This window comes from Manis javanica, chromosome 6 (genome assembly GCF_040802235.1).
Source record: "Manis javanica isolate MJ-LG chromosome 6, MJ_LKY, whole genome shotgun sequence".
Taxonomy (NCBI): domain Eukaryota; kingdom Metazoa; phylum Chordata; class Mammalia; order Pholidota; family Manidae; genus Manis; species Manis javanica.
The window spans coordinates 114524294-114776672 of NC_133161.1; the positions used below are offsets into that span (position 1 = coordinate 114524294).

At 39.3% G+C, this 252379-nt stretch overlaps 3 protein-coding genes, 2 long non-coding RNA genes and 1 pseudogene across 14 annotated transcripts; 3 read left to right on the plus strand and 3 right to left on the minus strand.

The window, feature by feature from the left end:
- The first annotated feature begins 16974 nt into the window (after window positions 1-16974).
- Window positions 16975-66164, plus strand: LOC118972745 (uncharacterized). 2 transcript variants are annotated; one of them, XR_005061826.2, is made up of 4 exons: window positions 16975-17130; window positions 27861-27988; window positions 28417-28515; window positions 34850-34941. It is a non-coding gene; the product is annotated as an uncharacterized lncRNA (long non-coding RNA). The 2 variants fall into 2 exon arrangements; XR_005061825.2 differs by lacking the exons at window positions 27861-27988; window positions 28417-28515; window positions 34850-34941 and adding exons at window positions 64991-65101; window positions 65187-66164.
- ELMOD1 (ELMO domain containing 1) lies at window positions 30424-115215 on the minus strand. Of its 6 annotated transcripts, none has more exons than XM_017641932.3 (12): window positions 115117-115215; window positions 84141-84240; window positions 67245-67438; window positions 67083-67111; window positions 66171-66268; window positions 62959-63088; window positions 57506-57639; window positions 54657-54725; window positions 54160-54183; window positions 51173-51223; window positions 41946-42079; window positions 30424-33534 (listed from the first exon to the last, which is right to left on the minus strand). In XM_017641932.3, the coding sequence occupies exons 3-12, from the start codon at window positions 67387-67389 to the stop codon at window positions 33362-33364; spliced, it is 987 nt and encodes a 328-aa protein (XP_017497421.2). In that variant the 5' UTR covers window positions 67390-67438; window positions 84141-84240; window positions 115117-115215; the 3' UTR covers window positions 30424-33361. The 6 variants fall into 6 exon arrangements, with proteins under 6 accessions (XP_017497421.2, XP_073095418.1, XP_073095417.1 ...); XM_073239317.1 differs by lacking the exon at window positions 115117-115215 and adding an exon at window positions 70267-70376 and having other exon boundaries at window positions 67245-67390; window positions 84141-84167; XM_073239316.1 differs by lacking the exon at window positions 115117-115215 and having other exon boundaries at window positions 67245-67390; window positions 84141-84241.
- On the minus strand, window positions 85090-105841 carry LOC108384747 (potassium channel subfamily U member 1). The gene is given in 3 exon segments (XM_073239315.1): window positions 85090-85795; window positions 85797-87109; window positions 87112-105841. Coding segments are annotated over 3 exon segments (2580 nt in total). The 5' UTR covers window positions 88085-105841; the 3' UTR covers window positions 85090-85501.
- A 5233-nt stretch (window positions 115216-120448) lies between the features above and the next one.
- Window positions 120449-123912, plus strand: LOC140850049 (succinate--CoA ligase [GDP-forming] subunit beta, mitochondrial pseudogene; annotated as a pseudogene).
- A 6835-nt stretch (window positions 123913-130747) lies between these two features.
- Window positions 130748-162179, minus strand: LOC140849977 (uncharacterized). The gene is made up of 4 exons (XR_012132509.1): window positions 161870-162179; window positions 159840-159920; window positions 150405-150527; window positions 130748-131092 (listed from the first exon to the last, which is right to left on the minus strand). It is a non-coding gene; the product is annotated as an uncharacterized lncRNA (long non-coding RNA).
- Window positions 162180-162207: 28 nt separating this feature from the next.
- ALKBH8 (alkB homolog 8, tRNA methyltransferase) lies at window positions 162208-216580 on the plus strand. Of its 4 annotated transcripts, none has more exons than XM_073239321.1 (12): window positions 162209-162280; window positions 168224-168359; window positions 171752-171989; window positions 174355-174486; window positions 175137-175232; window positions 176582-176686; window positions 177799-177869; window positions 186542-186648; window positions 203805-203956; window positions 212687-212943; window positions 214560-214709; window positions 215636-216580. In XM_073239321.1, the coding sequence occupies exons 1-12, from the start codon at window positions 162267-162269 to the stop codon at window positions 216191-216193; spliced, it is 2016 nt and encodes a 671-aa protein (XP_073095422.1). In that variant the 5' UTR covers window positions 162209-162266; the 3' UTR covers window positions 216194-216580. The 4 variants fall into 4 exon arrangements, with proteins under 4 accessions (XP_073095425.1, XP_073095422.1, XP_073095424.1 ...); XM_073239323.1 differs by lacking the exon at window positions 162209-162280 and adding an exon at window positions 162298-162318; XM_073239322.1 differs by lacking the exon at window positions 162209-162280 and adding an exon at window positions 162410-162534.
- The last annotated feature ends 35799 nt before the right edge of the window (window positions 216581-252379 follow it).

Consider the following 252379-nt stretch of genomic DNA (forward strand, 5'->3'; position numbering starts at 1 on the left):
CCTTGAACCAAGGATACTGTATACAGCACGGTTATCATTTAAATATGAAGGAGGGATTAAACAATTCCCAGACAAGCAAAAGTTGAGGGAATTGGCCTCCCAAAAACCACCCCTACAGGGTATTTTAGAGGGACTGTTCTAGACGGGAGCACTCCTAAGACTAAACAGATGTCACCAGAGAAAATAAAATCACAGCAAACAAAGCAGACCAACCAAATTCTAATAAAGGCAAAAAATAAAATCAACTACCCAGTAAAGGCAGTTAAAGAAAACATGAAAGAGCACAGAATAAAACAACCAATATATAAAGAATGGAGGAGGAGGAATAAGAAGGGAGAGAAGAAAAGAATCTCCAGACAGTGTACATAACAGCTCAATAAGTGAGCTAAGTTAGGCAGTAAGGTACTAAAGAAGCTAACCTTGAACCTTTGGTAACCACAAATCTAAAGCCTGCAATGGCAATAAGTACATATCTCTCAATAATCACCCTAAATGTAAATGGACTGAATGCACCAATCAAAAGACACAGAGTAATAGAATGGATAAAAAAGCAAGACCCATCTATATGCTGCTTACAAGAAACTCACCTCAAACCCAAAGACATGCACAGATTAAAGGTCAAGGCATGGTAAAACATATTTCATGCAAACAACAGGGAGAAGAAAGTAGGGGCTGCAGTACTAGTATCAGACAAAATAGACTTCAAAACAAAGAAAGTAACAAGAGATAAAGAAGGACATTACATAATGATAAAGGGCTCAGTCCAACAAGAGGATATAACCATTCTAAATATATATGCACCAAACACAGGAGCACCAGCATATGTGAAACAAATACTAACAGAACTAAAGGGGGAAATAGAATGCAATGCATTCATTTTAGAAGACTTCAACATGCCACTCACCCCAAAGGATAGATCCACTGGGCAGAAAATAAGTAAGGACATGGAGGCACTGAATACCACCCTAGAACAGATGGACCTAATAGGCATGTATAGAACTCTAGATCCAAAAGCAACAGGCTATACATTCTTCTCAAGTGCACATGGAACATTCTCCAGAATAGACCACATACTAGCTCACAAAAAGAGCCTTAGTAAATTCAAAAAGATTGAAATCCTACCAACCAACTTTTCAGACCACAAAGGTTTAAAACTAGAAATAAATTCTACAAAGAAAAGAAAAAGGCTCACAAACACATGGAGGCTTAACAACATGCTCCTAAATAATCAATGGATCAATGAACAAATCAAAATAGAGATCAAGGAATAAATGGAAACAAATGACAACAACAATACAAAGCCCCACCTTCTGTGGGACGCAGTGAAAGCAATCTTAAGAGGAAAGTATATAGTGATCCAGGCACACTTAAAGAAGGAAGAAAAATCCCAAATGAATGGTCTAACATCATAATTATCGAAACTGGAAAAAGAAGAACAAATGAGGCCTAAAGTCAGCAGCAGGAGGGACATAATAAAGATCAGAGAAGAAATAAACATAATTGAAAAGAATAAAACAAAAGAAAAAAATCAATGAAACGAAGAGCTGGTTCTTTGAGAAAATAAACAAAATAGATAAGCCTCTAGACAAACTTATTAAGAGAAAAAGAGAATCAACACACATCAACAGAATCAGAAATGAGAATGGAAAAATCACGACAGACTCCACAGAAATACAAAGAATTATTAAAGACTACTATGAAAACCTATATGCTACCAAGCTGGAAAACCTAGAAGAAATGGACAACTTCCTAGAAAAATACAACCTTCCACGACTGACCAGGGAAGAAACACAAAAGTTAAACAAACCAATTACAAGCAAAGAAATTGAAACCGTAATAAAAAAACTACCCAAGAACAAAACCCCGGGGCCGGACGGATTCACCTCAGAATTTTATCAGATATACGAGAAGACAGCATACCTATTCTCCTTAAAGTTTTCCAAAAAACAGAAGAGGAGGGAATACTCCCAAACTCATTCTATGAAGCCAACATCACCCTAATACCAAAACCAGGCAAAGACCCCACCAAAAAAGAAAATTACAGACCAATATCCCTGATGAATGTAGATGCAAAAATACTCAATAAAATATTAGCAAACAGAATTCAACAGTATATCAAAAGGATCATACACCATGACCAAGTGGGATTCATCCCAGGGATGCAAGGATGGTACAACATTCGAAAATCCATCAACATCATCCACCACATCAACAAAAAGAAGGACAAAAACCACATGATCATCTCCATAGATGCTGAAAAAGAATTTGATAAAACTCAACATCCATTCATGATAAAAACTCTCAGCAAAATGGGTATAAAGGGCAAGTACCTCAACATAATAAAGGCCATATATGATAAACCCACAGCCAACATCATACTGAACAGCAAAAAGCTGAAAACTTTTCCTCTGAGATCGGGAACAAGACAGGGATGCCCACTATTCCCACTGTTATTCAACATAGTACTGGAGGTCCTAGCCACGGCAATTAGACCAAACAAAGAAATACAAGAAATCCAGACTGGTAAAGAAAAAGTTAAACTGTCACTATTTGCAAATGACATGATATTGTACATAAAAAACCCTAAAGACTCCACTCCAATGTCATTAGAACTGATATCGGAATACAGCAAAGTTGCAGGATACAAAATTAACACACAGAAGTCTGTGGCTTTCCTATACACTAACAATGAACCAATAGAAAGGGAAATCAGGAAAACAACTCCATCCACAATTGCATCAAAAAGAATAAAATACCTAGGAATAAACCTAACCAAAGAAGTGAAAGACCTATACCCTGAAAACTACAAGACGCTCTTAAGAGAAATTAAAGGGGATACTAACAAATGAAAACTCATCCCATGCTCCTGGCTAGGAAGAATTAGTATCATCAAAATGGCCATCCTGCCCAAAGTAATATACAGATTTGATGCAATCCCTATCAAATTATCAGCAACATTCTTCAATGAACTGGAACAAATAGTTCAAAAATTCATATGGAAACACCAAAGACCTCAAATAGCCAAAGCAATCCTGAGAAAGAAGAATAAAGTGGGGAGGTATCTCACTCCCCAACTTCAAGCTCTACTACAAAGCCATAGTAATCAAGACAATTTGGTACTGGCACAAGAACAGAGACACAGACCAGTGGAACAGATTAGAGACTCCAGACATTAACCCAAACATATATGGTCAATTAATATTTGATAAAGAGCCATGGACATGCAATGGGGAAATGACAGTCTCTTCAACAGATGGTGCTGGCAAAACTGAACAGCTACATGTAAGAGAATAAAACTGGAGCATTGTCTAACCCCATATACAAAAGTAAATTCAAAATGGATCAAAGACTTGAATGTAAGTCATGAAACCATAAAACTCTTAGAAAAAAACATAGGCAAAAATCTCTTAGACATAAACATGAGTGACCTCTTCTGAACATATCTCCCTGGGCAAGGAAACAAAAGCAAAAATGAACATGTGGGACAATATTAAGCTGCAAAGCTTCTGTACAGCAAAAGACACCATCAATAGAACAAAAAGGTACCCTACAGTATGGGAGAATATATTTGTAAATGACAGATCTGATAAAGGCTTGACATCCAAAATATATAAAGAGCTCACCCACCTCAACAAACAAAAAACAAATAATCCAATTAAAAAATAGGCGGAGGACCTGAACAGACAGTTCTCCAAAAAAGAAATTCAGATGGCCAACAGACACATGAAAAGATGCTCCACATCACTAGTTATCAGAGGAATGCAAATTAAAACCACAATGAGATATTACCTCACACCAGTAAGGATGGCTACCATCCAAAAGACAAACAAAACAAATGTTGGTGAGGTTGTGGAGAAAGGGGAACCTTCCTACACTGCTGGTGGGAATGTAAATTAGTTCAACCATTGTGGAAAGCAGTATGGAGGTTCCTCAAAATGCTCAAAATAGACTAACCATTTGACCTAGGAATTCCACTCCTAGGAATTTACCCCAAGAATGCAGCACTCCAGTTTGAAAAAGACAGATGCACCCCTGTGTTTATCGCAGCACTATGTACAATAGCCAAGAATTGGAAGCAACCTAAGTGTCCATCAGTAGATGAATAGATAAAGAAGATGTGGCACATATACACAATGGAATATTATTCAGCCATAAGAACAAAACAAATCCTACCATTTGCAACAACATGGATGGAGCTAGAGGGTATTATGCTCAGTGAAATAAGCCAAGCAGAGAAAGAGAAATACCAAGTGATTTCACTCATCTGTGGAGTATAAAAACAAAGGAAAAACTGAAGTAACAAAACAGCAGCAGAATCACAGAACCCAAGAATGGACTAACAGGTACCAAAGAGAAAGGGACTGGGGAGGATGGGTGGGTAGGGAGGGATAAAAGTGGGGAAGAAGAAAGGGGGTATTATGATTAGCATGCATAATGTGGGGGGTGGGAGAAAGGGGAGGGCTGTGCAACACAGAGAAGACAAGTAGTGATTCTACAACATTTTGTATGCTGATGGACAGTGACTGTAATGGGGTTTGTGGTGGGGGGTACTTGGTATACGGGAGAGCCTAGTAAACATAATATTCTTCATGTAATTGTAGATTAATGATAAAAAAAAAAAAGAGAAAGAAAAGGGGGATTACTCCCTGATAGGATAAAACTAACTGCAAATCAATGATTAATGCATGCTTTACATATCCTTAATTTTGGTCTTTTAAAGGGTGTCAGATGATCAGCTATGGAAGTACATTTTTCTGATAATACTCCTTTCTCTTAAAAAAAAAGCAGTTCCTGTGTGGTGATCTCCAATAGGTTCTTCACAATGGTATAAAGGTCATATCAAAGAGTGGTCAAAGGGTTTGTTTGTGTTTATACGGAGGATCAAAGCCTAATTTGCCTACCCAGAAAACAAATTAAGATACAATATGAAGAAAAACTTCAACATCAACATCCTCTGGAAGAGTCATTCCTGAAGGTGATCATCAAAAAACTTCAACAAAGATCCTGGTGCTGCTGCAGTTGTAGCTGCATTCATCCCACCGGTTCCTGGACTTGCCATTGGAATGAAGAAGGAGATATCTAAGCTGGCCTGTGCATACAGTAAAACAACAAGTTTCACTGGATCTATACTGTCAGAACTCAACCAAGAATTAGGAGAAGTGCAAGTTGCAGTGCTCTAAAATCGTGCGACTATACACTATCTCTGTTAAAAGAACATATGGGATGTTAACAGTTCCCTGGAATGTGCTGTTTTAATTTGTCTCATTTTTCTCAAACTATTCAAATTCAGTTAGACAATATCCATCATATCATTGATAAGTTTTCACAAATGCCTAGGGTACCTAACTGGTTTTCTTGGTTTCACTGGATATGGCTGGTAATTGTAGGTCTGCTTTTGTTATGTAGCTGTATTCATTCCTATTATGTTAATGTGTGTGCACAATTTAATTAGTAGTTTAAAACCTATGTGTGCTTATGTTACTCTATAAGAAGATATGTCAAAGAAATAATCAATCTTCCTATGTTTTCTTCCATCTGCTACTTCTACAGCTTTTCTTCTTCCTTCCTAATTACAACCCTTTAGTAGAATTCATGCCTCATATTGAAAATTACCGAGTGTCATAATTCTTCCAAGTGGTAAAGATACCTCAAGACAAATGCTGGGCATAGAAGCCACAGGGCATAAATCTGCAAAGAAGTAAAAAGCTAACCTTTTCAAACAATATTGCTTCTCTCTCACTTACCAACTTTACATTTCCCTGTATGGCCCCAGAAGATGACTGGTTAGCCAGAGACGGGTAAGATTCCTCAAGGGAGGAACAACCTAAGACAGGCACAGTCACAGGGGGGCCATCAGGTGAGAAATTGGGGATCAACAGAGGTGAGGGTCAGAACCTCACCCCCCCTGTTTTGAGAGAAATCTTCTGCATCCGTGGATGTTTTGTTGCCCTTGTCTAGCTTGGATTAATACTTAGTCTATAGGCACAGACCTGATCATCTACATTTGCCCTCTTACAGCACTAAATTATGCTTTCTACCTTTATCTTGCATCTACCTACCACTTCAGCACTTTATTAAAAATAATAATAATAATAATAATAATAATAAGGGAGAAATGTGGGATGCACATATAAATCAAGTATAAAAATCAAACGAATAATCATATCTAACTTGATTGTTTATAGTTCATGATGCATGATCCAAACTGAAAGTTTCTGTGATATGACTGCCCTTGCACTGTTTACCATGTAAGAACTTATTCACTATGTAAGAACTTGTTCACCATGTAAGAACTTGTTTGTTATGCTTCAGAAGATTGGAGCCTGTTGAGAATTAGGCTTGGGGTTGATTAATGATTGTGCATTGAGTACCCTATACAGAATTTTATTTTTGTTAACAACCATTTGATCAATAAATATGAGAGATGCCCTCTGAAAAAAAAAATGCAGCTGCAGAAGTATTGGTATGAGATAAAGCTGAATATTATGACAATCTTGGATGAGGGAAGAACTTCCCAAGTATGACACCAGATCCAGAATTCACAAAGAAAGGAACTGATTCTTTTTTCAATGCATCCTAATTGAAAACTCCTACATGGACAAATGCCAGAAATACTAATAACAAAATACATTCACAGCAGATAACACATAAAATAAGCTAATATCCATCCTTCAGAAAGAGCTGCTCTTACACATCAGTATGGTATAAAAGAAGAAGACATTTGTGAAATGGCAAAGGTTATGCACAGTCAACTTGCAAAATAGGAAATACAAATACCCAACATCAAAGGAAATGTGTTCAATTTCACCAAACAAATAAAAATGAAATCAACCAAGAGATGTACATTTTACCTATCTGATTTTGCAAAAAACAAATGACAGGTACTATTCAGTGAAGGAATTGGGCACTCTTCCATAGTACTGCTTGGATTGTAAATGAACTCAGCACAAACATTTTGGGAGCGATTTGTCAACATTTGTCAATATTTTAATTGCTAATATGCTTTTAACTATAAATTCCAATTTTTAAGGATGAGTTCTATAAGAGAAAACAGTATGAAATATAGAGTTAGAAAAACCTAAATTTTTATCTTTAGGGATTGGTTAAGTAAGTTTTGCTACAGTGTGTATACTAGAACATTATGCAGTGGTTAAAAATAATGAAGTAGATCTTCATATTCTCTTTTGTAAAAGGTCCATGGTGAATTGCTAAGTGACAAAGTAATATGATGTTCTCTATTGTGTAACCTAACTACAGGGATTCAGTTGGATACAGGATGTATATCTGTGAATTCAGAGACATTTACATAATGCTGTATTTCAGATTATTAACACTTTTTATCTCTAGAGAATTAGATTGGGAGGAAAAGAGCAGAGAGGAGAGTATCATATGTTCTACTTTAAATCTTTCTGTATCATTTCAATTTTTTTTTGTAGGGAGCACGCATTACTTTTATAATAAAAAAAAACCTACAAAGATTTACAAGTTCTTTGCTGAAAATAAATATGAAAATAGAAAAAAAATGTAATCATAGATACTATTGGGAGGGTAAATTTTGCAAAAAAGGGTAGGGTAGATTGATAGGGGAAGGTTGTAGTGGTGGAATTATTTGGACCTTACAGAGATAGTTCATTTATGAATTCATAAGGCCTGCCTCAATTTAGTATTTTAGAACATCTCTTCTCTCTCTTTGTGTCTGTCTCAATCTCTCCTCTCTCTTCCTGTGTGTCTGTGTGTTTGTGTATGTGTTGTTTACCAGCATTTTGATCACTAAATAGACATACTGCTTTTCTCACTTCAATTATAGTATGGGGATTTTACCTATTTTTCTGTTGTCTCTTACTAACTGTGTGAACCTAGGAAACCTCTGTGTCTCAGTTTCCTCATCTGTAAAAATAAGATAATAGTAGCACTTCCCTCACAGTGCTGTTGTAAGCACTGAGTTAATACATTTAAAGTGCCTGGATACAGTATAAGCACTCAAGAGATTTAGTTATGAGTATTATTATTATTTTTTAACTGAAGTATCATTGATATACAATCTTACATTGGTTTCAAGTATAGAACACAGTGGTTCAACAATTACCTATATTATTAAATCCTCATCCCCTACTAGTCCAGTTACTATCTGTCAACATAGGAAGATATGTGTGGATAAAATGAGAGTCCCTGTGGCCAGGATTCTCACCGGGCCCTGGTTGACTAGCTCACTGCACACCTGTGGGCAATACATTGCTGCTGTCTCTATATAAAGAGTTCCACCCAGGGCTCTGGGTGTGACATGGTGGCACGCGGCTGCAGGGCTGCAAGAGAGCAGAGGCTGGAGTGGTGGCAGTGCTGAGGACAGAGGCCCAGAGGATGGCTGTGTGGACAGAGGGGCCCAGAGGCAGAGACTAGCTTGCTGCATACAGACTCGCTCTGAGTGAATGGGATTTTAATGATGGACCTGCCACCTGGGAATAAATTTGGGTATAACCCTTTCATCCCAAGAACATTTTGCTGTCAATTTTTTTGGTCACATTGAATCCATAACGAACTTGCCCGGGGGTGAAACCCATTGGAAAGACAATTGGTGAAAGTCTGCAGGGTTCATTGTTGACCAAGGAAAAAGACAGGCTGCCCTTATGGGAGGGGTGCTTCAGCAGGCCACCCCTGTGAATGGGGAGACATTGGATTGTCCCCCAGTGGCTATGTGGTTTGAGGTGGCTTCCCTCCTAGAGGACTGGGCCCCTCTCCAAGACCGGAGGCAAGTGGAAGTGACACCTGAGGCTGTAGAGGTGGCCCTTGGTATAGTAAGAAGGTCTTTTGAGAAGCAGAATGCCTGGGAGGCAGTGGGGACTGTGGGTTGACTGCTTCTCACACCATTAAAAAGGTCTACAGAAGAGACCCAAGACATGGTGGCATGAGAACGCGAGCTGCAAACTGATGTGGATGCCCTGAAGAAGGAAATGGCTTTGATGTGAGAGGAGGTGCCATTGGGGAGGTAAACAGTTCTTTACAGAATGAGACAGCAGTGCTGCCAGGTGTTCTGAAGGAGGAAGAGGCCATCAAGGAAAAAGACAAACTCCTGAGGGAAGCACAGGCAGAGGTGGTGTGAGAATGTCAGCTGCGAAGCATTGAGGTGAAGGTAAGAGAGCTGCTGAAGACAGAGGTAGCATTGCTGTGAGGCACAGTAGAGTAAGAGGCACTTGCGGAGTGGAGAGAAAGGTGCCATCAGCCCCAGAAATGGAGGAACTGGGAAAAGATGGGGAAAGATGATGGGGTGGAGCTGGAGGCACTGACTCCTCCTGTGTTGAAAGCATGCTCAGTGGTTGTAAAGAAAATAAAGACCCAGCAGTTGAAAGTTCCCCAAGGAGAGGAGCAGCCCCCTCCCCAGGTCGTGGAGCACTCTATGGTCAGCATCTATACTCAGGCTGAGCTGGTGGATTTGGTGCTCCTGTTTAGGCAGGAGCCCTCAGAGTCAATATCAGCTTGGCTCCTGCATCTGTGGGACTTAGGAGTGGATGGAATTGTTCTGTTGGGATCAGAGACTGGAAAGCTGTCTTCCCTGACAGTGCAGCCTGCCTTAAGGCAACAATTACAAAATGCACATCAGACCCCAGGGAGTCACTCCCTCCTCAATTGGCTTATGGCTGGACTTCGTGCTGTGTGGTCCAATCCAGGTGATCTACCATCCTCTCCTGTTAGATGGCAGATGTATGCTGAGCTCCAACAGGTGCTACAAGAGCTACGCATAAGAAATGCCATCTATAGTCCAGAGAATTATAACCCATATGAAGAGATTTTCACTACTGGGATGAGAAATATTGTATTTCAGATGGCCCTCACATCCCTCTTTGGGTCTCTAGTGGCCATTGTTTCCCCTCACTTAGGGCAACCCATAAGCAAGGTGACATTTACAGTAGCAGACTTAGGAGAGGCAGAAGCAATGAGAATCCAGAAAGAAATAAGACCTGTTACTCACAAGAAGAATTTACAGGGTCCTATGAAGGTTACGAGGACCCAGATGTGGGTTGATTTGATACGGGCAGGAGCAGACAGAAGGAAATTAGACAGGAAGCCAAATAGGATCTTACTGGAGCTATGGCAACAGCTGAAACCAGAGCAGCAGTTCCAGCCATTAAGACCAAAGAGGCAGAGGTCAGAGACAGAGCCATTAGTCCAGCCTGTGTGTTTGCAAGACTTTTTGCTGGAGAGGCTGGAGAACAATGTTCGAGCTTCCTTGCACAGGGAGCATTGCAGAGGACTAAGGGCACATAGATCGAGAGGAGAGAATCCTGAAGGACAAAATGAGAGTTCCTGTGGCCCGGATTCTCACCTGCCCCTGGTTAGCTAGCTCACCACACATGTGTGGGCAACAAGACAATGTTACAGAATCATTGGCTTTATCATTAATATTTTAAACATCATTATTTACCACTACAGAACTATTTTAAGTTATTTAGATTGCTTTCATTTTAAAGTAACATTAAATGAGCATCTTTTTATAAGAATCGTGTTTTTCTCTATTTCAGATCAAATCCTAGGGACTGATTTGTGGAAGGTGATTTGCATGTTAAAATTTACAAACATTCATTTGGGCTCAGTGGCCTTGTGCCTTGACTTTTCCGGGTTTGCTGCCCATGTAGAGTAGACCTACTAACCACAAATGTCCACACTGAGCTGCATGATTGGAATCACAGAGGTTCGGGCCTGGCGTGAGGCAAAAGCTGAGGGGAAGGTGAAAGTGATTTGGTTCCTCCATCTTCTCCTTTCTATGCTTTTTTTCATGCTCTCTTTTCTATGCTCTTCAGTTATCCGTCAACTGTTCTGCACGGTCCTTTCTGAGCAGCAGACACTGTGTGGGAACTGCAGAGAAAGCCCAGGGCCTGCCCTGGAGGACCTTGAAGTCTGGAGGCATGGCTACAATTCCATGAAACTTTGATGGCCGGACAGGACACGAACTGAACGGTGGGGGCATCAGCGAGCAACCCCAACTCAGACATGCTGTTTCAGGGCCTTCTGAAGTTCTCGAGGAGAGGAAACTTCAGTTGAGGCAGGAGTAGAAGTTCCATACAGACATTATCTCTAATTGTATGAGCAACACCTGGAAATTACATGCAGTTTAATACGAACCAACTGGGCCATTGTTACTTACTAGATGTGGGACCCAAGGCAAGTTCTTAACCTCTTTGAGCCTCAGCTTCCTTATATGTAAAATGGAGAGGGTGGTGCCTACTTGATAAATTGTGAAAGGCATAGAGAATTGTTTGTGAAGTACGTGGTACATAATGACAAGAGCAAACAGCTGTGCACTACTTTGCAGGTGCCAGGCATTAGTCCCAGTTCCTGTATTATCAGATGTCTCAGACAGTCATTCCCTGGCAATGCACCTTGCTGAATCCTCATAAGAAGCCTATGATGTGGATACTTTCATTATTCTCATTTTACAAATGAAGAAACTGAAGCCAAAGGTGTTAAGCAACTAGCTTGTTACATAGTTTGTAAGTGAATAAACTGGAATTTTAACCTCTGCTTTTAACTGCAATCTTATCAAGAGAGCCTCCACAAAAAGTGCAAAAAATAGTAAATTATTTTTAAAGAGGGAAGAGCACATAATGCACAGGAAAAGGTGCATAAACAGTGTGTAAGAGATGGCATAACACTGATTTATGCATAAGATTGGTTCTGGTGGAATATTATATCAGAATTCTCAGTCACCTACACTAGAAACTGACTCAAAATAGCTAAAACTAAAGGGCATTGGTTGGTAGGATGTCAGTGGACTCCCACAATAGATGGGAGGCTGAAGGACCAGGCTCAGAAACTGTGGAATCCCTGAAAACCCAGGGAACCTCACTAGGCATTGTGGGAAGGAACAGTTGGTAAGCAACACCTGGGAAGAGTAATACCCAACCCTAACCCAGCTGGCTCAAGTTCAAAGCCCTCAGAAAGTGTCTTATTGGCCAATGCATCACCCCTGTCCCCACCACCAGGGCCAGGGAAGGAAGACTGAGCACCTTATCTTCTGTTCCAGGAAATAGTTTCTGAGGGTTTTCCTTTCTCCAAGATTTCACAGTGGAGGAGAATTATTTCCCCATGAGAAAACTGGGGTGCTCTTAGGATGGGGTGGATTTTGGAAGCTAAATAACAGCCTAGTCCACTCCATGTTATTAATAGCAACAATAGTTGATATTGAGGTACCATTCCAGACATCATCAAATGGGAATTCATTGGAACACAGAGGCTTCACGTTCCAAGGAAAGACACTGATCATTTCACACTGTCAAAAAAGTAGACAGTCCTCATTAGCACTCAGAAATTTGAAGTATTTCTGGAAAATGATAACAGCCAAAACATTATTCTTTTTCATCATATGTTTGAAGGCTTGTGCATATATTTCCCCCACCAAAGCTTTGAAATGATAATTTGTTGGTTTTTTCTCCTATTCCAGCTTCCTGGTGAAGAGTTGATTCTTGTATGGTAGGTGAAATATTCCAGCAATTATATTTTCTGTTTTATACTTGGGTACTTCTTTCATACAGAGTGTTGGGGAATTTTAGAAGTGGGGGAAATGTTAGAGATTACCTAATTTCTTCATATAGATAAGGACATTGAGATCTGGGGCATTCTGCGATCTGTCCAATGTCAAGCAGAAACAAAATTCATGTCTCCTGATCTGACTCTCTGCTTTCTCCACTCTAGCACATAGACAATGAAATAGTACTTTCCAGATTTTTTTAATGGTTTGCAACATAACTCAGATCTTTCAGTAAATTGCATGAACTTCCAAATTTCCAGGGATTATATTCTTCCTATTTCATGGGAAAGCCTGGTTCAGTTTCTCTCCAATTTTCCCACAGTCCAGCACTGGCTCCTTTCTCCAGTTTCTACCTCACTCAGCTCCTGCACCTCGCCAGTGTACACTTCATCCTATCATGGGGGTCCTTATGCCCTACTCAGTCAATGAGTGTATTTCCTCTGCTCATCTCCTTTATCTTTGCTTCAAGACCTAGACTATTGTAACCACATAACAGTATTTTAATAAGTGCATGAATGGAAACTTGTAGGTACATTGATTTGACTTGCCAACCACCTTTTTTTGCAACTTACTTCTGCCTTGTACCACTTCCTGGCCCTGCTCTCCAAGACCTCAGGCTGCCAGTGTGCCCACCGTTGCAGCCTGCTCAGGCTGCAGTCACTTGTCCATCACTTTCTCACTGTCTTCCCAACTACCAATAGCAGCCCGCCAGTGAGTATCTTGGGCTTTGTTTACTTTGGTGTCATATTTTGAGGCACAAATGGAGAATGTCTATTTCAGATATTGCTTCACATAAAACACTACACAGCCACTAAGCTTAAAATAACAATGATTGTTTATTTCTTTTGAGTTCATGGCTGGATGGTTTTGCTGATCCAGGCTGCGTTTGCTCATGCGTCTGCTGTCAGCTGCCTGGTCGGCTGGGGCTGGTTGGGTCTAGGATGGTGTTAGCTAGGATGTCTTAACTTTCCTCCACATGGGTTTTGGTCCTTCAGCAGGCTAGCCCAAGCTTGTTCTTCTGCAGTAGCCAAGTTCAAAGAGAGGAGGAGGAAACTCCAAGTTTGTCAAGCCTCTGCTTGTGTCAAGTTTGACATTGTCCCATTGACAAAAACAGGTCACAAGTCTGAGTCCAAAGTCAATGGGGAGTGTGGAGAGATCAGATTCAGGGAAGTGTAAAAACTGGGGCTACTGGTACAATCAATCTACTACAACATTCAATTAAAGGAACGTTTGAAACTATACAAGCTGATTGGTTGTTGCACATATATGTGTATACAAAATAGGTGTGTGTGTGTGTGTGTAGTTTTAACCCAAAGGAATAACAGTAATCAAATGAGTGGTAACTAACAGAGTGGACACTGGTTGTTTCTTTGCCACCCTCCCCTCATGTCCATTTCCTCTAGTTCTTGCAAAGATCCCTGATTCTTTAGGGGTAAATGATTCCTCTCCTCCTATATATGCAGTTTTGAAAGAAGGGCACATGCCCACATTTTGTCAACCAAAGAGCCACTTCCCTCCAGCAACTGTAATGGGCACCTACAGGCTGGGGTAATAACAGACTTGACTGTCAGGTGTTAATGTGAAGCAGGCTCCCCCACCCACTCCTTGCCGGCGAGGGAGCTGCCTCAGTCACTGACACTGTGGACCAAGAGATGGAGACGAACTCACTCCCAGTGGTATTTATTGAGTTGCTGGATCCATCTGTATCTGAAGACAGCAGATGACTAATTTTTTTCTTTGTTTCTGTGAGCCAATAAATCTTCTCTTTTTATTTAAATGAGTTAAAAGATTAATACATACAAAGTGCTTAGATCAATATCTAGCAATAGTAAGCATTCAATATATGCTACTGTTAATTTGTTTATACCAGCTTGGGTTGGATTCTTCTGTCATTTGCAACCAAATGAATCTTAACTAATGCAACAAATGAGAAAATATGATGTTAAAAAGAGTCCATTTATGACAGCAGCACGTTAAATAAAAAACAAAAAATAACCTAGAAAGAAATAGCTCCTTATGAAGAAAATGACAAAACATTATTGAGGGATGAGAAGAAGACTTGAGTATTTGAAAAGAGACAGTAGGAACCTGGACTGGAAGATTCCAAATTTTAAAGAGATGAAATGTCAGTAAAATAACCTACAAATCTTTCTGTTCCTTCTTCCCCCTCTCCACACCCTGTTACTCCTATCCCAATCTCCAAATGCAAACTGTCTTCCTGTAATCAGATAATAAATCCTTCTGATTTAATCCTTCAAATAGTATCTGAATCTATTTCCTCGTCTACATACCCACCCCTGCGATTCCCCTTCGGGCCCCTGTGATTTGTTTCATGGGGTGCACTACCAGTCTTACAATAATCTTCCTCATTTCTGACCCCTCAGGCTCACCCTCAAGTGCAGCTCTTCAGTGACAACTTCAAGGCTTTTCTTGTCCCGCGTTCCCCGCCCTCTGCCAACACTGAATTGCTCATCATGCTCTGCTCAGACTGCCGCGTCTTTCACTGGGGTGCCTTCGCTCATGTTGTCCCTGCGAATGGCGTCTCCCACGGTGCCTAAGACTTAACGCCAGCTACCGCACCCACCTCACTGTAGTGTAACGGACTGTTTATGGTCTACCTTCCGCCTAGACTTGCAGGCAAGCAGCATGTCTTATTCATCTCCGTACCCTGGTGCCTAGCACAATGCCTGGTGTACAGCAGGCCCTTAATGAATATCTGCTGATGGACGAATGAATGGATGCACAGTTCCCTCGTCCTCTGGTCGTATAGGAAAGGAAAACTGAAAGTTTCTTTGAGGCGCATTCCACCTATGCAACAGGACCATAAGAAAGTCTGTGGCAGGGTATGTGGAGCTGCTGAGTGGGAGGAAACAAAGACAAAATAATCAGGATTGAGTGGTGGAAACGAATACCCGTCACTTGTGCTGAAACTGTCATTCCTTGCAGCAGCGAAGATAACAAGACATAAATATTCATAGTGCTGTTTATTCAGACTGTTATGAAGTATTGGCTGAAGATGAGCATTCTGGGATTTTTGCTTCAGTGCCTGAAATTATTACTGATAAAATTTTTTAAAAAAGGAAGAAAACTAGTGAACTAGTGGTCTCAGAACCAGCGAGAGGATGAGAAACTCTCAAGGTAAATGGCTGGGTGAAAGGAGGGTCTGGCCCACCCCAGTCCCAGGGCATGCTATCTGACAAGCCTTCTGGCAATATTGTGAGGGCTACTCTCACTTTAGTGGCAATTGGGCCTGATTACTGAAGACGGTCTCCTCTTTCCTGACAAAGAATATGCATACATTTACATTCCCCAGGCTATTCTTTCTTTCTCATAGAGTATTATTTTATTACTCAAATAGAAATATTTATTACTTTCTTCAGGTTATAAATATACACACTCAAGGGAGAAAATCTAGAAAAACATAGATGTGTATAAAGCATCCTTCTGCCACTCAAAAGTAACCATTTTGGTATATTTTCTTTCAGTCCCTTTTCCGAAAAATATAGAGTTTGAGTGCTGAACTGATGGGATGGAGCCTGGGGCTGTTCATCAGAGATCTGGACTGAGTCAGAAACGCAGCTTGCGGCATACTCTTGCCAGTTTCTAGGTGGGAAGCTCTGAGCAAAGCACTCAGCTTTTCTTGGCCTCAGTTTCCTCCTTTGGAAAGTGTGGATTAAAACAATGCCCCGCTCTGTGTAGTCTGAGGATTAGAAGAAACAAGGATGTAAAGCCCTTGATTTAGGAGTAGCATGGAGTAGGTGGTCAGTACCTGGAGGCTCTTTCTAGTAGCATTTTTATTAATAACTTAAGTCATCTCATCCCAGTGGTCATCCTATACTCTTCCTGTACTTCATCTCTTCAGCCAACGAGTCACCAAATACTGTTGATTTTACTTTTTTGTGTTATGCAATGTATCCCTTTCTCTTTGGGGGAGGAGATATTCAAATCCATCCCCTCAGTCTCTGCTTGGGTTCAGGCCCTCAGAATTTCTTGCTTCCATGTCACAATTTTATTTGCTTCCTTTCCTGCTGCCTTCCAACGCATTTCCTCGGCAGCAAGCAGAAAGAATTTCTTCAGTGTGAATCTGACCGTATCCCACCCCCTGCAGCTGTCACAGGGCCACCAAGTGTACTGTGTGCAGGTGTGTGGTTCATGCAGGGGCGTGTGGGGAGGGTGGTGTGTGTGTGTGTGTGTGTGTGTGTGTGTGTGTGTTTTGGGGATTCTCAGGGTGAGGGAAAGAGCTTTGTGGAAATTTGGAGAGGGAGGAATGGTGTCTGAAATCCCGTTTGGTCTTGAGATCTCCCTGATGCAGGAGGGGAGTTTGGTCCAGAGTCTGAAGACACCAAGTTCTCCAACCCCTGTGATGAGACTGTGGCTGCAAGCAGGGCTGTGGGAGGGACCTGGTAAGGCGGCAGGGCGGGCGGCTCTGAACTATCCGTCATAACGTCCTCGAGACCCAGAGCCGCAGCGTCAGCAGCCCCAGCAGCAGTGAGGCCAGGAGGGCTGACCGCGCAGCGGGGCGCGGGAGGCAGCAGCGCCGGGAGGGGCTCCAGCACCGCGCCAACAGCGAGGCCGCCTCCCGGTGGTTAGGGGCAGCCACACCTGGACGTGTGAGTATCTCCGGGCTGGCTGGGGCCCCTGTGTTCCTATCTCCGAGCAGTCCTAGTCCACCACACTCTTCGCGACTGGGCCCTGCCTCTGTCTTTGGTTCCTGCCTCTCTTCTAGTTCCGTGCCAATGAGCACTGTGCGCTCGAGCTATTCTGAGGTAATGGTGCGCCCTGCGTGGGTGACTATCTGCATGTTTGGGCACCTGGTATATTAGGATTCACTCCAGCTGTCAGTAACAGAGACTATATAATGAACAACTTAAACCAGACAGTTTATTTTACTTTCACATAAAAGTCTGAAAAAGACAGCGTAGGGCTGGTAGATTTGAGGAGGTCCTCAAGGAATTAGGTGCTTCTAGCTCACCACTATGACATCCCTACGATGCAGCTCTTGTATTTATGGTCCAAGATGGCAAATATCACATCTGGTTTATAGTAGCAGGAGGAACTGAGAAACAAGTAAAAGAGGGTACGTTCTGTGTTTCTTCAATGTAACATTCTTAGAACCTTCCCATAACTCCCCACTTACATGCTAGTAGCCAGAATTAGTCAAATGATCATACCTAGCTGCAAAGGAAGACAGAAAAATGTGTCTTTACTCTGGGTAGCCACATGCTCCAGCCCAAAATTAGGAATTTCAGTTACCATAGCAATGGGTTGGTCAGATATTGGCAGATGCTAGGAGAATTTCTATACCTACAAATTCCCACTTATCTTGTATGTAAAATGGTACAGCCCCTCTGGGAAACAATTTGGCTGTTTCTTATAAAACTAAATATATATTACCATATGACTTAACGATTGTAGGCATTTATTCCAGAGATATGAAAAGTTAGTTTCACATGAAAGATGTATACTAACATTCTTAGCCAAAAACTAGAAATCCTTCAACAGATGAATGGTTAAACAAACTGTGATATATTTATTCTATGGAACATTACTTGGCAAAAAAAGGAGGGTGCTATTGATACATGGAAAAATGTGGATAGATAGCTTGGGAATTATGTTGAGTGAAAAAGCTAATCTAAAAAGGTGTATACTGTATGATTGCACTTATAAAACATTCTTGAAATGACTAGATGATAGAGATAGAGAACACATTAGGGGTTGCCAGGGCTTAGGGACAGGGTTGGGCGTGGGGGAAGGAAGGTGGGTATGCTTATAAAAGCGCTGCACAAGTTATCCTTATGGTGCTTGAAATGTTCTAAACATTGGTGTGGTAGTGATTACACAAGTGTACACAAAGGATAAAACTGCAAAGAACTGAAGGCGCACACTCACATGCATACAATTGGTATATGTAACACTGGGTGAAATTTGAGTAAGATAGGTGGGTTGTATCAATGTCAATTTCCTGGTTGTTATATTGTACTATAGTTACACAAGATGTTACCATTGGGGAAATAGAGGAAGAGTATATGGGCTCTCTCCATATCATTCCTTACAGCTGCATGTGGTGAGAAATACAATTGTCTTAGGAAGTTTAATAAAAAATGCTTTCAGAAGCTGGGAAAAAACTTAGGTGGTTAAAACATATTAATCCATTAAAAAAAAACCCACAGCAAGTTATGGCATTTTGGATGGATCCTGTATAGATCCATGCATCTACCTGTAAATAGTAATAATTAAAAAAACAAGAGAAACCCTCACATTGGTGTAGCACATTTGCACGTTAATTCATTTCATATTTAAATAAGAATCAGGAATGAAAGGAAAGGAGCGACACATAGCAGCAATTCACCGGAGAGTTCCGCTTTATTAGGGAAAGGTGCTGGGTTATATAGGAGGGGGCATGAATTGATTGAGGTGTCACTTCTACGGGGCTGGTGGCTGTTGGCTAGGTGCTGGGATTGGGAGGGGGGCGAGAGGTGATTGGGCTTCAGGTGGCGCCGGCGGGAACTGAGGACCCCGAAGAGAAGCCGGAAGTTTGCCATCTTACTGGTGGGGACCCTTCATTCCCCTCTTTCTCCTCTATGGGTTTGTGGACGTTGCTTTCTCTCTGGCTGCTTCCTGCTGAACAGGGGCAGAGAAGGGAGTGAGGGCTTGAGGATTGGGAGGAAAGGGTTGATAGGACTCCACGCAGTAAGGACGAGTAGATGTGGACTTCTTCAGGTTTGGAAATCAATGAAGGTTCCCTGTAACCCATAGGTTGGCTAAGAGGATATGGGTGTCAGGAGCCAGGCGTCTGCGGCTATTGTTTCCAGGAACAGTTTCCAGTGGAGAGAGGGGTCAATCTCAGCGTGTGGTGAGGAGGTCACGTGAGGGTGAGGGATCTTCTGTGGCCAGAAGCTGGTAGTTCCTGAGTAAAAGCTGGTTGAAAGCTAGATTAGAGATTTTTCCGATTTGGGATTTGATGAACTTTATTATACAGGGTAAGAAGAGACAGGCGAGAAGAATGATTATTATGGGACCTGCAATGGGCCAGAGCCAGGTGAGGAGGGGGTTTGTTAGTATTGACGAGAATGGGTTGGAATTGGAAGCAGAGTGGAGACTGGAGGCAAGGTCGGTGAGTTTGGTAATGTCAGTTTCTACAATGCCAGATTCGTTGATGTAATAGCAGCACTCTTCCCAGAGGAAGACGCAGGTGCCGCCCTTCTCGGCTGTAAGCAGATCTAGGGCCTGCTGGTTTTGAAGGGTGACTTTAGCTAGCGAAGTGACCTGTCTTTGGAGAGAGGCTAGAGAATCGGCAGTGGATGTCAGGGCTCCCTCAAGTTTGGCGTTGAGATCTCTAACTGCCTATAGAGAGTGACCCAAGGCTTCTCTCGAAAACCCTGCCCCAATGGCTGAGGTGATCAAAGAGCTACTGACCATGATGGGAAGAAAAGCAGCTCTTTTTGTGCGCGAGGGCAAGGGAGGTTGGAGCTCAAGAAATTCTGCCATGCTGTAAAGTGTTAACTGTGGGATTAGGGTGACGAGAATGCAGGGTGTATCGGAGTTGAGAGGCAGTGAGTTGAAAAGACTTCCATTACACTAAAAGAAGTGTCCCGGTTGCGTAAAAGTCTTAGAGCTGGAGGTAGGGGTGTAGATAGAGAGGCAGTGAAGTGCGCTGGAGGGGGGTGGAGTTGGGCTTACACAGTGGTGGATGGTGAGATTATCTGCGTATTCTGGTTCCCATAGGGGTATGTCTGCCAGGGGGCAGAGGGGTTGTCCTTCTGCATGGAAGGAGTAGTTGGAAATATTAAGGGGCACGGCGGCCAGCAGTGGGCGCTGTAGTGATGCGCACAAGAAACAATTGGCTGTGTTAAGGGTGTGGTTGAGAAAGATGGTGGTGTCCTGAATGAGCTGTAATGAAGAGTAGGAGAAATGGGAAGAGGGGTGGGGATAAGAAGATGAAGAGGCACTATCAAGAATTTGGATAATGACTTTTTCGGAATGTCTGCTATCTGATGCAACTTGAGAGATCTGGGAATGAGAGGGAACATACTTTCGAGAGATATGAAGGGTACTGTGGAGGGTCGAGGACCCCCCGTAGTAAACTGAGGCTGTGACTCTGGCAGCCCATCGAGAGTCCCAGGGATCTGGGATTGATAAGAAGAATGAGCCGTTGGGATATTTCATGAAATGGTTGGAGGAGTAATACTGTGGGTACTGGAAGTTACCTATGTAGTGAATTGTGCAAGACTAGTAGGGACATTTCCTGTAGGTATCTGGCCATCGCCTGCAATAGGCTTGTTTTTGGTCATAGAGGAAGCAGAGGTAGGGAGAATAAGGGTAGCTGCTAGTGAACACTTCAGTGGAGGGAGGAAAGTGGAGGTATAAAGGCTCAGAGCAGCTTTTCAGAGGGCAGTCTGGTGTGGCAATGAGGGCAGTAACTTTTGTTTGATGCTGTGTGTAAGTCTGTCTGACTTTGAATCGCCATACAAAGGAGGCTGGGGTGGTGGGGAAGACAATAGGAATGAGGAAAAAAAGCGAGAGAGCAGTAAAGGAGGAAAAAGTCATGATTCGGGTATGGATGGCAAAGGGGGTGAACGGGATTTTGGAGGAAAGAGGACAGTAAGGTCAGGAGTCTGGAGGGAGGGAGAGTCTGTAAACTTTTGTAGGTTAAGAGATCTTTTAGGTGATGTGGGGACAGAATGGTAAGGGGCGCCCTGAATGTCAGTTTATGAGCTTCTTTCTGCAAGAGCTGTCTAGTGGCTAATGCTCGTAGGCAGGGGGCCCATCTCCTAACTGTGGGGTCTAATTGCTTAGAGAGATAAGCTACTGGGGCAAAGGATGGGCCATAATATTGGCTTAGGACTCCTAGAGCTTGACTGGACCTCTCATGAATGTATAATGAGAAGGGCTTCGACAAATCAGGAAGATGGAGAGCTGGGGCTTCCACAAGGGCTTGACGGAGCTTAATGTAGGAGTGTCGGGGTGAGGAGGATAATGGTTTTTTAGGGGGGCTCTTGCTGAGGTTGTATAGGGGTCTTGCCAACAGGGTGCAGGGAGAAGTTAGGGATCTACGTTCTAAAATATCTAGCTAGGCTTAGAAAGGGCCTAGAAAGGAAAGGATTTTTTTCTTGGTTTTGGGAATGGGCAGGTCAGAGAGGAGCCATTTTCTGTCTAAGGTAATGGACTTTCTTTGTTGAGATAGAAGGAATCTGAGGTAAGTGATAGGAGGGGAAGAGATTTGAGCTTTGACGGGGGATACTCGGTAACTTCTGGAAGCTAGAAGGTTAAGTAGGGAGGCAGTGTCAAGTTGAGACTGTTCCCACGAGAGACTGCAGAGTAGAAGATTGTCTATGTATTATAAGGTGGACTTGGAGTGATCATGATGAAACTGTTTGAGGTCCTGAGCTAGGACCTGTCTAAAAATATGGGGACTATCTCGGAAGCTTTGTGGCAAAACTGACCAAGTGAGTTGTTTAGAATGTCTTGTGTATGGGTCCATCCAGGTGAAGATGAAAAAATCTTGGGAGCAGGGGTCTAGAGGGATAGAAAAATGGGTCTTTGAGATCTAGGACTGAGAAGTGGGATGCTGAGGCTGTATGGATTTGGAACTAAGGGATGGATAGGGACAATGGCTATGTTGATGAGGCGAAGGTCTTGGACAAGGTGGAAAGATCCGTTGGTTTTTTTTAACAGCTAATATGGGGGTATTAAATGGGGAGTGAGTGGGTCTGCTTGAATGATGGGTTGGAGGCCTATGAGGGCTGAAGTGGTTAGGGGGTATTGGGCCTGACAGATATACTGAGAGGGGTCACATAATTTGATAGAGGCAGGGGGACATAGGGCCACGGAGGGGCTTGTAATGTCCCAAACTTTGGGATTTACAGGGTGTATGAGGGCAGAACCGGAGCTTTCATTGGGTAGAGGGGGGTCGTCGGCTATGAGGGCCATCAGAAAGGGAGTACTGGGGGCTGTGGGAGTGGATATAGTTATGGAAACGTGGAGGAGGGAAAGGATGTCTCATCCTAGTAAAGGGATGGGACACTGGGGCATAACCAGGAAGGAGTGGGAGAAAGGTATGGGATTGTCTTGGATTGTGCATAAAAGGGTGGGTGGGGGGTTTAATGGGAAAATCTGTTTACCTCCTACTCTGACTATAGGAGTAATGGCTGGCGTGGTAGGGCCCCGGTATTCTCACAAGACTGAGAAGGTGGCTCCTGTGTCTAGGAGGAAGGAGATGGGGTGACTGTCTACTGTTAGAGTAACCCTGGGCTCCTGTTTGGTGATGGAAATGGTCGGGTGAGAAGCCACTGGGCCCCATCAATCTTCTTCTGCCAGCCCCACTACAGCGGGCTTAGGATGGGGGTTGTTCGTCCAGCCTCCCCTTTGGGTGGTTGGGCAATCAGACCCCCAGTGGCCCTTTTTGTGGCATCTGGGGCATGGGGTGGTAGGAGATCTGGGGGAGGGGCACGCCCTTGACCAATGTCCCTCTTTTCTGCACTTGAAACAAGCTCTTGGGGTGGCTTGTTTGTAGAGGGGCGCCCAGGTTGTGGTTTTATCAGCTGGGCCAACATCTGGAAATTGGCCTGATCAGCCTTTTGTTTACGGCATTCTTTCTCCTCCTCCCGCTTATGGAAGACTTTAAAGGCCACTGTTAGGATCTCAGTCTGTGGGGTAGCAGGGCCCTGTTCTAACTTTTTGAGTTTAGCTTTAATGTCGGGTTTGCATTGAGCTAGGAAGTATGTCATAAGGACATGTCTTCCTTCAGGTGTTTCTGGGTCCAGGCTGGTATACTGTAATAGGGCTTGAGTGAGTCTGTCTAAGAACTCGGAGGGGATTTCATCTCTCTTTTGAATTATGTCTTGGAGCTTTTGAAAATTGACTACTTTACAAGCTGCCCTTTTTCAGACCTGCTATTAAGCAGGAGGCAAAAATATCTCGAGAGCGGAGACTCATGGCGGTGTTATAATTTCAGTGTGGGTCTTGTTCGGGGACAGCAGTGGGGCCAGGGGGATAGGTGGGGTCAGTCCTGTGGGTTTCAGTAGCCTGCATTTGGGCGAAGTCCTAAACTCGTCTACGCTCTTCAGGGAGGAGAGTATTGGCCAGGAGCATGAAAATGTCATGATGTGTGAGGCTGTAAGACTGGAGGGTCTATTGAAACTCCCTGATGTATGTCATGGGATCAGTGGAAAAGGAACTTAGGCGTTTCTCTAGTTAGGCTAAATCTCTTAAGGAGAAAGGGACATGAACGCGCACGATGCCTTTGGATCCTGCTACCTCCCGGAGGGGGGCGATAATTTTGGGAGGCTCTCGGGACTGAGTCTGAGGGGGACTGAAGGGTTCTGGCTCAGTCTGTGGGGGAGTGACGCGGTCTAGCCGTGCCTAGTCGAGCAGGTCCTGAAGTGCAGAAGGGGGGCAAAGAAAATAAAGAAAGATAGAATCGGACCCACATGTCGCCAGCTAGCAGCCCAGCTGCTTGCCTCTGCTGCTTTAGTTGGGCTTGAACTCATGACTCTGAGGTTAAGAGTCCCATGCTCTACTGAGCTACAGCAGGGCTCCAGTTAATTGCTTATGGAGTGCGTTGTTTTCTATTCCTGCCACATCGGCAAGTGGGGGAAGGGCATAGCTAGAAGCAGGGGCGGTGTTTCTACACATCTTCAAGGTCTCCCTATTTTCAGAGTGAGGAGTCTTGGCAAGATATGTTTTTGTGGACAGATAACTTCTAAGGACTGCACCAGTTGTTCTCTAGCTTGTGCTTTCCCATGCTGCGTTCAGACATGGGGGGAGGTGCTTTCCCATTCTCTCTACAAACATGTGAGAAGACAAAGGCGGTCCCTAACAGGGGAGAAACAGGTGATGAGGGCAAAGATGGAGGAGGCTCTTGGGACCTAGTTAAAGGGGGGTTGAAAGGCTCAGGCTTTATCTGCAGGGAGTGAAGGTGGAGGAGGTGAGATGGGGGGAGGAGATGGTTGGGGAGGAAGGGAGAAGGGCTGTTGTAGGAGAAGAAGGGGAAGGGAGTGAACGGGAGGCTTCTTCGGGGGCGGCGGCTTGCAGGCTAGGAAAACTTGGGAGGGGGCGGGGAGAGGAGGAGGCGGAAAGCTTCGATATAGGGAATCTCCTTCCATTTTTTCAGGCGCTGGCAGTAGTTAAAAAGATCGCGAGTGATGTTAGGATCAAGAGTTCCCCCTGCAGGCCATTGGTTTTTATTGTCTAGGGGGTCTGTCGGCCAATCTTGGGAGCAATATTTACGGAGAAGTTTTGGTTTTATATCAGGCATCAGGGAGAGGGTAGCCAGATGCTTAAGCAGGCATTCAAGAGGTGAACTTTCAGGGAGGGATGAGGAGGCTCCCATGGTAAAGGACAGAGAAGGAGACAAACAGGGGAAGACGAATGGAGATCCTCGGACTGGAAGCAGACCACAAGGAGACAAAGGGCGTCCCCGATGATCCTTGGTGGTCTGCGGAAACTCGTATACGAGTCGGAATTTCTTGGGAAGTGTGGGTCGTCACCCAGACTTCCCTAAGAAGGCAGAGTGCCGGAGTCACGAGGTACCTAGTGCTAGGCGTTTTCGGCGGACGGAGCAGAAGGAGGAGGGGGGGAAAGGGGAGCATTCTCATCCACAAAGGAGTCACCTCATTTATGGCTGTTGGAGGGGGGTGCCTGAGAGTTGGCCGCAGCCGTGAAGGCCTGAGTCGGGGATTTATGTCTGTTTGGGGAGGGGCCTGAGGGGTTCCCTCCTCATCCCCAAGCGTCAGGGCCTTGCCGGATAATCACGGTCAATGGCACTGCGATAGCTTGGGGAAGAGTGGCCCACTCCGGGGGGGAAACTTACCTAAAGGCCAGAGAGGAGTGGTGAGTGTGATGAGCCAGCGCCGGAAAAAGAGGACGAGGGCAAGCTGCTGCTGGTGTCGGGGGAAGACGGGGCCCAGTTGGGGTGTCCCGTCTCCCGGGTTTCGGCACCAATGAAAGGAAAGGAGCGACACATAGCAGCAATTCACCGGAGAGTTCCGCTTTATTAGGGAAAGGTGCTGGGTTATATAGGAGGGGGCATGAATTGATTGAGGTGTCACTTCTACGGGGCTGGTGGCTGTTGGCTAGGTGCTGGGATTGGGAGGGGGGCGAGAGGTGATTGGGCTTCAGGTGGCGCCGGCGGGAACTGAGGACCCCGAAGAGAAGCCGGAAGTTTGCCATCTTACTGGTGGGGACCCTTCAAGGAACACGAGTGTAGGCAAGGAAAAGACCTAAAGCTGGGAGATTAACTATGTGGCTCTGGTAAGGATAAATGTAACCTCAAGCCCAGCAGTTTCATAATGACATTTTAGTAGCTTTCTTATAATTGGCTAGCATTTTAAGTTGATTTAAATTTTCTATCTTATTCTAGATTATGAAAAATGGTTCTGATTGTTGTTAGTCTTTGAGATTTTGCCCTACCTTGTTCTGAAAATATTTTGGTGCTCTCTTAAAATAGGGCCAGAACCCTTAGGCGGCCGAGTCCTGTCACTGTGATCTCCACTTTAAGGCTCCTGAGCTCGCTCTAAGAAGCACAAGGTTCACACTTCAAATACCTTCTTTGAATAGTTGCCAAGTTGCACCCAGTAGTTTCTGTTCAGTGAGGGAAAAAGTTCAGCTAATATGAGAAGACTCTACTTGCTTTCTCCAGCATGTAGGCAGCTGGCCACCCTGCACACGTCTTGAGAGAACTGGAAACTCTTTGAAAATGGCCATCCGTGGGAATGTGCATCTGGGGCAGCATCAGCTTTGGCTATTGTAGGAAGCTTCTCAAGAAGCACTTGGGGTAGGAGGGCAGGCCATCCTCAAGAACCATTGGCAGAATGTCTTAAACAATAAACATTTGTCTCTTGCTGTTCTGGAGGCTGCGAAGTCCCAGATCAAGGTCCCAGCAGCTCCACCGTCTGGTGAGGGCACCCATCTATAGGCTTGGAGACTGGCCCTCTTCTCACGGTGTCCTCACAGGTAGAGAAAGAGAGAGAACGCTCTCTTGTGTGTCTTAGCATAGTACAATCCCGTTCATGAGGGCTCCGCCCTCAGGACCTCATCACCTCCCAAAGGCCCCACCCTCAATATCATCACTTTTGGGGGTTAGGATTTCAACAGCTGACTTTTGCAGGGAACATAAACACTGAGTTCATAGCAGCCCTCCTCCTTCTCCACGCTGTTGTTGACACCTCTGGGCAATGACAAAACAGAACATGCAGCAGCCCCTTGTTAGAGTTAGGCATGGGCGAAATTATACGGACAGAATAAGCTGAGGGAAAACAAAGGGAATGTTTGATTTACTTCTAAGCCATTAACAGCTGACACTAAATCTTGTCAGGTTTCAGACCAGTGTTTTCTAGAGCAGCACTTCTCAAACTTTAAAGTGCACAATGCATCACCTGGGGACAGTGCTATGATGAAGATTCTTGGTTGGTAGGTCTGGAGAGGAGGCTGCAATGATTCATTTTTTAATTTTTTAATTTTGATATTAATGTATGATTACTTGAACAACATTATGGTTACTAGACTCCCCCTATTATCAAGCCCCCCACATACCCCATTACAGTCACTGTCCATCAGTGTAGTAAGATGCTATAAATGCAATGATTCATTTTTAACAATGCCCATGTCAGTGGTCCAAAGACCAGATTTTGAGAAGCAAAGCACTAGTTCTGGAGTATGAGGTCCATGAGATGCAGGACACTGTCTTGTTTCTCATTTTATCACCAGATTTGGCATGGTGCCTGGCACAAAAAAAAGTTCTCAATAAATATTTGCTGAATTGAATTAACAGGGGTCACTGGCTACAAGAACAAATTTTATAGCTTATATCCTGTTAGAATAAGTTCATAACCAAAAACTAAATGGATAAAAATGAACTATAACTAAACATGTGTTTAACTAGTACTTTGGAGTTTCCCAAGCACTTTAACTAATGATAGCTTATCTGATTTCAACCCTTACAATAATCCTTTGAAGCAGAGCTGTCATTATTATTTTCCTGTTATAGATGGTAACACCAAAGTCACAGAGGGTAATTCATTGGTTTATGTAAATTTAGCAGCATGCACACTACAACATAGATTTTCTGACTGCTAGTATCTTCCTTCTGTTCTCTGCAGAAATCCTAAAAACTTAACCAAAAGTGGATTTATGTAACTCTTAATATAATACAGCTGGAGGCTTTTGATGTCCCTATTCCTTGGTAATTGCTATACACTTGGCACAAAAGAGCTAATATATCTAAAATGTCAGTGTATGGGAGTGATATGAGGAGATTTGTCCCAAAATAACTCATGAGCTCTCTCAGGGGGGCCGCTTGGACAAACCAGCTGCGCCTGAAGGCTCTTTTCTCTCCCCTCAGAAGCCAAGCTCAGCTTCCCTGAAGACCAAAGGTTTCCTCCCCAAGGGCGACATCTCAGAGACCCTACAGTCTGCAGGGACTGCGCAGCTGGCAGCCAGATTCAGACTGCCTAGCTACAAAGTGATCAGGTCAGATCTCCTCTGCCAAGGCTGCCTTCGGGGAGGACAACAGCAGGCTGGCGGCCATCCACCTGAACTCAGGCCTACGGCATTCACACCTTCTTTTATCTTGCTGATGATTCCCTTAGGAATTTCCCTGCTAAAGTATATTCCCAAAGCCATGCCTTGAGTTGCTGTGGAATTCATCTGACCCCCTGTGTGGTGGGTGGCAGTCATGAAGGAGCCCGTCTGTATTCACCCTGGGTTTAACTGTTGTCTTACAAATTTCATTCAGCTTTTTCTTCTCTGTGCCTCACTTTCCTAGTTGCCATAAACTTTTTTCTATGATCTCTTTTGAACAGCAGACCATAGTGCTAGGTATGTAATAGAAAAAATAATGGAAAGGTATCACAGAAAACGTTTCATTGTTTATAACCCTTCCCTGGCCCCTCTCCTAGCCATCTATGTGAAGTTTCTGGGAAGAACCAAGGATGTTAGCAGATGACACACACCTGCTAGTGTGCCTGTGAGCGATAGCATTCTGGAAGCTGAATCAGGTAAATGGGGCACAAGAATTTCAGCAGTGAAAGAAATGTTTTATTTACAAGGAGTCTGTATGTCTGAGGTTTTATATGTTTCTCTTTCCATAGAAATGCCCTTTAGGATAAAGAGGCATAAAATCATAATATAAATTAGTCATGGGGATGAAAGTATAGCACAGAGAATATAGTCAATAGCTCTGTAACGTCTTTCCATCTTTCTGGTTGACAGATAGTAACTACAGTAGTCGGTGAGCATGTAATAATGTAGGTAATGTTGAAGCACTATGTTGTATACTTGAAACCAATATAATATTGTGTATCAACTATACTTCAACAAAAAAAAGAAGAAAAAGAAAAGAAGTGCTCTACAGCTCCCAGTCTGAGCACATCACACCCACAGCCTCCAGGCCCATCTCGCTGAGGTTTCCCACAGAGGAGCCAGAGGGAGGATTCTGGGGCTCTTGAGAGAGAAAGGGGTCAGGAGACAGAGGTCTCAATCATGTCAGAATTCTTCATGTATCAAGGAAGAAATTCTGACCCAAAATGTGGGGAGTCCTGAGAGACAGTATGGCAGCATTTGTGATCTGCAGGCAGGAATGCATCCTGAGGATATCTGAGCAAGAAACATCATTTACACAGACGGTATCGCTTGGGGAGTGGGTATGTGCATGTATCTATAATCCCCCAGACAGTGAGGAGCAATTCCAGTCAGGTAGACAGCATGATGATCAAAAGTCAGGGCTTAAGACCCTGGGCTCACCATCTTGCTGTGCCATTCACTTGTCTTGGGTTATTTTTTGGTATCTTTTGATCACTTTCATCCCCCTCTCCCACTCCTCTGCTTCTAGCAACTACCAGTCTGTCCTCTGTATCAATGAGTTCATTTTTTTGAAAAGATCCCACATGTGAGATTGTATACTTATTTTTCTCTGACTTATTTCACTTAGCATAGTGTCTTCAATGTCCACCCATGTTGTCACAAATTGCATAATTTCCTTTTTTATGGCTTTTTTATTTCCTTTTATAAATATAAATACACACACATATATACACACACACACATGCAAAAACATATGCATGTATCTTTATCCACTTATCTATTGATAGACACTTAGGTTGCTTTCCACATCTCGGCTATTGTATGAGTAATGCTGCAGTGAACATGGGGATGCATTTATCTTTTTTGGTTAGTGCTTTCATCTCCTTTGGATAAATATGCAGAAGTGGAACTGCTGGATCCTATGGTAGTTTTATTTTAAAATTTTTGTGGAAACTCCATATGGCTTTCCACAGTGGCTGCACCAATTGACACTCCCACCAACAGTGTAGGAGGGCTCCCTTTTCCCTACATTCTAACACTTGTTATTTCTTATCTTTTTGATAATAACCATTCTAACAGGTGTGAGGTGATATCTCATTGTGGTTTTCTTTTTCTTGTGAATTTTGGCAATGTATTTCAATTTTCTAAGCCTGTTTGTCTAGAAAAACAAGCAAGCACACAACTTAACTTTGGATGTCGTTGAGGAGATGAAGTAATGCAAGCAAAAGGCCACTGCGTCCTGGCCCACGGCCCCAGAACTCTTTATGTCAGTTCTTGTGAAGGAACCCATACCAGGGTCTCCTTCAGATCTGAGTGCCTGATGTGACACCCAGCTCTCCTTTTCTCCCATTTTGTTTCTAAGTTAGGGCAGTTACTTCTGTCAAGCTCCATGGTGTGTTAGGCTATCAGTTTGGTTTGATAGCACGTGTCACCACGGCTCAAAGTTTCCTAGATCTGATCATGGGCCTAGGCCCTTTCCTTTTTTTCTGTCCCTTTTTTATCCTCTCCATTTCCCCACACTCCCCACAAACTGGTCACCTCCTCATTCCCATTCAGTTTGGATCCTACCCCATACCTTTATGGATCAAGAAAATCAGCAGCCATGGAGTTTGATCGCCAGGTTTTATTTCCCAGTGCCAGTTTCCTGTAAACTCAGCCTGCTCAGCTGCCCTTGCGCTCAGCCCGTGCCCAGACATCTGATGGCCTGCCAGTGTTTTGGGCAGTACCGTGGATATCAGGACGCCTATGTCCTTGTGGTGTGCCTCTCCTGCTGGATGTTAGAAAGTGAAGAAATTGGTTGTAATTTGCCTAATTGAGCTGTGAGCAGACAATCTGTTCTTACGGCTATTTGGTCTCCCTTGGTCTCCAACATTTCAGTTTCATTAGACTGTCCCAGTTTACTCTACTGTCCTTAAGGAATTATTACATCCTCTGTATCTCTCAAAAGTGTTCTGGTTTGGAAGACATACTGTAAGGTCATCCTATTTTTTGGTATTGGTATGTACCTAAGCTTCTTTTCAAATAGAAAAGATGGTGGATTACCAAGCAAAAATATATATATATTTTTCGATACAATAAACAGGAATTGTAAGAAGGAAAGTCAGACTGAAGTCATAATTTTCAGAAATGGTGCCTCAAAGAATTTTCTTTCTATAGTGTGAACTGGAAAGCGTTTTTATCAGAGCAAATAGTGTTTTGGAAAACTTGGAAGAGGTTTGCTACATAATTTACATTTTAAGTGGTCAACCCTCTTTCAGCGGAATAAGTCAAAGTAAGCTAAGAATGCTCAAGGGAAACACACACACACACACATCACACATTTTTTTATGCTTCTTAAACCTTCTCCTCTTTTTTTTTCTCACCTCACTTCATGTTACTGGGTAGAATGCATCTTCCATAAAGAGGTGTGAAGGAAAAATCTAATAATACTCAGAATTCTAAGTTGCTGGCAGAGTTTGTTCATCCTAAAATTGTGCAGCCATGTTAAGATATAACAGAGAAATCATTCAAGGAGCAGGGAGGGAAAACTCCCAGCTCTGTTACCATCAACTACCTCTACCTCAATGGAAGAGGCATGAGCTGGTGTCAGTGTCACATACTATCAAGCCAGGTCGGTAACAGAGGACCACAATGCACAGAAAGAGACAATGCACACATGTGGCTGACGAAGTTTGTACTGGGCATGGATTGATGCCTTCACGTATGGCAGCTCCAGCTGCAGTGAGAAGTCAGAGCCCCCAAGACCGGCTACTGACCAGATGCACAAATTCTCCCTTCCTCTGGAGAGGAATGTGGGTTCTTCTCGTTACTCAGGGTACACACCATGTGTTCAGCAGCCCCTTCCTGCCCCCTTTCTAGGAAAGGGAACAGATGCAATGCACAGTAAGGTCACCTGGCACACAGCCGAAAGGGGCAGGATGGCAACATCCCAGAGGGGCCTGCAAGGCCAAGAAACAGGCAGCTTCATGATGCTTGGAGCCTCAGAAAAGAAGTATGCATACTTCAAAAGCTGCAAAAGTTTTTTCACTGCCTGCCTCTTGCTGAACTCAAGAGTTTCCTTTGTCAGCCATCTAACAGTAGACAAACAGGCTGTGTGGGAAATGACAAAGAAAAAGCTGGATTTTACTCTTTCATGAGAACACTATTAGGCGTCGAGTCATTAAAGTCTCTCAGACATGACACATTCTAATTTACACCTGGTTACCCTCGGTGAGGACATGATTTATATTCAGCTCTAGGCTGTCTGTCTTCAACATTGTACCCACTCACATATTTGCATATTCAGAAGCTGTATTAAAAGACATCCACTGTATGTTACAGTAGAATGACATGTAGTTTATTCGTATAACTGACAGGCAGTACTCAAAATTCATTTAAAAAAGCAAGTGATTACACAAACGTCTAATAATACTAAAATTGATAGAAGGTATAAAATACCATGGGTATGAAATGCCATGGTAAATACTATTCAACAGACTACAATCATAGTTCCAAACTAAGTCATGGTTTCTAAAATGATTTTTAGCAGTTTTTGGAATGATTTGATGTTTCTCTCCCTCCAAGCAATTTTCTTCTTCCATTGATACAAGACAAGGTCGTTATTTTCAAGAAGTGTTACAGAATAGCATAGCCTAGGTTCCTCTCTTGCAACACATTTTCTTGAAAATTGTAGTTTGACATATAAAATGAACCCGTCAGTACTCAGTTCCCCAAGCACAGATGCTTGGATCAGAATAGTGCCAGGGTGTAGCTCTTGAGTTTGGCAAGAGGCAGGCAGTGAAAAACATTTTGCAGCTTTTGAAGTATGCATACTTCCTTTCTGAGGCTCCAAGCATCATACACATATTTAGGCATCCAAGGTAGTAAAATTATAGGAATAAAATAATTTTATATCCAGGTGAGTGGCTATAAAACAGTTGTACTGGGGTAAGCTGCAGTATTATCCTGCTGTCCTCCCAACAAAACAGCACCTACCTAAATTTGCTTCTTGTAAGCCTTATTACATGTTACATTTCATGAAGCCAGCTGTGTTTACAGGAATGGTTTGGCTTATCATGTGTCTGTCTGTTTGTATTATTTTAAAGTCTTATACTTTATTGGAATTAGGTCCAAGCATGAACCTGGCTTGAAGAGATAGCGGCAGTAGTCATGAAATAGCAATAAATTAAAAGGCTTTCACAGGACAAGATTCAGCTAATTCTCTTACATACAAAATACAGCTAGAGAAATACAATTCTTCGATGTTGAATTATGAGGGGGAGGAAAACAACCTAAAAAAATAGAAAACTCTCTCCATCCCTGGGTGTCAAGGCAAGATGTAACACTGCATAATTCCATGATATAAACAGTCACTGGACGACAGATACTCCAGAAATAGGAGTATCTGGGGTTCTGGTAATTATGACCAAGAGATGAAAATACTGTACCAAAAGGCATGCATACAATCACTGTGTGCATTCAGTGCATGAGCTGAGGCTTAAGCAGAGATCTACTATGACAATGAGGCAGTGTCCGGGATACCCATGTAAACCACGTGGGTGACTACATGTTGATGAGCCCTTCTGAGGCAGCAAAGTGCGGGCACAAGGCCATGTCTGGGTTCTGAAGCTGTTTTATGATCCTCTTGCGGAATTTCTCACGCACACGATTAAATTCCATTATGTCCATGGGGTCCTCTTCAATCCAAAACTTATGAAACTCATGCATCAAATAGCCTGTTAGAGATAAGACAGTGATAAAAATGCAGGAGAAAAAAGTCCTTAATCACACTCAGAATCACCCTGAATGCTGAAAGAGAATGTCAGGCCAAATAATAACAACCTGGGAGCTCAAAGAAGAGATCAAAATACTACTGTTAAAAATTATTCTTTAAAAGCAGTGCAGTGGAAGCAAGATTTTTGCAATTGGTCCTGGAATTATTCTAACCTTTCTTAAACAGGAAGACAAATCAATCTGCCATCTCTTGAACATGAATCATAACTGGAACATATTCTGAAAGGCCACTAGTGAGTATTTCTTCCCTCCCCTCTTGATTAAATTAACATAATGGCCTGATTTCTCAAAATATATTCACTCAGCCATTTTTCTTCTGACATTTGATTTGAGTAAAGTTTTAAATTATCCTAAATCAAACAAATGTATTCTGACAATTAGATGAGGCAATAAAAATTGTAAATCAACTCTGAACAACACAAGACTGGTCCTTAAAGTACATGTAATTTTGTTAATAAGACTTCCCTGCTCTCAAGCATAATTTCATATTCAAATACTTTAGTGTCTCAAAGACGTTAGCTATGAATGATCTGGATTTGGAAAAATGTTGGGGTGCTTGTTAAGTACCTGACAGGAGAATCCATCCCTGCCCCCTCCCCACTGTGCCCCTTCTTTCCACCACGTTTATGACTGAACTACAAATTGCTTTTTAAAAAGACACCAATAGATTTTTATGTAGTCAACCTATTGCAAGGTCATGCACTTCTATTCGTAGTGGAAAAAATAGTTAAGGAAATAAAACCTAGTTGAAAAAAAAAAAAAGAAAGCCAAACATTCTACAAGTTTTTCTTTGTTTTGATGTTAGAAGGTAGTAGAAAATAGGAGCAAGCATTCCGGAGCCAGAAACCGGGTTCTTTTACTAGCTCTTCACATCCGCGGGAGAGGAGCGAGCACCAAGGGGAAGAGAGTTTTGGAACAAACATACTCAATTCTAATAGTAAAAAAAATCAGTGGTTTTTGTTTTTCTGGTAACTAGCTACTCATGGGAAAACCTTTAATACAGTTCCATAAGCAGATTTTTAAAAGTATTTATTCATATCTTACTGTAATACAAAATTAGAAGCGACCTTCCCTCCCCCTTCCCAGCACACACTGCCAGATGTTGGTCCACTTCCACACTCACCCGACTTCTCATTACCTTGTTAAACATGCTTGTACCTCTTTAAGGATGTGGTCTCCCTACAACTACAGGAGGAAGGGTAGTAGAGAGAATTTATTTTACCTTTTTTGGGGGGTTAACTGTGCCATTTCTTTTAGGATTGTACTGTCTTTGAGCCCTCCACACATATCAACTGATATGACGGCTTTAACATCGCTAGATGGAGACAGACAGATGCCAATCTTCTCCCAAATGCCTCTGGGCTATGGAAGCCAGGGTCCACTGCCACTGTGAGAGGAGCCTGCTCACATGGTAGAAGTCCCAGAGGTACCAGCGATCCCAGGAGCCATCCTTTCTGTCTCTGCTCCATCCAGTGCTTGGATTCCCCAAGGTGGCATCCAGCCTTAAAGTTTTCTGGTAACAGCATTGATTGACGTCAGCTTGTTCCAGGGATGAAGAACTTGATTCTCAAAAGGCCCTTTCTTACACTGGGCCAAAATCTGTTGCCCTGTATTTCTTGGAATAAATTCAATCCTTCTCCAACTCAAGTATTTGAAATGCCTTTTAACATCCTGAGCTTCTCTATTTTCCAGGTTAGGCACCCCTACTTCTCCTTAGCATTTCTCACATGCCATGACGGGGAGTCTGTTTATCATCCTGGTTGCTGTAGTGCCACCAAGAGGCCCTTGTTTCCCCAATCTCAGTATCTTAACCAACCAACAGAATTCAATTGCCTGTCCATCTCAGTGACTGGACAAAATGCTCAACGATCCCAAGAATGGTATAGGTATTTGTTAAAAATGAAGACCAGACATCACTGCTCAGTAAGATTAATCTCCTGTCATTAAAGTTTGAGATCCACCAATCAAGAAGATACTCTCTTTTTAAGTTCCCTTGGCTTCTTTCAAAATATTATATAATTTTTGTGGTTCTAAATAAAATCTGTGATCATTTATAATTTCTTCTTTGCTGTATAAAATATACATATAATTTTGCTGACTTGGCCTCTGCGCTAAAATAAACACACCTGAGCTATTTTGTATACAGTTTCCAATACTGTGAATTAAAATCATTCATGATGAATTAAAGGCATCTCATTAGTATCATATGAGTGATAAGGTCTTTACTCATACTGACAGTAATGAAGAGGCACTGTGAACAGTCATCTTTTAATGAAGAGTTCATTTTTCCACAAGGTACATAAAAATATTCACTCCGGTCCAGTGTGCAGGCACACCGGCAGCTCACTCCGAAAGGGGATCTGGTACGCTACGGGGTTTTAGAAGAATGCAGATCCATTTGGGTTTCCCGGTTTTCCTCCTTACGTGCAATTACAGAAAATCATTTTGAAAGGTTTAAGAGACATGCTAGAATTAAGAGTAGAGGTGGGAGTGGCTAATAATCTGACACCATTCTCAGGATTCTTCCTCTTAAGTTTGCAGAAGTCAAGCTATAAAGCTTGCAGACTGATTCCCTGAAACTTTCTCTATCCCATCAGGAAGATAATTAGACACTGTCTAACAAGATTTTAATTGTAGTGCAGAAATGGTGGCTTGGCTTCCAGGGTACATATTATAATAATAAAACTCTACTCATTTAAATGACCCTAAAGAGTGTTCATAAATCCGTTTGGTCATCAGTTAGGTGGCCCATGTGCCAACTAACATATATGTAACAGCTGCAAGAACAATGCAGAGTTCCTGTGCAGCCAGCCCAATACTCCGCCTCTTGGAGAGAGAGACCCAGGTAGAGAGTTTCAGCTGATAAGCTAAGGAAGCTAACAAAGTGGTGTAGAAGGTCGAGGGAGGAAACAAGAGGCCAGGCCCTCTTATTTCTTATAATAGCTTTGTGGAGTAGGTAATGCTGATAAATCTTCATTTTACAGATGAGACAGAGGCCTTAGAGTAGATGCTTGGGGTATAAGAACGGTGTACAACTACATGATCACAGCTGGAGGCTGGAAGCCAGGACCTGACATAGCCACCCTTCTACCCTGTACCAGCGGCCACTTCCAGCCTCTTCTTTTGGTTTGTATTCCTACTGAATAATTCCTTCTTTTGATGATCAAAGAAAACGCTTTTTCCTCTTCTGGACATCGTGCTTTCCTTGCGCCCACTGCACCTTACCTTACGTCACTGGGCGGGGCTGTATGTCCAGCGGGCCTTTAGGCTGGATGCAGCGCGGAGCTCACTGACTCCCACAGCTACGTCCGAATGACAGAGCTATGGTGTGCCCACCTAGACGAATACCTGCTTCAAACAATACTTTGCTTTTCCAGCCCAAGTCTGCAGCCTATTTGTTGTTGCTCAAGTGCATTTTGGTCTCGCTTTGCTGCCCACACGTAGCGGACAGCAGGCACACCGGAAAGGTGCAGGCAAGGGCAAGAACATCACAGAAGAGATGCGCAGGGCGGATCGTGTCCGATGCAGGAACAATGCGCTCAGGGCGCAGTCTGCTTCTCCCAGGAAGGCCTGAGTCCCTCTACCTCTTCCTCAACCCATAGGGGGACTGCTACTGTTTCTAACCCCGGGAAGGCCTCGGGAAATGAATAAGCCTATTGCATGCTTACTCACCCGGGGGAGTTCTCTTGGAAGCACATCAGTTCAGGCCAAGACTACAGTTTTACAGGGATCCTAGACTTCCTTCTCCTGCAAAGGTCATTATCCAATATTTTAGCTTCCTATCTGTCCACCCATCCATCCATTCAACAAATATTCACTGAGCACCCACTCTGTGTCAGGCTCTGGCTGAGGATACAGCAGCGAACAACCACGTATTCCCGTCTTTAATCGTCAATCCCTGTGATTCTGATTCCTTCCCACAGGCGCTCCCTCACTGTGTGGCTCTGGTTTTCTCCTCATGGCTGATAAATTCCTAATCTGTCCTCGAAATTCCTCAGAGTCCCAGAGCCTGACATCAGAATGCCCGCTGTGCGGCTCCAGGGGTATTTCCCAAAGGGAACATACCCCTGGTATGCCTAGAACTAACCTCATTCTATTTTCCCTCAAACTGCTTCCCCGGCTCCCTAAAGAACGTGGTAGATACAGCACAGAGTGTGTACAAGGGGAGAGGAGACAAGCGAGGAGCCTTGCTCACCTACATGTTCATGCTCTTTCAAACGGCTTTCAAAGCTCTTCAAAAACGGCCTCCCCTTCCCTGCTCTTACCACTGTCGCCTCCAGTCCCCTCTGCCCTCCCCGACACCCTGTGCTCCATCCTTGAATCCCCCACATTCTTTGTCTTGTGGCCTTTGCCGGTGCCACTCCCCTGGCTGGACCGCTTGGCCACCACTCATTTATTTACTGTCACTCATCCTTCAGGTCCCATGGAGAGTGGCATCTGCTCTGGGAAAGGTTCCCTGACTCCCAGAGTGAGTGAGCTATGCCAGCCATAGGTCTTTTCAAATTTGAAAAACAATATCTTACTTCCTTAATCACAAAATTCTTCCCACTATGGTTTAATTGTTTGTTTAGATACCTGTCTTCCTCAGCACAGAACTTGAGCTGTATTAAAACTTGAGTAATATTTGTTGGAAGTGGTCAGACTTGTTGCAGCAGTGAATATAATCAATCATCCAGTTGTCATAGTAGGACAACTATGTAGGAAAGTCACATATGTATGGGGTTTCCATTTCCCATTAACAAGTCACAAAGCATATATATTTTCAAATTTGCTTTTTGTCTAAGTTATACATGCACATGGTTTAGAGCCAGATCGTTTGTCTTGTTACACAAAACAACAAACCAGCAGCTACCCCTGCCCCGACCACTCTTCCTTAAAGCAGCATTTCAATGCTCGCTGATTTTTCTGATTATTGACCTCCATAGCTCTAAATCACATGATTTCCACTGTTTGGTTTTTTAAATTTCCCTTTATAGAAGATGACTTAGCTCCCTTGAACCTATTTCAACTGCATTATCACATACTTTCTAACAGTTTTCTCTACCTAGTGTTGCTAACTGCCCTGTTTATTTGCTTAGTTTGCTTACTTAGTTTAACCCTAAACTCCTCCCCAAGTACCCAGGGCTCTCTCAGTGTGTTCAAACACGGTAGATAGTCCATCAACTTCATATTCTTTTAAGAGTGTCTCCCAGAGCCTTCTGACCTGCTAAAATGTGGATTTATTATTCTCAGCCTATTGCACAGATACATGTCATCCTGGGCTTTCCCTTCACATTCATCCTTAAGATTCTCTTCACTTCTGTCCTGTGATAGATTTCCTGCTTTCTGGACCTCTTTTGGTCCTTTTAGGATTTTCCTCTTATTTTGTGGAAATATGTCCTTCAGAAGCTTCCTGATAAAGATATAAGGAAGTAAAATGTTTAAGACCTTGTATTTAAAAAATGTCTTTATTCTACTCCCACACTTAATTGGTAAGTTAGAGTAGGCATAGAATTCTGTATTTGGAATCATATTCCCTTAGAGTAAAAAAATTCTCTTAAATTTTTGAAGACATTATTCCACTGTCTCCTAGAATACAATGTTGCTGTTGAGAAATCCAATGTCATCTTGATTCCCAGTTCTTTGTGGAACACCTTTCATAATTTTTAGAATCATCTCTTGCTGGTATCACAAAATTTCACAGTGGTGTGGACCATGGTTATGCTGGTGCTTATAGTTTAATATGAAACCTCATCCTTTACTCTGAAAAATTTATTTCTTTGATTCCCTCCTCTTAGATTCACTGTTGTTTTTCTGGTACTATTATTCAGATATAAGGCTTCCTAGAAATTAAACTTCCTTTAATTTCTTAACCTTTGTTTTCCATTTTTCATCTATACTTTCTGGGAGAGTTTTCAGCTTTATTTTCTAATCATTTTTGGAGATTTCATTTCTGCTATTTGATTCTTAATTTCTAAGAGCACTCTTCTGTTCTTTGAAGGCTCTTTCTACAGCACCTTGTTCTTGTTTCATAGTTGCAATTTCTTCTCTTTCTTTTTGGGGATATTAGCGATATATATTTTTGAAGCTTTTCCCTGCATAGTTTCTATTTCCTTTTAGGGGCCTCATTTCTGCTTGTTTTAGGTTCTTGCTCATGCTTGAGGCTTACCTTATTCTTCTTGTTGTCTATTTCTGCTTAGGAAATCATTCCAAAATCCAGTGGATAAAAAATAACCATTTTAATTTACTCTGAATTCAGCAGGCTAGGAATTCAGAAAGGGCACAGGAGGAACAAACCCACAATGTTTGGGGTCCTAACTGGGGAGATTTGAAGGTTGGGGGTGACCTGAGAGCTGGGGGGCAGGAATCATCTGGCAGCATCTCCACGTTTCATGGGGATCCTGGCTATTAGTTAGGACCTAATCTGAAGCTGCCCGTCAGGTCACCCACATATGACCACTCCGTATGTCCCATACTTCCAAGCAACTGGACTAAAAGCTGACTAGAATCTCTGAGCATGCAAGTAGGGCTGTAGGCTGTGAGCGTAGCTGTGGAGGCATGATGTGGCTGGGCTGTTTCATTGAGGGTCAGCATCACCACCTGTTCTCTCTTGGGCTGCTCAGATTCCCAAGAGAAGGTCCTGGTGGGCTGCCAAAGTCACAGGGACTTGGTAGGAGAAGGAGCCTGGGCATCTTGGTCTTACTCACCATTTTCAATAGAGATATTTTATTTTTCCTTCTCTGGAGAATGATCTACACAGCCTCCGCTGGGGAGAGGGAAGGACAGAAGCTGTGTCCTGGGGAAGGGGATCTGGGCCTCTAAGAACTTCTTAACATGCTTGTAAGAAATCTTGCTGTTTCTGGTCCTGCCTTCACCCTATGTCAGAGACAACTAGTGCTGTCAATTCCTGAACCTTCTGGGGGCCCTATGGACTGTCAGGTTGTTTCTTACCTTTCCATACTGCCTGTTTGGGATTTGCTTTCTCAGGACTACTAGATCAGTTATCACTTAATCTATTTTTCAGCTTCCAAAGTAAGTTTCTCTTGCCTCATTTCTGATTTTTCCTGTCCTTGTGGGTTTATGCTTTCTGAGAAAAAGCCTTTTACATGGGCTTTAGTGAAGTTCCAGAAAAGAGCAGATGCATGCATTAATTATGTCATCTTTAACCAGAAGTCTTGAAAGAACAGATATAAAAGAAGATAAAAATCCCAGGTAAAAGAATCATTATTATTTTAGGAGTTTAGATGAAATAAACTGCAGTTAACTTGTGACTTTATCACATTCCAAAAATGACCTAGGGACCAATACTCCCTTGTAGTGGGTTTGGGGTGGAACAACTGTGTCTTAACCACATTTAGAAAGAGTAGCAGACCTGTTTAGCAACTTAACACAAGGAAAAAGCTGTAAGGAACATGAAGGAGAGAAGCTTTTTTAATTTTCTTGCTAAGAAAGCCTAGGTACAAGGCCCTCAGCAAGCATGGTTTAACTGACATTTCTCCTTTAAATGACTTAGGCTACTTGATGATTTTGTAGCCATGCTCCTCCAAACTGGTTTGTGTCTGGCCCACAAGGATCATGACATGCAGCTAGATTTAGAATTCTGCCTCTAGGAATGGAGAAGAGCATCCCAGGGGCTCTGCTACACAGCCTTGGTCTTTCTCTTCTGAAACAACACAGCTGCAACACCAAAGGAAACCCCTCAGGCAAAGAAAATATAAGGTTGTGGCTCAGGGTCACCAATACTTCTGTCTACTAGCATCTACTCTTAGGGGACTGCAAATGCTACCCTCTGTAACAGTACTAGTGATAACAGCAGAGGTAATATCGGCAACAGCTCTCCCACTGTCGGTATTACTAAACCACACCTCCTCTTTCTGATGTCCACTGAGCACAAACTATGTGGCTAGCTAACACAGCTTTTTATCCGCTATCTCATTTCATCTTTGTAGCAACTCTATGAGGAGATGACTCTTATTTTACTGATGACATAACTGAGGCTTAGAGAAGTTAGTGAACATGCATCAGGGAGTCAGTTCAGGCTATCTGCAGAGCCTGCACTCTGTCAGTGCTATGCCACGTCGGATCAGAGGGAGGGAGACACGCAGGACATCTTTAAGGCAGACCAGAATTTGATACTTTGGATATTATGTAAGTGCTGGCAAAGAAGAAAATCCATGATGTCTAATTTGATGTCTAAAATTATTAGTGTAGGTTTTTGAATGAGAAAACAACAATAACAAAAAATCAAATGAAAGGAGGCTGTTCAAAGGCCCCAAAGCAGCTACATTGCAAAGATTTCTCAGCTTTGACACTGTCTGGAGCCCTCCAGGTTCTATAGAAACCTATGTTGAGAATTAAGCAACAGGATACTTACAGAATGTCTGTTGGAAGTGAGACAGTGTTGGAGCTTCTGGGGCAATGTTGTAGAAATGAGTTTTTAAAGCTCCGCTCACAAGCAGATTGTATGCCAGATCAGTTATATTGATGCCCACAATTGCAAATGAGTACCTGTAAAGTGCAAAGCATAAAAACAACTGTGTGTCCCATATGGGAAACAAGCATTATAAAATATGATAATCTGATTTTTAAATTACTGTTGAATTATCAGAGTGGCAGGTTGTCCTTCCCTCTCTACCTGAATTTTATAATTTACTGGAAAATTTCAGTAATGTAATTACTGAATTAAGAATTCAAATATTTTGATTAAGTAATTCAATTTCCAAATATACAGGAGAAAAAAACAGAAATTGAACAAAGTTTTATATTCAAGGATATTCATTATAGCATTATTTATAATGGAAAAGATGTAGAAACTATTTAAATATTCTAAGAAAGATGACTGGAGAAACAAATTATGATAATCTTATATATTATAGCCAATAAAAACTACATTCCTAAAGACTAAGCAGGATATAAAAGATTATGTATAGAACAAGACAAATTTTTGTATACCCACATTTTGTGTTTGTGTGCACAGAAAACAGGATAGAATGAAATGAAACAAAATATTAATATGGGAATGTTGGAGTGATAAGATTGGGGTGATTGTTTTACTCTCCTATATTTGCTAAATTTTCTATAATAAATCATATGTTACTTTGAATATGAGGAAAACTATAAATTTCTACATGTTCATCAAAAACTAGTTCAAACTGAGTTCTTAAGTTCTCTCTGGTAATATAAATCCAGCACATTAAAAGAAAAAAAGGATGTCTCTGTTCAAACATGAGGTATTATAAAAAAAATGAGGTATTATAAAAAAAATGAGGTATTATGGATGCAATGAGGTATTATAAAAAAAAACTTTTATATTTTTAATCTAATAGCCTGATTGTTGATTGATCTTTAAAACTACCAAATACAATTCTAAATGATGACTTCTGAAAATCATTTCCATTTAGTTAAACTCTCTAAACGTTGTCAGTTGGTCGAAGGCAAAATAGTATCTTATCGTCATACAAATAAATCTGCAAACATATAAAAAATTCCTTAAAAAATTCAACTGCAGAGGCGGAGCCAAGATGGCGGTGTGAGTAGAGCAGCAGAAATCTCCTCCCAAAACCACATATATCTATGAAAATATAACAAAGACAACTCTTCCTAAAATAGAGACCAGAGGACACAGGACATCCAGACCACATCCACACCTGTGAGAACCCAGCGCCTTGCAAAGGGGGTAAGATAAAAGCCCCGGCACAGCAGGTCCCAAGTGCCCCTCCCGCCAGCTCCCGGGGGGAGGAGAGGGGTCAGCAGGGAGGGAGAGGGAGCCCAGGACTGCTGAACACCCAGCCCCAGCCATCCGGACCAGAGTGCAGACACAGTGCATGCGTGGGGTCCTGGATACTAGGGAAACAGCACTGGCGAGCAGGTGCCTGAGGCTGATGCCGGAGAACAAAGAAACGGGAGTGGCCATTTCTTTTTTTTTTTTTTTTTGGTGAGTGCTTGTTGGAAGTCTTAAAGGGACAAGGACCCCAATACTAGGGAAACAGGGAAGCAAGATTTTTTTGTTGTTGTTGTTGTTGCTGTTGTTGTTTTGGTTTGGAGAGTACTTTTTGGAAGTCTTAAAGGGGCAGGGCAGGACACTTAGTCCAGAGGCAGGGAATCTGGGGATCTCTGGGCACTCTAACGCCCTGGGCAGCAGGGAGCACTGAGGCCCCTTATGGAGATAAATAGTGTCCCGGTCGCTCCCCCACCAATGGAGCTCCACCATTTTGGAGCAGCAGCCGGAGCCAGGCCACGCCCACAGCAACAGCAGAGATAAACTCCATAGCAGCCAGGCAAGAAGAAGAAGCCCTGTCTGCACACAGCTGCCCAGCACAAGCCACTAGAGGTCGCTATTCTCCCAGGAGAGGAAGGCCACAAACCAACAAGAAGGAAAGCTCTTCCAGCCGCCACTCGTACCAGCTCTGCAAACTATCTCTATCACCATGAAAAGGAAACTACAGGCAGACAAACATCACAGAGTCAACACCTGAGAAGGAGACAGACCTAACCAGTCTTCCTGAAAAAGAATTCAAAATAAAAATCATGAACATGCTGATGGAGATGCAGAGAAAAATGCAAGAGCAATGGGATGAAGTCCGGAGGGAGATAACAGATGTCAGGAAGGAGATCACAGAAGTGAAACAAACCCTGGAAGGATTTATAAGCAGAATAGATAAGATGCAAGAGGCCATTGAAGGAATAGAAACCAGAGAACAGGAATGTATAGAAGCTGACATAGAGAGAGATAAAAGGATCTCCAGGAATGAAACAACACTAAGAGAACTGTGTGACCAATCCAAACGGAACAATATCCGTATTATAGGGGTACCAGAAGAAGAAGAGAGAGGAAAAGGGATAGAAAGTGTCTTTGCATAAATAATTGCTGAAAACTTCCCCAAACTGGGGGAGGAAATAATCGAACAGACCATGGAAATACACAGAACCCCCAACAGAAAGGATCAAAGGAGGAAAACACCAAGACACATAATAATTAAAATGGCAAGGATCAAGGACAAGGAAAGAGTTTTAAAGGCAGCTAGTGAGAAAAAGGTCACTTATAAAGGAAAAACCATCAGGCTAACATCAGACTTCTTGACAGAAACCCTACAGGCCAGAAGAGAATGGCATGATATACTTAATGCAATGAAACAGAAGGGCCTTGAACCAAGGATACTGTATCCAGCATGACTATCATTTAAATATGATGGCAGGATTAAACAATTCCCAGACAAGAAAAAGCTGAGGGAATTTGCTTCCCACAAACTACCTCTACAGGGCATCCTACAGGGACTGCTTTAGATGGGAGCACTCCTAAAAAGAGCACAGAAAAAAACTCACAACATATGAAGAATGGAGGAAGAGGAATAAGAAGGGAGAGAAGAAAAGAATCTCCAGACAGTGTATGTAACAGCTCAATAAGCGAGATAAGTTAGGCAGTAAGATACTAAAGAGGCCAACCTTGAACCTTTGGTAACCATGAATATAAAGCCTGCAATGGCAATAAGTACATATCTCTCAATAGTCACCCTAAATGTAAATGGACTTAATGCACCAATCAAAAGACACAGAGTAAAAGAAGGATAAAAAAGCAAGACCCTTCTATATGCTGCTTACAAGAAACTCACCTCAAACCCAAAGACATGCACAGACTAAAAGTCAAGGGAGGAAAAACATATTTCAGGCAAACAACAGCGAGAAGAAAGCAGGGGTTGCAGTATTAATATCAGACAAAATAGATTTCAAAACAAAGAAAGCAACAAGAGATAAAGAAGGGCACTACATAATGATAAACGGCTCAGTCCAACAAGAGGATATAACCATTCTAAATATATATGTACCCAACACAGGGGCACCAGCATATGTGAAACAAATACTAACAGAACTAAAGAGGGAAATAGAGTGCAATGCATTCATTTTAGGAGACTTCAACACACCACTCACCCCAAAGGATAGATCCACCAGGCAGAAGATAAGTAAGGACATGGAGGCACTGAACAACACAGTAAAACACATGGACCTAATAGACATCTATAGAACTCTACATCCAAAAGCAACAGGATATACATTCTTCTCAAGTGCACATGGAACATTCTCCAGAATAGACCACATACTAGCCCACAAAAAGAGCCTCAGTAAATTCCAAAATACTGAAATTCTACCAACCAATTTTTCAGACCACAAAGATATAAAACTAGAAATAAATTCTACAAAGAAAACAAAAAGGCTCACAAACACATGGAGGCTTAACAACATGCTACTAAATAATCAATGGATCAATGAACAAATCAAAATAGAGATCAAGGAATATACAGAAACAAATGACAACAACAACACAAAGCCCCAACTTCTGTGGGATGCAGTGAAAGCAGTCTTAAGAGGAAAGTATATAGCAATCCAGGCACACTTGAAGAAGGAAAAACAATCCCAAAAGAATAGTCTAACATCACAATTATTGAAACTGGAAAAAGAAGAACAAATGAGGCCTAAAGTCAGCAGAAGGAGGGACATAATAAAGATCAGAGAAGAAATAAACAAAATTGAGAAGAATAAAACAATAGCAAAAATCAACGAAACCAAGAGCTGGTTCTTTGAGAAAATAAACAAAATAGATAAGCCTCTAGCCAAACTTATTAAAAGAAAAAGAGAACACAAATCAACAGAATCAGAAATGAGAATGGAAAAATCACGACAGACTCCACAGAAATACAAAGAATTATTAAAAACTACTATGAACACCTATATGCCAACAAGCTGGAAAACCTAGAAGAAATGGACAACCTCCTAGAAAAATACAACCTTCCATGACTGACCAAGGAAGAAACACAAAAGTTAAACAAACTAATTACGAGCAAAGAAATTGAAACCGTAATCAAAAAACTACCCAAGAACAAAACCCCGGGGCCGGACGGATTCACCTTGGAATTTTATCAGACACACAGAGAAGACATAATACCTATTCTCCTTAAAGTTTTCCAAAATACAGAAGAGGAGGGAATACTCCCAAAATCATTCTATGAAGCCAATATCACCCTAATACCAAAACCAGGCAAAGACCCCACCAAAAAAGAAAATTACAGACCAATATCCCTGATGAATGTAGATGCAAAAATACTCAATAAAATATTAGCAAACAGAATTCAACAGCATATCAAAAGGATCATACACCATGACCAAGTGGGATTCATCCCAGGGATGCAAGGATGGTACAACATTTGAAAATCCATCAACATCATCCACCACATCAACAAAAAGAAGGACAAAAACCACATGATCATCTCCATAGATGCTGAAAAAGCATTTGATAAAAATCAACATCCATTCATGATAAAAACTCTCAGCAAAATGGGAATAGAGGGCAAGTACCTCAACATAATAAAGGCCATATATGATAAACCCACAGGCAATATTATACTGAACAGCAAGAAGCTGAAAGCTTTTCCTCTGAGATCAGGAACTAGGCAGGGATGCCCACTCTCCGCACTGTTATTTAACATAGTACTAGAGGTCCTAGCCACGGCAATCAGACAAAACAAAGAAATACAAGGAATCCAGATTGGTAAAGAAGAAGTTAAACTGTCACTATTTGCAGATGACATGATATTGTACATAAAAAACCCTAAAGACTCCACTCCAAAACTACTAGAACTGATATCGGAATACAGCAAAGTTGCAGGATAAAAATTAACACACAGAAATCTGTAGCTTTCCTATACACTAACAATGAACCAATAGAAAGAGAAATCAGGAAAACAATTCCATTCACAATTGCATCAAAAAGAATAAAATACCTAGGAATAACCCTAACCAAAGAAGTGAAAGACCTATACCCTGAAAACTACAAGACGCTTTTAAGAGAAATTAAAGGGGACACTAATAAATGGAAACTCATCCCATGCTCATGGCTAGGAAGAATTAATATCATCAAAATGGCCATCCTGCCCAAAGCAATATACAGATTTGATGCAATCCCTCTCAAATTACCAGCAACATTCTTCAATGAATTGGAACAAATAATTCAAAAATTCATATGGAAACAACAAAGACCCCAGGTAGCCAAAGCAATCCTGAAAAAGAAGAATAAAGTAGGGGGGATCTCACTCCCCAATTTCAAGCTCTACTACAAAGCCATAGTAATCAAGACAATTTGGTACTGGCACAAGAACAGAGCTACAGATCAGTGGAACAGATTAGAGACTCCAGAAATTAACCCAAACATATATGGTCAATTAATATTTGATAAAGGAGCCATGGACATACAATGGCAAAATGACAGTCTCTTCAACAGACAGTGCTGGCAAAACTGGACAGCTACATGTAGGAGAATGAAACTGGACCATTGTCTAACCCCATATACAAAGGTAAACTCAAAATGGATCAAAGACCTGAATGTAAGTCATGAAACCATTAAACTCTTGGAAAAAAACATAGGCAAAAACCTCTTAGACATAAACATGAGTGACCTCTTCTTGAACATATCTCCCCGGGCAAGGAAAACAACAGCAAAAATGAGCATGTGGGACTACATTAAGCTGAAAAGCTCTGTACAGCGAAAGATACCATCAATAGAACAAAAAGGAACCCTACAGTATGGGAGAATATATTTGAAAATGACAGATCCGATAAAGGATTGACGTCCAGAATATATAAAGAGCTCACATGCCTCAACAAACAAAAAACAAATAACCCAATTAAAAAATGGGCAGAGGAACTGAACAGACAATTCTCTAAAAAAGAAATACCGATGGACAACAGACACATGAAAAGATGCTCCACATCGCTAATTATCAGAGAAATGCAAATTAAAACTACAATGAGGTATCACTTCACACCAGTAAGGATAGCTGCCATCCAAAAGACAAACAACAACAAATGTTGGCGAGGCTGTGGAGAAAGGGGAACCCTGCTACACTGCTGGTGGGAATGTAAATTAGTTCAACCATTGTGGAAAGCAGTATGGAGGTTCCTCAAAATGCTCAAAGTAGACTCACCATTTGACCCAGGAATGCCACTCCTAGGAATTTACCCTAAGAATGCAGCAATCAAGTTTGAGAAAGACAGATGCACCCCTATGTTTATCGCAGCACTATTTACAATAGCCAAGAATTGGAAGCAACCTAAATGTCCATCAGTAGATGAATGGATAAAGAAGATATGGTACATATACACAATGGAATACTACTCAGCCATAAGAAGTGGAAAAATCCAACCATTTGCAGCAACATGGATGGAGCTGGAGTATATTATGCTCAGTGAAATAAGCCAAGTGGAGAAAGAGAAATACCAAATGGTTTCACTCATCTAAGGAGTATAAGAACAAAGGAAAAACTGAAGGAACAAAACAGCAGCAGAATCACAGAACCCAAAAATGGACTAACAGGTACCAAAGGGAAAGGAACTGGGGAGGATGGGTGGGCAGGGAGGGATAAGTGGGGGGAAGAAGAAGGGGGGTATTAAGATTAGCATGCATGGGAGGGGTGGGAGAAAGGGGAGGGCTGTACAACACAGAGAAGATAAGTAGTAATTCTACAACATTTTGCTATGCTGATGGACAGTGACTGTAAAGTGGTTTATAGGGGGGACCTGGTATAGGGGAGAGCCTAGTAAACATAATATTCTTCATGTAAGTGTAGATTAAAGATAAGAAAAAGAAAAAAGAAAAAAGGGGGATTACTCCTTGATAGGATAAAACTAACTGTAAATCAGTGATTAATGCATGCTTTAAATATCCTTAATTTTGATTACTTAAAGGGTGTCAGATGATCAGCTATGGAGGTACACTCTTCTGATAATATTCCTTTCTCTGAAAAAAAAAAAAAGCAGTTCCTGTGTGGTGACCTCCAATGAGTTCTACACAATGGTATAAAGGGAATATCAAAGTGTGTGCAAAGGGTCTGTTTGTGTTTATACAGAGGATCAAAGCCTAATTTGGCTACCCAGAAAATGAACTAAGATACGATATGAAGAAGAACTTTCAACATCAGCACTCTCTGTAAGAGTCATACCAGAAGATGATCATCAAAAAACCTCAACAAAGATCCAGGCGATGCTGCAGTTGTAGTTGCATCCATCCCACTGGTTCCTGGACTTGCCATTGGAATGAAGAAGGAGATATCTAAGCTGGCCTGTGCTTTCAGTAAAACAACAAATTTGACTGGATCTATACTGTTGGAACTCAACCAAGAATTAGGAGAAGTGCAAGTTGTAGCGCTCCAAAATCTTACAACTACAGACTATCTACTGTTAAAAGAACATATGGGATGTGAACAGTTCCCAGGAACGGGTTGTTTTAATTTGTCTGATTTCTCTCAGACTGTTCAAGTACAGTTGGACAATATCCATCATATCATAGACTAATTTTCACAAATGCCTAGGGTGCCTAACTGGTTTTCTTGGCTTCACTGGAGATGGCTGGTAATTATAGATCTGCTTTGGTTATGTAACTGTATTCCTATTATGTTAATGTGTGTGCATAACTTAATTAGTAGTTTAAAACCTATACATGCTTAAGGTACTCTACAAGAAGATATGTCAAAGAAATAATCAATCCTCCCATGTTTTCTTCCATCTGCTACCTCTATAGCTTTTCTTCTTCCTTCCTAATTACAACCCTTAAATAGAATTCGTGCCTCATATTGAATTCACTGAGTATCATAATTCCTCCAAGTGGTAAAGATACCTCAAGACAAATGCTGGGCATAGAAGCCACAGGGCATAAATCTGCAAAGAAGTAAAAAGCTAACCTTTTCAAACAATATGGCTTCTCTCTCACTTACCAACTTCACATTTCCCTGTATGGCCCCGGAAGATGACTGGTTAGCCAGAGACGGGTAAGATTCCTCAAGGGAGGAACAACCTAAGACAGGCACAGTCGCAGGGGGGCCATCAGGTGAGAAATTGGGGATCAACAGTGGTGAGACTTAGAACCTCACCCCCCCTGTTTTGAGAGAAATCTTCTGCATCCATGGAGGTTTTAATGCCCTTGTCTAGCTTGGATTAACACATAGTCTACAGGCACACACCTGATAATCTACATTTGCTCTCTTATAACACTAAACTATGTTTTCTACCTTTATCTTGCATCTACCTACCACTTCAGCATTTTATTAAAAATAATAATAATAATAATATTAAGGGAGAAATGTGGGATCCACATATAAATCAAGTATAAAAATCAAATGAATATTCATATTTGACCTGATTGTTTATAGTTCATAATGCGTGATCAAAACTGAAAGATTCTGTGATGAATGCCCTTGTACTGTTCACCATGTAAGAACTTATTCACTGTGTAAAAATTTGTTCACCATGTAAGAACTTGTTCGTTATGCTTCATAAGATTGGAGACTGATGAGAATTAGGCTTGGGGTGGATTAATGATTGTGCATTGACTCCCCTATACAGACTTTTATTGTTGTTAACAACCATTTGATCAATAAATATGAGAGATGCCCTCTCAAAAAAAAAAAGTCTGCTAAAAAAAAAAAATTCAACTGCATTATATATTTCCACCAGCTCAAGTGGATTTCCAGCCTCGTCATCTTTTACAGTGCACTTTTGGCATTTTGCTCTGGTTCTAGTTTAGACTGACAACAGTTATATGTGAAATCCCACACTCACCCAATTGCTTTATCCATCCTTCTCTTCTCCCATTCTGCTTTGCTGAAATTGCTGAACAAAGGAATAAATAAATAAGATTTAATTTCTAATTGGTACTTGTCTCTTTTAATGATAATGTTAAAAACTGTTGACTAGATGCAGAGACGTCTGTAACTCAAACACTAGCCAATTTAAGTGTTATTAACTAAAAAGCCACAGCACAATTTATATGGAGCTCAGAAATGGAATTATTTAAAGCCATGCTACTTATCCCCTATTTTTTTTTAGTACAGCAGTGAGAGACATCCTTGAAAGCCAAACATTAAGATACTCCTTGAATATAGTCAGTGATTCTGTAATACCTTTCTACGTTGACAGACAGCAACCACACTAGAGGGGGTGAGGATTTAAAACTGTTGAACCACTGTGTTGTACATTTGAAACCAACATAAGATGGTTTTATCAATGATGCTTCAATAAAAAAGACAAAAAACCTCCATTATTCACAAATCAAAAAAAAGATACTCCTTTACACTGTCACTATCATTAGACAGCACTTCGTTCATGACACCTTGCCTGGGATCCCTCTCCTCTAACCAGATGCCCCCTCACTCTCTCACGAGTCTCCACCACATTTCGTTTGGTTTTATCTCATGGGATTTATCCTATTCAGCTTTATTTGTGGTGTCTGGCACACAGTAGATGCCAAATAGACATTTACTGATTGATAACTGATTGAGCTAGTGAAAGAAAGAAGAAAGGAAGGAAGGCAGAGAGAGACAGAGGGAGGGAGGATGGTGCATAGGTTTTAAAAATTCTGTTCCGACAAGTGCTGTGGCTGAGCTAAGACACGTCCTCTGGCTAAGCTGAGACAGCTAAACCACAGCAGTTCCACTTCAGTCCATTTCATAATTTGAACTTCTGAATGAGAATGTTTGAAGAAAGGGTCCTATCACAGTAGCATTATGAAAATATTGCCTTGCATTCTATTACCTTGTGTGCCCCATCTCACCCCATTCATACTCCAGTGTCTTGTAGGCAGGAGTCATGTGCCATTCTTTGTGGCTAATGTAACTTTCATTCAGTGTTTTACACTGAAAAATATGGGTATCTTTTGAGCTAAATAAACATTTAAAACTTGAGTTATTATGAACATTTAGTTTCCATCTAAGTAGGAGAAAGGAGAGTTCGTTATAATACACTATAGACACTACAGTAAAAGACACACATGTAATACACAGCACAAGACCACAAACACATGATGCAAAACTGATATTTAATGATATGTTCTATCAATGATTGGTTATAATTTAAATAACTGCACTTAATTAAAATATGTCACCTCTTTTTAAAGTGTAGCTGCTACTAACAAACCAACCAGCCAGCAAGAGGCATCAGGAGATTTTTACCTTAAAAGACTCATATCCTAAAATGAGTTAAGGATGGAATTTAAGAAGCTTTATATAAATGAATCTAGAAACACCTATTCTCTCTTCAACAAAGCTTTGTAAATACATAGCATCCCTTTTTGTTAAATTAAATCTCTATTGCATTGGAAATATGATAAAAGGCCAAATGATGGCCACTCATTTGATTACTTAAAGGATCTCCTGGCCCAAACAGAAGGAATCCCTTGCTCTAAGAAGCACACATAGACGCACAAACACACAGGCACACAAAATTCTTCTCTTAAACTTGACTCTACTTATATCCCTTAAGCTACTTCAGGACTCAATAGGAGGGTATGCACAAGAGCAATAATGTGTAATGCTTGCTGAGAGACAGGCAGGAAAGAGCTTGCCTCAGTATATATTGGCTTTTCCCTGTGAACCCCTGAGGTATTCAGGGCCTGAAAACCTATGCTGGTACCACAACTGGTCAATATATACTTCTTCCAGACATTGGTGAAGAACAGTAGCATTTTCAAAACATTCTAATTTACCATTAATTTGAAGTGATTAATACTTGAACTTCACCTTGTCAATTTTATGGTAGCTTGAGGGACAAAGCACAGTAGTTTTATACACATGCCCTGCACACACACAAATGCTGGTCTCTTCTTAAGCAAGAGATCACACAAACCCTCAAATACCTCCTCTCTGATGGCTGACACAGGAGATAAAACTATAAAGCCTTTCTTTGAGAATGACTCATAGACAAAATTAATCTGCCTCCAATGGTTAATCGAAAAATATTTAAGCTATTGTCACATCCCAGGAACCAAGGAGGCTCCATGTCTTCTTGCTGATGCCCTCCCGGGAAATGCTGCCTGGCAGCGCACACAGACTCCCCGCCCAATTTTAACTAGAAGGAGTTCAGAGTCTCTACACTACAGAAATATGCAATTGAGAAAATGCAGTTAAAAAATTAAAAGTCTGGTTTGAACCAGGTAATATACCAAGAGTGATTTTAGTGTTTTTCTCAAAGTAAGAAAAAGATAAAGAAAATGCAAATTTAATCTTATAAAAGATTATTAATATGTTTGGGAAGTACAGTGTAATTTAATGAACCTTAGCCAAATGCAGCTAGAATAAATATAATAGTAAGGTGGGAGGAGGGTCCCAAAGTCGACCTGTTTCTGAATTTTGAGAATGGTTAAAACTCCTTATAATAAGAGAGTGTAAAGTATATATATATAATAACTACTATTTATAATAATGAAATTAGAAATCTTTTAATAGAAGAGCAAATTTGCTCTGTGTGAGGAAATTTACAAATATAATGTCTCTCAAATGTCCCTCTCTGGGGAGAAGATGGGTCCCAGCACGTGTGGTGGCATGGTCAGCCTTTAGGTGAAGAGTTTAAAATGCTTCCCCAACCAGGTAGAGCCATGGAAGTAGAACTTTACTAAAACACAGTCCAAATATAATGCACTATATTAGATAAAAAGTTGGGAAATGTTTGCTTTTGAAAGTTTTTTATGAACTTGTATTTTGCTGAAAATTCTTACCCATACTTATTCTAAAATAAAATAAAGGCAACAAAACACAAAAGCAAAGAAAAAATACCTTATTTCTTCCTTAGTGATATCTCTTCATGTAATCAGTTCAAGAAAAAAAAAAAAAGAAAGGTAAATGAAAGTACAAAATATTTAGAATGTACATCTTTACAAAAAAAAAAAAAAAAAAAAAAAGCCTCAGTAAGTCCAGAGTTTCAAAGTTGGTTCCTCAAGTTGTGACTTCCATTCCCTCTCTGCTCCCCCTTCATGCTCCCTGGTCTTTAAACTCTTTCTTCCAGACTCTGCTTTCTCCTTCGGGGTCCATCTACTCAATCTTGCTGGACACTAGTGATGTTATCAGTCTCTTCAAATACTCATCTCTTGAATGGTGCCCTTTAACAACTTAAATCCCATTATAAGCACCTGAACTTTGGACCTTCCTATTCAGCCTTGGTCCAGTCTTGTCTCAAGGAATTCTAAACCTCACGTTGGTCATCAGCATACTCACTTAGGAGATGCTGTTAGCCTAACCCATAAAGTAATGCATCTTTTATCTTCAACAATTACCTGCATTTTGGATGAAGAGAATCCGAGAGGACCTGCTGAGCTGCTGCAGCATCCCTTTCTGCAAAATACCTGCCGTTGGAGGGAAAGAAAACCATAACTGCAGACCTGTGGGATACATTCATTTTAATCCAACATGAGGCCATTTTGCCTCCAGAGATGGACACCAGCATAAGATTATCACTTGTTTTAGCTCCTCCAGAGAAAGAACAGCTTTTCATGACAGAATTTTCCAAATATAATGACAGAGTAGTCGTAAAACCCACAGAGATTTAGGAATGTATCCAGCGGGAGTGGAATTTTAATTATGACCTTTGCCATTCCCCAGAGAGCTAAGGATACTTTTGTTAAGGAGAGTTATAGGTGAAAGGGCAGGATGGAGCCCCTCAGAAGGCAGAAGCAGCCTGGATGAAGGCACATGGTGAGGAACTGTGACAGCTCAAGGGCAGAGAGGAAGAGATGAGAGGAGGTGAGAGGGTGCATTATAAATGCATTTTTCTTGGAGAATATTCATGGGGTATTTGAACTCTGGATGAATGGAAAATATCTTATGAAGCTTAGAAACACTAGAAAAAGTAAAATTCTCTCTAGGGGGAAAGGGGCAATGATGTTTCTTAAAAGTACAAAAAGCTTACATACCCTCAAAAAAACATCATAAAAAGCACTTCATAAAGATAATTACAAAATTAAACTATAGCATATATTATTTAGCTTGATGTGTACATATTTCCTGCATAAATCTAAAGCATGAAGTTTCTTGTAGTCTCTCAGAAAACTTCTAAGTTTCAAACCAAACCAAAATTTCAAACAGCAATTTTAATACACACATGTATGATTTTTAATGAAATTGAACCTCTTTCCATACTTTCTTGTTGTCTAGATATCCTCCCTTATGTCTTGTCTTTTCTTAATTTTGGTCCAGTATATCTAAAAATATCCTCAAATACATAAGACAAATAACCCTACAGAGAGTAATATACTCGATATGCATCCTTTACCATTTATATAAGAGTCAGTCTTGATCTGTCTTTTCACTTGTTTATGGAGGCTTATCCTACGAAAGTCTTCAATTTTAATGTGTGAAACTTACTGATTTTTCTTTTACAGTTTATGCTTTTTTGTTTGTGTCTTTAAGAGAGCCTTCTTTATTCACATATCTGAAAGGGTTCCTCCAGAAAGATGTAAAGGCTTGTTCTGACCATCAATTTGTTATTGAAGTGAGGTAGAGATTTAATTTCATTTTTTTTCTAAATAGAAGGTCAGTTGTCCCAGCTCTACTTATTCAAAAGCTCACCCTTTACCCACTTATTTGTCACACCAGCTTTATCAAAATTTACTTTGTATTCATTCACATTATGTAATAATGCAGCATTTAAAACATTTCATAAAGAATGGGTGATTATTAAACTTCCTGAATTTAAAATAAAGGCAAAGTTCTAGGGGGAATTGGGGTGCCATCAGAAATGACTGAGTAAGGCTTAATTTCTTTAAAAAAATACACCACTATCCTCACTAACAGGATGGTGTCGGAGGACATAAGAACCAACTTAAAAGGACTCCCTCCCTCTGCCTTGAAAAATGACTACATATGGCTCTATTTAAGCATGAAGAAAATAATGAGCACAATTAGTTGAATCACAGTAAATATACAAAACTCAGGAGTTCAAATGGCATTTAAAAATTTGAGAGACAAAGCCCCAAAAAAGGTTTTTGATCGTTAACAAGAGAACTCCCCACTCTGAAAAGAGGCAACTAAATAGAAAAGTTGAGCATCTGTCCTACCTATGTTTTAGAGAATTTAAATAACCATAGTTGATGAATGAAAATGAATCCTTACAAAATTCCAGCCAACAACTGTGGGAAGAATAACAGAAGCAGAAAAGCACTTTTTGCCCACTAATTAATTGGTTCAGTGAAGATCATTAAAGGATGAAATGATCAGGTGAAGGGCTGATGGGGACTTCACAATGTTGCCACCAGACTGTGACTCCTCTGATCCAATGCAGCATAGGACCGAGACTGGGGATATCAAAGGCCTCCCACTGTGATGTCAACCTGAATCTATTAAAACCTTTCCCAATACCTCCAATTTTCAGGATATATGGTGGATGGGTAAAAACGCAAACAGAAGATCCAGATCATGGGACATTTTAGAGGACAGCTGGCCTGGAATGTTGCACAAGTTGATGACATTGGTTGGGGGAAAGGAGAGGCTGGAGGGTAGAGTCAGCATAACTAAGCACAACGTGTAGGTCTTGTACGGAGCTGGATTACAACAAACCAGCTATAAAAAGACATTTTTGAGAGAACTGGGAAATTTTAATACAGACTGGAGATCAGTGACACCAAGGAATCATTGTTAATTTTGTTAGGTGTGATAATGGCATTGTGGTTTATGTAATGTAATATTGATTTATTTTTAGAGCTATTTGTTGAAATATGAAAGTGAAATGACAAACAGCATAGGATTTTCATTAACACATTTCTGCCAAAAAGTAAGTGTTGCAGATATTTCAAAACCCCAATAATTCCTGCATCTGGGTGATCAGTATGAGAGGTTCTTTCAATCTTCCCTCTGCTTTTGTACATAGTTAAAATTTTTCATAATACAAAATTAAAAATAAAAACACTTGAGATTTACTTTTAAAAAAACTCCCTGAGGTTAGCCAAAGAAAAGGAAGATGGTAGTAGCTTTTTAATTTTATGAACCTGAGTTGTCTCTCAAAGGATTTGAAGGTTTCCTTGGAGTCTTCTGGGAAGTGGCTTTTGTAATTAATAACTCAACTGTGCCATTTCCATATGAGGAGACCAGGACATCACCTTAATACTCAACCATTTTTCATTTTACTTACTGCAAATTGTACAGTCCCAGAAGTCCCATTCCTCGAAAATCTGTTTTAGGATCATCACCTTGGAAACCAATTTCACACCATTGCTTAGAAATCCGAGATTCTAAAGGAGTATTGGGCTTCAATAATTTCCATAACTGGAGACAAGAAAGAAAATTAGCCTATTGATATAAACACACAACTACTCTTCCTATTGGCTCAGATTCTGTAAACTACATTATTAGGAGAAGCTTTGCAAAGATGAATACAGGCAAATACACTACAATTAAAAATTTGATCATCTTTCAATGATCTATGACAGCAGTTTTCCAAGTAGGGTCTGAACACTCTTTGGAGGGACCTCCAGACCTTTTCAGAGGATCTGGGAAGTAAAACTATTTTATAATAAAACTAAGAGGTTCTTTGTCTTTTTATTTTTATTTTCTCATGAGAATATGGTGGGATTTTCCAGAGGCTCCATGATATGTGATGATGTCATCACTCTGAAGGCAATGGAATGTGAACTTGTATATTTTAGTGTTTTGTATCTTTGTTTTTATTTCTAATCAGAAATATATATAATCTTCCACAAAAGCTCTAAAAATGTTTAAGAGAATAAAGGGAAAGGGAGAACAGGGAACATTTTGAGGTCATGTATTATTCAAATTCTCAGAAAATGCTTATCTAACTTTATAGAAAAACTTTTAACAACATTGTTAACAAAAAGAAAAATGGACTGACAAGTTTCATTTCTCATCTACAATAGAGATGAAAGTAAAGAGATATCATATAGCTGGATAAAGATTAGTAATATTCAAGAATAAACCTTAAAATATATTATCATCTTTACGAGTTACCAAAAACAATTTCAATTACAGTCAATTATGTATTAATTGATAAATATAAATTCTAAACACTATGCTCTTCACTGCTTGAGAAACTGGTTCTATTTTTCTAAGTTCTCTGTAGAAAGATAGATTCAGTGTACATTACACTTACAGGAGATTGAGAGCCACAGTTGTATAAATACATAATGCTTGAATTATTGGTTCTAATAAATAGAGATGGGCATATAAGCAAATTATTTTTTAGACTTCCAACAATATTTTATATCTTCATTATAGATAGGGACAAATACAAATGTGAAATTTCCTCATTACTGTTTACTTATTACTTTTTTATTATTACTATTATTACTTATTTCAAGCATAATTCAACTTCTAAATTGCTTATTCTATGTTATATGGATTTTAAAGCTTGATCAGAATAGTAATACACAAACACCTTGTTTTACAGTGAATTGTCACATAACTGACATAAAACGTATGACATAAAACATAATATTCAATGACAGAAAATACTAACAAAAAATAAGCTGTAATTCATCACAGTTAATTCAGGCACTTAATACAAAATTATTAAAATAATACAATATTGTATTTTAGTGGCACAACAGGTAAATTTAATCTAAAGGGTGAGAGAAAACTTTCAGAGGGAAGAAAGTAAATTTATCATGTTTGTAAGTAAAATATCAAACATGTATAAGAAATCTCTTATACTCTGCATTCATCAAGACACAAGAGTTCAACAGAAGACTACTAAAAAAGGAAGACAAAAGGGCTCTTTAGGAACTGGTTTGGTTACTGCCACAATGAAAAATAAATAAAAACAAAGGAAACAGATTATAAAGCTCATCAGATTAATTTGAATAATAATTTGAAGTAATCTCAGGGCTCTACACAGTTAAAAAATATCTGGTTTCCTCAAGTGAGTGGAGTAAAATGGAAAAGGCAAGCATTTAATTTCTACTAGTAGATTATAAACCTCATTCATTAAGGGATACTCAGTTTGGGGGAGTAAAAAATATGAAAAATAAAATGCTTTAAGAAGTTCCATTTGGACAATCTCATGTATCATGACAAACTAGACTGATGGCTAAAGGTGTTCTTAATTAAGTTCTTAATCCTATCTGCTTTAATAAAGGTTACTTTCTTGGAAAATGGAAGTCAATTATGCTAAAATACTTATATGAAGTGCTACAGTGTGAATATTTCCTGTAAGAATGCTTGAGTTACAGGATTCTCTTCTGATAGGCTCTTCCCTGAAAAAGCAAGGGTAGGTGGCAGGGTGCCCCTGAAGGATGAGGTCATTTCTGGTAAGTAGGAAGCTGCCTGGAAATCTGAACTAAGGTGGTGGGCCTGATCAGGAGCTCCGAGGGGTTCAGCCACCTAAGACTGGGCTACTGGGAGTAGAACTATTACAAAGCTACCTGCCAGGTGCAGGAGAACAGAGCTGGAAAGAGTGATTCCCATGGCAGATGACAAGCTACAGATGGGGAAGGGGCACTCTGAGTCAGACCGTCATCCATCACGGCCCATGCACTGAGCCTTTAGAGAAGGCTTCTTCGGATACTTCCACTTGCCTCAGGTCTGTGGCAGAACAGAAAGGGCAAGGCCATTCATCCCATCCATTCATTCATGGAGAAGCAGCTTCTCACCAAGGCCACCATGGGGCTGTCTCTTTCTATGAGGAAAGGATTTTTAAATTCTGGGTCCTATTTTTTTCTATTAAGTACATTAATCCCCATAAAATTTTGCCTTTACTATTAATTAAGTTAGCAAAAGTTTAATAGAAATGTTAATTTCAAATAGTAACTCATATGGACAGTGCTACATGCTAAAGAGTGATGTTACTCAGTTTCATCCCAGCTTATGTTTAAATGATCATAAAATGCAGATTTTTTTGTTATACTTTAAGACTCTAAGTAGAAACACTGGTAGTGGTATCCTATGTTTATAAACCAACTTTGCAAAACTTGTTTGTAAAGGTCCCAAAAGTAGAAATTTTAGGCTTTGGAGCCATACAGTCACTGCTACAACCTTTTAATTTTGCCATTGTAGTAAAAGAGCAGCCACAGACAATACACAAATGAGTGAATGAGTGTGTTCCAACACAACTTCACTTACCAAAATGGGCAGACCAGATTTGACTCACAGGCTTCAGTTTGCTGACCCTTGCTCTATACAATTTTGTAAAGTAGTTAACAAGGATATTATTACCCATTTTAAGGGTAAAGATACCTAATCTCAGGTAGTTAAAGCAAACCTGTAGATACACATGTGAACAAGACATTGTTTGTCCCTTGAATGGTGGTGCAGAGCCCTTTCTAACTGTGTGAGCTTGGCAGTCATTTAAGTGGCCTGCCTCACAATCCTCATGTGAAAACAGGATAATCCCAGTATCTCACCACAAGGTTATATGGATGATTAAATGAACATAACGCTATAAAACACTTACTGTAGTGATTGGCATATATTAAACACTTAATGTATGTTTCACTATTACTGATTTATTATTAAGATAATTGGAACTATAAATAAAATAAAGAAGAGAATAAAGATTCCCCTCCTGAGTTCTTAGGAAGGCAAGACAAGATTTCAAAATTCAATGAATAAGGATTTTAAAATGTGAGAGTTTCTGCTGTGAGAATAATGGGTAATAGGGTGAATAGCATGAGCAAATACTTAGGCATACAGGATGGCAGGGACTGTTCTGGGTCAGGGTGAGTGACAGAGCATGGCAGAGACATGCTGTACATAATGGGGGTACAGGAAATAGAGCTTGAAGAAATAAAATGGAAAGCATCCAAAATGCCATTCTAAGAGGCATGGGCTTTCTACTGTTAGTCATAAAGAACTCGAAGTTTTAACCTACAGGACAACATGACTAAATAATACCTCCAGTAGAATTTTAAAAGATGGAAGGGAAAAGCTAATGGTTAGTGGCAGAATTTAAGACTATTGTTAACAGCCTGAGTTGGAGATGATGGCTAGAGTAAGGCAGTGGGCATGAATTTGTGGGAGCTCTACAGACTAGATTTAGTGATTTCTGTAGAAGCAAGCTGTCTCCCTGTTTAGACTGCAAACCACTGCAATTTACTAGCTGTATGAATCAGAGTCTGGACTAAAATATTTGTAGTTTGCTCATCTCTAGAGTAAAGATAATGCCCATCACCTTGCCATCCTCATATAGCTGTGACAATAAAAAATGATAACATACATACTCAAATCATGACCACATAAATGTTTTATCATAAAATTTCTTGGCTTTTAGTCTAGTGAACCACAATTTTTCATGCATTCACCCATATTTGTTGAAACCCTACTATGTGCCAGTATACATACAAAAGATCAGCTAAGATATGGTGGCACCCAAACGTCACTGATTCTGAAGGCATCTCAGTCATTCTAATGAATTGTTCAGCTGCTGGTGGCCGGTGTTATTTATACCACCTCTTTTCTCTTTCATTCATGTCTTAGTTCCCACCTTGACATCATTTTATTGAACTTGACTACCTCCATCAGAAAATAGGGGGGGGAAAGGCAATAAAAGGAGATGAAACTCAGCCTGTAGGCTAACTAAAATTAAGCATAGGAGAAAGAGAAGAAGAAAACTTATTGCTAAGAATGAGGCTTCTTTAAGTTTTAATGATCTGCAACAGATACAGCACAAATTAGTAGAGACAGATGAGTCATTTGTGTAAGTACTTACATACACAAAAACCTACACTCCTTCACACAAAATCATAACAGACACATTTAAAAAATTATAGCTCCTATTGACATTTTTCAATATAAGATTAAGATAAGGCAGCTAAGCGATTTGTTTTCTTCCAATTTTGTTGCTGCCTTTTTGAATTCTAGGAAAGGAAAAGGAAGCACTCCAACATCAAAAAGCATCCAGTTTTAGAAATGAATGTAGAAAACCCTTCAAATGAATAGCTGTAAAGATTGTTCTTAATTTTTAATTCAAAATTTAGTGTTTTGAGCTTAAGTCTTATTGATGTTTTCTAATATACCATCATATCGTATTAAATTTTTAAGGTTTTGCTATGACACCCAGAAGTATTTATAACTGCATATTATTCTTCTAACAGTTTTGATACACCAGATATAAACCTTTACCTCCTCTTCTAATACTCTCCAAGTTACATGAATAAATAATAAGCATTAAAATCTTGGGTGATTTCCCAAGAGGGCTATTGCTGAAACAGAGACCAACTTCATCTTCTTTCATGTCTATTAAAAGTCACAAATGAAAATCCCAGGTCGCTCTTTGACAAATGCTATTTCTCCTATTGGCTTCCAACACAGTTAAACAATCTAACCTTGAGCCAAATGAGACAGCCCAGAAATCTCTTCTGCTGCTTTCTCTGGTCACAACAGAAAACTGGCTTTACATTTAACTTCTTGCATGAATTTTCTAATGAAAAACTTACCTCTGATGTTTGAACCAGCAAGAAAAGTCAGCTCTAGCAACCAGTTGCAGTGCTCATATGTCATTCATCTTTGTACCTGCACATATCCCCCCACCCCCCTACCCCCACCCCTGCTTTCCCAGCAGTGTCAGCTTCTACTGAGTGTCTGACAAACATCAGCTGACCTAAGTGAAGGACTGAAATGGGTTCAAGGACAGACCTGCAAAAGCATTTCTTCATGTTGGGGATTATCAGAATCATAGGGCTCCCTGCGCAGTTTTTCCACATCTGCAATCAGGTTTCTGTACCCAACAATTTGCAGAAGGCACGCCTGAAGAGAGATTCCCAACCTAAAATATTTAAAAATAGAAGAAACACACATGAGGAAAAATGAGACAAACTTTGGCATTCGTTCACTTGATGTATGCACAGCAGAAATTTTCATATTATACAATATTTAGGAAATAGAATGTATTTAATAGAAGCTCAATTTCTTACTGACGCTCCACATGGACAGTTGTGGAACTTGGCTACAATTTACCTTCATTCTGGCCTTTTCTTAAACCAAGCTGCAACAATGTGGCTTCCAAAACAAAGGAGTTCTTTACGCAGGTGACTTGAAGGTAAGATGTAGAAAATATAGGTGATAATGGGTTCTTAGGGATCATTTAGCCCCCCTAAGTGGGTATGTCAGAAACACTTTAGTAGGGGTGTATGTGTGTGTGTGTGTGTGTGTGTGTGTGTGTGTGTGTGTGTGTGTGGTGGAGAGAGTGAGAGGAATAGAGTGAGAGTGTATGTGTGCATGTGTGTCTGTGAGACATAGAGAGAGGAATAGTTCTCGGGGGCTTAATTGCTTGAGCACATCCCTGATATATGAGGCAATGCCAAGAGACAGAACTCACTATTTTATAAAATTTCCTATTCCATTCCAACACTCTAGTTGTCTGGACGCTTTTTTTATGCTGTTTCAATATCTGCTTTCCTTTTTACCAAGTGGTTCAAATTCTGCTCTCTGCACAAGTTTCCATCTTTCCCCTGCCATGCTGACTTATTTTAAGATAGTGATTTTTGTACCTTCCAGTCTGATCTCCCAGGTTAAAAAAAAAACCCAAACCCTATTCCTTCAGTTCTCTTCAATGGAACAAGATTTCAAATGTTTTACCATCTTGCTCAGTCTTCTCTGAATGTACATTGTGTAATTAATGGCCCCCTTAAAACATCACCAGAACAGGAAACCATGTGGTAAGTGTGACACACAGAGGGGGTCATTACTTTCTGTGATCTGAATGCTGTTTTCCTCCTATAATGCAGAACGTAAAAGAGGGTCACAGAATATTACAAGTTTATTAAACTAGTGGCTAAATAATCACCAAGATCCTTTTTTCATATAAACTTTTTTTGTACACATAAATTTCATACAAAATTTTGTTGTACTTGTTTGATGTACATTTTTAAATCTAAAGGTAGTATTTCACATTTATTTATTTATTCCTGCTAAGTTCTTTATAGTCATCCACTTTTATGGTTCGAAATTGTTGAACATTGGCAATTTCATAAGATTTGGCCCAAGAGTTACTCCTATTCCTAATTCATCCACTAAATTTGAACGTTTTTGCTGCGGTTGAGGTCACTAGCATCACAATGACAGTGTCATCATCATCTTTTTTGAGCGGGAATGAGATGTATAGAGGTTAAGTCTAAAGTTGGGGGTTCTAGAGAACTGTAAGTTTTAGGACTGTATGCTTCAAACACAGGGGGCAGTGTCAGATAACCTAGAATACTAAACTGAAATAAAACTGAACATTCAATCAAATGGCCCTTATAATTGCTTGTTACCATAGCACAAAAAAGCTAAGTCAGATATTTAAATTTAGGAGGGGCACAGTGGCATTGGTCATCCAGAAAAACCAGTGCAGGACTAACAAGGGATTTGATTTTGAAGGAAAGAAGAGAGTGGGAGGAAAAAACAGAAGGGAACAAGGGGATCCGGTGTAATTTTTACTGTAGTAATTCTTACCACGAGCATAAGCAGCACTTGAAAAAATGTAATTAAAACAAAGTAAGGCTGACGGTAACAATGGCTTGATAAATTATAAAATAGTTCTCCCAACCCACTCTATTTCTTGATTTTTTTTCACAAAATTAATTTAAAAAATCATTTTGTCAGTGCCACTCTAGAAAAAAAGCACTAAAATCCATATAGAGAGATAAAAACACAATGTAAAAACCTGTTAACTTTTTCTTTCCTAAAGGAAATCAAAGGAATATATGACAAGGAAATGCTGGTGAATGAAACATAAAACTTTCGTAGGAGAGACCGAAAAGATTTGCCGTTAAATCTAATCCACTCTCTAAATATGACTGTAAGTCTAATATATCCCTCATGCCCAATTGTAGTCTTAAATTTGTGGCTCAATTTAAATTTGAAATTAATTGCTTTCTTATCAGCTTCCCAGAGAAATAAAATTATGCCAGAAGATTTCAAAAGACAATTACTGAATAATTAAATCACCTTTAATGGCTGAATAAGGAAAAGGAAGCTAATCAGCTGAAGTGTCTGCAGGAGAATGCCACGGAGACCACATGGGAACAGTTTCATGATGAGGCCCAGTCAGCTGGTACCTAGAATCCCTCCAAGAGCAGAGCTGTGCAAAGTGCACTCTGACATTCCCTTCAACTAGAGCTCCTGACTTTGGCAACTAAAAGCCTTTCTCAACTGTAACATCTAAAGTTCTCATGTATGCACATCTGAAAGACAGTTTGATTGTTACCTACCTAAACCATCTCTAAATATATCTGTATGTGGAATTTATTCTACCCAATATCCTTATCCCAAAATCTTACTGAAAAATTTCTGCACCCAGTGGAAAATAAAAACTTAATTTTAAATGTCATGTACATTGCCAAATGCATTTTAATACTTCCAAGATGAGATGATTAAATTACAAAGTTCTAAAGTCTTCATATAAAAACCATCTCTCCCTCCCACACATGCCTGTCTTCTTGACAAGCATGTAGGAACTGTCTCCAAGACTATCAGCCTGTCATGGACTGAAGGAATATTCTTGATAGAGCATGCTCAGCTTAGGCACATTTATAATTTGAACATCTATTGTTAGTGTAAAACAGGCACTGTGTGGAGTGATTATTGACGAAGTGATTATCCCTTTATTTCATCTTCTGATAGCAGGGACATCCATCAGATTTCTTACATTCATTGCATCTCAGAAGCATAAGCATAAATCACAACAGAAGTACAAAGTTGCTGCTATTTACAAAGCACCTTTTTTTCTTTATTCTTGTTCTGAAAGTCAAAACACTGCAGATGATTATTTGAGAGGAGGGAAGAGAGAGAGAATGAGCTCACTCGAATGCTGTAGAAATAGCCATTGAACCTGTGTTCTACATTTACAACATAAGAAACGTTCTTACTGTGGATTTATGTCGGGGTTAATTTTTTTCAATTCAATGATGTCCTCCACAGTTTTTTCAATACCATCAGGGTGAACACTCACTGAAGTCTGCAACAGCTGGAAAACATGTTTCAGTCAGTTCCCTTGTCATGAACACCAGTGGCTTCAGTGGGGTCTATTGAGATAGGGGCTTCAAATATTTGCTTAAAGTTTCTATATAAAGATACTAAACTATAAGCAAACCTTTGTTTAGGATTTGAATTCTAGTAAATTTGATGTTTTCATAATGGGGGTAGTACAATTTTCCTTAAATAAGAAATACATAAAAATTTTAAGTCATTGTCATCTGTTTTAAGCTACTTACATTGAAATATTATATATATATATATATTTTTCTCATCCAACATACATGGCTCCCATTGTTAATGTGCATTAATTACTCAGTCTATGACTGAATAAAGCATATGGGGGGACATAGTCTTAAGGATGCCAAGACTTAAGAAACTCAGATTTTCTCTTTTATCTAGATGCTTCACTCTGTGCTGTAAAAGCTAGCTTAGTGGCTTCTTTGATTTTCTTGGAAAATCTTGAGTATAAAAATAGATGATAAGGATATTGAGGAAATACCAGAGAGTTAACACTTCTCTTATCTTCAAGGAATACTTATTTTATGATGTAAAACAGGTATAAAAAAAGATTAATTCAACAATGAAGTAATAAGTGCATCATAAATCTCTAGAAATTCACATACAGTGGCTGCTCTTGTGTCAAAAGTACAGTGGTTTGTGATGCAAACAATTCTTCCTTCTCAGTTTGCATTAATTTTCATAACCAATGGTATATTTTTGTTTCTTAAAATTTTTACTTTTTGATGATAGAGTAACCATCCAAGTGCAAATTTGCTGAAAAATATAGGAAAAATTTTACTTACTTTACTTTTTGAATCCCTCAGTGATGTTTCTGTAAGAGATAATAAAAAAGTCATTCAAAAGTTATCCTTCACAAGTAGCTTAAAATAATGTTCTGAAATGTAACACTGTATCCTCAACCCCACCAAGCTTACATTTTGCTTATTTCTTTGTTTCAAGCTTACCGATTTTCATAGTTCTAGAAGCACCAGGCTTGGTGTTGTAACAGATCCGTTGTAGTTCACATCTTCCTGTCAGCTTCCTCATTACAAATTTCAGGCAACGCCACAGAAATTTACAGTAAAAATACAGGCACACATGGATCAACATTCTGTCAAAAACAAAAGACAGCACCCTTCCAAAAGAATTCTAGAAGAGACTAGAAAGCAGCCACCACCAGCAAGAAAAGGAGCCCAGAAGAAAACCAACCGTTAGACTTCTGAGTTTACAAGCATATTTCATTTTTCTAATCCCAAGTTATTTTTTTCTAAGGGAGCTACAAAAATCCATCATTAGAAGGTCTGCGTGGACAAACTTCCTATATGACTGCAATTTAATGTCCTAGTCAATTTAATAATCCAACAAACTGAGGGTGAGGCATGGGAATCCTTTCTTGTCCTACAAATATTTTGAAAAATAAATCAGTACCTCGATAACAGTATCCTTGGGGTTTAGAAGTGGTCTCTCCCTTAGATACGGGGCAAGAACATGCTATGGCTGAAGGGTCCCCACCAGTAAGATGGCAAACTTCCGGCTTCTCTTCGGGGTCCTCGGTTCCCACCGGCGCCACCTGAAGCCCAATCACCTCTCGCCCCCCTCCCAATCCCAGCACCTAGCCAACAGCCACCAGCCCCATAGAAGTAACACCACAATCACCCTATGCCCCTTCCTATATAACCCAGCACCTTTCCCTAATAAAGCGGAATTCTCCAGTGAATTGCTGCTGTGTGTCGCTCCTTTCCTTTCAATGGCCACGCTCCTCTCCAGCCTCTGCAGACAGCCTCCCAGCTTGCCCAGGTTCTTTCCCAACCCCTTTCTAGTGGTTTCTTTTTTGTGGGAGTGGGAGGACACTATTTATTTCTTCCCCTGATCCCGTTCTTCCCTCCTTCCCTTTCTCTCCTTTGGGCACTGTTGTCCTAGAGGACATGGTTGTATGGCCACCTGTCTTCTCTGCTAACCAATCCCGACACTTCTTGGACTTGCCAGAAGCCTCCTCACCAATTCACTGAACAAGTGTGTTGCCCCTCAGTCCCCCAACATTCTTTCATTTAAACTTTCCCCAAACCTCACCTCCTGGTGAGTTTGTTTCTAGCTTCTGCTAAACAAAGTTTTCTTTATTGCATACCCTGTCTCACTCCAATAATACCTTAACAAACTATGAAGCATATGGTCACCAATCACGCACTTATTCACAACATCTCTGGCACATGTGAATTCGTGTTTTATGTTGATGTCTGTTTTTAGTATGTGAGTGTCTACTCTTCACAGTACTGTTCAGAGTCTCAAAATGACTCAAGTAAAGAGGACTTACCATCCAGGAATTTATATTCAACCCATCTTCTCTTAATAGTATGCCTTCCTAGGAGGCAGTATTATTTATATTACTTCCTATTGGTGTCATTTCTAAAAGGTGTTATTTTTTCTCTAATGTCCACAAATTCTCTTTAGTTCTAACATAAGGGGATAGGGGGTTATTCAGATGAATCAGGGTAGCTAACCAATAGCCTCAATGCTGTGATCCACTCCTACATATGACCCAAATTCCTAATTGTGTTCCTCTGCTCAAATTGTTCTGCCTCCAGTATCTTGAACAGCTTGTGTTAAAAATGAAAATTCCAACAGCCTAACTTGTGCAAAGGCCTGGGGGTCTATATCATACAGAGGCAACGGGAACAGAAGAAACAGTGTAAGTAACTGAACTGCTACATGAAGACAGCACAATGGAATCCTTTGCAGGCAATAAAATTGTGTTCTAGAATATCTAATAACATGTGAGAAAATGGGCATAATGTTTATTAAGTAGAAAAAAGATAGAAAGCAATATGTATAGGATGATCTACTTTTTCTTTAAAAAAAATAAAGCAATTTTAAGGTGATGTGTGAACAAGAAGAAAAAGATTGACAAGATGCACAATAAGACTGCCAACAGTAATGTTCTGGGTAATAGAATAATGAGTAATTTGTAATTTCATTTTTGGTTAAGTATATTTTCATTTGTTCTATAATAAGTATATATTATGTTACTTAAAAAAGCTATAGCAATTAAAATGTATAAAATGATCAACAAAAGCCATTACAGAAGTGCAAATAAAATTTCAGTGTTAAGTCAGATTCTGCCTAAAGACAAAAAATGAATTTGCTATATTGTAAGGTCTGAAATTCAACTGTTTTAGTCAAATATGTTCTAAGATCTTTTAAGATGTAGGTTATTAGCTTCCAAAGAAAAGAAATAACATAACTCTAAAAATAAGTTTAGTGGAACATTTAAATAAATGAGTGAGAAATTTTATAAAACCTCAACTTGCTCTCTTGGAGAAAGTTTTTTTTCCCAAGTTTTTTTCTGGCATAACTATTGGATAGTTATGCCAGACAGAAAATAATTGAGCAGTACCTTTCTTAACTGGTCACCAGCCAAATGGTAATGATATTAATTAGTGATTGGCATTATTCCTATTACTAAGTCAGGGATAAAAGCCTTCCATGATATCTGTCCTTATGGTATCCGTGTACAATTTCCAGTAAAGTTTGCCTAGCACATGGGCCAGCTTCTCCACTGCAGCCTCATTGAAGTCTATGTGCCCAACTCCATGATAATCAGGTTCTTGTGGTACTAAATCTTCCTAGAAAAAATGGGTTCTGATTATTGTTTAAGTAATATCTTTGTATTCACCCTGCTTAGAATATAAGCCACAAAACCATATCATAGCTTAAACTACTGAAAGTTTCCCCAGCGCAAATTCTTCATCAGACCTATATAAAGATGTAGCTTGAAACCTAGAGGCAACATCCTAGGTGGCAGGAAGTGTCCAGCTGTAGAGTTACTTACAGCCCATCTGTAATTTCTCCCACTGGCTTCTTTGCTTATGAGAAGAAAATGCTGGGGAACTGTTTTGCATAGAGATAGTCTTACATAAAAGGAGAGGGAAGACATCATGGTTTATGTACTTTTTTTTTGGTGGGGGTGGGGGTGAAAGGGTTATACCCAACTTTATTTCCATGGTGGCAGGTCATTCAGGTCTATGTACTTTTATCTTTTCTTTTTTTCAATTCTCCTGAGGATATTCATGCTGTCCGAGACAGGGAAACCCAGTGGAAATCTACAGTGGGGGGTCAGAGATGATGCGTCATTTCTTAGGGCTCACCACTCTGCGAGGCGTATCACATTCCTCTCATACAGTCACACAAACAATGTCATGAATCACGAAAGAGAGCTGACATCACTTGTGAGCTGACATCAACACATTGCTTCCTTACCCTTTCATAATTTCTGGGCCAGGAGTTCTGATAATGCTTTTATTATCAAGGATATATTTTTTACTTTTTCCTTGTTTTGCTAATGAGCTAACATATCCAAAAATATAACATTAAAAGGCCAGATTGTTATGCTAGGCTATCTTTTCTTGCTATGCTGGGTACTATATTTTTTAAAGCCAGACCATCAGATCAAAGAATATTTTGGCCGATATAATTTATTTTGCATTTAGTCATAAACCTAAGGTGAGGTCAGAGATGCAAACACCAGTGCTACCCCTAACTATGGAAGCCTTATTTTGTAACAGAAACAATCCTCAACTTGCTTCCTCATGAAAGGATAGGCCAGCAAACCTCTATATGAACATCTCAGGACGGCTGGTCTTCACCACCAAATGCTGTCAAGAACTCTCAAAGTTTTGGACCTATTTAAGTCCCTAAATTATAAAGTTTATGGAAAAACTGATGAAAGTCAGAGGAAAACAATAAACATAGATATTTTGGGAGAATGTTAGATTGGTTTGACATGTTTACCCTGAAAAGGAAGAAATTAAGAAATGGATCTTTAAATGCCTTAAATCTTTAAATTAGCTTAAAGCTAATCACTATTTAGTTTGAGAAAAAAGGAGGGAAGGAGGGAAGGAGAAAGGGAAGAAGGAAAGGACAAAGGGGGGAGCAAAAGTGTGCCTGCTTATTGATGAGTTTAAGGATTTCTGGATTCACAGTACCTTTCCTCCTTGTAATTTATCTTCTTATGTTTCTGAATGCATGCCTTGAATGGAGGCATCTCAGATGTACCTGTGAGGCAGATCCCATTTTCTTTCTTTAATTACACTTTTCTGTTCCTACTTTCAGAGTAAGAATTACAGCCTCACCCTCTCTACCATCTGAACCTATGTTCAGGTGGTTTATAGATCTGCTTGTTTTGTCTCCTTGGACTGAGTCATTAAACCAATAAGCTTAGTTTTAAGTGGGGGAATATAATGCTTTTTATCTTTATAATTAGACTTGGTTTTTTTAGTTCTGATGGAAGATTCTCAACTCACTACTGAAAAGACATGCTATATTTTATAGGAACAACAATCAAACTCAGAAGGCTATGAGAAGAAAGTAAGGATCTTATCTATTTTTAATAACTACATGCATAGACAACAGATTTTTGTGTCTGTTTAATCACACTTCTTGATAGTACCCCAAAAGGAGTTACTATACTTCCCTAAGGTTAGTGCTTTGCTTAAGCACTGGGAGAATCTGATTTAATAATAACTACTTAAACACATGTTCTACTTCCAGTATTTTCTGTTAGTGCAGTTTATTAATATGCTGCAGAGTGAAGTTTGTGGCTGAGTTCACAGCAGTGTTCTTCCGTAAGATAATTATAATGACTTTTATTATTTAACATTCATTCTTTAGCTTGAACCAGAATAGCCAGCCAATGTAAATTATTCAAAATGGATCATATCTCTACTACCAAATAAAAGCGAGCTCCTGTCTTGTGGGGCTTTGTTAGAGGAATCATTCAACAGGAAGGGGCCTCTGAAACAAGAGATGCCCCTAGAACCATGTAGCCTCCTGCCTGTGGGGTGAGGAGGGTGGATACCTGTAGGGCAACACTACTCCATCATCTTAAATTTGTGACTCTAACGTCTCTTTCAGAATGATAAGAGAGAAGTGACTTATTTTGAACAGTTTCACTGAATTGCTAACGGAAGTTATTTCTTGCTTGAAGAAATTCTATAATGAATAAGAAATAACACTCTTGGTGAGGAAGGATACATTCAAAATAATTACAGTTCTTGGTTCAAACCACAGTTTCCTAAAGGAATACTTTTCATCTAAATGGCCATAAAGAAGAGCAAACCACTCAATGATTCCAGCATTTCGTGCTCTTGCTAAAATGATATTTTAAGGAATTTCAGTAGTTCTATAGCAGTTCCTAGTTAGGGTCAATGGCAAGCAATTGGAAATTAACTTGTCAATAGGTGTTTGGCCTGGCAAACGGGACCCTCTCTTTAATAAGCTTCCTACAAGGAAGAGAGGCTGCTGAGGACTTGTTCATGAACTGGAAATGTGAACTCACACAAAGAAACCTTTGTTTCTAGAAAAACAAGAATATTTCCCTCCATTGAGTAGTGGGGAGACAGTGCTTCATGTCTAGGCAGCGGGGGGCCCCATGGCCTTTCCATCGTTCTTTATGGGAAGAGATCCTGCTGCCTCTTCCCATAAATCTATCATGAATTGTTATTATCCAAAATTCTATTACTATAAACAAAAGTCATGTTTTTGATATTCATGGGAAATTTTAGTTGCAAGCTGTGGGGAAAAGGAAATTGCTTTGGTCAGGTTGCTCACCTGACCTAAACTACTTGATGATGTAATTAGCCTACTGCTAGGCTACTGCTTCCACACCCATAGGCAATAAGCTATTATTGACTGAGTCACTATATAAAGAGCTCTGCCCAGTGCTCTGGGTGGAGGCAGAAATGAAGGTGGATTACAGACCTGCAGGCTGCTGGATGCAGACGTGATTCTAGTGCTCATCTTACTGCTGGGACAACAAAACTGGGTATAAACTCTTTTACCCCAAGAATGTTCCATTGTCATTTCCCCAAGAATCCTCACTGATTGGAACCCTAAGGCAAGACATGGGCTTAGAGAGCAAGAGCTGACTCGGGTAACTAAAAAATATTATTAACGGTTTATCATTTTCCTTTCAAAGAAAAACAGACACTTGTTTAATTTTTAATGACATACCACTATATAATTAAAAATTTGATGTTAAATACATGCATTTTATAAGATTTATTTTTAAAATTCATATTCCATTTTTTGGCTATTTGGATAATACTTTTATGGACTTAAAATAAGGGAAGCAGCAAACACCTCATACTTTGACAATGTAAAAGTATTTAAATGTATTCTCAAATATAAACTTTTATTATGAATAAAAGTATTTTTAAAAGAACAAAATTCAGTCACTCTATAGGTAAAAGAAAGCCATCATTCAGAACATGCCTCAAAATCTTATATAGGGAATGAGGAGTGGGCCTGTTATTATAGATTCACTACATAACACAATTATTTAATGAAATATAAAACCACCAGGACCAGAAGAGGATTAAAGATGGTAGCAGGAGAGGTGAGACAGAGGCCTCCCCCCAAAACCACATATAATATGAAAATACAGTTAAAACAACTAATCCTGAAAAAGCAACAGGAAAGAAGGCTGCACCAGACTGCATGCACCTGGAATAAAGAACAGACCTCATGCAACAGGGTAACACACCAAAGCTGTGATCTGGTGGGACACAAGCCCTTCCTCTACCCCAGCTCAACAGTGGGAGGAAGAGAAATGGAGTGGGGAGGGAGTGGAGGCCTAGGACTGCTGAACACCCAGCACTGGATATCTGTTCTGGGAGCGCGAACATACATTGCATGGTGCTCTGGAGATTATTGGGGTTGGAAAGCTAAAAGAGGTGGAATACTTGGAGAGACTGAGATTCCAGGTGCTTGTGGAAAACAGGGATCCACATCTGGCTGCTCTGGGACAAAAGAAAGGCAGGCAGTCTGAGAGGCTTCCTAACAGGAAGAGGGCTGCTAAAGGGGAAAAGATTGCACAGGGGTTGCTGCTCATGAGAAAGGACTGGTGGACAAAATTGTCCAGGCACACTCTGCAGATAGGGAACTTTTAGAAGCTTCAGGTGCTCCATCCTGCTACATGGCTATGCATCTCAGAGACCCCCCCCCCACTGTGATACTCAGCCAGCTGAACCTTCCTCCTGGCCAGCACTGGCTTGCAAACTGAAGCCCCTGCACTGGCATCAGGCCAGCAAGAGGGAGGCCCTGCCTTTGGCAGCTACAAGCACAAAGCATAGAGGCTTACACCTGTGTGCTCGGCCCACGGGTTCTAACAGTGGAGACAGGCACAGCAGCTGGGAAGCAGGAAATAGCTCTTTCCTCCACACAGGCACCAGTGCCGCTCCCCTACAACCCCTAACATCGCTACAGTGATTGAGCAGCTCCAGAGAGCAGAGAATCTGGGCAGTAGAGGGCGCCACCTGCAAAAATGAAACATTAAAGCACCTTGGTTCAAACCCAAATCCCACAAAACACCAGAAAAAGAGAATTGAAACTGAATTCACCAATCTTCCTGAAAGAGATTTCAAGTAAAACTCATAAAAATTCAAGAACTCAGAGAAGAATTCAATTCAATCATTAAGGAATACAGTATCTGAAATGAAACATACAATGAAGGGTTTTAAAAGCAGATTAGATGTAGTAGAGGAGATGGTAAATGGAATAGATATTAAAGAACAGGAACTCAAAGAAGTTGAGGCACAGAGAGAAAAAAGGATCTCTAGGAATGAAAGAATATTGAGAGAACTGTGTGACCAATTCAAATGGAATAATATTCATATTATAGGGGTACCAGATGAAGAAGAGAGAGATAAAGGGATAGGAAGTGTCTTTGAGGAGGTAATTGCTGAAAACTTCCCCAATCTGGGGAAGGAGATAGTCTCTCAGGCCATGGAGGTGCACAGATATCACAACAAAAGGAGGACAACACCAAGACATATAATAATTAATATGGCAAAGATCGAGGATAAGGACAGAATATTAAAAGCAGCCAGAGAGAGAAAAAATACTACATACAAAGGAAAGCCCATCAGGCTATCATCAGACTCCTCAAGAGAAACCTTACAGGCCAGAAGGGAGTGGGATGACATATTTAATGCAATGAAGCAGAAGGGCCTTAAACCATAAATATTCTCTACCTGGCAAGATTATCATTTAAATTTGATGGAGGGATTAAACAGTTTCCAGATAAGCAAAAGCTGAGAGATTTTACCTCCCACAAAACATCTTTACAGTGTATTTTGGAGGGACTGCCATAGATGGAAGTGTTCCTAATCTTTAATAGCTGTCACCAGAGGAAATAAACCCACAGTAAAGAAAGGAGAACAGTTAATTACTAAGCAGATGCAAAATCAAATCAACTACCCTCAAAGTCAGTGAAGGGATAGACAAAGAGTACAGAATATGATACCTAATATATAAAGAATAGAGGAGGAAGAAAAAAGAGGAAAAAGGACCTTGATATTGTGTTTGTAAGAGCATACTAAGTGAGTTAAATTAGAGTGTAGTATAGTAAGGAAGTTACCCCTGAACCTTTGGTAACCACGAATCTAAAGCCTACAGTGGCAATAAGTACATTTCTATCGATAATCACCCTAAATGTAAATGGTCTGAATGCACCAATGAAAAGACACAGAGTTGCTGAATGCATAAAATCAAGACCTGCCTATATACTGCCTACAAGAGACTCACTTCAAACCCAAAGACATACAGACTAAAAGTGAAGAGATAGAAAAAGATATTTCATGCAAATAGGGAGAAAAAAGCAGGAGTTGCAGTACGTGTATCAGACAAAAAAGACTTCAAAACAAAGAAAGCAACTAGAGACAAAGAAGGACATTACATAATGATAAAGGGGTCAGTGCAACAAGAGGATATAACCATTATAAATATCTAGGCATCCAACCCAGGATCACCTACATATGTGAAACAAATACTAACAGAATTAAAGGTGGAAATAGAATGCAATGCATTCATTTTAGGAGATTTCAACACACCAATCACTCCAAAGGACAGATATGCCAGATAGAAAATAAGTTAGGAGACAAAGGCACTGAACAATACATTAGAACAGATGGACCTAACAAACATCGAAAGAACACTCCATGCAAAAGCAGCAGGATACACATTCTTCTCAAGTGCACATGGAACATTTTCAAGAATATATCATATACTAGGTAAATTCAAAACATTGAAATTGTACCAACCAGCTTCTCAGACCACAAAGGTATGAAACTAGAAAAAAATTATGCAAAGAAAATGAAAAATCCCACAAACACATGGAGGCTCAACAACATGTCCCTAAATAACCAATGGATCAATGACCAAATAAAAACACAGATCAAGCAATATATGGAGACAAATGACAATAATTCAACACCACAAAATCTGTGGGAGGCAGTGAAGGCTTTGCTAAGAGGGAAGTATACTGCAAGACAGGCTTACCTCAGGAAAGAACAATAATCCCATATGAACACTCTAAACTCACAATTAACTGAACTAGAAAAAGAAGAACAAATGGCATCCAAAGTCAGGAGAAGGAGGGACATAATAAAGATTAAAGCAGAAAGGAATAAAATTGAGAAGAATAAAACAATAGAAAGAATCTATAAAAGCAGGAGCTGGTTCTTTGAGAAAATAAACAAAATAGATAAACCCTAGCCAGACTTATCAAGAAAAAAAGAGTCTACACACAAAAGCAGAATCAGAAATGAGAAAGGAAAAATCACTATGGACACCACAGAAATACAAAGAATTATTACAGAATACTATGAAAAATTATATGCTAACAGACTGGATAACCTAAAAGAAATGGACAACTTTCTAGAATATACAACTTTCCACGGCTGACCCAGGAAGAAACAGAAAATCTAAACAGACCAATTACCAGCAATGAAATTGAATCGGTAATAAAAAAAACTACCAAAGAACAAAACTGCCAGACTAGATGGCTTCACCGCCAAATTTTATCAAACATTTAGTGAAGACCTAATAGCCATCCTCCTTAAAGTTTTCCAAAAAGTAGAAGAGGAGGAAATACTCCCAAACTCATTCTTTGAGGCCAGCTTCACTCTAATACCAAAACCAGACAAAGACGCCACAAAAAAGAAAATTACAGACCAATATCCCCATTGAACATAGATGCAAACACTCAACAAAATATTCAGCAATCCGAATTCAATAAGAAATTAGAGAGATAATCAATCCATCATGATCAAGTAGGACTTATTCCAGGGATGCAAGGATGATACCATATTAGAAAATCCATCAACATCATCCACCACATCAACAAAAGGAAGGAAAAAAACCATATGATCATTTCCATAGATGCTGAAAAATATTTGACAAAATTCAACATCCATTCATGATAAAAACTCTCAACAAAATGGCTATAGAGGGCAAGAACCTCAAAATAATAAAGGCCATATATGACGAACCCACAGCCAACATCATACTTAACACCAAGAAGCTGAAAGTTTTTCCTTTAAGATTGGGAACAAGACAAGGATGACCACTTTCCTCACTTTTATTCAACATAGTACTGGAGGTCCTAGCCATGGCAATCAGACAACACAAAGGAATAAAAGGCATCCAGATTGGTAAGGAAGAAGTCAAACTGCCATTGCTTGCAGATGACATATTGTAGATAAAAACTCTAAAGAATCCACTCCAAAACTACTAGATCTAATATCTGAATTCAGCAATTTTGCAGGATATAAATTAATACACAAAAATCTGTGGCATTCCTACACACTAACAATGAACTAGCAGAAAGAGAAATCAGGATAACAATCCATTCACAATTGCATCAAAATAATAAAATACCTAGGAATAAACCTAACCAATGAAGTTAAAGACCTGTACTCTGAAAACTCCAAGAAACTCCTGAGAGACATTAAAGACAATACAAATAAATGGAAATTCATCTCGTGCTCATGGATAGCATTAATTAATAGTGTCAAAATGGCCATCCTGCTTAAAGCAATCTACAGATTCAATGCAATTCCTATGAAAATACCAAGAGCATTCTTCAATGAACTGGAGCAAATAGTTCTGAAGTTCATATGGAACCATGAAAGACCCCGAATAGCCAAAGCTATCCTGAGAAGGAAGAATAAAGCTGGGGGGATTACGCTCCCTGACTTCAAGATCTACTATGAAAGCCACAGTAATCAAGACAATTTGGTACTGGCACAAGAACAGACTCATAGACCAATGAAAGAGAATAGAGAGCCCTGATATAAATCCAAGCATATGTGGTCAATTAATATATGATAAAGGAGCCATGGATATACAATGGGGAAATGACAGCCTCTTCAACAACTGGTGTTGGCAAAAGTAGACAGCTACATAGAAGAGAAGAGAATGAAACTGGATTATTGTCTTACTCCATACACAAAAGTAAACTCAAAATGTATCAAAGACCTGAATGTAAGTCATGAAACCATAAAACTCTTAGAAGAAAACATAGGGAAAAATCTCTTGAATAAACATGAGCAACTTTTTCCTAAATGCATCTCCTTGGCCAAGGGAAACAAAAGCAAAAATGAACAAATGGGACTACATCGAGCTAAAGAGCTTCTGTGCAGCAAAGGACACAATCAACAGAACAAAAAGGCATCCTACAGCATGGGAGAATATATTTGCAAATGACATATCTGACAAGGGGTTAACAACCAAAATATATAAAGAACTCACATGCCTTAACAACCAAAAAGCAAATTACCCAATTAAAAAATGGGTGTAGGATATGAAGAGACAATTCTCCAAAGAAGAAATTCAGATGGCTAACAGGCACATGAAAAGATGCTGTATATCGTTAATTATCTGTAAAATGCAAATTAAAACCACCATGAGATATCACCTCACACCAGTTAGGATGGCCAACATCGAAAAGACAAGGGGCAACAAATGCTGGCGAAGATGTGGAGAAGGGGGAACCCTCCTACACTTTGGTGGGAATGTAAATGAATTCAACCATTGTGGAAAGCAATATGGAGGTTCCTCAAAAAAGTAAAAATATAAATATTTGACCTGGGAATTCTACTCCTAGGAATTTACTCAAAGAAAACAAGTTCTCATATTCAAAAAGACATATGCACTCATATGTTTATTGCACCATTATTTACAATAGCCAAGATATGGAAGCAACCTAAGTATCTATCAGTAGATGAATGGATAAAGAAATGTGGTGCATATACACAATGGACTACTATTCAGCCATAAGAAAGAAACAAATCCTACCATTTGCAACAACATGGATGGAGCTAGAGGGTATTGTGTTCAGTGAAATACGTCAGGCAGAGAAAGACAAATACCAAACGATTTTCCTCATTTGTGGAGTATAACATCAAAGCAAAACTGAAGGGACAAAACAGCCGCAGACTCCCAGTCTCCACAAATGGAGGGGAGGTAAGGAGAAGGGGACTGAGGGGTATTATGATTAGTGCACACATGGTGTTGGGGCAGTATCATGGAGAAGATAATGTAGCACAGAGAAGGCAAATAGTGACTCTGTGGCATCTTACTACACTGATGTGCAATGACTGCAGTGGGGTATGGGCGGGACTCAATAATATGGGTGTATATAGTAACCACATTGCTTTTCTTGTGAAACCTTTTTAAGAGTGTATATCAATGACATCTAAAAAAAAAAAAAAAGAAAACCACCAGTCCCAGGTTAGCAGATATTTACAATATTATGAATAAATGAATTTCTGTTGAGTTAAAGACCTAGAGTAGCTGAAGGAAACAGTTTTGAAATGAATTTGGGGAAAAATAGAAATAATCATCGAGAGGTAGTTTACTTATTCCTTCACTGTAGTGCACAAATACAAAATGAAAAGACTGGCAAAAAGAGCAGAGATTAATGCACAGGGAAGAAGTGAATACGACTCAAGAACTTAACTGCTCTGCAAACCACATGCCTTCCCTGTCCACAAGGAACCTAGTCTAGTAAGGAAAATGACAATAAAAACAATAAACAGAAAACCAATGTGATAATTCTACAAAAGAAATCACACAGTTTTAGGCAGAGAGAAAGTACCTTCCTCTGTGATTAGATAATAAAGCCAACTCTTGGTTATCCTAACAAAGAGACAGGTACAACGTGAACAATCAGGATGCCTAACTTCAGAACACAAGGGAAAATAAAATAGTTAAATGAATGAAATTCAAACCAACATTATTGAGCACCCATGGCTTTCATTTATCTTGCTCACTCATGCTCTAGTAGAAACGGCTTAGTGAACAGTGAGGTGGCAATGGGCAAGCCCTGGTGAGGTCACCTACAGGAAAATGCCCAGAAACTATTCAGGTTAACATGTTTCAGCAAAGGTGTGGAAACAGTTTTTGTTTCTTTTAATGCAGGGAATGAAATTATTTAAAATATATCTATATGTAGATGTATGTGGATGTGGATGTGTTTGTGCATATGTGTATATATACACAGATATATCTGTGTATAGATGTATATTTATGTATGTATACAAACACATGTGTATAAGTGTGCATGTATCCTAAAAAACAGAAAACTGTGGCTCAAAGTACCAACCTGCAGTGAAAGAGGTTTTTGGATGTGCCATAAACCTTCCCATTCTCATAAGCTCAGTCAATGTCTCAAGTGATGTTAATCAAATTCTGGGGCACTTACAGGACCCTGCACCTTCTGCCCTGCAAAAGCAGTAGAAATTAGTTGGTGCTGAATGGAAATATTTCCTGATTAAATAGTGTAGTGTCTCTGGAAGTCTGACTTCAAGTCCAGGCTCAGTTTGCTACCATGAGCTGTGTGACTTTGACAAGCTACCCTGCTTCTCTTACAATTGTAAGGTGGTGGGAATGGGCTACAGTTCTGGTGCTAAGAGAAGGGTAGATATGTGCTGCAAGGGAAAAAGATTTTTCGTTTGGCTCTCACTTCTCTTTAAGGTCCACTTCAGGTCTGGGTGAAAATGTTCCCGTGCTTTTGGGCCATTTTATGCTGTGTTTGTGAAGGTATCCAAGATATGTCCCCAACTTTATCTGTGTGACTTATCCTCTACTTACCCTCAACAGGGTCTACAGCCAACAAACCTGGGCCATCTGTTGCTGTGGCAGCCAGGCATACTTTCCCAGGCTTTGTTCACAACATCTTCTCTACCTCCCACCCTCTCACTTCTTAGTTAAAAATATTAACATCCTAGTCTTCCCTTCCCCTCAACTTCATCTTAGTGAAGCCTTCCCTGAATACTCTTGTCACAAAATGCCTGTAGCATGTCACTGATTTAATTGAAATAAAATTAATAAAATATATTATACAAACTAAACTGTAAGACTTGGGACTCAAAAAGTGCTCCCTTTTTTTCTGATCACAGACAGATGCACTTCTTCTCCTTTTATCCCTTGTGTTCTTTCAATGCAGACCATGGCTTATGTCATATTGGGTGACTGTGGGGTACCTATCCAATACCCCAAATCCACTCTCAATTTAAAATACACCCTTCAGCTGGGTGTACTAATTCTGTAGCATTTGTCTAATATTTATGTAATGTTTTTTAAACATCAAATATTTTTTCCACTCCTTATGTGCTAAGTAATTACAGGCACTCATATATCCAATGGTAGCAGGGAGCTAGAGAGCAGAGTGTGGATATGATGTACTTTAAATGCGGATTAAAAGCTATTCTTTCTCACAACCTGGTTTCTTTAAGATTAACTTTATTTCATCTGGAGCTGTATATGGAGCATTTCATTCTAATGCATCTCAGAAGTTGACAGGTTAATAACTCTGGGCTTTTAAATAATGCTGAAATCTTCTCAGTGAAAGTCAACTCCTTATTCTGCATAATGTATTTGCTGAGCTCAAGAATTAACACCTAATTTATTCAGGCTATATTTACATAACCTTCTCTTTGGTTTAAATGAAAACATAGCCAAAACTGTCTGACATCAGTGGGAGTGGACTACAGGATATAAAAGGCAATCTAAATTATCTGATAGAGTTTGTAGTGCAAGATTATTACTCCTTATCCTCTTATCCTTCCAAATTCCATAGACAGTAACATATAGGTCACACACACACATATAACTTAATAAAAGCATTAAAGACAAAAACTAAAGTCAAAAGCAATAATCAACTAAGGAGGGGCAATGACTGAGTTTTCTTTTATTATTTCAAAACCAATGGTCAATGAAAATCCTCAGGTTTCTTTCTTGATGTGTAATCTATTATCTTACTTCATTTTCACACAAATAATCAATGTCAAGTAGTATTATAAAATATATGTGCCAAGTTAAAAGGGAAGAATTTGTATCAGAACACACACTATTCAAAATGTGCTGGTTAGATTATCCTTAGTGCTAGGCTGTGTGAAATCACATGTAGATATTCACCATACCAGTTACAATCAAGTACAAATTAATTTTAAAATGTTATAATCTCTACTAAACACAGTGTTGCACCTATCCCATTTAACAGAAAAGTAACAGAAACAAATACTACCATTTCTCCTAAAATGGCAGACTTTGAGGCTACTAAAGTTTTTCAGAAACAAGGAAGATATTGAAGAAGAAATCCAGTAGTACAAGTCTTAGCACAAACCTTAACCATTACTATCTCCTCTTTTAAAGAAAGAGTTTGGGACTTTTAAGCTTCATATCATGCTAAAGCTTTCTGTTAACACGATTCTATAGTTAAAAGACACTATGCTTACATTCAGGAGGGATTTATAAATACCAATTTTTCATGAATGTGTGAATATATGGGTTCACTACTATGGCAACCAAAATCATATCAGTTCAAATATTTCACTGGCAAACGTCCTAGTGATTTTTTCACATGGTTAGTACATTTACACATATGAGATAAACAGGCTCAGGAGTATTCTGTACAATAAAACAAGTGCTAATACCTGTAAATGGTTTAATCGTGACTTACTAAGAGGTTTTCACAATTTTAGGATCCAGTGAATACCCGTAGCTACACCAAAACAGTGAATCCCACACAAACTGATTTAGGTGCTCTAGACAACCATGCAACCAAAACTAGTGGGGAAAAGAAAACCTTCAATTGCAGCCACTGAAAGAATTCAATTGTTTCCTTAAAAGAAAGCAAGTCCACTAATTATTTGCTTAGAGAAAACAGCCAGAGCAAGGGGCAACAATGTGTAATAGTGGTAAGCCACCATCTTGAGAGAAAGTTTCTTAGAGAATGGGTTATTTTCTAACTTTCAGGACCTGATTAACTTTATTTTGGCCTATTTTAATATGATATAAAATTTCTCTGAGAATTTCATGACTAGAACTCTAAATGGCAGTTTTATCTTCAAAATAATTGCAACTACAGGCCTACCAAATGGCTATCAAAACAAAACAAGATCACCCCAAAACACGAACATGTATGGTACTCTATAAAGCACAATCTTCAGAGAACCAACAATTAAAACAGAGGCATCACTAAGGCAAGAGGGGCAAAAGTTTAGAACAGAGATACATATATAAATATGACACACACACACACACACACACACACACACACACACACACACACACATATATATGTATTCTTTTTTAACTGAAAAGGAACATTTGAAAATGCCTGCATGATTGGCCAACCCACTAAAACCTAAACTAAGAGATATTTAAAATTGCTTATTTCAGGAAAATGGTTCTAAGCAAATTATATTTATTCCTTGAATATTAATGCCTCAAACCTCAGCCTAATGGTTTTAAAAACATGGCATCACGGCTGTCCCATGCTTTTGTGCCCACACCATCATGTCTTGTAACCTCCCACTTGTAAGACTCTTGGTTGTCAGTATGAATACAGAGTTAGTAGAGGAGCCCTGTGACCACAGTATGCTTACCACACATATAGTGCTATTTTATGCAATCATGAAATACCTGATTACATGATCACAAATGGTGACAAAAATATTGTCCTAACTGGCAAGGAAGTTTCTCCATTTTAGAGAGCTCCTTCAGGAACTGGAAATACTCACCTCACAAAGTGCTTCATTGTGACGGTTTGAATATACCGGTATTACCCAAGCTGTCCTCCAGTAATTCTTCCAAATTTACCTTTGTCAGAGTAAGCGTAGGCTGTGGGAGGAAATTAGATATGTTTACTGTTAATGAAGCTGGAAATCCCAAACCCAAGACTACTCAGACAACCTGCTCTGGACTCAGAACATTATCAGCCAAACCGCCCACACAGCGACGCCACTCGGTGAGCGGAGAGTGTGGCTAAAGCCTTTCACTTAGTAATTACACAACTAACTTTCATTTTAAGTCCCTTGCTGGAGAAATTATTAGTATCATGAGCAATTTCTTCAATAGTCACCCTTTTCTCTGTTTTGGGTATTGTTCATATATTTTGAAGAACAGTATTTGTCAGAAGAATGAAAATGAAGAACCCTAAGATTAACTATCCTGATGTGCAGATCTCTGATGGTCTTAAATGTGGCAGCCGTAACCTTCCAGAAGTAAAACTCACGAAGAACTAGACGCAACTGGTAATGGCTTTAAGCTAAAAAAATAGACGTTGAAGAGCCACGTACTCCCAACAAATAAATGATATGTTCCCGGCCCCATTTTTTTCTTTGCTGCCACTGTGAAGAAAACAGCGAAGTTTTACAGTCGTCTAGCTCTTTTCCGTCTACAACTTGCTTTCACCAAGTTTACAGTGTAAGGCTACTGGTCTTCTTCCCCCAGCCAGGAGGACACCAGAGGCTGCCTCCAAAGCAGCAGGTCGGGACGAGGCGGGAAGGCACAGCAGAGACTTGAGAGGGGCTGGAAGCGGCCGCAGGGGCGCCGCCTCGCGGGGGGGACCAACGGTGCGACCCGCGGCAGCAGGCAGGGACCGCTACCGCCAGGACAGCCCCGCAACACCGCAACTCAGCCCCAATAAAACCCAGTCTTTCCCTTGACGTATGTTTCTGTAAATATTCTATGTACGCTTGAAAAAAATGTCTACACATCAATTTAAGATTGTGGTTGTTTTTGGGAGGAGAAGGATGGATTTAGGATTGGGAAGGGGAAAAACAACCTGCCACTTTTTTTTTTTTTTTTGCTCAGTAAATATTAGCTATTACGATTATTATTAATATTCATGTTAAGGTACAAAGTTATTAGACCTCTTGGGTGCTTCCTGCAGACCTGGATTTTTAAGCAGAAGATGGGGATAAAAAACACTGCTTTATCTACTCCTGGAACTGTTGTAACAAATAAACACAACATGTGGAGCTGCTCTGTCGGCTGTGAAACACGCTATGAGCCCAAGGTTGTGTTAACTGTTGTTACTATGATTGTTATTATGTATGTGCTATTGCCCATCTAGGAACCAAATCAGCCTGGGTAATTTTCAGACACTCTGAGTTAAGGAAGTGGGAAACTTTATCCATGATAAGAGGAGACTCACTTGAATGTCTGATAAAACCATTTGGTTTAAGGACAGAAGCCCCAGCTTACACCTCATTCTTCCAGACAAAACTGAAGCGCAGCTTTCGGTCAGCCAGAAGAAATCCTTATCCAAATGTTGTTCTAGCTGAGAACTTATCCCTCCTGTTACCAGCATCTGAAGTAATTCCAGAACGTGATAACTGTGGAAGGCTGTGGCCAGGAGGGAGTCCAAGAAGCTGCCAGAAAAGATAGCGCCTTGTGGAAAAGGCAGTGCTGAGGTGCAGGCTTGTTACTGAGACGTGATCTTCCATCCCACTAAGCTGTTCAATGAAGTGGATGCTGTAAGGATTTCTCAGTTCAGTGAGGATGGGGACTCTTTGGTATTTTAATTTCCCAGGACATTTACTGGAGTGCTGTGATAGCCCCTCTGGCTCTGTCTGGGCAGAGCAGCTAATCTGCAGTGATCCGACGTTGAGGGTGGCCATGATGGCCTCTGTGTCCACCAAAGTCTGGCTGCTCGATGACATGGATGGCGAGGATATGACAGCACACATGGAACATTCCTCTAGGCTGACTGCACAGAGGTCCCCAAGAAAGAGTGCAGACCCAGGCAGAATGTATATCTGGGGAAAATTCTGGAGAAAGAGCCATTCTCTCTGCAGGTAATCTAGAGAGCTAGTGAACACAATGTTCTTCAGCTCCTGCTGGGTATGGTTGCTAGTTCTCAAGGGCATTACAAAATTCTGAAGCTCCATTAGCGTTGAGTGGGCCTCTCTGAAGACACATGTTACCACGTGGTTTCAAAATTTGTATTTTGTCTCGTCAGTTCGTTTCAGAATCACCCTGTCCAAAGGGATTGCTTTGCACCAGTGAAACATGCCACTGCTGTCAAGCTGGTCAGAATTGTCTTCCGTTTCATACAGAAAAGTCCTGGTGGCAATGCTCAAGCTGCTCGTCATTTTTTACTGCTCCCTTGGAAAAGAACCCCTTGGTGTGGCAGAGGAGAATTCCTTCTGGCTGCTCTTCTTTTTAATCGGTGTTATATCTGTGATATGTTGATGATTCTTGCTTTTGCAACTACATTTTCCAATAAGCTCAGGAGTGTACACATCACTGTGACAGGTGGCACAGTAAAAGGTGGCTCTTTTGACATCCTTGATAGATTTGGCGATAAAGAACCCTGATGTATTCTTATGCAGCCTAACTTCTGCAGGTGGATTTAATATTAGACCATGGGAAACTTCAGGAAAACTCATTCCAGCAAAGTCATCGGAGAGATGCTGAATCAGGATTTTGTTCTTCAGGCTGTTACAGAAATATTTTTGCCAGGGCTTTTTAGGACGAACCTTTTGGTTTTGTTCAACAAATAGAGATGTCAGAAAGGTGCACAAGCCTGGCACCAAACAGCCTTGGGTGATAAATCCGAGCTTTAATTCAGCAAAGCAGATAATGTTGTCTTCAGCATTCCAGTTCCAGCTGGGAATCTTTGGTAGGAAAACCTTGCTTTGGGACTGAAGTATCAGTATGATGACTCTGGTCTGAGGGTAATAGTTCTTGATAGAGAGCACACAATGTTTGAAGTATCTTCAGCATGTGGATCACTACACAAAGGGTTGGCTATGATAAAGCATGCTTCTGCAGAGTCCACTGCAACTTGCCTCAGATCCTCCCATTTCAGTGCAGATCCAGAAATAAAAGTTGTATAGGCCATGTAGCATTTAAATATGGTTTCCAATTCCAAAGAAGGAGGAACCTCTCCCAGGAAAACAATCTCGGTGTTGATTTCCCCTGACTTGTGGTGGAGAAAATTCCTCAGGAAGGTAGTCACACTGTCAACAGTGATGTTCCCATACACCACGATGAACTTCTTCCGTTTGACCACTCTATAGGAACTGGTGTATTTTCTCTTGTTGGCAAAAAGTCCCACCATTTCAAAGACATAGTTTGCAAACAGTATCAAACTCCCCAGGGTGAAGAAAATGATGAAGGTCCATCCTAGGCATGTCTTGGCCACCACATCTTCAAAGTCAATAGTTGACACTGTTGCCATGACCAGGTAAATGGACTCAAAATATGTTATATTCCGTGAATTTCTACCTTTGAGCCAGGGATCACCAGAATTTTCCACCAGGTGAATGAATCCTGCAGCAGTGAACAAGGTACTAAGAATTATGGCTAACAGTTTGGAAAACTTCACGGAATTGCTGGTCCTGATGGCTTGTAGAATTTGTAAGATTTGAGGGAGTTCTAGAAGCCGCAAAGCCCTTAGGAACCTTAGACCTAGCCAATTACTCTTCAGATAATAAGAAATAAAGGTTGGTAGAATGGTGAGGATGTCTGCAATTGAATTCATCTCCAACCAGAACTTGATCTTGTCATCAGCTGCCAAAAATCTCAACCCAAACTAGAAACTGAAAGAAGCATTGAAAGCCAAATCAATAGGGATGGTTTTGTCTTGGTATGAAGAACAGCTTGTCACAGGGTCAGAAGAGTAGATGAAATAGATTATGAAAGACCCAATGCTTAGTACAAAGACAAGGATCATCTCGACACTGCAGTGCCCTGAACCCTCAGAGGCCCTTGGTCACGTCGGTTCCCACCATCAGCACCTGCTCTCTGAATCCCACAGAAGGCAAAGGATGAGAACTCATCACTGGCTCTTGGCTCCTTGCTGCCTCTCTTTCCGGACGGACCGGAACCCTGGTTTGTTGGCCTCAGTCTCGGTTGTTCTTTTCACCTAAGTCACAGCACCACCTGAGATGCCTCCTGGGCTCCCCAGCCAGGCGGGCAGTGCGGAGGGTGCACAGCCTGCTCAGGGGGGCAGCGGCCAGGGAGCCCAGGCCTCCGCCCTGGCGCAGAAGCTCCAGGAGGAGCCCGGGGCCCTCCACCACAGGCCCTGCCACTTTTTAAGCATTTTATTTCTTAAAACTCTGTGAAGCAAAATAAAGGGAAAAAATGTTTGCTCATTCTGGGTGATGGGAACATACATTCGCCTTTGTACTTCTATGGTTTTTAAAACCGAATCCAAATTTTAATTCAAAAGTGTTACTGTCCCTCACCCTCCTGCCCAGAACATGGTTTTGAATAAATTTTCCAGTGAAAGGAACCAGGGCTCCATGGAGAAATCACTGATTCTAATGCTGGGACAGGGGATGTACCAGATGGCATTGCCATGACAGAACGTAAGGAAATGCTCAAAAGACAAACAATTAGGGATATGTCAAGTAAACACAGGCACCAACTGAAAGAACAATTTAAGTAACAAATAAAGTAGTATTGAATTATTACCCAAAGAACAAAATAAATAGCCATGATTTCATACACATATAAATAAATGACTGAATAAAGAAATAAATGGGGGAGAATGTAAAATCTCCTGTATAAAAAAGAATTCCAAATAATTTATTCTTCCCTCAAGTAGGTGGATCATAACTCTTAACCCCTTAAAGGTAGGCTGGACATACTGACTTCTTGAGTACAACATGGAAAGGGAGAAAATGAGTAAATTTATGATACAGAAATCTGACAAATACTGCCTCAGCTAGGCGATCAAATTAACATCACAGTGATAAGTCATGTTGATGGTATGCACCCTTGGTATGATGTGATGACAAAAAATTGGCAGTTTACTGCTGTGGTCTTCTTCTTCCAAACTCATAATCCCAGCTTAATCATGATAAAAATATCAGACAAACTGCTATAAAGGGGTATTCAACAAAATACCTAACCATTACTCCTCAAAACTCTCAAGATCATCAAAAACAAGGAAAGTCTGAGAAAACTGTTACAGCCAAGAGGTGCCTAAGGAGACACGACAAATAAATGTAATGTTGTATCCTCAAACAGAAAAAGGACATCACATTAAAAACTCAGGAAATCTGAGCATGGATTTCAGTTCATAATTAGTTTCAGTGCGAGTCCAGACAAATGTAGAACATTAATGTAAGATGTTAACAATAGGGGAAACTGGATGCCGGTGTGAGGGAACTCTCTGTCCTGTCTTCGTAACTTTTCTGTAAATCTAAAACTGTTGTGCTAACTATGCTCTGGACACAAAGGTGGGCACTAGGGATACAGGATGAATGAGTTGGGCATGGGTTCCACCCTCCTGACCCAATAGTCTTGAGGGAGAGAGAAGAGGACACACAGAAACAAACAGGTAGTCGACCAAAATAGTGCAGTGGGAATAGATGCTGTTGCAGTAAATATGAGAGATGCCTGTCTTATGTGTAGTGTCAGGGGGTCCCTAGAATCAAGTGCAAAGTCCTAAAACACAAAAGAACACACAATGTATAGAGGGGAAGATCTTCAATACAACCTAATGGGTGCTCAGTGAGAGGGGACAGGTCAAGACAGGGATGGCAAGAAAGGGTCCGATTCATTGAAGGCTTCGTAAGCAATATTAAGGACATTTGAACCTTATCCCATGAGCAATGAGGAACTAATGAAATTTTTCAAACTGAGATGTGACAGGGTCAGATATTAAGTTTTAAAAATATACTCTGATTGTAGTATGGAGAATAAAATAGAATGTGGTGAAATTATAGGTAGGGGCATCATTTAGAAGGTTGTTACAAGAATCCAGGCAAAGATAATAATCACAGGATAAGGTAATGGACAGACACAGAAGTATGATAGATTTGAGAGATATTTAGAAGTTAAAATCAATAGGATTTTTGTTTATTGATTGATTGGGGGTGGGTTAGTGAAGGGAAAGGAGGAGTCCAATATTATATCCAGGCTTATAGCTGGCAGCTCGGTAGACAGTAGCATATTTCACTAAGATATGGAATCCTGGAGATGCAGACTTGGGAGCCTGGGGGTGTTTTGGGGTCTTTGGGGAGTTTTGAGCCTGCAGGGGTCAAATGGTATAATAGGAATGATATGACATGATATGATATGATATGGGTCTGAAGGTCAGGAGAGAATCTGGTTGAAGAAAAAGATTTGGGCTTCCTCATTATATAGATGATAATTAACCACAGCCCAGAAGGAAATACTAAAGAAACAACATAGACAACATTTATTGTCCATAATAATAGTTCTTTGTCATTAGGATAATATTAAATTAGAATCATCATACTACTAAGGCAAAAAAGAAATACATTTCAGCCAGATTTTATAGAAATTTAGAAAATTTATCCTTTAATGGTTTAATTTCAGTTAGTTGGAAAACTGGCTTAACTAAAAAAAAATATCATTTCATACTTGTAGGGTAAATGAAGAATTAGAAAATGAAGAATTATAATACTCAATTTCCTGCCCTCTACATAGGGGTTCTTGAGTTTATCCATTCAAAAACTTCTTGAATGATTATGTTCCCAGCATTGTCCTAGGTCACACATCATAGTTTACTACTTCAAGGGAGCCTTATTATATAAAGGAAAATTCGGCAAATATGGCAGGGAGTGTGTATGTTAGCTAGTAGCACACGTTTTGGAGACAGAGTTCATATATGGGATCTACCACTAGCCAAGTGGCTTTAGACAAGTTGCTTAACCTCCAGGGTTCTGTTTTCTCCCTGTTTAACTACCTTTAGGGCTGTTCTAAGAATTACATGAACCAAAGCGTGTAAGGTGCTTAGTATAGTTGCAGGTATGTAATATGCACTCAATGAGTTGGTCCTCATTTTAGTATTATTATTTTCTCATTCTTACTATATCATCCACTAGAGTAAAAGATCATTTTTTCAAGTGAAGAATCAGAATTAGAAGACAGCTGTCTGGCCAAGTTGTGACTAGAATCAGGACAGTGACAGTGGTAATGGAGAGAAGGAAACAAAAATGAAGATTTGGAAGGTATAATCAACTGGACTTACTGATTGGATGGCAAAAGGGTAGGGAAGGAAAATAACAATTAGTTCTAATTATCTGTCCTCCAAACAGGAAACAAAGACAACAATTAGTTCTAATGATGTGTCTCCCAAAGAGAAAACACCAAAAATAGTTTTGGGTGGTAGCAGAAAACCTGTACAAATGCTATTTGAGTCAATGCTCACTGGGCATTCATTCAGTAACATCCCTAAATGTTTTCTATAAAAGCAAAAAGAATTACTGCTTCCTTTGTTTTAAAGGGGGCACAGTTGTTAATGTCCTACTTACCACTGACTAGGCAATCTGTGTAAAAGACAGGAACATGCAACAAATCATAGTTGGCATGCAACGTGTGATACTCTGAGCCACAGCTGATAAGAAATGTCCTTTGAGTTGTTTTCCCACAAAGGTGCTAAATTAATCTACTCCTTTGTGGCCAAAGCAGCATTTCTCAGGGAGCTGGGCAGAGCCTAAGGTCTGGGAGAGTCTGAGTTGGTTTCTCATCTGCACAGCACTCTTAATGAAATGGTAGCCTTGGTAGACTTCTCAAGTATTTTCCATACCAGACTGTTGACTTATCCTCACTAAATTTAAGTTACGTGCCTTGTTTATGTCTGTCTTGCTAATAGAAAAATATTGCTATTAGCTTTTTAATTCAGATTTATTAAGGTAATACTTATAGAGTTCACCATTTTTCAGCTAGACATTAACTCTAACACCAACTGTTTAGCACCATGCAAGGACCACGTGGAAACTGCTCTATGTACTGGCCTTTCCTTGTAACTTCCTCTCTAGTGGGAGCTTTTAACCCGGGTGTACATTATATGTTGTATTTCAAATCTCCCCTATTGTTTAGAAGTGGCCTGTTTCCTTTTTCTTTCCCCTTCAGACTACATGCTCCCCTAGTGCATCAGGGAAGCCCAGAGCCTGATACAATGTCTGGCACATTGAGTCCAGATTTGTTGAGATGAACTCTGCACCCTTCTAAATAAATGCACTTCTTTCACAGCACTATTCAGTAACAGCATTAATAAAATAAAGTAGAAGTCTCCCTACTGGAAGGAAGAAAACCCTGTAGATTTTTTTAACCAAAATATGTAATAGCATAATCCTGGGATTCCTGACCCATTCCGCCTCCTGCAGTAATTTCTCTGTATGTGTACGAGGGCAGGGCCCTGACCTATTCCAAAGGGAAAGATCAAATGACTGTGCTTGATGGATCAGACGCCTTCAGAGATCAATTGACACTTCACTGCTGTGTGTCAGGTTACCTGCCCTTGACAGTTTTTTCCCAGCTGGGAGAAAAGGGGCGGCAGGGAGGAGTCTGCTGTTTCTGAACACTCACTTCTCACCTGGCATCAAGGAACCTGCCCCGCGGTCCTTTGAGTGAGAAGCCCCCTGAGGCTCTTTGTAAAATACCAGGGAGTGACCCTACCTCTCAGAAGGCAGTCTATCTATTGTGCATCCCAGGGAATGAATTAGAGAGTCGACTAGAAGGAACAGAACTTCTTTCTTTAAACTCTTAACCCCTACATGAAATGAAAAAAGCTACTTTTTACACCGCCTTTGAATTCTAACTGATTGCCTCCACTTTAACAGTCAAAATACTTGTGGACTCATGAGGTTTATGCATAAATAAAAGACAATCTATGAAGTAACTGCTATTTCACTCTAATAATTTACCTAATTTGGGATTATACCAGTTTTTAAGAAATGTATAGAGCATATTTAAAAATTAAATTTAACTTAAAAGATTAAGGTCTTATGAATAATAGCTAATATTTAAAAAGTGCTTACCATGTGCCAGGCAGTATTCTATGAGCTTTATTCATATTAACTCACTATAGGATGAATAGAATAAAAATTATTATCTCTATTATATTAGCAGGATACAAGTACATAACAATGAAATAGTTAGCTGAGAAAACAGGCACAGAGAGGTTGTTCATCAGCCTCCCAAGGTCACAGAGCTAGTACTGGCAGAGTTGGGATTCAAACCCTCAGAACTCAGCTCCTGAGGTGCTGCTTTTAGTCACTCTTTTGTGCTGCCTCTGGAAAAGACTTAGGACTGACATAATAGTGAAAGTAATGAAAAGGTGTATTCAATTCAAACTCAACTGCAAAGCTGGGGAGAAACATGGTCTGGATATATACCTGCACTTCAAAACAATTCCTCTGGGAGCCATCTTGGAGATTCTTGAATAATAAGGCTTTCTATGGCCACTGAAAATTAACTTTCCTTCCCTAAGTTAATGTACTACAAATCTGAAAGTTTCTAAACAAAAAAACTTTACGGGAGGAAGTTATACAATATGAATCCTTGGCACTGTAATTCTCAAATAACTGATAATAAAAATATTCCCCTAATGTAAATCTAGTGTTCCCTTCGGTTTAGAAAATCCAATTAAATTCAAGCTCCTGGTCCACAACTGTTTTTTTGTGTGATGATTTCATTTTCCCCAAATTATTCTTTGAGTTATTGGTTAGTGTGACAGTATCTTCAAATCAGCATTTTCCCTTATTTTTTCTTTCAGTTCCTCTTTATGTTTTCATTTTCATATGGCATTACACATTTCCCTTTGTAATAAAAAAAATTTATTTATTTATTTTAAACTACACATAACAATAGATCTAATGGCTCGTAAAAGATTCCAAATCTATGAAGGAGATATGTACTACCTTGAGTGGCTTTTCTTGAATTCACTGAAAAGCAAAATAAGTTATCTTGTCCTTTAGATTTCCCTGACTGCCTGCTGCTATTTTCTTTGCATGCTACACCACCACTAGGAGAAAAACCAAGAAAATGGGCCAACCTCAAAATACAACTTCCTGTAATTAATGATAATCAGAAAATGATAACATGTTCCACTCCTCCTCCCCTGAATCTAGATTAAAAAGAGAAAGTTTGGGTTAACTGCAGTAGTAAAAAAAATCCATTCAGCAGTTGAGGAACTGGGGTACAGACACTGCGTAAGATAAGTTCAAGATCAGCAATATAGAAATTATTTGCCACTGATTTCATTTCCTTAGTTTGAGCTAAAGCTTTCCATTTCAGGTGAAAGATGAAGAAAACAATGACATGTTGAGCCATAAGATCCATAAATAATAATTTTTATAGTTTTCTCCCCTAAAATTAAGATAGATTTTCAAAAGCTGCTTTGGGTATCAGAAGAAAGTCTGTGGCTCATTTGGTTTAGTTCCATTTATCCTGTGTCTTTATTATACTATGTCAATTTAAATATTTGCTAAAAGTAATTGAGCAACTTTCCTGATGGCAATAATACACTCCGAGTAAGTAATGTTGACCTGTGTGAAGGGTCAGTTTCCCTCCTGAATGGTTTCTCAGTTACGTACTTGTATCCTGCTAACGTCTAATGATGTCATAATGATGACGACTCTCGGTCAGTCGAGTAGAGATTTGGGACTCCGGCAGAAACAGATCTACACTTCTCTTTGTCCACCCTTTCTTCAGCGATAGCTATATCTAGGTGGAGAAGGTAAAATGCAGGAGATAACAAAAGCCAAGGTAGTTTTAAGATGTGATTAACTCAGCTAACAGCTCCCATCAGTTCTCTACTATACTCTGCGTGTATGTGTGCTTGTGGATGATTTTCAAGAAATTAGAGAAAGTCCTCCCAAACAAGCCTGACCTTTCAGCAGGAAGCATGTCTCTTCTGGGAAACAAGGCATGGGCACAGATGCTTGTGGATAAGAGAGCGGTTAGGCCTCTTGCCATGTGAGGGGCTGGGCTCATGAGCCAGTCCGCAGAACTGCACAAGGAGATCAGTCTTCCTAAGTCAGATTCAAAATAGGTAAATAAGCTGGTCTGATAATTCAGATAATGGCTGCATTTGCATCATGCTTCATATTTTGTCGAGAAGCACTGTGCCCATGCAAGGGAGACCTAGACAAATGAGGGACTCGGTCTTCACAAGATATAATACAATCAGATTTACCATGTGGAACAAGAAGGGAAGTGGAGGAAATCGGAAGGGAGGGAAGAGAAGGGAAAGAAAAATTTCTAAGGCTATGTATGAGCATTTGAAACATGTATAAAGTGCAGTTTTTTTTACTTTATACAAGTATGCACATGAGGAGAGAGAGCAAGCCACATGAAAATTTAACATCCCAGAGAAATGAAAGATCTTTCAGATTATGCACTTATATTATACTCATGCTATCCAGCATGTCATATGAGAGGTATAATGCTCTTGTAACAATCTCCCTGAAGCCACATTCCAGAATTTGCCTTTCCTTCTGCTTTGGTGATTGGCTTGAAAAATGTGTTCGGCTGACACTCACTGACAACCGAGGAGGTTTTTTCTCTTCTACAGGGTTCATTTTTGTTATTTATAGCAATGGAGGTCCATGCCTGTCACAGAATTCAGGGCTGCTTGCAAATATATGTACAATCTGCTTTAAAGATGCACTGATTTTCTGTCTTTCACTGTGGTTGCCTATTTGTATGTACTGTTTTCATTGGAGGGGGCACAGTGAGGGAGAAAAGGACTGATGAAATTTGTCTTTATTCTACAAAGAGTAAGGAAATTTCAAAATCTAACCATTTTTCCACAAAAATACTCAATCTAGATTTTGTACTTTCTCTATTATATATTTTACTTTAAAAAGTTAAGTTTCTAGATAAAAACACACCAAAAGAATGGTAAACTTATGTTTCCATAAAAACCAAATGGATATGATTTTGCCAATCTAAACTGATGGTTTTCTGCAAAATCTTCACTTTCACATAATGAGAATATGTCTATCTACTAGAAACATTCAATAGGAAAGTCTAAGCAAACTGGGGCATTTCCAGGGGCCTGGAGTCAAACAGGGCTCTGCTACTAAGGCAATCTCTGACCTTGACCACATGGATGGGACAACAGAATTCACTCATGAGAAGTAGACAAATAGTTTTAAACTCACTTTAGAGCTATCACTGGATATGCATGACTTAATACATGTTTGCTGAATGAATATTATTTTATTCTTTTCAGTGGCATTTTATCAGTGCCATCAGTTGTAAAATGCACCTTTATTTCCTATGCTCTTAAGGAAAAATAAAATGGTGCTAGTTAAACTATGATGTATACTAATTTCAGTGGTGTGTAAAAAAAAAACAACCTTAGAATCAATGAAGTATAGTAAGACTGAAGCTTTTTTATTTCCAAATTCCAGGCTATGATGTTTCTGCAGAAGAATCCATTGGTTAATGGCCTACAGCAGATCACAATAAAGGATCTTATTCTTGGACTCCAACATTTTTTTAAATTAAGGTATCACTGATATACACTCTTATGAAGGTTTCACATGAAAAACAATGAGGTTATGACATTCACACATATTATCGAGTTCCCCCTGTACCCCACTGAAGTTACTGTCCATCAGTGTAGTAAGATGCCACAGAGTCACTACTTGTCTTCTCTGTGATACACTTGGACTCAACCATTTTTATTCAGGTTAAACCAGGTTAACAAGTCATTTCATGATGTGTTGTAGGTTGATTACATATGAGAAACCCATGTCCCTCTTAGCCTCTATGGCTATCCTCCCAACCCCTTACTACACAGTATCTGGGCTCTGGTTCTCTTCCCTTATCAAAATCCCTTCAATATACACACAGCATACACACGCACACACATTCTCACATACACAGGATTCAAGACAACATCCTGATACTGCAAAGACTTCAAACATCTCAGGAGTGATCAGTACTCCTTATCTACACAAAGAGTGACTGAGTGTGTAAATGATTGGTTGAAGGCAGAGCACTACGAGTAAAAGTCTTGGGTCAAATGGTTTTTCAGTTTTTTGAGGAACCTCCATATTGCTTTCCACAATGGTTGAACTAATTTGCATTCCCACCAACAGTGTAGGAGGGTTCCCCTTTCTCCACATCCTCACCAGCATTTGTTGTTCCTTGTCTTTTGGATGTTGGCCATCCTAACTGGTGTGAGCTGGTATCTCATGGTGGTTTTAATTTGCATTTCCCTGATAATTAGCGATGTGGAGCATCTTTTCGGGTGCCTGTTGGCCATCTGAACTTTTTCTTTGGAGAAGTGTCTGTTCAGATCCTCCACCCTTTTTTAATTGAGTTATTTGCTTTTTGGGTGTTGAGGCATGTGAGTTCTTTATATATTTTAGGATGTTAACCCATTGTTGTATATGTTGTTTTGAATATATTCTCCCATACTGTAGGATACCTTTTTGTTCTGTTGATGGTGTCCTTTGCTGTACAGAGCTTTTTAGCTTGATGTAGTCCCATGTGTTAATTTCTGCTTTAGTTTCCCTTGCCTGAGATGTGTTCAGAAAAAAGTTGCTTATACTTATATTTAAGAGATTTTTGCTTCTGTTTTCTTCTAAGAGTTTTATGGTTTCATGACTTACATTCATGTCTTTGATCCATTTTGAGTTTACTTTTGTGTATGCAGATAGACAATAATCCAGTTTCATTCTCTTCTCTTCCATGTAGCTGTCCAGTTTTGCCAACACCAGTTGTTGAAGAGTCTGTGATTTCCCCATTGTATTTCCATGGCTCCTTTATCATGTATTAATTGACCATATGTGCTTGAGTTTATTTCTGGCTCTCTATTCTGTTCCATTGATCTATGGGTCTGTTCTTGTGCCAGCACCAAATTGTCTTGATTACTGTGGCTTTGTAGTAGAGCTTGAAGTTGGGAGGTGAGATACCCCCTGCTTTATTTTTCCTTCTCAGGATTACTTTGTCTATTTGGGGTCTTTTGTAGTTTCATATGAATTTTAGAACTATTTGCTCTATTTCATTGATGAATGCTGTTGGTATTTTGATAGGGATTGCACTGGATCTGTAAATGGCTTTAGGCAGGATGGCCATTTTGACAATATTAACTCTTCCTATCCATGAGCATGGGATGTGTTTACATTTATTGGTATCTTCTTTAATTTCTCTCAAGAGTTTCTTATAGTTTTCAGAATATAGGTCTTTCACTTCCTTGGTTAGGTTTATTCTTAGGTATTTTATTCTTTTTGATGCAACTGTGAATGGAATTTTTTTTCTGATTTCTCTTTCTGCTAATACATTGATAGTGTATAGGAATGCAACAGATTTCTGTACATTAATTTTGTATCCTGCAACTTTACTGAATTCAGATATTAAATCTAATAGTTTTGGAATGGATTCTTTAGGGTTTTTTATGTACAATATCATGTCATCTGAAAACAGTGACTGTTTAACTTCTTTACCAATCTGAATGCCTTTTGTTTCTTTGTGTTGTCTGATTGCCATGGCAAAGACCTCCAGAACAATGCTGAATAAAAGTGGAGAGTGGGCATCCTTGTCTAGTTCCTGATCTTAAAGGAAAGGCTTTCAACTTCTTGCTGTTATGTATGATGTTGGCTGTGGGTTTGTCATTTATGGCCTTTATTATGTTGAAGTACTTTCCTGATATACCCATTTTGTTGAGAGTTTTATCATGAATGGATGTTGAATTTTGTCAAATGCTTTTTCAGCATCTATGGAGATGATCATGTGGTTTTTGTCCTTCTTTTTTTTGATTTGGTGGATGATGATGGATTTTCGAATATTGTACCATCCTTGCATCCCTGGAATAAATCCTTCTGAATCATGGTGGATGATCTTTTTGATATATTTTTGAATTTGGTTTGCTAATATTTTGTTGAGTATTTTTGCATCTATGTTCATCAGGGATATTGGTCTGTAATTTTCTTTTTTTGTGGTGTCTGCCTGATTTTGGTATTAGACTGATGTGGGCCTCATAGAATGAGTTTGGAAGTATTTCTTCTTCTTCTACTTTTTGGAAAACTTTAAGGAGAATGGGTATTAGGTCTTCCCTAAATGTTTGATAAAGTTCAGCAGTGAAGCCATGTGGTTCAGGTGTTTTATTCTTATGTAGTTTTTTTATTACCAATTCAATTTCATTGCTGGTAATTGGTCTGTTCAGATTTTGTTTCTTTCTGGGTCAGCCTTGGAAGATTGTATTTTTCTAGAAAGTTGTCCATTTCTTCTAGGTTATCCAGTTTGTTAGCAAATAATTTTTCATAGTATTCTCTAATAATTCTTTGTATTTCTGTGGTGCCTTTAGTGATTTTTCTTTTCTCATTTTGATTCTGTTTATGTGTGTAGACTCTCATTTTTCTTGATAAGCCTAGCTAGGTGTTTATCTATTTGTTTATTTTCTTGAAGAACCAGGTCTTACTTTCATTGATTCTATTGTTTTATTCTTCTCAATTTTATTTATTTATGCTCTAATCTTTATTAAATCTCTCCTACTGACTTTGGGCCTCATTTATTTTTCTTTTTCTAGTTCAGTTAATTGTGAGTTTAGACTGCTCATATGGGATTGTTCTTCTTTCTTGAGGTAGGCCTGTATTGCAATATACTTTCCTCTTAGCATGGTCTTCACTGCATCCCACAGATTTTGTGGTGTTGAAATATTGTTGTCATTTGTCTCCATATATTGGTTGATCTGTTTTTATTTGGTTATTGATCCACTGGTAATTTAGGAGTATGTTGTTAAGCCTCCATGTGTTTGTGGGATTTTTGTTTTCTTTGTGTAAATTATTTCTAGTTTCATACCTTTGTGATCTGAGAAGCACATTGGTACAATTTCAATCTTTTTTAATTTACTGAGGCTGTTTTTGTGGCCTAGTATATGATCTATTTTTGAAAATGTTCTATGTGCACTTGAGAAGAATGCATATTCTGTTGCTTTTGGTGTAGAGTTCTGTACATGTCTGTTAGGTCCATCTATTCTTATGTGTTGTTCAGTTCCTCTCTCTCCTTACTTATTTTCTGTCTGGTTGATCTGTCCTTTGGAGTGAGTACAGTGCTGAAGTCTCCTAGAATGAATGTATTGCATTCTTTTTCCCCTTTTAATTCTGTTAGTATTTCTTTCACATATGGAGGTGATCCTGTGTTGGATACATAGATATTTATAGTGGTTATATCTTCTCGTTGGATTGACCCCTTTATCATTATAATGCCCTTCTTTGCCTCTTATGACTTTCTTTATTTTGAAGTCTATTTTGTCTGATACAAGTATTGCAACTCCTGCTTTTTTCTCCCAATTAGTTGCATGAAATGTTTTTTCCATCCCTTCACTTTTAGTATGTGTATGTCTTTGGGTTTGAAGTGAGTCTTTTGTAGGCAGCATATAGATGGGTCTGGTTTTTTTTATCCATTCAGTGATTCTGTCTTTGGATTGGTGCTTTCAGACCATTTACATTTAGGGTGATTATCAATAGGTATATACTTATTGCCATTGCTGGCTTTAGATTCGTTGTTACCAAAGGTTTAAGGTTAACTTCATTACTATCTAAGAGTCTAATTTAACTCACCTAACACGCTATTACAAACACAATCTAAAGGTTCTTTTTTTTGGTTCTCCTCCTTTTTCTTCCTCCTCCATTCTTTATATAGTAGGTATCATATTCTGTACTCTTTGTCTACCCCTGGCTGACTTTGGGGGTAGTTGATTTAATTTTGCATTTCCTTAGTAATTAATTGTTCTACTTTTTTTTACTGTGGTTTTATTAGCCCTGGTGCCAGCTGTTTAGCCTTAGGAACACTTCCTTCTACAGCAGTCCCTCCAAAATACACTGTAGAGACAGTTTATGGGAGGTAAATTCTCTCAGTTTTTGCTTATCTGAAAATTGTTTAATCCCTCCTTCAAATTTATATGATAATCTTGCTGTGTAGAATATTCTTGGTTTGAGGCCCTTCTGTTTCACTGCATTAAATATATCATGCCAGTCCCTTCTGGCCTGTAAGGTTTCTGCTGAGAAGTCTGATGATAGCCTGATGGGTTTTCCTTTGTATGTGATCTTTTTTCTCTCTCCGGCTGCTTTTAGTATTCTGTCTTTATCCTTGATATTTGCCATATTAATTCTTATATGTCTTGGTGTTACCTTTCTTGGGTCCCTTGTGTTAGGAGATCTGTGTACCTCCATGGCCTGAGAGTATTTCCTTCCCCAGATTGGGGAAGTTTTCAGCAATTACCTCCTTGAAGACACTTTCTTTCTCTTTTTCTCTCTCTTGTTCTTCTGGTACCCCTATAATATGAATATTGTTCCATTTGGATTTGTCACATATTTCTCTTAATATCCTTTCATTCCTAGAGATCCTTTTTTCTCTCTGTGCCCCAGATTCTTTGTTTTCCTGTCCTCTAATTTCTATTTCATTTACTGTCTCCTCTTCCTCATCTAATCTGCTTTTAAATCCCTCCATTGTATGTTTAATTTCAGATACTGTATTTTTCAAAGTTTCTATCTCTTTCTTGAAGTCCTCCCTGAGGTCTTGAATATTCTTCTGTTGATTCTTATTTTGAGATCTTTATCAGGAATATTTGTGATTTCAGTTTTACTTTGCCCTCTTTCTGGTGTTTGAGGGATTTTGGTTTGTACCAGGTTATTTTGCCATTTTATATTTTTAATGATTACTGTGGAACAATAACTTTGTGTTCACCCTCTAGTGCCCAGAAGCTGTACTATCTCGAGCTGCCCAGCACCTGGAGCGATGTCAGGATTTGCAGGTGCATGGTGCCAGTGCCTTCCAGAAAGAAAGAACTCTTTCCTGCTTCCCAGCTGCAGTGCCTGCCTCCACTGCCAGGGCCAGAGCACTGAGCTCCCAGGGAGGAGCCTCTATGTTACACCCTTGTAGTTGCCATAGGTGAGGCCACCCTCCAGCTGGCCTGACATGATGGTGGAGGCAGCAGGTTTGTGAACAAGTGCTGTCCAGGAGGAAGGAGGCAGCAGCTTCATATCACGTCTGGGGTTCTGCGCTGCACTGATAGCTAGGGGAATGGAGCACAGGGGAATGGGAAGCTCCTGAAAGTTCCCAACCTGCTGGGCTGAGTGGGCCAAGATGATTTTTTCCAGCAGTCCTTTCTCCTGAGCAGCAAGCTCTGTGTAATCCTTGCTCCTTTAGCAGCCCTCTCACTGTTGGGAAATTTCAAAGCATCCACCTTTCTTTTGTCCCACAGTGGCCATTTGTGGGTACCTGTTCTCCACAAGCAGCTGGAATCTCAGTCTCTCTGAGTATTCCCCCTGTCTTTGCTTTCTAACCCCACTAATTCCCAGAGCACCACACAGTGCAGGTTTGTGCTCCTGGAGTAGATCTCCAGGGCTGGGTATTTAAAGGCACAGTTAAAAGGAAATAGAGACACAAAGTACTGTTAAAAGATCAACAAAATTATAGTGAGTTAATTGCTGCTTAGTGTCTCAGATCACCTATGGAAACTTCCACAATTACCATACTTCTTTTGTATACTCTTGACTTGCAACCCATAGTAAATTTTAATTCTCTTAACCTAGTCTTACCACCTTAGCAAAATATTCCACCTAACATACACTACTATAAAAAAGTACATATACCCACAGTTGGGAGGCTTCTACTCCCTCCCTGCTCCATTTCTCTTCCTTCATCCAGTGAGCTGCAGTTGGAGGAAGACTTGGGTCCTGCTATACAGCAGCTTTGACACTTTACCCTTTTCTGTGAGGTCTTCTCTTTTCCCTAGATGTAGGCCATCTGCTGCAGTCTTCTTTCTGGTTGTTCTTTCAGGATTAGCTGTATTTGCTGTATTTTCATGTTTTATATGGTTTTGGGGAGGAGGTTTCTGCCTCACTTCTCATGCCACCATCTTGTTTAATCCCTATGTTCAGTTATTTTTAGGCACAAAGTAATTTCTAGAGCCACAGAATAAAATAAGGCATTGAGTTTGCCTTCAAGGAGTGGGAAATCTAGCAGATCTCACACATGGAAACTAGTGCCTCTTTGAAGTCAATATAGAACCTCTGAGCTGTCTCAAATGAAAACAATTTTCAGCCATGTAAGACTAAGTTGGACTGCACTCTATGACATGGGTTCCTAACTGGCATGTCACAGTTCCATGGATTTTTCTTCACAGATGTGTGATAAAATTCTGATCACTGATTGTATGGAATTCTCTAGCAACTGAGGATATATATATATATATTTTATAGTAGTGTATGTTAGGTGGAATATTTTGCTAAGGTGGTAAGAGTAGGTTAAAAGAATTAAAATTTACTAGGGGTTAGGAGTCAAGAGTATACAAAAGAAGTACGGCAATTGTGGAAGTTTCCGTAGATGATGTCAGACACTAAGCATTAATTACCTCACTATAATTTTGTTGATCTTCTTAACAGTACTTTACATCTTTGTTTCCTTAGAACTTGTATCATGAACTTTTATTAAACATGAGAAATAAAACACATGTAGTCCCAGCAACATGAGAGTAAGATAATCAAAAGGCATAAATCCATACGGCTAAGGGCCACAGGAGCACACACAAGGTATCAGCAGATTTCTGGAAGCTGAAAAGACATTGAAAAGAGGTAATTTACTTAGCCTAATTGACTAAGCCTACATGAGGTAAGTGACCCAAAGCAATACAATTCAGAATACAGAATTTCAGTCTTATTTAGGAGTTAGTGATGACCAGTTCCTTTAAAAGTGGTAGTGTAGAATGAAGTCAACACAGGAAGCTTGGCTGAAAGTTTTCATCAGGCCTAGATCTCTACCCCAGGTCTTTGAAAGTAAATTCCTTTCCATCCTATAAGAATGGTTCTTGAAAAGGTTGAACTGGAGAGGCTCTCAACTTTTGGACCCAGCAAATGAGACTGCTCTGTCTTACTGAATACAAGAAAGTTAAGTGAAAGTCTATGTGATCAATGTGAGCTGTATTCAGCCTTCTTCTCCCACCCAACTCTCTGAACAGAGGCAGCCAGAATGCTGCGGTCAATGCAGATTTATCCCTCAGGAAACTACCCATCACACGTGTGGATCTCCCCCAGTGAAGCACTAATCTCCAAGTGGACTGCGATGAAGCCGAATGGTCGACAAGCCCCCATCCATGCATAGAAAGCTTCAGCACTTTAGTGCTTCAGTCTTAAATATGGACAGACATACAACACCTTCCATGTTCCTCCCAAACACCTTTTTGGGAGTTTCTGAAGGAAGCATGTCACCAAAACAAAGATGGGGAATAAGAAAGACACTGGGTCCAGGAATCAGAAGATTGGCAAAAAGATCCCAGAAAGCTGAAAGACATTCTCGGAATGATGGTGAATGAGGTCTTAAAAGGATGTCTCCATGAAAAAACTGGAATCAACAGATTATTTGACACATACAGATCTGTGGAGAAAATATTTCAATTTGATTGATTTGAGGAAAAATTTGTGATATGCATAATAGAAAAATAAGCAAATAAAAACAGATCAATTACTAATTCTTGGAAAAACAGTGTACAAAAGAAAATATAAATAAAATTTACATTGGCATAATAAACATTGAATATTTAATCAAAAATAATGATAATGGGAGAATTGAGGAAAGAGGCATGTGTGTAAGGGAGAGGGGTTAGGAATGAAAGTTAAATCTTCACTTCTATAGTAGAAATTACTGGGTATGATACTTCAAAAATGTTGAGAAATAGCAGCATAAACCGATTATGTAGAAGTAAGAGGAAACACACCAGAAGAAACAGCTAAAAGAATTAAAATGGGAGTCTCTGAGGAACAAATGTGGAATGGGGATGAATTAGGAAATAGAGACTGCTATTTTTCATTTAATGTTTTATAATTATATGTTTTAAACGATGTGTAAGTATTACTTTGATAAAAACAAACATTTAAATTTAAAAAAGATGACACACAGGACGGTACTCCCAGTCTCCAGAGCTCTAGTGCTCTTAAACCTTCTAAACCCATACTTCAAAAAAAAAAAAAAGAGAAAGATCCTTGAGAAACCAACCAGAGACTTGACTGCAACAAGGGGATGAATTTAAAAAGCCCAGGCTATTTTTAGAAAGTATCTGACCAGGCCACACATTGCAGGGTGTGTGTTGACCTTGACACAGGTGAAGATTCATCGCAAATATTTAATAGGAGAGAGGAAGACTGTGAGTTAACAATTGTTCAATGTGATGGTTCTCATTATCTAGCAGAATATCCAAGTCATTGATGCAATTATTAATCCTCCCTTTGGGAACAAAAACAATAACAGAATAGATAGGACTTTTCTGAAGACTGCTTCGGAAATGGCAAGAACAATGGTATATTTTTTATACAAATACTTAACTAGAGAATATATTCAAAAGAAAGAAACCAACTGGTATTAATCAAGATTGGCATTAGTACAGAGCTGTGATAGAACCTACCAGGGTCATATAAATTTCTTAAAAACAAATCAATTGACATGAAAGTGGACCAAATTTGGTCTTCTTTTTAAAAGACTCCAAAAAAAAAAGCAGCTTAAAACTTATTTAAAATGAATGCAAAATGTATTTATTTAAAAAAGTGCCACAAATTGTAGATATTTTTTCAGGAATATAATAATGATATGATTACATTTCTTTTTTGGTATCACTAATCTACAATTACATGAGGAACATTATGTTTACTTGACTACCCCCATCACCAAGTTCCCCCCACATACCCCATTACACTCACTGTCCATCAGTGTAGTAAGATGCTGTAGAATCACTACCTGTCCTCTCCATGCGGTATAGCCTTCATTGTGCCCCCCACCCCCACATTATGATTGCTAATTGTAATGCCCCCTTTTTTTCCCCCACCCCTTATCCCTCCCTTCCCACCCATCCTCCCTGGTCCCTTTCCCTTTCTTTGGTAACTGTTACTCCACTCTTGGGTTATGTGATTCTGCTGCTGTTCTGTTCCTTCAGTTTTTTCTTTGTTCTTATATTCCACACATGAGTGAAATCATTTGATACTTGTCTTTCTCCACCTGGCTTATTTCACTGAGCATAATACCCTCTAGCTCCATCCATGTTGTTGCAAATGGTAGGATTTGTTTCCTTCTTATGGCTGAGTAATATACCATTGTGTATATGTACCACATCTTCTTTATCCATTCACCTACTGATGGGCACTTAGGTTGCTTCCATTTCTTGGCTATTGTAAATAGTGCTGTGATAAACATAGAGGTGCATATGCCTTTTTCAAACTGGGCTGCTGCATTCTTAGGATAAATTCCTAGGAGTGGAATTCCTGGGTCAAATGGTATTTTTATTTTGTTTTTTTGAGGAATATCCATATTGCTTTCCACAGTGGTTGAACTAATTTACATTCCCACCAGCAATGTAGGAGGGTTCCCCTTTCTCCACATCCTCGCCAATATTTGTTGCTGTTAGTCTTTTGGATGGTGGCGATCCTTACTCATGTGAGGTGATATCTCATTGTGGTTTTAATTTGCATTTCTCTGATGACTAGTGATGTGGAGCATCTTTTCATGTGTCTGTTGGCCATCTGAATTTCTTCTTGGAGCACTGTCTGTTCAGTTCCTCTGGCCATTTTTTGATTGGATTATTTGCTTTTTGTTTGTTGAGATGCATGAGCTCTTCATACATTTTGGATGTCAACCCTTTATTGGATCTGTCATTTATGAATATATTGTCCCAAACTGTAAGATGCCTTTTTGTTCTATTGATGGTGTCCTTTGCTGTACAGAAGCTTTTCAGTTTGATGTAGTCCCAGTTGTTCATTTTTGCTTTTGTTTCCCTTGCCCTGGAAGATATGTTCATGAAGAAGTCGCTCATGTTTATGCCCAAGAGATTTTTGCCTATGTTTTTTTCTAAGAGTTTTATGGTTTCATGGCTTACATTCAGGTCTTTGATCCATTTTGAATTTACTTTTGTGTATGGGGTCAGACAGTGATCCAGTTTCATTCTCTTACATGTAGCTGTCCAGTTTTGCCAACACCAACTGTTGAAACGGTTGTCATTACCCCATTGTATGTCCATGGTGATTATGTATTTTGAAAAGTCATTATATTTTATAGGAACATACTGAAATATTTACAAGTATATGATATGCACCTAGGATTTGCTTCAAAATAAACTGAGGTGGGTAGACAGTAGGATTAGAATCAAACAGCACTCTTCATGAGTTGATTATTATTGAATATTAGGATCCATTATGCTATTCTGTCTACCTTTTTTGCATGTATTTGAAATTTTCCAAGCAAAAAAGTTAGTCCTCCAGAAAAAAAGTGCCATCCAAAGAAGGTTATGGTGATTGTCACCTGAATTTATTCATAACAGGAGTCAGAGGTTCATCTATTGCCCTTTGATAGCTTTGGGAGACTACCGCAACAATGGACGGGAGTTTGGAATTTAACCCACACCATTTCTGTGACTGACTTAGCTCTTTTAGGGTCTCTTTAAGTCCTCTAGAGTCCCCAGGACGGTGTTAGATATCATCATTTTTTAGTAATTTCTCAGTCTTTTTTTCTTAGTGATAAAAATGTAATAGTGTAATATCATTGACATCTTAGATTTGGCGTAATGTGATACATGGGTTGAGGAGGAAAAAGTGGCAATTAAAATGTGACGCACTCTAACAATGTTTCCTGATTTCATAAATGTTAAGAAGAAAAAAACGTCTTCAGAATTGATGCAAGAGTATTTTCCCAAAAAGCATCCTTTCTTATTCCAATACTTCATCTTCACCTAAATCAATCTTTAGAGCCAGTAGATCCACAGAATCTCTGCCTCTTAGTTTGACAGTGGTATCCCCACCTCCTCCAACTTGCCCTTATGGCACTAATTTGAAAATACCAGCTCTGTGTGCCTCTTCTGTCCAATGCCAAGCAAGGCGCCTTGCTCCAAAAATACTCAGAAAATAAATGAACATTTCCTTCTGGGCCTTTCAGAGTGCTTTGTGCTTACCAGGTGCTAGTGCCTTGGTCTTGTCCCCTGTAACCTGTCAGTGTTTATTATCACAAGAAACAGAAACTAGCTCTTGCCTATTTAAGCAGAAAAAGAATTTGTTCTGAAGGTAAGTTACAGAATCTCCAGGAGGTCTACAAAACTGGGTTTAGAGGTTATGTAGACCAAAATAACACTTAAAATGATGGCACAGAGCCAGTCCAGTAAAGACACCTCTACTGCTGTCACCAGGTCCAGATTCTGGAGCTGGCTCCCCTGACACCCCGGTGGTGGTCATGGGGTGTTGCTGACTAGAACGTCTGCCACTGGGGCAGAGTCTGGGTCATGCACCCATGCTTGTGCAGCAAGGATGTCTGGCAAAGGAAACACTTGGTACTTTTAATCCTATAGTTGGGGTGGTCATTGCCTCATAATGTGGGAGAGCCCCAACATAGGAAAGAGGTTCAGATGGCAGGGTTCCCAAGGAATGGCAAGTGCCCACTCCACGCTATAAATGAACGCCTTTGAATTCCAAAATAAGTCTGAGCAAGAAAGTACACAGAGAACACAGAGCAAACACGTTTGCCTTTCATCTTGTCTGTATGACTAGGTGTATAGTTCATCTTGTCTGTATGATTAGGTGTATAGTGCCACTTTATTTTAGAACCCGGACACGTGCTTATTTTGTGGCCATTCCAAATACCTATCATTTTGAACTAAGAATTTCAAGTACAATCTTAAATAATTAAAGAATACCTGGAAATAGACTCTTTTATTTAACCCAGCAGTGGTCACAGAGTAGATCCACTTATTTTAAGTGATGATTAATTATCTAGGGAATAATTATTAAGTAGAAAAGAATAAGGATAGATACTCATTATAAATCAAGGAAATGATGTACCACAGTTATTTGTTACGTAAGTGCTACTAGGCTGATTAGACATTGGCAGATTAATGTATATCGCCTTGAACTCAATTTAAACTGCAAAATCAAATTTAGGAAGTGCTTTTAAGGTCATGTGAGCCAACATCCTACCCAATAAAGGCATTCCTTCTTATTATATCCCTGACAGGTGGCCCAAAATGCATCACTTTGAATACAGTGTGTTATATTGTTTGTTTCTGACCTTGATATGCACTCTATTCACCCATAAACTCAACCAAAGACAGCATTAATTTATTTTGTACTGTTGGTTAATACTCAAGTGAACTAAAACTATTTTTTACAACCCAAGTTGTTGTTAAACTAGGTTCCATTCCCTGTCCTTGGGTAACTGGTTTTAGAACCTACATGAAGCCAACATGTAGTCTTTTTTAAATACAGTCTTAGTTTCAGCCCTATACTGGGCTAAGGTATAGTAAGTTCAATCTGATTGTCATTCAAATTCACCAGTGCTTGGAGCTTTGCATTATCAACAAACCTGATATATGTATGGTCAAAGCATCTCTGAGCTGTTGGTAAAACTGAAGAAATGTCAGGGACAAGGGAAGCACTCTGAAGCAGGCCAAACAGAAACCACCTTCTATGTTGGCTTTCACATCTGGGAACGGTCTTGGGGTACAGCTGATCAACCCAGTGATTAGACCACATCGCATACCTCATTTTTGCATCTCACCCACAAATATTACTCAAGAGCCTCGTTCATAAATGTGTCCCAGAAGGACTGTGTAGATACAAAAATTTGATGAGCCTGGCTCTATTTTAAATACTCTAGGTTACCTATAATTTAAAGGAATAATAGGAGAAATGTTTGATACAAAGCAGAACTCTTGAGGGAAGCAAAAACTGTAAGCCAATCCTGTTTTACAAGTCTTGATTTTCATATACTGGGTTCATATACTGGGCTACACACATATTATATGTGAGACAGAATATGAAAGTCAAAATTCTATTAGGTATTTTAATATAGCCTTTTAAAATTATAACTATCATATGCATAATAAACATTTTAATTAAAAGAGCTTTAATATATGTTTACCATTTTAAGAGGATACATGATTAATCTTTTTTATTAAAAACAATGGTTTTAAGTTTTTTGCTAATTCACATGGATTATAAGACCAAAGAGAATTTGAATTTAAAGTATCAGTGTTCTGTGGAACATAGAATCTCCAGAAAATCTGGTTTCCAAATTCTGAAGGGTAGAACTTTCTTCTAAAGGAAAAAAGAAGAAATGTACTTGTATAGTGAATATTTTTCAGAGATTGATTCACATTGAAAACATTCATAATGCCAACTGATTATGCAGGAGAAAAAGCAGGGAACATAGTTTATGATGTCTTCATATTTGCTAAACCAAAAAGCAATTGTGGGGTAAATAAATTATTAGTTTCATTGTGAATGAAAACTTCAAAACATATGGCAGTTTTTCACCATATAGTTGTACAAGGGAAATAGGAAGGAGACTTATAGCAGCAGGAATAAGCTCTTATAACCAAGCATTCTAATTAAACAAGCCCTAATCTCAATAATTAAAATGGAAACTACATTTAAAAGCTATGTAAAAACCTTTGAGTATGCAGTCATTAGCTTGTTTGAAGGCTGATTTTTTAAAGGGGCTTAATGAGCTCTCCTTAAGCATTTACCACAATCATCTGCTTTGTACGATAAAAGCAAAAAATCAAAAATAGCAAATTGTGAATTATTTTGATGGTATCTGAATTGGCATGGAAATACACACAGACAATATACAAATTGTCTAATTACATTGAGAATGAAGCTATCCCTTAAAACAGTAGTAACTTTTATTTTATAGACAGGATAAGGTTTACTTTATAGACAAAGAGGATTGGAGCTGCCACAATATTCTTTTTTAAAATGTGCATTCTTCCATTTTATAGCACAGAAACTGATGTAAAATAAAACCTACTCATGGTCAGCATAAGTAGCCAGAGAGTTAAAAGCTCCTGGGATGCAAGAACACACTGTCTTCAGATTCTTTAAATTCAGACTATTTTCTGAGGACTTTAGCATATGAACTGAGCACACAATTTCAGTTAAAGCTCTCTCTGGGTGATAGTCCACATAAGTTGTCATTAGAGATCACTGCAGTAAGCCTTTCTTTAATAAGCCATGTCCGTGTGGAGTCTTGCTGAAAATAAAACCTATGGTCTAATTGCCTTGAAATTTTAACAACTTCAGTATGTCCCTGATCACTTTCTTTCTTATATACGCTCAGAATTATAAGGCAAGACATGTGTGGCAGATACTACATGGAGAAACAGTATGCATACCAGAAATAGAACTGTTTTCTGCTCTATTTTAAAGGGTAATCTTTTGATAAGAAAGACTCTACTTCATTATACATTTTAACATACAGTAATTTTTAAGGTTTTAAGAATGTATTGTAAAATATGAAGTGAAAATTTAAACATACATATGGATACTCAAACATATGTGTCTTTTCTGAAAATTGCCCCTAAGATAACTAGATTTGCTGACAGGAGTACAATCCGGAATGGTACTAGGCTATCATTTGCTTGAGATCAGCAAACTGGGATCAAGAAATGAGTTAATAGTTCTCTACATGGACTGCACGGGTTTCATCTTCAGTTTCCCTGGAAACTTGCTATACTGATCGATAGTGAAAGGATCTGCTGGTCCTCAAAGACACAAATGTAAGTGGTGTGCTATTTTTTGGAACTAATTGCATTTGGAACATTCTGAGTAGGTACTCTCTGGTACTACAAGCATATGGCCATTTTCACATAGTGCTATTTCTGTAAAAATCTACAGTCTTTCCATCATCAGAATCTGCTTCTAAATCAGAAAATGATTGAAATTTAATATCTTTCCCTACTTGAATCAATAGATTTGCTAACACCAAAATGCCTACTTAACTTATTTCAGGAATTTGTGCCAAAAGCAACTGAATATTGATCAACATCTCAAATATTACAATTAAATACCTTCTTTTATAGGTATTATGTGGTATTTAATGATACCACATAAATACTGTACTCCATATTGTTTGATGATTACTTTTTACCTAAGGAAATCAGGACGGTAGTGGAATAGAGAGGGGCACTTTGGGTATTAAAGGACAGGCCAACAGCTTTTTTTAAATGAATGAAATGCATTCACCCAAGTACCATTTATCAACGCCAGCACCTGAACCTTTTCGGCTCCGTTTTCCATTCCCAACAGCAACTATTTGAAGTCTGTTCTTTTAGAGTCCCCTTATAACTTTACTCTTTCTTAGCAGACTACTCTGTCCTCTGAGGCCATCAGGTAAAATCTTTCAACTTTCAGTTTCACTCCACTAGGTATACATGGGTTTCTTTCCTCCTTCCCCTCTGTGTAAGAGCTGTCTCTTTATCCAAGGCCAGACCCGTCAAAACTGCTGGCTGCCTCAGTCTCTAATGGGAGCTGCCTGGCTGAATTCAGTGTCCTTCCCAGACTCCTACAGTGGCATGGCCAGTCTTACATCTTACACTTTGAGACTTGCCCTGCCCACTTAATTTTTGTATCTTTGGCACCTCTCACTAAGCCTAGCAAGCAGAGGTATTCAAACGTTATGTGCTGAACTGAAAACTTACTTTTAAGCATGAGTTATTTTCAATGGCTTGTACCAGAATTGAGGGTATCCCAGATTGTCTGCAGAACAGCATATGATTTCTGCTCCATTTTATTTTTTCAACACATAGTGACCCAAAAAGAAGAATGAGAAGTTTCCAGTGACTAGAGTTATCAGATAAAATATGGGCTGCCAAGTTAAAACTGAATTTCAGATAAACAATGAATAAATCTTTTTTAGTGGAAGTATATCCCAAATACTGCACAGGACATGCTTATACTAAAAACAATTATTCATTGTTTATCCAAAATATAAATTGAATGGGTAATGTGTATATTTGTTTGCAAAATCTACCAGTGCTTCTTTAGAAATTCTTAAAGGACTCAAGGAATAATTCTTTAGAGCCCTTGGAGGTTTTCATCCAAGCTCTGAAAACTTCTCAACTGGCAGATTTTATGTATATTAATACAGCTGGATTTCTTTCTGAGGATCTCAGTAACATGCTGTAGGAAATGTTGTTTATTACATAGAATTTTCACTTATTTTGCTAAGTTCCCTTCTAATTATTAGAATTCCCTTCTAATATATCGAGCAATACTTTTAGCACAAAGAACACCATAATGTTGCTCAAAATCCCTTAAAAAGCTGATATTCATGGGGTTATTACTATGCTTAAGTCCTGGCTGCATGTATTAATAATTAACAATTTTTGAAATTTTTTCTACTTTTAATTAAACCAGCAAAACACAGTATGGGAAATAAATAAGTCTTTCATTGTGGGATTTCATTTCTTCATTAATCCAGCACAGTGAGCCATGCTGTTCTCACTCACAGGCTGGGAGAAGCAGCCTGCCAGGCGGAGGTGGAGCCTGTGATGTAACTGCAGTGGGGCTTTGCTGGAAAAGCCTTCCCTAAATGTGAAACATCTGTACACCCAAGTGCTCCAGCTTCACTCTGTATGGGCTGGCAACAGACAAGAGTTGTCTCTTTTAGAGCCGTGTAAATCTTGGAGGCTTGGAATCTTGCTCGGCATAGGAATTCCTCATAGGTCATTTAGAAACATACCTGTCTCACTAACGGAGATAACAGCAGGTTTCATCTGGAAAGGGTACCACTTTAGAGTAGCAACTCCTTTGTGTGCCAGTTTCCTGATTAATGGTGATGGTGCAATGGAAGTTATAACCCAAAGTGTAAGGAAAGATGCCCTACAGCTGGTTCCAGTCCTGAAAGTTCCCTACATCAATATGTTCTTCTTTCAGTGTTCTTGACAGTAATTACAGAAAAGACATTCATTTGTTATTCCCATGAAAGCATTAAAGAGAGAGAAATACTTCCCAGTACAAGAATGTGCCTCCCTCAAAATTCAACTTGACTGATCTTGGATTCAACTTCTAAGTCCTCTGTAACTACCCGCTGTCTCAAGATGGTAATGAGTTAAGACGTTTATTCCACACAAGCACACAACCTGCTTTCCACCATATTGGCAGCTCCAGTTAAGGACGTTGTCAAGCTACCAGCACAACACGCACACACTGCAGAGATGCAGAACAATGCCTGGATGCCTGCCCAAAACTGGTCTCTCCAAATGACAGACTCAATTTATGGTACTGATCTAAAACTCACTGGGGGTTAGCAGCGTATGTTTCCTGGTTGCTGAGGGAAAGGGGTGCAATTTGGAAAGCTCAAGGCACGGGGCTTTCACCTGCCTGTGCAGAGCAGCAAGGCTCAAAGCACATTCCTTAAACTTGATCTGAAGCAAGACAGCCTGAGAGGTCATTCTTGAAATATTCATAAGGTGTGTTACCGGACTCGCCACTTAGACGCGGGGCAGAAACACGGAGAGTAGGAGCAGCCCGCACCAACACTTGGAAAAAAGGCACTTATAACATCAAGCCCCCGCCCCCATCACACTCCACTCCACTGTTCTGCTTTTCGCAGCTCTGTCGGCCGTCGCTCCCCACCCTCCAGTCCAATTCTACCTGCCCCGAGAAGAGGGATGCTCTAGTAAGTGAGGAGTTTCCCGGCAGTCGGAGGAGCCACCGGGCGCCGGTCCCTCTGACAGATACTCTGGGAGGCTGTGCGGAGGGTCCACCGCCATTCAACCCGCGGCAGTACACGCCCCAGGGACTGACACCCGCGGGACGGGGTGGGGGTGGGGGGCCGGCTCGGGACCGGACTGGCCTCTCGCCCCGGCCAGGCCGCCTTTCGTCCCCGCCTCCTATTTTGCCAGGTACATCTCCAGACCCCTCATTCAGTCGCTAGGTGACCCGCGCCCGGCCCGGGATGCAGACAGCGTCTTGCGCTGATTTGCAGCCCCGTGGGTGTTAATTTCGGGAGGCGGGCTGGAAGAAAGGATTACGGTCCTGGGTGACCCCCGAAGCCCCTGCACCGGGGCACTGTCACTTCCATTCCTATCCCCTCTGCTCACAGCCCTGATATTTCTACGGCGCCCCAGACGCCGCGCAGCTAGCCCTGTGCCTGCGTCCTCGCCACCACTTCTCTCCAAGGGCATTCGTTCCGTGACCCTCTGCTCTTCCCGGGTCGGCCCCCGGCGCCGCTACCCACCCGGACTCCGGCGGCGACCGAAAGCTCAGCAGGTCCCGGCACGCGGCAGCGGGGTCCTCCTCTCCGCCTTCCCAGGCGCTTCAGCTGCGCGCGCGGCGGAGGCGACCGACGGCCGGACAGGGGTGGCCGCGGCTGCAGCACAGGCTGCGGGTGCAGGGGGCGGGGGCGGGGCAGGAATCTGGGTCGCGTGGAGCGGAGCAAGCCGGGAGGCACCGGAGCGGCAGGCTGCGGGGAGGCGGGCAGAGGTTTCCCTCCGAGCGCGACGCGGGCGGCGACTGAGCATGCCCAGTCCTGAGCCCTGGGCGCGGGCACGCGCGCGGGGACGGGGGCGGGGACGGGGGCGGGAGCGCGGCCCCCGGCGCGGAGGCTCGGGGGAAAGGGTTAAATCTGCGGCCCTGGCTGTGAACAGAGTCAGAAGTTGGCCGCAGTGGCCCAGTTTAATGACGCCTGAGTCGACTGCCCGGAGGAGCCGGGGACTGGAAGATGGGGAACCTCGGGAGACCGGTCAGTGGGGCTCCCAAGGAGTCTTGGAATGAGACGGTGCGTGTTCCTCGTCCCCTGCCTGGAGAGCTGTCCAGAAGTTTTTCAGCTCAGCTCGAACCTATGAGGCCTCACTAAGTGATTCCCCCATTTCAGTCATCCACCCCTCGCTTTCTTTCTGTGCCTGGGAACCTTCCCCCTGCCCACCCCCCAGGGATGCCCAGGCAGCCTCCGCCGTTCCGGACTCTGGGACCAGTCAGGTCAAGTTCTCAAAGAGCCAGCTTTTTAATTAGGTGTAATTGAGAGATCGTGTCAGTCCTCCCAGGTCACATATCTGCATTTCAACCAGGGCTTCAGAAACAGTATCTTAACCCTAGAGTTAATTATAATGGATGAATAATAGACACCGTGGTCTGGGGTTATTTGGGGAACACTGCATCACAGTGTAGTAGGACTGGCTTAGAACTCACTGCAGGTGCACAGTTTTGGAGATCTATGCCTTTTTTGGTACTGTACTTCTTGTTTGATGAAGAATATTTTCTCTAATCAAAAAGCTTATGTTAGAGGCAGCATAGGGTTAGGGAAGGAGTATGAGCGTTGAGGTCAGTCTTGATTTCAAATTTCATTTACCCCTCAGGTAGGTTACCTCGCCATTCTGTGCTTCTGTTTCCTCCTCTGTAAAATGCAGGGTGGTGACCCCTCTCTGGGCTGTTGTAAGGATTAAGTGAGGCTTCTGTGGGCAAAGCACCTGTTACCAAATGTGCTCATTAAGCAAGTCTCTGCAGGTTCCACTTCTACTACTCTGTTTTTATGAAACGTTGGGTTAGAGATAATCCTTAAATGGTGAATATTTATGGTGTTCCCTCTTCACATCAAATAACCCTAAGCTTTCATCTTTCTCAGTTTTTATCATTGTTAAAAGCATTAGCTATTACCTTTCTCCCAACTCTAGTTTCTTCATGGTACCTTGGATAAACCTCTTGGAGAAGGCAAGACCAAGGCCATATATGCTTCCTCTTTGGAGGGAAAAACTTTCAGGAGAGATTCACTATGGGGCAAGTGTATCCACACGACAAAAGAATTTCACTCCATTGTCTTTTAAAAGTAGTTTAATTTACTTGTATTCCCCTGTGGTTCTTGTTTCACAGTTAGTCCATAGAGTGAGGCATGCCTGTATGCCTTTTCACAAATAATGTCCACTTTTTAAAGTATGAGTGTTCAAAAAATAAACTTTTCATTATCCCCCAAACATACCATGTTCTTCATAACACTTTGCCTTTATTTATGGTGTTCTCTTCTCTTTACATTCCACTTTATGAAGTCTACTCACTCTTCAAGCTCACCTTCTTCCTGAAGGCTTTCACAAACCTCAAGGCAGAGCTAATGCACTGCTGCCTGACATCAGCACATAGAGCTGTCACAGCACTTATCACAGTCTATTGCTATTGTTTAGCAACGTAAAACAATTTGCAATATCTAGTATGTGCAGGCACTGTTGTTCTAGGTTCTGGGAAAACAACAGTGAACAAGACAGACAAGGTCCCTGCTCCTATGCAATTTAGTTAGTCTGAAGAGTAATATACATTTAAACAATAAATAGTCACCAAGGATACAGGTTAAGTATTTTTTGTCTCTGTTATTCATCAAACTAATTTATAATGTCTTGATTCATCCTTCCAGAAACATCAATAAAAATATTAACATTGGCCTTAGGCCGACCAAACTACATGGACATGGACCCCTGTCAGTTTGTTGTTGAACCAATGATTTAAAATTTTTATTCCTTTCATTGGACCCCCTCAGTTAAAATGGTCTCAATCCCAATCCTTTCTAGGTAGGTACCTGCAGAGTGAAAGGTGATGGCAGAAGGCCAGAAAATTTAATCCCCACACCAAATTATTTCCTTTCTTTAACCTCAAGAAATAGTGTTCCTCCAATAGCTGGATTCAACATGGATTCCCAGATCTCTATGCACCCCAACATCTCCACCAGGATTATGCACTGCTCCCAACACCTCACCTGCTCACCACCTTTGACCTCAATTTAAAACAAAAGATATTCTCTGCTGTACATCATTTGACTGCTTGCATCTGTCTACTATCTGAATGATATGCTTTTCTCATTCAACAGTAAGAGAATGATATGATTCTCTTATTGTTTGAGTGTGAGACAGACGTGGCACCACTTAGAGCCAACTTTTCCATAGCATATTTGTACACATGTATATCATAGCAATCAGTGACAGCCTTTTTTCTTCCAAATATTTAACTCTAGCACAGGATCTCATTCATCCTTGTATTATAGAACTTAGCAGACAACCAATATGCAATAGATCCTTAGTAAGAGATTCTGAAATGAATGAATGAACATATACAAGTTCTCAACCTTTCTTGATTCCTGGGAGAATAGTTACTTGCTAACTGGTCTTCCTACTAGCCCTAGGATTAGGCTCAACTTTACCTTTCCTAGTTTATTAATTTCCCTCCACTTACAAATACACAGGTTGCTACACTTCAGGGTCTATAGAGCATTGTAGAAGAAAATCTTAGCCATAATTCAATACAAATTTGTGTTTTAGCTAAAGCCACAACTTATCTATAAATCACTATCACTATTGCTTCCTCCAACCCACAGCAATTATCTGTAATTTTTTTCCTCTTTTCTACCTACCCTATCCACCATGTTTTGAACAGTACATCCAGCTCTCCTCACTGCATCAGGGAAGAGCGACCATCAAGTATCACTGCTCTAGGAGTGAGCTTATTATGTAAATACATGCTCCACCCTCTTTCCTCTTCCTTTCAGTCTCAGTGGAGTGGATATTATCTTTATTTTGAGTGCTAGTCTATACCAATAGACTGTTCTCTTCCATTTTTATTTCCTCTCTTCAGCTGTCACCAACTTCTGTCTTTCTTGACTCTCTCAACCATGTTCTGCATTTTTTAATAACTTACCCAGAGTTTGTTCGGAAACCTAACTTGATCCTAATGCCCTTTTAGGATGTCTAAAAAAAATATCTGATGTAAAGTTCGTAGGGGTCCTTTAAAGAAAACTCATCGACTCTTTGCTCTCTCCAGGCATTTCTTTTGTGCTTCATCATGGCTGCACTAACAATGGCCAAGCTTGTAAGTGCACAAAGATGTGTGACCTCATGCTCTGCATAACTGAAGCAACTTTCCTAAATACTCCCGTCATCAGGCATCTTTTATCTTTTAGTATAGTACTAGCTGTTGTTCAAGGAAAGCTGTTCTAACATGCAGCTTAGCAGTTCAGGGCAATAGACTTGTTGGATACTAGTATGTATTTGGATTAATCCAAGAAGTCCTCATGGGCTTCCAGACTGGCAGGGATCCATGTCCAGGTAGTTTGGAAGCAATTTATTGTTTGAATGAAGGAGGTAAATTGTGCAGTGATGTTTGCTATAGCAATGTTACATAATGTTAAAGTACCAGCCTGGAAATTAATTCACCACTTTCAGTTTTATCTCTGAAGGGAGGACGATAATAAGAACATCTACCTCACAGTGTTGTTGGCAGGATTAAATTAGTTAATGATTTGTAAAGTGTTTAACATAGTGACTGGCCCATAGTGCTCAATTAATGTAATCCATGACTCTAGCTGCATCCTTTTTGGATGAAAAAAAAAACCTTTTTAACAGATTACCATGAGATCAACAGAAGGAGTAGTTGAAGAAACTGAGATGATCTGATGCAGCCTTTAGAAGTACTGATCTGAGAATCCACAGAGGAGGAAGCTGTGCCTCTCAAGCCTGCTCCAGTTACAGCAGTGGGGCTGAGGAGGGAGGCGAGACCTAGGAGAGGCTGTACTGTCATGGGCTCCACATTGGCTCATTACGAGTGACACAGAGCTTGGGACTTTTCCAGGCAGGCGGGTACACTGTCTTGCTCAGGAGATCTCTCGTTAAACACCATCCTTAGGAATTTATTTGAATAAAAATTTCCCCACCCAGAGGTTTCTTCCTTTAGTCAGGTTAGATTGAGCAATGAGCAAGTAGGAATTTCCTGCCTGATCACTTTGTGGGTGGGGTGGTAGGCATGACCCATGTATTTGTAATCTAGTTCTGGTCTTAAGTGTTGTGTTAACTTGAAGAATTGCTAGCAGGAGATGTGTGCATTGTTTATATATTGGCTTCAAAATGAAACTAGAAAGGAAACTTCTGGGTTTAAAAAGTATTAGGCCTTGTCTCATTTTGCTTAACTGATGTGTAAAGTTTAGAAATTAGTATAAGGCCACCTTGTTTTCCAAAAAATTGATTTTTATAGGTCCATGGAGTTCTGGGTATAAAACTGGAGTGGCAGTTGAATCCAAAATGCCTATTACTACCTATAGAGATAAAATTGTGACTGAGATATCTGAGTTAATCATAATGCTAGAGAAGGCTTTAACCAAATAAACTAGGACTCTTAGACATGGTGCTATGACAATTCTCAAAACATGATCTGAAGAAGGCTTTCCAGTGGCCTAACAACTGGTCGAAAATGCAATTCATCTAATAATCATTTATTGAGCACCAAGTATATGTAATGTACTATGCTAGACATTAGGGATACAAAGATGGATAAAACACTGTCATATTCTTGTGGAACTCATATCCACACACACACACACATACAATGTGGACTTTTTCTCCAGGTTTGCTTCCAATATAGCATTAAATCTCTGCTAAGCCTCCTTCTCCCATCTCAATCACACAGTCAGACTCCTCTGTGCTTGGGTTTAAGATGGTGTCATTTCCCGATGACAATGCAGGCCAAAAACATATGTGAGCCCCAGTGCTCGAGCACCCACTCCTATTACTGAAGTTCAAGGGAGTTTCATTAATCTCTGAAAGATGGCTAATTTTGCAGGAATCCATAGGCAAGACAACTGGTGTCAAAAACAAGGTAAAAATTGAAATGTTTTGTGATGTATGATGCTTCTGCTTGGACATTTTAATGGGCCCGTCCTGCAGTGGTTCTTACTGATGGGCAGCCTTGAGCCAGGGCACTGACATTTAATAGATGGCAGCATCTAAACCAGAATATATTTTTAAGGAAAAGTTTACACTTTTGAGGGCTGTTTCAAAGAACAATCTAGTTTAATGAACGGGAGACAATTTAGGCTTCAATGGGTCTATGAAAATCAGGCTATGAATCAAATTGAGAAGCTATGTAATTTCTTCCTGAAAATTCATGCTACTTAGGTGGAAGTGAAACCCTCTGGTGAAACTCTGAAAGGCCAAGTTATCTGTTTTGATGCCAAGATAAACTTTGCGGATAATTCAAGATACCTACTAAAAGATGTATTTGCCATGGACAACAAATTACAAATGCATATACTGAAAATGGTATGTTCTAAAATACATAAAACTAAACTGGAATATCATTTGCTTTGTAAATAGTGTTGGACTAGACATGCTTCCATATGACATCATTTCCCTTAATGGTCAAAACCCAGTGAACTTCATGGATCATAATAGTGGTATATAAAGGAAGCTGAGGTATATTAAATATTTAAATTGCTCACTGTTGATTCTAAGGTTAAAACCACCCTCAACATTGTTTTAGGTGGAATAGTAAAGTTTGCTATCACTGCTGATGGCATCGTCAAAGACTGCTGAGAACTACAACTCATGGTTCTGGTGGTTAGCCTTGAAGGAATCAAACTCCAGGAGTCTCAGAACATATTCAACAGGATTCAACTCCCCATCACTTCTGGCTTTGACTTGGAGGATGCAGTCAAGAAGGTTGTGGCCATATGGCAAGGAAGTGGTTCCTTTTTCCTAACCCATTGGGGATAGAAGTCTCCATTCCTAGAAAAAGGGACAGTTTTTATCATACCTGGAAGAAAAAAGTTTGGCATTTGAAAAAAAACAAAAGGTGAGTGAGGGGCAGGAGTCATATGGAAAATTTTAAATCTATACTTTTTCAATATAAATATCTAGGTATCCTAAATAGTTTTGATTTTGCACATAGTTTTCATTAAAATAATTTTCTTATGTTCTTTATCATGGCAAACCTCTCAGTGGACAGCATTTTGCTGACTTTTGGGAGCAATAAATGTGGCCAGACAATGTGGATATAGTGAAAAATTTGAATCAAGACAGTTGAATTAAAAGAATTCTGCTGGAAATGTAGTCCACAATAATAAAAATAGAGATAAAAAAACTCAGACAAAACTACATATAAAACAGCCTTGTTCATATTAAACTTTGAAGGGATATAACTGAAACATAACAAATAGTTATTACATAATATAACATTATTGTGTTTCTTATTCTAACACATTGTGTATTAATGGGGTTGCTATATTCCAAAATATTTTCCAATGAAAGATCTATGTTTATTTCACGTATGTATTATACGATTTGCCTTAATCTTGAATATACCATTTACCTGACAACCCACATGAAACCTAAAGGATTATTTGTGTCCATGGAGCAGAAGATTCATTTTTATTTCAAAACTGTGAAAATCTATATAATTAATTCACTTTCAGTTGAGATGAACCTGAAGATCAAGTTTGTTATAGATGTTGGTGCTTTAAATTTATTTTTTCTTCATAGCCTACCAGCTTGTTGTTGAAAGAGGGAAGATATAATAAAGTAAGCATAGCTTTTTCTATGATATTTATGTGGTAGAGAAGAATTTAAGGTTTTGTTTAAATGTTGATGAAGATTTTTAAATCTGTTCATAAATTAAAATTCCCTATTATGTGACCTAGCAAAATTTCTGTCCTGTGAAGCAAAAAAAGTAATCTTTGTGATTATGTACTTATTTTAATAAGTCAAAAACAACATATTTCCCTCTTATTTTGGACTGTATTTTGAATAAATAAGGGATGGGTGAACTTGATAAGTAGATAGAGAAAAGGATGGATGGGCAGAAAGATGGAGAGGAGAGAAGGTAGGAAGGGTGAATAAAGGAGTAACATGGAAAAGACATTTATCCAGAATTTTCAGAGACTTTACAGATTTCAAATATTTTCTTCATTGTCAGATTGTATTTCAAATGATGAGTCTCGATTTTTGGTTCAGAAAGTATGCTACCATATACATGGAGATGTTTCTCCTAATACTTTAAAATACAAACTGAAAGAGATGATCACCATTACACCTTGTCTTCATTCCACATTTACTGAGTGCTATGTGCTAGGTTCTGGTGGGCAACGGAGATGTGACGATGAATAATGTGGAGTCTGCCCTAAAAAATCTCACAGTCTAATAGCAGAAAAGGCATGGAGACATAAATTTATTATAAAAGAGTAAGTGATGGTCTATTTCTGAGGGATGTGGACATATTTCTGATGGAGCCAATTGGAAGGAGTGCCTGTGATATATTTTAGGATGTTGTCTTGCCAATGGGTTTAAGCCCCAGGCAAGTTCACTATGGATTCAATGAGACCAAGGAATAACAATGGAATGTTCTTGGAGTGAAAGGGTTTATACCCAACTTTACTTCCATGGTGGCAGGTCAATCACTAGAATCCTGTCCACTCAGAGTAGGTCTGCATGCAGTAAGCCGGTCTCTGCCTCTGGGCCTCTGGGCCTCTCTACCCCCACAGCCATCTCAGTCTCTGTCCTTGGTGCTGCCACCACTCCAGTCTCTGCTCTCCTGCAGCTGTGCAGCAGCCATGCCACCGTGTCACCCAGAGCACTGGGCAGAGCTCTTTATATAGAGTCAATAGCAATGTATTGTCCACACATGTGTAGTGAGCTAGCCAACCAGGGTCAGGTGAGAATCCTGACAACAGGAACCTTCACTTTATCCACATTGCACTCCTCCAGGATTCTTACCTCTCAATCTATGTGCCCTCAATCTCTGCAATGGTCCCTCTGCAAGGAAGCTGGAATGTTGTAACCAAATTCCATAATAACATAATACAATATACAAATAACAAAAATTATAACAAATTATAATAACTCTCCAGCCTGAGGAGGCCCATTGCCACAAAGTGGTCATCCTGGCTGTATTCAAACAAGTTCTACTCAAATGAGTTAACCAAAAGGACCATGGTGGGCCTTACAATGCCCACCTTCTCCAGCCTCTCCAGCAGAAAGTCTTGCAGACACACAGTCCAGTCTTGTTGCTTTGTCTCTGCCTTCTGCTTCATCCTCAGTGGCCAGAACTGCTGCTCTGGTTTCAGTTGTTGCCACAGCTCCAGTTAAGATTCTACTTGACTTTCCATCCAATTTCTTCCTGTCTGCTCCTGCCTTTATCAAATCAACCCACATCTGGGTCCTTGTGAACTTCATGGGTTCCTTTAAATTCTTCCTTTGAGTAGCAGACCGTATTTCCTTTTGTACTTTCATTGCTTGAGCCTGAGGATAGAAGCAGAGCATAGAGTGCTCCACGACCTGGGGAGGGGGCTGTACTTCTTGTGGAGGAACCTGAGGTTGCCAAGTCTTTATTTTCTTTTGGGCTTTTCACCAGCTTTCAACCAGGTGGGGTTTCAACTGAGGAGGGGCTGATGCCTCTACCCCAACCTGTTCAGTGGACCTCCACTCCTCCTCCATTTCTGGGGCTGACGGCACCACTACACCCTTTACCTGCCCCATGGCACCTGGCACCCTGCACCCAGAAGTGCTGCTTCTCAAACTGCTGCTCCTTCCAGACTACCACGACATCCTTTACCATTTCCACAGCACCTCATAGTGATGCCATTTTAGTCAACAAAAATTTTTTTACCTCCTCAATGGCACCTCGCTCAAGTTCTTGTGCTGCCTCTTCTTGTGCTTCCTGAAGGAGGACATCTTTCTCCCTTACAGCCTTTCTCAATATTGTGAGAAAAAACTTCCCACCCTTCCCACTGCCTCATGGGCACTCTGTTTCTCATAGGAATTCCCTATTTTGCTGAGGGCCAACTTTACTGCCTCAGGTGTCACTTCCACCCCTTCCCAGTGTTGGGGTGGGGCCCAGTCCTCTAGGAGGCAAGCCACGTCAGACCACATGTCCAGTGTGGGACACTTGGATGTCTCCCCATCCATATGCAGCCCCGCTGAAACACCCTTCCCATGAGGGCAGCCTGTTCTTTTCCTTGGTCAACAATGAATCCTGCTGACATCGCCAATTATCTTGGGTTTCAGCCCAAAGCAAGTTCACTATGGATTCAGTGGGACTGAAAAATGACAATGGCACGTTCTTGGGGTGAAAGGGTTTATTACCTGGCTTGTTCTCCTGGGGATGTGGAAGGAATGCCTGTGATATATTTTAGGATGTTGTATTGAAAGACCTACCTCTTTATCCACAGAGGTGTGTGATATATCTTTCTTTAGTATGTCGAGGAATTTTGTACACACAACATTCCAGGGAAGAGCATGCTTCCTTTTAACTCAGTGGCATATTATGAGTGCCCATTTATTCATGCAGCTCATCTAAAAATCTGTAGCTTTACATTTCATGGAATCACACATTTAAGTGTATTAGTCATATATACAGCAGCCTGGAGTGATGTGCCTTTGAATGACTTTTCAGCACTTAAAATTCCTCATAAGAACCAGGCTTACCTGTTCTTTCTTTTGTTATTGCAGAAAGGGCTTCTTCTATGAAGCACCTGTGGATAAAATGAAGGTTCCTCTGGCCAGGATTCTCATCTGGCCCTGGTTGGCTAGCTCACTACACATGTGTGGGCAATATGTTGTTATTGACTCTTTATAAAGAGCTCTGCCCAGTGCTCTGGGTGACACAGTGGCATGGCTCTGGGTGACACAGTGGCATGGCTGCTGCAGGGGAGCAGAAACAAGACTGGAGTGGTGGCAGTGCTGAGGCTAGAGACTGGGATGGCTGTGCGGGCAGAGAGGCCCAGGGGCAGAGACCAGCTTGCTGCATGCAGACTCACTCTGAGTGAATGGGATTTTAGTGATTGACCTCTCAAAGTTGGGTATAACTCTTTCACCCCAAGAAAGTTCTACTGTCATTTCTTTGATTACATTGAATCAATAGTGAACATGCCTGGGGCTGAAACCCATTGGCAAGACAGCATCTCCCAAACTCAAAAACATATGTGAATTCATGATCCATTAACTTTCTTCACTTCAACAATAATTTCATGAGTACCTACTATAAATAAGACACATTTCAAGGGGAGATTCCACATATTTAGGGCCTAAAATTTTTTGAAGTGTAAGGATAATAAGAACAGCTGAAGATAATTTTTTTTATAATGATGAAAACAGCTAACACCTCTAACTTGCTCTATGTCCCAGGCATTATTGTAAGCACTTTGCGTGTTAACTTAAATAAAATGACAGGGGCTCTCATGTTTCTGGCTTGATTTCTGTGGACTTGGGAATAAAGGAGATGAGAAATTGTGTTTGCATGTGCAAGGAAATAAAGTTTTCTTTTAAAATCCCCATTTGCTAGATCTCTTCAGCCAGTGTTTCCTGAGAGCCAGTATAAAAGGAGATGCTACAAATGGCAGGGTTATCAACAATTTTTAAAGGCCAACAAGCAGCCAAAGATAATAGGGAGAACTTTTGAGGCTCAGGAGCCACAAGTAGGTGAACCAACATGTCTTATTTACAATATCCTTTTATGAAATTAAGAAGCATTCTTAAACAGAGTATTCAATATAATTTTTCTGTTCCCTGTTCTGCTATTGTCTCTTGTGGGGAAGCTGGGGTTCCTATGGCCAGGATCTTCACTGAACTTAAACCACTTGATGTAACTGGCCTGTTGTGAGGCTACTGTTTCCACACCTGTAGGCAATAAGCTATTATTGCACTATACAGAGAGCTTGGCCCTGTGCTCTGGGCAGAGACAGAGATGCTAGTGCTTGACCTTACCACTGGGAGAACAAACTGGGTAATAAACTCTTTTGCTTCAAGAATGTTCTACTGTCCTTTCTTTGGTCACACTGAATCCACGGTGAACTTGCCCAGGGCTGAAACCCATTGGCAAGACAACTGGCATAGTTGGCAGGATTCATTGCTGACCAAGGAAAAAGACACGTTGCACTTATGGAAGGGGTTGTTCAGCAGGCTACCCCTATAAATGGGGAGACAGTGGATCATCCCCCAATGGGTATGTGGTCTGAGGTGGCTTGCCTCCTAGAGGGCTGGGCCCCACCCCAGGACTGGAGGCAAGTGGAGGTGATACCTGAGGCAGTAGGGGTGGCCCTTGGTATAGTAAGCAGATCCTTTGAGAAGCAGAGTGCCATGAGGCAGCGGGGACTGTGGGTTAGCTGCTTCTCACGGTTTAAAAAAAGTCTATAGATGAGAGGAACATGCTCCTGAAAAAGACACAAGATATGGTGGTACAAGAATGCGAGCTGAAAACTGCTGTGGATTCATTGAAGAATGAAATAGCATTGACATGAGATGAAGCAGCACAAGGATGCTGGCAGCAAGGTGCCATTGAAGAGGTAAAGGCCGTGAAGGAAAAGGACAGACCCCTGCAGAAATCATAAGAGGCAGTGCGAGAACGTGAGCCGTGAGGTCTGTGAAGGAGGTAAAATATTCCTTACAGAATGAGATAGCAGTGCTGCCAAGCGCACTGAAAGAGAAAAAAGACAAATTCCTGAAGGAATCACAGGTGGAGGTGGCACAGGAATGCCACTATGAAACACTGAGGTGAAGGTAAGAGAGCTGCTGAAGACTGAGCTAGTATTGCTGTGAGGCAGAGTAGTAAAGGTAAAGGTTGTAGCAGAGGAGGCACTCGGGGGAGGGGAGAGAAAGGTGCCATCAGCCCCATAAATGGAGGAGCTGGGGAAGGATGAAGGGGTGGTGCTGGAGGCACTGACCTCTCCTGTATTGAAAGCACGCCCAGTGGTTCTAAAGAAAATAAAGACCCAGCAGCCAAGAGCTCCCCAAGGAGAGGAGCAGCCCCCTCTGCAGGTCGTGGAGCACTCTATGGTCAGCACCTATACTCAGGCTGAGCTGGTGGATTTGGGTTCCCACTCAAAAAGAAGCCCTTGGAGTCAATATCAGCTTGACTCCTGCATCTGTGGGACTTAGGGGTGGATGGAATTGTTCTTTTGGGATCAGAGATGGGAAAGCTGGCTTCCCTGACAGTTCAACCCACCTTGAGGCAGCCATTACAAAGTGCACATCAGACCCAGGGAGTCACTCCCTCCTCAATTGGTTTATGGCTGCACTTCATTCTGTGTGGCACAGTCAGGGTGATCTACCATCCTCTCCTGCTAGATGACAGATGTATGCTGAGCTCCAACAGGTGTTATGAGAGCTAGGCATAAGAAATGCCCTTTATAGTCCAGAGGATTATGGCCCAGATGAAAAGATTTTCACTACTGGGATGAGAAATGTTGTGCTTCAAATGGCTCCCACATCCCTCTTTGGGTCTCCGGTGGCCATTCTTTCCCCTCACTTAGGGCATTCCATAAGCAAGGTGACACATACAGTAGCAGACTTAGGAGAGGATGAAGCAATGAGAACACAGAAAGAAATAAGGTCTGCTGCTCACAAGAAGAATTTAAAGGGCCCCATGAAGGTTACAAGGACCCAGATGTGGGTTAATTTAATACAGGCAGAAGCAGATGAACGGAAATTAGATGGGAAGTTAAGTAAGATCTTATTGGAGCTATGGCAACAACTGAAACCAGACCAGCAGTTCCAGATATTAAGACCAAAGAGGCAGAAGTTAAAGACAGAGTCACAAGATCAGCCTGTGTGTTTGGAAGACTCCCTGCTGGACAGTGAGCCAGTCTCACGCGAGTCCACATGGGAAGATGATTGGGGAACATGTTTAAACTGAGGAGAAAGTCGAGGTACCTGCCATGAGGAACCGGAGGGTACCAGAGGCCACATGTTGAAGTAGCTATCCATTAGTCCCCAGTAAACATACAACACGTCCTGGCTCTGGTGGACACTGGGGCTGAGTGTTCACTGATTTCTGGTAAACCTGAGTGCTTCCCCGGTACCCCCACTATCATACATGAATATGGAGATAAGGTTATCTGAGTGAAACAAGCCCAAATCTCTTTGGGATAGGGCGTCTACGCCAAAAAGAGTATACTGTGTATACCTTTCCCATCCCTGAGTATATTTTGGGGATTTATATCCTGCAGAGTCTATGGTTACAGACTACTGCAGGTGAGTTCAGACTGGGAGTACGTGTGAAGGCAGTTCTGAGAGGACATGCTAGGCATCTGCCCATAGCTTTGCCTGTGCCTCAGTGGGTGACTAATACCAAACAATACAAATGGCCTTGAGGGCATAAAGAAATTGGAGAAACCCTTCAGGAACTGGAGAAGGTGGGTATTATAAAGCCCACCCATAGTCCTTTTAATTCCCCAGTGTGGCTGGTAAAAAAAGCCAGATGGCTCCTGGCATATGACTGTGGATTACAGAGACCTGAATAAAGTCATACCCCGTATGCATGCTGCTGTCCCCTCTACTGCAGACCTGATGGGTACTCTCAGCCATGAACTCATATGCCATTATGTGGTAGATCTTGCTAATGCCTTCTTTCCATTGACACTGGGCAGGAAAGTCAGGAACAGTTTGCCTTCACATGGGAAGGATGGCAATGGACTTTCACCTTCCTTCCACAGGGATACCCCCCCAGCCCCACCATCTGTCATGGACTTGTAGCCCAGGACTTGGCTACATAGGAGAAACCGCCAATGGTGCAGCTGTACCATTATATTGATGATGTCGTGTTCACGTCTGATTCTTTTTCAGATCTAGAAGGTGCAGCACCTAGACTGCTGCAACATCTACAGGAGAAAGGATGGGCTGTGAACAGCACCAAGGTTCAGGGACCTGGTTAGTCAGTCAAATTCTTGGGAGTCATCTGGCCGGGTAAAACTAAAGTTATACCAGAAGCAGTCATAGATAAAGTCCAGGCCTTTCCTACCCCTACAACTATAGCATTGTTATAGGAGTTTCTGGGTCTTTTAGGCTACTGGAGAGTGTTTATCATGCACTTAGTGCAAATCCTGAAGCCCTTATACCAGTTGGTACAAAAGGGCGTCAGGTGGGAATGGGATGAGACATGTGCATCTGCCTTTACTACAGCAAAACGGGCAGTCAAGACCATGCAGGCCTTGAGTGTGATAGACCCATCAAGGCCCTGTGAGCTGGATGTTCATATGACTGAAGACCGTTATGGCTGGAGTCTCTGGCAGCGGCTTGAATGAACTTGCCAACTTACTGTATTGTGGTCACAACTCTGGAAAGGGGCAGAGGTATGATACGCTTTGATAGAAAAACTGGCTGCATATCAGGCTTGCTGGCTACAGAGCCCATCAGTGGAATGTCCCCAGTAACGGTAATAACCACCTATCCCATCTTGGTGTGAGTACGAGACTGGACCCAAAAGCCAAGGAGTGGTGTGGCACAAATGCCTACACTGGCCAAGTGCAGTGCTTGCCTACAATGTAGTGTCTCTCTAGTAGCCCCTTGAGTGAATAACTCCAACGCTTGTTGGGGCCAGTGATATATACTAGTGAAAAGCAGGAAAAATTTACTTTAGAACCATTAGTAGCAGAAATTCTTTATTGGGAGGGAAGAGCCCCTATATCCGAGGATGCATGGTACACAGATGGCTCAAGCCATGGGCAGCCCCCAAAATGGAGGGCCATAGGTTTCCATCCTAAGACTGAGACAATATGGATGGAAGATGGTGAGGGGAAAAGCAACTAATGGGCAGAGTTGTGGGCAGTGTGGCTTGTGATCAGCCAGGAGCCCTCCCCTATAGTTGTCTGCACTGACAGCTGGACTGTCTATTAGAGCTTGACCCTGTGGCTACCAACATGGTACCATGCCAACTGGCTGGTTGGTCACCAACCCCTTTGGGGGCAAGAATTGTGGCAAGACTTATGGGCCTGTGGTCAGACTAAAATAATTACAGTATACCATGTGACAGGTCATTTGCCACTGGCAGCCCCAGGATATGATAAAGCAGATAAGTTGGCCCAGATATGTTGGTTAGAAGAAAAGCCTGCCTCTGATGTGGTCCAATGGTTACATCAGCATTGGTTGCACGGGGGGCAAAAGACAATGTGGGCTGTAGCCCACCAGTGGGGCTTGCCTTTGACTTTTGAAGAAGTTAATAGAGCCCGGCAGGAGTGTGTTGTATGCTCGAAAAGGGAGTTACACCGAGTTCCACAGCAACATGGGACAATAGCTAAGGGGCCGAAAACCCTCGTCAGGTGGCAAATAGACTACATTGGGCCACTACGTGTGTCAGAAGGATATCGATATGCCATGACTTGTGTGGACACAGATACTGGAATTCTGGTTGCTTTTCCTACATGTTATGCAGACCAGCAGGTGACCAAAAGAGGCCTGGAGCATCTCTTTGCCGCTTATGGCCAACCACAGGCAATTGAGAGTGATCAGGGCACCCATTTCACTGGACATGCACTGCAAGAATGGGTGCAACAGTTGGGAATAAAAATGGAAGTTTCACGTGACATAGAATCCTACCATGGCAGGCATGATAGAGAGGTACAATGGTTTGTTAAAATCTGGACTAAAGTCAGACACCAAAAGTCTGCGTGGATGGTCATCTGCTTATGGACAGTGCTTCAGCATCTGAATGAGAAACCATAGACATGTTAACACACATTACTGCCTCCTCTATGCAACTGCAAATTTCAAACCAAGGAAGAATCACTGAAGCTGAGGATCAGCCACCAGAATAATATCTTGCTGCCAGCACCAACTGGGCTAAACTCTGGAGACTCCATTGACTGGACATGGCCTTGGACCTTTTGACACATGGACCAATGATGACTGGCTCTCCTGGCACCTTGGGGACAAGGCCTGGAAGCTGGCCTTCTGTGTATTCCTGGAATAACAGCAGAGTCACCCCCAGAAGGTAGGATCATCTACCGGGGAGTTTTGTTTTATTATTATGGCCAGTGCTTGTACCTCAGGTAGCATTATATATAGACCCTTCAGTAACCCCCATGGGAAAAGGAGTAAAAGTATGGTGTACTAGACCTGGAAGGGGCCCCCTTTCTGCTACAGTCCTATCACAGGACCACTCTCTTGCATGCATCCTACCTGATGGACAAGATGTGCCTATGTCAGTGTCATTAAAACATGTGTCTTATGGCCCCTAAGGTCTTTGTGGATTGGGAATCTCCTCTGGCTTGAGGATTATTATAATTTTTGTTACTTGTATCAAAATCTTGTTGTATTTTAATTTTTGTTATTATCTCTAAGGTGTTGTTATCCTCTGTTGCTGTTGTGGAATCTGGTTAGAGTGGTCCAGTTTTCTTGCACAGGGACCATTGCAGAAGATTGAGTCTCTGCACATAGACTTGTAAGGAGAGAATCTTGGATGGGTGGAGTGTGGGGAAGTTGGGGTTCCCATGGCCAGGATCCTGAGTGAACTTAAACCACTTGATGATGTAACTGGCCTGTTGCTAGGCTACTACTTCCACACCCTTAGTCAATAAGCTATTATTGGCCTACATAGAGAGCTCGGCCCAGTGCTCTGGGTGGAGGCAAAGACCCTAGTGCTAAATCTATTGCTGGGAGAACAAGTCTGGTAATAAACCCTTTTGCTCCAAGAACGTGCTACTGTCATTTCTTTGGTCACATTGAGTCCATTGTGAACTTGCCTGGGGCTGAAACCCATTGGCAAGGCACTCTAAATAAAAAGTTCTGAGTGACTGAGGTGCCTTATATATAAAGTAGATAAATATCCTAAAATAAGAAAGAGGGAAAAGTATCCAAGAGAAAACTAAAAATTGTAACAGCAGTGCCAACATGTTTTCAACATCCCAATGTAGAGTCAGCATCAGGTAAAGGAAGTGAATCACAAAATTATCCTCAAAGGTGCTACTGTTTGTGTTGTTCTCATTAAAATGGCAGAAAAACCCAATAGAAAAGTTGCTAATAGCTCAATCCTAATGGAACATAATTCCATGGTTATGTTGTGGATATGATATACAGGCATTTTCTTCTATGCCTGGGAAATTTGCTAAGAACTTTCATGTACACATAATTATACAGAGAGTGCCATCAAAATTGTGGATGATGTTTTCAATTCTAGATTAGTTTTTGTTGAATGGGCTGAAAGGGACCAGGACTACTTGGAATAATAGATTTGCATCAGAACACTGGGGTAAACTTTTCCTAAATAAATATCTCAGAACATCACCTAGGCCTAGTGACTCAGATTCCTTGTGGGGGTGGGGTCCATGTATGTGTTTTTTAAAAGTTTCCCAGGTGACATTAATGCATACAGCTGAATAAGAATCACAGGAGATAAGCCAAGTTCTATAAAAGCATCAGCTGCAGCTCATTTGTGTCATTTTATTATATTCTTGCAATGTAGTAATAAAATTTTTATGTTGTCCCAGGCTGAGCCTTCTAAACATGCCTGTTGTGCATAGACAACAACGTGGTTTTTTTCTTTCTTTGCCTAAGTGGAACTGGCAGTTTACTAGCACAAAAGCAAGAACATTTAATAGGCACTCCACAGAGAGAAGCAATGTTTGCTATCGTTTACCAGTAACATTTATTAGGCTGTGGTAGGCATGGTAAGGCCACAGGAGACTGGGCCAATTCATTTGCAAAGGAACATGATGTAGCACACAGGGATGGAGGAAAAGCCTTAAAGCAAAACATTTTTTTATAATAACAGCCAACATTTATAGGGTCTTACTTTGTGCCAGGCCTTATTTAGAACACTTTACTTGCATTACCTCATTTCACCATCACAGCAACCGTAAAGATGAGTTCTATCATTACTATTACCTTCCCTTTAAAAAAATTAATTAATATTGATGTATCATTGATGTACAATCATATCGGTTTCATATATACAACACAGTGGTTCAAGAGTTATCCATATTACTTTTACTTAATCCTCAACCCCACTAGTGAGATTTATTACAGATTACCTGTAATAGTAAATATTACAGAATTATTGACTATATTCTCCAAGCTATACTACCATCTTATGACCAACTTATGACTGAGAATTTTTGTGTCCTTTCATCTTCTTCACCCTCCTCTGCCACCCCAGCTCCTCCCACATGTGTCCAATGGGTTTCATCCCTGGGCAAGTTCACTATGGATTCAATGTAACCAAAGAAATGACAGTAAAATGTTCTTGGGGTGAAAGGGTTATACCCAACTTTATTTCCATGGTGGCAGGTCAATTACTAGAATCCCATCTACTCGGAGTGAGTGTGCATGCAGCAAGCTGGTCTCTGCCTTTGGGCCTCTCCACCCCTGCAGCCATCTCAGTCTCTGTCCTCGGCACTGCCACAACTCCAGTCCCATCTCTGCCCTCTTGCAGCCTTGCGGCAGTGCTACCATGTCACCCACAGCACTGGGCAGGGCTCTTTATATAGAGTCAATAACAGTGTATTGCCCACATATGTGTAGTGAGCTAGCCAATCAGGACCCGGAGAGAATTCTGGCCACAGGAACCTTCACTTTATCTACACCATGGTAACCACTAGTCACTATGAGTCTACTGTTGTTTCATTCATACTGTTTTGCTTTGTTTTATAAATTTTATAAATAAGTGAAATTTATAAATTTGTTTTATAAATAAGTGAAATCTTATAATATTTTTCCTTCTCTGCCTGGCTTATTTCACTGAGCATAATACCATCCAGGTCCATCCATGCTGTTGCAGTGGCAGGATTTCTTTTTATGGCTGAATAATATTCCATTGTGTATATGTACCACCTCTTCTTTATCCCTTCATCTATTGATGGACACTTAGGTTGCTTCCCTACCTTGGCCATTGTAAATAATGTGGTACTAAACACAGGGATGAATATATCTTTTTGAGTCTGGGATTTTGTTTTCCTTGGGTAAATTCCTAGCAGTGGAATTACTGGGTGAAATGGTATTTCTATTTTTAATTTTTTGAAGAACCTCCAGAAGGAAGTTATCCAATTTATGGGCATATAAGTTTTCATACTATTCTCCAATATCTCTTTGTATTTCTGTGATATCCATTGTGACTATTTCTTTTTCAGTCCTGACTTGTGTTCTCTCTTTTTTTCTTGTAAGTCTGGCTATGAGTTTATTTTCTCAAAGAACCAGATCCTGGTTCCATTGATTTTCCTTCTATTGTTTTATTCTTTCTCTATTTTATTTAGTACTGTTTTGATCTTTATTATGTTCCTCCTTCTACTAACTTTGAGTTTTATTTGTTCTTTTCTAGTTTCTTGAGTTCAGACAGTTTATTTGGGATTGTTTTTGTTTCTTGAGGTAGGCCTGTATTGCTACATACCTCCCTCTTAGTACTACTTTTGTGGCATCCCACAAGTTTTGGGCTGCTGAATTTTTGTTTTCATTTGTCTCCATGTATTGCTTGATTTGTTTTAATTTGTTCATTGATCCATTGACTATTTAGAAGCATGTTGTTCTGCCTCCATGTGTTTGTATGCTTTTTTGTTTTCCTTGTGTAATTTGTTTCTGGTTTCATACCACTGTGGTCTGAGAAGCTGCTTGATATAATTTCAAATCTTTTTGAATTTATTGAGGCTCTTTTTGTGGCCAAGAATGTGATCTATTCTGGAAAACATTCCATGTACACTTGAGAAAATGTGTGATGTGTATCCTGCTGCTTTTGAGTGGAGTGTTATGTAGATATCTGGTAAGTCCATCTGATCCAATATATTGTTCAGTGCCTCTGTTTGCTTATTTATTTTCTGTCTGGTTGGTCTATTGATATAAGCGATGTGTTAAAGTCTCCTAAAATGAATGTGTTGCAACTTATTTCCCCCTTTCACTCTGTATTTGTTTTACATATTTAGGTGCTCCTTTGTTGGTGCATAGATGTTTATAATTGTTATATTCTGGTTGGGTTGTTCCATTTATCATTATGCAGTGTCCTTGTCTCTTTTTACTTTCTTTGTTTTGAAATAAATTTTGTCTGATATAAGTACTGCTACTCCTGATTTTTTCTCCCTGTTATTTGCATGAAATATTTTTCCTACCCCTTTCAGTCTGTGTATGTGTTTAGGTCTGAAACAAATCTCTTGCAGACAGCATATAGATGGGTCTTGTTTCTTTATCCATTCTGCGACTCTGTGTCATTTGATTGGTGCATTCAGTCCATTTGTATTTAAGGTAATTATTGATAGGTATTTACTTATTGTCATTTTATTTTATTTTTTTCTGGTTGTTTTTATAGCTCCTCTCTGCTCCTTTCTTATACTCTTGTTACTTGATGTTCTTCTATAGTGTTATGATTGGATTAAAAAACTTTTTTGTGGGGCAGAGCCAGGATGGCAGCGTGAGTAGAGCAGTGGAAATCTCCTCCCAAAAACACATAGATCTATGAAAATATAACAAAAAAAACTCTTCCTAAAATAGACACCAGAGGACACAGGACAACATCCAGACCACATCCACACCTGCAAGAACCCAGTACCTTGCGAAAGGGTTAAGATACAAGCCCCGGCCTGCCGGGACCCAAGCGCCCCTCCCCCCGGCTCCCGGCGGGTGGAAAGAAACCGGAGCGGTTCTTTTTTTTGGCAAGTGCTTTTTGGAAGCCTTAAAGGGACAGGGACCCCGGTGCTAGGGAGGCAGGGCAGCAGGACCAGTGAGCGGGTGCCTGGGACCGGCGCCTGAGGACAAAAAAAAATCGTGTGTTTTTTCCATTTTTTTTTTTTTCTGTTCCCTCTCTCATTGTTGCTGTTGTTGTTTTGGTTTGGAGAGTGCTTTCTGGAAGTCTTAAAGGGGCAGGACAGGTCACTTAGACCAGAGGCATGGAATCTGGGGATCTATGAGCACTCTAACGCCCTGGGCAGCAGGGAGCACAGAGGCCCCTTACGGAGATAAATAGCCTCCCGACCGCTCCCCCTCCAACGGGGCTCCACCACATTGGAGGAGCAGCCCCAGCCAGGCCACGCCCAGAGCAACAGCAGAGATAAACTCCATAGCAAACGGGCAGGTAACAGAACCCATGTTTGCGCACAGCTGACAAGCATGAGCCACTAGAGGTCGCTATTCTCCCAGGAGAGGAAGGCCACAAACCAACAAGAAGGGAACCTCTTCCAGCGGTCACTCGTACCAGCTCTGCAAACTATCTCTATCACCATGAAAAGGCAAAACTACAAGCAGACAAAGATCACAGAGACAACACCTAAGAAAGACAGACCTAACCAGTCTTCCTGAAAAAGAATTCAAAATAAAAATCATGAACATGCTGACAGAGATGCAGAGAAAAATGCAAGAGCAATGGGATGAGATGCAGAGAAAAATGCAAGAGCAATCGGATGAAGTCCGGAGGGAGATCACAGATGTCAGGAAGGAGATCACAGAAGTGAAACAATCCCTGGAAGGATTTATAAGCAGAATGGATAAGATGCAAGAGGCCATTGAAGGAATAGAAGCCAGAGAACAGGAACGTATAGAAGCTGACATAGAGAGAGATAAAAGGATCTCCAAGAATGAAACAACACTAAGAGAACTATGTGACCAAGCCAAAAGGAATAATATTCGTATTATAGGGATACCAGAAGAAGAAGAAAGAGGAAAAGGGATAGAAAGTCTCTTTGAAGAAATAATTGCTGAAAACTTCCCCAAAGTGGGGGAGGAAATAATCGAACAGACCACGGAATTACACAGAACCCCCAACAGAAAGGATCCAAGGAGGACAACACCAAGACACATAGTAATTAAAATGGCAAGGATCAAGGACAAGGAAAGAGTTTTAAAGGCAGCTAGAGAGAAAAAGTTCACCTATAAAGGAAAACCCATCAGGCTAACATCAGACTTCTCGACAGAAACCCTACAGGCCAGAAGAAAATGGCATGATATACTTAATGCAATGAAACAGAAGGGCCTTGAACCAAGGATACAGTATCCAGCACGACTATCATTCAAATATGATGGCGGGATTAAACAATTCCCAGACAAGCAAAAGCTGAGGGAATTTGCTTCCCACAAACCACCTCTACAGGGCATCCTACAGGGACTGCTCTAGATGGGAGCACTCCTAAAAAGAGCACAGAATAAAAGACACAACATATGAAGAATGGAGGAGGAGGAATAAGAAGGGAGAGAAGAAAAGAATCTTCAGACAGTGTGTATAACAGCTCAATAAGTGAGCTAAGTTAGGCAGTAAGATACTAAAGAAGCTAACCTTGAACCTTTGGTAACCACGAATCTAAAGCCTGCAATGGCAATAAGTACATACCTCTCAATAGTCACCCTAAATGTAAATGGACTTAATGCACCAATCAAAAGACACAGAGTAATAGAATGGGTAAAAAAGCAAGACCCATCTACATGCTGCTTACAAGAAACTCACCTTAAACCCAAAGACAAGCATAGACTAAAAGTCAAGGGATGGAAAAACATATTTCAGGCAACCAACAGTGAGAAGAAAGCAGGGGTTGCAGTACTAATATCAGACAAAATAGACTTCAAAACAAAGAAAGTAACAAGAGATAAAGAAGGATACTACATAATGAAAGGGCTCAGTCCAACAAGAGGATATAACCATTCTAAACATATATGCATCCAATACAGGAGCACCAGCATATGTGAAGCAAATACTAACAGAACTAAAGAGGGAAACAGACTGCAATGCATTCATTTTAGGATACTTCAACACACCACTCACCCCAAAGGATAGATCCACCGGGCAGAAAATAAGTAAGGACACACAGGCACTGAACAACACACTAGAACAGACGGACCTAATAGACATCTATAGAACTCTACAGCCAAAAGCAACAGGATATACATTCTTCTCAAGTGCACATGGAACATTCTCCAGAATAGACCACATACTAGCTCACAAAAAGAGCCTCAGTAAACTCCAAAATATTAAAATTCTACCAACCAATTTTTCAGACCACAAAGGTATAAAAGTAGAAATAAATTCTACAAAGAAAACAAAAAGGCTCACAAACACATGGAGGCTTAACAACATGCTACTAAATAATCAATGGATCAATGAACAAATCAAAATAGAGATCAAGGAATATATAGAAACAAATGACAACAACCACACTAAGCCCCAACTTCTGTGGGACGCAGTGAAAGCAGTCTTAAGAGGAACGTATATAGCAATCCAGGCACACTTGAAGAAGGAAGAACAATCCCAAATGAATAGTCTAACATCCCAATTATCAAAACTGGAAAAAGAAGAACAAATGAGGCCTAAAGTCAGCAGAAGGAGGGACATAATAAAGATCAGAGAAGAAATAAACAAAATTGAGAAGAATAAAACAATAGCAAAAATCAATGAAACCAAGAGCCGGTTCTTCGAGAAAATAAACAAAATAGATAAGCCTCTAGCCCAACTTATTAAGAGAAAAAGAGAATCAACACAAATCAACATAATCAGAAATGAGAATGGAAAAATCACGACAGACTCCACAGAAATACAAAGAATTGTTAAAGACTACTATGAAAACCTATATGCCAACAAGCTGGAAAACCTAGAAGAAATGGACAACTTCCTAGAAAAATACAACCTCCCAAGACTGACCAAGGAAGAAACACGGGAGTTAAACAAACCAATTACGAGCAAAGAAATTGAAACGGTAATCAAAAAACTACCCAAGAACAAAACCACGGGGCCGGACGGATTTACCTCGGAATTTTATCAGACACACAGAGAAGACATAATACACATTCTCCTTAAAGTGTTCCAAAAATAGAAGAAGAGGGAATACTCCCAAACTCATTCTATGAAGCCAACATCACCCTAATACCAAACCAGGCAAAGACCCCACCAAAAAAGCAAATTACAGACCAATATCCCTGATGAATGTAGATACAAAAATACACAACAAAATATTAGCAAACAGAATTCAACAGTATATCAAAAGGATCATACACCATGACCAAGTGGGATTCATCCCAGGGATGCAAGGATGGTACAACATTCGAAAATCCATCAACATCATCCACCACATCAACAAAAAGAAAGACAAAAACCACATGATCATCTCCATAGATGCTGAAAAAGCATTTGACAAAATTCAACATCCATTCATGATAAAAACTCTCAGCAAAATGGGAATAGAGGGCAACTACCTCAACATAATAAAGGCCATATATGATAAACCCACAGCCAGCATTATACTGAACAGCGAGAAGCTGAAAGCATTTCCTCTGAGATCGGGAACCAGACAGGGATGCCCACTCTCCCCACTGTTATTTAACATAGTACTGGAGGTCCCAGCCACAGCAATCAGACAAAACAAAGAAATACAAGGAATCCAGATTGGTAAAGAAGAAGTTAAACTGTCACTATTTGCAGATGATATGATACTGTACATAAAAAACCCTAACGACTCCACTCCAAAACTACTAGAACTGATATCGGAATACAGCAAAGTTGCAGGATACAAAATTAACACACAGAAATCTGTAGCTTTCCTATACACTAACAACGAATCAATAGAAAGAGAAATCAGGAAAACAATTCCATTCACCATTGCATCAAAAAGAATAAAATACCTAGGAATAAACCTAACCAAAGAAGTGAAAGACTTATACTCTGAAAACTACAAGTCACTCGTAAGAGAAATTAAAGGGGACACTAATAAATGGAAACTCATCCCATGCTCATGGCTAGGAAGAATTAATATCGTCAAAATGGCCATCCTGCCCAAAGCAATATACAGATTTGATGCAATCCCTCTCAAATTGCCAGCAACATTCTTCAATGAACTGGAACAAATAATTCAAAAATTCATATGGAAACACCAAAGACCCCGAATAGCCAAAGCAATCCTGAAAAAGAAGAATAAAGTAGGGGGGATCTCACTCCCCAACTTCAAGCTCTACTACAAAGCCATAGTAATCAAGACAATTTGGTACTGGCACAAGAACAGAGCCACAGACCAGTGGAACAGATTAGAGACCCCAGAAATTAACCCAAACATATATGGTCAATTAATATTTGATAAAGGAGCCATGGACATACAATGGCAAAATGACAGTCTCTTCAACAGATGGTGCTGGCAAAACTGGACAGCTACATGTAGGAGAATGAAACTGGACCATTGTCTAACCCCATATACAAAGGTAAACTCAAAATGGATCAAAGACCTGAATGTAAGTCATGAAACCATTAACCTCTTGGAAAAAAACATAGGCAAAAACCTCTTAGACATAAACATGAGTGACCTCTTCTTGAACATATCTCCCCGAGCAAGGAAAACAACAGCAAAAATGAGCAAGTGGGAGTACATTAAGCTGAAATGCTTCTGTACAGCGAAAGACACCATCAATAGAACAAAAAGGAACCCTACAGTATGGGAGAATATATTTGAAAATGACAGATCCGATAAAGGCTTGACGTCCAGAATATATAAAGAGCTCACACACCTCAAGAAACAAAAAACAAATAACCCAATTAAAAAATGGGCAGAGGAACTGAACAGACAATTCTCTAAAAAAGAAATACCGATGGCCAACAGACACATGAAAAGTTGCTCCACATCGCTAATTATCAGAGAAATGCAAATTGAAACTACAATGAGGTATCACCTCACACCAGTAAGGATAGCTGCCATCCAAAAGACAAACAACAACAAATGTTGGCGAGGCTGTGGAGAAAGGGGAACCCTCCTACACTGCTGGTGGGAGTGTAAATTAGTTCAACCATTGTGGAAAGCAGTATGGAGGTTCATCAAAATGCTCAAAACAGACCTACCATTTGACCCAGGAATTCCACTCCTAAGAATTTACCCTAAGAACGCAGCAGTCAAGTTTGAGAAAGACAGATGCACTCCTATGTTTATCGCAGCACTATTTACAATAGCCAAGAATTGGAAGCAACCTAAATGTCCATCGGTAGATGAATGGATAAAGAAGATGTGGTACATATACACAATGGAATACTACTCAGCCATAAGAAGTGGAAAAGTCCAACCATTTGCAGCAACATGGATGGAGCTGGACAGTATTACACTCAGTGAAATAAGCCAAACGGAGAAAGAGAAATACCAAATGATTTCACTCGTCTGAGGAGTATAGGAACAAAGGAAAAACTGAAGGAACAAAACAGCAGCAGAATTACAGAACCCAAAAATGGACTAACAGGTACCAAATGGAAAGGAACTGGGGAGGATGGGAGGGCAGGGAGGGATAAGGGGGGGGGATGAAGAAGGGGGTATTAAGATCAGCATGCATGGGGGGGGAGGGAGAAAGGGGAGTGTGGGCTGTACAACACAGAGAGGACAAGTAGTGATTCTACAACATTTTGCTAAGCTGATGGACAGTAACCATAATGTGGTTGTTAGGGGGACCTGATATAGTGGAGAGCATAGTAAACATAGTATTCTTCATGTAAGTGTAGATTAAAGATTAAAAAAAGAAAGAAAGAAAGAAAGAAAAGGGGGATTACTCCTTGATAGGATAAAACTATTGGTAAATCAAAGATCAACGCATGCTTTAAATATCCTTAATGTTGATCACTTAAAGGGTGTCAGATGATCAGCTATGGAGGTACTCTTTTCTGATAATATTCCTTTCTCTAAATTAAAAAAAAAAAAAAGCAGTTCCTGTGTGCTGACCTCCAATGAGTTCTGCACAGTGCTATAGAGGGCATGTCAAAGTGTGGGCAAAGGGTCTGTTTGTTTCTATGCAGAAGATCAAGGCCTCGCTTGGCTACCCAGAAAATTAACTAAGATACAATATGAGGAAGAGCTTCCAGCATCAGCACTCTCTGGAGGACTTGTGCCAGGGGGGTGATCATCAAAAGGCCTCCACAGGGATCTGGGCGATGCTGCGGTTGTGGCTGCATCCACCCCACCGTTTCCTGGACTTGCCATTGGAATGAGGAGGGAGATGTCTAGGCTGGCATGTGCATACAGTGAGACAACGAATTTGACTGGATCTGTGCTGTTGGAACTCAACCAGGAGTTGGGAGGGGTGCAAGTTGTAGCACTCCAAAATCTCATGACTATAGACTATCTACGGTTAAAAGAACATATGGGATGTGAACAGATCCCAGAAATGGGTTGCTTTAATTTGTATGATCTCTCTCAGACTGTTCATGTACAGTTGGACAATGTCCATCATATCATAGACAAATTTTCACAAATGCCTAGGGTGCCTAAATGGTTTTCTTGGCTTCACTGGAGATGGACAGTAATTACAGATTTGCTTTGTTTACATAACCGTATTCCTATTATGTTAATATGTGTGTGCAAATTAGTTGGTAGTTTAAAACCTATACATGCTTAAGGTACTCTACAAGAAGATAAGTCAAAGAAATAATTAATCCTCCCATGTTTTCTTCCATATGCTATCTCTATAGCTTTCCTTCTTCCTTCCTGATTACAACCCTTAAATAGAATTCTTGCCTCATATTGACTTTACCGAGTATCATAATTCCTCCAGGTGGTAAAGATACCTCGAGACAAGTGCTGGGCATAGAAGCCACAGGGCATAAATCTGCAAAGAAGTAAAAAGCTAACCTTTGCAAACAATATGGCTTCTCTCTCATTTACCAACTTTACATTTCCCTGTATGGCCCCGGAAGATGACTGGTTAGCCAGAGACGGGTAAGATTCCTCAAGGGAGGAACAACCTAAGACAGGCACAGTTGCAGGGGGGCCATCAGGTGAGAAATTGGGGATCAACCAAGGTGAGGCTCAGAACCTCACCCCCCCTGTTTTGAGAGAAATCTTCTGCATCCGTGAATGTTTTGCTGCCCTTGTCTAGCTTGGATTAATACTTAGTCCATAGGCACACACCTGATCATCTACAATTGCTCTCTTACAACACTAAACTATGTTTTCTTCCTTTATCTTGCATCTACCTACCACTTCAGCAGTTTATTAAAAATAAAAATAATTATAATAATAAATGAAGAAATGTGGGATCCACATATAAATCAAGTATAAAAATCAGACGAATATTCATATTTGACCTGATTGTTTATAGTTCATAATGCGTGATCAAACCGAAAGTTTCTGTGATGACTGCTCTTGTACTGTTCACCATGGAAGAATTTATTCACTATGTAAGAATTCGTTCACCATGTAATAACTTCTTCGTTATGCTTCAGAAGATTGGAGACTGACGAGAATTAGACTTGAGATGGATTAATGATTGTACATTTAGCATTGACCCCCCTATACTGAATTTCATTGTTGATAACAACCATTTGATCAATAAATATGAGAGATGCCCTCTAAAAAAAAAAAAGTTCTTAGTTTTAACTACCAACTAATTTGCTCATTTTTGCTGTTGTTTTCCTTGCTCGGGGAGATATGTCTAAGAGGTTTTTGCCTATGTTTTTTTCCAAGAGGTTAATGGTTTCATGACTTACATTCAGGTCTTTGATCCATTTTGAGTTTACCTTTGTATATGGGGTTAGACAATGGTCCAGTTTCATTCTCCTACATGTAGCTGTCCAGTTTTGCCAGCACCATCTGTTGAAGAGACTGTCATTTTGCCATTGTATGTCCATGGCTCCTTTATCAAATATTAATTGACCATATATGTTTGGGTTAATTTCTGGAGTCTCTAATCTGTTCCACTGGTCTGTGGCTCTGTTCTTGTGCCAGTACCAAATTGTCTTGATTACTATGGCTTTGTAGTAGAGCTTGAAGTTGGGGAGTGAGATCCCCCCTACTTTATTCTTCTTTTTCAGGATTGCTTTGGTTATTCGGGGTCTTTGGTGTTTCCATATGAATTTTTGATTTATTTGTTCCAATTCATTGAAGAATGTTGCTAGTAATTTGATAGGGATTGCATCAAATCTGTATATTGCTTTCGGCAGGATGGCCATTTTGACGATATTAATTCTTCCTAGCCATGAGCAGGGGATGAGTTTCCATTTGTTAGTGTCCCCTTTAATTTCTCTTAAGAGTGACTTGTAGTTTTCAGAGTATAAGTCTTTCACTTCTTTGGTTAGGTTTATTCCTAGGTATTTTATTCTTTTTGATGCAATGGTGAATGGAATTGTTTTCCTGATTTCTCTTTCTATTGATTCGTTGTTAGTGTATAGGAAAGCTACAGATTTCTGTGTGTTAATTTTGTATCCTGCAACTTTGCTGTATTCCGATATCAGTTCTAGTAGTTTTGGAGTGGAGTCGTTAGGGTTTTTTATGTACAGTATCATATCATCTGCAAATAGTGACAGTTTAACTTCTTCTTTACCAATCTGGATTCCTTGTATTTCTTTGTTTTGTCTGATTGCTGTGGCTGGGACCTCCAGTACTATGTTAAATAACAGTGGGGAGAGTGGGCATCCCTGTCTGGTTCCCGATCTCAGAGGAAATGCTTTCAGCTTCTCGCTGTTCAGTATAATGCTGGCTGTGGGTTTATCATATATGGCCTTTATTATGTTGAGGTAGTTGCCCTCTATTCCCATTTTGCTGAGAGTTTTTATCATGAATGGATGTTGAATTTTGTCAAATGCTTTTTCAGCATCTATGGAGATGATCATGTGGTTTTTGTCTTTCTTTTTGTTGATGTGGTGGATGATGTTGATGGATTTTCGAATGTTGTACCATCCTTGCATCCCTGGGATGAATCCCACTTGGTCATGGTGTATGATCCTTTTGATATACTGTTGAATTCTGTTTGCTAATATTTTGTTGTGTATTTTTGTATCTACATTCATCAGGGATATTGGTCTGTAATTTGCTTTTTTGGTGGGGTCTTTGCCTGGTTTGGTATTAGGGTGATGTTGGCTTCATAGAATGAGTTTGGGAGTATTCCCTCTTCTTCTATTTTTTGGAACACTTTAAGGAGAATGTGTATTATGTCTTCTCTGTGTGTCTGATAAAATTCCGAGGTAAATCCGTCCGGCCCCGGGGTTTTGTTCTTGGGTAGTTTTTTGATTACCGTTTCAATTTCTTTGCTCGTAATTGGTTTGTTTAACTCCCGTGTTTCTTCCTTGGTCAGTCTTGGGAGGTTGTATTTTTCTAGGAAGTTGTCCATTTCTTCTAGGTTTTCCAGCTTGTTGGCATATAGGTTTTCATAGTAGTCTTTAACAATTCTTTGTATTTCTGTGGAGTCTGTCGTGATTTTTCCATTCTCATTTCTGATTATGTTGATTTGTGTTGATTCTCTTTTTCTCTTAATAAGTTGGGCTAGAGGCTTATCTATTTTGTTTATTTTCTCGAAGAACCGGCTCTTGGTTTCATTGATTTTTGCTATTGTTTTATTCTTCTCAATTTTGTTTATTTCTTCTCTGATCTTTATTATGTCCCTCCTTCTGCTGACTTTAGGCCTCATTTGTTCTTCTTTTTCCAGTTTTGATAATTGGGATGTTAGACTATTCATTTGGGATTGTTCTTCCTTCTTCAAGTGTGCCTGGATTGCTATATACGTTCCTCTTAAGACTGCTTTCACTGCGTCCCACAGAAGTTGGGGCTTAGTGTGGTTGTTGTCATTTGTTTCTATATATTCCTTGATCTCTATTTTGATTTGTTCATTGATCCATTGATTATTTAGTAGCATGTTGTTAAGCCTCCATGTGTTTGTGAGCCTTTTTGTTTTCTTTGTAGAATTTATTTCTACTTTTATACCTTTGTGGTCTGAAAAATTGGTTGGTAGAATTTTAATATTTTGGAGTTTACTGAGGCTCTTTTTGTGAGCTAGTATGTGGTCTATTCTGGAGAATGTTCCATGTGCACTTGAGAAGAATGTATATCCTGTTGCTTTTGGCTGTAGAGTTCTATAGATGTCTATTAGGTCCGTCTGTTCTAGTGTGTTGTTCAGTGCCTGTGTGTCCTTACTTATTTTCTGCCCGGTGGATCTATCCTTTGGGGTGAGTGGTGTGTTGAAGTATCCTAAAATGAATGCATTGCAGTCTGTTTCCCTCTTTAGTTCTGTTAGTATTTGCTTCACATATGCTGGTGCTCCTGTATTGGATGCATATATGTTTAGAATGGTTATATCCTCTTGTTGGACTGAGCCCTTTCATTATGTAGTATCCTTCTTTATCTCTTGTTACTTTCTTTGTTTTGAAGTCTATTTTGTCTGATATTAGTACTGCAACCCCTGCTTTCTTCTCACTGTTGGTTGCCTGAAATATGTTTTTCCATCCCTTGACTTTTAGTCTATGCTTGTCTTTGGGTTTAAGGTGAGTTTCTTGTAAGCAGCATGTAGATGGGTCTTGCTTTTTTACCCATTCTATTACTCTGTGTCTTTTGATTGGTGCATTAAGTCCATTTACATTTAGGGTGACTATTGAGAGGTATGTACTTATTGCCATTGCAGGCTTTAGATTCGTGGTTACCAAAGGTTCAAGGTTAGCTTCTTTAGTATCTTACTGCCTAACTTAGCTCACTTATTGAGCTGTTATACACACTGTCTGAAGATTCTTTTCTTCTCTCCCTTCTTATTCCTCCTCCTCCATTCTTCATATGTTGTGTCTTTTATTCTGTGCTCTTTTTAGGAGTGCTCCCATCTAGAGCAGTCCCTGTAGGATGCCCTGTAGAGGTGGTTTGTGGGAAGCAAATTCCCTCAGCTTTTGCTTGTCTGGGAATTGTTTAATCCCGCCATCATATTTGAATGATAGTCGTGCTGGATACTGTATCCTTGGTTCAAGGCCCTTCTGTTTCATTGCATTAAGTATATCATGCCATTTTCTTCTGGCCTGTAGGGTTTCTGTCGAGAAGTCTGATGTTAGCCTGATGGGTTTTCCTTTATAGGTGAACTTTTTCTCTCTAGCTGCCTTTAAAACTCTTTCCTTGTCCTTGATCCTTGCCATTTTAATTACTATGTGTCTTGGTGTTGTCCTCCTTGGATCCTTTCTGTTGGGGGTTCTGTGTAATTCCGTGGTCTGTTCGATTATTTCCTCCCCCACTTTGGGGAAGTTTTCAGCAATTATTTCTTCAAAGAGACTTTCTATCCCTTTTCCTCTTTCTTCTTCTTCTGGTATCCCTATAATACGAATATTATTCCTTTTGGCTTGGTCACATAGTTCTCTTAGTGTTGTTTCATTCTTGGAGATCCTTTTATCTCTCTCTATGTCAGCTTCTATACGTTCCTGTTCTCTGGCTTCTATTCCTTCAATGGCCTCTTGCATCTTATCCATTCTGCTTATAAATCCTTCCAGGGATTGTTTCACTTCTGTGATCTCCTTCCTGACATCTGTGATCTCCCTCCGGACTTCATCCGATTGCTCTTGCATTTTTCTCTGCATCTCATCCCATTGCTCTTGCATTTTTCTCTGCATCTCTGTCAGCATGTTCATGATTTTTATTTTGAATTCTTTTTCAGGAAGACTGGTTAGGTCTGTCTTTCTTAGGTGTTGTCTCTGTGATCTTTGTCTGCTTGTAGTTTTGCCTTTTCATGGTGATAGAGATAGTTTGCAGAGCTGGTACGAGTGACCGCTGGAAGAGGTTCCCTTCTTGTTGGTTTGTGGCCTTCCTCTCCTGGGAGAATAGCGACCTCTAGTGGCTCATGCTTGTCAGCTGTGCGCAAACATGGGTTCTGTTACCTGCCCGTTTGCTATGGAGTTTATCTCTGCTGTTGCTCTGGGCGTGGCCTGGCTGGGGCTGCTCCTCCAATGTGGTGGAGCCCCGTTGGAGGGGGAGCGGTCGGGAGGCTATTTATCTCCGTAAGGGGCCTCTGTGCTCCCTGCTGCCCAGGGCGTTAGAGTGCTCATAGATCCCCAGATTCCATGCCTCTGGTCTAAGTGACCTGTCCTGCCCCTTTAAGACTTCCAAAAAGCACTCTCCAAACCAAAACAACAACAGCAACAATGAGAGAGGGAACAGAAAAAAAAAAAAAATGGAAAAAACACGCGATTTTTTTTTGTCCTCAGGCGCCGGTCCCAGGCACCCGCTCACTGGTCCTGCTGCCCTGCCTCCCTAGCACCGGGGTCCCTGTCCCTTCAAGGCTTCCAAAAAGCACCCACCCACTGGTCCCACAGGGAAAGACTCGTGATATTCTTTGTCCTCAGGCGCCGGTCCCAGGCACCCGGTCACCAGTCCCGCCACCCTGCCTCCCTAGCACCGGGGTCCCTGTCCCTTTAAGGCTTCCAAAAAGCACTCGCCATAAAGAGAAAAAAAAAGGGGAAAAACGCGCGATTTCCTCCGTCCTCAGGTGCCGGTCTCAGGCACCCGCCCACTGGTCCCGCAGGGAAAAATGCGGGATATTCTTTGTCCTCAGGTGCCGGTCCCGGCACCCACTCACCAGTCCCGCCGCCCTGCCTCACTAGCAACGGGGTCCTGTCCCTTTAAGGCTTCCAAAAAGCACTCGCAAAAAAAAAAAAAAAAACCGCTCTGGTTTCTTTCCACCCGCCGGGAGCCTGGGGGAGGGGCGCTGAGGTCCTGATGGGCCGGGGCATGTATCTTACCCCCTTCGCAAGCTGCTGGGTTCTTGCAGGTGTGGATGTGGTGTGGATGTTGTCCTGTGTCCTGTGGTCTCTATTTTAGGAAGATTTTTCTTTGTTATATTTTCATAGCTCTATGTGTTTTTGGGAAGAGATTTCCACTGCTCTACTCACGCCGCCATCTTGGCTCCGCCCCTCACCATGTACGAACTTGTTCGTTATGCTTCAGAAGATTGGAGACTGACGAGAGATAGGCTTGAGATGGATTAATGATTGTACATTGAGCATTGACCCCCCTATACTGAATTTTGTTGTTAACAAACATATGATCAATAAATATGAGAGATGCCCTCTCAAAAAAAAAAAAACTTCTTTGTGTGTATTATAGGTTTTAGGTTTGTGGTTACCATAAGGTTCAAGGATAGCTTCTTGATTAAGTTGGTGAATGCTCTGTTTCAAGCACAAACTAAAAGTACTTCCTTCTCCACACTTTATGTAGTAGATATCATAATTTGCACTTTTTCTGTCTCCCTTGACTGATTTTGTGTGCAGTTACTTTTAGAACATCTGTTTTAATTTAAAAATTTCCTGGTAATTAATTGGTCTACTACTTTTTTTGTGGGTTTATTTTCACTGGTGAAGACTATTTAGCCTTAGGAACATTTACACCTATGATAGTCCCTTTAACATATCCTGCAATGCTGCTTTAGTAGTTATAAATTCCTTGAGCCTTCATTTATCTGGGAATTGTTTAATCTCACTTCAAATTTGAATGATAATCTTGCTGGGCAGAGGATTCTTGGTTGAAGGTCCTTCTGTTTCAGCACATTAAATATTTCATGCCCCTCCCTTCTGGTCTGTAAAGTTTCTGCTGAGAAGTCTGCTGAAAGCCTGATGGGCTTTCTTTTATAAGTAACATTTTCTCTCACTCTCTGGCTACTTTCAGTACTCTCTCCATGTCCCTGATCTTTGCCATTTTAATTATTATATGTCTTGGTGTTGTCTTCCTGGGGTTCCTTTTGTTAGGGGATCTCTATGCTTCCAGTTGTGCTGAGTTCCTGAGCACCTATCCCCTCCCTGCTCCATTCCTCTTCCTCCCACCTGTGGGGTAGGATCGGGGAAGGACTGGGGTTTGCTTGATTGTGGCCCTGCAACTTTACCCTTTTCTGTGTCGTCTTCTCTTCTTTCACAGCTGTAGGCAGTCTGTCTGCAGTCTTCAGGTTTTCAGGTTTAGTTGTATTTGCTGTCCTTGCTTCCTTGATGTGTTTGTGGGAGAAGGTTTCTGCCTTCCTTTCCTACTCTCCCATCTTTATTCCCAATCTCACCTATTATTCCCACCTTAAAATAGGAACCTGAGGCATATAGAGGTCAAGGTCACAAAGCTAGCAAGATTCCAGGCAGTCTTACTGCAGAGCCCATATCTGGACTACTATATGATACTGTCTCTCAAATCCATACTAGTTGACCGCTATTTGGTGAGGAGTAAAAAGTGCAAGTTTTATTGCTTTGTTTTTTCACTAAATTGTTAGTCAAAACAACCCCATACCAGGAAAAAAAAAAATACAGCCCCATACATAGCAATCTGGAAGGTATTTTAGAGAAGGGGCAAGGAAGAGTGGATATCACCATACATCAAGAGACCATACATACCTCCTTCCTCTTTCACGGTTGCTTTCTTTTCTCCCTTTCATCTTACTCCATTTCTTTTCCTTTTCCACTGCTGAAGCTGTCTACAGACATCAACCACAGTAATTTCTTAGTATTCTTGGGAACCTTCAGGTATAAAAAGGCAGAGGGGGAGAAAACAGCCAAGCATTATGCCAAGGGAGGAATAGTAAGAAGTACAAGGTAAGAATGCTACAGAGGGGAAAAGCCCAAAGAACCAGGGATGTATTCCAGCTGAGTGGAGGAAGGGCATCCCAGGTGGCTTTCCTAACAACTAGGACATCAATTAGGCTCATTCAAAGAGTGGAGGAAAGGGAGTTGTTGACAGATTTGAAAAGATCAAGCTGAGGAGTAAAAAAGTGGTACAGTTAGATGCCGTCTTGCCCATGGGTTTCAGTCCTGGACAAGTTCGCTATGGAGTCAATGTGACCAAAGAAATGACAGTAGGATGTTCTTGCGGTGAAAGGGTTATACCCAACTTTATTCCCACAGTGGCAGGTCAATCACTAGAATCCCATCCACTTAGAGCAAGTCTGGATGCAGCAAGCCAGTCTCTGCTTCTGGGCCCCTCTACCCCCACAGCCATCTCAGTCTCTGTCCTTGGTGCTGCCACGACTGTAGTGTCATCTCTGCTCTCCTGCAGCCTTGTAGCCATGCCACCATGTCACCCAGAGCACTGGGTGGAGCTGTTTATATACAGTCAGTAACAACATATTGCCCACACGTGTGTAGTGAGCTAGCCAGCCAGGTCCAGGTGAGAATCCTGGCCACAGGAACCTGTACTTTATCCATAGATGCACACAACACATCTGTCTTTATTTCATTGCTGCCAAAGTGGAAAGAGCCAAAGTCAACAGAGGCCAGTGATGGTAAAGGGAAGTATTGTTCTTAGATTGGGATGGACTATTACCTAATAAGATTCCACATAAACATCAGTGCAATTACAAAATCATATTATATTAGAATGAAAGGGACAAGGGACATTTGAAATACTAGAGTTAGGTAGTTTAAAAAAAAATTAGCCATAGAACCCTTATAAATGACCTTCTGTGAACTCAAAATTAAAAAAAGCATATCTGCTCTTGATAAAGTGGGCATGGACCAATGTTCCTCTCCTCACCCCACTCCCACTGTGCATTACTGACCCCCTGAGGCATCCTATAGAAACCCTAAGACTCAATATTACACTTGAAAATTAATAGTTTGGTGCCAACTGCCCCCTTTTACAGAGAAGCAATTGAGGTGCAGAAAGGTGACAAGACTTGCTGTAATGAAATCCTTCTCGGTTGTGCTTCTCTGCTGTACTGTGGTGCCTTTAAACCAGTGAACAGACTAAATCAGCAAACATATATTGGCACTATTTATGAGGAGTACTCATTCCTGGGTGCTATAGTTTAATACAAAAGTGAAAGCTGTGGTCTTCAAAGAACTTATAGATTAACTAGGGGAGAATGCCTTAATAAAAAGTTGAAGAGACTAGGCCCTGTGACTAGGCCTTTCTGACCACTGTAGGAGTATAAATCAGACCCTGCCTGCACCCCCTGCCAGCCCAATCTGTTTCCAAGGCTTGGTTTGTTCTCATTAAGAGCGCCTTTTCAACACACTTGGAGTCCCTTGACCTCTCATCTGTAGGCTAACGTGTCCCAGCAGTTTCAGGAAAGATTTAGGGCCCCCACAGGGCTCCTCTCTGTCGCTCAGTTTCAGGGTTAGTCTGAGTTCTTCAGATGTTCTTCCTCTCCACTGCTTCCAGACCCATATCCTGAACATGCTTTCCCTGAGAACTGAGACCCTGCTTTGCTTTTTTAGTTCTCCTAAGGAGTGAACTTTGCCCTTAAACTCTGGTGCCTGAGGCCTTTGCTGGGAATTCCAAGAATTGCCTGCTGTTGGATATCCTTTTTTGTTATTATTTTGTGAACTCTGCTACCTTGTGCCGCTTGCACATCACTTAAAATTCTGTCTTGCTTTCTGTATGTTCTGTTTTCTGGCAGCACTGAGGGATCCATGTCTCATTCTTAGTGTAGTTCTGTGTTTTCTTTGGGTTTAACCAGGCCTTGCCAAGGGCAGCCGCAGAGGTCCTGATTCCTCCTGCCGGTGGCTTCTCCTCCTCTCAGCTGCTGCTGGACTAACTGAATGTGTTCTGACCTTACCTGAGTGCATATGTATTGTTTAGGTCTCTATGTCCAACAAGGAGTTGGAGACTTGTTTTTGACAACCTAACTTGCAAAGTAAAACTGGAATGGACTAGCAGCCTCACTTGTGCCTTCCGGGCCTTGCCTTAACTCTGGTAAAGCTGTGGCTCTGTGGTGTCCAGACCATCAGTTACTGGAAGAGATTGCCGCTTTGAGGGTTACATCTTCTTCCTCAGTGAGGAGCAGCAACTTTTGAAGGCCCAGCGCATGGGACATCTCAACAGTGCGGCTGACTTCACCAATGGTTTGATGTGTGTGGAGGAGTGGGAGTCCTGCCTAGTTATTTGGTGTTGACTTACCTTTTTCTAGTTTTCTAGGATCTTGAGCCTCATCAGGGACTCTTCTACTGATCACATGAAAATCAGGCTAAAGTCCATTTCTCAATGGATAAAAAATCTGTGAGTAACAGCCCCCATGACAGCATTTGTGGACAAGCCCCAACAAATCTCAGGGGAGAGAAACAGCAATGGTGTGAGAAAGAAGCAGCAAACCAGCTTTTTAATTCTAGGCTACAGGTTTTTCTCCAATGGAAATTGAAGTGCATCACAGCAGAGAGGGGCTTAAGCCCCAGCTGTTTACAGCAGACTTCTATCAGTGTGTCCAGGCATGCGTCCAGTGTACACCACAGGTGGAGGTGGCTCAGCTCCGTATTAAAGGCGTGACAGCCCTGTCTGGGCTGCTTCATGCTGTCCACTTCAGCACCCGCACATGACTTGGAACTCTGGCTTCCTGGCCAATGCTTGCTCTGGAAACTGCCTTGTCTGGAGGGATGGGAGTTGTATTTTTTCATACCTCTTCTAATAAGACTAAATCTTTGCCAACCTGGGCTACATCTTTAATGACAGACAACTGGCTGGAGCCTGTCTCCAGGTCCATACAGGACCTCAGCTGTGGGCACTTCCTTCTAGCGCTTGTGGGATTCTCTCAGTGCTTCTGCTGACTCTAACATGACACACCTAAATGTGGCCTTGCAGCATGGGGACCAGCATTCCGTAGCTAATGGACAACATTCTCAGTCTCCCCCTCACTGTTCTGGGATCAAGGGCTGTTCTCAGCTTGTTTTCATGGCCCGAGGGCCTAGGTTCATGGTGATCAAAATCTGAAACTCAAAATGTTCAGGGATCTCTACATGTGAGACTTCCTGTGGGCTCTCCTGTCTCGTTTGTGTAAGAAACAAACCCAGGGTTCTCTGGCTGAGGAGTATCTGGTTTTGTTGACCTCTTATCCTTTAACCTCAGGACCATTTCTGCCCTGTTCCAAACCTGACTAACCAAGAGTATGAGCTTGGATCCTGATGTGAAAGAGGAGGACTGTTTTGGACTTAGTAGGAGCTTTCTTGAAGTTGTGCTAGCACTAGATCCTTTGACTTGAAGGGTGGGTGACTGATTCTTGCTTAATTATGGGGCCTGGATCAAACAGACAACCCAATACAAGCAGTCTTAAGTCTGATTTAACCAAAAAGTATGCTAGGGGAATAGATTTCCTGAGCACATTTTCCCTCAGGAAATGCAAATAATGGCTCAAATCTAAGTGTATTTGTTTAGAACACCAGAAGTTCTCAGCTCTTCTTCAGTTAGTAGTTTGACCCTGTTTTTCTACTTTCACTGTCCCTAGGTACTTCCTGTTCCAACCACCATCTCTACTTTAGACTTGTCTAGAACTAAAGAAAGTTCTAGATCATTTTGAGACCAAGTCATGCTTTATAAAATGGTACAACCAAGAATGCAAGGCATTGTACTAGCAGTAAACTCCTTACTGCAATTCTCTGTGATGAGGTCTGTTCCTCCACCCCTCACCCCTATTTTCTTTTCAAGAAACTGGAAAAATCATTGACCAGCCTTCTTTTTTGACTGACACCCTTGTTTCATTTCTCATCACTGTATTTGCTTTAACAGTTAATGAAAAGTAAGAATGATCTACACCATTTGATTTTAGCTGTTACAGATACCTTCAGTATAGCCCAAGAAACTGAACTACACCCAAGTACATGATGACTCTCCATTGCCAAGATCCCTCCTAGCCTGCCCCTATGTCCACCACCACTACTTAATAACTAGAAGAGCCTGGGACCCAGCCTAGGTCTCTGGTACTGGTTTCTGTGTCAACATTTCTGGTTCTCAGTCAGGTCTGCTTTTTGCTCTATTCTGATATGTAGCCTAAGCCCTTTCATCATCCTGCTTCTTACTGAAGTGCTATGGTGTCTCTCTTACTTCTAGTTGATTTTCTTGGTCTAAACTGAGCTGACTTCTGAGAGACCCTTTGTTACCATGGCTTGGTAACATCTGCTTAATACTCCTAAGTCTTGGTTTTAGTACTCAGACTTCTATTTGGACTCTAAACAGAAGACCGAGGATCACTTCAGTGATGTGGCACCTCCTAAAGAACTCCATTCCGGATAGAGCCTTTGGAGATTCCAGAGCTCTTGAAGCAGATCCAGATGTCCAAATATGTGCATTCACCCAGGACTTCTTATATTCTAGAAGTTCCTGCTTCCACTGCTGCCATCTAATGGCTGAACTTGCCTGTAACACTGAAAGGAATATGGCTCAGAGCTTACTGTATTTCTTTAGGTCCTGGACCCCTATTTCTTTAACATTTTGTCTCTAATTTCTTTTGTTTCCTGAATTCTCAGCCAAGGTTTATCTAAGTACCTCAACTCCAATCTCCTTGGATTAGATTAGAAACAAAACAAAGCTACTTCCATGATACCACTTATATTCATTGGACTGAAAGAGCATTTAGAACTATGGAAGAATTTGTAATAGAGGGGATGACATAAGAAGTGTCAGGGACTTGTAAACCCCAATTATTTTGAGGGTCATGGAAGATATTTAATTTGAGATCATGATCCACATATATCACTTCTTTAGTAATTCAACTTCAGTAAGTTTCTTATTTCAAATGATTTTTTTAAAGCTATCTATTTCCATTAGGGTGTTTTAAATTTCATGAGGAGTTCCATAGTCAATGCTAATTAATTATTAATTATTCACCATGAGACTGCCAACAGGCTTCCTAGAGATGCTGAAAGTAAATTTTAGGTCTAGTTAACTTCCTATTAACCACATGGTACCATAAACCATTTCAAATAGGTGAGAAAATGATGACATCTAATCTTATTTCTGACACTGGCAAGCTAGAACAACAGGAAACAAGATAGTTAATACTGTTTGTCTTTTTAAAAATTAATGATATAGGGTCTAATACAAACTTAAGATTCTGGACAAACTATTATTGAAGGTTAAAAAATTATACTGTGTAAATTATTCTTGCATGTGCTTAAAAGATGCAACTATTGAAATAAAACATTCTTCATGTTGGTCACATCTGTATTTGTCTGATGGTGCTCGGATAGACTTCAAAATGTCACAGGACATTTTCTCTGCAATGGTGTTCCTAAGAAAAATGTATGCAATTGGAAAAGAGGAGGGACTTGGGGTTGAACTATTGCCTGTGTCACCACTAACTGTGTGATCTTTGGAAATCCACTTAACCTCTCTGAACCTCAGATTTTACATCTGTAAAACTGAGAGGAAAAAACTCCTATTGTTTGTGTTAGGATTAAACACCAACGTATGTTAAGTGTTTGGTACTTATACCTAAGACCTAATTACATTTATGTTTTATAAAATGAAGTCCTTTAATTCATGTGAGAACACCTACATGAATATAACTCACTTCTTTAAGTACTTCCCATTTAAACAGTTTATATGCTTTAAGTCTCAGTTGCTGCATCTGTAAAATAGGATACGGAGATGCCAATGATTAGAACTGATTTGAGACATAGTTCTATGTGTTCTTTAATAATTTCATAATATGAGCACTGTATCACTTGGGTTTCTTGGTCCCTTGCCACTAATATAAAGCACTTTACATAAAATTAAAAATACAAATACATCAGAACTTTGACAGTACCTTGACAGTTTGTTATTCTGGGACAGATTTATAAAGAGCTCTATATTGATGAATAATATACATTATTTTTCTTTGATGGCTGAACACTTGGAAGAACAGCAGGATTGCTTAAGCATGCATATTGCTGGGTTCTGGCCCCTGAGATTTTTGAAACACACTATAATCCACTGGGTTCAGAGAAACCACTTAAACTTAGCATTTGTTTTTAGTTGACTCATTATGTTTAGTGAGATCTGGAACTCTGTGTTTTTAACAAGTACTCCAGTGATTCTGATGCAGTCAGTCTAAGGGTCACCCTCTGAACAACATGCCCGAGGTGCAGTGGTATCTAACATGCAGTAGGGACAATTCAGGTTATCTGAAAAAATCCGATGGAAATTCTACTAGTTTTACCTAAAGCAAATTAATTTCACTCACATTTAGTATACTGGAGGCTTTATTAGGTCTGCATGTCTGAGTGTCACATGTCATAGACTTTGAGAGGTGCTCTACAAAGAGTGGAGTGGGAATTTGCAGGCAGGGGAGCTGACCATGGCCCCCTCCCTTCCTTTGCTTTAACCAAGACATGATTTTTGTGCTTGGTAAATGCTTATATAACCCAAAAACTACTTTTGCAAAATGGACAAGTGGGCTAGAAAATGCTAAATTCTCTACACTGAAGATGAAAAAAGATAATTCAAGCAAAATAGAAAAGGCACGATTTCTCCTAGTATGAGGTCTTAGTCAGCCATAATGTAAATACAAGCTGACTGTCTAATTGGATCTAACAAAAAACCTACAAATTCAGATATGATCATGACTATATGAAATATGGATTTACATCCAGTATAGTTAATGATGAAGCTTGCTCTCTTTTGAAAATATCTCTGTATTTTTGGGTCTTTGAGAGATTAATGATAGAATGGAGCTATCAAAGTAGTTACATATTTTTAAATTGTTTACAAATTAAGAGAAATTTTTTTCTTGTAGAGTTAAGGAAGATACTTAAAAATCATTCATTTATCATAACCTTTAAAAATCCACAAATCCCACTCTTCTGGCTACACCAAAGACTTTCTTGCATCCTGTTATCAGTTCTTTATTCTTTTCCAATTGAAAAGTATTTTGCTGAAAAAGAATTACTTTGTTAAGTAGGCAGGTTTTCGGCCTCAATAATAAACCATGTTTTTGCGGGGTGGAGGATGATTGTGGTGATAATGCTTTAGAGCTAAAATCCTATGTTTTGCAACTGACCAAATAACAATCTTCCAAGTGGACTTTTATGGTTTTGTAGTAGAAATTAAAGGCTAGTGACTTTTCTTTTTTTCATCATCTTCTTCTTCTTCTTTTTGGGGGGTTACTTTTGCTTCTAATTACTGCACGGGAATTCTTTCACTATATAACTTACAAAACTGCAAACTTTGCATTTAATTTTTATCAGCAGAGCATGAATAATGTATTCAGTCCTGAAATGTCATAGTGAACATCAAATGATTTTACATAAAAATTATGCATTCTTGTTGGAGTTTTAAGAAACCAGAAATCCAGGGAAGCAGAAGAGAAAACAAAAGTTTGGAAAGGAACTTTGTCATTTACTCAGGAGGGATAAAATAAGTAGCTGAAGAATACATGGAGAAGAAACGCTGAGAGACAAAAGTGTTTTTTAACCATAAACAGGAAAAAAATCAAAACCTATATACTTACCATTGGGTACAAGTGGGAAAAAAGTCAAAAGGTAGTAAAAGACAAATGGTCTAGGCGGGGGAAAAAGGAAAGGGTAACCAGGAACCTCATTATGTATAGGAGTTGAATTTGAAACTGCAGTAAAACCATATCACATTTTGGAACCATAGCAAAAATGGAACAATTTTCAAGGACTGTTGGCAACATTTCCATTTTTTTCTGATGAGGAATCTTGAAGCAGGAATGTAAAGCTATTAGACGTCTACCTTTGAATGCTTTATTAGTTGATGAGAGTGCTCACTCTTCTAATATCTCTTTTTATTAGGTTTTGAGGTAAACCATATTATGATAATCCAGCCAGATGATGTATTCAACCCCCTTGTGGAATATGCTGTTGTCTACCCAATAGCTGTTCTTCCACTTTTCTTGCTAACAGAACTAATTTTAATTATAGACAGAGCATAGTTTCTCAAGATCTCTTGATCTCAGGAACAATGGGCCTCATTGCAGCCTGTGGAATTCACCATGACTGGCCCAAAGCAGTCAAGGCAATGCCACTCCCTTTAGTGATTTGTCTGGGTGAAGCATGTGTAATAGTTTTCCATTGTTGCTGTAACAAATTAGCAAGTTTATTATTTCACAGTTCTGCAGGCCATAAGTTTGGGTCAGTCATGTGGTTTCTCTGTTCCATTTCTTAAGGAAAGTACAAAGGTGTTGGCTCGCTGGGCTCTTATTATGATGCTCTGGGAAGGATCTGCTTCCAAGCTTATCCCAGTTGCTGGCAGAATCCAGTTCCTTGTGCTTGTGGAACTGAGGTCCCCACTTTCTTACTGGCTGTTAGTTAGGTGTTAGTTAGGTGTTATCTCTAGCTTATAGAAGTCCCTTTCTGGTCCTTGCACGTGGACACTTACAACTCAGAGCCAGCAATGGTATGCTGAATCCTTCACACTTGTATTCTGATTTCTTCTGCTCCATCTCTCTTGCTCAGCCAGAGTAAATGTTCTGCTCTTAGGGAATCTGTCTGGTTATATTGGCTCCTAGATAATCTATTTTAAAGTCTGCAAATGTAATTATATCTGCATTTTTCACAGGTTCCAAAGATAAGAGTATGGATATCTTTGGGGGTCCATTATTGTGCTTACCATAGCATGCAACCCATGTGGCCAAAGAAACAAGGGGAGTCCACTGGGAGCTTCATGTCTTGGATGATAAGAGGAGACTCTGCTCCTTTTATCCAGCTAGAGAAACTAGTTTGGGAACAAGATGTCTGGAGAGGAAGCAGTGACTCTGTAATCAGGAGACATCAAGAATGAGGATAAAGTCAACATACATGGTGGAGCAGGAGATGAAAGCACCTGGTTTCCTGATGACAGTTTTGAAAAGCACAATCAGCGCCAATGACTGCTTTTGTATGGATGGCTTGTCAACTGAAGAAAAATAACTGTTTGTTTAAGCAATCAGCCCAGTTTTCTGTCACTGGCAACTAAAGGCAATTCTAAATATGTTGCTCATCACCCTAATTTTGGAACTCTACTGTAGGACAGACCTCTACTATTCCATGCTTTAAAATGTAGTGTTGGCTAATCTGATTAAAGTCATTTATACTGTATTTCACTGTAAATGCCTTCCGTAGTGGCACTAATCTTAGCTTTACCTTGAGACTGTGCTCAGGATTAAAGAGTCCAGGAAGAGGGTCCAAGGGTCAGCAAACTACAGCACTATGAGCCAGATCCTGCTGGGATAAGCCAGGGAGTTAAGAAAGGTTCTTGCATTTTTAAAGGTTGTTAAAAAAAACAAAAGAAAACAAAAAACCATGACCAGAGACCATATGTGGCCGCCAAGCTGAAAATATTTATTATCTGTTCCTTTATGGAAAAATTTGCTAACCCCTGCTCTAGTGACATGCAGAACTCATGCATCGTGAAGCTGAGAACAGGCTTTTACTAAGGAAAGAGTCATTAGGTCAGCATTTAATACCTGTAAAAAATTATACAGGTCAACATGTAAAGCTTTTGGTACAGGTGAAAATGAATTCTATCATAAAATTAAATTTCTTTTCAGTTCAACACTTATTACAATTTTATTATTATAAGGCTATGGAAGATATTGGAGTTACATAACAAATACAACAGAACCTTAATGTAGCTGAAAATTGCCTCACGGTATCATCTTCTCTGGGAGAAATAGCAAAAGATAAGAGCCTGTATAAAAAAGATTGCATCTGAAATTTTAAATGTATCCACATTTTTTCTAAGGATATGGAGGCAAGGGTGGACAGCAAGTGGTTGGAAATTTGGGCCTGTAACTCAGGAGCAAAAGAGTAGAAAAGGAACGAACAATCGTTTAACAGCTACTTTATGTACGACAGTTAACTATTACACCAATCCTAAAAGGTAAATTCTATTTTGCAGTTTCTACTTCAGTTCAGCAACTCTAATGCCCATCATTGTTTTCACTAAACTAAACTGCCTTCTGAAGGGAAGCCAGGGTTGATGATATGATTTGAGAATTATTCACAAAGCTCTAAAACTCTGGAGAAGCAGACAGGGAAAGGCTAAAATAAGAGAACAGGGTGAAACAAAACCTGAAAGAGTGCCTGCATTTAATTGTGAAAAGAGGGAGGGAAGCTAGTAAAAAACTCTGAAAACACGTCATCAGTATGTGATGACAAATAGGAGAGAGGAGCTGCACAGAGGCTAGGCAATTCAAAGTTTTAAAAGGTTCAGTACCTTCAAGCAGAGTGGATATGCAGATGAAAGAACTGAATTTGGTTAATAGGAAGTAAGGGGATATGTTACATTGTTGTCCAGTTTGGTAGCCACTAGCCACATGTAGTTAATTAACTTTAAATTAGTTAAAAATAAAATTTTTAAAAATTCAAAATTCAGTTCCTTAGTTGCCTAGCCAAATTTGAAATGCTCAAAAGCCACACGTGGCTAGTGGTTATCACGCTGGACAACTCAAAAAACATTTCTATCATTAAAGTTCTACTGGAATGTTTTTCAAAGCATCTGGTAGTGCAGGAGCAAAACTGCAGTGGGGAGATGGAACATGCTTTCCCTTATACCCTTCAGTACTTTACAATGTCTCGCTGATGAGCCTTTCTAGCTTGCACATGCTTCTTCACTTCTGCTGTTCAGTTTTAGCTTCACCCTCTCCTGGACTATTGCAATCTCTGTCTATCTGCCTGTCAGCTTCTGTTCTTTCCTCTTTCTAACCTATTTTCTATTCCTATTAACCATTTCTTCACTTAATAGCACTCTTTCAGTGCCACTTTTCCTAGCTGGCCAGCCTTAACGTTTACTGGTAGTCTACTGTGGTTGGATTCGGATAGGGGCATTGTACCAGCACTGCAGGGAAGGGTTTTCCGACCCACTCCCAAGTTTCCTTCCCTACATGCACACAGCTCCTAATACAATTTCTGTTATTTCTGATCTGTTACTACATCTTTGCCCTTTCCGTCTGCCACTGCTGTGTTCTAGTTAATAGTTTAGTTTTCACTGTGTTCTTACTTTTAGTCTCTCTTCCCACCTTCCACCAGAAGCTCTGCCCACAGCACCCCCCAGAGACCCCTTAGGCTTACAGAATATAATGGCATAGTCCTCCAAAATCTGACGCAACCCCTTTCCTGTCCAACCTCCCCCAACATTCTTCCACACGCCTTCCTACCACTCTGGTACTCACCATTCCCCTGGCAAGCTCACGTATATCCACCTTTTCCTCTTTCGCCCATGCGACGTCATCGTTCACACCCCCAGGGACCTCTCCCATCATTCTAATAAAGAGTCAGGAGGAAAGATGCGCAAAGAGCGGAGGGCGGGTGGGGGTGGGTGGGGAGGATTACTGACGCCTAGAGATACACCTTTTGACTGTATCCATCTGGGGGAGGTACCCCAAATATGCTGCACTCACAAACCTTATTATAACCCAAAATAAGACAACTGAATTTTCACAGTATCGGAAGAGCGGTCTACTGGCTGAAAAGCCTTCCGTAATGCGACTGGGGGAGGCGAAAGGAGTTGTGGGAATTCCGGTCATCGCCCTGCAGGCTCATGGGAAATGTAGTCCAGTTTTATCCAACATGGCTGCGCCCAGGTGAGATGCTGTGGGTGTACTCGCCGCAGAGTTCAGGGGTAAATTGGAGTGGCTGGCTGAAGGAGCGAATACTCACGTGGCGAGAAGCCATCCTGAGCCAAGGCAGTTTGTGGCACTGCTTACTGGCCGGCTTAATGCCTGCAAATCGCGGCTTTCTCTTGTCTGCCTCTGCCGGCCTCCTCTGTCGCGTACGGGCTGAGAGCGTGCGGAGAAGAGGGTTGGCCCGGGCGGTGCTGTGTTGCGGTGCGAGGGCGGTAGAGGGTGCGTGCCCTGGGCTGTCCCGTCGGTATTTGACTTGCCCCTGTTCGTGTTTGTTGCGGATCTGTTGTTCCTTTTGGGGTTGGGCATTGACGGTTGCAACTAGAAAGTATTAGGCTGGCCTTTCCGGAGCTTTTTTGATACATGCCAGTCCAGTGAGGAAAAGGCCCCCTGGGTGAGCCCAGCATACAATCAGTTACAATACAGTGTGAAAACTGCAGAGATAGGGATACACCAAATATTAATGAAAACATTGAAGAGAGGCACCAAATTCAGAATTCTGAAGAAGAGGTTAAGGAGGTAAGATGGCAAGGTTAGTAGATTTAGTAAGTGTATGTGGATAAACGTTTATTGAATGCCTACTAGGTGCTAGATTCTGTTCTAGGTGCTGAGTGCTCCATGGTGAGCAATACTGACTAAATACTTTAATATTTTAATTTCTATTAAATTAGAGGAGGCAAACAGAATAAGCAAATTAATGATGGCATACAAAAATATAGAGTAGGTATTCCTCAAAGAAGTAAAATGGGGTGGTATGACAACTGATGGGGTCAGTTTTTTATAATCATTTAAAATTTTCATTTCCTTTCATAGGTAATGATATTTCAATAGCTACTAGATTCAAAAGTTAAAAAGCAGGAACGTTCCCTCTCATTCCTGTATCCATCTACCCATTTCCCTTTCCTGGTGGCAACCTCTATCACTAATTTCTTGTATGTCCTAGAGATTTGTATGTGTATCCTGTATACCTGTGTGATACTTTATGATCAGGGCTCATTTGATAGGAATTTGAGTTCTTTCTGATCTTTGCTATTAAGTAAGTATAATTTACACACAAGAAAAGGAATATTTGTTTATTTGCTTGGTTGGTTGTAGGAACTTTGTTGTTCAAGGAGGCCAGGGAGACACATACTGCCATTACTGTATGGCAGTATCCGGTAGGCTACATTGGGGTTGAACTTAGCAGCAGAGCATGTGTGATTTCTAAATCTTATTATCCAACAAAGTGTGCTTAGGCTGGATGGAATTAGACTGGATTCACTATGGCTAATATTGTAGTAAATAGTGACCTCATTCCTGTAACATCCCGTAACTGGCAAGGACCATCCAAAGCCATTGTGCAACAGGAGTGGCAAAAGGAGTGGCTTTGTTAGGAAGGGGGCACCTCCAGACCTCAGCTGCTGGTCGCAGACAATTCCTTTTTGAGGAAATTCACACCTGCTGGGCCAGTGCATTGCCAAGTCACTGGAATGGGGAATAAACGAGCCTCCAAAGCTACACCTGTAATACTACTGCATGACTGAAGGAAGGAGAAAGGAAAGAGGGTGAAGTATGATCATGAGGCTCCATCTGCTGGTGCTGGACTCTTAGTGTTAGACTTTAAAGAAGACATGTTCAGCATCTTTTCTTTCTCATTTCTTTCACTTAGTCTTTCCTCATGTGATGTTTTAGAGAAAAATTCTTAGGGCATTTCCCCCTTAATCTCCATTGCATACTGCAAAAATGCTATTCCAAAGATGACGATCTTGGATGGAATGGCGTAAGATAGTTCCTTTGAGAGCCCTCAGCTTTTCTTTGTCTTCATAAACCATTCTGACTTTGCTCTTCTGGAAATTAACAGTAATGTAATAATAATAGGCATATTTAATCCTCTTGACAGCGTTATGATATTGTGCCCAAGATTAACACAGCCAGTCATTAAAGTGTAAAGACAGATTTTATTTAGTAACTACTGACAGTAGGGGAAAGAGCTGAGCTTTATTCTGATTTGTGCAGAAGTGATTTGGGTGTTTTAAAGGGAGAATGGGGAGGTGGCTAGAGGGGGGCTCTGTTGAGTCAGGGGTGAAAATTACAAAGGATTGGTCAGCGCATACTAGCTGCTAGCTGGCAGTTACCAGAGTTAAAAAGTTTCCGAAGTTTCTGGTTTCCTTGGTTTCACTGGAGATGGCTGGTAATTGTAGGTCTGCTTTCGTTATGTAGCTGTATTCCTATTATGTTCATGTGTGTGCACAATTTAATTAGTAGTTTAAAACCTATACATGCTTATGTTACTCTACAAGAAGATATGTCAAAGAAATAATCAATCTTCCCATGTTTTCTTCCGTCTGCTACTTCTATAGCTTTTCTTCTTCCTTACTAATTACAACCCTTAAGTAGAATTCGTGCCTCTTAACGAAATTACCGAATATCATAATTCTTCCAAGTGGTAAAGATGCCTCAAGACAAATGCTGGGCATAAAAGCCACAGGGCATAAATCTGCAAAGAAGTAAAAAGCTAACCTTTTCAAACAATATTGCTTCTCTCTCACTTACCAACTTTTCATTTCCCTGTATGGTCCCGGAAGATGACTGGTTAGCCAGAGACGGGTAAGATTCCTCAAGGGAGGAACAACCTAAGACAGGCACAGTCGTGGGGGGGCCATCAGGTGAGAAATTGGGGATCAACAGAGGTGAGGCTTAGAACCTCACCCCCCCTGTTTTGAGAGAAATCTTATGCATCCGTGGATGTTTTATTGCCCTCGTCTAGCTTGGATTAACACTTAGTCTACAGGCACACACCTGATCATCTACATTTGCTCTCTTACAGCACTAAACTATGTTTTCTACCTTAATCTTGCATCTATCTACCACTTCACCATTTTATTTAAAAAAATAAAAATAATAATAATAATAAGGGAGAAATGTGGGATTCACATATAAATCAAGTATAAAAATCAAATGAATATTCATATTTGACCTGATTGTTTATAGTTCATAATGCGTGATCAAAACCGAAAGTTTCTGTGATGACTGCCCTTGCACTGTTCACCATGTAAGAACTTATTCACTATGTAAGAATTTGTTCACCATGTAAGAAATTGTTCATTATGCTTCAGAAGATTGGAGACTGTTGAGAACTAGGCTTGGGGTTGATTAATGATTGTTCATTGAGTCCCCTATACAGAATTTTATTGTTGTTAACAACCATTTGATCAATAAATATGAGAGATGCCCTCTCGAAAAAAAAAAAAAGTTTCCAAAGTTTCTGTCCTGCCATGGAAACAGGCTGGTTCCTTCCTGATTATTACATTTCAAGGGAATGGCTCTGAAATCCTTGAGAGAGATACTTCTGAGTTGCAAGAGATACCTGTTCACAACTGTGAGCCCCTTTTGGTACTACTCCAAGGAAAGGAGATCAGGGGTCTATAGTTAGGTGCTGCTAGAACAATAGTAGTAAACAACAGTAGTAAAATTTCCTGGCAGCATTTTGAGTTTTCTCAGGCAGGCATTTTAATAATGAGCTGGGGTGCTCCCAGAAGCCATGCTAGACTTCGGTCAAGACTTTTTAGTGCAGGGTTTGGATGGAGTTAATGTGCCAAGAATAGACACTATTCCTATTTTATAGGTAAGGAAACCTAAGCACAGAAATAAGTAATTAACTAAGTTAACTAAATAAGTAATTCACACAGGATCATACAGCCAGTAAATGGTAGAGCTGAGATTTGAACCTAGAACCTGGACCCTTAAATACTGTGTTATACTGTCTCATAGCAATGAGGGAGGTTCTGGGTAAACAAAGAAAAATCGAATTTAATCCTTGTTCTCAACACATAGTTCATTGAAAAGGTATGAATATTAGAGCAAATAATTGTAATTAGTTCAATATAAAAAATGTCCATTCAGCTATCCCCTTTCTGTCAAGTGGTGATACCTAAAACTTTCTCTATCCTCTTCTCCTCTTCTTTTCATGTTGTCATCTGCCAGCCAGATGTTGGAACGCTATCTCACCAGTACCTCAAGTGTGTTATATCCTAAATCTGACTCATTACCTCTCTTACTGAGCAGCTCCTCCTGACCTTTTGACTTTCTCTGTTCGAAATGACATCGCGAGTCTCTCAGTCACTCAGGCTCCGTCCTGTTAGTAAGTGATCTGTGCTTCCTTTCTCCCCTCACATCTGTGTCGTCATCAAGGCCTATTGATAGTGCTGGAATTTTTCTTTTGCTCTCGCCCTCTTTTCCTTTTTCCTTTCTTCCTGTAGCCTCCACCCTAGGTCAGGCCAGCATCTCTATTTGCCAAGCTGGATTCTTGCAGATCCTCTTGCCTGTCGCTTCCCTGTTACGCTTTCCCTCTAGCCTGCTTTGCTGGCCTTGCCTCCTCTATCACATGCGTCCTGTGTGTTAGTTAGGCTGGACTCCTGGCTGCGCTTTCAATAGATTTGGCATTTTTCCTTTATACATAAAGATTAGTAATTAGAATTTTGACTGTTTATGAGCTGTTTTGGAATATGATTTTACTTCCTAAATTTATTTTGTTTGCTAACTTTGGAGATTTTCAAGTGGGTGAAGAATGGGATTGGTGGACCAGCCAACGTTCCCTGCTCTAAAAAAATTATGCCTGCCTCTCACTGTCTTTGCAGATCACACGCATTTCTGTTTCAGCTTCTCTTCATTGCCTCACTGGATACACTCCCTTCCATAGGATTTTTTATTCTTACTATCCTTAAATACTCAGCTCAGGTCTCCTTATGTTCTGAAGTTCTCCCAGACTTCACCAGTTAACATTGTTCTAATTTTGTTTGTCTTTAATTCATGTCACCTGAAGACTGCATCATTACCACTTAATTACATGAAGGTGTGTCATATTCTTTCATTGTTTAGTATTTGCTGTCTTCATCTAACTTGTAAACTTGTTGAAGGCATAAGCTGTGTATTGTAGTTGCATGCTGCAGAGGGCTGAGACCCTAAACAGGCAGGTGTGCACTCACCATTATCATTTGTTTATCCCTTCAACAAATGTATATTGGGCACCTATTGTGTGGTAGCATTCCTTCTGTCTTGTCATTTACATCCTGATGGGGGGAATTAGGGTAACAAATGAATCATCACAAATTGTGTTAAATTCTGTGAACAAAATAAAATAGGCTACTATAATAAAGCATGATGTAGGGTCCTGATAATGTGAAGGCCTCTTTGGCAAAGCACTCAGTCACTACTTACTGATTGACGTATTTCAATAAAAGGAAAATGATTTTATGGTGTTCTTATATCTGTTTTTAAGAAATTATAGATACACAAATAGGTAACATGCATAGCTTAAAAAATAATAAACACCTAAACACTGTCTATCTTAAGAAATACCGGGTTATTTTATGTGTCTCTTTCATAATACATTCCTCTCATTTCCCCACGAAATAACTTCTCTTCTGAATTTTGTCTGTTGTTTCCTTGCTTTTCTTTTACTATATATGTATTTCTAAACAATACATGGCTTACTTTTGGGTTCTGAACTTATATAAGTGGTATTATACTGTATATTCTTCTGTGAATTTTTTGTTTTGTAGTTTTTTTATTTCCTAACACTGTTTTTGAAATTTGTCCTTGGCATATTTTACCTAGGACTTAATAAGCAAGGCGATATATCACCTGTGGGTAAAATAGCTCACTGAATAGAGCTAAAGCATGGGAACGTTTTGTAGAACCACCAGAGAAGCTGGTAGATGTTCTTGCTTGCTACTTTCTTAAATATTCCTTTATTCTCCATGCAGCTGTTTGTTTTCACTTCTCTTGGTTGGTGAAAGGTAAAGTAAGCATTTAAAAAAACTATTTCGTAGAAATATTTATAAACTGTGGAATATATGAATAGCGTCATTGTAACTGTCCCTTTAGGACTCTTAAGGTTGACACTGTGTACTGTTATTTTTGCAGTATTGCCATGGACAGCAACCATCAGAGTAATTACAAACTCAGTAAAAGTGAGAAGAAGTTCTTAAGAAAGCAGATTAAAGCCAGGCATATGTTGCTGAGACATGAAGGCATTGAGACAGTATCCTGTGCCACTGAGGTGACCTGAAATTATTACTATCATCTGAATGTAAATATATTGCCATTTTAATGTGTTAGTCGTATCTACTAGTAATTGCTAAGAGAAGAAGGCTGTGATTAGTCATGTATTACATCGATATTTAATAAGACTTGTGAACTTTCTATTTTGGGACTTAGTATAGTTTGAATTTTCATTATTGTGTTGATTGAACTAGAAGTTGTGGGTATGTGTTAATAACAGTAACATTATCCAACTGTTTATAGTTTACCAAGCATACTTATATTCATTATTTTATTTAACTCCCTAAAAATCCTTATGAGATAGGTGAGAAAACTAAGGTTCTGAGAGGTTATGGTGTGTCCATTGATACAAAGTGGCTAAATAGAAAACTGAAGCTAGATCTTTTGTATCTTAATGCAATCTTCTTTCTATTCTTGACTTCACCTGTATTATAAAGTATTTTGATTATATGCTGTAAAACATTTTTTATTTATTGGACTTTATTTACAAAGCCTTTTTATTATCTGATGGCAATAATTAAATTTATATACGATTATGAGACTTCCTCGGCTATGAATTAGAAGAACTTAGTTTAATTCTTAGCTTCTCCACTTCTTTGGGCAAGAGCAATGCCCTTTGACCTCAGCTTTCTTCATCATAAGGACATAGTATTGCATAACATTTTATCCCATTGGATTGTTAGATTCTAAAAAGAATGTGTATGTGACAGTGCTTACCAGTCATTAAAATGCCATAGGAATTTTCTTTCTGGTTCTAAAGATAAATGATATGAATAGCAAGGAAACTTAGTCATCTTCTGAGGGCCAAAGAGATACAAATGAGAAGGTGAAGCTGGGATTAAAATTTAGGTCTCTAGACTCTCAGGCTAGTGCCATTCCCTCGTGTGTGCTTACGGTGCCTTCTGTGCCGCATCAGAGTTTAGAAATGAGGAGTCTGTTGAGGGAGATTTAAATTTAGCAGGTTAGAGGCCCATACTTAGATTTTGTTAAATATCAGTGACTTCAGAGATTTTAAAACAATCCCTATGAAAATGATGGAATAGGTAATAGATTAGAATTAATATGTCTGCACACACTTGGCTATTTCTGCCAAGAGCCACTGAAGCTGTGAGGTACTCAGAGGCTTACACTGACATAACCTACTCTCATCTCTTCCCAAACGTAACCTGCTTTCTTTTCCTTACAGGGGTTGTGAAGAGAAATGGTAGAAAAAGAAATAGGTTAAGTTTCTTTACTGCCTCTGAAGCTTGTTTCTGGTTTAATCTGTCTTTTCTTCATGGTCTCTGGAAGCTTAAATCTCAACTTCTTGGCTTCCAAATTGTCATCTTATTTGGGCTTGTTGATTTTTTTCTCCACAGTATTTTTAAAAGAAAAGAATGAAATTGTATAAGGACCTCCAAATATGTATTACCCATTCAGAGGAGAACAAATGCACTTTTCATGATGTCGCACGAGTGTAGATGACTTCCTTCAAATTTATAGCCATCGTGAAATTTTTCTAGAGCTATGATCTTCAAATTGTCATGACTGAAGATAAAAAAAATTCTGAGTTCTCTATTTCGTATTACTGGGAAAGTTGCTTGACTGAACAATTACAAATGAAAGAATTATTGCATTTAATTGTATTGTACAATTCACATGTAATAGGAAATAAGTGCCTCCTTTCCTTCCCATACTGCACTTGTTTTTGTTTGCCTTGCCTTCAAAATTGCCCACAAATCACTTAGACTGCATCTTTGATGACTAGTAGGATTCCTCAAGTCACATGTCACCATCTTTCTCATTTCCTAAATGGGGCACTGGACCCTTGATATTTATAAGACCTTTGCATTTCCTTAAATTTAGTAATAATGGAAATGTTTTTGTAACTGTGGCTGCATATAACCATATCATTTTGGTACTTTATAAACCTCAAACCTCATTTTGGATAAGGTACAGGGCCAGCCATCTGAGACTAACTTTTATACCATATTTTATATTATTGTATTACTGTTTATTATGTGTACATGTATGCCTGTATACATATAATGTATTGGCTGTCCATGGCAGAATAGAGCTTTACTTTTCTTATCAAATTTTTATAAGAATTATTACATTCTTTTAAAACAAGGTTATAGATATTCCTATTTTGTGTGTATGACAGTAATACATTATGTTCTTAATCTCCAGCATAGCGTGAATCGGTTTGGCAAGCTGTTGTGCTTGGGTCAAGTCTGACTTGAGATCTAAGAATGAGTTTTACATTTTTAAACGGTTAAAAAATAAGAACAAGAATATGGACAGAGACTTACATGACCTGCGAAGCCTAAACTACTCACCATCTGTCCCTTTTCAGAATCAGTTTGCCAGTGCTGGGTATGTGATGAGAGAGGGAGGGCAAGCCATCATTTGTTTTCTTTTGTTGTACTGCAGTTTTGGGGAGTCATAGCTCATAAATTAAAGATCTTAACACTGTATATAATGCTTTGTAAGTAGAAAGATGATAAGGGTACTAGGCCTTAACCATCTGAATGAAAAATAGAAGAGCTCTTCCCTCCCCACAAAATCCCTTGAATAAAGCTTGGTGCCACACTGCAAATAGTAGGAAGTAAGCATGAACTTACAAAGGAAAGACTTTTAATTGCAAAATGACTGAATTATTCAGGTACAGAGGAAAATTTTCCTATTTGGTGTTCAGTAGAACCTATAATTGATTTTTCTTTGAGCCGGTACCTTTACTTTAGTTTTTAGGAAACATTGTATTACCTTGTTATATCAAAAGTGTGGATTCTGGAAACTTAACAGAAATAGGCTTGAAATCTCACTCCCCCTAGTCACTCCCTTAACCTAATTTTCTGATTTTCAGTTTCTTCCTCTGTGAGGTGGGGCCTGTAGTACTCACTGTGTAGGACTGTTGTGAAGATTGTGTTAGTGAGGATTAAGTAGGTAAAAGCATGTGGCGCACAGGTCTGGCAAAACGCAAGTCTCGTGTAACTCCTTATTCCTTCTCCTTTCTTCTATTTCTCTTTCATTATGTTAAATTTATGTTTGAACAATGAAGGAGTTATCTTTTAATTTGTTTGTATGGTTATTAAAAAAGGAATATTTTACTGAAAAGGCTATTTAAAAAGTTAGTAATATTTACAACATAGGCGTACTTTTTAATTCCCATTATTTAGTAAATTGATTTTTGTACTTTGTATGAAATTAGAAAAGCAAGTAATCACCACATGGAATGCTTAGTTATACCTTTTTTAGTTTTCTTAGGTATCCCTTTGTAGAGATTGTACTTAAAAAAATCTTATTTTATCTTATTTAAAAATATTTATTTTATTTAAAAACTTTATCTTATTTAAAAATAAAGAAGTCAAAAAATAAACATGATGGTCCTTTCTTTTTGTTTTTTTTAAGAGCCTGGTTGTTGCCAATGGTGGTCTGGGTAATGGTGTGAGCAGGACCCGGCTGCTCCTGGTCTTAGAGACGTGTGGAGTGGTGGACACTCTCCTGATGCCACCTGCAAAGCCCTACTCGTTTGTAAGATTCAAAACTACAGAAGAATCCGAGAAAGCCTGTGTTACCCTTAATGGAAAAGAAATAATGAATGATTTAGGACAAAAGATCATTCTGTACTTGAATTTTGTGGAAAAAGGTATATTATCATACAGACATCTTTTTAAAAATACCTTTTTGCTTTTGTATGAGTTTTCTTAAGTTGGGAGGTTCAAAATCGGACCCAGCCCCTTTTTGTTTGACAGACATTCTAAGCGTGTGGTTTTGCTTTTTGTGACTGGTAGTTGAAGGGAGGTGATTTAGACATTGCCTACTTCTAAGGAGCTGGTCCCACCAACCCAGCAATGTATTTATTATGCATGTTACTTGTTTTGGAATGCTGCTACCTAATTGTGTTTTTTTAAATTTAATGTTGAGGATTCAGATCACCAATTTATTTTTCAGTGTCTTCCCAGAAGTTTTCATTTAATTACTTAAGAATTGATTGATCCAAATGTTTATGTACCAAGCTTCATATTTATGGAAGAACATTGTTATTCACAAAAGATCCCCAAAGTTTATAGTAACACTGTCCAATAAACTTTTTGTGATGATGGAAATATTCATATGTTCATATCTGTGCTAACATGTTTGTTTGATTGAGGAACTGATTTTTAAATTTCTAAATTTTAATTTTATTTAAATTAATTAAGTTAATTTATTTAATATAAAAGCTTTATAGGCTGATTTATGGAATTACTACAGGGATTATTACATTGTTTCACTACTCTTCCATGGATAGGAGATGTGTTAAGATGAACTTTGATTTAGACATCCAATCTCCTTCTGTTATATTTATTTGTCACCTATTTAAGCAATTAAAGAATTTTGTTTAGATATCCTGGGGATGGGTAGGTGAGTATAATCTGATCAAATTTATGTTTTTATAAAATAAGACTTAAAGGAAACTTAAAAAAATTCCTTTAAAGGTATATTTTAGAAGTTATAATTCTCACTGCCTATGTATTTGACTTTAAATCTGACTTCACAGATTTTTAAAACTAGATTATATTTTATGTGCTCATGATAAATTTCTGAAAAATTGAATAGTTTTGATCATAAAATACTGTCCTTGGGTATTCCCTTAGGTAGTATGTTGAACACTTTAAGAAAGTGTACATAGTGAGTTTTGGAGTGTTCTTTATTTGAAATCCTACATTAGATCCAGATGTACTTCTAAGACTGTTTTAATCACATTTATATCCTTGGAAATCATTTTTAATAGAATGAAGAGAATAGAACTGTGTCTGAAATTTTTTGATACCACCACATATCTGGTGGTGTATCTACCACCACATAGTTGCTAAACAGCAAGTACAAGAGATCATTAAAATTTTTTTAAAAAGCTACTTAGAAAATTAAATGTGAATCACCTGTACTATAAATTACCTGTCTTAAGGAATTCTTCCCAAAGTTTTCCTTATATAATTTGAATAAATAATGTAGTGCCTGGCATATAGTAAGTAGTTGGTAAATACTTATGAGATCATTCACTATTTATATTTCTGAAATAATTAATAAAATCTAGGATTTTTATTACTGTTTTTATGAATTTTTATATTAAATGATTCAGAGATGAAAGCTGTTCAGCAGAGAAGGTTCAGAAATCACATCTATAACATGAAGGGTCAGGTAGCTTAACAGCAAATGTGAATTACACTGTTCCCTTTAGTCAGATTCTTTTCCTTTTTGTTTTAGAACTATACCTAAAATTTTGAAGGACACGGGGACTTAAATTACTTTAAATATACCAAATAAGTCTTCATCAAATGGTATTTTTATTCCTTTAAAAAGTATTATGTTGTCCATTTTTCTGTTACTTGACCATAGCTAGTGTCAAGAATCTAAGGGCAAAACTGAGCATTTAAATTTTTGTGTTCAGTAAAGACAGTCTGACTTTTTTACAGGTATACTGTAGATATTATGAGAAACCTTGTTTCTTATGAGATTTAAAAAGTGGCTTAATCATGTTCAAATAATATTTAGGTAAATACTATTTTAATTGCTGTTGGTAATTGTAGTGGATAAAATTTACCATAATTTTTATCTTCATCTTTATTTTTATACTTTAATATGTTGTGTGCCTTTAGCATTCTTATTTCTGAAGATGAGAATTGGGATTCTTCTGAACTGATAACTGGCTGCTGGACTGATTTATTATTATTATTATTTTTTTTTAAGTAACCTCCTATGAATAATTTGTTTTTTAAATTTTGGTATCATTAATGTACCAATTACATGAGCAACATTATGGTTACTAGACTCCCCCCATTATCAGGTCCCCACCACATACCCCATTACAGTCACTGTCCATCAGTGTAGTAAGATGCTGTAGAATCACTACTTGTACTCTCTGTGTTATACTGCCTTCCTCATGCCCCCCACCCCCCACCTACATTATAACTGAGTTATTTGTATGTAGGAACTAAGTTTTGTATGTGACTATCTAATCTGGTTTCCCACAGTACAGTGGAAAGAGTTGGGTCATCAAGCCTTACCTCCAGGCCTCATGGTAGTAGAAGAAATTGTTTCTTCTGATGATGAAAAAATGCTTTTGGAAAGCATTAACTGGTCAGAAGATACAGACTATCAAAATGGTGAGTAAGACTTATAAAAATATTTAAAAGTTTCTGCAAAATGCCATATTACTGCCCCTTCTCTCCTCCTTCCGTGGTGTATTAAAACTCTTAATATTTCCTCAAAATTACTGAAAGTAGCCTGAATCTAATTTTACACAATTCATACGAGCATTAATAATAAATAATATTTATATAGCTACCAATTTAAAACTCCAAGCTAATTAATATTAGGCAACATTTGTAGAGCTAACATTGATAAGCCCTTTCACATATATTATCTTATTTGATCCTGTCCACCCTAAGGCAAATTTCCTATGAGGAATTGGAAGTTCAGTACATACCACTGTAATATAAAGTGATTCTGGAGATAACTTGCAAATTAGAGTTACTCTGACTCTTTCCAGATCAGTTAGCAGTCTTATGTGTGCCTGTGTGCATGTTTAACTCTTTCAGATTGATTGGGAGAAACTCTAAGCATTTGTTATCATTTTAGCCTTAAAAGAACAGCAGATATTAGATAAAATGTTTAATTTTATTAAAGACAATAATTTTGCAGTTAACAGGTCACCATTACTAAACAAACCTTATTCACAGTGTCAACTTTGAAATATATAAAAGATTGCAATTATTTTCTTTCAAGTAGGTCACATTTTTTTCTTTTCATATAGTTCAAAAGTCCTTAAAACACAGAAGAGTAAAGCATTTTGGTTATGAATTCCACTATGAGAACAACAATGTAGATAAAAATAAGCCATTACTTGGGGGTAAGTAATTGTTAATAAAAAATAATTGCTGGTTTTGAAAAAAGATTTAATATATTGGAAGTCTGTCCTAGTTAAGGATAATGTTTCATTTGTCATCTTTTGGTAAGCTTTTGAAACACTGAATAAATTTAAAACAAGTTAGATGCATAGTGCAGTTTTGATGTAAAAACATCATATCATACAGATAAAGCTCCAGTTCCTTTTGAACACTATCCTTAGTTCTATACTTTTTCCCAGGAGTAGTACTATTAACTGGTTAGTATACATTTTTCCAATCCTTTAAAAAATGAAAAAATGAGTTTATATCCAAATAGAGACACCTATAAAAGTATATAGTTGTTAACATGTAATATATTGTATGTGCTGTATATTCACATATTACATATATCATTCCAACTTACTCTTTTCCCTTTATGGTATGTCTTGGACATCTTAAAGTTTTTCATTTTATTGATTGTTCAGTAATGGCTTACTCAGTTCCCTTTATAGACATTTAGGTTATCTCTAGCTTTTGACTTTTACAAGTAGTGCTGTAGTGAGTATCCTTGTATACACATTTTTATGCAGTAAGCAAAAGTTTCTCTAGGGAGACAACTGAGAATTGTTGTGTCAAAGTTTTGTTCATTTTAAAATGTCGGTGCTGATGAAGTGCCCCCCCAAACAGCTATACCAGCATACTCAGACCAAGTGTGAACCCGTTTCCCTTCACTCCTACCAACATGTTGTATTGTAAACTTTTAACTCTCTAATTATCTGATGACTAGTGAGGTTGGCCATTTCTGTGACTTCCTTTTCATAATCTTTATCAATTTTGTGTGTATAATTGATTAATAAGAATTTACTATATAATCTGATTATGAATCCTTTGGTAGAATTCTTTGCTGGAATTAAACTTATCTGTATTTTTATGACTTTGGTCTTATTTAAAAATTTTCCTTCCCTCGTGAAGTAACATTTATGTCTCCAAAGAAAGTTAGTGCCACTTTGAAATAATTAAAATAAATTAAAATTTAATTTAAAATAAGTGGAATAATTTAAAATAACAAAAAAGAAAGTGGTCAGGCTAATTACCAGTATGTAATAGTCAATTTTATAATTTTATTATTTTACAGAGTACTAAAATTGTCAGCAAAATTGTTCTTTTGGGTGTTTTATTTGATAAAAAAATCAGTAAAATAGAAGATTCTTTAGAAAATTTTGTTTGCTTGTGGGTTTTTTGTTATATTTAGATCTGGCTGCTAAGTTAAAAGCTGTGTGATTATTATCACAGTGAATAATTATTTTTATTTTTGAATAAAACATGCAAAGTAAATATTTTAATGTTTCATCTTTATGATTACTGACTTCAGGTCTTCCTGACATTTGGGATAGCATTTTGGAAAAGTGGTTGAACGAAGGTTTCATTAAACATAAACCTGATCAGTTGACCATCAACCAGTATGAGCCTGGGCATGGTGAGTATTTCTTCTTTTAAAATTCCAGTCATGTATTTCATAACTAAGTAGATTATGTAACTCTCTAAGATCAAACATATGTTTTAGCTCATACTAACTCCTGGTTTGCTTATATTAGTTACCTGCATTGACTTGAATCCCTTGCACATCTACATGTTAGTCCCTTGAGGAATTTGCTTCTCAAAGGGTAAACAGACTGACACAGTTGCTATTTGTGATTTGGTTTTTTTGGATCCTCTCTCAGTGTTTTATTTAGAGGGGAGAAGATGGTTTTAAAGCCATAGGAGGCATGTATAATGGAAGAAACCAAATCAGTTTACAGATGCGGAGATGAAGGCTAATTGGTTGGGTAGTCTTGCTCTCCTCCTGTGAGAATGTGGAAGACAACTCTAGGATGACCTGTTAGTAAAATCTTCAGGTTATTGATTTTTTTGTACTTGTTATCAAGATCTGCATCTCGTATTTATAGTAATCAAATGGTCTTAAGTGTTTTATTAATGGGGGCATCATAGAGGTTTTGGGTTTTTTGCATTATCATAATGTCTTATAATTGCATAGTTACCTATCAGTCTTTCTGCTGGTCTGCATGCTTCCTGAGAACAGGGACTTTGTCTTATGGCAATGTGTACTCTCACTGTGTAGCAAAGTGCCTTTTTCTTAAGAGGTTTTCAGTTAACATAGATTGAAAGATTGGTAGTCAGCCATGTTTTAATTATTGATACACTGTTTTCACACCTGACTATTGCTTTTGTTATGTAAGTACTTTGGGATATAGTATTTAAGGGAAAAAATGACTTCAGTATCTTCTTTAACATCTTCCTCTTAGGCTGGATTTCAGTAAATGTCCTAGTTAGGCAGTGACTCTTGAGTCCTGATTTAGAACTGAGTCCCAATGGTAGTTGAAGTTGAAGATAAGATAATTTTAATTTATATTTATTTTGATTCTGTTTAGTCATATTCACCCTAAATGTTTCTTTTTAATTAAAATTATGGTACATATCTGATTATCAAACAATATTTTCACTATAATAGTGTGAGGCTGTATTTAAAGTCATCTTAAATCTACCAAAGAGAAAAATGAAGTGATATGTTAATCGTATTTTTCATCCCAGGAATTCCTGCTCACATTGACACACATTCTGCTTTTGAGGATGAAATCATTTCTCTCAGTCTGGGGTCAGAGGTAAATGTTCAGCATTTTTATTAGCTATCAACAAGTATCTTACCTTAAGAAATGCCATTTCTTAATTCAAGTGAATTAAGATTTAAAGATGAGAAAGGCACCATTGGCACTTTAATTTCTTACAGAGTGAGAAATTATCATAGTCTCTCTTATCAGGTGTCCCAAGTTTTATCTATTAGCTCATTGGATACCTAGAATTTAATTTCACTTTTAGCAGTTAAATAAAATCCAGACTTCCTTTGGTGCAACATCTTACTTATGCAGCATTGCCATCTAGTGGCAAAATATGGTAGCTGCAGGCTATAGAAAAAGAAAAACGGAAGTGTATGTGTCCAGAATTTTGATTAATTTTTTCACATATATAACCTGATTCAATCCCCTCAAAAACTCTAAGCAATAGAGGATAATGTCCTGATTTTTACATGTAAATAATAAAAGGTCCATATCTATGCATTGATTTATTTCTGTAGCTGCACTTCACTTGAACTGCTAAAGAAGATATAGAACACCTGATTTAAACTGATCCATGTAAGATGCAGATAGAATTTTAATTAGAAATAAAGAGTTTTAAATCTAGAAGAATCCTTAAAATACGAGGGCATCTCGTCTAACTACAGGTTGCTTCAAAATCTGATCTATTCTTGGAAGCAAATACTATTTACTAGTATTTTTTTTGTGTTTGTGTAGTTGCCGTTGCTAGGTCTTTAGGGTTTTGGCTTTTTAATTTTTGCTGAGCTTATATGATCATGTTGATACTGTGACTAGAGACTTAGTATTATTTGATAAGACAAAACCATTTTATCAACTGTGTGTAGATTTTTATTAAATGCTTTCAAAAGTAATGAGGATGGGTAGGAAAAGAGCTCTTTGGTTTATTTTTACCTCTTATTCAATCTTGTAGCTCTAGGGACCACTAAAGATCATCCTTGTTTTTTCCCCTCAACTGTATAACCAATTGAAAAATGAGACAAAGGATAAATGGAGAAGAGAGTGGCAACTAGATCACTGAGAAACACGGAAGAGCATGGCTTTAGAGCCCTCGCCAGCGGGCTTGTTAATACTTCACCTGTGGAGTAGAGAAGACATACTGCCCTTGTCACTGACGCAGCCAGGCAGCTAGAGATCTCCCCTATAGAGGCAGAGGCTTCCCTGTCAGAGGCATGAAGGAGCATATACTAGATTCTGCAGAGCAGCTGGGTCTGAAAGAGGCTCAGCCAAGCAGGCTTGGCTCTGGCTAACCAGTCAGCTGAGACATTCCTTCTAGAAGCTGAAAGTGAAGGAGTGGAGAAAAGCACGGTGTGTTCCTCCTGTACATCCTTTCCTATGGAAATGCCCTCCCCTCCTAGGGAAATAAGAGGAATGGGGACTAAGTGTTTTCCAACACTGCATAGTCACTAAAGTTGTAAAAAAGGGAAATCTTGCCCTTTAGTTGCACTGAAAATCTGCTGTTATTGTTATCTTCATTCGGTGTCTCTGGAGGCATATCATTTTTATCTGCCAATTTGAATGGAGCTTTTGGTTGAAGTCATCTTTATAATATAGCAGGAAAGCATTCATGTTCTAAGTTATGACAAGAACAATAGATTTTCTTTTAAAATACAGCTTTTGAGGGGAAGTGAATCTTTTTGTAACTGAAAACAATTTACTAAGTATTTATCATTGCTATTTAAATAGTCTAGTATATTTGGGGGTAACTTTGAAAACAATTTACTAAGTATTTAAGTTTATCATGCTATTTAAATAGTCTAGTGTATTTGGGGTCCTTTATTTCATCTGTAAAATGGCACAATCCTCGTGCCTGGCTGAAGGATTGTGATGAGCATATGAGTTAATGTATGTGGAATGTTTTTCAAATTTAGAGCCATCCTTACAGGTAAAGGTCTGTTAAGGTATGCTGCTTCTTGGGCTCCTTATTTTGAGGCTTCACTTCTGTAATAAAGGAAGTTCTTATTCCCTTGGCCTCACAATAGGGTTTCAAGTGGTCACCAGAAAGATGGCTTTCATCTTTTCTTGCATTCACCCGCCATTGCACTCTGTCCTGTTCTGGGTTTTTTTGGTACTGTGGGGCTGAATTCTCTCCTAACTCCTTGAAACAGACGTGGAGTCTGGGTCCCATACTTTGGTCCCTTTTTCTTTATCTTCCCATCCTTGACATTCTTAATTTTGTAATAAATTTATTGTAATGTCTATTCCAGCTTCCTTTTCATTGTACTAATTCGTCAGTGTACCACTGTTTTGGGTTTTAGTGTTTGTTTCTACTGGGCTGAGGTTATGTCTAATTCTGTACTTTCTTCCTTTTCCCAGAAAATTTCTAAGACTTTAAATTTTTTTATTCAGCATAATTGACATACATGATTACATTGATTTAAGGTTTATGATGTAGTAAATTGAAATGTATATACATTATAAAATGATCACATAGTAAATCTAGTTACCATCTGTCACCATGCAAGTTAATATATTATTTTATATTGTCTACTCATTACATTTCCATGTCATTTATTTTATAACTAAGTTTGTACCTCTTGATCCCAGTCTTTGCCCATTTTTGCCTACTGCACAACCCCCTCTCAGTGGCAACCATCAGTCTGTTCTCTGTACCTATGAGCCTGGTTTTGTTTTGTTTTTTAGATTCCACATGTAAGTGAAATCATAGTATTTGTCTTCCTCTGACTTATTTTACTTAGCATGATACCCTCAATGTTCACCTATATTGTCCCAAATGGTAAGATTTCATTCTTTTTTATGGCTAATACTCCATAGTGTGTGTGTGTTGCACATCTTTACCCACTCATCTATTGGTGGATGCTTAGGTTGCTTCCATATCATGGTTATTGTAAATAATGTTGCATATGGAGGTGCAGATATCTTTTCAGGTTAGTTTCTTTGTTTACTTCAGATGAATACCAGAAGTGGAATTGCTGAATCGTATAATAGTTCTATTGTTAAGTTTTTGAGGAACCTCCGTACTGTTTTCTATTGTGGCTGCACCAATTTATGTTTCCACCAACAGTACACAAGGGTCCCTTTTTCTCCAGATCCTTGTCAACACTTGCTATTTTTTATTTTTTGATAATAGCCACTGTAACAGGTGTGAGGTGATATCTCATTGTGTAGCAACCCCTGTTGTATGTTTTGCTTTATAGGAAACAGTCTGTGGCCTCAGGAATAGATATACTCATGACTCCTGTGGTTTTTATTACTCTGTCTCATTTTGGTTATCTATATCTATATATATATCTGTTGGTTAATTTTGTTTGAGGAGGAAAGTCTAGAAAATAAACAGATGGAATTTAGGAAGGCTTCTGTACAAAAATGTAAGATGCACCACTCATAAGCAATTTTTAAATTTCCAAATAAATTATTTATGATAAATTCATTTATTCATTCAAAAATATTTGTTGAGTATAATTTACTAGACAATCTAGCAAGTAAACAAGGATAAAATCCAAAAAAATTTTTAAGCTAAAATATCTCATTATCTCTGTAGCCTTATCATATACAAAGTAAAACAATTTTATTGAAGTGGTTTGTGATTGACTTTTATTTTGAGAATCGGTTTTTGGTGGAAGTGGATTCACTTCACAGTTCCTGCAAACAAAGGAAGCTGCAGTGTGATACACGAGAGCTTATAGCAAGTGGTCTCATTGCAAACACGTAAGCGTGATCATCATGGGCCTTTACACTAAGCATTTATATTATTGAATATTCTGTGGTGGCTAAAGTATCTCCAATTTAGCATCTTTTCTTTTTCAAACTTATTTTTCTCTTGTGCTGTGTTTATTTTGCTTTCTATTGTGCCATTTGGCAATGTATTTAATGTACCACGAAACTCCAAGATGCCTTCTTTTTATTTTATATTCCATTTGAGACAGTCAGATAAAACAGTTCAAAATCATTTGTATTTGGGAGTGAAAAGAAAGAGATGGCAGAATCTATGTTCTTAGCAGCTGAGACCTAGTTTTTTAAAGCAGAGCTGTGTTTGAAAGGTGGCATTTGCTGACATGTGCTCTAAAGTAGATTTGTTTGTGATGTTTTATTTTCAAAATTGAGCCTGATCTAATTTTGCTTGTTTCCTATATGCAATACTGCAGACAAGTTCCCAGGTGTGTACCCTAAAGGTATATACATAGTATCTGATCAAGTAGGAAAGTTTTCACACCAGAAACATCAAATGATGCTCTGCTTCTCATATCCCACAGAACAATAGGAAAAAGTGTGTTTGGGCTAAAGTGGTATTTTCTGCTGCAGATGCCACTTGAGTGACCACAAGCAGCATCTCATCTCCGTGTGCTGATATGCGAGGTATTTTTCACCTTATGACGAGAATATTGAAGCCAATGCTTTATATAATTGCTCTGACTGCAGGACAAGGGAGCAGAGCTTATTTCTTTTACTCATGTTGGATGGGAGATCCTATGTCCTGTACGTCGGTTCCAGGATGTGTTGCTGTCATGTCTCCTTCCTTTGAGTTTCACAAGACTTGGTAATCTTGGATCCTTGTTTTTATGAAATTTAGCAAATGGATTCAAGGCTCCTAATCTTTAGTTTGTTTTGTTTTTAAAACATACCTTGCCAGTAGGAGTCAGGGAAGGGAAATGGGTTTGTTGAGGTCCTTGATTTTAACTTGTTTTAAAGGATGGAAATTAAGCAGGTGAATATGGCATAGGTAAGAGATTTAAAGGTCATTGACATTAGCCACTTGGTCTCCAAGGCAAAATTCCTATTAATTCCTCTGCCCTGGAAAAATGTGGTATATCAGCAAGCTGCTTTTCCAGCTACTTTCCAGACTAGCAAAATATACTTCTGGGAGTATCATCTTTTGTAGAGAGAAAACTATTTGTTTCACTAAAAATATTCCAATTTCTTCTTGTCCACAATGGACTAATTATTTCATGATAAGTGTAATTCTATATTTGTAAATGCAGGGGAGGCATGTAACCAGACATTTTTGACATGGCTGTACCTCTTTGTAAATAGTTTGTAGCTTCAATCTCGTGTCCTTGCAGTTTCGTCTGTCTGCCCTTTCTGGCCCTCCTTTCCCACTTACTTAAACGTGGTAGACATGGCCATGAGAAAGTATGTGGAAACCACGTGTGTGCTGTTTAAAATAAAAGGCAAGCCTTTATTTCATTTGAGTCCGGTGAAAACATTAGTTAGCTACAGAGGGTTTATATTTGTCCCACTGTGGGAAACAGGCAGACTTCTCTCTCTTCTGCTAAATCCTCAGCTGTGGTACATTTGCTTCAGTTAAATGTAGTGACTTCTATCCTCTCAGCTTTCATCATTCTGTATGAATCACACATTCTTCACATCATATTGTTTCCTGCCTGTTTGCCCTTCGGGGTTTTAAAAGGTTAATGATTGCAGCCTATTTCTGACCAATAAAGATTAGGATTAAATTTGTCTTCTTTCTCAGAAGTGTTCCCAGTAGCAGTATATTCTTCATTTTCATATTTAGCCAACATGGAGGAGACCTATTCATTCTTTCATGTACTTGCTTGTCATGTATCTTTACCTAAGTGATAGTTACAGCTGTGCCTGGGGTTTTCATTCTGTTGTATTTTGGATGTGTAAAGATTTTATAAGATGAGACTGTCTGGGTTTTTTGTTTGCTTGCTTTGAACTGAACATTATCCTCTGTCATGCCCCAGGAGCCTCCTGGGAACTTGATCTTTATTGACTCTGCCATCTTAGAAAATAAAGAAAATAGGTAAAAACCACAAAGAATAATTGGAGAAAGCTGCCGTGGAGCAAAGCTGTCACATGGTACAATGATTCAGCAGTTGCAGGGGAGCATTACTGATTGTGAACCCTCAGTGAATTTTTTTTAAAACATTTTTTTCTGGTCTTTTAACAACGATGATTTAGTTAAGAGACAGATGATTTAAATAAAACACTGATAACAGTTTATGATGGAATGTTTTAAGATTAATTTATTCTTCATAGAAAATGTACTTTTAATTTTTTAAATAAAGATTTTTTTTATTAAGATGTCATTGATATACAATCTTACACTCAGGTTTCACATGAGCAACATAAAAATGTTTTCTTTAAATAAAAAGAACTGTATTCTCACATTATATACCTATGACATAATAGAAAAAATATATATTTGTCTCTTTGCCCCAGTTTCTGGCACAGAACTCCTAAAACTGTTATAATTTCCTAAGTGATAAGAGCACTGGGAGCATCTTTGCTCTTATGTTTGTTCTCTCATCCTAGGTCCCAACACGGAGTTCCTAAATCCCTTAGAATTTCCCAGGCGGTAGCAGTGTCTTTTGTTTTAATGAGCTGACTCTTGTCAGGCCCCTGAATAATGGCTGGTCACCAGAAACACCAAGCAGTGATTACAAGTTTGGAATTTTCAGCCCTCTCCCCCATTCTCCAGAGAGCGGGGAGAGAGGCTGGAAATGGGGTCTGTAATTGATCATGCTTACATGATGAAGCAGCCATCAGAATCCCAATAGTACAGAGTTCAGAGAGCTTCTGGGTCATGGGGCGCAGGGAGGTGCTGCAGCAGCAGCATGCTGGGAGGGGCCTCTGAAGTGCCACACCCCTCCCCGCATACCCTGCCTCATGCATCTCTTCCATTGGATGTCCTTTATCATATCCTTTTATAATAAACTGGGAAAGAGTAAGTAAACTGTTTTCCTGAGTTCTGTGAGCCTCTCCAGCAAATCAGTAATGATCATCAATAATAATCAGTAATAGGTATACTGTACATACTCTAACATAATTCCCATAACATTTGACTTATTTGGTGATATATTTCTTTCCCTTAAAAGTTGGGTTGTGTAATTCAAGACAGGTGCTTACAAATTAGTGTCATGTTCATATTTATCTTATTAGTTCCAATCATTAGTTTAAACTGGGATTTCCCTACTTTAAAATCATTACTCTCTGTTGATAGGAGGGACTGTGTCTAAATTTCACAAATACATGAACTATTATGCATTAGTAAAATATGTTAAATACTAATTAGCCAGAAACTATAACTTCTGGTTAGGCAGAGAACACATTTCTTATTCACTATTGTAGACTTTGATGTCTCACACAGTGATTAATAAGTATTTGTCTAATGAATGAATTGTAATCTAGTATCTCATAATATTTTTCCATAACAGGTTTATTTCTCATTCCTTTTAAGCCACAAATGATTTTATCTAATAAAATAATTAATAAATATACTCATTATACTTTCCTATATGTGCACTTTATCATCTCTTTAGAAAATTGAAACCTATATGTATTGGTTTAAAGGCCACAGTGGCCTTTTCTCTCCATTAGCAAATGTTTTAGTGTGAAAATTTTCATACAGAAAGTTAAAAGAATTGTACAGTAAAAACATATGCCCACTGTCTAGATTTTTCAGTTAACATTTTAATATATTTGTTTTATCAAATACTCATCTATCCATCCCTATTTTATTTATGCTCTTCAGGGAAGTTACAAGTATTAGTACACTTTACCCTCAAACTTCATAATTTATCTGCAGTGTTTATAAATAGAATGCTTTTGGGGTATGCCTATTTGAAATTACATTGTTTATTTTGAACAAATAGTTGTTGGAAAATTATATTCTATCCTCTTACTTTATTTTCCATACTTAGATTGAAAGCGTAGATGAGAAGGAAAAAAAACAGCTTAGAGCTGTATAATTCATCATTCATAAAGAATCTTCATGTGTATTTTCTAATTTGATCCAATATGATTATTACTCTGCCAGGTACTGTGCTGCATGTTAATCCTTAATGAAGGTTCTATTCTAAATTCTTTTCATCCCACTGATACTTGGTTGTCATATTTATTTTTCAAGTGGATTGATATATTCACTTAAAAAATATTTTTCGGCTCAGTGGCAGGCCTTTGAAATTCACATTGGTTAGTTGCTGCTATATTTAGGCCGAACTCTTTGGTGCTTGTGTTCATGAGGACCAAAAACCTTTCTTGGGTGGTGTATCTTTATAGGTTGCTATTCATAGTATTTGAGCATAACTCTGAAAAATGTTCCTGTGTTCTTTGATTGTTTTTATCTCCTGTAAATCAGTCCCTAATATCCAAAATGTTGCATGACTTTAAAGGCAGAATGGGTTATATGAGAATATGCATCTAATAGTTATTTTTCCTTGGATTATTAATTATTATTAATATCCTATGAATAATAATAGCTACTTTTTTATACTTATATGTCAAATACTGTGGTCTATATCCACTATATTTTTAATTAATATAACAGTCCTGTAAAGGTTGAGGAAACAGGTATAAGAGGGTTAATGGTTTGTCCTGGGTCAGATGGCTAGGAAATGGAAGAGCCAGGATGTGAATGTTCTGGCTCTAAGTCCTTGTATCTGACCATCATCTAGTGTTTCACATAATATGATCCTCAGACCACCTACTTCCTGATTTCCTGGGTGATTGTTAGAAATGCAGATTCCTGAGACTAACCCTGCCTGCTGAGTCTGACTCTATGAATGGAGTGTGTTTTTAGTCAATCACTAGATTTTCATGTGCAGTAAAATTTGAGGACCACTATGCTATGCTCTTCTATAAACATTCTCATGTTTTAATTTCTGTTATCCTAGGAGGATAGCCAGAATCAATGAATCATTCTTATCCTTGGAAAACATGACATTTTGGGTTGATCTTTATGCTTTTGTCTTTACTTTAAGATTGTCATGGATTTTAAGCACCCAGATGGTGTCACAGTGCCAGTTATGTTGCCTCGTCGGAGTTTGATGGTGATGACAGGAGAATCTAGATACCTTTGGACCCATGGGTGTGTATTGAAGTGACTTTGATGACAGGATCTCTTTGCTTTGTGAGAGTTCTTGTTTCTGCCTGCACTCCCAGAACCATGCTCCATTTCTGTACATTGAGGCTTCTGGGTTTAAAGCCCCAGGGATATCTGTAGGTTTTTTTTGTTTTTGTGTTAGCCTTTTATTTTTAAAAAAATTTAAGTTTAATGAAAAGTTGCAAGCATAGTAAACTCCCTTTATCTTTTACCTAAATTTGCCAGTGGTGAACATTTTGCCATGTTTTATTTCTCTCACATGTTATTATTTTTGCTGTATCATTTGAGCATAAGTTAGAGACATCATGATCCTTTATTCTTACATGCTTAATTGTACATTTCCTAAAATCAAAGACATTCTCTGTATTAGTGGTTGGCAAACTATGGTGTGTGGGCCAAATTCAACCATTAACCTGTTTTATGCAGCTTTTGAGCTAAGAATGGTTTTTACATTTTTAAAGGGTTGTAGAAAGAAAAAGACTTCAAATACAGACTTTATTTTTTCCTCTGTGCTGAAAATATTTACTGTCTGGCCCTGTTACAGAAAACATCTGTCAATCCATTATATAAAGCCTCAGTGTACTCCTCAAATTCGGGAAATTCAACATTGATAAAATATCCTTATCATACTCTTGTATAATCCATCTTTAAATCTTGCTAGTTTTACTTTCTAGTACTGTCAAAGACAAACCAGAACCTGACAGTGGTTAAGGGGACAGAACTAGATTTTACTCAGGAGCTACTGAAATAGGAGAAAAGAGATCACAGTATAGAACTGGGCTCAATTCCAAATCCAGCAAGGAAGAGGGGGGATTTATAGCCAAGGAGCTGGGGGCGGGAATGGGGTAGTGTCAGTGTATGGAGAATTACTAGGAGGAAACATAAGTGATAAGGCGGGGAGTGGGGGGATTCTGGCCAAATTCACTACAGGATTCTTGCTGAAGGCAGACTAGGGTGATCAGACATCACCAGGGGGATGGTGGGAGTGTGGACTTTGGTCAGATATTGTGGATGATCAAATATCAATAAAGTTTGAGGGATTCTAGCTCAACTGACTACCTGATTCTTGCTAAAATTGGGCTCTTGGAGGACATGCTTAAGGACAGGCCTAGCTGGGCTCAGAGCAACCTGACCAAAGTTTGATTGAGAGTCTTCTTCTTGCCAGCCCTGTAGTAAGCTTTCCTTCTGCTCTAGGATTCAGTACATGATCCCGAATGTTAGTTTAGTTGTCAGCTCTCTTTAGTCTTTTTTTAATTTGAAACAATTCCTCAATTTTTCCTTGTCTTTCTTGACACTGACACCTAAGAAGACCAATTATTTTATAGAATGTCCCTCAATTTGAGTTTGTTTGGTTTAATCTAATGTGAAAGAAATGGGTTCTGCAGTTTCAGCAGGAATACATATGCAGCCTTTTGAGGAGGAAGCATCACACTGTGAAGATTTACATGTATTTAAAATACTGCTGAGTTCTATACTTAATACTGTTCTACATGGAGATTTTAGTTGATTTGTTTTTATAAGAATTCAAGGAAATGAATATATAAATGAATTTGTAACCTGTCTTAAATGCCAGCCATAAAAACAGATGGTTTGATTTTGTGCATTGAGCTTAAATTTGCCTTCCGCCCTCCCCCTCGTGGCCATTTAAAATATTTTCACTTACAGTTAATGAAACTTATGATGTGCTCTAATGGTATCAAGTATTCTGGAATTTTGAGAATATTCATATTTTCCTTTTTTAGGTTCAAACATTTTTACTATCAGTAATATTTAAACTTCGGAGTAATGGTATTATAGCAAATATAAAATAAAAAATTACTTTTCATATGCCTATATTATAAAAATATTTTAATCTATTCTGGGTAATCGTGCAGATTAATTCTCCTAAACATCATTTTGATCACATTATTTTCTTGTTCAAAGCATGTTGTGCTGTTAAATGTAGTTATTTCTGGAGGATTGAAATATAGGCAATATTTATTTTTAAACCTTTCTCTGGATTCAAAATAATCTAACTTCAAGGAAAAACCCCACAATATTATTTTTAAAGGCTTCCATTGATACCCATTGCCTATAATGTGATTTCATGTGTGTGTGTGTGTATTAGAAAGAGAGAGAGAGGGAAGAGGAGAGAAGTGGGTACAAATAGAGACAGGAACAGAAGAGAGAATATACCAGCTATTGATGTATTATTCATCAGACTCTGGGTAAAAGGGCAGATAGTTTGAAAAAGCACAATTAATACACTTAGAAATTCATATAAACATAGGAAATACACTTTGATAAAAATTTTTGATAATAGCCACAAAAAGATGGCAGAATAGGATGGTAAGGTGGAATCTTCCCCTCACATACGCACCAAGGAAGCAACTACAGCAAGTAGAACTAACCCTGAAAACGACCTGAAGACTGCAGAACAGACCATCTACACTTGGTGAAGAAGAGAAGATCACATAGTGTAGGGTAAAGGGGCAGAGCCATGATCCACTGGGAACCAGGCTCTACCCCCATCCCAGCCCACAAGCAGGAGTGAGAGGAATAGAGTGGGTAGGGGTTAAACACTCAGGAATCTGGCACACCTGGCCCTGGTGATGTGCTCCGGGAATACGAGTCCTTACTGCATTGGCTTTGCTGATTAAGGGGGCTAGACACAGGGAGAGTCTGAGCACTCTGGGGGAGGTGCAAGGTTGGATGGGCAGGGGGATAAGACTTCTGTCACTTGTGAAGGACAGGCATGCTTGGTCAGTCCTGCTGAGACCCAATACAGAAGCAGTAGTTTGACAGATTTACCAGCAGTGGAAAGTTTGGCAGAGGGGTTGAGGTCAGAGGGAGCCCTCTGTGCAGGAGAAAGGGCAGGCAGGTGATACTTTAGCTCTCCCCCAGCCCAACTGGCCAGGGGCTTGTAGGATCAGCTCTAAATCTCTCCATCTCCCTTTCTGGTGGCTCAGCCCCATGGGGGCACTTCCCTGTGTAACTGCCTTGCCTGGCACACTCAAGCCAGCAGTGGTTTGATTTTGCTGACTGACAGGCTTAGAGTGGACTACACTTTCCCTGCTTCCCTGGCTTTTCCTTAGTCCAACTGACCAGATGCTTGCAAGAGCCAGGTCTAAACTCTCCACCTGATCCATTGGCTCAACCCCAGCATTCCACTGCAGGCTCTTGGCCTGCCATTACTGATTGGACAGCCCTTCCCACAGTGAATCCCTGCAGAAGCACCTCATGTCACACAAAGGGCACACGGAAGCATAGCTGATCTATCTAATACAAATGAAGAAACACAAGAAACCAGACAAAGGAGGAGGCAGAGGAATATATTCAAAACAAAAGAATGAGGTAAAACACCAGAAAAATGGCTAAATGAAACAGACATCACAGTCTTCTTGATATAGAATTCAAAGTAACAGTCATAACAATGCTCACTGAACTGGGGAAAAGAATTAATGATCTTAGCAAGGACTTCAACAAGAGAGAAAATATGAGAGAGAGCTACTCAGAAGAACACAAGAAATGAAATGAAAAGTACAATAGAGAGATTGACTAGCAAACCACTAGAAGCAGAGGAAAGAACCAGTGTGATGAAAGATAGAGAAGAGCAGAATAACCAAGGTGAGAAACAGAGAGAAAAAAGAATTTGTAAAATTGAGAAAATGCTAAGAGAGCTTTGTGACAACTCCAATCAAAACAGTGTTCACATGATAGGGGTCCCAGAAGGAGAAGAGGGAGACAAAAGAGTAGAAAGTCTATTTGAAGAAATAATAGCTGAAAAATTTCCCAATCTGGGGAAAGAAATAGAAGCACAGAGAGCCTCTAGCAAAATGAACCCCAGGAAGACAACACCAAGACACATGGTGATTAAAATGGCAAAGGTTAAAGATAAAGAGAGAATCTTAAAATCATCAAATGAGAGGCAGTTACCTATAAGGGAATCTCCATAAGGCTATCAGATTTCTCAGCAGCAATTACAGACCTGAAGAGAGTGGCATGAAATATTCAAAGTTTGAAAGGGAAGAACTGAGAACCAGGAATAGCCAACAAGGTTATCATTCAGAATTGAGGAGAGAAAACTTTCAAGTAAAGTTTTTCAGTAAAATGAAGATTTAAAGAATTCACCACCAGTAAGCTTGCCTTGTGGGATATATTAAAGGGACTCCTTTAGATATATTATACAGCAGAGTAACAGCTGGCCTTGTGGGATATATTAAAGGGAATTCAGCAGAAATAAACCTACAGTAAAGGTAGTAGGCCAATTACTTACAAAGCAATTATGAAGTTAAAAAAAAAGTAGTAAAATCACCTATATACAAAATTAGTCAAGGGATATGCAAAAGATGTAGATCATGACATACATAAAGTGTGAAGGAGGAGGAACTTTTAGAATTTGTCAAAATTGAATGTCCATTAAATTAATATAGACTGTTATATATTGAGGAAACTATTAACCTTATGGTAAACACAAACCTAAGCCTTATAACAGGTACACAAAAAATTTAAAAAGGAAATCCAATCACAACACTGAAGAAAACCATCAAATCATAAAGTATAAGAAAGGAAGAAAGGAATACAGAGGAACTACAAAACAACCAGAAAACAATAAAGTGTTAGTAAGTACATATGTTTCTGTAACTACCTTAAATGTAAATGGATGCACTGATCAAAAGTTTTACAGCGGCAGAATGGATAAAGAAACTATCCATCTATATGCTGCCTTCAAGAGACTCATTTCAGACCTAAAGACATATATAGACTGAAAGTGAAGGGATGAAAAATGATATTTCATGCAAATAAAGGAGAGAAAAAAGCAGGAGTACCAGTACTTAACGTCAGACAAAATAGACTTCAAAACAAAGAAAGTAACAAGAGACAAAGGGAGACATTATGTAATGATAAAGGAATTAGTTGAACATGAGGCTATACCAATTGTAAATATCTATGTACCCAACATAGCAGCACCTAAATATGTAAAACAAATGCAGATCTAAAGTGGGAAATAGACATACAATCATATTAAAGGATTTTAACACCCCTCTTACATCAATGGATAGGCATCCAGACAGAAAATAAATAAGAAAACAGAGGTGTTGAGTGACACATTAGACTAGATGGACTTAGATATAGAGAGAACATTTCACCCCGAAGCAGAAGCGTACATATTTTTGTCAAGTGTACATGGAACATTCTGCAGAATAGATCACATATTAGGACAAAAAAAGAGCCTCAATGAATTCAAAAAGATTGAAATTGTATCAAGCATCTTTTCAGACCACAATGGTATGAAACTAGAAATCAGTTACATGAAGAAAACAAAGACCCCACCAATACATGGGGGCTAAACAACATGCTTTTAAATAATCATAGGATCAGTGAACAAATCAAAGATGAAATCAATACATGGGATAAATGAAAACAGAAACATAATGGTTCAAAATAGTGGGATGCTACAAAAGTAGATCTAAGAGGGTAGAACATAGCAATGCAGGCTTACCTCAAGAAATAAGAAAAATCCCAGATAAAAATCTAAACTCAACAACTAAAGTAACTAGAAAAGAAGAACAAACAAAGCCCATAGTTAGAAGGAGAGATGTGATAAAAATCAGAGCAGAAGTAAATACAATGGAGAATAAGAAAACAACAGAAAAAAATCAGCTAAACCAAGAGCTGATTCTTCAAGACAAACCTCTAGCCAGATTTATTAAGAAAAAAAGACACAAAATCAGAAACAGAAAGACGTTACACCTGGCACTACAGAAATTCAAAGAATTAGAATTCTATGAAAATTTTATGCCAATAAGTTGAACAACCTAGAAGAAATGGATAAATTCCTAGAAAAGTACAACCTTCCAAGACTGACCCAGGAAGAACCAGAAAATCTGAGTAGAGTGATTACCAGTAATGAAATTGAATTGGTAGTCAAACAAATACAAAACAAACAAAATGCCAATACCAGATGGCTTCACAGCTGAATTCAACCAAACATTCAAAGAAGAGCTAATACCCGTCCTTCTTGAAGTATTCCAAAAAAACAGAAGAGGAGGAAATACTTCCCAACTCATTCTGTGAGGCCAGCATCATACCAAAACCAGACCAAAGGCACTGAAAAAAAAAGAAAGAAAATTATAGACCAATATTCCTGATGAACATAGATGCAAAAATCCTTAACAAAATATCAGCAAACTGAATTTTAAAAATACATTGGAAGGATCATCCAACATCATCATCAAGGGGGATAAAGGGATGGTACAGTATTTGTAAATCAATCACTGTCTTAACACCACATTAGCAAATGAAAGAATAAAAACCACATGATCATCTCAATAGATGCTGAAAAAGCATTTGATAAAATTCACCATCCATTCATGATAAAAACTCTCAACAAAATGGCATAGAGGGAACATAACTCAACATAATAAAGGCTATATATGACCACTTATCAGCTTTCCTCTAAGATTAGGACCAAGACAAGGTTGCCCACTCTCAATGCCCACTCTCACTACTTTTATTCAACATAGTACTAGAGCTCCTAGCCATGACAGACAGACAAGAAAAGGAGATGAAAGGCATCCAAATTGGTAAGAAAGAAGTCAAACTGTCACTGTTTGCAGATGACATGGTATTGTATATAGAAAACCCTAAAGATTCCACCAAAAATCTATTAGGACTAATAACTGGATTCAGCTATTTAGTATCACGGGATACAAAATCAATGTATAGAAATATGTTGCATTCCTATATACTAACAAAAAACTAGCAGAAGGAGCAATCAAGAAAATAGTTCCATTTATAATTGTATTGAAAAGAATAAAATGCCTAGGTATAATCCTAACCAAGGAGGTGAAAGACTTGTACTCTAAAAACTGTAAGACACTGATGAAAGAAATTGAAGAAGACACAAATAAATGGAAATCTATCTTATGCTCATGGATAGGAGGAATTAATATTGTCAAAATGGCCATCCTGCCCAAAGCAATTTACAGATTCAGTGCAATGCCTATTAAAATACCAACAGCATTTTTCAGTGAACTAGAGCAAAGAATCCTAAAATGTATGGAACTGCAAAAGACCCCAAATAGCCAGAATAATCTTGAGAAAGAAGAACAAAGCTAGAGTTATTATGCTCCTTGGTTTCAAGCTATACTACAAAGCTACAGTAATGAGAACAGTATGGTTCTGACACAAGAACTGACTCATAGATCAATGGAACAGATAGCCCAAATAAAAAACCATGCATATATGGTTAATTAATATATGATAAAGGAGCTATGAATATACAATGGGGAAAAACAGTCTCATCCATAAATGGTGTTTAGAAAACTGGACAGCTTCATACAAGAGAATAAAACTGGATTGCTGTCTAACCCCATACATAAAAGTAAACTCTAAATGGATTGAGGACCTAAATGTGAGACATGAACCATAAAACTTTTAGAAGAGGACATGTCTCTTCAGGCAAAGGTAACAAAAATATGAACAAACTAATGAAACTACATCAACCTAAAAAGCTCCTATATTGCAAAGGAGACCATTAACAAAACAAAAAGGCAGCCTATAGTATGGGAGAATATATTTGTAAACTTTATCTAATAAGAGGTTAAATTCCAAGATATATAAAGAACTCATGTGAGTCAATACCAAAAAACCCAAATAACCCAATTAAAAAATGGACGGAGGACTTAAACAGACATTTTTCCAAAGAAGATGGCCAACAGGCACATGAAAAGATGCTCCACATTGCTAATCATCAGGGAAATGCAAATCAAAACCGCAGTGAGATATCACCTCACACCAATTAGAATGGCCACTATTCAAAAGACAAGAAATAACAAGTATTGGCAAGGATGTGGAGAAATAGGAACCCTCCTACACTGTTGGTGAGAATGTCAATTGGTACAACTATGGAAAGCAGTATGGAGGTTCCTCAAAAAACTAATAATAGAAATACCATTTGATCGAGTAATTCCACTTCTAGGAATTTACCCACAGGAAACAAAATCCCTGATTTGAGAAGAAATATGCACCTCTGTGTTTATCACTACATTATTTACAATAACCAAGATATGGAAGCAACCTAAATGTCCATCAATAGGTAAATAGATAAGGAAGATGTGGTACATATACACAATGGAATATTATTCAGCCATAAAAAAGAAATCTTGCCATTTGTGACAACATAGGTGGACCTAAAGGGTATTATGCTGAGTGAAATTAGGCAGGCAAAGTTTACTTCTGTGTAATCCGGTTTCATTCTTTTCAGTTTTGCCAGTACCTGTCCAGTTTTGCCAACACCAGTTGAAGAGGCTGTCATTTTCCCGTTTTATATCCATGACTCCTTTATCGTATATTAATTGACCATATATCCATATATGCTTGAGTTTATATCAGGGCTCTCTAGTATGTCCAGTTGGTCTATGGGTCTGTTCTTGTGCCAGTACCAAATTGTCTTGATTACTGTGGCTTTGTAGTAGAGCTTGAATTCAAGGAGCGTAATCCCCCCCAGCTTTATTCTCCTGTCTCAGGATTGCTTTTGGCTGTTGGAGGTCTTTTGTGGTTCCATGTGAATTTTAGAACTATTTGCTCTAGTTTGTTGAAGAATGCTGTTGGTATTTTGATAGGCAGTGCATTGAATCTGCAGATTGCTTTAGGCAGGGTGGCCATTTTGACAATATTAATTAATGCTATCCATGAGCATGGGATGTATTTCCATTTATTGGTATCTTCTTTAATTTCTCTCGTGAGTGTCTTGTAGTTTTCAGAGTGTAGGTCTTTCACTTCCTTGGTTAGGTTTATTCCTAGGTATTTTATTCTTTTTGATACCGTTTGGAATGGAATTGTTTTCCTGATTTTTCTTTCTGCTAGTTCATTGTTAGTATATAGGAATGCAACAGATTTCTGCATATTAATTTTGTATCCTGCAACTTTGCTGAATTTAGTTATTCTAGTAGTTCTGGGGTAAATTCTTTAGGATTTTTATGTACTATAGCATGTCATCTGCAAACCATGAAAATTTAACTTCTTCCTTACCAATCTGGATGCCTTTTATTTCTTTGTTTTGTCTGATTGCCATGGCTAGGACCTCCAGCACTATATTGAATAAAAATGGGGAGAGTGGGCATCCTTGTCTTGTTCCAAACTTCAATGAAAAGATTTCAACTTCTTGCTGTTCAGTATGATGTTTGCTGTGGGTTTGTCATGTTCCATGTGCACTTGAGAAGAATTTGTATCCTGCTGCTTTTGGGTGGAGTGTTCTGTAGATGTCTGTTAGGTCCATCTGTTCTAATGTATTGTTCAGTGGCTCTGTCTCCTTATTTATTTTCTGTCTGGTTTATCTGTCCTTTGGAGTGAGTGGTGTGTTGCAGTCTCCTAAAATGAATGCATTGTATTCTATTTCCCCCTTCAATTCTGTTAGTATTTGTTTCACATGTGTAGGTGCTCCTGTGTTGCATGCTTAAGTATTTATAATGGTTATAGCCTCTTGTTGAACTGACCCCTTTATCATTATGTAATGTCCTTCTTTGTCTCTTGTTACTTTCTTTGTTCTGAAGTCTGTTTTGTCTGATACAAGTACTGCAACTCCTGCTCTTTCTCCCTATTGGTTGCATGAAATATCTTTTTCTATCCCTTCACTTTTAGTCTGTGTATGTCTTTGGGTTTGAAATGAGACTGTTGTAGGTAACATATAGTTGGGTCTTGTTTTTTTATCCATTCAGTGACTCTATATCTTTTGATTGGTGCATTCAGCCCATTTACAGTTAGGGTGATTATTGATAGGAATGTATGTATTGCTATTGCAGGCTTTAGATTCGTGGTTACCAAAAGTTCAAGGGTAACTTCCTTACTGTGTAACAGTCTAATTTATCTCACTTGCTATACTATTACAAATACAATATAAAGGTTCTTTTTTTTTTTCTTTCTCCTTTTCCTTCCTCCTCCATTCTTTATATATTAGGTATCCCTTGACTGACTTTGGGTGTAGTTGATTTGAATTTGCATATGCTTAGTAATTAATTGGTCTGCTTTCTTTACTATGGTATTATTTCTTCCGGTGATAGCTATTAGCCTTAGAAACACTTCCATGTGTAGCAGTCCCTCTAAAATACAGTGTAGAGATGGTTCATGGGAGGTAAATTATCACAGTTTTTGCTTATCTGGAAATTGCTTAATCCCTCTTTCAAATTTAAATGATAATCTTGCTGAGTAGAGTATTCTTGGTTCAAGGCCCTTCTGCTTCATTGTGTTAAATATATCATGCCAGTCCCTTCTGGCCTCTAAGGTTTCTGTTGAGAAGTCTAATGATAGCCTAATGGATTTTCCTTTGTATGTCATCTTTTTTCTCTCTTTGGCTGCTTTTAACTCTGTCCTTGTCCTTGATCTTTTCCATTTTAATTATTATGTGTCTTGGTGTTGTCTTCCTTGAGTCCCTTATGTTAGGAGATCTGTGTGCCTCCATGGCCTGAGAGACTATTTCCTTCCCAAGATTTGGGAAGTTTTCAGCAATTACCTCCTCAAAGACACTTTCTATCCCTTTTTCTCTCTCTTCTTCTGGTATCCCTATAATACAACTGTTGTTCTATTTTGATTGGTCACAGATTTTTCTCAATATTCTTTCATTCTTAGAGATCCTTTTTTCTCTCAGTGCCTCAGCTTCTTTGTATTCCTATTCTCCAGTTCTGTTCCATTTACTATCTCCTCTAGTACATCTAATCTGCTTTTAAATCCCTCCATTTTATGTTTCATTTCAGATATTGTATTCCTTAATGATTGAATCTCAGTCCTAAATTCATCCCTGAGTTCTTGAATATTTTTCTGTAGCTCCATGAGCATGTTTATGATTTTTATTTTGAAATCTCTTTCAGCCAGTTTCACTTGACTCTCTTTCTTGTGTTTGTGGGATTTTGGTTTAAAACAGGTTCCTTTGACATTTCCTATTTGTAGATGGTGCCCTCTAGTGTCCAGAAGCTCTACTCTGTGGGGCTGCTAAGCCCCTGGAGTAATCGCGGTGGTCACAGCAGAGTGGCGCTTGCTCCTCTTGGAAAGAAAGAGGTCTTTCCTGCTCTCTAGCTGCAGTGCCTGTTCCTACTGCCAGGGCCAGTGGGCCGAGCATGCAGGGAGAAGCCTCTGTGCTTTGCACTTGTAGCTGCTGTAGGCGGGGCTACCCTTTAGTTGGCCTGGTGCAATGGCGGGGGCAGCATTTTGTGAGCTGGTGCTGGCTGGTAGGAAGGTGCAGCAGGCTGCATATCATGGTGTGGGGCCTGGATGTTGCACACCTGGCCAAGGGAAAGGAGCACCTGAAGCTCCTGAAAGTTTCCAACCTGCTGGGCAGAGTGTGCCCAGACAATTTTTTCCACCTGTCCTTTCTCCTCAGCAGCAAGCTCTGTGCAGTCCTTGTCCCTTAAGTGGCCTTCTCGCTGTTAGGAAGTCTTTCAGATTGCCCACCTTTCTTTTGTCCCTTACCAGCCAGATGTGGATCCCTGTTTTCCTCAAGCAGCTGGAATCTCAGTCTCTCTGAGTATTCCACTTGTTTTAGCTTTCCAACCCCACTAATCTCCAGAGCACCATGCAGTGTAGGTTCATGCTCCCAGAGCAGGTCTCCAGGGCTAGGTGTTCAGTAGTCCTAGACCTCCACCCTTCTCCACTCTGTTTTTCTTCCTTTCTCCAGTGAGCTGGGGTGGGGGAAGGGCTCTGGTCCCTCTCGATCACGGCTTTGGTATATTACCCTTTTCCTTGAGGTCTGCTGGTTTCCCCAGGTGTAGACAGTCTGCTGCAGCCTTCTTTTATGTTGCTCTTTCAGGATTCTATGTATTTCTTTTATTTTAATATGTGGTTTTGGGAGGAGGTTTCTGTCTCACCTCTCATGTGGCCATCTTTAATCTCTGAGACCCCTCTATAATTTTATAAAGCTTTTTCTGATTACCTTAGCCTGAAATAATTTCTCCCTTGACTACTGAAAACATTACTATCTCCTACTACCATTAAGATGTCTTTACTATTTGTGTTGAACTATTACTTAAATCTAAAAAATGTTTTTATCACTTTAATATTTTCCCAACTAGATTATAATTTGAGTGCATAGGAGAAAATGTTCAATAATGTTTAAAAATTTTATTATTCTTTACATATGGATGACATATTCCTAAAAATCTGAGATTTGTGCCAAAAGCAATTAAGTACTGCTTGGCCTCTGTCTAAGATTTAACTCAAAGCAAGTGAAGTAACTGATTTAAAAGAGCCATAATAGAGAACTACATAGTCCCCTGGGGAGAAATTTGTTTGCTAATGGTTTCAAGATACTCAATATTCCAAAGTTCATGACTCTGCTTAACACCATTGTTTTAATTATTTTCAGCTATTAGAGAGACAGTCATAAATTTAGCCAATGATTGCTTGCTTTTCCTTCTAAGAAGTTTCCTTTAGTGTAAGCCCTTTTAAAAGAGCCATTCTCTTAACTTGTTGTATGAGAACAACGTTGCCTGGACACCAAAACTTGTCAAGACATTACAGTAAAAGAAAATTACAGACCAATATCTCTCATAACAGAGATGAAGAAAATCTTTAACAAAATGTTAGGAAATGCATTCCTGCAATACATAAAAAACAATATATAATGACCAAGTGGAGTTTATCCCAGGAGTGCAAGATTGATTTAACATTTGGAAAGTAAGCTTTGTAATTCATGATATTAAGAGAACAAAGGAAAAAAGGTATCCATAAAAAAAAAAAACCATAATTAATATCACACTTAATGGGGAAATATTGAATGCTTTTTTCTAGGATACTGAACAAGGCAGGGATGTGTGCTCTCATCACTTCTAATTAACATTATGTAATAGGATAAAGAAATTAAAATCATACAGATTTGAAAGGAAGAAGTAAATCTATGACTGTGGATGTAGAAAATCTTAGGAAATCTACAGAACAAGTACTAGAACTTGTAATTGCATGTAGCAAGTTTGTAGCATATGTAAGATCAATATTAAAAAATTAATTTTTGATAAATGAGGGAAATTGCTTTTTAAAGTAGTATCAAGACCTGTAAAAGACTTCTTTTCAGTACTCTAATAAATTAGTTAATGAATTATGGTATGGTTGGTAAAGCTATAAACCAGGGAATTCTAATTTTTTTATTGAGATATAATTCACATAGAACATTGTATTAGTTTCAGATGTGCAACATAATGAATCTTTATATGTATATATTGCAAAATGATCATCACAGTAAGTCCAATTAGCATCCATCATCACACAGTTACAGTTTTCTTTCTTGTGATAAGAACTTATAAGATACACTCCTTAGCAACTTTCAAAAGTACTATATAGTATTGTTAACTATACTCACTATGTTGTACATCTCCAGAATTTACTTATTTTGTACCTGGAAGTTTGTACCTTTTGACCACCTTCACCATTTTTCCACCTTTCACCCGACCATACCTACCCCCACATCTGCCCACCCTGCTGCCACCAATCTGTTCTCTGTAAGTTTGTTTTTGCTTTTGTTTTACATCCACATATGTGTGACATCCTGCAGTATTTGTCTTTCGCTACCTGTCTTATTTCACTTAGCATAATGCTCTCAAGGTCCATCCATGTTGTTGCGAATAGTATTTCCTTCTTTTTTATGGTGGAATAATATTCCATTATATATATATACCACATATTCTTTATTCATTCATCCATCCAGTGGATGCTTAGGTTGATTTTATGTTTTGGCCATTGTGAATAATGCGACAGTGAACATGGGGGTGCAGATATCTTTTCAAGTTAGTGTTTTTGTTTCCTTTGAATAAATACCCAGAAGTGGATAGGTGGATCATTGGTAGTTCTATTTTAAGTTTTTTGATGAACCTCCATACTGTTTTTCATTGTGGTTGCACCAGTTTACATTCCCACCAACAGTTCACTAGTCTTCTCTTTCTCTACATCCTTGCCAATACTTACTGTTTCTTATCTTTCTGGTAATAGTTGTTTTGAGGTGATAATCTCTTTTGGCTTTGATTTGCTTTTCCCTGATGATTAATGATATTGAGGACCTTTCACGTACTTGCCGGCCATCTCTGTGTCTTGGAAAAATTTAGATCCTCTGCCCATTTTTTAATTGAATTATATTTTGTTATTGAGTTGTATGAGTTCTTCCTATGTTTTGGATATTAACCCGTTATCACATATATGGTTTACAAATATTTTGTCTCATTCCATGGGTTGTCTGTCTATTTTGTTGATGGTTATCCTTTGCTGGGCAGAAGCTTTTACTTTTGATGTAGTCCGTTATTTATTTTTGCCTTTGTTGCCTTTTGGGAATTCTGATTCTAACAATAGTTTGAATGAAACAGTATAACAATGGAGAATGAAAATTGAGAATTAAAATACATTTTTAAATTTTAGGATTAAATCCATTTTAGTTTTATGGTTGAACTTTCTCTTTTCTAGAGGTGTAGAAAAAACTTACCTGGCTCTTAACAGATACCAACAACTTAACTATAAAATTGTGCTTTTATTTTTTTTAAATTTCCTGAGATATTTCAGGCTTAGCATATTTCTTGTGACTATGAAAACCACTTTCATAGGAAGATAGCCTTGCTAGAATAAATCAAGCAGAAAAGTTGGCCTGAGAAGATGTAAGTCTTAGGAATAAATTTAACAGAAGATATGTAACACATACACACTGAAATTCATGAAACATTGCTAAGAGAAATTGAAGAAGATCAAAATAAATGGATAGAGATGCCATAATCATAGATAGGAAATTTAATATTGTTAAGATATCAGTTGTTCCCAGATTAATCTAATGGTTTAGTATAACTCCAATCAGAATCTTAAAAGTTTTTTTTAAAAATTGATAGCAGACCCTAAAATTTATAAGGAAATGTGAAGGATCAAGAATAATCAAAACAAATTTGAAATAGAAGAACAGTGTTAGAGCATTTAGTCTACCTGATTTTTAAAACTTAGTATAAAAATCACATATTCAAAAGAATGTAGTATTGGTGTACAAATTGACAAATAGACCAGTGGGACAGAATATATAAGGTTGTTTGATTTTTGACAAAGACACTAATGCAATCCAACATGGAAAGGAAATTTTTTAACAGATGGTGTTGAAACAATTGGATATCCATGTGCAAATAAAATAAACCTTGATCTACTTCACACCATTCACAAAGATTAACATGGAGTAGATCATAGATTTAAATGTAAAAGCAAAACCGAAAGATGTCTAGAAGAAAATACAAGAGGATATTTTTGCAGCCTTTGGGTAGGCATGTCTTTTTTTAGAATGTTTTCAGAACATACTGAATATAAAATAAAAGACAAATTAACTGCCTCAAAATTAAAAATTTATGCTCATCAAAAGATACCATTTAAAAGATGAAAAGGCAAGCCACACATGGGGAGAAATTATCCGCAATATATATATCTAACAAAAGAGTGAGCATAAGATTTGAATAGATCCTTCTCCCCTGTAGAAGAATCTATGTATGGCTAATAAGCATGTGAAAATATAAGTCATCATTAGTTATCAGGGAAATGCAGATTAAAAGCACAATTTCATACTATTTGCCACTCACTAAAATGACTAAAATTAAAAACTCAGGCAATACCAAGTGTTAGTCAGAATGTCAAGCAGCCTGGAACTCTCATATGATACTGGTGAAAGTGAAAACTGTGTACAACCACCTTGGAAGACTGGTAGTTTACCCTTTGACCTGTTCATGTCACTCCTATGTATTTACCCAACAGTAATAAAAAATATATCTAAGAATGATGAGTATAAGAATGTTCATAGAAGCTTTATTTGTAATAGTTCCAAACAAGGAACATCAAAATGTTTATCAACCAGAGATCTTGGATAAATTGTGGTATATTCATACAATGAAATATTACACAGTAATAAAAAGGCAATGAACTACTGATATAAAAACAGTATGGGTGAATCTCAAAATCATTATGTTGAACAGACAAAGCCAGACACAAAATAGTACTAACCATATATGAAATTCGAGAACAGGCAATCTAGTGGTAAAATCAGAACAGTGGTTGCTTTGAGGTAGGGAAAGATCAACTGAATTTCCTTGGGTGATGGAAATATTGTGTACTTTGAGGTGATTACATGGTTATGTACATTTGTCAAAACTCATGGAACTGTACACAAGATCTGTGTGTTTCATGCTATATAAATTTAACTTTAAAAAGGATATATTTTCTCACCAGATGATTATTTTTTTCCATTAGAAAATTTGATCTCACTCCAAGGATCCATTTTAAACTTTTCTTACAATCCAGAATGGCTTGTACTTCCCCCTTATGTCTGTATTACAAATATGAGTTAATCATGCATTTTTTCTTTCATTATCAGTTGTTTTCTGATGTTGATATCCTTAACTTCCAACTAAATTTCCCTTAGTGAGAAAAAATGTATGAGAAACTCCAATGATAATCACATATTTGTCTATTTCTCCTGTTTGATTTTTTTCACTTTTTGCTTTATGTATTTTGAGGCTGTATTATTAATTAGGTGCATTCAAATACATAGTGTTTTTACACCTTTCTGTTGTATTGGCCATGTTGTTATTATGAATGTCCCTTTTTATCTCTTACCTTAAAGTCTACTTTGTCTGATTAGTACAGCCATTCTACTTTTCATTTGGTTTCGCTTGGTATATGCAGAATATTTTATGTATGTTACATCTTTTTTTTTCTATCTTTATTTTCAAACATATTCTGTCCTTATACTTAAGGTATGTATCCTATAATCATCATATAGTTGGTTTTTATTTTTTTAATCCAGTCTGACAATCTCTAATGGGGTTTTTTAGTCCTTTTACATTTGACATAATCACTGATAATAGATTTGAATTTTATCTATTTGCTCTTTGTCCCACCTGTTTCTTGTTTTTTCTCCTTTGTGAAATTAGCACTAAATATTTGTTACTCTATTTTTCCCTCTTGAATAATTTGTTCATTGTACATTTTTTTCATGATTACCCTGAAGACAACTTCTTAAAAGATAAGACACTTCTATTTCTTTGTTTCTACAGTGCTTAATAGTTCAGGCAATCCAATAGATATTTGCAGTAAGTCCTTCTAAATTTGATCTATTCTCTATATTTTGAAAGGATCTGAAGTATAAATTATTTTAACATTGTTTTTAGAATCACACCCAGGAAATTTGATACTGTTCAGGCATCCAGGGGGCACAAAAGTGGAATTATCACCAGTGATGCTGGAGACTTAACTTTAAGCAGGAGGGGAGTACGGACGTCATTTACATTTAGGAAAGTAAGGCAAACACCTTGTAACTGTGGTAAGTATCTAATTTTGGTTCCACTGTAAAATAGAGTAAATCTATTATGAAAATCTTTTAAAGTCCCATCAGAACCTTGGAGAGCTTTTGTTTTAACTTCCCTAATGTCATTTGCATTATTCTGCCTTGTGTTGTACTTACACATACTTTTATTAACCTCTCCCACTTCAAGATTTATATTCCTTGAGGTAGGAATGCATCTTACTTTTATTTTCCCCAATATAGAACTTGAGCATAGTTGGATGCCAAGGAAATATTTTGTTTATTGAGTCATAATTAAGAGTATTACAACTGTAGTACATTAGAATATCTCTTCTACAAAAATAGGTTTTGTTGGAGACAACTTGTCAAGTTTCTAAATTACTTCTCATTAACCCAATAGGGAAGTTGGAGATGGCGAATGGTTCTGTAGTAAATAGATACCTCTAGGGGAATAAACAGTGGCTTATGTTTTAGTCAATTTGGAAACCTAGAAAAGGAATATAAGAAGTCTCCCAAAATTTGTCAAGAGTATATTATTTTAAATTGTACATCATGACCTATATTTTTTAGGCTCAATGAATAAAAATCTTTTTATTTCCCCATGTTTTCCAGTTTTTATTTATGTATTTATTTTATATATATATATATATATTTTTTTTTCTATTAAGGTATTATTGGTATACACTCTTATGAAGGTTTCACATAAAAAAACAATGTGGTTACTACCTTCACCCATGTTATCATGTCCCCCCCATGCCCCAGTGCAGTCACTGTCCAACAGTATAGTAAGATGCCACAGAATCACTATTTGTCTTCTCTGTGCTACACTGTCTTCCCCGTGATCCCCCACACCATGTTTGACACTCATAATACTCCTCCATCCCTTCTCCCTGCCTCCCCACCCACCCTCCCCCACCACTCCCCTTGGTAACCACTAGTCCCTTCTTAGAGTCTGTGAGTCTGCTGCTGTTTTGTTCCTTCAGTTTTGCTTTGTTGTTATACTCCAGAAATGAGAGAAATCATTTGATACTTGTCTTTCTCCGCCTGGCTTATTTCACTGAGCATAAAAACCTCCAGCTCCATCCATGTTGTTGCAAATGGTAGGATTTATTTCTTTCTTATGGCTGAATAGTATTCCATTGTGTATATGTACCACCTCTTCTTTACCCATTCGTCTACTAATGGACACTTAGGTTACTTCCATATCTTGGCTATTGTAAATAGTGCTGCAATAAACATAGGGGTGCATATTGTCTTTTTGAGACTGGGAAACTGCATTCCTAGGGTAAATTCCTAGGAGTGGAATTCCTGGGTCAAATGGTATTTCTATTTTGAGTTTTTTGAGGAACCTCCATACTGCTTTCCACAATGGTTGAACTAGCTTACATTCCCACCAGCAGTGTAGGAGGGTTCCCCTTTCTTCACATCGTCGCCACCATTTGTTGTTCTTAGTCTTTTTGATACTGGCCATCCTAACTGGTGTGAGGTTTTTATTTGCATTTCCCTGATAATTAGTGTTGTGGAGCATCTTTTCATATGCCTGTTGGCCATCTGAATTTCATCTTTGGAGAAGTATCTGTTCAGATCCTCCACCCTTTTGTAATTGGGTTATTTGTTTTTTGGTGCTGAGGCTTCTGAGTTCTTTATATATTTTGGATGTTAACCCCTTGTTGTATATGTTGTTTATGAATATATTGTCCCATACTGTAGGATGCCTTTTTGTTCTGCTGATGGTGTCCTTTGTTGTACAGAAGCTTTTTAGATTGATGTAGTCCCATGTGTTCATTTTTGCTTTTGTTTCCCTTGCTTGAGGAGCTGCATTCAGAAAAAGTTGCTCATGTTTGTATTCAGGAGATTTTTGCCTATGTTGTCTTCTAAGAGTTTTATAGTTTCACGACTTACGTTCAGGTCTTTGATCCATCATTTCTAGTTTACTTTTGTGTATGGGGATAGACAATAATCCAGTTTCATTCTCTTGCATGTAGCTGTCCAGTTTTGCGAACACCAGTTGTTGAAGAGGCTGTCTTTTCCCCATTGTATGTCCATGGCTCTGTTATCATATATTAATTGACCATATTTGCTTCTTTCCATTTGTCTATGGGTCTGTTCTTGTGCCTATACCAAATTGTCTTGATTACTGTGGCTTTATAGTAGAGCTTGAAGTTGGTGAGCATAATCCCCCGAGCTTCATTCTTCCGTCTCAAGATTGCTTTGGCTATTTAGGGTCTTTTGTGGTTCCATTTGAATTTTGGAACTATTTGCTCTAAGTTCATTGAAGAATGCCATTGGTATTTTGATAGATATTGCATTGAATCTGTAGATTGCTTTAGGCAGGATGGCCGTTTTGACAATATTCTTCCTATCCATGAGCACGGGATGTGTTTCCATTTATTGGTATCTAATTTCTCTCATTAGTGTCTTGTAGTTTTCAGAGTATAGGTCTTTCACTTCCTTTGTTAAGTTTATTCCAGGGTATTTTATTCTTTTTGATGCAATTGTGAATGGAATTGTTTTCCTGATTTCTCTTTTTGCTAGGTCGTTGTTAGTGTATAGGAATACAACAGATTTCAGTGTATTAATTTTGTATCCTGCAACTTTGCTGAATTCAGATATTAGATCTAGTATTTTTTGAGTGGATTCTTTAGGGTTTTTTATGTACAATATCATGTCATCTGCAAACAGTGACAGTTTAACTTCTTCTTTACCAATCTAGATGCCTTTTATTTCTTTGTGTTGTCTGATTGCCATGGTTAGGACCTCCAGAACTATGTTGAATAAAAGTGGAGAGAATGGGCACCCTTGTCTTGTTCCCAATCTTAAAGGAGAGGCTTTCAACTTTTTGTTGTTAAGTATGATGTTTGCTGTGGGTCTTTGCATATATGGCCTTTATTATGTTGAGGTACTTGCGCTTTATACCCATTTTGTTGAGAGTTTTTATCATGAATGGATGTTGAATTTTGTTGAATGCTTTTTCAGCATCTGTGGAGATGATCGTGTGTTTTTTGTCCTTTTTGTTAATGTGGTAGATGATGATGATGGATTTTCGAATATTGTACCATCCTTGCATCCCTGAAATAAATACTACTTGATCATGATGCATGATCTTTTTGATGTGTTTTTTAGTTTGGTTTGCTAATATTTTGTTGAGTATTTTTGCATCTATGTTCATCAGGGTTGTTCGTCTGTAATTTTCTTTTTTTGTAGTGTCTTTGCCTGGTTTAGGTATTAGGTGATGCTGGCCTCTAGAAAGAGTTTGTAAGTATTCCCTCCTCTTCTACTTTTTGGAAAAGTTTAAGGAGAATGGGTATTAGGTCTTCACTAAATGGTTGATAAAACTCAGTGGTGAAGCCATCTGGTCTAGGTATTTTGTTCTTAGGTAGTTTTTTGATTACCAGTTCAATTCTGTCACTAGTAATTGGTCTGCTCAGATTTTCTGTTTCTTTTTGGGTCAGCCTTGAAAAGTTGTATTTTTCTAGAAAGTTGTCCATTTCCTCTAGGTTGTCCAGTTTATCAGCATATAATTTTTCATAGTATTCTCTAATAACTATTTGTATTTCTGTGGTGTCCGTAGTGATTTTTCCTTTGTCATTTCTAATTCTGTTTATGTGTGTAGACTCTCTTTTTTCTTGATAGACATCTGGCTAGGGGTTTGTCTATTTGTTTATTTTCTTGAAGAATCAGCTCCTGCTTTTATTGATTCTTTCTATTGTTTAATTCTTCTCAATTTTATTTATTTTTCCTCTAATCTTTACTATGTCCTTCCTTCTACTGACTTTGGGCCTCATTTGTTCTTCTTTTTCTAGTTTAGTTAATTGTCAGTTTAGACTCTTCATATAGAATTGTTCTTTTCTGAGGTAGGCCTGTATTCCAGTATACTTCCCTCTCAGCACAGCCTTTGCTGCATTCCACACATTTTGTGGTGTTGAATTATTGTTGTCATTTGTCTCCATATATTGCTTGATCTCAGTTTTTATTTGGTCATTGTTCCATTGGTTATTTAGTAGCATGTTGTTAAGCCTCCATGTGTTTGTGGGCTTTTTCCTTTTCTTTGTATAATTTATTTCTAGTTTCATACCTTTGTGGTCTGAGAAGATGGTTGGTCCAATTTCATTCTTTTTGAATATACTGTGGCTGTTTTTGTGACCTAGTATATGATCTATTCTTGAAAATGTTCCATGTACACTTGGGAAGAATGTGTATCCTGCTGCTTTTGGGTGTAGAGTTCTGTAGATGTTTGTTAGGTCCATCTTTTCTAATGTGTTGTTCAGTGTCTCTGTCTCCTTACTTATTTTCTGTCTGGGTAATCTGTCGTTTGGATTGAGTGGAGTGTTGAAGGCTCCTACAAAGAATGCATTGTATTCTATTTCCACCTTCAATTCTGTTAGTATTTGTTTCCCATATGTAGGTGCTCCTGTGTTGGTTGCATTGATATATATAATTGTTATATCCTCTTTTTGGATTGACCCCTTTATCATTCATTATGTAATGTCTTTTTTGTCTCTTGTGACTTTTTTTGTTTTAAAATCTATTTTGTCTGATAAAAGTATTGCAACACCTTCCTTTTTCTCCCTGTTAGTTGCATGAAATATCTTTTTCCATCTCTTCACTTTTAGTCTGTGTATGTCTTTGGGTTTGAAGAGAGTCTCTATAGGCAGCATATAGATGGGTCTTCTTTTTTTATCCTTTGAGTGACTCTGTCTTTTGATTGGTCCATTCAGACCATTTACATTTAGAGTGGTTATCGATAGGTATGTACTTATTCCCATTGCAGGCTTTAGGTTCGTGTTTACCAAAGGTTCAAGGAGAATTTCCTTACTATCTAAAAGTCTAACTTAACTCACTTAATATGGTATTACAAACACAATGTAAAGGTTATTTTTTTTCCCTTCCTTTTCTTCCTCCTCCATTCTTTGTATATTAGGTATGATATTCTGTAGCCTTTGTCTATCTCTTTTTATTACCTCTGGTGATAGCTATTTAACCTTAGGAACACTTCCATCTATTGCCATCCCTCCAAAATAGACTGTAGAGATGGTTTGTGGGAGGTAAACTCTCAACTTTTGCTTATCTGGAGATTGTTTTATCTCTCCATCAAATGTAAGTGATAATCTTGCCAGATAGAGTATTCTTTGTTCGAGGCTCTTCTGCTTCATTGCATTAAATATATCTTGCCGCTCCCTCTGGCCTGTAAGGTTTCTGCTGAGAAGTCTAATGATAGCCTGATGGGTTTTCCTTTGTATGTGATCTTATTTATCTCCCCGGCTGCCTTTAGTAGTGTGTCCTTGTCCTTGATCTTTGCCATTTTAATTATTTTATATCTTGGTGTTGTCCTCCTTGGGTCCCTTGTGTTGGGAGACCTGTGCACCTCCATGACCCAAGAAACTATCTCCTTCCCCAGTTTGGGGAAGTTTTCAGCAATTACTTCCTCAAAGACAATTTCTATCCCTTTTTCTCTCTCTTCTTCTTCTGGTACCCCTGTAGTACGAATATTGTTCCGTTTGGATTGGTCACACAGTTCTCAGTATTCTTTCATTACTGGAGATCCTTTTTTCTCTCTGTGCCTCAGCTTCTTTGTATCCCTCTTCTCTAATTTCTATTTCATTTATCATCTCCTCCACCATATCTAATCTGCTTTTAATACCCTCCAGTGTGTTCCTCAATGATTCTATCTCCATCCTAAATTCGTTCCTGAGTTCATGAATATTTTCTGTACCTCCAGGAACATGTTTATGATTTTTGAAATCTCTTTCAGGAAGATTTATTAGTTCAATATCACTAGGCCCTTTCTCTGGGGTTGTTGAGATTTTGGTTTGAATCAGGTTCCTTTGGCGTTTCATATTTGTATGTAGCACCCTCTAGTGCCCAGATGCTCTACTCTCTGGAGCAGTTCAGCCCCTGGAGCGATGTTGGGGGTCGCAGGAGAGTGGTGCTGGTGCTCTGGGGAGGAAAGAGCTGTTTCCTGCTTCCCAGCTACTATGCCTGCCTCCACTGCCAGAACCAGTAGGCTGAACACATAGGTGTAAGCCTCTATGCTTTGGCTTTGTAGCTGCTCTAGGCAGGGCTTTCCTCTGGCTCACCTGATGCCAGGGCAGGGTTTGCCGATTTGCGAGCCTGGTGCGGGCTGGCTTGGAGGAAGGCCCACGAGGCTGCTTTTCACAGTGGGGGGCCTTGCAGCTGTGTAGCCAGCCATGGGCTAGAGCACCTGAGGATCATGAAAGTTCCCAACCTGCTGGGTAGAGCGTACTTGGACAATTCTGTTTACTTGTCCTTTCCCCTGAGCAGTAAGCTCTGTGCAATCCTTGCCCTTTTTGCAGCCCTCTCGTTTTTAGGAAGTCTCTCAGACTGCCCTCCCAGATCAGCCAGATATGGATCCCTGTATTCCACAAGCGGCTGGAATCTCCTTTTCTCCAGATATTCCACTTGTCTTAACTTTCCAACCCCACTAATCACCAGAGCACTATGCTTTGTAGGTTTATGCTCCCAAAGCAGATCTCCAGGGCTGGGTGTTCAGCAGTCCCAGGCCTCCACTCTCTCCCTGCTCTGTTTCTCTTCCTCCTGCCAGTGATCTGGCAGGGGGAAGTGCTTGGGTCCCAGCTATGGTACATTACCCTGTTCCATGGGGTCTCTTATTTCCTCCAGGTGTATGCAGTCTGGTGCAGCCTTCTTTCCTGTTGCTCTTTCAGAATTAGTTGTATTAATTATATTTTTGTATAGTATGAGATTTTAGGAGGAGGTCTCTGTCTCACCTCTTATGCTGCCATCTTTAATCCTTTCTGAGTAAAAATCTCTTTTATTTTATAAATAATATTTTATGGTGGTGGTTGCAGTAAGATCCTTTTTATATTCTGAGGGTTTTGATTATGGCAGTATCTAGCAATAGCTTTTGGATTTAGTCCTGGTCTTAAAACCGTTTTAAGTTAAAAACCCTTATGTCTACAAGATATCCTGTTAAAAAACTTGAAATCTCTGTATTTGATATGTTAATGTTAGTGAAGCTTAAAACAGGCTTTTGTTTCTTTTGCTAATCACTGAGGCCTTAAAGCAGCCATTAAAATATGTTTATTTTGTGTTTGATGAGTATCTTAACACTACTAGTAGCTTTACAAGGTACAGAAAAATAAAGCATGGTTCTTGTTCTCAAGGACATTGAAGTTTAGTTGGAGAGACAAGCTAGTTTCCTATGCAAATGTTTCTGTTATGGGCATTAATTAAGTGTAAGGGGTGCTGTGGAAGCTCAATTGTATATTTGGTTCACAGATTTTTTTTTTAATCACTATGTGCCACACTCTCTGCTTAGTTTATTATTTCATTCTCCCAATTCTAGGAAGGAGATACTTTACAAATGGTTTAGTTCATAGATTTTTTAAAAGTTGAAGACCGTCTTTTGGATAATTTTGGCCAAACTTTGTGGATTTTTAAGATAACTTAGATGTTTATAATTTCTAAGAGAACAAAATTTTCCTAAGATCAGTTTAGGAAAAGTATAATATATATTATAGTGTAATTTAATTCTTATTTAGCCAGCATAATGTAACTCATCTATTTCCACATGTATGTTTTAGAGCCCTCAAGCTTTCTGGGGCTACCCTGTTCTTAATGTTCACTTAGAATGTTAATAGCTTCACTTTAACATTAGTAGAGACTAGATCCTTCCACCCCTATTCTAGGCTTTCTCAAGGTTTGGCCTCCTCTAATCATATTTAGGGAAAATTTCTGATCCATTGACTCTGCAGCCAAAGTATTTGCTGCAATGTGATTTCTAATTATTGCCTTAGTCTTGTCTGTGGTTTCTCTGGGAACACTACTCCTTTTTTATTCTCTAGAATACAATCCATAGAAAGATGTCATGTGTCACAGACTTTGGCTGAAGACAAAGGGAAATTATAGTATAGCAAAGAATGGGCAAGGATTTAAAATGAATATTAGACATTGCACAGAACAAGGAACATCTTCAATATTAATATAATTAGGATGTTAATTACGATAACAGTGTATGCTAAATTTTCTGTTATCTCCTCGATTTGATGTTGTTACCTTTAGGGCTTTCTCATTCTATTGAAGGAGGCACACAGTTTAGTTGGGGACAATGTGGGCTGTGGAGTCTCCACTGCCTCAGTGCAAATCCAGCTATATGACTTACTGTCTTTGTCACTTTGTGATCATTATTTAACATTTTGTTCTTTAGTTTACTCATCTATAAAATGGATGTATTATCTCATAGTGTTACAGTGAAAATTGAGACAATACATAATAAACTGCTTCACATAGTGTTCATTCAATGCTTATGATTATTACCAAATGACACTTGGCTTCTACATCTCCTTCTTCTTCTGAGAGTCCTAGAGCCCACAGAGCTCTTACCTCCTTCACCGGCCATGAGAAAAACCCCTTTAAGTCGTGTGAATTTAGCTAAATATATTTCAGTTTAGCCAGGCCCATCAAGATGCTTTCCTGAATAAGAGGACCCTTAATTCCAGGATGAAATATAGGCATTTTCATTATGATGCATGCACAATTACAATCATGTTTTGTTGCAAATGGATTCCCTCCCTCTTCCTTTTTTATATTAGACCTCTTACACATATAATTGAACTTGTTAGGTAAGAGTTGTTTTTTCAGCTGATAAATTAGAGCCTACTTATCCCTAGTCACCAAATTTGGATTGATTTGCTTGTTCTTTTAAGAAAACATACTTCATGAATCCCTTGGATAAAAATGAAAGATTGTGTTGCCTTATTTTTTCATTAGGTTACTCTTTGGTCTGTGACAGCCAGATGAAAGAGACTCCCCCATCATTTCCAGAGAGTAATAAAGAAGCCTCACAACTGGAGCAAGAATATGTCCATCGAGTTTACGAGGAGATTGCTGGACACTTCAGCAGCACGAGACATACCCCTTGGCCACATGTTGTGGAGTTTTTGAAAGCCTTGCCGAGTGGTTCCCTAGTGGCTGATATTGGTTGTGGAAATGGAAAGTATCTTGGCATCAATGAGAAACTGTGTATGGCAAGTAATTGTTGCTTCTGTCATTTCATTTGAATCCATATTAACCTGACTAGTAGGTATTTTTAGGATAAGGAAATGGGCTCTGAGTACTAAGTAGCTTTTCCAGGCTATTCAGCTAGTTACTGGGGAAGCCAGAATTCAAATCTAGAGTTTAGTATGCTCTTTCACTTTTGTGCCTTTGTCTTTTATTTCTCTGCACTTGAAACTATATATTGTCAGTCTGGTTTTCTTATAATTACATATTAATAGTTTTTAAAATGTGTATTTTTGAGAAATACAAATAATATAGCCATATTTCAGAAGATGGATGGAGTGTACCTTCAGAAAGGAAAGGTATTTGCCTATAATCCTTATACCCTAATAAACCAGTTTATTGTGAAAAATATAGTACATTTCCTATAATTTTTTATATAGTTATGAATATGCATACAATTTGATAACTCATTTGTGTCATTAATATTTGCATTTTAATAGGTACTCTTATAAAGTTCCTGGACTTAATATTCTGTGAGTTGGATGATAGCTGACATTTCGTCTTTTCAGTTTGCAGCCATTATAAATAACACAGTGATGAACATGTACATTGAGAGATGATGTGACAAAAAGGAAGAACATGGATTTTTGGGAAGAGACATTGGGTTAAGAAGAAATATCTGGGGATAATTGATAATCAGTATTTTAACATTTCTTAAGCCCCTGTCATTCCCCCCTCAGTTTACATGTTCACATTGTATGTATTCTTAGAACTAGACAGCAAAACCGTGTAAAAAAATAATGACAAAACTAGAGAGAAGTTAAGACAGGCCCAGCCCTTAAAAGCTTCACACAGAACTAACGTGTGCATAAGGCATTTTAGGCCTCACCTGCTTGGGAAGATGGAAGGGCACTGCTAGCTAGCTGCCTTCAGTGCTGTCATTCACACAAGGTGGTTTGGTTAAACTAAAAATTTTAGTTAAATAGAATTTTATAAATTTTGAATTTAGCACTTTCTTGGTATCTATGTGAGCTGTTCAGCAGAAAGAATAGCTTTAAAAAATGAAATAAATAGTGTTACTTTTTTATTGTTTTGGGACTTTATTTTCTGATTATACAAATACATATTGAAAAACATAAGGAGGCAGGGAAAAAAACCCCAAACCCAGCCATCTCCTGCCCTCTGGGCCATCACAGTGTATTTCATATAGTAGTGAGAGATACCTTCAGTCCTTTATTTGTAGTTGCCCCAAGAAGACTAATGTCTATATTTATGGAATAATTTCCATTTTTGAATGTGTAGTACTACAAAAATACCAAGGCTCTGAGTGATGATTTACATACTAGTTAGGGCCTCCTATTGTCACCACTGTCATTTTTATTCTACTCATTTTGTTCCCATTCACTAATTTGAGTTCTGTTTGATACCTGCTAAGGTAATAAGTGCTGCCCGGTAAATGTTATAATCTGACTTTGTATTGGCTTTAAAAATTAATTATATCATGGTCCTCGACCATTCACGGTGAATATCAAGTATGTCTAATAACTTCACATATGAAGTATGTGAGGAATAAGCCCATTACTCTTAATTTCTCATGATGTTTAAACAAGATGTTATGAAATCCTTTCTTTCTCTATTATAGATTGGTTGTGATCGTAGCCAAAAGCTTGTAGAGATTTGTAGGGAGAGGCGGTTCCAGGCCTTTGTCTGCGATGCGCTGGCAGTACCGATCCGCAGTGGGTCTTGTGATGCCTGCATCTCCATTGCTGTTATTCACCATTTTGCAACAGCAGTAAGTATTGTCTTTCTCTCTCCAAAACCTTATAACTAAATTGGCAGGAAGTCTTCATGGATTTTACAGATTTGGACCCTATTTTAGTTTTGCTTTTCTTTCCATGTTTTGTTGTCATACAGTTTGCCCCATTTGTTAAGAAAGCGTGTGGAACGGAGCTAAGCCACATGGGAGCTGTGTTCGCACAGAGGCCTGGCGGGGCTCCGCTTGTATGGCTGCATGTGTCCTTCCTTTTCCTGTCCTGAGTCTAACTCGTCTTTAAATGCCTTCCTCAAATCCACAGTCCCAGAATTGCAGCTTTGAGAGACTTTAAGAGGGCATCAGCTCTGGGCCTCTCGAGCTTCTCATCCTCCTTTGCTGCCCTCACTGCCCTCCCTCATATCCAAGTCTTACTTCCTTCCCATACTGTTTTTCCTCTTTTCCTATTCTTTTTTAAAATTTGAGTAGTTAACTGGTAGTAGGATGTCACTGATACTTTTAATTAGTAACACATGTTCCTAATATTAAAATAAGTGACTTTAATGTTTTATATTTTTCTTATAGGAAAAAGTCTGGGTGTCAGTGGTCCCTCCCCTGACCTAAGCAGTAACTTCATAGATCACTCTGTTGGCGTCACCGGTATTTTCAGTACACCTTATGACCTTAACATAATTCAAAACAAAGCAAAACAAAACAAAAGGAAAAACCCTCTATGCCTCTGTTTTATTAAAAGTGTTATTTCCTTTTCCCTACTTCAGTACATTTTTCCCCCTTCAGTCAGAACAAAATTCCCTTCCCTTTTTCTATTTTGTTTTATATAAGATACTATGTTAGATTTTTGGGGCTGTTCATCTTAATGGAAAGCAGTCCTATAGTCGGTTATATTTTCCTATTCCCTCTCTGTATCTCTTTCTAGATGATAAATGGCCATATGCTTTTTTTCTTAGGAGCGTAGAGTGGCAGCTCTCCAAGAACTTGTTCGACTCCTGAGACCTGGTGGGAAGGCACTCATTTATGTCTGGGCAATGGAACAAGAATATGATAAGAAAAAGTCTAAGTATCTTAGAGAAAACAGAATTAGCCAAGGAAAGAAAAAAGCAATCAACAGTGGTACATCAGTGCAAGAGTTGCGTGTAGAGCAAATGCCTAATGTGGACAGTCAAGATCCAGCATGTTCTGTCCCCTCCATTAGTGACTTTCAGGAGGGAGCATGTAATTCAAGGAAAGTTACTAATTCCAAGCTGCCTATTCACACTAACAGGACTTCTTTTCATTCCCAAGACTTACTGGTTCCCTGGCACCTTAAGGGAAACCCTGGTAAAGACAAACCTCTTGAGCCATCTGGTCTGGGGGCAGCTCGTGACCCGAGCGCTGTGTTTCATCGTTACTACCACGTGTTCAGTGGGGGGGAATTGGAAGCTGCCTGCCGGGCTTTGACTGACGTGAGCGTGCTGCAGAGCTGCTATGATCAGGGAAACTGGTGTGTGATGCTTCAAAAGGTCTGAGTATCTCTATGAACATGTATACAGGGAAGAAATGATCGCTTTTTTTTTTTTTAAACAAAGGAAAATGTCTTTTTAGTTAAAGAGAAAACTTGTGGAAAATTACCAAAGGAGAGTGCCCAAGAGAAATTTGGAAGTAGAGATCAGTTAAGAAACATTTAGTATATACTCTGGCTGGCCCTATTATGACCCTAAATGTGGGCTTCGCTTATATGGAGGAGCAGGTGTGGTTTTTTAAAGTGATTCAAGTAATTTGTGAAGTATCTGGAATCCACATGTACAGAGTTGTACTTATAAACTTTTGTTATTAAATGTTACTAAATGAACTAAGTCTTTGTAAAATAATCATACATTTTAATAAAGAAAATATTCCTATTCAGTGGAAAATTATCTAAACTTTTACCTGTGATCATTAGCTCTGTAAAATCATAGATGATAACTGCTCTATCACCAAACTTTACCAGCACAGGGCTTGACATGTAGTAGGTGCTCAATAAAATCTTAGTTGGTCAGATACACCCATATGTTACTAGGAGCTTCATCCAACACTTATTGAACCCCTACTATGTGCCAGTTACTATGTAAGTACTGAGGTGAAAGCAGTGGCCAAGGAAGAAGAAAAATTTGTTTACATTCTAGAAGAGAAAAGACAATGAGTAAATAAATAGTTACTCCATACCATGGGATAAATGCTAAGGGAAAATAAAATAAAGCAGGAAGGAGATTTCAGTTGGGAGAAAAAGATGATTTTTTTTTTTTTGAGAGGGCATCTCTCATATTTATTGATCAAATGGTTGTTAACAACAATAAAATTCTGTATAGGGGGGTCAGTGCTCAATGCACAATCATTAATCCATCTCAAGCCTAATTCTCGTCAGTCTCCAATCTTCTGAAGCATAACAAACAAGTTCTTACATAGTGAACGAATTCTTACATAGTGAATAAGTTCTTACATGGTGAACAGTACAAGGGCATTCATCACAGAAACTTTCGGTTTTGATCACGCATTATGAATTATAAACAATCAGGTCAAATATGAATATTCGTTTGATTTTTATACTTGATTTATATGTGGATCCCACATTTCTCCCTTTATTATTATTATTATTTTTATTTTTAATAAAATGCTGAAGTGGTAGGTAGATGCAAGATAAAGGTAGTTTAGTGTTGTAAGAGAGCAATTGTAGATGATCAGGTGTGTGCCTGTAGACTATGTATTAATCCAAGCTAGACAAGGGCCTTAAAATATCCACAGATGCAGATTTCTCTCTAAACGGGGGGTGAGGTTCTAAGCCTCACCACTGTTGATCCCCAATTTCTCACCTGATGGCCCCCCTGCGACTGTGCCTGTCTTAGGTTGTTCCTCCCTTGAGGAATCTTACTCGTCTCTGGCTAACCAGTCATCTTCTGGGGCCATACAGGGAGATGTAAAGTTGGTAAGTGAGAGAGTAGCCATATTGTTTGAAAAGGTTAGCTTTTTACTTCTTTGCAGATTTATGCCCTGTGGCTTCTATGCCCAGCACTTGTCTCGAGGTATCTTTACCACCTGGAGGGATTATGATGCTCGGTAAATTCGATATGAGGCATGAATTCTATTTAAGGGTTGTAATTAGGAAGGAAGAAGAAAAGCTATAGAGGTAGCAGATGGAAGAAAACATGGAAAGATTGATTATATTTCTTTGCCATATCTTCTTGTAGAGTACCTTAAGCATGTATAGGTTTTAAACTACTAACTAACTTGCGCACACATGTTAACATAATAGGAATACAGTGACATAAACTAAGCAAATCTATAATTACCAGCCAAAAAAGATGATTTTTTTAAAGGGCCAAAATAACTATTAATTCTGGCTGTAGTTTATTACCGCAAGTTGATTGGTATTCCCAATGCATTGATCCAGGTGCTAAAGGCAACCCAAATATGTTCTTTTAACTCCTTTATTTAAATAGCAAAAGTTAGAATCGTCAGTCAGACCTAATTACGCCCTTAGAGCCAAAGCTCTGGTGTCGTTGGGTGTTTCTAGTTCATTCATAGTTTGCTCCAGTCCAGGTACAATCAAGGAGTATTTTTTATCTACAAATATTTCATAGATACCCAGTTAACTTACCAATTAGGTCAAGTTTCCAGGAGGAACAAAGGTTGGAAGTTAACCATAGGTTAAATTATCACACAGAAGGAGAAGTTATTTATTTTTTTAAATACTTTATTTCCAGTGTTCATTACTTTGTAGTAGTAATGCTTAGGACCACTTAAAGAAAAACTGTTTTTTGTGAATGATGGCTGCCTGGACAACTATATATCTTAGTGATGCTTATCTTCAAACATCAAGTTTTCAGAAACCTGTAGTGGTCAATAATAGGTCTTAGATGAGATATGATTATTTTTAACATGGAATTTCAGTACAAGATTATACTTGTTCCCTCCAGATGAATGCATAAGGTTCATGATATAGGAAAAAAGAATACAGGGCTAAAAATGGTTTTATTTCAGGTATAAATTCTAGGATATTATATCATAGTTTTGAAGTTCAACTCATGCTAGTAAGTTTTACAATGTAGATGAAATAGGTGATTTTTTTAGGAAGCTGCAAATATTAAAATTAACTCAAAAAGAAATAGAATATGGAAAATACTGAAAAGTAGCACAAGAATTCAGAACTGGGCACTTGAACCAGATTTCCTTAAGTTGAATTCTAAATCTGCCACTTTAAACTGTGGGACTCTGGGCAACTTTCTTAACTTCGATTTTTCAATTTTCTTAACCATAAAGTAAGAAGAGATATAAAGAATTGATTGAAGTAATATTTGTAGAGCTCCTAAAGTAGTATAAGAACATAGTATGCATTTGGGAAATGTTTATTATTATTACTCCCAAAGAAGGCACATAGTAGTTTTAGGTGTTGGGAGATGTCAAATCTAATTTGTTAACTATGTAATAAAAACTAAGTTCTCACTGGGTTTTTTGGTTTGTTTGGTATTTTTTTGTCTGCTTGTTCTTACCAGTTGTGACGGATGTATCAAAATTCCCCACTGTGATTGTGGAGTTCTCTATTTTTCCTTTTTAGGTCTATCAATAATAGTGTAAAATGGGAACAATTCAAATGTCCACCAACAGTAGAGTGAGTAAATAATGGTCAGTTCAATGTTACTGAACTCAGTGAAAGTAAATAAACTATATTTACAAGCTACATTCTGAATGAATCTCAGAAACATGATGAGTAAAAGAAGTCACACACAAAATACCATATGATTTCTGTATAGTTCAGATGTCTCCAAGACTACTACTACTTCTGACAGCAGCTGCAGAGTTCAGGAATCCCTGGCAACACCACCTGCAAGTTCCGAGGTTCCCAAGAGCTCCCTCTTGATAATTTACTGGAAGGGCTCACAGAACTCACTGAAACTGTTATGTTCATGGTCACAGCTTATTTCAACAAAAGTATACAAATTAAATTGGCCAAAGGAACAGACACTAACAGGCAGGACATTCCATATAGGCTTAGAGATCAATCCCAGGAACCTACGGCAAAGGCTAGACCCCTCTGGGTAAGGTTAACTCAACTACACAATTTTCTTAGGTGAAAATTCAATAACAAGCAATATCAAGTTACTCTTTTGCAAGGCTGGATAATATCTTTGGAAAGGAGGGAATGAGTAGGTCTTCTGGAGTGTTTACAATGTTCTCTTACCCTAGGTGGTATTTATGTGGGTGTGCTAATTCACTGACAGTGTATGATAATACACTTATGATTTGTATGCTTTTAATGTATGTGTGATATAAACTTGAAAACAATTTGTAAAAAAAGTTTTTTAAATAACAGGTAAAACTTTTCAATGTATTTTTATATCAGCTTTTATGAGGTATAATTTACACATAATACTCATCAATTTTAAGTAGACAATTTGATGAGTTTTGACAAATGCATATAATCATGAAATGACCACAATCAAGATAGAGAACATTTCCATCACCCCAAAAAGTTCCCTCCTGCCCCTGTGCAATTAATTTCCTCTCTGGCAAAGACTGATTTGCTTTCTATTGCTTTACTTTAGCCTTCTAGAATTTCTTATAAATGGAATCATACACTATGTAGACTTTGTGTCCTTTTTTTTAGTTTAGATAACACTTCTGAGATTCATCTATGTTCTCATATCAAATAGTTTGCTCCTTTAATTGCTGAGTAGTATTCTATCATACAGATAAATTGTTATCTTTTTATCCATTCACCAGGTGATAGGGCTGTTTCCAGCTTATAACTAATATATTTTTTTAAAGCTGCTATGGACATTTAGGAACATACCTTTATATCTACATGTTTTCATTTCTCTTGAGTAGATATCTCAGAGGTGAATTGCTGGGTCATATGGTAAGTGCGTGTTTAACTACTAAACTGTTTTCCAAAGTGGCTGTACCAGTTTGCATTACCATCAGCAATGTTTGAGAGTTGTAATAACTCCATAACCATGCCAACATTTGTATCATCAGTCACTTAAATCTTAACCATTCTTGTGGATGTGTTATAGTATCTTTTTATATTTTTACTGCATTGCCCTAAATACTTCCTGTTTGTATGTATTCCTTGGTGAAGTGTTGGTTGAAATCTTTTGTCAATTTTAAATTGAGTTGTCTTTTCTTTCATGAGTTATACGAGTATATTTTATGTAAAAGTGCTTTATCATACATATGTTTTGCAAGTATTTCTCCCAGTCTGTGCCTTGCCTTTTTTTCTTACCAATGTCTTTTAAACATTTTAAATTCGGGTAAAGTCTGGTTTATCAATTATTTTTTAATTATATAGGTTTTGTGTGTGTGTGTCATATTTAAGAAACTTTTATCTTACCCAAATCACCAAGATTTTATCTCATATTGTTATCTAGAAGTTTTACATTTAGCCCTTACATTTAGATCAATGATCCATTTCATCAAATTTTGTATATGATGTGCTATGAAGGTTAGCTCACTTTTTTGCATGTTGCTTCAGTTTTTCCAGCATCATTTCAAAAAGATTTTTCTTTTCCAAATGAATTGCTTGACACTTCTTTGGAAAATCAATTTGACCGTATATATGTGGATATCTTTTTTTGATCTATGTATGTATTTTTATGCCAAAACACACTGTTTTGGTTACTGTAGGTTAATAGTATGTCTTGGAATCGTGTAGCATAAGGCCTCTAACTTTATTCTTTTGTGCACTTAATAGTAGTTTCAAAATATATGAAGCAAAAACTGATATAATGGCAGGAAATGTAGCAAATCAAAAATTATAAATGGAGACTTCAGTAATTGATAAAATAAGTATATAGAAAGTAAGGTTATATATGACAACACAACCAGCTCAACCTGATTTACATTCATTGAACATTCTAGATAGCAATAGCCAGATATACATTCTTACCAAGTATGCAAGAACATTTACTGAGAAAGACTATCTTCTGGGTCATAAAATGATTCAATAATTTAAAAGGATTAAAGTAAATTAAAAACAAAATGTTCTGTCTGACAACAATGAAAATAACCCATAGATTCAGGGAGAATTTCAAAAGGGAAAATAGTATTTTGAACTGAATGAAAATGAAAGCACAACATCAAAATGTGTGCAGGAAAAAAGAAAGGTCTGACATTGCTATCCTCAGAAGATCTGCTTACAAGGTTAGCCCTTGGCTCGTGTCTGGGACCTGGATTTTGGAGTCCTTCCCACCACCCTGACTGATAAAAGTGGTTCCTAGTGCCTAACCTGTTTATATAAACATGGTTTATGCTAGACACCTGCTTTCCTTCTGGAAGTCTGGAATTTGGATTCATGGCAGGCAGAGGGTGCCTCTGTGGCCAGTCCCCAATAAACACTGTGGGTGCTGAATCACCAGCTTCCCTGGTTGGCAACATTTCATGTTTTTTCTTATAACTTCTTGTTGGGGGAATTAGGCATGTCCTACGTGACTGCACTGGGAGAGTACTCTTGGAAGCTCGTGTGTGGTTTCCTCTGGACTTCAGCCCATATGCGTTCCCTTGGCTGAATGTGCTGTCCTTTTGCCATAATGAATCTTTGAGTACAATAATAGGTTGAGTCCTGTGAGTCCTAGCGAATCACTGGAGCGGGGTGCCTTGGGACTCCCACCAAACTGCTAAATAGTACTTAGGGGGAGCATTTATAGCACTCAGTGCCTATGTTAAAAATTCGAAGATCCTGAATCCAAGGACCTCAACTTTTGTCTAAAGAAACTAGAAAAAGAAGAGCAAATGAAATGCAAAGTAGGCAGAAGAAGGGAAATAATAAAGATAAGAGTAGAAATCAATGAAATAGAAAAAAGGAGAACATCAATGAAACCAGAAGTACATTCTTAGAGACTAATAAAACTGATAAACTAGCCAGACTGAGTCGAATACGGAGAGAATTCTATGACTTATAATTGCAGAAGTCAATAAAACACAATTCAGATAGATTCTCAGATACCCACTTTCAGAGACTAACATTTGGTTGAAAAAAGTTTATACAATTAACACAATTAAAAATACATCTTTGCAATAGGATTACTTCAAATGGCAACCCAATTTAATTAGGCAACTTTTCTATAATTATTGAGGAAAATAATACATTATATATTTAAATATTTGTATCATTAAATATATACTTATTACATATAAATATATATTTATATATTAAACAAATAATGATCTTAGCCAGTTCCTAAATGTGAATTTGTATTTTGTTTGAGAATTTGAGATTCCAGGTAAAGCAAGTAAGCCATGTTAACTGACTGTAAGGATAAAAAGTCTTAAAATGTATTATTTATTCTTTTTGCTGCTTTGAATATTTCTCTATGCCTTTGCATTTTAAAAAAGAAAATTAAGAGAAATTCTTTCTTTGCATCATTCTCTTCATTGCTTTTCTGCTTTGAAATAGCAACCCCAGCTGTCAGTCAGGAATTTATTGAAGAGTAAATCCATTGTTCTTGCCAGGGCGGTAAGTCAACAACTGAATTGTCCACTCACAGAAGTGGATAGGGAATGTTTTACTTCTCTCTACACTACCTATGTCTACTTCTTGATTCCTAGCTACATCTGTGTAGTCCGTCTTCCCTGGAAGCTAAAGAGGGATCTTCAAGATAAAATCTTGCTGTCCTTTTCCTAAAGAGGATAAAAGCAGGGAGACCGGTTAGAAGGCTTTGGCCACAATCCAGGTGAGAAATAATGATTGGGCAACTGTGTGGTAGTAGCAGAGGTGGCTAAGAAATAGTAAGCTTTGGAAAGTGTAATTTGAAGGTGGAACCATCAGAATTTCTGATGGGTTAAGTATGGTGTGGGAGAACGGGAGACATGAGCAATGCCCCCGTACTTGGTGAGTGTGGAACTTCTCTGCACTTCTTAGGATCTACCCTGTGGGGCTGCTGTTCTTGAGTTCAAATGCAATTTTGGCTTGTCCTTTTCTTTCCCTCCTTGCTTTTAAGCATCGATCCATCATGGTGCTGCCCTGAGCAAATTTCCTCATAAGATGTCTGCAAATAAACCCAGCACGGCCTTAAAGCTCAGTCCATGCCCTGCTGAGCAGCTAGATAGATGTTCACTCAGTGTGTGAAAGTAGAAATAAATATAAGGCAGTGTAAGGATTGTGATCAGAAATTCCTTTAGGGATCATTAGACCAAGACAAATGCACATATCTAGTAATTCCAAATTATTGTAAGCAATAGAAAGGCAGTGACTGATGGCTCTTTATTTTTAGTAAATCATATGAGCATAACCTTCAAATGCCCTATGCAGCTGCAAGGGGGAACAAATGGTGATGAAAAGAGTGATAGAAGAGCTTTATTTTTGTCTTACTTTCTGTTGTAACTCTATTTACAGGCTTTAAAAACACTGAAAAGGAAGTGTGAAAGAAAAAACCCAGAGCTATCCTATCAGAGTGTCAAGCTCATTGTCTTCAGTATTGTAAAAGCAATTGGAGTTTGTTATTGATTAATAAGAAATGGCAAGTAAGCCTCTAATGCAATTTTACAGAATGTCCAGTCTGGCTTTTGTAGTTTCCAGCAAGGAAAATAGGGCATTTAAAGAAATAAAAGCCTTTAGAGCTATTCCAAAAGATCAGCATGAAAAGCTGAGAGAGCTGTGTGAAGTGAAGGAAGGAGTTCCTGACCTGTGGTCCGTGAACGGGCTTCAGAAGGTTTGTGAACAACCTGCAACTGTATACAAAACTTTGTGGGCAGGTGCATGTGTACATCTTCCTTGGGAGAGGGTCCATATCTTTTCCCCCCAAAATGCTAAAACTCACAAAGTATAGACTTCAGGCAGTAACTTCCAGGCAGCCCCAAAGCCTAAGCACCCAAGGCACCAACAGGCTAAGATATAAATGTACCCCAGGATTTCATGCATCTTTGCAAGCCTTCCAACCTTGAGGCAGGGTGTGGGGTGGGAGGGTGTAGTATATCTGGTGGATGATAATCACTTCAGTCAGTCCTTGGTCCAGCCTCTTGGAAACACTTGGATCCTATGAGAAGAAAAGATCCTATGTGAGTGAAAACTGAAAGAGTATGAGGCATATTCCTTAGTGTGTGATTAACCTTGGGGTGGGATAGGACAGGCAAGATAGGTATTAGCCAGGATACAGGGGGTTATCCTACAAAAAACTTCTGCCTTTTTTCTCTTAGTAAAATAAGAAGCCTGACTAACACATCTCCTTGTTAAATAGAGCTATTAAACCAATAGTAATGGAAAGACCACCCTTTCAGTTAGACCAGAAACCTTAAGCCAATTAGAAAAAACCCCATTCCCATACAGGCTGTCACAGGTTACTGGACTGCATAGTCAGAAGACTGGCGGTGTAGGAGTATCTGTGATCTGTCATACTTTTACTCTGGCCAGGAGGATGAAGTGCTGATTGGCTCAGGCCCAGGTTTAGTCCAAGTCTCTGCACCTATCACTGTAGTCAGAGGAATGAGATACCTTGACTGACTTAAGACAATAAGGGCCCTCTTGTGTATCTTTGGGTAGCATCAGTACTGCACAGATATGGGATTGAGAATGGGGAGAAGATATCTAAAAAGAAATTTGGCTTCTACTGACCAGCATGACAATGGGTGGCTGGGCTGCAAACAAGGGTATTACTGTTGCTCTAGATTACCTCCCCAAAGGGTACATAGGAGCCTGCGTCCTGCAGATTTACAGCACTGGGTCCATGAGGCTTTCTTGTGGGTCAGAAAGGATGTCAGAGCACCTTCTGGCCAGGACCATTATACCCATGGGACTGATAGCGATGTTCGGTGTCTGCAGTGACAGAACAAGGGACCATCTTGCTTCCAAGTAGCAGGCAGAGACTTCAGTGCCGCGCAGAGCAGCAACGACATCAGGAGCAGGGTTGGCGGCAGGTCACCTCCAGGGAGATCTCAAATTTGTGAGGAGACCCCAGTGTCCTTGAGGAGCTCTGTGGTCACCCTTCTCTGAAATTACTGTGGGAACTGCTCCCCACAAACCGGGATTCAGGCGCAGTGGAGATGACTGGATTCCTGGGTGGCAGAGGCTAATCGGCTGCACTTCACCACCAAAGGCAGGGTGGGTGTGGTCACCACAGAGGACAGTGGAGTCCAAGCAGGGATTGGAAGAGTCTGACTCCCAGGAACCTGTGATGCTGGCTAGCTGAATATGGTGTCCCTAGAAGAGAGTTAGATGAGCATCTACTAAATTTTTTTTTGTGATCAGTATCAGCAGAAAAGTTATAGTTCATGTCTAACTAAAGTCACCAAAACAAAGAATCATGGCCCTCTATCAATTCCCGGACACGAGCCCTTTGAATGAAGGGGAGGCCCGGGCCCCGTGAAGGAGTCGTCTGGTACACTGCTAAAAACATACACGGTATGTCTTTCTCCAAGCCTTCCTCAAAGGGACATATGGCCTTGTGCCAGGTGGTGGTGCACTGGGGAAAAGGAACTAGAACTTTGGGGGACTACTGGACACTGCTCTGAACTGACACCAATTCCAGGAGACCTGAGACATAGCTGCGGCCCAATGATCAATGGAGTTGTAGCTCAGGCCCAGCTCAAGTGGGCCCAGTGGGTCCCTGACCCCATCTTGTGGTTATTTCCCCAGTTCTGAAATGAGTAAGCGGAATAGACATACTCAGCAACTGCCAGAATCCCTGCATTGGCTCCCTGACCTGTGGAACAGGGGCTATTATGGAAGAAATGGCCAAGTAGAAAGAAGCCTCTAGAACTGCTTCTCTAAGGTAAACCAAAAGCAATACCACATTCCTGAAAGGATTTCAGAGATGAGTAAGTACTATCATCAAGGGCTTGGAGGATTCAAGGGTGGTGATTCCTGCCATATCCCCATTCACCTCACCTCTCTGGCTGCTGTGGAAGACAACTGGACCCTGGAGAATGATGATGGATTATTATAAACTTAAGCAGATGGTGACTCCAATTAAAGATGTGGTTTAATTGCCTGAGCAAATTAGCACATCCCCTGGTACCCGGTTTGCAGCTGGATTAGCACCCAAAATACATTTCCAACTCAATTTGCATTTTTAGATTAGCTAAATACTGTATTAATTTAATACAGTAATACTGTATTAGTACAATATTTATTATACTAGTACAATATTATTTAATACAAAAATTATGTCAATAAATACTGTACTACTTGAGTTGTTCAAAATATATAATTACTTAGCTCTTAATAACAATCTCTTTTAATAATAGCAAGCCACATTTTGGATTCTTGATCTGTACTTTGAATACAAAGCTTGGTTCTTTAACACTGAAGCTGTGATTTACTTAGCAGTGAGCAACAGCTCCTCAAGGACTCACAGATGGCATGAACTCATAACTAGATATTCAAAAATCTTCCCAGGCCTCTCCAGCCCTTATTAATTACTTCCTTCCCTGAATTCCAGGCTACTTACATATAGCCTGTACCTCAAAACTTAGTACCGTGAGTTGATTCTGTCTCGTGCTGTTCACAGTCATTTCTTGCATTTTAGGTCATTGAGTTCCGCTGTTCTAACTCCTAAATATTTCATGCATTGATTTCTCTCCATGTTAAGCTTCACCTCTCTTTGATTTTCCACACTGCTGCTGCCAAAATGGGTTTTAGAAAATCTGAAGTTCTTTATCCTTAACCGAACTCCACCAATGACTTTTAATTCTAAGTAATGAAATCCAAACTCCTGTAAATAATAGACGTAGTCCTTTATAACTGTGTTTTGTTAGGTTTTCTCTCAGTTCTCTCTGCTCCGCACCTCACGCCCAGGGCTCCATCCATATTTGCTCCTTCCCATGCTTGCTTCACATTTTACCTGTGTTGTTTATTGATTCTTGTTCTTCCTGCTCCCAAAATGTTCTTTCCTGTTATTTTTCACATACTTAAATCTTACCCACTATTCAAAGGCCTGTTTAATGCTATCTCCTCCATAAAAGTTTTTTCTATTCTTCCAGATGGGAATAATTTCTTTTTCTTCCTATTTTCAAAGAGTCTTATCTGGGATGCTCTTGTTTATTCCTTTGTACCTTATATTTATTTGTGTATATGAATTATCTTCTTTATTTTAGAATGTAACCTCTTAAGAATAAGAACCCTGTTGATACAGAGTAAGGAATCAATTATTTCTTGAAAGAATGTTATAATTTAAAATATTAGAGCTAAGTATGAGAAGGAAATATTAATAAATTTGATACCTGTTGTACTTCTTGTGTCAAGTTTAATTTTTTCCCAAGAAGCCTACAAGTATATTAAAAAATTAACAATCTGGTATGAAAGAGGTATAGTAATGGGATGAGAACTATATAATGCCATTGGGTTTTAAAAGAGGATATACTGTCAGTCTCAATGCTGGCATGATTCATTGGTTTGCTCAATATGCAACAAGTACTTATTGAATCCTACTATGTGCCAAGTACTGTGCGGGCACTGGATCACACACTGGTGAATGAGACAGACCTTGCCCTTGCTTTCCTAAAGGTTAAAGTATAATGAGGAGGACAAACAATATGTTAACATGGAAATAGTTATATAATTACAAATTCTGGTAAGTGCTCTAAAGAAATAAATTGGATTTGCTGATAGAGAATAAGAGCAGGAGACCTCCTGAAAAATGATGGGGCTACCAAAAAAATTAATGCATTTTTAATTAAAAAACTTTAATAAGTAATGTACTCATATGGTTCAAAATTTTAAAATACAAAAAGGTGTTTAGTGGTTTCTCCACTGAGTAGCTTTTCACTGAATACTTTTCATTGTTTTTTAATTTTTGAAGCCTGTATTACCTATTCAACACCTGTCAGCCATATAGCCAGCTCCCAATATCTTGCTGTTTACAACTGTGGTAGCAAGTGGTTCCCAACAGTCCCTGACTGCCTGTATCCATGCCCTTGCGTAGTATCATCCCTTAGTATGTAGGCTATACCTCATGACTTGCTTCTGACAAATACCATACAGCAGAAGTGATGGGATGTCACTTCCATAATTAGGTCATAAAAGACTGACTTCTGTCTTACTAGAAGACTCTATTTTCCTTTTGGCTGACATTGCCATGTGGCAAGGAACAAAGGGCAAACTGTGGCAGACTTTTCACTTTCCCTCAGTGAGGAACTGAGGTCCTTAGTCCAACAGCCACTGAGAAACTAATGATACCAAAAACAACTGAATGAGCTTGGAAGCAGATTCTTCCCCAGTTGGGGCTTCAGATAAGTGTGCCACTCCTGGGTTAACATCTTGATGGCAGCCTTGTGAGAGGAGAGTGAGTTAGAGGACCCAGCTAAGCTATGTCCAGATTCTTGACACAAGAAACTGAGATAATAAAAGTGTATTGTTTTAAGCCACAAAGTTTTGGGGTAATTTGTTCTGCAGCAACAGATAACAAATACATCAATTCTTAGCTACTATGAAAATACATATCTACATGTATAAATTTGTATATACATCAATAATACATATGTAGGAACAATTCCAAAGTATGGGGTTGTTATTGTGCATTTGTAGACTTGTTTGACATTCTCATATAACCCATTGAAGAATTCATGCTGATTTTTAATCATATCAGCAATATATGAGAAGTCCCATCTGAATTTGTTAAAATGTTGGATTTTGCCTGTATGATAGGTGGAAAATCATATGTCAGGGTATTTAATTTTCATTTCTCTTGTAAGTGAGATTGAACATATTTTTATGTATTAAATCATTTATAATTCCTTTTCTGTGAATTATCTCCATGTTTTCTGATGATTTTTCTAGTTTTTTTCCCTCTATTGATTTTTAGGGATTAGCCCTTTGTGAGATGAGCCGTGAATACTTTTTCTAGCTTTTTATTTTGCTTATGGTTAGCCATACTTGGGGATTTGATGTCAATCCTTTCTTTAATGCTTCTGGATTTTGAATTAAATGTAGATCTTTCCCAACACAAGATTAAATAATTGTCTCATATCTTCTCCTCCATTCCCACCCCATACTTAAATTTTAGTAATCTATTGGTTTTGTGTTTTTATCTTTAAATATTGATTCATTTAGAGTTTATCTTAGTGCATAGCAGAACATAAGGATCAAATTTATTCATTTCTTCTAGTCGGCTACTCAGTTGACTCAATACCATTTATTTAGTAGTCTGTATTTGTCCCACTGATCTGAGATGCCAGATTTGCCATATATTAATCTTCTATATATAGTTGGCTATATTTCTCTGCTTTCTAATTTGTTTCATTATTTTTCAGGCTACTTATTATTAGTTCTGGAAAGTTTTGATTGTTAAGGATTTATAGTATCTGGCAAGTCTAGTCTCCTCCCCCTCTCCACCAATTGCTCCTCTTCAGAGTTTCTTAGCTATTGTGTGTGTTTGTGTACTTTTGAATGACCGAATAAAAAAATTTGTTGGTATTTTATTTAGATTGTAGTAACTTTGTATGTTAACTTAGGAAGAGTTGATGTTTTTATGATACTGAATCCTCTAATGCAAGAAAATGGCATGTATTTTAATTAGTCAATTTTTATGTTTGTGTTTGTATATATAATCTTTGATTTATTTGTGCTAATTTTGACCTTCCAGTTGTAATGTACAATAGGTTCTTTTGTTATTTCCACATATCCAGTCACACCATATGCAAACAGGACAGCCTTAACCCTGCATTTACAATTTTTATTACTCTAAATTCTTTCTCTTGTCTATTTGTGTTAGCCAGTATTTTCAGTATGATGTTAAATAATAGTGGACTAGTGATCATCTTTGTCTTATTCTCGAGTGAAAAATGAGTCTCATGATTTCCATTATGCAGGCTGGTGGTTTTGAGGCTGAAATGGCTGAAATGTTATTGTAGTATCCAGTCTGTTTCTGTTTTACTGAGCTTTGTTTAAACGAGAATGTTAATTTTTCAAATGCTATTGTAGTACCCAAGGATATGAATGTAATAATTTTCCTTTTCCTATAATCTGATAAATTATATTTATAGATGTTTTAATGTTGAACCTGTTTTTTAAAATTTTAAGGTGAACTCCAGTTGGTCATGTTACACTTTTTCTTTTAATGGGCTAATATTTTAATCAGGATGTTTTTCACTGATATTCATAATGGAGAATTATTTGCAGTTTTCTTATATCTATCTGAAGTCTTTGTCAGGTTTTGATGTCCATGTTACATTCTCTTCATAAAATGACTTTGGAAGTCTCCCCGTTTGCCCACCATCCTCCATCTCACTCCTCAAGCTCTTAGATAAACAGCACTGGGATGATCTCCTCAGAGGGTCGGGAGGATCCTTTCATGAAGCCGTCTGGGATCTTTTGTTTTGTTGGGTGGGGATTAGCTCTTTAAATTCTCTAATTCTTCTATGGACATATAATTAGATTTTCTCCCTCTTCTGGGGTCAAATATGGCATCTTAGAATATTATTTTTTTTACCCAGGTTTTCATGATTGTTGGCACTGGATTGAACAAAGTGTTCTTTTATGATTCTTTTAACTTTCTTTTCCTGTGCTTACTTTTTCTTATCATACTGTATTTTGTGTTTCTGTACTGTCTCCCATTACCACTTGATTTTGTTAGTGGTTTGTCTATCTTTCTCTCCAAAGAATTAGCTATTGGATTTATTCCTTAATACTGTTTTTCTATTTTCTAACTCATTCATAGCCTTCTTTCTGCTTTCCTTTTTGAGACACATGCTTAGTTCATTTATTTTCATTATCTTTTTATATTGAAGTAAATTTTCAATTTTCCTCTAAGCTCTCCTTTCAGTTCTGATAGTGTCATGTTTCCATCATGATTGATTTTAAGAAATCTGGCAACTTCCATTGTTGTTTCCTTTTTGACCAAAGAATTACTGACTTAAAGATCTTTAAATTTAACAGCAAAATGGAACTTTTATTTTCTGATTTTCTAATAAGTTTTTCAGAATTCCTTAATTTTTCTACTCTTCTTAAATTTGTGACCAGTGAATGTTCTCTGTTTCTATTCATTATAATTTATTGAGAGTTGGTTTGTGGCCTGACTTATGGTTTGTTTTGTGAATGTCTGAGCATCTGAAAAGTAGGTGTTATTTGGGGGATATAAAGTTGGATATATATCAAATCAGATCTGCTGTATCATCTTATCTGAGAATTCTTTGTTTACTTACCAAGTTTAATTAAAACTAGCCCTAGCTTCTTTACACCAAGACTACTGGGAAATCCAATATCATTAAACATGGCCTGTTTAAAGGTTGCTCTTCCTGTAAGTCAGGGCCCAGCAAACAGCACAGGTGATGCACTTAAACTAGGCAATCGGGGAAAGTTTAGTGAAGGGACTATTCACAAAAGTGTGGGCAAAGTTAAGGGAAACCATCAAAGAAAGATGAGGCATGTCATGGCTGGCTAGAGCGGGAGCCATAACTCTCCCTATGCAGGAAAAAACAAGGCCAGCAGGAAGGGAACAGTTATTGGAACCATGAGAGGGTAGCTGTGAGAAAGGGCTGTGGCCTTTGATAAAAGAACAGAGGCTGTTTAATCTACAGCCAAACAAGAGGTGAGTCAGGGGAATAAATACCCCACTTCTCTCTTCTTCTCTCTCTGGACTGCTGCCTGTGTATCTCACTGGTTGAACCCAAGAGGAAACCAGAAAGCAAAGAAGCCCAGTGATGCAGTCCAGAAACGCCAACTTCCAGGGGCAAAGAATAGGGTGAGAAAAGATGTGGAGGGTTTTTCTATACCTGACAACTAACTCTTTTTGGCCTGAAACCCAGAAATTAACTAATTTCCTACTTCCCTTTCTGAGGAACTGAAAGGCCTGGATATCTTAGGAGTGGGGAAGATTGTTCTGAGAAAGACACAGCATGAGGTAATTTACCAATACCAATACTCTGTGTCTGTTTCAGCCCCCAGCAAGTTCGCTATGGATTCAATGTGACCAAAGAAATTGAACGGCGAAACGTTCTTTGGGGTGAAAGGGTCTATTACTCGGCTTGTTCTCCTGGCTGTAGGTGGAGCAGTAGCATCTCTACCTCCGCCCAGAGCACTGGGCCGAGCTCTCTATATAGAGCAGTAATAGTTTATTGCCTTAAGGTGTGGAAGCGGTAGCCTAGCAACAGGGCAGTTACATCATCAGGTGGTTTAAGGTCAGTGAGCATCCTGGCCATAGGAGCCCCAACTTCCCCACACCCTGTAAGCTTATACTAGGTCTATTGTTTTACTGATCAGATGCTTCTGACCTTCTTCAGGAACCAGAGGATTCTGAAGGGTGGGAGGGGGAAGGACAGAACAATTTTGATCTCTAAAGTCAAGTGGTGATCAAGGGAATAGAGAGCCTCTATCTATTTTAAAATTCAGTTTAAACTAGACACAATGGTTCATCCCATATATTGTTCTGTCCTCTCTCTACATAAATACTACATAGTGAAAAAAGATTCCTCGAAAAATGGAAAAATCTACGTGCCTCAAGTTAGAGAATAACCTTTTTAAAAATCCTGCTTGAGAAAGGAATGGACTCAAGTAATTCTGGACTACACAGAGTTCACACACAAGCCAGGATATTATCGACATATCTGGCCTGTAGAAGAGATTTGATGCCAAACAGCTAAATGGCAGTTTTTATCCTGGGTGATAACTAAAAAGACATCTCCCTCAGAATGTGAAGGTTGTTGTGAAACAGTATCATTTACAAAACTGGAATCTTTCCCCTCAGAAGCAGGTGGTCCTGTTTCTAATATAGAGGTCCTACCACCACCCCAGGAAGCCTTAGAACATGGCCCTAGTCAACTGAACAAAATGTCAGTGAAGTCTCTCATGAGGGAAATTTAGTGTGAAAATTCCAAGCCAGATGAATTCCTCCAAAGTCCTTCTGAAGTGAGAAATGCACAGGTGACCTCTGGGCCTCCCGGAGGAGACATACAGAGTGAGCCCAGCTGTCACAGCTGGGAGGCGGAGGTTTGCCCTGGCCAGCAAGCAGGCACTGGCAGCTTGCCATCTGCTGGTCTGGAAAACTGACAGATGTGGTTTTAAAAAACAACTTTCACAGTTACAGAGACAATGCTCTTGGGCACAAGGGCTGTGATCTCTCCTGGAAAAAAACATTTTCTGTCTATTAATTCTTAGTGGCTGCTGAATTACCATTTTACATGGGTAAAATGGCACTATGGGGGTTTTCCTACAATTTCCATATGGTGTATAATCACCTAGAGCAGTTTTTCTTGAGATATGGCCCCTTATCACCTACATAAGAATTACCTGGTGGCACCTGATGGCAACCCAGTTCTTGGGCCTGTGCAGCTGTAGGAACTAGAATCTCTGAGGCTAGTGTGTGCATTTTGACAGGTCCCTGGATCATGCTTGTGGGCTTTAATGGTAAAGGGGATTTGGTTCTCTTTCTGTTGAAGATTTCCAACAAGATCACTGGTCTCAGGAGACCCAGGCTCAGACTGCAGCTTTGGCATTTGCCAACTGTGTGAACCTGGGAAAAAACTCACATGTACTTTCTGAGCTAGTTTCTTCATCTATAACCTGGGGTAGATAAAGCCTCCATCATACAGTGAATAAAAGAGTAAGAGGAGAGAGATGTGGAAGAACTTTGCGAACTGCAAAGACCTAAGTAAATGATATTTGGTTAGTTTTAACAATAAGAGAGCATGTTAATGGAACAGATTGGTGTAGGAATTTAGAGAAGGGCTGAGATAACATTTGGTTAGGGCAATCAGGGAGGAAATTGTTGGAAGGGGTGGCATTTTAGCTGTAGTTTGAAGAGTGGGTAAGGATTTCATAGTTGTAAATGCTGGGAGAATTACAAAGGAAATTGTTGGAAGGGTTGGTGTATAAGTTTCTGTGGCAGGATTCTCACCTGACCCTGGTCAGCTTGCTCCCTGCACACGTGTGGGCAATATGTTATTACTGACTCCATATAAATTGCTCTTCCCAGTGCTCTAGGCTGTATGGCTGCAGGAGGGCAGAGGCTGGAGTGGAGGCAGTGTCTAGTTCAGAGACTGAGGTGGTTGCAGTGGCGCAGAGACCCAGAGGCAGAGACCAGCTTGCCACATGCAGACTTGCTGAGATGAATGGTATTCTAGCGCTTGACCTGCCACTGTGGAAATAAAGTTGGGTATAAATCCTTTCACCCCAAGAAGAGTTGTCTTGCCAATGGGTTTCGGCCCCGGGCAAGTTCACTATGAATTCGATGTGACCAAAGAAATCGACAGCAAAATGTTCATGGTGTGAAAGGGCTATACCCAACTTTATTTCCAGGTGGCAGGTCAGTTACTAGAATCCTGTCCACTCAAAGCGAGTCTGCATACAGCAAGCCGGTCTCTGCCTCTGGGCCTCTCTGCCCCCACAGCAGTCCTACACAGCCATCCTCTGGGCTTCTCTGCATAGTTGTCCCACACAGTCATCCCACACAGCCATCCTCTGGGCCTCTGTCCTCAGCACTGCCACCACTCCAGCCTCTGCTCTGCTCTCCTGCAACCTTGTAGCCCTGCCACCCTGTCATGCCCAGAGCACTGGGCGGAGCTCTTTATATAGAGTCACCAGCCATGTATTGTCCACAGGTGTGCAGTGAGTTAGTCAACTGGGGCCAGGTGAGAATCCTGGCCATAGGAACTCTCATTTTATCCACAACAGTCCATGGTCATTTTTCAGCCTCATTGAATCAAGAGTGAACTTGCCTGGAGCTGAAATCCACAGGTATGACAGGTGGCATTTTAGCTATACTTTGAAAAATGGGTAAGGATTTCAATAGGTGCAAATGTTGGAATTAAAAGAGGTGGAAGCACAAATGCACACGCCTACACTTTCAGACTCTGGTTTGACTAGAGCAGTGGATTTCTACCTCACTGCACATCAGGATCACTTGGGGTGTCTTTTAAAAATATGGAGGTCTGGGCCACACCCAAGGCCAGTTAAACAAGAATCTCTGACTGTTGTTCTCAACTGTTGTTTGCATGGGGAAGAGGGAATGGGAGATGAGGCTGGAGAGAGAGGTTGGGATAAGAATACAAAGGGCCTCAAACGCTAGTTAAGGAAAGTAGAACTTGTGTAATAGGGCAGAGTCCTAGTAGTCCTCTGAGCAGCAGAGGGATTAAAGCAGCAGTTCAGGACGACGGATCTAGGAGGCCTAGAGAGTGGGCCGGGGTGGGAGGGGAGGCTAAACAGGGTGCAAGGAGACTAGTTAGGAGGCTAGCAGAGTAGTCTACGACTGATGTGAAAGAAAAACTTATAAGCCTCTCTTAATGCAAAATAAGATCAGAAGAATGAAGGCAGATGCACAGCTTCAAAGTACTGTTTGCTTGACAGCTAGATAGAAGGTTAAAGAAAAGGTGTCAACAGGAATGTATTTTTGGTTCCTTTCCACTATAACAATTGATCTGTAACCTCCTAACTTAAAAAGAAGACAATTCTTCTAGCACTTAGAAACTTGATGGTTTACTGATTGTTTTCCTCTTTCTCTCTCTCCCTTCTTTCCCTCCTTCCAAAAGATTAAAGACCTCTGATGCCTTTTAAATGTTTCAAATGCTTCTTAAGCATTGTCCAGATAATTATACTTCAGAAAACAGTGGTAAATGTCAAAATTAAAGGTGATTTTTAAATGTATTAGTTGATTAAAAATGTAAAAACTTACTAAGCATTTCTTGAAGGTGCAGAGTATTCACAACTTAACATAGTTTCATTTGTTTTTGTGGTAGTCAATGAACAACTTGCCACAGTAGAGATAAATAGTGATTTGAGAAATTTTCCTGGATCTTAAGTAGTACAGAAGATTTTTGTGTTTTTTACACATGAAACTGTCTTTTACAATGAAATGGTAAGAAACTGAAGTGGTTGGGTAGCAAAGGGAAGGAAAAGAAAGGAATGATTGTAAAAATCCTATAAAAGAAGATTTAGCAACTACTCTTAAGGGTAGAAGCAAAGGCAAAAAGAATAGCTGGCATCCTTGAGGAAAGCCCAGATACCTGAGAGGAGTTGGCGATTGGGAAAGATAGATCCAGTGTCAGTTACTCCTGGGTTTGAGGTGCCACCCGCCCTTCCTCCTTTCCACCTTTACCTCTTCTTCATTCCTGGGTCAGGTAGAGCAAATAACTCCAATGATTACAACTTTATTGCCCCAGAAAACTAACCATTTTGTATCTAGTTTAACAACCTTATTTCAGCATTTTTTTCCTAACAGGCAATGTATTTTGGTTGTTCATATACCCCTGGAACCAGTGACCTTGTCCTGCTGGGTTTTTTTTTTTTTTGAGAGGGCATCTCTCATATTTATTGATCAAATGGTTGTTAACAACAATAAAATTCAGTATAGGGGGGTCAGTGCTCAATGTACAATCATTAATCCATCTCAAGTCTAATTCTCGTCAGTCTCCAATCTTCTGAAGCATAACGAACAAGTTCTTACATGGTGAACGAATTCTTACATAGTGAATAAATTCTTACATGGTGAACAGTACAAGGGCATTCATCACAGAAACTTTCAGTTTTGATCACGCATTATGACCTATAAATCAGGTCAAATATGAATATTCGTTTGATTTTTGTACTTGATTTATATGTTGATCCCACATTTCTCCCTTTATTATTATTATTTTTAATAAAATGCTGAAGTGGTAGGTAGATGCAAGATAAAGGTAGAAAACATAGTTTAGTGCTGTAAGAGGGCAAATGTAGATGATCAGATGATCAGGTGTGTGCCTATGGACTAAGTATTAATCCAGGCTAGACAAGGGCAGCAAAACATCCACGGATGCAGAAGATTTCTCTCAAAGCAGGGGGGGTGAGGTTCTGAGCCTCACCTCTGTTGATCCCCAAATTCTCACCTGATGGCCACCCTGCGACTGTGCCTGTCTTAGGTTGTTCCTCCCTTGAGGAATCTTACCCATCTCTGGCTAACCAGTCATCTTCCGGGGCCATACAGGGAAATGTAAAGTTGGTAAGTGAGAGAGGCCATATTGTTTGAAAAGGTTAGCTTTTTACTTCTTTGCAGATTTATGCCCTGTGGCTTCTATGCCCAGCACTTGTCTCGAGGTATCTTTACCACCTGGAGGAATTATGATACTCGGTAAATTCTATATGAGGCACGAATTCTATTTAAGGGTTGTAATTAGGAAGAAAGAAGAAAAGCTACAGATGTAGCATATGGAAGGAAACATGGGAGGATTGATTATTTCTTTGACATATCTTCTTGTAGAGTACCTTAAGTATGTATAGGTTTTAAACTACCAACTAATTTGCACACACATATTAACATAATAGGAACACGGTGACATAAACAAAGCAAATCTATAATTACCATCCATCTCCAGTGAAGCCAAGAAAACCATTTAGGCACCCTAGGCATTTGTGAAAATTTGTCTATGATATGATGGATATTATCCAACTGTACTTGAACAGTCTGAGAGAAATCAGACCAATTAAAGCAGCCCATTTCTGGGATCTGTTCACATCCCATATGTTCTTTTAACCGTAGATAGTCTATAGTCATAAGATTTTGGAGTGCTACACCTTGCACCCCTCCCAACTCCTAGTTGAGTTCCAACAGTACAGATCCGGTCAAATTCGTTGTCTCACTGTATGCACATGCCAGCCTAGACATCTCCCTCCTCATTCCTATGGCAAGTCCAGGAGACGGTGGGCTGGATGCAGCCACAACCGCAGCATCGTCCGGATCCCTGTGGAGGCTTTTTGATGATCATCCCCTGGCACAAGTCCTCCAGAGAGTGCTGATGCCGGAAGCTCCTCCTCATATCGTATCTTAGTTCATTTTCTGGGTATCCAAGCTAGGCCTTGATCTTCTGCATAGAAACAAACAGACCCTTTGCCCACACTTTGACATACCCTCTATACCACTGTGCAGAACTCATTGGAGGTCAGCACACAGTAACTGCTTTTTTTTTTTTTTTATTAAGAGAAAGGAATATTATCAGAAAAGAGTACCTCCATAGCTGATCATCTGACACCCTTTAAGTGATCAACATTAAGGATATTTAAAGCATGCGTTGATCTTTGATTTACCAATAGTTTTATCCTATCAAGGAGTAATCCCCCTTTTCTTTCTTTCTCTCTTTCTTTCTTTCTTACTTTTTTTTTTTTAATTTTTAATCTATACTTACATGAAGAATACTATGTTTACTGTGCTCTCCCCTATATCAGGTCCCCCCTAACAACCACATTACGGTTACTGTCCATCAGCTTAGCAAAATGTTGTAGAGTCACTACTTGTCTTCTCTGTGTTGTGCAGCCTACCCTCCCCTTTCTCCCTCCCCCCATGCATGCTAATCTTAATACCCCCCTTCTTTGTCCGCCCCCCCTATCCCTCCCTGCCCACCCATCATCCCTAGTTCCTTTCCCTTTGATACCTGTTAGTCCATTTTTGGGTTCTGTAATTCCGCTGCTGTTTTGTTCCTTCAGTTTTTCCTTTGTTCCTATACTCCTCAGATGAGGGAAATCATTTGGTATGTCTCTTTCTCTGCTTGGCTTATTTCATTGAGCATAATACTCTCCAGCTCCATCCATGTTGCTGCAAATGGTTGGATTTTTCCACTTCTTATGGCTGAGTAGTATTCCATTGTGTATATGTACCACATATTCTTTAGCCATTCATCTACCGATGGACATTTAGGTTGCTTCCAATTCTTGGCTATTGTAAATAGTGCTGCGATAAACATGGGGGTGCATCTGTCTTTCTCAAACTTGATTGCTGTGTTCTTAGGGTAAATTCCTAGGAGTGGAATTCCTGGGTCAAATGGTAGGTCTGTTTTGAGCATTTTGATGAACCTCCATACTGCTTTCCACAATGGTTGAACTAATTTACATTCCCACCAGCAGTGTAGGAGGGTTCCCCTTTCTCCACAGCCTCGCCAACATTTGTTGTTGTTTGTCTTTTGGATGGCAGCTATCCTTACTGGTGTGAGGTGATACCTCATTGTAGTTTTAATTTGCATTTCTCTGATAATTAGCGATGTGGAGCATCTTTTCATGTGTCTCTTGGCCATCTGTATTTCTTTTTTAGAGAACTGTCTGTTCAGTTCCTCTGCCCATTTTTTAATTGGGTTATTTGTTTTTTGTTTCTTGAGGCATGTGAGCTCTTTATATATTCTGGACGTCAAGCCTTTATCGGATGTGTCATTTTCAAATATATTCTCCCATACTGTAGGGTTCCTTTTTGTTCTATTGATGGTGTCTTTCTCTGTACAGAAGCTTCTCAGCTTAATGTAGTCCCTCTTGCTCATTTTTGCTGTTGTTTTCCTTGCCCGGGGAGATATGTTCAAGAAGAGGTCACTCATGTTTATGTCTAAGAGGTTTTTGCCTATGTTTTTTTCCAAGAGTTTAATGGTTTCATGACTTACATTCAGGTCTTTGATCCATTTTGAGTTTACCTTTGTATATGGGGTTAGACAATGGTCCAGTTTCATTCTCCTACATGTAGCTGTCCAGTTTTGCCAGCACCATCTGTTGAAGAGACTGTCATTTTGCCATTGTATGTCCATGGCTCCTTTATCAAATATTAATTGACCATATATGTTTGGGTTAATTTCTGGAGTCTCTAATCTGTTCCACTGGTCTGTGGCTCTGTTCTTGTGCCAGTACCAAATTGTCTTGATTACTATGGCTTTGTAGTAGAGCTTGAAGTTGGGGAGTGAGATCCCCCCTACTTTATTCTTCTTTTTCAGGATTGCTTTGGCTACTCGGGGTCTTTGTTGTTTCCATATGAATTTTTGAATTATTTGTTCCAGTTCATTGAAGAATGTTGCTGGTAATTTGAGAGGGATTGCATCAAATCTGTATATTGCTTTGGGCAGGATGGCCATTTTGACGATATTAATTCTTCCTAGCCATGAGCATGGGATGAGTTTCCATTTATTAGTATCCCCTTTAATTTCTCTTAAGAGTGACTTGTAGTTTTCAGAGTATAAGTCTTTCACTTCTTTGGTTAGGTTTATTCCTAGGTATTTTATTCTTTTTGATGCAATGGTGAATGGAATTGTTTTCCTGATTTCTCTTTCTATTGATTCGTTGTTAGTGTATAGGAAAGCTACAGATTTCTGTGTGTTAATTTTGTATCCTGCAACTTTGCTGTATTCCGATATCAGTTCTAGTAGTTTTGGAGTGGAGTCATTAGGGTTTTTTATGTACAGTATCATATCATCTGCAAATAGTGACAGTTTAACTTCTTCTTTACCAATCTGGATTCCTTGTATTTCTTTGTTTTGTCTGATTGCCATGGCTAGGACCTCCAGTAGTATGTTAAATAACAGTGGGGAGAGTGGGCATCCCTGTCTAGTTCCCGATCTCAGAGGAAATGCTTTCAGCTTCTCGCTGTTCAGTATAATGCTGGCTGTGGGTTTATCATATATGGCCTTTATTATGTTGAGGTACTTGCCCTCTATTCCCATTTTGCTGAGAGTTTTTATCATGAATGGATGTTGAATTTTGTCAAATGCTTTTTCAGCATCTACGGAGATGATCATGTGGTTTTTGTCTTTCTTTTTGTTGATGTGGTGGATGATGTTGATGGATTTTCATCCTTGCATCCCTGGGATGAATCCCACTTGGTCATGGTGTATGATCCTTTTGATATACTGTTGAATTCTGTTTGCTAATATTTTGTAGTGTATTTTTGCATCTACATTCATCAGGAATATTGGTCTGTAATTTTCTTTTTTGGTGGGGTCTTTGCCTGGTTTTGGTATTAGGGTGATGGCTTCATAGAATGAGTTTGGGAGTATTCCCTCCTCTTCTATTTTTTGGAACACTTTAAGGAGAATGTGTATTATGTCTTCTCTGTGTGTCTGATAAAATTCCGAGGTAAATCCGTCCGGCCCTGGGGTTTTGTTCTTGGGTAGTTTTTTGATTACCGTTTCAATTTCTTTGCTCGTAATTGGTTTGTTTAACTTTTGTGTTTCTTCCTTGGTCAGTCTTGGGAGGTTGTATTTTTCTAGGAAGTTGTCCATTTCTTCTAGGTTTTCCAGCTTGTTGGCATATAGGTTTTCATAGTAGTCTTTAATAATTCTTTGTATTTCTGTGGAGTCTGTCATGATTTTTTCATTCTCATTTCTGATTATGTTGATTTGTATTGATTCTCTTTTTCTCTTAATAAGTTGGGCTAGAGGCTTATCTATTTTGTTTATTTTCTCAAAGAACCAGCTCTTGGTTTCGTTGATTTTTGCTATTGTTTTATTCTTCTCAATTTTGTTTATTTCTTCTCTGATCTTTATTATGTCCCTCCTTCTGCTGACTTTAGGCCTCATTTGTTCTTCTTTTTCCAGTTTTGATAATTGGGATGTTAGAGTATTCATTTGGGATTGTTCTTACTTCTTCAAGTGTGCCTGGATTGCTATATACTTTCCTCTTAAGACTGCTTTCGCTGCGTCCCACAGAAGTTGGGGCTTAGTGTTGTTGTTGTCATTTGTTTCTATATATTCCTTGATCTCTATTTTGATTTGTTCATTGATCCATTGATTATTTAGTAGCATGTTGTTAAGCCTCCATGTGTTTGTGAGCCTTTTTGTTTTCTTTGTAGAATTTATTTCTACTTTTATACCTTTGTGGCCTGAAAAATTGGTTGGTTGAATTTCAATATTTTGGAGTTTACTGAGGCTCTTTTTGTGAGCTAGTATGTGGTCTATTCTGGAGAATGTTCCATGTGCTCTTGAGAAGAATGTATATCCTGTTGCTTTTGGATGTAGAGTTCTATAGATGTCTATTAGGTCCATCTGTTCTAGGGTGTTGTACAGTGCCTCTGTGTCCTTACTTATTTTCTGCCCGGTGGATCTATCCTTCGGGGTGAGTGGTGTGTTGAAGTCTCCTGAAATGAATGCATTGCAGTCTATTTCCCTCTTTAGTTCTGTTAGTATTTGCTTCACATATGCTGGTGCTCCTGTATTGGATGCATATATATTTAGAATGGTTATATCCTCTTGTTGGACTGAGCCCTTTATCATTATGTAGTGTCCTTCTTTATCTCTTGTTACTTTCTTTGTTTTGAAGTCTCTTTTGTCTGATATTAGTACTGCAACCCCTGCTTTCTTCTCACTGTTGTTTGCCTGAAGTATGTTTTTCCATCCCTTGACTTTTAGTCTATGCTTATCTTTGGGTTTAAGGTGAGTTTCTTGTAAGCAGCATATAAATGGGTCTTGCTTTTTTATCCATTCTATTACTCTGTGTCTTTTGATTGGTGCATTAAGTCCATTTACATTTAGGGTGACTGTTGAGAGATATGTACTTATTGCCATTGCAGGCTTTAGATTCGTGGTTACCAAAGGTTCAAGGTTAGCTTCTTTAGTATCTTACTGCCTAACTTAGCTCGCTTATTGAGCTGTTATATACACTGTCTGGAGATTCTTTTCTTCTCTCCCTTCTTATTCCTCCTCCTCCCTTCTTCATATGTTGTGTGTTTTGTTCTGCGCTCTTTTTAGGGTTGTGGCCTTCCTCTCCTGGGAGAATAGCGACCTCTAGTGGCTTGTGTTGGGCAGCTGTGTGCAGACAGGGCTTCTGCTTCCTGCCCGGTTGCTATGGGGTTTATCTCCGCTGTTGCTGTGGGCGTGGCCTGGCTGGGGCTGCTCCTCCAAAATGGTGGAGCCCCATTGGAGGGGGAGCGGCGGGGAGGCTATTTATCTCAGTAAGGGGCCTCTGTGCTCCCTGCTGCCCAGGGGGTTAGAGTGCCCAGAGATCCCCAGATTCCCTGCCTCTTGTCTACGTGACGCATCTAGAGTCGTCCCTGTAAGATGCCCTGTAGAGGTGGGTTGTAGGAAGCAAATTCCCTCAGCTTTTGCTTGTCTGGGAATTGTTTAATCTTGCCATCATATTTAAATTATAGTTGTGCTGGATACAGTATCCTTGGTTCAAGGCCCTTTTGTTTCATTGTATTTAACATATCATGCCATTCTCTTCTGGCCTGTAGAGTTTCTGTGGAGAAGTCTGGTGATAGCCTGATGGGTTTTCCTTTATAGGTAGCCTTTTTCTCTCTAGCTGCCTTTAAAACTCTTTCCTTGTCCTTGATCCTTGCCATTTTAATTACTATGTGTCTTGGTGTTGTTCTCCTTGGATCCTTTCTGTTGGGGGTTCTGTGTAATTCTGTGGTCTGTTCGTTTATTTCCTCCCCCAGTTTGGGGAAGTTTTCAGCAATTATTTCTTCAAAGAGACTTTCTATCCCTTTTCCTCTTTCTTCTTCTTCTGGTATCCCTATAATATAAATATTATTCCTTTTGGCTTGGTCACATAGTTCTCTTAGTGTTGTTTCATTCCTGGAGATCCTTTTATCTCTCTCTATGTCAGCTTCTATACGTTCCTATTCTCTGGCTTCTATTCCTTCAATGGCCTCTTGCATCTTATCCATTCTGCTTATAAATCCTTCCAGAGATTGTTTCACTTCTGTGATCTCCTTCCTGACATCTGTGATCTCCCTCTGGACTTCATCCAATTGCTCTTGCATTTTTCTCTGCATCTCTGTCAGCATGTTCATGATTTTTATTTTGAATTCTTTTTCAGGAAGACTGGTTAGGTCTGTCTTTCTTAGGTGTTGTCTCTGTGATCTTTGTCTGCTTGTAGTTTTGCCTTTTCATGGTGATAGAGATAGTTTGCAGAGCTGGTACGAGTGACCGCTGGAAGAGCTTCCCTTCTTGTTAGTTTGTGGCCTTCCTCTCCTGGGAGAATAGCGACCTCTAGTGGCTTGTGTTTGGCAGCTGTGTGCAGACAGGGCTTCTGCTTCCTGCCCAGTTGCTATGGGGTTTATCTCCGCTGTCGCTGTGGGCATGGCCTGGCTGGGGCTGCTCCTCCAAAATGGTGGAGCCCCATTGGAGGGGGAGCGGCGGGAGGCTATTTATCTCTGTATGGGGCCTCTGTGCTCCCTGCTGCCCAGGGGGTTAGAGTGCCCAGAGATCCCCAGATTCCCTGCCTCTTGTCTAAGTGACGTGTCCTGCCCCTTTAAGACTTCCAAAAAGCACTCTCCAAACTAATACAACAACAGCAACAATGAGAGAGGGAACAGAAAGAAAAAAAAAGAAAAGGAGACAACACTTGATTTTTTTTTTTGTCCTCAGGCCCTGGTCCCAGGCACCCGCTCACTGGTCCTGCTGCCCTGCCCCCTCGCACCAGGGTCCCTGTCCCTTCAATGCTTCCAAAAAGCACCTACCCACTGGTCCCGCAGGGAATAACGCGCGATATTCTTTGTCCTCAGGCGCCGGTCCCAGGCACCCGCTCACCAGTCCCGCCGCCCTGCCTCCCTAGCACCGGGGTCCCTGTCCCTTTAAGGCTTCGAAAAAGCACTCGCCAAAAAGAGAAAAAAAAGGGGAAAAACGTGCAATTTCTTCCGTTCTCAAGTGCCGGTCCCGCCACCCTGCCTCCCTAGCAACGGGGTCCCTGTCCCTTTAAGGCTTCCAAAAAGCACTCGCCAAAAAGAGAAAAAAAAAGGGGAAAAACGTGCGATTTCCTCCGTCCTCAGGTGCCGGTCTCAGGCACCTGCCCACCGGTCCCGCAGGGAAAAACACGGATATTCTTTGTCCTCAAGCGCCGGTCCCAGGCACCCGCTCACCAGTCCCGCCGCCCTGCCTCCCTAGCAACGGGGTCCCTGTCCCTTTAAGGCTTCCAAAAAGCACTGGCCAAAAAGAGAAAAAAAAGGGGAAAAACGCATGATTTCCTCTGTCCTCAAGTGCCGGTCCCGCCACCTTGCCTCCCCAGCAACAGGGTCCCTGTACCTTTAAGGCTTCCAAAAAGCACTCGCCAAAAAAAAAACAAAAAACCGCTCTGGTTTCTTTCCACCCGCCGGGAGCCGGGGGGAGGGGCGCTCAGGTCCCGCCGGGCCGGGGCTTGTATCTTACCCCCTTCGCAAGGCGCTGGGTTCTTGCAGGTGTTATTGTGGTCTGGATGTTGTCCTGTGTCCTGTGGTCTCTATTTTAGGAAGATTTTTCTTTGTTATATTTTCATAGCTCTATGTGTTTTTGGGAGGAGATTTCCACTGCTCTATTCACGCCGCCATCTTGGCTCCGCCTCCTGCTGGGTTTTTATTAATGGGTTGAGTAAAACTTTGATATGTGTAAAAGTAATTTTGACTCAATATTCTGTATTATCTGATCTGTAACTATAATTCCATTTAGAAGACCTGTTTCATGTGAGCCAAGCTTCTGCGTATGAAGCAGCTTCCATGGTCATGAATCTATCTTTGTCTGTGGCAGCTGTTGATCTCCTGCAGTTCACTGAATGACAGACAGAAATTGCAACGTATTGTCACCCCTGAGTCCTGGTCACTATGAGTGACATTGTCATAGTTCTTCAATGGGCTAAGCAGAGAGAAAGACTTTTCAATAATTCTCTGGCACAATTTCTTCCTTCTGGAGCTGCATTGTCCAATATGGTAGCCACTGATGAGTGATTACATATGACTATTAAAATCTAAACTAATTAAAATGAAATAAAATTTAAAAATTCAGTTCCTCAGTTGGATCAGTCACACTTCAAGTGGTCACTAACCACACGTGGCTAGTGGCTATACCATAGGCTGCAGATACAGAACATTTTATATCATCACAAAAAGTTCTATTGAACAGGGCTGGTGTAGGAAATTTCAACGGTAAGTGAAAACGTAAAATAAAGCAGGCTATCCCAGTCTCAGGAGTGCTCTGGAAATCTGGCTTGAGGTACAAAAATATTTAAAAAGGCATATCATTACCCTATAGCATGCCATGTTGTACTTTTTACATTTACCCCCCTTTGGTAAATGCTATCTTTTGCAGTGACATTTGTTCACTAAAGCAATTGGGTGTCAGCTTCAGCATGATCTCTCCATCTGCAGTATAACCATTCCATGTATGCCGTATCCTAGCAAATAGGAAGGGATTTCCAGGGCAGAATCCCTCAATAATGGATATGATTATTTTTGACAAATCCACTGTACTTATTTTCTAGAGCTACACTGACACTATGAATTGTACAGATTTTTGTGGTATGTGGGAAATAGTTCCATAAGAAATTAGGAAAAAGGAAAATAATGCAGACATTTGAATTTTCCTTCAAGAAGATAAGTCATGAAAGTAAGCTAGTTTGAGGAAATAAGCAGAAACCATAGAGAAGTGGTAGCACTCAAACTTATGCATTACAACTCTCCTAGCATATGGCTGTGTGTGGCACCATTGATATTCTGTTCCTTGGAGAGTTGCCTCTTTAGATTACAAACATGCTGGGGAATGACCGTGTTTCCTTTGTGACGTATCCAGCACCTGTTCACTAATAACACTGAATTAATATAACCTAATATAAAGCAGGGAGTTATAAAAGTTATTGCAGTTGTAGAGCAGTGGGGAGACTTGCAGGATCTCCTACTTGAGGTGGAGGGTGAGCTGGTAATGGGGGTTAATAATGCTGATGTTGAAATCAGATTATCTTGGTTCTTATTGATCTTAACCTCTCTCGTATTGCCCATCTGTGAAATGAGGGTAACTACAGCATCTTCCTTATGCAGTGTTGCAAGGACTGAAGGAGCTAATGCATGCATATTGCTCAGCACAGGTCACAGCATGGACAACATACTCTGTAAATGCGAGGTTTTTCCTCTCTTGCCTCCTCATTACTCTTCTCCTTTCTCCCCCTCCCTCTCTCAAAGCTTTAACTATTTTAGTATAAAATTATTTTCACTACGAATTAAGCATAGTTGCTGACATGTGAACATCACAAGTTGTCATGCAGTAAATGTAGTCCCTTATTTTTTCTTTTCTACCTATGTTGCTTTCCTGTTACTGTTTTGTTACCATAACTGTCCACATATTCAGTGCTGTCCCTCAAATTATATCCTAATTCTACCCCTAATCCCCCTATAGGATCTTGTTACATGATGTCTAAAGTGGTTACAGTGACTGACTCTTCAACAGATTTATGGGATTTTTCTATAGTAAGCATCTAATCTGAATATCTTAGCCATGACTGACTAGCCCCTGCCACTGAAAAAGCTTTTTTTGTGATATCTCTTCCTATGATTATAAAGCACAGTTCTCAAGGAAAGCAGACTAATTTTAATAAAAATACAAGCACAGCATAACTTGCAGAATAAACCTACTGCTGGGAAAAACAACTGTGCTCCAAAACACATGGATTTAGGACAATACTATATAGAAATGTGTCATTACTTCCTTCCATTATTATGGATATTTAAGAGTTGATTGGTACTTTAAACACAATGAACTTTATGTATGAGAAAATAGAAATATGTCATATTTTGTTGTTCCATGCTTTCCTTGCTTGGAGGACCAAAAACTGTAGGCTTAGCCAACCAAGGTCCTGAACCAGTGAAAGCCTCCCCTGGGAAGACAGTGGGAGTCTCAGACCCACTGAGATGGGCTCCTAGCCCATCAGTTACCTTGACCCCTAGCCACATAACACACCCGTTTTGTTGAGTGGGGAGCCCAAGTGAATACCAGTAAGAGCCGGGAAATCTAACAGGAGCAAAAGATACAGCCACCTCCATGGAGAAAGCACTTTCTTAATTCACCTGGATCAAAGAATTTGAACCAATTCTGCTCTGCTTAGGGCAGGTGTTATTATCCAAGATGCTTGGGCAAAGGGGAAGACCAAGGGGAATTTTCATAATCTGGTAGGGATCAGAACCATACAGGTTGAGAGATCCTTTCAAAATAGTGTGGAGGATAACAAAAGCAGGGTCCAGCCCCAGGGAAGAGGCTGGCAGGTAAGGGAGATACCAGAGCCCCACTCCAATGCCCAGTGTGGGATCGGGTAATGGATGAGATGTGACAAGACCAGCGAAGTCTAAAAAATTATTGCCGACATACACTGAGTACTTATGGTTTTGAGGCACTGTTCTAAGGTTCACATGTTTTAACTCATTCTCATGGAAGTTCTATGATGTATACAGTACCATTATTCCCATTTCACAGGTGAGGAACCAAAGCATGAAGCAGATTATGTAAACTGACACAGACAGTAAGCGGCAGAGTTAGTATTCACACAGGAAGTTTGGCTTTAGAACCCTTGCATTTAACACCTCACTGATACCTTTAAATTATTACAAGAATGGCTAAAAGAAGAGAACTTTAAAATCTGTGATACTAACTTCAGCATTTTGTTAGAAAAGGTTCTTGGCCTTTCCTTCAACTTTATCTTAATCTAAGGGCAGGCAGCCTTATGTTGAAAGAGAATTAAGATCTTATTGGTAGAATGGCTGTATGATACGTCATCCAAACTGGGATACTTCCAGAAGTAAAAAGGGGTGCTGTTAATAATTTCATCTGGAAAACTGGGACATATGGTTATTCTACTTACAAGATAGGTTTCAACCTCAAAAACACACAGAGTAATATGTGAACTCACATATTACTATACATATTACATGTTATTACTGTATATGGTTGTTTACTATATACACATATAATACATCTATATTACTATATATGGTTGTTTTCTCCAGACCACCTATATTTTATGGACAATTTGAAAGATTTTTCAAGGGTGATTTTGACAGTGCTTGACATTTACCATGCACATGGATGATAGAATTTAACACTTACAAAATGTGACCTCACTATATTGTCTAGGTTAAACGTTTTCACACAAGTTCTCTTATCTAGCAGGCTAGCAATTCTGTAGAAAAATGTTTTTGAGAGATTCTATACAAACTGATAGATTTTGCCTTATTGCAAGAATTAGCCATGAATTACAAATAAATGAGTAGAAAAGAGTGCTTTTAAACTGTAAGTGGATTAATATATTTCTTTAAATAAATTCTTCCATTCACAAAATTTATTGAGCTCCCATGTGCCAGGCACTTGGCTAGCTGCTGGAGATGTGGTAGGAAAAAACAAGTAAGCAAATAAACAATCAAGATAGTTGCAGGTAGCAATAAGTGCTATAATGAAAACAAAATAGAGGGATGTGATAGAGTCACGGGGACTAGTGTCAGGGCACGTTCATGATCGTCGACATTAAGTTCAAAAAGTTGCCAATTATGTGAGAATTCTCAGTGGAGGGAACAGCAAGGGCAAAGGCCTTGTGTGGGAATGAGAGCAGGAGGGAGGCCCCCGGGGCTGAGGTGCAGTGGCTGGGACGCAGGGAGGGGCAGTGAAGGCTGCAGCAGCGTAGCTCCTGTGCCCTGCACAGCTTCTCACTCCAAGGGTTTCAGCATCTCATTTGTCCCCTGATTCTTGGCTGTCTTTATTGAGGATTGGGACCAAATAACGTCAGGATCTGGCAGGAGTCAGGCCCACAGTCTGCGTGTCTTTTCACACGGTGGACAGGGCAGAGCAGACTCTGTGAGACTTGGATGTGGGTGCAGGAGGCTTGTCAGTGTGAGCTGGCAGCTCTGGTCTTCGCATTGACCACGTGGGATGGTCTTTCCCCTGCACTGTCTGTTGGGGTGGAGGAATAGGAATGGCAAGAAAAGGAGTATCAAAACCTAGTCTTGGTTTCCTGATATGCTCATTTCCTGTGATTCTTTCAGCAGAAGGACTCATGGGGGTTTCTCTCCGAACGGTAAAATGAACTTTGAAAGCCCGTCTCACTGACAGAGATGCAAGGTCACTGTGTAAACCGTACCAGAGTGGGTAGAGAATATTGCACGGCGTGCTCCCTTGGATGCCGTGGGTACCACGTGTACAGGTGCGGCAGCCTCTCCGACCGACTCTGCCTTCGCTGTTCCCCTGGCCTGAGGTGCACCAGCTGTGCAGTGTGCAGATCTCTAATGGAGTGAATCCAATCAGTCTATAAGAGGCCATCAATTTTTGGGGGGTCATAATCTACTCTGGAGTTTAAAAGGTGGAATTAATAGCCTAGAGAACTGGAAAACATATGGCTTTTTGCAAATTCTTAACTTAGATTCCTACATCCAGCTACCTAGCAGAACTCTCCCCTTGGGTATGCACGTTCAGATGTCCCTGAGTGAGTCAGTGGCAAAAAGGAGAGGGAAATGGCTTGTCCCAATCTTTCTTTATTCCCCTACGTGGGCCAAATGAAGTAAACATAATGCCTAGTCTCCTGTGCAGAGACCTATTTATTGTGGATGTAAAGCAGCAAAGAAGATGGTCCCTTAGTGGGGAATAATCTCATAACCAGGGCATCTTTCCTCGAGGTGATGGAGACTTTGAATCCAGGCCTCAGCAGTAGCCCTTCAACCACTAGATTTTTCAGGGAAGAAGCCCAGGAGTAAAGTCAGGTGTCAGGGTGCCAAAGACGCATGATTCTTCCAAGGTTGTTACATCAGAAGAATGGCTTATTCTGATTCATTCCTGAGTAATTTGTTCAACGTGGGGGCAGACAGTGCACCCGTTTTCAGAAGTCTCAGCTGACTGAGGAGCATCCCTTACCCTTACCCTACCATCTGCCGTCCTAATCACCCCAGGAATTCCTCTATCAGAGCCACCACATGCCTTGAAATTCATTCAACAAACATCTATGGTAGGCCCTGTTTCAGGCACTGAAGCAGAAATAGACTAAAATCCCTGCTCTAGTAGAACCCACTTTTGGTGATGGAAAACAGACCATAAATGGATGAATAAATTCTTACAATAGGATATTATGTAGCTGTAAAAAGGAATCAGGAGGAGATACATAGCTTGCTATGGAGTGATTTCCTGGATGTATTTTTTGTCTGGTAAAATTCTGGATTTGGCAGATTGCTTTCCTCAGTTGTCACTTACCCTGTTTCTGTAGGTCCCATGTTTCCGATAAACTAGTGAGATGTAGAGGTTAGATTGAATTCTTGGTTTTGTGGGGTCTTTTTGTTTTGACAAAAATGCCTTGTCAACAGTGCTATGTACTTATTATTGTATTACATCATAGTGTCAGGTATGCTTCATTTGTACTTACAGTTTTATAATGAAACTAAAGAAGGACAATGAAAGGCTAATAAAAATGATTACCTATAGTGGAGTGAGGAAACAGGGATATAAATTAGACTTCTCTGAGTGTATCTTGTTGAAACTGTCTTTACATCATTTAGAAAGAGCATTCCAGTACAAGGGAATAGCATGTGCAAATGATCTGAGGTAGGAATATGCCTGGTTCATTCAAAAAAGAGCAAGAAGATTAGTGAGTAATTTCTGGCTTACTTGTTTCCCTCCCCTGATAGATTACTGAAGACAGGGCCAGTGGCTTTCATCTTTACAGACTCAGCTTTCATATAGTACTTGGCACATCCTCTGTTTGATACATTTGTAGAATAAATGAGTAAAAGTTTGAATCTAATCACTCAGTGTCCTGGACAAGGGGGAGAAAAAAGAGTAAGGCATGTCTTAGAGGCTCCTTGCCATGAAATAAAAAAATTCGTAATTTTCATCAGTTCTCTGATGAATCAGAAGAAGATCAGAAAGTGTCTAAAACAGCAAAAGTGAGGCAAAATAAAAATAGCAGCATGCTATTAAAGATTTTCAATGTGCACAGAAACCCACAAACCCCACTGTTCCTTGGAAACTAACACTTTTCAGAGCCATCTTTCTTTTCATTAAGTATACCTGCATTTTACTATTACAACTAGCTAAAGGCAACAACTTAGTAAAAACAAAACATAAAAATCTACCTTACAAATAAATAAGAAAAATAATTAAAAATCTAAAAATAAGTAAAATTAAAATCATATATATAATAAATCAAGTTTTTAATGAATAAATCATTAAAACCATTAATAATTCAAATACATACATAAACATATTTATTTCCTAAGTGAGAATAAAGATCTCAGTTCTCTGCTCTTTATTTCTCTCCACCCGTGTGTGCATATATGTGCGTCATCCCTACATGTCTGCCTCATGTACAGGGACCAAGAAATGCTGAGTGAGGTGGA

Bases quoted from the DNA above. Each gene is read 5' to 3' on its own strand.
- ELMOD1 (XM_073239316.1), bottom strand. The intron at 67,112-67,244 runs GTAAGCTTGAAA...TATCTCTTACAG, and splicing joins TTCTAGAACTATGAAAATCG to AAACATCACTGAGGGATTCA. The intron at 51,224-54,159 runs GTATTTTTTCTT...TCCTTTGTTCAG, and splicing joins ATCACTAAGGAAGAAATAAG to CAATTTCAGCAAAGCAGAAT.
- ALKBH8 (XM_073239321.1), top strand. The intron at 171,990-174,354 runs GTATATTATCAT...GGTTTCCCACAG, and splicing joins CTTGAATTTTGTGGAAAAAG to TACAGTGGAAAGAGTTGGGT. The intron at 177,870-186,541 runs GTAAATGTTCAG...CTTTACTTTAAG, and splicing joins CTCTCAGTCTGGGGTCAGAG to ATTGTCATGGATTTTAAGCA.